Source organism: Bos indicus, chromosome 29 (genome assembly GCF_029378745.1).
Source record: "Bos indicus isolate NIAB-ARS_2022 breed Sahiwal x Tharparkar chromosome 29, NIAB-ARS_B.indTharparkar_mat_pri_1.0, whole genome shotgun sequence".
NCBI classification, from domain to species: Eukaryota; Metazoa; Chordata; class Mammalia; order Artiodactyla; family Bovidae; genus Bos; species Bos indicus.
In genome coordinates this window covers 19,262,882-19,551,239 of record NC_091788.1, presented here as the reverse complement: position 1 = coordinate 19,551,239, position 288,358 = coordinate 19,262,882, and the positions used below count along the sequence as shown (strand labels likewise).

The window sequence follows — 288,358 nt, the reverse complement described above, 5'->3', positions numbered from 1 at the left end:
AATAAAAACTACGAGGCATCACTGCATACTAGTCAGAATGGCCATTATCAAAAAATCTACAAACAATAAATGCTAAAGAAGGTGTGGAGAAAAAGGAATCCTCCCACACTCCTGGTGGGCATGTAAATTGGTACAGCCACTGAGAAGAACAGTATGGAGTTTCCTTAGAAAGCTAAAAATATACTTACCATGTGATCCAGCAATCCCATTTGGGCATACACTCAGAGAAAAAATCTAATTCAAAAGATATGTGTACCCAATGTTCACAGCAGCAACCTTTACAATCTTGCAAGACATGGAAGCAATCTAAATGTCCACTGACAGATACATGTATAAAGATGCTATGATGTGTGTGTGTCACAATGGAATATTACTCAGTCATAAAAAGAATGACATAATGCCATTTGCAGCAACATGGATGAACCAAGCAATGGTCATATTAAGTGAAGTCAGACAGCAAAAGACAAATATCATATGATATCACCTTAATGGAATCTGAAAAATGATACAAACAAATTTATTTACAAAACAGAAACATAAAAAACAAATTTATGGTTGCCTAAGGGGAAATGGTGGGCAGGGAAAATTAAGAGTTTGGGATTAAGATATAAACATTATCAAATATAAAATAAACAAGAAGGGAACTTGTGTATAGCACATGAAATTACATTCAAAACTTGTAACAACCTATAATGGAAAGCAATTTGAAAAATTAAATAAATATATACATATATATGTATATATATATATGAAAAAATTTGCTGTACCCTGAAACTAACACTACATTGTAAATCAACCATACTTCAATTAAAAATTTTTAAAAAGAAATACTATGCACAATATGAAAAAATATAATTAACATTGCTATACGTTACATGTGAAAGCTGTTAAGTGAGGAAATCCTAAGAGTTCTCATCACAAGGAAAAACCTTCTATTTCTCCAATTATGCATCTATATGAGATGATGGATATTTATTCAACTTCTTGTGATAATCATTTAATGATGAATGTAAGCAAATTGATTATATATGCTATACAACTTAAACCTACAGAGCTATATGCATATTTTAATAAAAGTGAAAGGAAAGAAGAATTTTCAAAAAACAGGAAAGATTTCATATCAACCATACAACCTTACAACTTAAGAAACTAGAAAAAGAAGAACAAATTGAGCCCCATAGCAAAAGGAAGAAAATAATGAAGACTAGAAAAGACATAAACAAAATAAAGAACAGAAAACCAATAAAGAAAATCAAAGAAACCAAAAGTTAGTTCTCTGAAAACATAAACAAAATTAATAAGCTTTTAGCTAGAGGTACTACGATAAAGAGAAGAGACTCAAATTACTGAATCAGAAATGAAAGTGGGCACATTATTACAAGTTTTACAGAAATAAAAGGATTATAAGGGATATAGCAGTATGACCAATTGTATCTCAACAAATTGGATAGCCAAGGTGAAAAGGACAAAATCCTAAAATCAAGAAACCTACCATGACTGTATTATGAAGAATTAGAAAATATAAATAGATATATAATCAGTAAGGAGACTGAACAATATACAGCCTTGATGTACTCTTTTTCCTATTTGGAACCAGTCTGTTGTTCCATGTCCAGTTCTAACTATTGCTTCTTAACCTGCATATAGGTTTCTCAAGAGGCAGGTCAGGTAGTCTGGTATTCCCATCTCTTTCAGAATTTTCCACAGTTTATTGTGATCCACACAGTCAAAGGCTTTGGCATAGTCAATAAAGCAGAAATAGTTGTTTTTCTGGAACTCTCCTGCTTTTTCCATGATCCAGCAGATGTTGGCAATTTGATCTCTGGTTCCTCTGCCTTTTCTAAATCCAGCTTGAACACCTGAAATTTCACAGTTCATGTATTGCTGAAGCCTGGCTTGGAGAATTTTGAGCATTACTTTACTAGCATGTGAGATGAGTGCAATTGTGCAGTAGTTTGAGCATTCTTTGGCATTGCCTTTCTTTGGGATTGGAATGAAAACTGACCTTTTCCAGTCCTGTGGCCACTGCTGAATTTTGCTGGCATATTGAGTGCAGCACTTTCACAGCATCATCTTTCAGGATTTGAAATAGCTCAACTGGAATTCCATCACCTCCACTAGGTTTGTTCATAGTGATGCTTTCTAAGGCCCATTTGACTTCACATTCCAGGATGTCTGGCTCTAGGTCAGTGATCACACCATCGTGATTATCTGGGTCGTGAAGATCTTTTTTGTACTGTTCTTCTGTGTATTCTTGCCACCTCTTCTGTTAGGTCCATACCATCTCTGTCCTTTATCAAGCCCATCTTTGCATGAAATGTTCCCTTGGTATCTCTAATTTTCTTGAAGCGATCTCTAGTCTTTCCCATTCTGTTGTTTTCCTCTATTTCTTTGCATTGATCGCTGAGGAAGGCTTTCTGATCTCTCCTTGCTATTCTCTGGAACTCTGCATTCAGATGTTTATATCTTTCCTTTTCTCCTTTGCTTTTTGCTTCTCTTCTTTTCAGAATATTTGTAAGGCCTCCGCAGACAGCCATTTTGCTTTTTTGCATTTCTTTTCCATGGGGATGGTCTTGATCCCTCTCTCCTATACAATGTCACGAACCTCTGTCCATAGTTCATCAGGCACTCTGTCTATCAGATCTAGTCCCCTTAAATCTATTTCTCACTTTCACTGTATAATCATAAGGGATTTGATTTAGGTCATACCTGAATGGTGTAGTGGTTTTTCCCTACTTTCTTCAATTTAAGTCTGAATTTGGCAATAAGGAGTTCATGATCTGAGCCACAGTCAGCTCCTGGTCTTGTTTTTGCTGACTGTATAGAGCTTCTCCATCCTTGGTTGCAAAGAATATAATCAATCTGATTTCGGTGTTGACCATCTGGTGATGTTCATGTATAGAGTCTTCTCTTGTGTTGTTGGAAGAGAGTGTTTGCTATGACCAGTGTGTTCTTTTGGCAAAACTCTATTAGCCTTTGCCCTGCTTCATTCCGTATTCTAAGGCCAAATTTGCCTGTTACTCCAGGTGTTTCTTGACTTCCTACTTTTGCATTCCAGTGCCCTATGATGAAAAGGACATCTTTTTTGGGTGTTAGTTCTTAAAGGTCTTGTAGGTCTTCATAGAACTGTTCAACCATTCAGCACAGTGGCTACACTTTGCTGGAGCAGCCATGAAGAGATACCCCACGTCCAAGGTAAGAGAAACCCAAGTACGATGGTAGATATTGAGAGAGGGCATCAGAGGGCAGACACACTGAAACCATAATCACAGAAAACTAGCCAATCTGATAACATGGATCACAGCCTTGCATTCCAGTCTCCTATAATGAAAAGGACATCTTTTGGGGGTGTTAGTTCTAAAAGGTCTTGTAGGTCTTCATAGAACTGTTCAGCTTCTTCAGCGTTACTTGTTGGGGCATAGGCTTGGATCACCATGATATTGAATGGCCTCTGTTGCAGCGCTGAGCAAGCATAGGCTAAAAGGATATGCTAAATCTATAAATTTAGCTACATCTATATCTCAAAGGAAACTCTGTCTCTGATAAATTTAGAATTATCTGAAAAAAAAAAAAAACCTTAAAATCTAACAGAAATGGTATATGGATTAATGTAAACAGTGATTAATAAATTTTAAAATGTTACTTTACTACCAGATACTTTTAATTCTGAAAATGTATTTCTAATAATAATAATTATAAATGTGATGATTAATAATTTTTCTTTCTTCTCATACTTGGCTGTCTCAAATTTTTTAAAACAATGATTTAGCTATGTTATTTACTATTGCTATAAGAGATCTGGATATTGGGATCACAAAGTCATTTATAAGGTACTGGAATCTGGAAGAGGAAATCAATAACATTTTGAGTTCTGACTTTTCAATACTTACATTGTATAAAGAGAAAAATACCAAGAATACACAAAAGTGGGTTGATTGGAGGACAGGAGAAGGGGCCATAGACTATGTTCCAATAACAGAGTCTACCCTTTGATAAACGTTTTAGGGCAGATAGGGAGAAAACGATAACAAGAATAAATTTGGGAATTCCACAAAGACGGCCAAACCCAGAAATCCTGAGATGGGAGGAGGAACCTAAATTACTCGGCTAAGATGCAGATTTTGTTCAAGAAAGGCAACACATGCCAAGAGGGGTTAAACACTTACTTCAAGCCATTGTAGAACAACCTCTTATAGTCAACATTTATTCTAGTGATATTTTCTTTTCTAAGTTCTTCAACAGTGAATAACCGGCTGATGTGCTGAAAACCAGGAGCTTTGCTCCTGACATACTTCCTATCAGAACCTGGTAACCAGAAAATCTGCAAGGAGAAACAGGAAGTCTTTCAGTGGAAAATCAGCTGTGTTGGTACAAACAGCCCCATGTAGAATGGGAGGCGTTTCATTCAAGCATGGATAACAGTCTATAGGGAGCAGAGATTTTAGTCTTTGATGAATGAGTTAACCTGCCCTAATGTTGTCCAGTGAACTCTTAAAATGCGGCTGTCACTAGTTTTGTTCTGGAGCTGAGTTTTCCCAGTTAACATCACGGGACCAAAGGTGAGCTGTGTCACCACACTAGCTAAAGTGGACGAGGAGTTTGTAGGTGTGGATAAAGGGTCAGTATCATAATCATCTCCTCTGGCTGATGATGCTATAAATCATTTTTGAGAAGAGTCATTTTCTGCCAACAGGAGATGCTCTCCACTCATCTGTGGAAAGAGTTCTATTTGGAAAAAGACACATATTTGTTTCTCTCATAGCATTCTTCCACATTCTGAAAATTAAAGATATTTGGAATGACTGACTGACAAAATGAAGAGTGCTCTGGAAAACATGATGAATCTCTGTTCAAATAAGAACTTTCTATATCATAAATGAAAGCCGCTATTCAAAGCCTTAGTGCTCCATACTCAGGCCCTTTTCTAAGAGATGTACACTGGTGATGATGCAGCTCACATCATATAGCCATTACATACATTCCCTTTTATTTCATTTGGTTTGGAACAGCAAACAGCCTCAATGTTTTCCCCACTGATATAAATTTAACTGGCTCATTCTTAGATTGGCACATGTATTGGGTTCACCAAAAATTTTGTTTTCTTTTTTTTCCTGTAAGATGGCTCTAGCAGCACTTAGTTGTCTTTAACTTCATTTTAAACAATTTTCTTATACTGCATTGTAACAGCTGGCACTCATTAGTGAGCATTAAAAAAATATAAATTTGGAGAATTTTTGTATAGCCATTTTAATATTTAAAATTGAAGAAAAAGTCACATTTTTCACATATTATGCTTTATCATTTGAATAAAGGTAAAAACACAACTGAAATGCAAAAAAAAAAAAAAAAGATATGTGCCATGTATGGAGAGAAAAATGCAGAAAAGCAAAATGGCTATCTGGGGAGGCCTTACAAATAGCTGTGAAAAGAAGAGAAATATTGGCTCTATTGACTTACATCAGTGCAGTTAAAAGGGTCAGTTAACGCACATAAAGTTCCTTGTATAATTAGCAAATCTGGAGTCAGATTGTGTTAAACAACTACTAAGGCTATTAAATGAGGTTCTGTCTAGAGAGTATATAGAGAATCTAGAATTACTCTTTTAATAGTCCCTATCATTCCAGAGCTCTTTTTCTCACTACTACTTTAAAAATTGGAAGTTCACTTGAACCAGTTTTCACATGTATAGCTACAAATATGGGCAAATTTCTCTCTCCTTTTCCTGCTCATCATTGATCTTTCTTACTACCTGTAATGCTGAGACAGTGTGCAACGAGGGACACCATACACTTTGCCTAGGAAGGCGTGTAGGCATTGGTTCCAAATACCAATTGTATGTGTATCCTTAGTTGGGGACTGGGGGCTTGTCATACCAGATTGAATGACATGTAATCTCAAATATGCTCTTCAGATATGATGTTGACACACAATTTTTCCAGTTATATCCAGTGTAAAGGGGGGCATATTTCTATTCAATTTATGTAGATGACTGCATTGCCCTGAAACATAGTGATTCAGTAAAAAGAATTTGTACCTGAATTCAGAGACGTGGTGAGAACAAGTTACTAAATATTGGGTTGGCCAAAAAGCTCCTTCAGTTGTTAAATAAAAATGAAACACATATTTTTCATTTTTACCAAGGTGTTTATTGAACATCATATTGACCTTTTTGTCCCACTACCTTCTGCCATTTTTCTGGCAACTTTGTAATTCTATCTTCCAAAACTTTTCATCTTTTTGAACAAAGAACTCTTCCTTATGCAGTCTTTCAGGGAATTGAATTTTTTTCCACTAAAAGAATTTTGCAAAGACCAAAATCAATGGAAATCCAAAGGCACAATGTCTGGTGAATATGACAGTTGAATCAGAACTTGCCAGCCAAGCTGTAACAGTTTTTGCCTGATCATCAAATAAACATGCAGTCTTATGTTACACTGTTGGGAGATTATTTTCTGTTGACTAATTCTGGATGCCTTTCATTGAATGCTGCTTTCAGTTAGTCTAACTGAGAGCAGTGCTTGTTGGAATTTATTGTTTGCTTTTCCTGAAGAAATTCATATTGGAGGACTCCCTTTGAAACCCACTATATACACAACATCACTTTCTATGGGTGAGGGCCAGCTTTTGGTGTGTTTGATGGTGGTTCATTTTGCTTGTGCTTGATCTCTTCCATTCCACATTATTGTACAGTATCCGCTTTTCATCATCCATCACAATTGGTTTTAGGGAATGTTTTTGTTATGTTTAAGTAGAGTTGTATGAAATATTTTCAAGAAGATCCTTTTCACGTAACTTATGTAGAACCCAAGTATCAAAGCAATAAACATAATCAAGTTAGTGAAAATGATTTTGAGTGCTTGATTTGGATATTTTGAGTATGTTGGCTAACTCTTTGTGGTGTAACTTTATTCTTAATTAATATCTTGATTTGATTGCTATCAATTTCAACTAGTCTCCAGTCCAGTGAGAAATCTCCAGCACTAAATTTCACAAACCACTTTTGACATGTTCCATCAGTCACAGCACCTTCTCCAAACGCTGTGCATTTTTGGGGGCGTGTTTCAGTTGTGCTTTTGCCTTTCTTGAAATAATAGAAGTATAATATGCTGAAATTTTTGCTTTTTTGAGTCCATCTTCCATGTTAAAATGGCCACACAATTGCTGCATGATTCAGGGAACTCAGATCTGGTGTTCTGTAACAACATGGAGGGATGGGATGGGGTGGGAGGTGGAGGGAGGTTCATGAGGGAGGATACATATGTAATACCTATGACTGATTCATGCTGCTATGTGGCAGAAAACAGCACAATTTAAAAAAGTTATTATGCTGGATTAAAAATAAAATAGCCACACAAAAAGTCACCAATTTTTATAAGTTTTAAAAAAATGCACACTGATATGACAGCAGTCACAATAGAACCTAAGAAAATTGTTTTGAATGAAGTTAAAGGCAGTTAATTGTTTCTAGAGCCATCTTATGAGAAAAGACCAATGAACATTTTGGCCACACCAATGTTTATTATGTCATGCCTTCTTGATATTTTTACCCTTTTATCATTACATCATGACTTTCTTTGTACCTTGTTATCATTTTGCCTTGAGATTTATTTTTTGGGGGCATAAGCATGACTATACCTGCTTTCTTTTATTTACCATTCGCTTGGAATATCATCTTCAGTTCTTTCATTTTGAGTCTGTATATGTCTTTAGAATTGAAACGAGTGTCCTGAAGACACCATGCAGTTCAGTCTTGATTTTTAATCCATCCCACCACCCCGTGCCTTTTGATTTGGTGAGTTCAATCCATTTACATCTCAGATGATTGTTGATATATAAGAACATACTACTGCGAATTTGTCTTTTGACTGTTTCATATCTCCATTGTTTCTTTTTACTTGTGCTTCTGTCTTTTCAATTGGTGATTTTCCATGCTTGTTTGCTCAGTTTTCCTCTTTATGTTTGCTGTCTGTGCTCTAGATTTTTGTTTTCTGAGTACTATGAGGTTTGCATAGAAAATCTTTCTCATAGTTTGAATAGGTCTTTTCCTGTTGATAGCAATTTATCTATATTTGCTGTCCTTCCTTTTTATATTTTTACTGTAGAAATTCTGTCTCTTTATTCTGTGAGTTTGTTGCACATTGTGGTAGCTATAGTTATTTTTAAAACTCTTTCCTTTAATCTTTATGTTTAATGTTTACCACTTTACTCTAAACTAGAGTTATAGTTTTCTCCCTTAACTGAGAGCTGTGTATACTTTTATCTTCTCATTTCAGGTGGAAGAGCTCCTGTCAGCATTTCTTGTAAGGCAGATTTAGTGGTGAAGAACTCTTTCAGCTTTGTTTGTCTGGGAGAGCCTGAATTTCTCCTTCATATCTAAAGAATAACTTTGTTAGATTATTATTTGTTAGAGTATTCTGGGCAAGCATTTTCTTTTTTTTTTTTCCTGTTTCCTTTTATTTTATTTTTTTTTAATTTTATTTTATTTTTAAACTTTACATAATTGTATTAGTTTTGCCAAATATCTAAATGAATCCACCACAGGTATACATGTGTTCCCCATCCTGAACCCTCCTCCCTCCTCCCTCCCCATACCATCCCTCTGGGTCGTCGCAGTGCACTAGCCCCAAGCATCCAGTATCATGCATCGAACCTGGACTGGCATCTCGTTTCATACATGATATTTTACATGTTTCAATGCCATTCTCCCAAATCTTCCCACCCTCTCCCTCTCCCACAGAGTCCATAAGACTGTTCTATACATCAGTGTCTCTTTTGCTGTCTCGTACACAGGGTTATCATTACCCTCTTTCTAAATTCCATATATATGCGTTAGTATACTGTATTGGTGTTTTTCCTTCTGGCTTACTTCACTTTGTATAATAGGCTCCAGTTTCATCCACCTCATTAGAACGGATTCAAATGTATTCTTTTTAATGGCTGAGTAATACTCCATTGTGTATATGTACTACCGCTTTCTTATCCATTCATCTGCTGATGGGCATCTAGGTTGCTTCCATGTCATGGCTATTATAAACAGTGCTGCGATGAACATTGGGGTACACGTGTCTCTTTCCCTTCTGGTTTCCTCAGTGTGTATGCCCAGCAGTGGGATTGCTGGATCATAAGGCAGTTCTATTTCCGGTTTTTTAAGGAATCTCCACACTGTTCTCCATAGTAGCTGTACTAGTTTGCATTCCCACCAACAGTGTAAGAGAGTTCCCTTTTCTCCACACCGTCTCCAGCATTTATTATTTGTAGACTTTTGGATTGCAGCCATTCTCTTTCAATACTTCCAGTATGTCATTCCACTCTTTTCTGGCCTATCGAGTTGTTGCTGGTGGTCTAATTGGGGGTTCCTTTGGGCAATACTTAATTTCCCCCCCTGGTTTCCTTCATTTATCATTGACCCTGACACCTTGATTATAATGTATCTTGGAGAAGGTCATCTTACACTGAGATGAGGTGATCTATTAGCTTTGTGGATTTGTACCTGGATTTGTCCAAAGCCAAAGACCTGGATTTATCCAGGTTTTTGCCCAGGTTTAGGAAGTCCCCAGCTATTACTTCTTAACATAAATGCTGTGCCCCCTTTTCCTTCTCTTAGTTTGGTAGGTACACCCATTATCTGTATTTTGCTATCCTAATGAATGTGATTAAAAAGTCTTAGTTCTCTCTCCTCTTCCATCTGAAACATTTGTAGATTCCTTTCTTCCAGGTTATTTATTCTTTCATTTGATTTGTTCTATTTCAAAGATTTTCTCATGCATTCTTCATTGTATTTGTTGGGTTCTTAAGCTCCAGAATTTGGGTTTGGTCTTTTTTAAGAATTGAAAAATTCCCAAAATTAAAACACACAGAGACACCTCTAAATAACCCATAGAGAAAGTGGGAAGTCTCAGAGAAAATTAGATATATTTTGAATTGAATGTAAAAAAAAATACAACATTGGGACTCCCCTGGTGGTCCAGTTACCAGTGCAGGGAACCCAGGTTTGATCCCTGGTCTGAGAAGATCCCACATGCCGTGGAGCAGCTAAGCCATATTTGCCATAACTGCTGAGCCCATGTGCCACAGCTACTGAAGCCTCTGTACCTAGAGCCTGTGCTTGACAATGGAAAGCCACTGCAATGAGAAGCTCGTGCCCTGCAAAGAAGAGTAGCCCCCCTTTGCTGCAATTAGAGAAGGCCCATGCATTAAGCAATGAAGATACAGCACAGCCAAAAATAAATAAAATATTATAAAAATTTGATGGAATGCAACTACGGCAGTGATTAGAGAAAAAAACTCCTAGGATTATCTGTTTATATTAGGAAAGAAGAATATCAATCAAAAATCTAAGCTTCCTCTTTGATAAGCTAGAAAAAGAGGGTCATATTTAACTTGTAGTAAACAGAAGAGAAAAAAGAGTAAATGGTATGAATCGGTGAAATGGGAACAGAGAAAAAGAAAACATAAATGAAACAAAACCTTATTCTTCAAAGAGATCAACAAAATTGATAAACATCTGGTCAACTGACTAAGACAAAAAGAGGAAACATACAAATTTCCAATATTGGGAAGGAAAGAATGTGTTTTAATACAGACCCTCTAGTCATTACCAAAGGTAATAATGAAAGTGAACAGTGGAGCTGGCTCACATTGGCTCACAAGAACAAAATATTACATTTCAGATCTTTTAGAACCAGTTGTTAATCCAGTTATGAAATTGGGCATGGTTGTAGTATTTAAGTAACAAAAGTTGGCAAACTCTGTAAATCAGGTCTTTATACTTCTGGAGAGCCCTTTGCATACTATAGTCTAGGAAAAACACCATGCACATAAATCTGCTAGTTTAGATGAAATGGAACAGTTCTCTGTATCATGAAAATTCAATTAACAATCAAGTTAAGAAAAAAAAAAAAAAAAAGAATTTTATTTGAGCCAAACTACCGCACATTTGCACTCATCTCACAGGCTAGTAAAGTAATGCTCAAAACTCTCCAAGCCAGGCTTCAGCAATATGTGAACCGTGAACTTCCAGATGTTCAACTGGTTTTAGAAAAGGCAGAGGAACCAGAGATCAAATTGCCAACATCTGCTGGATCATGGAAAAAGGAAGAGAGTTCCAGAAAAACATCTATCTCTGCTTTATTGACTATGCCAAAGCCTTTGACTGTGTGGATCACAATAAACTGTGGGAAATTCTTCAAGAGATGGGAATACCAGACCACCTGACCTGCCTCTTGAGAAACCTGTATGCAGATCAGGAAGCAACAGTTAGAACTGGACATGGAACAACAGACTGGTTCCAAATAAGAAAAGGAGTACATCAAGGCTGTATATTGTCACCCTGCTTATTTAACTTATATGAAGAGTACGTCATGAGAAACGCTGGACTGGAAGAAACACAAGCTGGAATCAAGATTGCCGGGAGAAATATCAATAACCTCAGATATGCAGATGACACCACCCTTATGGCAGAAAGTGAAGAGGAACTAAAAAGCCTCTTGATGAAAGTGAAAGAGGAGAGTGAAAAAGTTGGCTTAAAGCTCAACATTCAGAAAACGAAGATCATGGCATCCAGTCCCATCACTTCATGGGAAATAGATGGGGAAAGAGTGGAAACAGTGTCAGACTTTATTTTTGGGGGGCTCCAAAATCACTGCAGATGATGACTGCAGCCATGAAATTAAAAGACGCTTACTCCTTGGAAGGGAAGTTATGACCAACCTAGATAGCATATTCAAAAGCAGAGACATTACTTTTCCAACAAAGGTCCGTCTAGTCAAGGCTATGGCTTTTCCTGTGGTCATGTATGGATGTGAGAGTTGGACTGTGAAGAAGGCTGAGAGCCAAAGAATTGATGCTTTTGAACTGTGGTGTTGGAGAAGACTCTTGAGAGTCCCTTGGACTGCAAGGAGATCCAACCAGTCCATTCTGAAGGAGATCAGCCCTGGGATTTCTTTGGAAGGAATGATGCTAAAGCTGAAACTCCAGTACTTTGGCCACCTCATGTGAAGAGTTGACTCACTGGAAAAGACTCTGATGCTGGGAGGGATTGGGGGCAGGAGAAGAAGGGGACGACAGAGGATGAGATGGCTGGATGGCATCACTGACTTGATGGACGTGAGTCTTGGTGAACTCCGGGAGTTGGTGATGGGCAGGGAGGCCTGTTGTGCTGCAATTCATGGGGTCGCAAAGAGTCAGACACAACTGAGCAATTGAACTGACTGATGGAGAAGGTGCTGTGACTGACGGAACAAGTTAAAAGTGGTTTGTGGAAGTTTCATGCTCGAGATTTCTCACTGGATGATCCTCCATGGTCATAAAGATCAGTTGAAGTTGAGAGCATCCAAATCAAGTGTAGAAAATCATTTTTACCACCTTGGTTATGTTAATTGCTTTGATGTTTCCATTCTACATAAATTAAGAAAAAAAACAAAAAACAAAAAAAACTTCCTGAAGGTATTTTTGCATGAGATTATTTACTTAAACATAATGAAAATGTTATGTATTAAAACATATTGTGATGGGTGATGAAAAGTAGATTCTGTACAATAATGTGGAATTGAAGAGCCCATGGGGCCAGCAAAATGAACCACCAGTAACCACACCAAAGGCTGGCGTTCATCCAAAGAAGGTGATAATGTATAGGGTGGGACTGGAAGGGAGTTCTCTATTATGAACTCTTTCCAGAAAACCAAATGATTAGTTATTCAAGTACTTTTCCCAGTTAGACCAACTGAAAGCAGCACTCAACAACAAGCAACTAGAATTAGTCAACAGAAAATGAATAATATCCCATCAGGATAATGCAAAACCATCTGCTTTCTTGATGACCAGGTAAAAACTGGTACAGCTTAGCTGGGAAGTTCTGATTCATCTGTCATATTCAGCAGACATTGCATCTTTGGATTTCCATTTCTTTTGGTCTTTATAAAATTCTCTTAATGGAAAAAATGTCAATTCCCCAGAAAACTGTAAATGGCACCTAGAACAGTTCTTTGCCCCAAAAAATAAGTTTTGGGGAAGTGAAATTATAAGGTTGCCTGAAAAATAGCAGAAGATAAGGCTTCCCAGGTGGCACAATGGTAAAGAATCCACCTGCCAGTGCAGAAGTTGCAAGAGACATGGGTTTGATCTCTGGGTTGGAAAGAATCCTTGGAGTAGGAAATGGCAACCCACTCTGGTACATGGACAGAGGAACCAAGCAAGTTATACTCCATAGGGTTGCAGATAATTGGACACAATTGAGCACACACCTTTACCTTATTTTAAGTGAAACAGAACAGTGAATACATTGTCCAATAAACTCCTTGGTGAAAATGAAAAATGTGTCTTTTATTTTTACTTAAAAACCGAAGGAATTTTTGGCCAACCCCGTAGCTATATAAGCAGCCAATTCCATTTCTCTAGGGAGTAGAATCGTTTAAGCATTCCAGGGAAGATCTACAAGGTTCATCAGGTTCAAATGCTATGCTCCTGTAACAAGTTACCCACTTCCCAACCTCTAGTGTGAATATTGAGATAGACATACCAGATGTTGCTCTATCTTAGAGTCAAGGATCACGCTTACTACAAGACGGATATACGATGATCTGGAAGGATGTGATTGTGGAGGAGCATTAAGATCAAATATAACCAACTTTTTTTCCTTCTGTGCAAGTTCCAATAACTCAGATAGTTTTGGAATCTTCTGATTTCTTGCTCTTTCCTTATCAGCCTCTGATAATGGTTTCATACGAAAAAATGGTTTGATCTAAAAATAAGTACATCAGAGAAAACATTAGCTCCTATCAAAAGTATTTTCCAATTCTCATGCTTTTAGCCCCACACCCAGCCCTATCTCTGTGCTGATCCATTACCATTCAACCCACCAGGTTTCCTGAAATACTGGTCCTGAGACAAGAGTTGCCAAGAAGAGAAATAAAATATAATCTCCATAGCTAGTAATGGTATTTGCAATGATTTATTCTAGAACATAAAGGAAATACAATAATGTGGAATTAAAGAGACCGTGTGGCCAGCAAAATGAACCTCTATTAAGCATATCAAAGGCCAGTCTGCATTCAAAAAAAGTGATGGTTTGTATGGTGGGATTCTAAGGGAGTTCTTTATTATGAGGTCCTTCCAGAAAACCAAATGAATAATTTTGCAAGTACTGCTCCCAATTAGGCCAACTGAAAGCAGCAATCAACAGCAAGCCCATCACAATATGTTTTTTTTTAAAAAGAAATGCATTGAGTCAAAACGGGCATCTGATGAGGCCTTACAAATAGCTGAGAAAAGAAGAGAAGTGAAAGGCAAAGGAGAAAATGAAAGATATACCCATCTGAATTCAGCATTCCAAAAAATAGCAAGGATAGATAAGAAAGTCTTAAGTGAACAATGCAAAGAAATAGAGGAAAACAACAAAATGGCAAAGACTAGTGATCTCTTCAAGAAAAGTGGAGATACCGAGGAAACATTTCATGCTAAGATGGGCACAATAAAGGATAGAAATGAAGTGTACCTAACAGAAGCAGGAGATACTAAGAAGAGGTGGCAAGAATACTCAAAAGAACTGTATAAAAAAGGTCTTCATGACCAGATCACCATGATGGTGTGGTCACTCACCTGGGCCAGATATTCTGGAGTGTGAAGTCAAGTAGGCCTTAGGAAGCATTACTGCAAACCAAGCTAATGGAGGTGATGGAATTCCAGCTGAGCTACTTCAAATTCTAAAGAACGATGCTGTGAAAGTGCTGCACTCAATATGCCAGCAAATTTGGAAAAGTCAGCAGTGGCCACAAGACTGGGAAAGGTCAGTTTTTATTCTAATCCCAAAAAGGGCAAAGCCAAAGAATGTTCAAACCACTGCACAATTGCACTCATTTCACATGCTAGCAAGGTAAAGCTCAAAATTCTCTAAGCGAGGCTTTAGCAGTATATGAACTAACTCACAGTCTGGGTTTAGAAAATGGATGGTATGGGGAGGGAGGTGGGAGGTGGGTTCAGGATGGGAACACGTGTACACCCATGGCAGATTCATGTTGATGTATGGCAAAACCAATACAATATTGTAATTAGCCTCCAATTCAAATAAATAAATTTATATCAAAAAATAGAAAAGGCAGGGGCAGACTCATGTTGATATTTGGCAGAAAACAACAAAATTCTGTAAAGCAATTATACTTCAATTAAAATAAATAAATTAACTTTTAAAAAAAGAAAATGCAGAGGAACCATAGATCAAATTGCCAACATCCACTGGATCATAGAAAAGCAACAGAATTCCAGAAAACCATCTCCTTCTGCTTCATTGACTATGCTAAATCCTTTGACTGTGTGGATCACAACAACCTGTGGAAAATTCTTAAAGATATGGGAATACCAGACCACCTTACCTGCCTCCTGAGAAACCTGTATGCAGGTCAAAGAGCAACATTTAGAACGGGCCATGGAACAACGGAGTGGTTCCAAATTGGGGAAGGAGTACATCAAGGCTGTATATTGTCCCCCTGCTTATTTAATTAATATATAGAGTATATCATGCAAAATGCCAGCTGGATGAATCACAAGCTGGAATCCAGATTGCTAGGAGAAATATCAACAGCCTCAGATATGCACATGATACCACCCAATGGCAGAAAGCAAAGAAGAATTAAAGAGCCTCCTGATGAAGGTGAAAGAGGAGAATGAAAAAGCTGGCTTAAAACTCAACATTCAAAAAAACTAAGATCATGGCATCTGGTCCCATCACTTCATGGCAAATAGATGGGGAAACAATGGAAACAGTGAAAGTATTTTCTTGGGCTTGAAAACCACTGCTGATGGTGACTGCCACCACTAAATTAAAAGATGCTCGCTCTTTGGAAGAAAGCCATGACAAACTTATACAGAGTATTCAAAAACAGAGACATCGCTTTGGCAACAAAGGTCCATCTAGTCAAAGCTATAGTTTTTCCAGTAGTCATGAATGCCAGAGTTGGATCATAAAGAAAGCTGAATGCTGAAGAATTGATGCTTTCAAACTGTGGAGCTGGAAAAGACTCTTGAGAGTCTCTTGGACTGTAAGGAGATCAAACCAGTCAGTCTTAAATCAACCCTGAACACTCACTAGAAGAACTGATGCTGAAATTGAAGATACAATACTTTGGCCACTAGATGCAAATAGCTGACTAATTGGAATAGACCCAAATGCTGGAAAAATTAAGAACAGGAGGAGAAGGGAATGGCAGAGGATGAGATGGTTGGATGGCATCATAGGTCAATGGACATGAGATTGAAACAACTCTGGGAGACAGTGAAGGACAGGGAAGCTTGGTGTGCTGCAGTCCCTGGGGTTACAAAGGTTCAGACATGAATGAACAACTGAGCAACAACAATTTATAACATAGAACCTGCTGTATTTGCACTGAAGGGTATTCTTATTCTTCTCTAGACCTCCCTTTTCAACCTTTTTTTTAAACTTAAGGTAATAAAATTCATATTTTCTTTCATTGGTTACCCACATTTTCTCTTACTGTTTTAGTTATTTGTAGTGAAAAAAAAAAAAAAAGACTTCAGCTTCAGACTAAACTGGACTCAACTCCCACTCTATCACTTATTTGTGTTCCTTGCTGTGTGTGTGTGTGTGCGCACGTGCGCATGTGTGTGTGTGCACACACAACATGTCCTCTGTCATGTTTGACTCTTTGCAACCCCATGGAAGGTAGCCCAATCTGCCTGGCTCCTCTGTTGACAGGATTTTCCTGGAAAAAATACTGGAGTGGGTTGCCATTTCCTTCTCCAAGGGATCTTCCTTGCCATATTCAATTGTTAAAATCCATTCCTCTATTTGTAAAGTTTAGCTCAAATGATACCTCCTTCATGAAGACTTCCTCAAATATTTCTAAACTAAAGAGAGCTTGGTGGCATTCAACTCCAATGGTTCATTTTTAAACCTCTTTAATACTGCTCTCTATTCTTGTTTGTATAGGTCTTACACCAAATTCAAATTCTGGCTTCATACGCTCTTGCTTTGTAACCTTGATAAAATCACTTATATTCTCAAAGTGTCTATTATCCAAACTATACAATGGGGAAAGGGAGGAATAATCTACATATTCCTCAGGGTTATTTTGTTGATTGAATATGATAAAATATTTTCTAGGTCTAGGAGAATGTCTTGTACACAGAATATTGTGCAATTCACAGTAGTTCCCTCACTCTACTGCTTCTACTGACTGCAACTTTCTCAACTGTCACTTTTTTGCATATTACACAGCATTTCATCTTACATCTCAGTCCATATATATGTTGCCTATATTGAACTTAGTAGATGGCTACTTTTCCAATTTTTGCCAATTTTAGATCACTTATTGGTGAAGCTGGTGAGAGAAGGAATTTCACTCGGAGGAATGAAACAGTAGCTGCCTCACATTTTCTCAAGACTAAAGTATGCTCTCTTTGTCTCCACACAATTTTTTTCTTCACACTTATCCCACTGTTTGTATTTGTTCCCATTCCTAGTCATAAAAAAACAGAAACTGAAAAGACCTTCAGTGACCTCAAAATATCTATTCAACAGTCACCTTTGCTGAACTTGCACACCTTCATGATCTTCCAGATAACCATAAATCTTTTCTCTTTAAAAGTACTCATTTTGATATTTGGCAAAACTAATACAATTATGTAAAGTTTAAAAATAAAATAAAATTTAAAAAAAATAAATAAATGAAAAATAAAAAATAAAAAAATGAAAGTACTCAAAACAGGAGGCCAAGGTCTAAATCTATCAACAAGTTAACACACATCAAAGACTCATTGTTTAAGGCCAATTCCTTGATCTAGAAGTAACACTTTTTATTTTTGCCTCAGGAAAAAAAAAAAAAAAGCAATCTTGGCCACATTAGTCATCTACTCGTAGCCTGTACTATGAGACTTTAGAGGAAAGGTTTTAGCAGATCATCATACAACACAGAATGCTCTGACTAAAGTCCTTAGCCAGGGGCCTCTTTCACAGAAGACAGACCAGTCTATGGAATTCACATATTCCATCACTGATGTGTAGCATCTGACCCCCAATTCTGAAAAGAAACACTAGATCAACTTAGGTTTTGAGCTTCGTAATGGCAAACTGGTAGTACCAATTAAGCTCAAATGCGTATTTCTTCAAATCTTCCATGATACAACTCACCACAGTAGGGAGAAATTGACTACAGTATTAATTTTTTGACTGTGCAGGGTCTTTGTTGCTGTGTGTGGGCTTTCTCTAGTTGGGGTGAGTGAGGCCACTCTCTAGTTGCACAGCACAGGCTTCTCATTGCAGTGGCTTCCATTGCTGTGGAGTACAGGATCTAGAGCACGCAGGCTTCCACAGTTATGGTACATGGGCTTATTTGCCATGCAGCATGCAAACGCTTCCCAGACAAGAGATTAAACCCATGTCCCCTGAATTGGCTGGGGAATTCTTAACCACTGGGCCGCCGGTTAAGTTCAAAGTCACTATAGTATTAAATAAAAACTGATAGGGTAACTTTCTAAGACATCAGAAGATATGAGCAGTTCTTCCCTAATCTATAACCAACATAATCCTAGAAAAACTATGAAGGTCAGACATGAATTGGAACCTTGCGCCAAAGGATCCTTTGAGGATCTCCAAATAAATTTTATTCAATTTCTTCCCTCTGTGGGTTATGAATTTCTACCAGTAATTATGTGCTTATTTGGGTTATTATATATTTGTCTTCTTTACCTAAGCCATTCCAACCTAGCTTAGTGAGAGGTGAAAACATTTTATTGGGAGTTTTACTTTAAATTAGGTGAAGCTTTGCTCCTTACTAAAATAATTTCCTGTCCTTAAACACACAATACTCTTGAAAAGTGGGATGAATGCATGACATGTAAAAAACTGCAATCAGCCAAACTTCAGATGCTCTTGACATTCCATACCCTCAAAAACCACTCATTTTCTCTTCGACTTTGTGTTCTTTCCCATCAGGTAATCCCAGATTTGCTGTTATTATTATTCAGTCTCTAAGTTGTGTTGGCTCTTTGCGACCCCATGGACTGCAGGACACAAGGTTCCCTGTCCTTCACTATCCAAGAATCCTAGATTATCTTCTGTCAGCTAATCGCTTGCAGGCCTACATTTCAGAAATATCTCTACACTAGCTTTAAAACTTTCCAGCTATAATTTACCAAGGCTCTTTCAGGCAAATATTATAAGGGATTAGGCAATATATCTCACTTCTATAATTAACAGAACGGCTCTTTTCCTTGCCAACCACCTCATCAGTGAAATCCAGTGTATAGAAAACAACACATAGAAAGACTGCCATTGAACATTACTGGAAAGGACCATATCAAATACATCGAATACTCTTAACTCAATAGAGCCATTAAAGTAGAAAGAATTGATCCCTGGATACACATTTCCCAAGCAAAATCACAATACCCATCTGACAACAATTAGAAGGTCATACCCAATAGCAATGATAAACCCAGGTTTCCCAGAGAACCACAGAAGTCAACAGTTCAGTTCAGTTGATCAGTCGTGTCTGACTCTTTGTGACCCCATGGACTGCAGCACACCAGGCTTCCCTGTCCATCACCAACTCCCGGAGCCTGCTCCAACTCATGTCCATTGAGTCAGTGATGCCATCCAACCATCTCATCCTCTGTCCTTCCCTTCTCCTCCTGCCTTCAATCTTTCCCAGCATCAGGGTCTTTTCCAGTGAGTCGGTTCTTCAGATCAGGTGGCCAAAGTACTGGAGCTTCAGCTTCAGCATCAGTCCTTCCAATGAATATTCAGGGTTGATTTCCTTTACAATTGACTTGTTTGATCTCCTTTCAGTCCAAGGGACTCTCAAGAGTCTTCTCCAATACCACAGTTCAAAAGCATCAATTCTTCAGTGCTCAGCCTTCTTCACAGTCCAACTCTCACACCCATACATGACTGCTGGAAAAAGCATAGCTTTGACCAGACAGACCTTTGTCAATAATGTCTCTGCTTTTTAATGTGCTGCCTATGTTCGTTATAGCTTTTCTTCAAAGGAGGAAGCATCTGTTAATTTCATGGCTGCTGGTAGCATCTGCAGTGATTTTGGAGCCCCCGAAAACAGTCTATCACTGTTTCCATTGTTTCCCCATCATTTGTCATGAAGTGATGGGACCAGATGCCATGATCTTTGTTTTTTGAACGTTGAGTTTTAAACCAGCTTTTTCAGTCTCCTCTTTCACTTTAATCAAGAGGCTCCTCTATTCCTACATTCCTTCTGCTGTAAGGGTGGTGTCATCTGCATATCTGAGGTTATTGATATTTCTCCCAGCAATCTTGATTCCAGCTTGTGCTTCATCCAGCCTGGCATTTTGCATGATGTACTCTGCATAAGTTAAACAAGCAAGGTGACAATATACAGCCTTGACGTACTCCTTTCCCAACTTGGAACCAGTCCATCGTTCCATGTCCAGTTCTAATTGTTGCTTCTTGACCTGCATACAGATTTCTCAGGAGGCAGGTCAGGTGGTCTAGTGTTTCCATCTCTTTAAGAGTTTTCCACAGTTTGTTGTGATCCACACAGTCAAAGGCTTTGGTGGACTCAATAAAGCAGAAGTAGATGTTTTTCTGGAACTCTCTTGCTTGACATCTCCAACGGATGTTGGCAATTTGATCTCTGGTTTTTCTGCCGTTTCTAAATCCCGCTTGAACATCTGGAAGTTCTCAGTTCACATACTGTTGAAGCCTTCCTTGGAGAATTTTGAGCATTACTTTGCTAGCATGTGAGATGAGTGCAGTTGTGTGGTAGTTTGACCATTCTTTGGCATTGCTTTTCTTTGGGATTGGAATAAAAACTGACCTTTTCCAGTCCTGTGGCCACTGCTGAGTTTTCCAGACTTGCTGGCAAATTGAATACAGTACTTTAATAGCTTCATATAACAGCTAAATGAACAGAAGTCAGCAGCTGCCCCAACATCCTTGACACAAGCAAACAGCTGCATGAAGTAGCACAGCTTTCATCAAAGAGCCTTGGGAAAAGATTCTTCTGTTAAATGCCAGACTCTGCTTTGAATGCATTCATTCCTCATCTTTCTGGCCGTATTTCCTTTTATTGTTTTAAGCTTATATAGTTTTAAAGAATTTGTTTAGGCTGCATGGGGGCTATTCTCTAGCTGCAGTGCACAAACTTCTCATTGAGGTGGACTCACTTGTGTAGAGCATGGACTTTAGGACATGCGAGCTTTAGTAGTTACAGCACGTGGGCTCAGTAACTGTGCCACATGGGTTTAGTTGCCCGACAGCATGAGGAATCTTTCCAGGCCAGGGATCAAACCCATTTCCTCTACATCAGCAGGTGGACTTTTAACCACTGGACCATCAGCGAAGTCCTAAGGTTATACACTTTTTATTTCACCTATCATATTTCTCTTACTAAAAATAATAATTTGCTTAACTCTAAGCTTTTCTACACAATCATCACTCTAACTGTAATTAAGTTTCTCCAAGATGTTAGTAGTTTAGACAATTTGAAATTTTATTAATAATGATTATTTTCATGTATGTATTTAATGATTATTTAGTGATTATTTCATGTATCTAACAATTATTTCATTTAGGTACAACTCTTCATGTAATACCTAAATGAAAAGAAACATCTCTGACCTAGAAGAAAATAAAATGTACTTTTGGTGTAATAGTTGAATGATTTTCATGACAATTCTCAAAGGAAACATACTCAAAGTTTACCAAAGTTGATAGCATTTTTCTTGTATAACTCCTGTGTTCTTTAAATATGTGGCAATCAGGTTTTTTGCTGGTAACACAGGGCAGGGTTAGATAGTCTGTGGGCCTGTTAGACCTCTTCAACTGCAGGACTCTCCAAACCCTCAGTAAACCATATCCGCTTAATAAGCATATGAAGGAATAACATATTTCCTAAGAAACAGGCCTCTAAGGATATGGATCCCACCACCAGGAACTAATCGGAGGTGATTTTAAAAATGTGTCTTTCACTTTGTTTGATGGGATAAATGACATAACCCAAGGCTTACGTGTATAACATAACAGTTTAAATTCCTTAGCCTGAGTGCTGCTGTGCTTAGTCGCTTAGTACCTTCTGACTCTTTATGACCCCATGGTGTGTAGCCCGCCAGGCCCCTCTGTCCATGGGGATTCCCCAGGGAAGAATGCTGGAGTGGGTTGCCAAGCCCTCCTCCAGGGGCTCTTCCCAACCCAGGGATCAAACCCAGGTCTCCCGCATTGTAGGCAGATTCTTTACCAGCTAAGCTACCAGGGAAGCCCTTAGCCTGAGTAGTTATCAAAAATAATGAAGCTCTGAACTTATTTTTGTTGGCACCACTGCTAACACTTCATGTTGTACCAGATTAAAGATCAACTGTGGCTTAATTAGGGAAGGGCTTATTAAATGCAGTCTAAAGGACTTGCATTGCCTTCGTTTTGTGGCAGTGGATGCTACTTGCAGTGCAGTGTTTCAGGATATTTAACTTAAAAGTGCCATTAACTGTATATTTTCAATGATACTGACAGAGAAGAAAGGAGTGTAAGATTTACTTACTAAGCCCTAAGTACTAGATAATCATTCATTCAGCAAGTATACTCTGCGTGCTCCTAAAACACAAATCCTGTTATCAAAATATTCAATTTAGTAAGGGAGATAAGACACAGAGACAAATAAAACATAAGTTTCATGACAGCAGTCACTGAAAATTATTTTGGGCTCTTCTTAGAATTGGACTATGGTAACAATAAGATGTTCTAGTCTGGTATTTCCCTCTCTCTAAGAGCTTTCCACTGTTTGTCATGATCCATACAATTAAAGGCTCCAGTGTAAGGGAGATCAACCCTGAATACTCACTGGAAGGACTGATGCTGAAGCTCCCGTTTTGGTCATCTGATGCAAACAGATAACTTATTAGAAAAGTCCCTGATGCTGGGAAAAACTGAGGGCAGAAGGAGAAAAGGGCCTCAGAGGATGAGATGGCTAGACTGATCACTGATGCAATGAACATGAACTTGGGCAAACTCCAGGAGATGTTGAGGGACAGGGAGGCCTGGTGTGCTGCAGTCCATGGGGTTGCAAAGGGTCAGACATGATTGGGCAACAGGACAACAACAGTAAGATGCAATGTGCAAAAAAAAAAAAAAGAAAGAAAGAAAGAAAGAAACACCAAATGCACTATTTAATTTGACCACAGGATATATTAAAAATGAGAAAACTAAAGCTTAAAAAATAATCACAAGTACAATTTTCAACTAACAGGTAAACTGGAAGTGACATGTCCAGTCATTAAACTCAACAGTGACTGAAAATTTTCAGTCATTATTACTTCAAATATTTCTTCTGTTCCTTTCCCTCATTCTTCTCCATTTGGTTTTCTTATTACATATATGTTATATGCTTTGTAATTGTCCCACAATTCTTGGCTATTCTGACTTGCCCTTTTTGTTCACTTTCCTCTTTGCATTTCAGTTTAGGAAGTTTCTAGACATCTTCAACAGCACTGATTTCTTCCTAATCCTTGATGAGGATGAGCCCATCAGAGGCATTCTTCGTTTCTATTAAATATTTTTGCTTTGGAAGCTTTTCATTTGATTCTTTCTTAGAGCTTCTGCTTACATCTCTCTGCTTACATTGCCTCTTTTCTTGCATGTTGTCTACTTTCTTCATTAGAGCTCTTAATATATTAATCATGGTTATTTTATATTTGCTGATATATCCAATATCTGTATTATATCTGAATCTGGTAGTGATACTTGCTTTGTCTCTTCATACTGTGCTTATTCTTATTCTTTAGAATATTTTAGATTTTTTTGTTGGAAGCTAGACATGATGTAATGGATAAAAGAAACTGAGATAATTGTGCTTTTAGTGTGAGCTTTTATGTGAATCTACTAAGACCTGAACTATGTCTAATGTTTGCTGTAGCTATAGGTACCATAGGATACAGTTTCCTTGTTTTATTTTGTGTCCCACCCTATTTCTGTGGTTTCCTTAAGAACTCCTTCTTGAACACAGTCTGTGTTGCAGCTCTCATTCATAATCCATTTTTATTATACTGAAGCCCTGTTCATGTACTGGTAAGGTATTAGGGAAGGAAAGCATTCTATAATCTTATGACTAAATCTTCATTTTTTCAGTGGTTTGAGTCTTTGAGCTATGACTCAGAAGCATTTCTTAGCATTTTATCTCCACCCTTACATGAGACAAAAAAGCTAGAAGGAAATGGAATTGGTTATTTGCTCTTCTGGCGTGTTAAATAACGTTCTGCTAAAGTGGTTCCCCTTGGGTACTTTGTAATGGAGAACATGATGTATTGACAAAAAAAAGCAAACGGGACTTAACTGAACTTAAAAGCTTTTGCACAAGGAAGGAAATTCTAAGCAAGGTGAAATGACAACTCTCAGAATGGGAGAAAATAATAGCAAACAAAACAACTGACAAAGAATCAATCTCCAAAATAAACAATCAGTTCATGCAGCTCACTACTAGAAAAATAAACAACCCAATCAAAAAGTGGACAAAAGACCTAAACAGACATTTCTCCAGAGAAGACATACAGATGGCTAGCAAACACATGAAAAGATGCTCAACATCGCTCATTACTATAGACATTCAAATCAAAACCACAATGAGGTATCATCTCATGCAAGTCAGAATGGCCATCGTCAAAATGTCTACAGACAATAAATGCTAGAGAGGGTATGGAGAAAAGGGAACCCTCTTAAACTGTTGGTAGGAATGCAAATTGATATAACCACTATGGAGAAAAGTATAGAGATTCCTTAAAAAACTAGGAATAGAACTACCAAAGGACCCAGCAGTCCCACTACTGGGCATATACCCTGAGGAAACCATACCCTTGTATTTAATGCAGCACTATTTACAATAGCTAGGACATGGAAGCAACCTAGATGTCCATCGGCAGGTGAATGGGTAAGGAAGTTATGGTGCATGGGTGCTAAGTCGCTTCAGTCATGTCCATCTCTGTGCAAGACTATGGACTGCAGCTTGCCAGGCTCCTCTGTCCATGGGATTTTCCAGGCAAGAATGCTAGAGTGGGTTGCCATTCCCTCCTCCAGGGGATCTTCCTGACCCAGGGATTGAACCTACATCTATTACATCTAACCTCTACTGGCAGGTGGGTTGTTTACCACTAACAGCACCTGGGAAACACAAGGCAGCTGTGGCACATATGCACAATGGAATATTACTCAGCTATAAAAAGAAACACATTTGAGTCAGTTCTAATGAGGTGGATGAACCCTGAGCCTATTATACCGAGTCAAGTAAGTCAGAAAGAGAACAATAAATGTCATATATTAACACATATATATGGAATCTAGAAAGATGGTACCAACATGTCTACATGTAAGACAGCAAAGGAGGCACAGACATAAAGAACAGACTTTTGGACTCAGTTGGAGAAGGAGAAGATGGGATGATTTGAGAGAATACCACTGAAACATACATTACCATATGTAAACAGATAGTCAGTGGGAGTTTGATGTATAACACGGGGTACACAAAGCTGGTGCTCTGTGACAAGCTGGAGGGCTGGGGTGGGGAGGAGGTAGGAGGGAGGTTCAGAATGGAAGGGACACATGAATGCCTATGGCTGATTCATACTGATGTATGGCAAAAACCATCATAATATTGTAAAGTAATTATTCCGCAATTAAAAAAAAATTTTTTAACAGCTACTTTTTCCTCCTCCAGCCCAAAACAGGAGAGGGCTTTTTGTTTGTTTTTCCTCACTCTTAACTACAAGAACCTGATGGAGTTCCTGGAAGGAAAAGCCATAAAAGTATGGGGCCCTGTATAAAACTAGGCCTGCAAGAACTTTTAAGTCTCAGGATAGTCCACACTCAGCCTCCAGTAATTATTCAAAATGACCTCCTAGGTAAACTACTTGTACCTGCTGCTAACTCCGGTGGCTTCTACTTCTGGAAACTTGATTTTGATTGTGATTCCCTATTCATCTGTCTCTCCAGATTTCAGAGGGCTGCTTTGCCTTGTGACTTCATTTCTCAGATAGATCTAAGAGTCATTTATTTTCAAGTTGGCTCTTTTCTCTTGTTTTAAGGATAGGACTGACAACTTCCAAGCTCTTTGTATGTCAAAGTGGAAACCAGAAGTCCTCTTTGACTAGATTAAGGTTTTGGGGGTTTGTTTTTTTCTGTAAATATTGACCTTGTATTCATGTCCAAACTAAACTCAGTTCTTAGATATTGCTATAGATTCCCAGGGATTTTATACAATCAGGTCCTCTGCAAATAGAAATAGTTTTATTTCTTCCTTTCCAACAGCTATGCCTATTTACTCCCTATTGTACTGGTGATGACTCAATATAATGTTGAATTGATTGGTAAGATAACCTCTGTTTTTCCAAGTCTTATGGAAAATGAATTAATTCAGTCTTTCACCACTAGTATAATGACAGCTATAAGTATATAATAGATTACCTCTAACAAGTTTAAAAAGTTTCTATTTTTAATATACAGTTTTTTTAAAAAAAGAACAGAGTTGAATTTTATCAAATGATCTTTCTGCATGTATTGAGATTATATGACTTTCTTCTTTGTGTATGTTAACATGATAAAAAAGTCATTCATTTTTAAACTGTAAACACCAACCTTGCACTGTCATGGGAAAAAATACCTTTGATCCATTCTGCTTTTTACATATTGTTGGAATTTTTGAGGATATTTCTATCTATATTCATGAGGGGTATCAGTCTTTAGATTTCTTAAAATGCCTTTTTACGTATTTGTTATCAGAGAAATACTGGGCTTATCTAATTTACACAAGGAATTATCCTCTCTTGTTGGATTTTCTAGAAGATACTTATGGAATCAGTATAATTTGTTTTTCTTCTACACATGGTAGAATTCACCAATGAGCACAAGTGCACCTGGAATTTTCTGTTGGAACTTTTTACACTACAAACTCAGTTTCTTTAATAGATATATAACACTGTTTAGGTTATATATTTCTTATTGAGTTTTTCAAAAGATAAAATTTTGTATTTTAAGGCAAGAAAAGAAAATTTAAGGATAAAATGCTCTTTCCTGGGCCTCCTTCCCCCCACCCCACTCCTTTAACATACAGTGTGCATCTGCCTTGTACATCTACCAGATCTCCTCAAAGGTAGGAATGCCTGCTCAGCTGTAAAGATCATTTTTTGCTTTTCTTCTGATGTTACCAATGTAAATTCTTAAAAGATTTGCTTTCTTTCTCAACTCTGTAAGGGTTCACAGTGACTTGCTACTCACTTTATATGTGCTTATCTGGACTATTTATCTTTGTGGAATTGAAGTAAAATGTCAGCATGTAATTTTGATGTATGATCATTTGTCTCATAAACATATATGATTGTGTCTTCAACGTCAACCACTGCAATAGTTCTCAGAGCTTCTGAGAGTCTGTCTCCTGGGTTATCATCTTCAGTTCAGTTCAGTTCAGTTCAGTCGCTCAGTCTGTCCGACTCTTTGCGACCCCACGAATCGCAGCACGCCAGGCCTCCCTGTCCATCACCAACTCCCGGAGTTCACTCAAATTCATGTCCATTGAGTTGGTGATGCCATCCAGCCATCTCATCCTCTGTCGTCCCCTTTTCCTCCTGCCCCCAATCTCTCCCAGCATCGGAGTCTTTTCCAATGAGTCAACTCTTCACATGAGGTGGCCAAAGTATTGGAGTTTCAGCTTTACCATCACTCCTTCCAAAGAACACCCAGGACTGATCTCCTTTAGAATGGACTGGTTGGATCTCCTTGCAGTCCAAGGGACTCTCAAGAGTCTTCTCCAACACCACAGTTCAAAAGCATCAATTCTTCAGTGCTCAGCTTTCTTCACAGTCCAACTTTCACATCCATGACCACTGGAAAAACTATAGCCTTGACTAGACGGACCTTTGTTGGCAAAGTAATATCTGTTTTTTAATATTCTATCTAGGTTGGTCATAACTTCCTTCCAAGGAGTAAGCATCTTTTAATTTCATGGCTGCAATCACCATCTGCAGTGATTTTGGAGCCCCCAAAAAATCAAGTTTCCACTGTTTCCCCATCTATTTGCCATGAAGTGATGGGACCAGATGCCATGATCTTAGTTTTCTGAATGTTGAGCTTTTTTTTTTTATTGAAATAATATTTATTTAAGGATGTATTATCCACAACGGACTATTATAGAACTTTTTCACTCTCCTCTTTCGCTTTCATCAAGAGGCTTTTTAGTTCCTCTTCATTTTCTGCCATAAGGGTGGTGTCATCTGCATATCTGAGGTTATTGATATTTCTCCCAGCAATCTTGATTCCAGCTGTGCTTCTTCCAGCCCAGCGTTTATCATGATGTACACTGCATAGAAGTTAAATAAGCAGGGTGACAATATATAGCCTTGATGTACTCCTTTTCTTATTTGGAACCAGTCTGTTGTTCCATGTCCAGTTCTAACTGTTACTTCCTGATCTGCATACAGGTTTCTCAAGAGGCAGGTCAGATGGTCTGGTATTCCCATCTCTTGAAGAATTTCCCACAGTTTATTGTGATCCACACAGTCAAAGGCTTTGGCATAGTCAATAAAGCAGAAATAGATGTTTTTCTGGAACTCTCTTACTTTTTCCATGATCCAGTGGATGTTGGCAATTTGATCTCTGGTTCCTCTGCCTTTTCTAAAACCAGTTGAACATCTGGAAGTTCACGGTTCACATATTGCTGAAGCCTGACTTGGAGAATTTTGAGCATTACTTTACTAGCGTGTGAGATGAGTGCAATTGTGCGGTAGTTTGGCTCAAATAAAATTCTTTTTTTTTTTTTCTTAACTTGATTGTTAATTGAATTTTCATGATACAGAGAATTGTTCCATTTCATCCAAACTAGCAGATTTATGTGCATGGTGTTGTTCCTAGACTATAGTATGCAAAGGGCTCTCCAGGAATATAAAGACCTGATTTATAGAGTTTGCCAACTTTTGTTACTTAAATACTACCACCATGCCCAATTTCATAACTGGATTAACAACTGGTTCTGAAAGATCTGAAATGTTAAATTTCGTTCTTGTGAGCCAATGTGAGCCAGCTCCACTGTTCACTTTCATTATTACCTTTGGTAATGACTAGAGGGTCTATACTAAAGCACATTCTTTCCTTCCCAATATTGGAAATTTGTGTTTTTGTCAACACAATTTTTTGACAAAAATTCCTCTTTTTGTCTTAGTCAATTGACCAGATGTTTATCAATTTTGTTGATCTCTTTAAAGAATAAGGTTTTGTTTCATTTATGTTTTATTTTTCTCTGTTCCCATTTCACCGATCTTTGCCATTTATTTTTTTTCTCTTCTGATTACTACAAGTTAAATTTGACCCTCTTTTTCTAGCTTATCAAAGAGGAAGCTTAGATTTTTGATTGAGATTCTTCTTTCCTAATATAAACAGATAATCCTAGGAGTTTTTCTCTAATCACTGCCGTAGTTGCATTCCACCAAATTTTAAAAATATTTTATTTATTTTTGGCTGTGCTGCATCTTCATTGCTCAATGCATGGGCCTTCTCTAATTGCAGCAAAGGGGGGCTACTCTTCTTTGCAGTGGACGAGCTTCTCATTGCAGTGGCTTTCCATTGTCAAGCACAGGCTCTAGGCATGCAGGCTTCAGTAGCTGCGGTACATGGGCTCAGCAGTTATGGCAAATATGGCTTAGCTGCTCCAGGGCATGTGGGATCTTCTCAGACCAGGGATCAAACCTGGGTTCCCTGCACCGGTAACTGGACCACCAGGGGAGTCCCAATGTTGTATTTTTTGTACATTCAATTCAAAATATATCTAATTTTCTCTGAGACTTCCCACTTTCTCTATGGGTTATTTAGAGGTGTCTCTGTGTGTTTTAATTTTGGGAATTTTTCAATTCTTAAAAAAGACCAAACCCAAATTCTGGAGCTTAAGAACCCAACAAATACAATGAAGAATTCATGAGAAAATCTTTGAAATAGAACAAATCAAATGAAAGAATACATGACCTGGAAGAAAGGAATCTACAAATGTTTCAGGTGGAAGAGGAGAGAGAAATAAGATTTTTTAAAAAGTGAAGAAACATTATCACATTCATTAGGACAGCAAAATACAGATAATGGGTGTACCTACCAAACCAAGAGAAGGAAAAGGGGGCACAGCATTTATGTAAAGAAGTAATAGCTGAAGACTTCCCAAATCTGGGCAAAAACCTGGACAAATCCAGGTCTTTGTCTTTGGACAAATCAGGTACAAATCCACAAAGCTAATAGATCACCTCGTCTCAGTGTAAGATGACCTTCTCCAAGACACATTATAATCAAGGTGTCAGGGTCAGTGATAAATAAAGGAAACCAGGGAGGGAAATTAAGTATTGCCCAAAGGAACCCCCAATTAGACTACCAGCAACAACTCGATAGGCCAGGAAAGAGTGGAATGACATACTGAAAGTATTGAAAGATTTTTAAATGCTTGCCCAGAATACTCTAACAAATAATAATCTAACAAAGTTATTCTTTAGATATGAAGGAGAAATTCAGGCTCTCCCAGACAAACAAAGCTGAAAGAGTTCTTCACCACTAAATCTGCCTTACAAGAAATGCTGACAGGAGCTCTTCCACCTGAAATGAGAAGATAAAAGTATACACAGCTCTCAGTTAAGGGAGAAAACTATAACTCTAGTTTAGAGTAAAGTGGTAAACATTAAACATAAAGATTAAAGGAAAGAGTTTTAAAAATAACTATAGCTACCACAATGTGCAACAAACTCACAGAATAAAGAGACAGAATTTCTACAGTAAAAATATAAAAAGGAAGGACAGCAAATTTAGATAAATTGCTATCAACAGGAAAAAACCTATTCAAACTATGAGAAAGATTTTCTATGCAAACCTCATAGTACTCAGAAAACAAAAATCTAGAGCACAGACAGCAAACATAAAGAGGAAAACTGAGCAAACAAGCATGGAAAACCACCAATTGAAAAGACAGAGCACAAGTAAAAAGAAACAATGGAGATATGAAACAGTCAAAAGACAAATTCGCAGTAGTATGTTCTTATATATCAACAATCATCTGAGATGTAAATGGATTGAACTCACCAAATCAAAAGGCACGGGGTGGTGGGATGGATTAAAAATCAAGACTGAACTGCATGGTGTCTTCAGGACACTCGTTTCAATTCTAAAGACACATACAGACTCAAAATGAAAGAACTGAAGATGATATTCCAAGCGAATGGTAAATAAAAGAAAGCAGGTATAGTCATGCTTATGCCCCAAAAAAATAAATCTCAAGGCAAAATGATAACAAGGTACAAAGAAAGTCATGATGTAATGATAAAAGGGTAAAAATATCAAGAAGGCATGACATAATAAACATTGGTGTGGCCAAAAGGTTCATTGGTCTTTTCTCATAAGATGGCTCTAGAAACAATTAACTGCCTTTAACTTCATTCAAAACAATTTTCTTAGGTTCTATTGTGACTGCTGTCATATCAGTGTGCATTTTTTTAAAACTTATAAAAATTGGTGACTTTTTGTGTGGCTATTTTATTTTTAATCCAGCATAATAACTTTTTTAAATTGTGCTGTTTTCTGCCACATAGCAGCATGAATCAGTCATAGGTATTACATATGTATCCTCCCTCATGAACCTCCCTCCACCTCCCACCCCATCCCATCCCTCCATGTTGTTACAGAGCACCAGATCTGAGTTCCCTGAATCATGCAGCAATTGTGTGGCCATTTTAACATGGAAGATGGAATCAAAAAAGCAAAAATTTCAGCATATTATACTTCTATTATTTCTTTTTTTTCCTATTATTTCAAGAAAGGCAAAAGCACAACTGAAACACGCCCCAAAAAATGCACAGTGTATGGAGAAGGTGCTGTGACTGATGGAACATGTCAAAAGTGGTTTGTGAAATTTAGCGCTGGAGATTTCTCACTGGACTGGAGACTAGTTGAAACTGATAGCAATCAAATCAAGATATTAATTAAGAACAAAGTTACACCACAAAGAGATAGCCAACATACTGAAAATATCCAAATCAAGCACTCAAAATCATTTTCACTAACTTGATTATGTTTATTGCTTTGATACTTGGGTTCTACATAAGTTACATGAAAAGGATCTTCTTGAAAATATTTCATACAACTCTCTACTTAAACATAACAAAAACATTCCCTAAAACCAATTGTGATGGATGATGAAAAGTGGATACTGTACAATAATGTGGAATGGAAGAGATCAAGCACAAGCAAAATGAACCACCATCAAACACAGCAAAAGCTGGCCCTCACCCATAGAAAGTGATGTTGTGTATATAGTGGGATTCAAAGGGAGTCCTCCAATATGAATTTCTTCAGGAAAAGCAAACAATAAATTCCAACAAGCACTGCTCTCAGTTAGACTAACTGAAAGCAGCATTCAATGAAAGGCATCCAGAATTAGTCAACAGAAAATAATCTTCCAACAGTGTAACATAAGACTGCATGTTTATTTGATGATCAGGCAAAAACTGTTACAGCTTGGCTGGCAAGTTCTGATTCGACTGTCATATTCACCAGACATTGTGCCTTTGGATTTCCATTGATTTTGGTCTTTGCAAAATTCTTTTAGTGGAAAAAAATTCAATTCCCTGAAAGACTGCATAAGGAAGAGTTCTTTGTTCAAAAAGACGAAAAGTTCTGGAAGATAGAATTACAAAGTTGCCAGAAAAATGGCAGAAGGTAGTGGGACAAAAAGGTCAATATGATGTTCAATAAACACCTTGGTAAAAATGAAAAATATGTGTTTCATTTTTATTTAACAACTGAAGGAGCTTTTTGGCCAACCCAATATTTAGTAACTTGTTCTCACTACGTCTCTGAATTCAGGTACAAATTCTTTTTACTGAATCACTATGTTTCAGGGCAATGCAGTCATCTACATAAATTGAATAGAAATATGCCCCCCTTTACACTGGATATAACTGGAAAAATTGTGTTGTCAACATCATATCTGAAGAGCATATTTGAGATTACATGTCATTCAATCTGGTATGACAAGCCCCCAGTCCCCAACTAAGGATACACATACAATTGGTATTTGGAACCAATGCCTACACACCTTCCTAGGCAAACTGTATGGTGTCCCTTGTTGCACACTGTCTCAGCATTACAGGTAGTAAGAAAGATCATTGATGAGCAGGAAAAGGAGAGAGAAATTTGCCCATATTTGTAGCTATACGTGTGAAAACTGGTTCAAGTGAACTTCCAATTTTTAAAGTAGTAGTGAGAAAAAGAGCTCTGGGATGATAGGGACTATTAAAAGAGAAATTCTAGATTCTCTATATACTCTCTAGACAGAACCTCATTTAATAGCCTTAGTAGTTGTTTAACACAGTCTGACTCTAGATTTGCTAATTATACAAGGAACTCTATGTGTGTTAACTGACCCTTTTAACTGCACTGATATAAGTCAATAGAGCCAAATAATACAAAATCACAACAAGGCCAGCCTCTAAATAATCTAGAGTTTATTTATGATCACAAGAGAGGGCCTAAATTATTCAAAACTCAGAATTAAGACTTGTTGAACCCTCCAGTATTAGGGTAGCATTTTTTCTTACCAGGCACACCTAAGTGTCATTGGACTCTTAGGGGAATGTACCTTTCTTTGAATTATTTACTATTAATTAGGGGCAGACAATATAAAGTTAGATGTTGACTTCTATAAAACTGATAAAAGAGGAAAATATTTTTGTCCAGTCAAGATGCAAATGAGTTTTGATAGAGAACTCTAAAAGTAAACTGTACTGTCATAGAGTATATTAACCAAAATAATACACTAGATTTGTATCCAACTTAGCAATGTAATTTCAGCATTACTCTGTTGTACTGAGTATTTGCATGTTGGTTTCTCACTTTTCTTTTGAGTGGGTTTTGTCATCCTTTTTGTTCCTACATTAATGTGTTAATTAAAACTTATACTCTGCTTACTATCTATATGTATGAGAATTATATCTCTGTAATTTTGAGATTTATACTTTCAAAAAGGATATAAAAATGTTCCACACAAAGGTTGGTTTTACTGGAGAAAGGGGAACTCAGCTGTTTCCAGGGACAACTCCTAAAATTTCTGTATCTATTTTTATTTCACTATTGATCAGATTAACAACTTAATTTTCACAAGAAATCTCAAGAAGAACAAATATACTAACAATCATCAACTCACCACCGTATCAATCCATAATGATACCCATCCAAATGAAGAACAACCCAGAATACATTTCACAAAGAAAACCAATTTATCTTGCTATGGAAAATTATCCAAACATCCAAATCTTTAAATTATGTGCTATCATCACTCTGACCACCTGTGAACACACAGCATGCAAGCAAAGAAAGTTCCACAGTCAAATCTGGATTCTGGTAGGCTACAGTCCATGGGGTCGCAAAGAGTTAGACATGACTGAATAACTATTACTTGCACTCAGATAACCATATTTGAAGCTGAGGTCTCAGGATACTCCTCAGTAGCCAAAGCAATAGCAAAACAAAGCTCTGCAAGCATACCATCTAAATATGCTGATAGGAAACTGTTAATCCTAAAAGAAGCCACCAAAATTTATTACAATAACATATCCAATCACACCACTTACCAGTGTGACTTTTACCAGCCATGTAGATACAGTAATAGTCTTTTCATCTGGAACATGCATTTGACAAAACATTGCTGCTGCTGCTGCCAAGTCGCTTCAGTTGTGTCCGACTCTGTGTGACCCCATGGACTGCAGCCTACCAGGCTCCTCCATCCATGGGATTTTCTGGGCAACAGTATTGGAGTGGGGTGACAAAACATTATCTATGGCTAACTAAGACAATATATACATACATTCTAATGAAGTATCTCTAGTTTCTGTTGTCTATTCATGTATGATGAGATATATACAGAGCCTACACACAGAAACCCATACTGAAACCCATATCAAATTGATCTTATTACTTTCATATATGGTAACAGTGCTTATAGGCTATGTACTCATATGAAAATAAGTATTCTAAAGTGATACAATCATTACACATCAATCTTCAGCTATTCCTTATATTAACACTAGTTAATAGAATGAATTTGAAGTGGATAAATCTACCCTCACATAATTGTTTACTTTTCACATTTTTATTATGAAAAAAGATTAAATTTGTCCTCTAGATTAACATTAAATATAAATAAAATTCCTAGTACATAACCAAAAGTATTTGAAAGTTTGTTTCCCTAATTACACTATTACCTGATAGGAGAGCTATTATTACAGCTGCCCCCAACTATCCTAGCTTTGCTGCCATAGGTGCTAGTAATATGAATGCTTGCTTCTCATATATTTGCTTTCAAAAACAAAGACTCAAAATGCAAAAACCACCACAATATTGTAAATTAGCCTTCAATTAAAATAATTATTTTTTTTTAAAAATGAGTATATCTGATTGATAAAACCTAGTTTGTGTGGATTCCCTCTAGACATATGATAACCTGGAAAATGTAATTTGTTGTCTTCTTTAACTATTAGGAGAATAATTCTGAGAAAGTCAGGCTTGACTTTCATCACATGCAAATTTGACCTTTTGTTTTACCCATTTAAAATACTCAGGATAATTCTAAACTCTCTAACTTGTTATTTAAGCACTGCTATAGTCTTCTTATAACATATTTTCCTGATTCTTCTCTCAATCTCTCTCTCCCTTCTCCTTCCTCCCACTTCTTCCCTTCTTTCTTACACACTCATACACACACACACACACACACACACACACACACACACACATACTCCATATCCCCTCTTGTCCATTATGGTATAATCTCTGAAACAAATCACTACCATTGCCCTTGTTGCTGCTGCTGCTGCTGCTAAATTGCTTCAGTCGTATCCGACTCTGTGCAGTCCCATAGACGGCCTCCCATGAGGCTCCCCCGTCCCTGGGACTCTCCAGGCAAGACCACTGCAGTGGGTTGCCACTTCCTTCTCCAATGTATGAAAGTGAAAAGTTAAAGAGAAGTCTCTCAGTCGTGTCCGACTTTTAGCGACCCCATGGACTGCAGCCTAGCAGGCTCCTCCGTCCATGGGATTTTCCAGGCAAGAGTACTGTAGTGGGGTGGCATTACCTTCTCATTGCCCTTGGTTCCCCTTAAAAATGGTCTTATTTTAGCTCAAATGGTACCTTTGCATGAAATGTTCTCCAACTCTCTCAAGTAGAAACCTTCATACTTGCATCAAGATTACAGCTGTACACACTGTATTTATCTCCAGGAGTAGCACATGACCATACAAGAGAGAGTAAATGCAGGGTTTTGGACCCAAGAAATATGTCTTACCCATGAACCTGAAAACCATTTGCCTGCATTCAGAGTTGACAGGAAATCCCAATTAAAAAAGCTACTGTGTTCGTGGGAAGCATTTGTCATGACATCCAAGATATTGGTTGTTCTTCTCAAGTCATAATCATACATGAGAAAAGGCACCTTATCCAAGCCGCGGGCAGAGGGGAAAACAGGAGAAAGGATCAATATATTGAATTCAATTATCTTGGTAGATAGGGTTCTTAGAAAGTCCATCAAGTTCACAAGTCTTACTAGGGTTCCTTACTCCAGCCCAACTCTCATCAAAGGACTACGTACCAGTAAGTCATAGTTGATGTCAATATTTTAATGTCTTAGGGATCAACCTTTTCTGGTGCATAATAATAATGTTTATGATGAGAGAATAACTTCTCTATGCATAAAATTTTCAGAATGGAGAAAAAGACAGGTACAGAAGTGATGTGGATGTAAAGTGAATGGGGTGAGGATGGGGCAAGGCCTTGTGGGCCTCAGAGTCATAGTGAGTAGGCACTCGGGCAATCTTCTTGTGTTTTTCTGGCCTATTCTCCAGCTAGGCACCTGCCATGAGTATTTCTTGCCCCAGACACTTCACATCAGATGGTGTTATTAGAAAAGATCCTGGTTTTGTTTCCTGATATTTACCTTGAAGAATCTTGAGAGTCTCTCTTCTTTTTTCTCAATATTTACCTTGAGAATCTCTCTTCTTTTCTCATTAAAAAAATATTTTTTCTCAATATTTACCTTGAGAATCTCTCTTCTTTTCTCATTAAAAAAATATTTTTGATATTTTTATCTCATTTAATGTCTCATTAATATCTCATTAAAAAATATTTTCTGATATTTACCTTGAAGAATCTTGAGAATCTCTCTTCTAAAGAGAGAACTAAGAAGTGAACTCTGTAATGGCTATGAGAGAGTAACAGGATGGAAACTTAGCATCCTTCCCATAAACCACTAGAAAACTTGACATAATAAGGCAATAATTTTTTCAGCCAATGGACAACAGGGAGCACAGTATGATGGTCTTGGAGAAAAGGTAAACAAATAAGTAGGCTCTACCATTCTCCAGGCTTTTGTCTTGCAGGTGAATACTAGACTGTACTACTGGGAAGAAAACTCTAAAAGGGACCCAGAAATTGTGTGAAAAGAGAAAAAAAAAAAAGTCAGATGGAGGACAGGTCAAGAGACTTTGTGGACTAGAGTTCCATAGGGAATTGAGCTATGCTAAAAAGAAGATTGTTAGGGAAATACATAAAGATTTTCCTTCAGTTTATGACTATATATCAAGTGTACCTTTGCAGAGTAAAATTCTCTGAAGCTTGCCAAGATCAAGGAAAAGAAAAATTACCAGAAATTTCTAAGACAATTTGGACACCTCCTACTAGGTGTGTGAATTATTCAAAGTCTATCCAGTGAGAATGAACAGATGTCAATAATTACTCAGGCATTCTCTAGAGACTCCAGAGGGCAACACTTTTGAAATGGGGATAATTTAGAACTAGAATGACTGTAGAACTTCCACTAAAGAGCTTAAAAGCAAGCCTCCAAAGAATTTAACTAATTTCCAAATCAACTTAACTGCCTGCTACAGAAAGTCTAAAATTCTTTGAAGGAGAACAAGAAATTTTAGTAACCAACATGGTAAAATCACAAAGTGCAGTATGTAAACAAAATTTACTTGACAGGTAAAGAAACAGAATAACTTACCTATAATCAGGAGAAATTATCTAATGATGGCAAACTTGGAAATGAAAGGGGTAATAAAATTAATAAATAAGGATTATAAATTATATAAAACATAAATATAAATAATGTATAAAACAGATGTAAGATATGAACATAATGAAGACATAACTATAAGAAATAAAAAATAAAGGAAATTCCAGAGCTGAAATAATAACTGAAATGAAAATTTCATTGGATGAAATTATCAGCAGATTAGTTATTACAGATGATGTAAAGATCAATGGATTTTCAAATGTAGGAATATAATTTATCCAAATTATATATGTATGATAGAGTCCTAAGAGGAGGGGGTGAACAGGAAAAACATTTGAGGAAATGAAAGTTTAAAAAATCTCCAAATTTCATAAAATGTATGTACCAATATATCCAAGAATATTAATATATATGAAAAGTGATAAATATAAGAGTACACACACACACACACGTTAAGAATTATTATAATACAGTCTTATAAGTTTTCAACTCCTCCAGAACTACAAGACATAAAAAAATAGGAAAGTACAGTCCACTCAAAGGCAAAAGTTAAATCAACAGAAACTATCTTTGGAAAAGAGCTCATATGAGGTATACTAGATAAAGATATTACATGTTAAAGATACTCAAAGAATTTGTGGATAAAGTCAAAAAATAATATATGAATAAAATGGACATATTAATAAAGAGATAAAAAAAAAACTAAAAATAAACCAGAAAAAAAATTCTGGAGCTAAAATGTAGAAGAACTAAATAAAAAATTGACTAGAGGGATCCAAAAGCAAATTTAAGGCAGAAGAAAAAAATCAATGAACTTGAAGACAGGACAATGCAAGTTACTGAGTCTGAGGAAGGGATTAAAAAAAGATTGTAGAAAAGTAAAGAGTCTAAGGTCACCCAGACACCAAAGCTAGACAAGCATTACCAAAAAGGAAACTACAGATCAATATCCCTTAGGAAGAGTGACGCAAAAATGCTCAACAAAATACCAGCAAATACCAGCAAATACTCAGCAAATACTCAGCAAATACTAGCAAATGCTCAGCAGGGTAATAACAGGATTATAAACCATGACCAAGTAGGATTTATTCTGACATGCAAGGATAGTTCAACATATCAAAATCCATCAGTGTCATACACGACACTGATAGAATAAAAGGGTGGGGAATGATAATCCCAACTGATGCAGAGAAAGCATTTAACAAAATTTTATGCCCTTTCACGATAAAAATACTAAACAGACTAGAAGCAGCAGGAAACTACCCCGGGACTTCCCTGGAGGACCAGTGGCTGGGACTCTGTGTTCCCAGTGCAGAGGGCTGGGGTTCAATCTCTGGTCCAGCAGCTAGATCCCGCATGCTACAACTGGGAGTTCACATGCTGCAATGAAGGATCTGCTATGTGGTAACTGGGGATGCTGCAGGCTGCAACAAAGATCCAAGATACTGCATGGTGCAACTAAGAGCTGCCACAGCCAAGTAAATAAATATTTTTAAAAAGAATAAAAAGAAGGAAACTATCCCAATATAATTAAACACATATATGAAAAATCCAGAATGAACACTGTGCTCAATGGTGAAAGACTTAAAGCTTTTCCTCTAAGATTAAGAACAAGGCAAGGATGTCTGCTTTTGGAATCCCTATTCATAGTAATCCTGGGAATTCTAGCCAGAGCAATTAGGCAACACAGGGAAATAAAGAACATACAGACTGAAAAGAAATAAAATTAACCTCTGTTTTTAGATGATATTATCTCACGTACAGAAAATTCTAAGATTACACATATAGAAAAGAAAACCAATAAATGAATTCAGTAAAGCAGCAGGATACAAAGTCAACACACAAAATCAGTTGCATTTCTATACACTAAGATTGAACAATCTGAAAAAGAAATTACAAAAGCAACTGTGTTAATACCCATTTAGTGAAAGAACAAAGTACATAAAAGGGGGTAAAAGATAACACAGTGAAGTATAGAACACAAGCTGAAATAAAGGAGAGAGGACACATATAAATGGAGACAATCCCATGTTCATGGATTGAAAGACCACATTGTTAAGACCTCAAAACTGCCCAAAGCAATCTACAGATTCACTGCAACCTAGTAACAAAATCTCAGTAACATTTAAGAAATAGAAACATTCAACCTAAAATTCACATGGAATCACAAGGATCCCAAATAGCCAGAACAATCTTGAAAAAGAAGAACAAAACCAGAGGACTCACATTTCCTGATTTCAAAATGTACTATAAAGCAACAGCAATCAAAATAGTATGGTACTGGCACAAAGACAGACAAATAAAACAATAGAGTAGACAGCCCAGAAACAAAGCCCCACTTATATGATCAAATGATTTTTGACAGGACTGCCAAGGCCGTTCAACAGGGAAAAGATAACTTTTTCCACAAATTGTCAGGAAAACTTGGATAGTCACATGAAAAGAATGAAACTGGGCCTTTACTTAATATCATATATAAAAATTAACTCAAAATTAATAAAAAACCTAATGTAAGGAATAAAACATTAAAGTTCTTATAAGAAAACATAGAGGAAAAATCATGACATTGAATTCGGCAATTTTTTTTCCTACGATGATGAAACTAGAAGCAAAAACAAAAATTTAAGCAAATTGGCTTCGTGAAAATAAAAAATGTTATACATCAAAAGACACTATTGACAACCTAAAAAGGTATCCCATAAACAAGGAGAAAATATTTGCAAGTCATATGTGTGATAAGGGATTAAAATTCAGAATATAAAGAAAAGTCCTAAATCTCAACAACAACAAAAACAAACAATCCAAAAATGGGCAGAGGACTTGACTACATATTTGTCTAAAGACTTGGACTGGGAAATAATTAAATGAAAAGGAGTCAACATCACTAATCACTGGGGAAATGTAAATCAACTATAATGAGATGCCACCTCACAAAGATTAAGATGGCTCCTATCAAAAAGCAGAAACCAATAAGGTTTGTTGTTATTGGTGAGAGTGTGGAGAAACTGGAACCCTTGTACATTGTTGGTGGGAACACAAGGTGGTACAGCCAATTTGGAAAAGACTAATGGCAATTCCTCAAAAAATTAAAAATGGAATTACCATATGATCCAGCAACCAAAAGAACTGAAAGCTGGGTCTCAATGAGGCATTTATGCACCCATGTTATGTGGTATATTATACATACAGTAGAATATCATTCATCCTTTTAGGAGGGAAATCCTGCAATATGCTACAACATGAATAAACCTTAATATGCTACAACATGAATAAACCTTCAGGACTTTAAGCTAAGTGATACAAGCCAGTAATATACAAAAAGTACTATATGATTCCACTTATACGAAGTGCTTAGAGTAATCAAAATCATAAAGGAGGAAAGTAGAATGGGATTGCCAGGGTCTGGGGCTGAGGAGGAGGAGGAAGGATTGAAAGTGATATTTAAAGAGTAAGAGATCCAGTTTTACAATATAAAAAGAGTTTGAGAGATGAATGGCTGAAGGTTGGGCAACATTATATATACATATAATATACTATATACATATATATATAGAATATATATATAGAATATATATATATTCAGTTCAGTCACTCAGTCATGTCCAACTCTTTGTGACCCATGGACCACAACAAGCCAGGCTTCCCTGTCCATCTCCAGCTCCCACAGCTTGCTCAAACTCATGTCCATTGAGTTGGTGATGCCATCCAACCATCTCATCCTCTGCCCTCCCCTTCTCCTCCTGCCTTCAATCTTTCCCAGAATCAGGGTCTTTTGAAATGAGTCACTTCTTTGCATCAGGTAGCCAAAACTGGAGTTTCAGCTTCAGGATCAGTCCTTCCAATGAATATTCAGGACTATTTTCGTTTAGGATTGACTGGTTTGATCTCCTTAGGGCTGACTGCTTGGATCTCTTTGCAGTCCAAGGGACTCTCAAGAGTCTTCTCCAACACCACAGTTCAAAAGCATCAATTCTTCAGTGCTTAGCTTTCTTTATGGTCCAACTCTCACATCTATATATGACTACTGGAAAAACCATAGCTTTGACTAGATGGACCTTTGTTGGCAAAGTAATGTCACTGCTTTGTAATATGCTGTCTAGGTTAGTCATAGCTTTTCTTCCAAGGAGTAAGCATCTTTTAAATAATGGCTGCAGTCACCATCTGCAGTGACTTTTGGCCAAAAAAGATAAAATCTCTCACTTTTCCATTGTTTCCCCATCTATTCGCCACGAAGGGATGGAACCAGAGATCATGATCTTAGTTTTCTGAATGTTGAGCTTTAAGCCAACTTTTTCACTCTCCTCTTTCACTTTCATTAAGAGGCTCTTTAGTCCTTCGCTTTCTGCCATAAGGGTGGTGTCATCTGCATATCGGAGCTTAGTGACATTTCTCCTACAAATCTTTATTCCAGCTTCTACTTTATCCAGCCTGGCATTTTGCATGATGTAATCTGAATATAAGTTAAATAATCAGGGTGACAATATACAGCATTGATGTACTCCTTTCCCAATGCGGAACAGGTCTGTTGTTCCACGAACAGTTCTGTTGCTCCTTGACCTGCATACAGATTTCTCAGGAGGCATGTCACTTGCTTTGGTACTGCCATCTCTTGAAGAATTTTCCCCACTTTGTTGTGATCCACCAAGTCAAAGGCTTTGGTGGAGTCAGTAAAAAAGAAGTAGATGTTTTTCTGGAACTCTCGCTTTTTCAATGATCCAACGGATGTTGGCAATTTGATCTCTGGTTCCTCTGCCTTTTCTAAATCAAGCTTGAACATCTAGAAGTTCATACTTCATGTACTGCTGAAGCCTGGCTTAGAAAATTTTGAGCATTATTTTGTTAGCATGTGAGATGACTACAATTGTGCTATAGTTTCAACATTCTTGGGCATTGCCTTTCTTTGGGATTGGAATGAAAAATGACATTTTCCAGACCTGTGGCCAATGATAAGTTTTCCAAATTTGCTGGCATATTGAGTGTAGCACTTTCACAGCATCATCTTTTACGATTTGAAATGGCTCAACTGGAATTCCATCACCTCCACTAGCTTTCTTCATAGTGATCTTTCCTAAGGCCCACTTGACATCAGACTCCAGGATGTCTGGCTCAAGGTGAGTGATCACACCATCGTGTTTATCTGGGCCATGAAAATCTTTTTTGTACAGTTCTTCTGTGTATTCTTCCCACCTCTTGTTAATATCTTCTGCTTCTGTTAGGCCCATACCATTTTTGTCCTTTATTGTGCCCAACTTTGCATGAAATGTTCCCTTGGTATCTCAGTTTTCTTGAAGAGAATTCTAAAGTTTCCCATTCTATTGGTGTTTCTCTATTTCTTTGCATGGATCGCTGAGGAGTACTTTCTTATCTCTCCTTGCTATTTTTTGGAACTCCTTATTCAAATGGGTATATCTTTCCTTTTCTCCTTTTACTTTAGCTTCTCTTTTCTCAGCTATTTGTAAGGCCTCCTCAGACAACCATTTTACCATTTTTCATTTCTTTTTCCTGGGGATCCTCTTTATCACTGCCTCTTGTACAATGTCATGAACCTCCACCTATAGTTCTTCAGGCACTCTATCACATCTAATCTCTTGAATCTATTGGTCACTTCCACTGTATAATCATAAAGGATTTGATTTAGATCATACCTGAATGGTCTAGTGGTTTTCCCTACTTTCTTCAATTTAAGTTTGAATTGGCAATAAGAAGTTCAAAATGAGCCACACTCAGCTCCTAGTCTTGTTTTTGCTGACTGTACAGAGCTTCGCCATCTTTGACTGCAAAGAATATAATCAATCTCATTTTGGTACTGACCATCTGGTGTGTCCATGTGTAGAGACTTCTCTTGTGTTGCTGGAAGAGATTGCTTACTATGACCAGTGTGTTCTCTTGGCAAAACTCTGTTAGCCTTTGACCTGCTTCATTTTGTAATCTAAGGCCAAATTTGCCTGTTACTTCAGGTATCTCTTGACTTCCTACTTTAGCATTCCAGTCCCCTATCATGAAAAGGACATATTTTGGGGGTGTTAGTTCTAGAACGTCTTGTAGGTCTTCATAAAACTGTTAAACTTCAGCTTCTTCAGCATTAGAGGTCAGGGCATAGACTTGGATGACTGTTATATTGAATGGTTTGTGTTGGAAATGAAGAGAGATCATTCTGTTGTTTTTTAGATTCCATCCAAGTACTGCATTTCAGACTCTCTTGTTTACTATGAGGGCTATTCCAGCTCTTCTAAGGGATTCTTTCCCATAGTAGTAAATATAATGGTCATTTGAGTTAAATTCACCCATCCCAGCCCTTTTTAGTTCACTGATTCCTAAAATGTCAATGTTCACTCTTGCCATCTCCTGTTTGACCACTTTCAATTTGCCTTGACTCATCAACCTAACATTCCAGGTTTCTAAGGAATATTGCTCTTTACAACATCAGACTTTACTTCCATCACCTGTCACATCCACAACTGGGTGTTGTTTTTGCTTTGCCTCTATCTCTTCTCTTTCTAGAGGTATTTCTCCACTTATCTCCCTTAGCATTTTGGGCACCTACCGTGCTGGGGAATTCATCTTTCAAGGTCCTATCTTTTTGCCTTTTCATACTGTTCATGGGGTTCTCAAGGTGAGAATACTGAAGTTGTTTGCCATTCCCTTCTCCAGTGGACCACGTTTTGTCAGAATCCTCCACCATGACCCATCCATCTTGGGTGGCACTACAAGGCATGGCTCATAGTTTCATTGAGTTAGACAAGGCTAAAATATAAATATAAATATATATATATATATATATATATATATATATATATATATATATATATATAAAACACCACTAAAGCATGCATTTAAAAATTATTAAGATGGGGGTCATTTTGTTGTTTTTGAGATTGCACCCAAGTACTGCATTTTGGACTCTTCTGTTGACTATTCTTGCCCACAGTAGTAGATATAATGGTCACCTGAATTAAATTCACCCATTCCAGTCCATTTTAGTTCACTGATTTCTAAAATGTCCATGTTCACTCCTGCCATCTCCTGTTTGACCACTTCCAATTTACCTTGATTCATAGACCTAATATTGCAGATTTCCTATGTTCTTTACAGCATTGGACTTTAATTCCATCATCAGTCACTTCCACAACTGGGTGTTGTTTTTGTTTTGGCATCACCAGATGGTCAATACCAAAATGAGATTGATTATATTCTTTGCAGCCAAAGATGGAGAAGCTCTATACAGTCAGCAAAATCAAGACCTGGAGCTGACTGTGGCTCAGATCATGAACACCTTATTGCAAAATTCAGACTTATATTGAAGAAAGTAGGGAATCCACTAGACCATTCAGTTAAATTAAATCCCTTACAGTTATACAGTAGAAGTGATAGATTCAAGGGATTACATCTGATAGACAGAGTGCTTGAAAAACTATGGACAAAGGTTTATGACATTGTATAGGAAGCAATCATCAAGACCATCCCCAAGAAAAAGAAATGCAAAAAGGCAAAATGGTTGTCTGACGAGGTTTTACAAAGAACTGAGAAAAGAAGAGAAGCTAAAGTAAAAGGAGAAAGGAAAAGATATCCATTTGAATGCAGAGTTCCAAAGAATAGCAAGGAGAGATAATAAAAAGCCTTCCTCAGTGATCAATGCAAAGAAATAGAGGAAACAATAGAATGGGAAAGACTAGAGATCTCTTCAAGAAAATTAGAGATACCAAGGGAATATTTCATGCAAAGATGGGCACAATAAAGGACATAAATTGTATGGACCTCACAGAAGCAGAAGATATTAACAAGAGGTGGGAAGAATACACAGAAGAACTATACAAAAAAGGTCTTCGTGACCCAGATAACCATAATACTGTGATGACTCACACAGAGCCAGACAACCTAGAGTCTGAAGTCAAGTGGGCCTTAAGAAGCATCAGTACGAAGAAAGCTAGTGGAGGTGATGGAATTCCAGTTGACCTGTTTCAAATCCTGAAAGATGATGCTATGAAAGTGCTGCACTCAATATGCCAGCAAATTTGGAAAACTCAGCAGTGGCCACAGGACTGGAAAAAGTCCGTTTTCATTCCAATCCCAAAGAAAGGCAATGCCAAAGAATGCTCAAACTACTGTACAATTGCACTCATCTCACATGCTAGTAAAGTAATGCTCAAAATTCTCCAAGCCAGGCTTCAGCAATACGTGAACCATGAACTTCCAGATGTTCAAGCTGGTTTTAGAAAAGGCAGAGGAACCAGAGATCAAATTGCCAACATCCGCTGGATCATGGAAAAAGCAAGAGAGTTCCAAAAAAATACCTACATCTGCTGCACTGACTATGTCAAAGCCTTGACTGTGTGGATCACAACAAACTGTGGAAAATTCTTCAAGAGATGGGAATAGCAGACCACCTTACATGCCTCCTGAGAAATCTGTATGCATGTCAAGAAGCAACAGTTAGATCCACACATGGAACAACAGACTGGTTCCAAATTGGGAAAGGAGTACATCAAGGCTGTATATTGTCACCCTGCTTATTTAACTTCTATGCAGAGTACATCATGCAAAATGTCAGGCTGGATGAGGCATAAGCTGGAATCAAGATTGCTGGGAGAAATATCAATAATCCCAGATATGCAGATGACACCATTCTTATGGCAAAAAGCAAAGAGGAACTAAAGAGCCTCTTGATGAAAATGAAACAGGAGAGAGAAAAAGCTGTCTTAAAGCTCAACATTCAAAAAACAAGGATCATGTCATAGTAAATAGATGGGGAACCAATGGAAACAGTGACAGACTTTATTTTCTTGGGTTCCAAAATCATTGCAGATTGTGACTGCAGACATGAAATAAAAAGATGCTTGTTCCTTGGAATAAAAGCTATGACCAACCTAGATAGCATATTACAAAGCAGAGGCATTACTTTTCCAACAAAGGTCCATCTAGTCAAAGCTATGGTTTTTCTAGTAGTCAAGTATGGATGTGAGAGTTGGACCATAAAAAAAGCTGAGTGCCAAATAATTGGTGCTTTCAAACTGTGTCATTGGAGAAAACTCTTGATAGTACCTTGGACTGCAAGGAGATCAAACCAGTCAATCCTAAAGGAAATCAGTCCTGAATATTCATTGAAAGGACTGATGATGAATCCAATACTTTGGCCACCTAATGTAAAAAACTGACTCATTGGAAAAGACCCTGATGCTGGGAAAGATTGAAGGCTGGAGGAGAAGGGAACAACAGAGTATAAGATGGTTGGATGGCATCATCCATTTGATGGACATGAGTTTGAGTAAGCTCCAGGAGTTGGTGATGGACAGGGAAGCCTGGAATGCTGCAGTGCATGGGGTTGCAAAGAGTCAGACATGACTGGGCAACTGAACTGAATGGAACATTTTATGTTTTTTTTTTCCATAATTTTTAAAAATTGAAATAAAATAAAGGCCACCATAATATATTCCCCTAGGAAACCAACACAGATGACATTTGTTTTTCTGGTGAATAAGTATATCTAAAAGTGGAAAGATGCAGAATTAAAAGTACATATGTTTAAAACAGTCATATCTATGTTACTAGTACTATGCTTAAGAAACCTGTGTATTTAGATATGTAAAATAGATAGTCAATGGGAATTTGCTGCATGGCTCAGGAAACTCAAACAGGGGCTCTGTGTCAACCTACAGGGATGGATTGGGGATGGAGATGGGAAGAAATTTCAAGAGGGAGGGGGCATATATATGGCTGATACATGTTGAGGTTTGACAGAAAATAACAAAATTCTGTAAAGCAATTATCGTTCAATTAAAAATAAATTAATTAAAAAAATAAATCTTTGGGCATTTAATATTTCAGGTAAATTTATATTTGGGCCCATTTTACCTTTGTAACTTCAATTTAAAATGTTAAATAGAGCAACTGACTGAGATTTATGATTATAAAATAAAATCTTACTACATTTACAAAATAATTTGAAAGATGTAAAAGCATTAAAGTCAATATAGTTTTCATCTAATGTGTTAGATTTATATGAATTACTTAAGTATTCTGAAAAGATTGAAATCAGACTACTGGGTACCTAAAAATGAAATATATTAAATTTATAACTGCAGTTTAAAACTAAAATGGCTGTAAGTTAAATATTAAAAAACCATTTAAACTTTCAGCTCTGTTTTTGCATGGAATAAACACAACACTGCTTAGGAAGAGAGGAGTCTCTGGGCTGTAGTGATCCTGTATTATTCTGGGAAACAGGTTTTTTAATATTATGCTCTTTGTAAATAGAAGCAACATTAAAGTACATTTGGATGCTTATATGCAAAAAAAATAATAATAATAAAAAAGAAACAAAAATAAAATAAAACATCTAAAGTATTTAATTAACTAAAAAGGCCATTAACTACTTTTCAAAAGCTCTCAAATAAAATGTGAGACTTATAGAGGAAAACATCAGCTGAACACACTTTGACATAAACCACAGCAAGATCCTCTAGGACCCACCTCCTAGAGTAATGAAAATAAAAATAAACAACTGGGACCCAATTCAAGTTAAAAGCTTTTGCACAGCAAAGGAAACTATACACAAGGTGAAAAGACAACCCTCAGAATGGGAGAAAATAATAGCAAATGAAACTGATAAGTATTAATCTACAAAACAAACAAGCAGTTCATGCAGCTCAGCACCAGAAAAACAACAACGCAATCAAAAACTGGGCAGAAGACCTAAACAGATATTTCTCCAAAAAAAGACTGTAAAGACAACAGATGGAAAATAAACAGGAAAATTTTATTATTAGAGAAATGAAAATCAAAACTACAATGAGGTATCACCTTGCACTGATCAGAATGGCCATCATCAAAAAGTCTACAAACAATGAATTCTGGGAAAAATGCGGAGAAAAAGGAACCCTCTTGCATTGTTGGCAGGAATGTAAACTGATACAGCCTCTACGATGAACAGTACGGAACTTCCGTAAAAACACTAGGAATAAAACTATGATATGAGCCAGCAATCCCACTACTGGGCATAAAATCTTAGAAAACCACGATTGAAAAAGACACAGGCATCCCATATAATTGAGAGGACAGTGCTGACTTATCACAGGTCCTCAGGAGGTACTTCTCTCTCTTCCCCACCCCTCCCTTAAGCATACACACAGACACACACACACACACACACACACACACACACACCCAGCCTGACCATAATACCTGTAATCACTGGCCATTCCCCAACACTTAACAATTTTAGTCCTCTGAGGATTTCAACCATTTGTACATTTTTTTTTCATTTTTAAAAAATACATTTATTAGGCTTGTATTAGGTCTTAGTTGTACATTTTTAAATTACCACCTAGGTCCTTTCAGCTCTAACCTGTAAACTTTGAGCATATTACACCTCTTTGTTTCTTTTTCTTTCACTACTTTTAATCTGTTTTCCTCTCATTCTAGGTAAAATTCAGAAAATGAAAAAGAAAAGAGTTCATCATTGTCCCGTTTAAGTTCTTGCTCCCAGAAACATTTCCTGAAATTCATTGGCCACATACACATACACATGTGTACAAACATTCAATAGCTAGGATTGGGAAGCAACCTAGATCCTTTGACAGATGAATGGATAAAGAAGCTGTGGTATATATATATAATAGAATGTTACTTAACCAAAACAAGGAACACATTTGAGTCAATTCAAATGAAGTGGATGAACCTAAGAGATTGTTATACAGACTGAAGTCACAAAAAGAAAAACAAATATCATATATTCATGCATATATATGGGATCTAGAGAACTGGGACTGATTAACCTATTTGCAGGGCCACAGTAGAGAACAGACTTTGTGGACACAGTGAGGCAATGAGAAAGTGAGACAAATTGAGACTCTAGCATTGACACATATATTTTACTATATGTAAAATTTATAGCCAGTGGGAATTTGCTGTATGATACAAGGAGCTCAAACCTGGTGCTCTGTGACAACTTAGAAGGGTGGGTGGGGTGGGAAGTGGGAGGGTCATTAAAGAGGGAGGGGACACATGTATACCTATGGCTGATTCACATTGATGTATGGCAGAAAGCAAGACAAGATTGTAAAACAATTATCCTCCAATTAAAAATAAATAATTTTTAAATGTGGCTAATATGGTAAGTGAATGTTTAAGTTTATAAGAAATTGCCAAACTATAATTCAGAGTGGCTACACTATTTTACAATCCTCCACAATATATAAGAGATTCATTCAGCTATCTGCATCCTTGCCAGTATTTGCTAGCCAATATATTTTTTCCAACCATTATATTTGTGTGTAGTGATACCTTATGACTTTGCTTTTCTCTAATGGTTAATGATGTTATCCATATTTTCATGTTCTTGATTGCCATCTGTGTATTTTCTTGGGTGAAGGGCCAAGAAAACATTAGAAGCCCCCTTTATAAAGGGCTTGTTTCTTTACTGTTCAGTTGATAGAATGCTTATATTCTGCATACAAGTCCTATGTTGCATATGGGTTTGCAAATATTTTATCCCAGTCTGCATTTTGTTTCTTCACAGGGTCTTTCAAAAGACAAATGTTTATTTTCATAAAGTTTAATTTTACAATTTTTCTTTATGGAACGTGTTTGTAGTGTCATATCTTAACCTAATGCAAGCTCACAAAGATTTTTTTTCCTATGGTTTCTTGTCAAAGTTTTGGAGTTTTACATTTAGATCTATTATTCATTTTGAGCTACTTTTTGTATAAGGTATGAGGTAAAGCATGAGGTTCTCCACTACTCTCACTTCCAAAACGGAAGTTCAAGTGTTCCAACGCCTTTTATTAGAAAGACCGTCTTTATTTTACTGATCTTCAACCTTTGGTTAAAAAAAAACAAAACAAAACACACACACGGGTTTATGTACTGGGATCTGTTTCTGGAATCCCTATCCTGTTGAACTGATTTGCATGTCTGATTCTTCTCTATCACTACCTTGTTCAGATTACTGTGGCTAGACAGTATGTCTTGAAATCACACAGTGTGATTCCTCTAACTTTATTCTTCTTTATCAGTATTGGTATAGCTATCCTAGTTCCCCTATCTTTCCTATAAACTTTAGAATCAGATTGTCTGGGGTTTTTTTTTAAGCTGATGGAATTCTTTTCTGTTTAAAAATGTCTATTTTGAGATAACTGTAGATTCGCTTGGGTTTGTAAGAAATAATACCATGTCAAAAATACAATATTGAAGAAAATAAGAAGAAGAAACAAAACAAAGTCACAGAGTGAAGTAAGCCAGAAAGAAAAACACCAATACAGTATACTAACACATATATACGGAATTTAGAAAGATGGTAACGAAAATGTGAGACAGCAAAAGAGACACAGATGTACAGAACAGTCTTTTGGACTCTGTGGGAGAGGGAGGGGGGGATGATTTGGGAGAATGGCATTAAAACATGTATAATATCATATAAGAAATGAATCGCCAGTCCAGGTTCAATGCAGGATACAGGAAGCTTGGGGCTGCTGCACTGGGAAGACCCAGAGGGATGGTATGGGGAGGGAGGTGGGAGGGGGGTTCAGGATGGGGAACACGTGTACACCCGTGGCAGATGCATGTGGATGTATGGCAAAACCAATACAATATTGTAAAGTAAAAAAAAATAATAATAAAAATAAAATAAAAAAAGAAAATTTAAAAATTTAAAAAAAGAAAAAAAAGAAATAATACGATGAGATTTCCCCAACAGTAACGTCTTGACTATAGTCCAATGTTCCAAGAAAATAGATATTGATAAAATCACTGATCTTATTCAGATTTCATTAGCTTTACATGTACTTGTATGTGTACATGCTCATTTTATCACATGGACAGATTCAGGTGACAACCACCACAGTCAAGAGGCAAAGCAGTAAAGATGTGAGAGCAATTTTTATCATTTATAGCCACAGCCACCATGCTCTCTCCCCTTCATCATTCCAGACAACCACTGACTTATTTTCAATCACTTAATTTTATCATTTTGAAAATTATATAGTAAAGAAAGCATATAGTATGTAACCTTTAGAGGGTAGCTTTTTTCATGCAGCACAGTTCCCATGAGACTCATCCAAACTGTTGCATGTATCACTAGATCACTCCTTTTTATTGCTGAGTACTATTTCATGGTATGGATATAACACAGTTTGATCATTTACCTCTTGAACCTCTTTTTTTAAATTTAAATTTATTTATTTTAATTGGAGGTTAATTACAATATTGTATTGGTTTTGCCATACATCAACATGAATCCGCCACCGGTGTACACGTGCTCCCCATCCTGAACCCCCCTCCCACCTCCCTCTCTGTACCATCCATCTGGGTCATCCCAGTGCACCAGCCCCAAGCATCCTGTATCCTGCATCAAACCTGGACTGGTGATTCATTTCTTATATGATATTATACATGTTTCAATGCCATTCTTCCAGACATTAAAAAGAATACATTTGAATCAGTTCTAATGAGGTGGATGAAACTGGAGCCTATTATACAGAGTGAAGTAAGCCAGAAAGAAAAACACCAATACAGTATACTAACGCATATATATGGAATTTAGGAAGATGGTAATGATAACTCTGTATGCGAGAGAGCAAAAGAGGCACAGATGTATAGAATAGTCTTTTGGCCGTTTGAACCTCTTGAAGAACGATGGGGTTGTGCAGATATTATAAATAAAGCTGCTATGAACATTAACATAAAGCTCTTTGTATGAACATCAATTTTTCCCCCCTCTGGAATAAATTTGCAGTAGTGTGATTTCTGGGTTGTATGGTAAGTACATATTTGGCATTTGAAGAAAGTGCCAAACTTACCAGAGCAGTTATACCATTCTACATTTTCACCAGTAATGTGTAAGTGATCCAGTTTATCCACCATCATTAGGAGATATCACTATTTGTTAAACTTAGCCATTCTGATAAGTGAGTAGTGATAGAAGTTTTCATTTTCCTAGTATCTAATGAAGTTGAACATTTTTTCATGTGCCTATTTGCTATCTGTGTATCCTTTCAGGTAAAGTGACTGTTCATGAATTTTCTAACTGGGTTGTTTGGAATTTTTTTATCCTGTTGAGTTTCAGTGTTTCCTATATGTTTTAGATACAAGCCTTTTGTCAGATACATATTTTACAAATATTGCCTCTTCATCTGACACTTTTCTTTTTATCCTCCTCAAAAGATCTTTCACAGAACAGAAGTGTTTTACTTTGAGATCCCTTTATGATTTTTTTTTTTTTCATTTCATGGATAGTGCTTTTGGTATAAAGTCTAGGAACACTTTGCCAGCCCTACATCCCAAAGATTTTCCCCACTTTGGTTTTCTAAATATTTTTTTAATTCTATATTTTGTGTTTAAATCCATAATCAATTTTCAGTTTTTGTACTTATTTCCCTTCTAGACCATGAAGATTAGATTGAGAGTCACTTTTATTGTTTCTGATGTCCAGTTGCTCTGGGACTCCATTGAAAAGGCTGTTTTTTCTTCCAGTGTTTACCTTTTTTTCATTTATATTCATTGTGGTAAAATATATAAAACATAAAAGTTGCCATTTTAAGAGCATTTTAACTATTCAATTCAGTGGCACTGCTTGCATACACAATGTTATACAAACATCAATACTATCTATTTCTAAAACTTTCTTTCTTTTTTTTTTTTTTCCTGAGGGAAGAATACTGGATGAGTTGCCATTTCCTTCTCCAGGGGATCTTTCTGACCCAGGGATAGAACCCATGTCTCATGTATCTCCTGCATCGGCAGGCAGATTCTTTACCACTGAGCCACCTGGGAAGCCCTAGTTAGTGGTGACAGACACCAAAATGATCATAAGCTCTGTAACCATTAAGTAACTCCCCAGCCCTCAATCCCTCTCTCCTGGTAACTTTAGTTTACTTTCTGTCTCTATAAATTTGCCTACTGTAGATATTTCATACACACAGAGTTATACTGTATCTTTTTATTTCTAGCTAGTTTCACCTTAGCGTATTGTTTCCATCTTCCCTGATAGCTCAGTTGGTAAAGAGTCTGCATGCAATGAGGGAAACCTGGGTTCAATCCCTGGGTCAGGAAGGTCCCTTAGAGAAGGGAAAGGCTACCCACTCCAGGATTCTGGCCTGGAAAATTCCATGGTTGCAAAGAGTTGAACACAACTGAGTGACTTTCACTTTCACATTGATTTCAAGGTTCATCCATATTGTAACAACCCTGTCGTAGCAGACCTTATCCATTTTTATGGCTGAATAATATTGTTTTATATATATATATATGAAAATATATATACACACCATATTTTATTTATTAATTCACTTGCTGATAGATCCTTGGTTTGTTTCCAAGTTTCGGCTATTATTCACTCTGAAATCCAAGATCATGATTTACCCTTGTATTTTCTTCTAAGAGTTTTATGCTTTCCCCTCTTACATTTATGTCACTGATCCATTTTGAGTTCAGTTCAGTTCAGTTGCTCAGTCGTGTCCAACTCTTTGAGTTAACTTTTATATATATATATATATATATATATATATATATAGTGTGAGGCATTGGTCAATGAATTGCCCTGCATCTTTGTCAAAATCAAAAGGCATCAAGAAAATGAAAGAGAACTCACAACAGAATTAAATTTTTGCAAATCACATGTCAAACACAGGAGACATTCTCTTTAGCTCATGAATTATCTAGAATTGGGTTTGTTTAGTTACCGAGTGTATGGAGATTTTCTTATTAACTTTGTTATTCATTTCTAGTGTGATTCTGTTGTGGCCAGAGAACTCATTCTGTATGATTTCAGTACGTTTAAATTTGCTGAGGGTTTTTTTTTGGGGGGCAGGATACAGTGTATATTATATGATTTGCAGACACTGGGAAAGAACACATCTTCTGCTGTTCCTGCACTGAGTTTTCTATCAGTGTCACATAGATCCTGTTGGCTGATGGCATAGTTCAGCACCATCTTGTATCTTTAGTAGTTTTGTTTAGTCTTTACATCAATTACTAAGAGAAAGGTGGTGTTGTTCTCAACTATAGTTATAGGTTTATTTATTTCTCCTTTAGATTTGTTGCATTTGCTTTATGTACACTGGAGCTCTATTCTTGGGTTCATACACATTCAGAATTGTTATGTCTTCTTGATGAATTTACTGTTTTAAAGTCATTGTGTAATGCCCCTTATTTCTTCTGTTTTTCTTTGCTCTGAAGTTTAGTTTGTCAAATATTAATATAACTACTCCATCTCTGACTTGTATATTTTTTCCATTCTTTTATTTTAATCTATCTATTTGTTGCTTTTCATTCACTAAGTCACACACAACTCTTGGGCTATAGTCCATGGGGTCACAAAGAGTGAGACATGACTGAGTGACTAAGCACAGAGTGAGTCTTACGTACTAACTTTGTCAGATATTTGTCTGGGTTTCCCTGGTGGCTCAGATGGTAAAGAATCTGCCAGGAATGTGGGAGACCGGGTTCGATCCCTGGGTTGGGAAGATCCCCTGGAGGGGGGAATAGCTACTCACTCCAATATTCTGGCCTGCAGAATTCCATGGACTTCTCCATGGGGTCGCAAAGAGTCGGACACGAATGAGCAACTTTCACTTACCTTGTCCAACTCTTTGCATCCCCATGGACTACAGCATACCAGGCTTCCCTGACTTTCGCCATCTCCTGGAGTTTGCTGAAACTCGTGTCCACCCAGTGGTTGGTGTCCAACCATTTCATCCTCTGCCATTCCCTTTTCCTCCTGCCTTCTATCTTTCCCAGCATCAGGGTCTCTTCTAGTGAGTTGGCTCTTAGCATCATAATTATCTGTTAGAGAAATTTTATGATAGGTGCTTTAATTTTTTTAAGAAAATAATTCCAACACCTCTTTCTTTTGCTGTTGACATCTATTAATTACCCTTTCTTGCTCAAGTTGAGATTTTTATAAGTTTTGGTATGATGAAAATTTTGGATCATATCCTAGCCATTAAGAATATTTAGAGATTCTGGTTCCTGTTGAAATTGCATTTAACAGTTAGTTAACCTATTTTGGTTCAAAAATACATGTCCTGGTTCATGCTTATAGGCTGTGGTTCAAATTACAATTTAGTTTTCAAAGAGGCTTTGTAATGCTTCTCTAGTCTTTATGTACTACCCAGAGGTCAATCTAAAACATGAATGGTATTCCAAACCAATGTTTAATCATTAAATCTTCTACTCTGTTATGTCTGTGTAGTTTCACATACATGTTATATGAAGAGCTGCACAAGATTTATATACAGGTTTTTAGACTTCCTTTCTCCAGTATGGTAGTGCCTCCAAAAATTAAATACAGAATTATTGTGTGATCCCGCAATTCCACTTTGGGGTATATACTAAAAAGACTGAAAGAAGGTTCTTTAAAAGATAGTTGTACGTTCATGTTCATAGTAGCATTATTCAAAATAGCCAAGAGGTGGAAGAAAACCAAATGTTTTCAGCAAATAAATGGATAAGCAAAATGTGGCATATATATACATTAGAATATTATTCAGTCTAAAAAAGGATGGAAATTCTGTTGCATGCCACAACATGGATGAACCTTGAAGACATTATGTTAAATTAAATAAAACAGTCACAAAAAGATAAATACTGTATGGTTCCACCTATATGTGGTATCTAAGATAGTCAAATTCATAGAAACAGAAAGTAGAAAGATGGTTATCCAGAACTGAAGAAGAAGGAAAGGGAAGTTGTTTAATGGCTACAGGATTTCAGATCTGCAAGACAAAAAAGTTCCAGAGATTTGTTTCGCAGCAATGTGTATATACTTAACATTACTGAACTGGATACTTAAAGACGTCTATGATGGTCAATTTTATATGCTTTTTAACAGAATTTTTTAAAAAGAAGGAAATTCTGTCATCTGTTTACAGTATAGATGAATTTGTCATTCGGCAAATGACAAATTTGCCTGGTAGCTGAGCTGGTAAAGAATCTGCTTGCAATGTGGGAGACCTGGGTTCAATCCTTGGGTTGGGAAGATCCCCTGGAGAAGGGAAAGGCTACCCACTCCAGTATTCTGGCCTGGAGAATTCTATGGACTGTACAGTCCATGGAGTCACAGAGTCGGAGATGACTGAGTGACTTTCACTTTCATCCCTTTGGGCTTCCCTTGTAGCTCAGCTGGTAAAGAATCCACCTGCAATGCAGGACACCTGGGTTTGATCCATGGGTTGGGAAGATCCCCTAAAGAAGAGAAAGGCTACCCACTCCAGTATTCTGGCCTCGAGAATCCCATGGACTGTATAGCCATGGGGTCACAAAAAGTTGGAGAAGACTAAGCGACTTTCAGTTCACTCACTTTCAAAGTGAAAGGAGTCAGACATAGAATAATGTTGAACAATTATATGAGATAACTAAAATAGTTAAATTTATAGAGAAAAATAGGATAGTGGTTGTCAGAATTTGGGTGGAGGGGAGATGAAGGAGCTTTTATTGAACAGGTACAGAGTTTCAGCTTGAGAAGATGAAAAGTTGTAGAGACGGATGGTGGTGACGGTAGCAAAACAAGGTGAATATACTGAATGTCATTAAACTGTACACTAAAAAGTAGATTGGGCTTCTCTGGTGGTATTTGGTTGGTTCTAAGAAAGCCCTCAAGCCCTTAAAGGTCAGCCTAAAATACCCCGTATTGAAGACAGGGAGTGGTAGTGGAAGAGATACTAGTTGAAAGAAATCCCCACATTCAAAGCCAGAATTTACTATTTTCTAATTTTGTAACTCAGACACATTTTTTAACCTCTTTGGGTCTTCATTTTCTTCATTCTGAATAATGGCGCTATTTTGCTACTAACATCGATCTCATATAATTGAAATGACAGTGTCGACTTGTCACAGATCCTCAGTATATAATAGATACTTCTTTCTTCCCACCCCTCTTTGAGACACACACACATACAACCTGACCATAATACCTGTTATCACTAGCCATTCCCCAACACTTACTATTTTAGAGGAATTTTACTCTAAGGATTTTACCCATTTGAACATTTAAAAATTACCACCTATGTCACTTTCAAATTTAGATCTGCCAGCTCTAACTTCTCAATTTTGTGTGCATGTTACACCTCTTGTTTCTTTTTCTTTCAATACTTGTAATCTGGAATCTTCTCATTCTAGCTAAAATTCAGGAAATGAAAAAGAAAGAATTCATTATTGTCCCCTTTAAGTTCTTGCTCCCCAAAAAAATTTCCTAAAATTCACTGGCCACGTACACATACCCACATGTATGAATACCTAATGGCAGCACTATCAGTTAAGTTTTTCTCTTTCCTGCACTCTTGCACAACCCAGGCAACAAGCACTCCCTATCTAACCATCAGTAAAAAAGAGAAATAGAAAGCCCTCCTAGTTTCTCAGTAAAGGCGCTGAGAGATAACTCCATTCTCAAAATAGTTTCACATACAGCTCTGATTCTTTGTTTCCATAATATTAGGGCAAAGAATGGAGAGGAAACAGGGGCAGAGGGAGACATTTCTGCTTCTGTGGAAGTCCTCAGATGTGATAGGAACTCACCAGGGACTGCTTTGAAGGACTAAGATGTATCCAGGGGATATCTCCACCTGGTTCTTAAGTTGAAAATAGTAGTATTGGAATACAACCTAAAAGAACTATGACTTGTACCATCATTGTTCAAAAAAAATTAAAAATTTCCTCTACCCTCCCTAAAGCTACTCCAATTTTATTCCCAGGCAGTCAACCTATAATAACAGGGAGGAAATTCTCATTTTTCTAGAAGGAGAATCCTTCTTTAGAAGAAGGTATGTTTGATCAGAGAAATGCTATGACAGTCCATGTAGGGTTGTGAGTTTGACCAGAAGGAGCATGCCTAAGTAACAAGCTAAATGAATTTCAAAAAGCTACAGTGCTGGCTATCTACCAAGCTTGTTTGGTTAAGTGAAGTACACTCGCTAAAGCCAGAGCTGGAAGAATCAGGAAAGGTTCCACCCACAGGACATACCTTCTCCTTCCAAATGGATCAAGTAGATGGCCACAGGCCACGAAAGCAAAACCATCACAGATATGCTGCTCAGGAGTATGTAGGGAGCAAAGATCTGGGAGAAAATTCAAAAGTCAGCCTAAACACATCTGGACAGACAGGGCTACAACTAAGGATGGTGCTTACCTGCAATGACAGCCCAATGGTGAGCCACCTGTCTTTCCAGTAAGTTAATAAAATCCATAACAAAAGTGAGCAAAACAGAATTGTTATCAGAATCAGGATCTGGGGAAATAAAAAGAATACCTTGACTTCTAAGCACTAAACTTGGATCAGAACTGTCCTTGGGAAACAAATGTACTCACAATTTCAGGGACCTCATTACCTCATCTTTTTAATCTAATCATTCTTTAACAGTGAAGTGAAGTCGCTCAGTCATGTCCAGCTCTTTGCCACCCCATGGACTGTAGCCTCTGAGGCTCCTCCATCCATAGGATTTTCCAGCCAAGAGTACTGGAGTGGGTTGCCAGTACATGGATCTAATAATTTACCTTCCTTGCTGCTTTATGCAGCATGGCTGAAAAAAAAAAAAGCCTACACAGCTATGTGGTCTGATTCCTTTACTGATTTATTATCTCCATGTCTGCTTGGCCCTCAACATTGCTTGGCAGGTCTCATTCAGTTTCAAAAATAAGCATTACAAATATTCAAGTTTTTTTTAATATGACTCAATACAATCTCAGGTAAACAGTATTTTGTTCAATATATGTTTTCCCCAAATAGACTATAAGCTTCATGAGATCAGGGATGATATTTGTTTATGATTATATATTTGGTATCTTTAGAATGTCTGACACAGTAAATTTTATATAAATATTTGGTGAACAGATGAAAAAACCTGCTGGCCAGAAAACTATATTTAGCCATAGGCAAACACTGAGACCAAGAAGATATAATTTTAACTTCTTCCCTTCAAATAGAGAATTTTCTATATCTGTGTTGCTCCTAGACAGTGCTTGGTTTCCTCCCTTCCATAATTCTGTATTTTAATAACTCACAAAATAACTCTGGGTCTTGCTGCCTTCAATGGTTAATTTTTCAAACATTTAAGGAAGAAATATTTCAACTTTAACAAACTCTCCCAGAGAATAAAGAGGGAATTTTCTCTAACTTGTTTTTTGAAGCCAACAGGGACATTATAGGAAGCAAAAACTACAGTCCAAACTCTTTTATATATAGATCCACATAGAGGTGAAAATCTTAAATAACTTATCAGCAAAAAATGCATCACAATACAAACTTTAATAGACAAATCAGACTCACATGAATCTCATGTAATTCTGTGATCTTACTCAACACGAAGCTTTACTAACGATTTAAGGCATTAAGCAACTTAGCACGCATGCACACACACACGCAAGGTACAGATAAAACAGTTTTCCTTGGAGAAATCTGTGAAATGCAGGTACTCAAAGGTCTTTCCTCTCTTATATTAGGATACATTCTGGTCTGGGACTTAAAATGTGAGGTGCGTTCTAAGCAAAGTATGTGGAAACATTTCTCCACAGAAGGAATCTTTGAGTTATGGTGGATCCTTTTCTCATATATTCCATTAACTATACAACTCCAGCCAGCCATGCCTCCCACTTACAAATCTATAAATTCCAGGTTTATTTATTGCAAGCAACCTAGATACAACAGGTTAGAATCCTGTTGTATAGACATTTTCATAGATAAGGACTATCTATGTATTTTGGCTAATAAATATCTTTAGTACATTTATTAGGAGGTTGGGTTATTAGCTATTTATAAAGAGTTTTGATTGAGATCATTCATTGCTCTCTGAACATGCCTAGGCAGAAGGGAATACACTATTAGGCCTGGTACTAATCCTTTCCTCCAAGATTTCTTCTTTTTTTTTGGTTTAGTTATGTGATTGCTTATTTATTTATTTATTTTAATTGGAGGTAATTACTTTACAATAGTGTTGTGGTTTTTGCCATACATTGACATGAATCAGCCATGGGTATACATGTGCCTCACTATCCTGAAACCCCCTCCCACCCGCCTCCTCACTCCATCCAATACTGGAAATAGAACTGCCATACAACCCAGCAATCCCACCACTATGCATACACACCAAGGAAACCAGAACTAAAAGAGACACGTGTACCTCAATGTTCATTGCAGCACTGTTTACAATAGCTAGGACATGGAAGCAATCTAGATGTCCATAGGCAGATAAATAGATAAGGAAGTTGTACACATACACAATGGAATATTACTCAGCTATAAAAAAGAACGCATTTGAGTCAGTTCTAATGAGGTGAATGAAACTGGAGCCTATTACACAGAGTAAAAGTAAGCCAGAATGAGAAACACCAATGCAGTGTATTAAAGCATATATATAGAATTTAGAAAGACAGTAACGATGACCCTATATCAAGACAGCAAAAGAGACACAGATGTAAAGAACAGACTTTTGGACTATGTAGGAGAAGCAACGGTGAGACAATATGGGACAACGCAGGTTTACTCTTTTCACACCGAAATTCCAAGCCCTAAAGAAACTCCCCTGCCAGGAAGATTTAAAGTTAACAGGTATAAAGGCCTAACCAAATTAGTTATCTAACAAGGGTATTTCAACTCTTCTCATATCCAGTTTCACCACTTTTCATTGGCTATGGATTCATAACAGCAATTAGATTGCACAATACCTCAAGAGATGAAAGCATTTCAACAAAACCCTGTAGAAAATGTGTAAGAATGAATTCAAAGGATGCTAGCCAAGGAGGAGGAAAATGTAATATTAAGGATGCTAGACAAGGAGAAAATAAAGTAATATTAAATCAGTCTGGATTTATTGATATGTGTGCATTTATCAAAGACTCTGAATTCAATATACCAGCATCTAGGTATTATGCCTCCAATATTCTTGCCTAAAGAATCCCGTGGACAGAGGAGCCTGGTGGGCTGCTGTCCATAGGGTTGTACAGACTCGGACATGACTCAAGCAACTTAGAATGCATGCATGCATGCATTGGAGAAGGAAATGGCAACCCACTCCAGTATTCTTGCCTGGAGAATCCCAGGGACAGAGGAGCCTGGTGGGCTGCCGGCTATGGGGTCACACAGAGTTGGACACGACTGAAGTGACTTAGCAGCAGCAGCAGCAGCAGAACCAACTTAGCAGCAGCAGCAGCAGCAGCAGGTAATATGCATCTCAAAAAGTTCTAATTGCTTGGTTATCTGAAACTTTGGCTCAATAGTAGCCCATGCTTTATAAAATTAGGATGCCAGCAATTTCTTGGTGTAATGTGGAAGAAAAAATCCAATGATTTATTTAGAAAAGGTTACTGGAATGATATTAATATCACCTGTGATAAGCTAACCTGCTTCATATTGGGCTCTATGGGAGGTTTCAGAAGACACTGAGAAACACATTGGTGAGGAAAGTGTCAGCATCCTTGAAAAGCACTGGAGTGGCCATGCTTTATGCCTGGATAAAGGTGAGAGGTGCTGCCACAGAAACGGGCTTCCTGAGTTCAAAGGCAATGATGAGATTCTGCTGTGGCAGAGGCCAAGTAGCAGTGCTGACTGCCAGAGGCAAGGTATGCATGGTTTCTGTAATAGACACAAGCCCGGAATGGTAATCAGAATGGTTTAACCCACAGGGACCCTTGGTAGTGACAAACTGCTCATGGTGTCCCAACTCCAAAACCTGCAGGAATCTCAGTAAGGCCTATAGGTTCAGTCTGCAATTTCTTGTTTCCCTGTATGAGCCTATGACTTTAATTTCCATTCATCCTAATTCTTAAGTTTATATATTCAGTTCATACTTCCCTTTTGAGTAAAAGAAAATTTAAGGCAACCACTCAGAGTTTGACATGTTCCTTGATTTGAGAAAACACAAAGAATGTTATCAAAACCATGCCTGAAAAAGTCTATAAATAGCAAGAGGATGTGCTGGAGATGCTCAAGCCCATGGCAGAACTAGACAAGGGAGGAAATGTTGGAAATGACCTGCATGTCTTCAGATGTTGGGTCAGTGATGCCTCCTTCTTTATACCAGATATGGATCCTTTGTTACTGCTAGTATAATTTTATTTTTTAATTTATTTATTTTTAAAAAGTTTTATCAGAATATAGTTGCTTCACAATGTTGTGTTAGTTTCTATCATACACCAAATTGAATCAGCTGTATGTAGACATATATCCCCTCCTTTTTGGATTTCTTTCCCATTTAGGTTGCAACAGAGCACTAATTAGAGTGCCCTGGGCTAAATGGTAGGTTCTAATTAGTTATCTAACTTATACACAGTTATTAATAGTGTATATATGTCAATCCCAAGCTCCCAACTCATTTCACCCACTTCCCTTCTAGTGTAATTTTAAATGGTTCCAAACTAAGGGATAGTCAAAGGACCTCAACAAAGAAATTTCAGGGAGTATAGAAAGACAAGTATTGAGTGTACCAAGAGAGTTGCAGTCAAGGTTCTCAGTGGTAAGGTGTTTGAAAATACGCAAGGAAAAATCCACAGGATTAAGAGCCAAAAACTGCATCTACTTGGTCCTGATGAAAGTAACTCCTCCTTGTGGGACTGTGTTCTTTCACCCTATCGCTCCTTCCCCTGATCCATACACTGGAATCAAGGTAAAAGACAATCATACTCTTTCCATCACTGCAGGTTTCCAGGCCTGGGTCATGTGAAACAGGGGAAGGGAAAAGTCTCATAAAGTTTGAGTTCAGTCTACTACGATGAATTGAAATTCTTAGTGACTGAAATGAGAAAGTTCTTGTGACTCTAAAGGACTGGGAAAATAATGGAGCTTGCCCAAGATTTTATGGGGATAGAGACAACAGAGTCACAGAGTGAGTTTTAACATGGAGTAGTGGGAAAAAATTAAGTTTGGGTTCAGTTTGATTGGTAAGCCAGTTTCATCTGTTGGAAACTGATTTTAGTTGAAACAGTGTAACCAGATTGCTTCTTTCTAAGGGAGGCAAAGAAAGGGGAAGCTCTGCATTTAACTCTTGGCGCCAAAGAGGCACATTCAGTCCTGATCTCAGGTCTCCTATGAAGATTCAAATGTCTTACCTTATGATACCAGTGCAGGAATAGTTGATTTTTTTCCCAACACAACAAAAATCCAAGTACCTGAAAAAACAAGAAAGAAGAGATTGTTTTGAAATCACCAAGATACTACCCGAAACACTGTTCTGAACTCAAAATTCCTTACACAGTCTGGATTATCTTCACTTCTTGATGCTATGCTAAGTCACTTCAGTCGTGTCCAACTCTGTGCGACCCCATAGACGGTAGCCTACCAGGCTCCCCCGTCCCTGGGATTATCCAGGCAAGAATACTGGAGTGGGTTGCCATTTCCTTCTCCAGTGCATGAAAGTGAAAAGTGAAAGTGATGTTGCTCAGTTTTGTCTGACTCTTGGTGACCCCACGGACTGCAGCCTACCAGGCTCCTCCATCCATGGGATTTTCCAGGCAAGAGTACTGGAGTGGGGTGCCATTGATACACCTGTTCTTTTCAGCATCTAAGAGATTGCCACCCTGTCCCTCTGCCTAAATAGCTCTCCCTCGCCATGCTACTGACCCTTCAAACACAGTTCACATGTCACCTCCTAGTCGTAACTTTCACCAGCAACCCAGAGAGAATTTATTATTATCTTCTCTGGGATTCTGTGACAATCAGTACACTGATATTCCTGAGTTCCTACAATTTTCTTTTCCCTGTGATGGAGCTTATTAGTGGTATTACACAGAGACACGAGTGAGGGAACAGAGGTCAGGAGCCAGCCCTTCCAAGGGTCATTTAAAATTTCTTTTTTGGGACTTCCTTGGTGGTCCAGTGGTTTAGAATCTGCCTTGTTATGCAGGGGTTTGATCCCTGGTAGGGGAACTAAGATCCCACACACAGAGGAAAAACTTAGCCACACACCACAGCTAGAGAGTTCATGCACCTCCATGAAAGATCCTGAATGATGAAACTAAGACCCAAAGGCAGCCAAATAAATACATAATTTTTAAAAGCTTTTTTGTTACAACTGTTAAGCATTGTTGTTAACATGGGTATAAGTCAGTAAATCTAGATTAGATTTGAACTAAATCTAAGTCGTCACCAAGTCAGTGTGGAGACGCAGATTGAAAACTGGAGTCTTCAGATGCTTAGGATATTGAGAATTTGACTGTATAAGGCATTCACCTTTTTTTTCAAAATAATTTTATGGATATGATTTTATTTGTACTTTGGTGGTGGTGATTTAGTCGCTAAGTCATGCCTGATTCTTGAGACCTCATGGACTGTAGCTCACCAGGCTTCTCTGTCTATTCCATGCAGGAATACTGGAGTGGGTTTGCCATTTCTTTCTCTAGCAGATATTTCAAACCCAGGGATCAAATGTGGGTCTCCTGCATTGCAGGCAGATTCTTTACCAATTGAGCCACCAGGCCATTTACTTGTACTTAATCAAGCTTTATAAAATGTCAATTTATTAACTGTCTCATTTGAAATAAATAATTCTCATGTGAAAGAAGAAACTGAGGCTCAGAAGAGTTATATGACTTGGTCAAGGTTACAAAATAACTTAAAGATAAAGCAGAAATAGAATTCAGGTCTCCTCTGTTGTTGCTACTGTATCCAAAAAGAGGTAGCCTAGAGTACAAGGTTGTTTTAAAAAAAAAAATGGCTTATTGGACACTGGAAGTCCGTCTTAGAAGTTACCTAAACCATTTTATTTTGATTATGTATGAGTGCAGTACAATTCAGTGGCCAGATTCTTGCCCCAAACACATCATTCATCTGCATTTTCCTCATTAAAAGTAAAAGGTTCTCACTATTTCTCTCTACAGACACCCTCCATGCAATGACTTTCAGAATGATAATACTAGAAATCTGATTTATACCATGTGTCTTAGCATACTTTTCAGGCTTTCTAAAATCTATCACAAGCCTATTGTTTTAGTCAGATACTTCATTTTTCTTCAATATCCTCTACATGCTAACAGTACAATTCTTCCCTCTTATCTAGTCAAACCCCATATATCCCTATCTCTGTCTTGCTGAATCTGTCGTGAAATTCCCATGATCTCGACTTTCTTCCCCACTCCCATAAACACATGTCTAAATCCAACATCCTTTCAAGATGTCCCTCCTGTGCCACCTCTTCCTCGAAGCATCACTTAATCCTCTTGACTGAAGGTCTTCCTTCTTAGAACCCAGAACTTTTTTAGGTCTCTCTAATGACAATTATGGAGAAGGCAATGGCACCCCACTCCAGTACTCTTGCCTGGAAACTCCCATGGACAGAGGATCCTGGAAGGCTGCAGTCCATGGGGTCACTAAGGGTCAGACATGACTGAGCAACTTCATTTTCACTTTTCACTTTCATGCATTGGAGAAGGAAATGGCAACCCACTCCAGTATTCTTGCCTGGAGAATCCCAGGGATTGGGGGAGCCTGGTGGGCTGCCATCTATGGGGTCACACAGAGTCGGACACAACTGAAGCAACTTAGCAGCAGCAGCAGCAATAATGACCATTATAATGCTCTGTCTGTGTTGGTTATTTTTGTCTATGACTTACTTCCCTAATCAATTCTAAACTCATTGAATTAAGGAGCATTATAACTTTCTCACACCTCTCTATTTGAGGCACCCTGTATGAAAACAAAAATTACACCTCTTTGTTCTCTGTAACCTCAGTACTTATCACTCATATAATGATTAATACATTTTGCTGAAATAAATATTTATGCAAATGGAAACTGATTTAGGGGTTGGGTTCTTTAGTATCAGACAGGCTATCATTGGGGACAAGGAATCATGGAATCAGAGCAAGATACTTGTGTCCTATTTTCAAGTGGGCACTGAAAAATTCCAGTAACCTAAAAGTTAGTCTTCCATAAGCTTTCCACTTCTGCAGGCTCCTCTGCTACCTGGTCTCAATTTTTTCATACTAGGTGACACTACTATGTCCAGTGTGAATTTCTCACACTACATGACACCACTATGTCAGGAAACAGGCGGTGTCTCTATTGCATAAAGATATTTGCTAAAATGTACTTGGAACCTGACCAGGGGACTAGCTGTTTTTCTGGAACTCTCTTGCTTTTTCCATGATCCAGCAGATGTTGACAATTTGATCTCTGGTTCCTCTGCCTTTTCTAAAACCAGCTTGAACATCAGGAAGTTCACAGTTCACATATTGCTGAAGCCTGGCTTGGAGAATTTTGAGCATTACTTTACTAGCATGTGAGATGAGTGCAATTATGCAGTAGTTTGAGCATTCTTTGGCATTGCCTTTCTTTGGGATTGGAATGAAAACGGACCTTTTCCAGTCCTGTGGCCACTGCTGAGTTTTCCAAATTTGCTGGCATATTGAGGGCAGCACTTTCACAGCATCATCTTTCAGGATTTGAAATAGCTCAACTGGAATTCCATCACCTTCACTAGCTTTGTTCGTAGTGATGCTTTCTAAGGCCCACTGGACTTCACATTCCAGGATGTCTGGCTCTAGGTCAGTGATCACACCATTGTGATTATCTGGTTCATGAAGATCTTTTTTGTACAGTTCTTCTGTGTATTCTTGCCATCTCTTCTTAATATCTTCTGCTTCTGTTAGGTCCATACCATTTCTGTCCTTTATCGAGCCCATCTTTGCATGAAATGTTCCCTTGGTATCTCTAATTTTCTTGAAGAGATCTCTAGTCTCTCCCATTCTGTTGTTTTCCTCTATTTCTTTGCACTGATCACTGAGGAAGGCTGAGCGCCAAAGAATTGATGCTTTTGAGCTGTGGTGTTGGAGAAGACTCTTGAGAGTCCCTTGGACTGCAAAGAGATCCAACAAATCCATTCTGAAGAAGATCAGCCCTGGGATTTCTTTGGAGGGAATGATGCTGAAGCTGAAACTCCAGTACTTTGGCCACCTCATGCGAAGAGCTGACTCATTGGAAAAGACTCTGATGCTGAGAGGGATCGGGGGCAGGAGGAGAAGGGGATGACAGAGGATGAGATGGCTGGATGGCATCACTGACTTGATGGACGTGAGTCTGAGTGAACTCCAGGAGTTGGTGATGGACAGGGAGGTCTGGCGTGCTGCGATTCATGGGGTCGCAAAGAGTCGGACACAACTGAGCAACTGAACTGAACTGAACTGAGTAAACAGGTTTAGCACACTAGGTAATTTGTAAGCCACAGAAAGACTGATTCTCAGGAGACAAGCTATGAAATGAGTAGATCAATGTGCAGAAGTACTACCATATGAAAGTATGAACATCTAAAATGACAATACTATGTGAGTCAGAAAATAAGCCATGAAACACAGGAAGAGAATAAGAATGTTCTGGCACCCTTATAAAGGGTCAAAGTGGAAAGACACACCCTCTACCAGCACAAGTCTATTCCTCACATCTCTCCTTCCTCCCTAATATTCAAGTAGCTGATTCAAATCTGAACTCTGCCAGAGCGATCTTATGGCTCCCAGCACCAACTGAGAACCATACTACTGACAGAGCACTTCATGAGACTACTCAGGAAGGGAGTGGGAAAAATGGGAAACATTACTCACCAGTAGCAATGTTGTGTAGGCAGCCAGGATCCCAAGGAAACTCAGCAAGACAATGGACCAAAAGAACCAGACTCCTGTACCTAGGAAAACAACCCTGCAAAAATGTGTTTCAATTTCTAAAACATAGAAGTTAGTAGTATCTCTGTCAAGGATAAGGTATAAGACTGGACTAGATGAGGCATAATAGAACAATTAAAAAAAATAACATAACATAAAAAAATAAGAAGGGGGATAAGAAGAGGAGCAATTTGGGAACAGATGTGTGAAGATCTTTGGGGATATTTAGTTGAGAAGTTTTAACTTTGTTCGTAGACAATCAGGTACTTTAATGGGGTTCTATACGAGTTGTATAGTTTTTAAATTTATTTAGAATACATACTCAAAAATTACATACTCTTTAAAAAAATATAGAAATTCTGGAATGTCAAAAAAGGAAAAGTGATCCATAAGTTCACTGCTGTCATATAGTTAATACTTTCCATTTCACCAGATTTCTTATCCATATATGTTTTCTTATATAACAGCAAGTCACTATATTAATATCTATATTTGGTGTAAGAGTTTGGACCCCTTAAAAACAGTTCTGGTCTTTTTTGTCCCTAAAGTAGTCTATGAGATAAAACTGCTAATACATTGATTTGTTAAGTTAAACAATATTATAATTAGTCTAGGTATTATATGTCACAGAATTTAGACTCTTCATTTCAAGATAACAGAAATTATTTCCCCTCCATATGAGACCTAGAGAAATTATATTTTAATGATACAAAATATAGATTACTGAACATGTGACTACATTCAATATAAGAAAAATTTCTCTTTGGTCAGGGTTGAGAAAGGACACCAAGAGAAAGAAATAGACAAGCAGCTATCCTAGGCAAGACTGATCCCAGATCGAGACACTCAGAAGAGTACTCTGTAAAATGTGATCTCACAGCAGGAATCAGAAAATGTGTGAATAATGTTAACAAATTAATCTATGTGCTTAGTTGCTCAGTTGTGTCCAACTCTTTGCACAACTGGACTGAAGCCTGCCTGAAGTCCCCGTGGACTGAAGTCTGCCAGGTTCCTTTGTCCATGGGGATTCTTAAGGCAAGAATACTAGAGTGGGTTGCCATGCCCTCCTCCAGGGGATCTCCCCAAACCAGGGATCAAACCCGGGTGTCCTGCATTGCAGGTGGATTCTTTACCATCTGAACCACCAGGGAGGCCCATGAATACTGGAGTGGGTAGCCTATCCCTTCTCCAGGGGATCTTCCCAACCCAGGAATTGAACCAGGGTCTCCTGCATTGCAGGCGGATTCTTCATCAGCTGAGATAACAGGAAAGGCCAATAAATTAACCTAATAAAGTCAACTAATATAATAATTTGCAGAAAAAATATAATAGAACAATTAGAAAAGAACCATAAAAAATATATTCAAGATCTCCACAGAATTAAATGACTCATATCCACGTAACAAGAATAGAACATTTAAATGCAAGCAGAGTAATGACCAAATAATGAAATAAAGGAAAAAAAAAAAACATGCAGGATAGACATAAAGTGTTAGTCATTCAGTCATGTCCGACTCTTTGTGACCCCATGGACTGCAGCTCCTCTGTCCATGGAATTCTCTAGGCAAGAATACTAGAGTGGGTTGCCATTTCCTTCTCCAGGGGATCTTCCCAATCTAGGGATTGAACCCACGTCTCCTGCATTGCAGGCAAATTCTTTACTGTCTGAGCCACCAGGGAATCCACATAAGCAGTCTAAATGTAGCCAAAGAATTAATTAAATGGCTTATGCAAGTAGTGATATTGACTTTAATTTCCAGGTGAGAAAGAAAAGTTAATTTTAGCCTTTAATTGTGCCTCTATCTTTTCAAACCATTTCTCTAGTCACATCAGATTTTTCCCTCTTTATCAACATAATGGTCTTCTTTTCTATACTCACTCACATGTAAATATTCAAAATTAGTAGAGTTACAAATTCTCCCACCAAACTCAGAAGTTCCACCCACAGGCTGAGTACTTCTGTCAAAGGAAGAACTATGATATTTTTCTCTCTTTTTCTCTCCCCTTCTTCTACTTTAGGTGATGGTGGTGGGGTAACACAAGGGAGTGAGAACAATGAGAATAGTTTGCTTGGGTGACTGTTTATACACATCAGAGGGAATTGAAAAAGCAACTGGGATTATACAGTTACTCAAGACTATACAGTAGTATGAGTATGACATATATATGCAAAGGTATGACAAACCTAGACAATGTGTTGAAAATCAGAGACATCACTCTGCCAACAAACGTCTATATGGTCAAGGCTATGTTCTTCCCAGTGGTCACATACAGTTGTGAAAGCTAGATTATGAGGAAGGCAGAATGCCAAAGAATTGAGGCCTTCAAACTGTGATGCTGGAGAAGACTCCTGAGAGTCCCTTGGACAGCAAGGAGATCAAACCAGTCAATCTTAAAGGAAATCAACCCTGAATATTCATTGGAAAGACTGATGCTGAAGCTGAAGCTCCAGTATTTTAGTCACCTGATGTGAACAGCTGACTTACTAGAAAAGTCCCTGATGCTGGAAAAGATTGAGGGCAGAAGGAGAAGACAGCATCAGAGGATGAGATGGCTGGATGGCATCATCAATGCAATGGATGTGAACTTGGGAAAACTCCAGCAGATGGAGAAGGACAGGGAGGCATGATGTGCTGTAGTCCATGGGGTCCCAAAGAGTTGGACACAACTGGGTGGCTGAACAACAACAACAACAACTTAATACATAAAGTAACTAGAGAAAGAACAAGAAAATTTCAGTAATTTCCTTTTACTGAAAATAGTAAAAGGAAAGAAATCATAAAGATCATAATAGAAATAAATGAAATAGAGACAAAGAAAACAATAGCAAAGATCAATGAAACTAAAAGCTGTTTCTTTGAAAAGATAAAATTATAAACATTTAGCCAGACTCATCAAGAAAAATGGGAGAGGACTCAAATCATTCACATTAGAAATGACAAACAAGAAATTAAAACAGACACCACGGAAATACACAGGATCATAAGAGAGTATTACAAGCAACTATATGCAAAAAAAAAAAAAAAAGGACAACCTAGAAGAAATGGACAAATTCTTAGAAAGTTACAACCTTCCAAGACTGAAACAGAAAGAGATAGAAAATATGAAGACCAATCATATGTACTGAAATTGAAAGTGTGATTAAAAGTCTTTCAATAAATAAAAGTCCAGGACCAGATGGCTTCATGGGCAAATTCCATCAAACATTTAGAGAGGAGTTAACATCTATCCCTATGAAACTATTCCAAAGAAATTGCAGAAGAAAGAATATTCCCAAACTTATTCTGTGAGGCCACCAACACTCTGGTACCAAAATCAGACAAAGATATCACAAAAAAGGAAATTATAGGTCAATAACAGTGATTAATATAGATGCAAAAATCCTCAACAAAATTCTAGCAAACTGAAAATAATGAATCAAATTAAAAGAATCATATACCATCAAGTGGCATTTATCCCAGATATGCAAGGATTCTTCAATATATACAAATACTTCAGTATGATATACCATATAAACAAGTTAAAGGGTAAAAAAATCATAAGATTATCTCAATAGATGCAGAAAAACCTTCTGACGAAAACTCAATAGCCATATATGATAAAAAACAAAAAAAAATCCAGAAAGTGGGCAAAGAGGGAACATACGTCAATATATTAAAGGCTACATATGACAAACCCACAGTTAACATCATACTCAACAGCCAAAAGCTGTTTCCTCTAATGTCACAAACAAGACAACAATGTCCACTCTCACCAGCTTTATTCAATTTTGGAAGTCCTGGCCATGGCATTCAGAGGAGATAAAGAAATGCAATAAATTCAACTTGAAAAAGAATAAGTAAAACTGTCACTATTTGCAGATGACATTATACTATACGTAGAAAATCCTAAAGATGCTACCAGAGAGCTACTAGAGCTCATCAATTAATTTGGTACAGTTGCAGAATACAAAATTAATACACAGAATTCTATTACCTTTCTACACATTCAGTTCAGTTCAGTCACTCAGTTGTGTCCGACTCTTTGACAATGAAAATATCAGAAAGAGAAATTTAAGAAACAAACTCATTTATCATAGCATCAAAAGTATAAAATACCTAGGAAAAACCTACCTAAGGAGGCAAAAAACCTGTACTCTAAAAACCATAAGACACTGATGAAAGAAATCAAAGATGGAAAGACAAAACATGTTCTTGGATTGGAAGAATCAATATTGTCAAAATGACTATACACCCAAGGCAACCTACAGATTCAATACAATCCATATCAAAATACCAATGCCATATTTCACAGAACTAGAACAAAAAAATTTAAACTTGTATGGGAACACAAAGACCCTGAATAGCCAAAGCAATCTTTGGAAAGAAAAAGAGCTGGAGGAATTAGGCTTCCTTATTTCACACTATACTACAAAACTACAGTAATCAAAACAGTATGGCACAAAGGTAGAAATACAGATCAATGGAACAGGACAGAAAAACTAGAAGTAAACTCACATACATATGCTCAACTAATGCATGATAAAAGGGGCAAGAATATATAATGGAGAAAATACAGTCTCTTCAATAAATGGGTCTGGGAAAACTAGACAGCTACTTTTAAAAGAATGAGATTAGAACATTCTTTAACACCATACACAAAAATAAAATAAGTAAGAACACTCTTTCACATAAGTTTCAGCAAAATATTTTTTGATACATCTTTTAGAGTAATGGGGAAAAAAAGAAACAAATGGAACCTACTTAAACTCAAAAGCCTTTGCACAGCAAAGGAAACCATTAACAAAATGAAAAGACAACACACATAATGTGAGAAAATATTTGCACATTATCTGACTGACATGATATTAACCTATAAAACAAACAACTCATGCATCTTAATAGGAAACACACAATGAAATAAAAAAGTGGGCAGAAGACCACATTTCTCCAAAGAAGAAATAGAGATGGCCAACAAACACATGAAAAGATGCTCAACACTGCTATTTATTAGAGAAATGCAATTCAAAACTACAATGAGATATCACCTCACACCAGTCAGTATGGCCATCATTTAAAAACATCTGTAGCACTATGTACAATAGCCAAGACATGGAAGAAACCTTAGTGTCCACAGATGACTTAATTTTTTAAATGTGATATATACTTACACATGCATACCACAGGGAGCATTATTCAGTCATATAAACATGAAAAATGTCATTTATGACAACATGGATAGACCCAGTCAGCATTATGCTAATTGAAATCAGTCAGAGAGAAAAAGATAAATAAGATATGACCTCACTTATACATGAAAGATAAAAACAAACCAACCAAACTAACTCATAGACACAGAGAACAGATTGGTGGTTGCCAGAGGACAGGGGTGAGAGGTGGACAAATGAGTGAAGATGGATAAAAAGGTGTAAACTTCCAATTATAAAATAAACATGCCCTGGGGATAAAATGCATACAGCATGGTAACTATAGTTACAAATGCAGTATTGTATATTTGAAAGTTGCTAAAAGAAAGTTTCTTAAAAATTCTCATCACACACAAAATCTGAAATTATGTGTGATGAAGAATATTAACCAGACTTACTATGGTGATCATTCCACAATATAAAGAAATAGCAAATCATTATGCTATAATATATACTTAACAGAAATGTAACATTATATTTCAATTACATCTCAATGTAAAGTTATTTAAAACTGAGGGAAATTCTATAAAGAAATGAAACATTTCTTATTTCCAATATTGTGGAGAAACTTAGAACTTAACTCTAAATAAAGAATGCATATAAATGAGAAAATTAGATTCCACAAGATAAATATATTCAAACAGAGAGAACTAAAAAGAAAATAAGTTACTAAATAAACAAGTTTTGATACCTGGTAAATAATTAAAATAAAACAAATTTCATCTATAAAATTAATAAAAACAATTAAAAATTAGAATAGTCAATGCTGTCAATGGAGGGTTAAAACAGAAAGTCAAATACCTCTATTGTGAATGGAAACTGTACTATCTTTTGAGAAATACTTTGGTAATAGGCACAATGAGTTTTACTAGTGTTTATTCTTCTTGACTGAATAATGCCACTTGTGGGAATTTCCTGTAAGACCGTAAGTCAGAACACAAAGATTTCTCTTCACTCTTATTTTACAAAAACAGAAAATTAATCATAAAGCCTAACAATAAAAAGTGGTTAAGTAAGCACACTATACTACCTTCATATCAGGAAATACTTTAAAACCATTTAAAGTGATTATCATTAAGAGTTTTAATAATTTGTCAAAATGTGTACAACTATTTTAAATGAGAGAAAAAATAAAAATTATATATATAGTATGAACATAATATAAAAACAGGCACAGGAAAAAAGACTGGGAAGTATACCAAGTGATTGCTACTCAAGAATAAGACGATATTATCTACTTTTCTACATTTCTTAATGTTTAAAATAACAAACCATACTTTACTTCTATGAAGGAAAAAATAAACTATACTACATTTTTTAAAAGCCTCACACTCAAAGATACCCCTTTTCCCCTCAAAGACCAACTAATGGGTACGCTGTACCAATCAGGCCAGAAAAACTGGAAGAGCCAGGAGCAGTCCAGAGTAGGAACTGGGCTACAAATGTGCTGAGATTGGACACTGTTTCTGTCTCCAGAGTCTTAGGAAACCCAGTGGGGACAGAAGGAAGAAGTAGAGGCTGGAGGTGAGGCAGAGACATCAGAGTTCATGGACCAAGATCATGAAGACTAACTGGTGTAAGCATCAGTGAACACAGGCAAAAGAGGCTGAGGAACAAGGGAGTCATCTGAATAGAAGGACTGGAAGCACAAAGAAATCTCCCCTCTGAGCCAGATTTGGTCTAAGAGTGAGACTGAGCAGGGAAGGGAGGTATAGCAGCTGAGGGTGCTGAGCATGCTTACGCTTCCCCAGAGTCAGGCCTCCCATCCACCAGCTGCAAAACTACAACTTTGTCCACCCTCCCTCTTATGTCACCAGATTTTTTCAGTCTGAAGTAAGACCCATGTGGTAATTATACCAAAGAGCCCTTACACAAATGAAAATACAAAAAGTGAAACTCACCAGTCAAAGCCATTGAATTCATTTGAAGTTTCTATCCATGTGAAAAGTAAAAGCGTAGACAAGCAAAATGACACAATCAACCAAGGTAAAATAATCGCTCTCTCTGGGAAGAGAAAAAAGGAGGTCTCATTTAGCTCCATTTATCCGTGGTACCTCAGCAACATCTGTTTATATTCCCCAAAGGTCTACATAGTTACAGTGAAGCATTACCCTCCTCAGGCTGGAGAGACCACTGTATTCTTTTACCCTAATGGAATTTTGTGAAGCCTATTTATAACATTATAATCATAAGGGATTTGGTTTAGGTCTACCTTAATGACTTAGTGGTTTTCCCTACTTTCTTCAATTTAAGTCTGAATTTTGCAATAAGGAGTTCATGATCTGAACCACAGTCAGTTCCTGGTCCTGTTTTGCTGACTGTATAGAGTTTCTCCATCTTTGGCTGCAAAGAATATAATCAATCTGATTTCAGTATTGAGCATCTGGTGAAGTTCATGTGTAGAGTCGTCTCTTGTGTTGTTGGAAGAGGGTGTTTGCTATGACATGTGCATTCTCTTGGCAAAACTGTTAGCCTTTGCCCTGCTTCATTTTGAACTTCAAGGCCAAACTTGTCAGTTACTCCAGGTATATCTTGACTTCCTACTTTTGCATTCCAGTTCCCTATGATGAAAAGGACACCTTTTTTTGCTGTTAGTTCTAGGTCTTGTAGGTCTTCAAAAACTGTTCAGCTTCTTCAGCATTAGTGGTTGGGGCATGGACTTGAATTAGTGAGATACTGAATGGTTTGCCTCGGAAACAAACAGAGGTCAATCTGTCATTTTTGAACCTGTACCCAAGTACTGGATTTTGGAATCTTTTGTTGACTATGAGGGGGTGACTCCATTTCTTCTAAGGGATTCTTGCCCACAGTAGTAGATATAATGGTCACCTGAATTAAATTTGCCCATTCCAGTCCATTTTAGTTCACTGATTCCTAAAATGTCGATGTTCACTCTTGCCATCTCCTGTTTGCTGCTGCTGCTGCTAAGTCGCTTCAGTCGTGTCCGGCCCTGTGCAACCCCATAGACGGCAGCCCACCAGGCTCCCCCATCCCTGGGATTCTCCAGGCAAGAATACTGGAGTGGACTGCCATTTCCTTCTCCAATGCATGAAAGTGGAAAGTGAAAGTGAAGTCACTCAGTCGTGTCCGACTTAGTGACCCCATGGACTGCAGCCTACCAGGCCCTCCATCCATGGGATTTTCCAGGCAAGAGCACTTCCAATTTACCTTGATTTATGGACTGAATACTCCAGGTTCCTATGCAATATTGTTCTTTACAGCATCAGACTTTATTTTCACCACCAGACAAATCCACAACAGGGTGTTATTTCCACTTTGGCTCCACCTCTTCATTCTTTCTGGAGTTATTTCTCCACTCTTCTCCAGTAGCATATTGGGCACTTACCAACCTGGGGAGTTCATTTTTCAGTGTCATATATTTTTGCCTTTTCACATTGTTCATGGGGTTCTCAAGGCAAGAATACTGAAGTGGTTTACCATTCCCTTCTCCAGTGGACCACATTCTGTCAGAACTCCCCACCATGGCCCATCTGTCTTGCATGGCCATACATAGCATGGCTCATAGTTTTATTGAGTTAGAAATGTGACCCATGTGATCTGCTTGGTTAGTTCTCTGGGATTGTGGTTTTCGTTCTATCTGCTCTCTGATGGGTGAGGAAAAGAGGATTGTGGAAGCTTCCTGATGGGAGGGACTTGCTGTAGTTCTTCAGAGTGCCTGAAGAACTATGGATGGAGGTACAGGAGGCAGTTATCAAAAACATCCCCAGGAAGAAGAAATGCAAAAAGACAAAATGGTTGTCTGAGGGGGACTTAAAATAGCTGAGAAAAGAAGAGAAGTGAAAGGCAAAGGAGAAAAGGAAAGATATACCCATCTGAATGCAGAGTTCCAAAGAACAGCAAGGAGAGATAAGAAAGCCTTCCTAAGTGATCAGTGTAAAAAAATAGAAGAAAAAATATAATGGTAAAGACTAGAGTCTCAAAGTTCTAATGAGGTGGATGAAACTGGAGCCTATTATACAGAGTGAAGTAAGCCAGAAAGAAAAATACCAATACCATATACTAACGCATATATATGGAATTTAGAAAGATGGTAACGACAACCCTGTATGTGAGACACAGATGTATAGAACAGTCTTTCGGACTCTGTGGGAGAGAGAGGGGGTATGATTTGGGAGAATGGCATTAAAACATGTATAATATCATCTAAGAAACGAATCGCCAGTCCAGGTTTGATGCAGGATACAGGAAGCTTGGGGCTGGTGCACTGGGATGACCCAGAGGGTTGGTATGGGGAGGAAGGGGGGTTCAGGATGGGGAACACGTGTACACTCATGGTGGATGCATGTTGATGTATGGCAAAACCAATACAATATTGTAAAGTAAAAATAATAATAATAATAAAATATATATATATTTAAATAAAAAAGAAAGTGATGAGAAAAAAAAAGAAAAAAAGAAAATTAAAAATACAAAGGGAACATTTCATGTAAAGATGGGCACAATAAAGGACAGAAATGGGATGGACCTAAAAGAAGCAGAAGATATAAAGAAGACGTGGCAAGAATACACAGAAGAACTACATTAAAAAGACCTTCATGACCCAGATAAACACAATGCTGTGATCATTCACCTAGACCCAGACATCCTGGAAGTCAAGTGAGCCTTAGGAAACATCACTACAAACAAAGCTAGTGGAGTTGATGGAATTCCAGCTAAGCTATTTCAAATCCTAAAACCTGATGCTGTTAAAGTGCTGTACTCAATATGCCAGCAAATCTGGAAAACTCATCAGTGGCCACAGGACTGGAAAAGGTCAGTTTTCATTCCAATCCCAAAGAAAGGCAATGCCAAAGAATGTTCAAACTACTGCACAATGGCACTCATTCCACACTCTAGTAAAGTAACGCTCAAAATTCTCCAAACTAGGCTTCAACAGTATGTGAACCAAGAACTTCCAGATGTTCAAGCTGGATTTAGAAAAGGCAGAGGAACCAGAGGTCAACATGTCAAAATCTGTGAGATCATTGAAAAAGCAATAGAATTCCAGAAAAAAAAATCTGCTTTCTGCTTCATTGCCTATGCTAAACCTTTGAGTATACAGATCACAAGAAACTGTGGAAAATTCTTAAAGAGTTAGGAATACCAGACCACTTCACCCGCCTCGAGACCTGTATGCAGGTCAAAAAAAAAAAAAAAAAAAAACAGTTAAAACCAAACATGGAACAATGGACTGGTTCCAAATTGGGAATGGAGTACATCAAACCTGTATATTGTCACCCTGCTTATTTAACTTATATGCAGAGTACATCATGAGAAATGCCGGGCTGGATGAAGCACAAGCTGGAATCAAGATTGCCTGGAGAAATATCAGTAACCTCAGATATGCAGATGACACCACCCTTATGGCAATAAGCAAAGCGGAACTAAAGAGCCTCTTGATGAAGGTGAAAGAGGAGAGTGAAAAAGCTGGCTTAACAGTCAACACTGAAAAAACTAAGATCATATCACCTGATCCCATCACTTAATGGCAAGTAGATGGGAAAACAATGGAAACAGTGAGAGGTTTTATCTTTTTGGGCTCCAAAATCACTGCAGATGGTGACTTCAGCCATGAAATTAAGACACTTGCTCCTTAGAAGAAAAGCTATGACCAACATAGACAGCATATTAAAAAGCAGAGACATTACTTTGCCAACAAAGGTCCATCTGTCAAAGCTATATTTCCAGTAGTCATGTATGAATGTGAGAGTTGGACTATAAAGAAAGCTGAGAGCCAAAGAGTTGATGCTTTTGAACTGTGGTGTTGGAGAAGATTCTTGAGAGGCCCTTGGACTACAAGGAGATCCAACCAGTCCATCCTAAAGGAAATCAGTCCTGAATATTCATTGGGAGGACTGATGCTGAAGCTCAAACTCCAATACTTTGGCCATGTGAAGTGAAGAACTGACTCATTTGAAAAGACCTGATGCTGGAAAAGTTTGAAGGCGGGAGGAGAAGGGGACGACAGAGGATGAGATGGTTGGATGGCATCACTGACTCCATGGACATGAGTTTGAGTAAACTCTGGGAGCTGGTGATGGACAGGGAGACCTGGTGTGCTGCAGTCCATGGGGTCACTAAGAGTCAGACATGACTGAGAGATCGAACTGAACTGATACTCTCTACATAAAACATGTGTGCCCTTCTAAAAACATATATCAGATAAAGTCAATCCCCTGCTCACAACTCTTCCAGAACTTTCTACTATACAAGAATATCACCCAAACTACCTGCCATGGCCCAAAGATTCTACATGGTCAAGCCTTGCCCATTCCTGACCTCCACTCATTCTACCAACTGATGCTATTTCTGAACTCCAGCCACACTGGTTTTCTTTCTGTATCTAGAACATGACCAAATCTGTTCCTACCTCAAGAGTTTCACACTTACTGGTTCCTCTGCCTGAAATATTTTTGCCCCTATGCACATACATAGCTGGCCCCTGTGTCTTCTTAACAGACTGCTCAGATAACATTGTCTCAAACCAGTCTTCTATAACCACGTTCCCATTGCATAACACATTTTCCTATGTATTATCTTCAGAGCTCTTCTCTGTAGCCAAAGCCATCTTTCTTCACTGCCATTTACTACCTAACTCATCCTACTAGATCGTGAGGTGCAGGAGGGTTAGAAGCCTTAATGGTCTTATTCATTGTGGCACACATTCAATAAACCTGATGAATAAATCCATTTTATTTTGATTTATTATTATTATTTTTTTTTTGCTGCCATTCATTCAAAAATGTTCAAAGCCTCCACTCTGTTATCAGGATAAATTTCAAATATTTTAGTTTGACATAAAGGTACTTCATAATTTGGTTAACACATTTTTTCCATCCAATCACTTATTGTTTATTGCCATGTATGCATAAATTCAACAATGGAAATTCTTTTTTCACTAAACACACTACTGTGTTTCTCAATATCTTAAAAATCTCTAGGGACTCTTTACTGCTTACATGGCAGAAATCAAATTCTTAAAACCACACAACATCTGTCCTGCCTCCATCTCTAGCTTCAGTTCGCACCACTTCTCCCTTTTTATCCTCTGTTCCACCTAAAATACACCTTATACTAAACCCTTTGACTCCTCCTCCAATACCATTTCTTCTGCCATTCTCTATTCTTTAGCTATCCAATTCTGATCACCTTTAACCTTCTAAATAAAGTTATTTTTGATCCATTACACATGATGTATGTAGGCACACACACACACACACACACACACACACACACAATTATAGCACTTCTCTCAAGGCAAAAGAAAGTGTGGTCAGTCTCCCCCCGCCTAACTCTCCGTACCAAAGAGCAGCAGCAGAGTGGTCATCTAGCTTTCTTCTCCTGTTTGGCTTCCCAGTTGCAGCCATAGCAGCCATTAAGGAAAGTCATATAGCATTCATAGTTGAAGTTGCGTTTAATCCATGAATTAAAGTTTTTCAATCTTCCTGTCTCCTCATTCTCAGTCTCAGTCCTGTCAATGTCATCCATGGTTCACCCTTTTGCTGGAATGGTAAATAAAACAGTCAGAATCCGGTAGCTCCTTCAAACATTTCCTACCCTACAATTCTACAGAATATTCTATCAACAATAGATAGGTCTTTCAAAAGTTCTATCTTGGAAGATGCACTGGATTTGGTGTAGAAGAATAGAGCTCCACCCTCTCTTTCCCATGAACTAGTTTAGTGCTTATTGCAGACATTACACTATTCAATGTTTAATTTTCTTACCTCTAAAATGGTACCATATTCTCTGCCCTAGCCAACTAATAGATGTTGAAAACATCAAGTCAGATAATAGATACGAATGTGTTTTTAAAACTGTAGTGTGGTCTTGAAGTAGCTTTAGAACTTAGAGGCATGGGTGAAGTGTATGAAAAAATACAATCCTTGGCTAATGAGTTACTCAGACACACACATGCCTTCCCATTGTCATTCTCTTCTCTCACATATGGCTTTTTGAGAGCCTCAATCAAAAATGATGGATGATTCAGAACAGCAGTGGCTGAAATTAGACGTTTATTTTTGCTTTTGCCATAAAAATTGCCCCAAAATGGTATAAACAAATAATGTGGTATGTGGCTTCCCAGTGTCATTAGAACTGAGAACCTTCCAGTCTGCTCTTCCATTACAGCACATGGTTCCTTCTCAGGGTACAAACTGGAAGCTCAAACTATGACTATCACTTCAAATACCAACTAGCAGGAAGGAAGGAAGAACAAAGAAGGGTGCTCCCCTTTAAGGATATTTCAAGAAATTGGACATGACATTTCATTAACAGGTGTTTTCAATATTGTAAAGTAATTAGCCTCTAACTAAAATAAATAAATTTAAATTTTTTAAAAAAGGAAAAACAGATATTGAAAGATATCTAGTTGTCACTACCACATTTTCTCATCCCCCTGTGACAGGATAAAATTCTCAGAACTTCCAGAGAATGTGTGGAATTGGGGGAAGAAAGAAAAAATTAAATCAAATGACAAAAAATCTTAGAGTTGATCCCAGATGACAGTCTTTGCCCCTGAAAACTTTGTTATGCTCCATTTTTTTTTGTGAAAGACACTCTAATGTAGCTAAGAACACAGCGTCTGAATGCTCACATCTGGCCAAAATGGAATAATAAAGGCTAGAGTAAATTGCCCACATTAAATGATTTAAAAACTGCAAAATATGAAATAGGTTTCAGACAGCATACAATAAGCAGTGAAGGAGAGCAATCCTCGATAGAAGGAAGACAAAGGAAGTGAATGTTATGAATGTCTCACTTAAAATCTCACTTTCTAGGGTAAAGCGCTGGGTGTGGGTATGTAGTAGAGCCTGGCAGTATCCCAGACTGAGCAAAAATAAACAGGAGTTGAGGGAGACTAGTGTTCCCCTGTGTCTCTCCTGTGTTTCTCAATTGAATACTAATCAATACATGCTTTAAAAGAACTTATCTGAGAGTAGGGAGCGAACCACACAAAAAAAGTGTGAGTCAATTTCCAGGGCTCATAAAAGGCTGGGGATAGTTTCCACCAAAGCAGAAAAACCTTGCATGCGGCACCAGGTAGCATACTTAGAAGGGCATTTCCTCAGTAGTGCAAAAAAATAAAAATAAAAAAGGCCTACATTAAAGGCTGCTATGGTCTGGCCAAACAAACTTAAAAGTGAGCCTCAAAATAGTGGAGCAACATCTTTAAAGGACTGAAGAAATAAAGAAACAAATATGTTAACCTAGAATTCGACACACAACAATGAAAGTCATAAAAAAAAGAAAGAAGTGAAATAAAGACCCTTTCAGATACTAAAAACTGGAGAATTATTCAACAGGTGACTTCTACTATGAGAAATGTTAAAGAAGGTCTGTTGATAAGAAGGGGAAAAGTGCCAGGTTGAGAATGGACACCTCAATAAAGGAATGAAGTACAATGGAAATAGTAAATATATGTGTGGGTGTAAATATGTGTACACTCCATGGACTGTAGCCTGCCAGGCTCCTCTGCCCATAGAACTCTCCAGGCCAGAATACTAGAGTGGGTAGCCGTTTCCTTCTCCAGGGGATCTTCCCAACCCAGGGATTGAACCCAGGTCTTCCACATTGCAGGCAAATTCTTTACCATCTGAGCCACCAGGGAAGCCCATAGGTATAAAAGAATGTTCTTATTTATAAAATCACTTTAGAAGATAACTGAATATTTAAAGACAAAATCATAATCATGATGACTGCAGCTTATCACAGCTGTAATCAAAGACCAAATTTGCCTGTTACTTCAGGTATCTCTTGACTTCCTACTTTTACATTCCAGTCCCCTATGATGAAAAGGACATCTTTCTGGGTGTTAGTTCTAAAAGGTCTTGTAGGTCTTCATAGAACTGTTCATCTTCAGCTTTTTCAGCATTACTGACTGGGGCACAGACTTGGATTACTGTAATATTGAATGACTTGCCTTGGAAATGAACAGAGATCATTCTGTCATTTTTGAGATTGCATCCAAGTACTGCACTTCGGACTCTCTTGTTGACTATGAGGGCTACTCCATTTCTTCTAAGGGATTCCTGCCCACAGTAGTAGACATGATGGTCATCTGAGTTAAATTCACCCATTCCAGTCCATTTTAGTTAGCCAATTCCTAAAATGTCGATGTTCCCTCTTGCCATCTCCTGTTTGACCACTTCCAATTTACCTTGATTCATGGACCTAACATTCCAGGTTCCTATGCAATACTGCTCTTTACAGCATCAGACTTCCTCCATCACCAGTCACATCCACGGCTGGGTGTTGTTTCTGCTTTGGCTCCATCTCTTCATTCTTTCTGGAGTTATTTCTCCACTCTTCTCCAGTAGCATATTGGTCATCTACAGACCTGAGGAGTTCATCTTTCAGTATCCTATCTTTTTGCCTTTTCATACTGTTCATTGGGTTCTCAAGGCAAGAATACTGAAGTGGTTTGCCATCCCCTTCTCCAGTGGACCATGTTTTGTCAGAACTGTCCACCATGACCCATCCATCTTGGGTGGACCTACACGGTGTGGCTATGCTGCTGCTGCTGCTAAGTTGCTTCAGTCGTGTCCGACTCTGTGCGACCCCATAGACGGCAGCCCACCAGGCTCCCCCATCCCTGGGATTCTCCAGGCAAGAATATTGGAGTGGGTTGCCATTTCCTTCTCTCAGTATGGCTATACTTCAGTATAAAATTAAAAGTTAGAAAAAAAAAAAAACCTAAAAAACAAAAAGTCAGCCCTCAGAGTGGGAGAATGTACTTGCAAATGAAGCTGCTGATAAGGAGATTAATCTCCAAAATACACAAACAGCTCATGCAGCTCAAAAATAAAATGTAAAAGAATCAAAAAATGGGCAGAAGACCTAAATAGACATTTCTCCAAAGAAGACACAAAGATGGCCAAGAGACACCTGAAAAGGTACTCAACATCACTAATTATTAGATAAATGCAAATCAAAATTACAATGAAGTAATTGTAATTACTTCTCTTGTGGCTCAGCTGGTAAAGAATCTGCCTGCAATGCAAGAGACATGGGTTCAATCCCTGGGTTGGGAAGATCCCCTGGGGAAGGGAAAGGCTGCCCACTCCAGTATTCTGACCTGGAGAATTTCATGGACTGTATAGTTTATGGAGTCACAAAGAGTTGGACACGACTGAGCTACTTTCACTTCACTTCTTCTTCACCACCTCACAGCAGTCAGAATAGCCATCGTCAAAATATCTACAATCAATCAATGCTGGGGAGGGTGTGGAGAAAATGAAACCCTCCCACAATGTGGAAATGTAAATTGGTTTAGCCATTATGCAGAACAGTATAGAGGTTCCTTAAAAAGCTAAAATAGAGCTATCATATGATGCAGCAACACCCTTCCTGGGCACGTATCTGGAAAAAACTGTAATTTGAGAAGAAATATGAACCCCAAAGTTCATTGCAGCAGTATTTACAATAGCCAGGACATTTAAGCAGCCTAAATGTCCGCTGACAAAGGAACTGATAAACAAGATGTGATATATATATATATATATATATATATATACACACACACACACACACACACATATACACACACACAATGTATATGGAATGGACGGAGAAGGCAATGGCACCCCACTCCAGTATTCTTGCCTGGAAAATCCATGGACAGAGGAGCCTGGTAGGCTGAAGTCCATGGAGTCGCAAAGAGTCGGACACGACTGAGCGACTTCACTTTCACTTTTCTCTTTCATGCATTGGAGAAGGAAATGGCAACCCACTCCAGTATTCTTGCCTGGAGAATCCCAGGGATGGCGGAGCCTAGTGGGCTGCCATCTATGGGGTCACACAGAGTTGGACACGACTGAAGTGACTTAGCATTAGCATATGGAATGGAATGGAAACTTTGTTATTTAGTCACTGGGTCATGTCCAACTCTGGTAGCCTTGTGGACTGTAGCTGGCCAGGCTCCTCTGTCCATGAGATTTTGCAAGCAAGAATACTGGAGGGGGCTGCAGTTTCCTTCTCCAGGAGATCTTCCTAACACTGTGATCAAACCCATGTCTCCTGCATCGGCAGGTGTATTCTAATGGAATATTCGCCTTTTAAAAAATAAGAAAAAATTGTAAAATATGTGTAATTCAAGCTACTAGAAATAATAAGGGAAATATTTCAGCATATAGGAAAGTAAGCTATGTGTTTTCAGTGCAAGAAAGTATGAAAAACAGAAATACATTTTGTTAAGGGAAAACAAAGTTATTTTGTCCTAATCTTGGTTATTTCTAAATGGGAGTGAAAATAAAGGATAAGCTAATATGGATACACTGGAGAAGGAAATGGCAGCCCACTCCAGTATTCTTGCCTGGAAAATCCCATAGACAAAGGATCCTGGCAGGCTACAATCCATGGGATCACAAAAGAGTTGGACATGACTTAGCGACTAAACAACAATATGCATACATAAAATTGCAGATAGTTTATGGAAAAGGAACCCTGAGAAAAGAGTTTTGCACGTGGTCAGGAATGGTTAGGATTAGACTGGATTGTAATTAGGTAAATGAATCTAATTAGGGACTTTGATATTAAAAATAAATGTAAGACTGAAGTTTGATGTTCTCTCTGTTAAGAGAATCCAGTTTTCTTGGAATAGTGAGTTGTTTTGGATTACAGACTTTACATTTCTTACCTATTAAGTGATCTGTTGTAACTGTCTCTATTTGCCTTTGAAAGAACACTGGAGTGGGTTGCTGTTTCCTTCTCCATAGTAAAACTTAGGTTAAGTGAATAACTTGTGCTTTACAGTCCCCTTAAAACACTATCTGACCAAGTATTTTGAAACTTTTTTAATATTTCTGACAAAATTCCAAGGATCAAATTCTAACTAAAGTTTTTTTGGATCTTGAGTTAACTTTGGGATGTTTCAGAGGGGCCCTGAAGCATCTCAGTGAGAAATATTAAACTAATTAGAATTACTTTTAAACTACATGAAAAGCATTAGAAACTGAGTGGTGATAAATCTCAAGTTATACTGTATGGGTAACTGTCATTAATATAAATGTCCTAGAAATCATATGAAATTTCTACAAATTGGCTATGTCCTAGTATAATAATACCAGTCATAATTCTAGCTACTATCATCACACATTGTATGTCACCTTGGTAATCATGTTTCTTTGTCAGTTGCATTGTGGTCAGATATTTAATCAAGACTTTTAAGTTTTATTTGTCATTCAAAGAGATTTATTGTTTCACTCTGATGCTTTTTGCAAAAGGGGCTTCATTAATTTAAAAAAAAAGATTCATAGAAAGGAATTTTGACAAGTACAGGTTTCTGAAAACATTCAGATCAGACTACTCAACTGAGCAAGAAATTACGGAAATCTAATGGAAACACTGATGGAACCCTGATGGTTTCTTCAAACTGTTAACAAAATATTAAGATCAAGGATTACTATGTAGGACAGATGAATATAAATAGGATGATTATAACTGATGAATATAATTATGTTTTATAGTTTTTATCTGAAATATTACTGACTTTTAATCTGTGATTTCCAGATATGGGGAAAGCTTTCCTCTTAAGCTAATTATGACATATAGTAACCTGGTAGGTTATATCTTTGTAAGTAAAATTGAAACATTTATCTCTTTATCCAAGCCCTTCACAATTGGAAACTCAGTATTTTTACTTTCATGGAAATATAGCTACTTGCATGAGTTTACTAAGAATTTGTTCTCCTTATAACAGGATACAGTAATGATTGCTATATTACCATGTCTTTAAGTGGAATGTCCTATTTGGAAAATACATAAGATCAAATATGACCTGACAGCATCAAAGAACTAAAGTGGACTTTATGGAACCATAAAGTCCCTTGAAAAAAACAATTGTGGTTCAGTAACAAAATCTTATGGGTAAACCTCCTGGCTACAGTACAATCAAGCCAAAAATCAATCAGAAAATAACTAGAAAAACTCACATTTGAGAATGAAACATTGTATTCATTTAAAAAAAAAATGAGTCAAAGGAAAATAATTACAATTAAATGAGAAAAAAATTTTTAATTGGTTGATGTTGAAATTGCAATATGAATTGTAATACAGATATTGCAAATATTGGTCAAGGAAAGACATTGTGAACAAAAGTTATGTGACTGGAAGGAAGGTATACTGCTTGAATACTGAATAAAAGAAAGCATTCTAACCAGAATCATTACCATAATCATATCCCACATATCTACCAATTCTTTACCTTTGCATTTACCAGCCAAGGTGGCCAAATTCACATGAAAATTTAGTAATATTTAGAGAAAGACTAATAAACATGGTTTCTCTTATAGGATTACTTGGAATTACTTACATATTTGATTCTCTGGTTTCCAAACCCATACATTCAAAACTCTACTACAATCTCAATCTAGTTTCTCACAGGCATCTCAAAAGTACATGTATCCAAAACCAAACCCTTGACTTTCCCTCCAAAACCTATTTCTCTTGAGGTCAGTTCTATTAGTAAAGGGTACCACTGTTCACCCAGTCATCTGAGGCAAAATCCAGGATGCGGCCGTCAGGACTGAGAAGGTAAAACAAGAGCTACCCAAGAGACATGAAAAACTAAAGAACTGGACAAAATGCATGCAACAACTCGAAAAGGCAGCCATGAGCAATGACCCTTGAGAAGAGAAACAAGAGTACCATTCACACCTGCAGGACTTCCTGATAAGCTGAGCCGCTGGGCCTGCACAGGGACTGCAGGGCTTGGTGACCCCCCACCCTAACCCCACCCCACCTGCCCTGCATGGGGGCTGTGGGCCGGCTTAGGTGCACAGGTGCCCTCCGTTCTCAGAGTCCTTCCTTGAGTAGGGAAGGATGATTCACCAGAGGTAGTGAGCTGACAGGATACGGTGCCCCAGGTTTGCCTGTCAACTTGAGAGTATTAATAATGTAGCTTCCTCCTTCTGGAAATGCTTAAAGGGTAAGCAAGGAGCTGTACGTACTGTGATTTCACAACCCTTAACCTAAATCGGGAATTCAGGCTAGAAAAGGCCAACGTCTCTCAAGATGGCGGCCAGGCAGCAGGAAGCGCCCATGGCTGCAGGTGTGGGTGTGCATGGCCAGGGGCGTGGCCTCAGGTGTCCAGTCAGACACTAAGGCTAATGCCCAACCTTTGTTCAGAGCAGCACACTTTAAATGTCTTCTAAGGTATAGCCGGTTTGTTTTGTCTCGCTCTTTCTAAAAATAACTTACACATAAACTTAGTTCTTGTCCATCGTTTAGTTCAGCCAGTACCCCAGTTTTGTCATTAATTCCTTTTTTTTTTTTTTTTTGCTGTTTTTTTCTTTTTCTCTTCACTAATCTGCTTCAAAAATGAACTGTTTTACCTTTTTTGTTTGATCTCTGATTCTTCCAGGCATTTCTCTAGCTCTGACTTCATTTCTGACCCCTAGACTCATATTCAGCTGCTTACTGGTCATCTTCATCTGAATGTCCTGCTGTAGACACCTCAGATTCAGTAAACCCTAACCTAAATGATCTTTCCCTTCGAATACACTCTGTCACCTCTGCCTCCAAATCGCTAAATGACAAGATTTGAAACCAATACCTCATTTGTAATTCTTCCCTTTTTCCTTTCCAACCCCACTCCCATGGATACTTACTAAATTCTGATTATTATTCTTCCTTCTTATTTCCCCTAGTCACTTGAATTCAGTGCCCACTAGGTCCATAATCATCACCCTGGTACCAACTACTTAGTAGTTCTATGGTAAGTGTTAAGGTAAGAATCTAACTACTTCCAGTTTATCTTTCCCAAAATTTACCTATCAAGAGTTGGCTAGTGATATTTTTAAAAACACAGGCCTCACCATGGTTAAAATTCATTCCTAAGGTTAAAGTTTTAGCTCCTTAAAGTGGATCCTGCCTTCCTTTCCAGCTTCATCTTCCTGCTACTCTCTTTCACCCCCCCTCAGCAAAAGTGGGGAAAACTCCCACAAAAGCAAACCCCTATACTGCTCCCCTAGATCATTATATATCTTTCATCATGTTGTCCCTACTGCCAGGTTGACCCACTTACCCCACCCAGCTTTCACCTGTTAACATCTCTTGTTGGTGTAAGACTTAGTTCAGGAAGCTGATCATCTTTGATCATCACCTCAGAACCATACTCAGTTAAATACTTCCTCCTCTTGTCCTATATGTACCTTGAAATCATTCTATCTAGTGAGATTAGGTAGCAATCAAGGGATTAAGAAATATTTTGTGATATGAAGATTTTCTAAAACTTTATTCTGACTCCTTCTTTAGACACTTTTTTCTCTTCTCTGAAATGACACAAGTTCTAGAGATTGGACCCATGATAAGACCTGATCCTATCATTTCTGATTTTAAAGCAGAAGCAAGACAAAATTAAAGCATGCAAAGCAGAATATAAAAAGGGTATCAAAGAGTTTATCAAATAAGTCTAAGTATCACATTTTTATTTCAAAGAACGTTAAGTACTTAATCTCTGTATATGGCTTCAAACCTGACTGCAAAAAATAGTTAAAGAAGTTGATTCAAAGACATGATGTAGCATAAGAGACCACAGTTCCCACTGATATCTGGAAAATATTTTTTCCCAGCTCTATTGTCCTAAAAGAACTGACACAGTTTTCACACGTTATTCATCTAATTAAGTGGTTATTTTGTAATGAATACTGTTCAAAGTCTAATGGGACATAAATGATCTTAGACAAAAAGTATGATGAACTCATATAAGACTGTACTGGAAAAACTGAGTTATTTTTTTAAAGACACTTTCAAACCTGCAAACAAAGAATGTCAGTCATTTTTTTCAAAACTCCACTCTCCTATAGAGTAGGAGCTCTTAGTCAAATAGCTTCCAAAAGGGGCAAACCGACCTAAAATAAAGTTTTTTTCTAGTGATCACTCTTACACTATCATCTAGGGAGAAATTCTACTGGAAACAACGTAAGAGAGTTTGCAGTTTGCTATAGTCCATAAGATCTGTTTCATATACTTTGCAAACATATGTATACACACACAAACACAGTCATTTGCTATTTAAACATCTAGGCTGGTGCACTGTCATTTGGGCCTTTTGTACAGAAAAATATCAGAAGCTAGCAATATTTTAAAAAACACCCAAATTCCTAAATTGCCCTGCAGTGTACAGTCTAGTCAATAGCAATCTCCAACTTTATTTGTAGCTTTCTAATTATTGTAAGAGCATTCTGTTGATTACTGCTTGGACTGAAGGATGAAAGTGTTGTCACTCAGTCATGTCTGACTCTTTGTGACCCCATGGACTGTAGCCTGTCATGCTCCTCTGTCTGTGGAATTTCCCAGGCAAGAATACTGGAGTGGGTAGCCAATCCCTACTCTAGGGTATCTTCCTGAAGATCTGAAGGATGAGTCAGGAGTTGTTTTAAGTACCAGTTACCTAAATCTGCAAAAAAATAAAATTGACACACAAAAAAGGATAAACTCAAGACCTATTGATACATGTCCTTATCAGCTGAGTGCCAGCCTTTGATTTCTCTATCTTGACATCATGCTGGGGCTTGATGCCAGACTCTAGTCAATTGCACAGCAGTGTATCAAGCCCAAAGTCTGGACATTATCCTTGTTAAATACATATGGTATTCCTACTTTAGCAACTGTCCTTTTTATTAAAAGTAATGAATCTCCTCATGAAAGCTCATTGAAATTAATATTTTTGCTCTTGCTGCTGCTGTTGCTGCTGCTAAGTTGCTTCAGTCGTGTCCGACTCTGTGTGACCCCATAGACGGCAGCCCACCAGGCTCCCCCGGCCCTGGGATTCTCCAGGCAAGAATACTGGAGTGGGTTGCCATTTCTTTCTCCAATGCATGAAAGTGAAAAGCGAAAGTGAAGTCGCTCAGTCGTGTACGACTCTTAGCGACTCCATGGACTGCAGCCTATCAGGCTCCTCCGTCCATGGGATTTTCCAGGCAAGAGTACTGGAGTGGGGTGCCATTGCCTTCTCCCTTTTTGCTCTTAATGCACTCATAATGAAGAAATACTGAACAGCAAGTTTGAAAGAGCAACTAAATGGTACTATTAGGATTGAAATCCTTAATAATTTGCCAAGAAAAAAAAGAGAATCCCATGCTTTTGAACAGATTCAGGTTGTTATCAGTGTTCATTGGCCTTTGATTCTATGGAATAGAAACCAGTTATTGGCTAAGATGCTTAAATATAACTAGTTATTGATTCTTCTACAAAACTTCCACAGTAGCGCATGTAAAAGTTTTTGTGGCATACAAGTCTGACAAATCAGGTAATTTCAAGCATTATAAAGTGAAGTGTTAGTCTCTCAGTAGTTTCCAACTCTTTGCAACCCCATGGACTGTAGCCCACCAGGTTCCTCTGTCTATGGAATTCTCCAGGCAAGAATACTGGAGTGAGTAGCCAATCCCATCTCCAGAGGATTTTCCTGACCCAGGGATCAAACCCAGGTCTCCTGCACTGCAGGCAGATTCTTTACTATCTGAACATTATAAAACAGGACTGCATTTATGTGTTAAATACCTTGCGCATATCATTTACTTCCCCACAGTCTTAGCATTAGATATCACCATTGTACTCATTTCACAGATCTAGAAATTGATACTCAAAGGTTAAGTAGCTGCTCCATAATCACATATACATCTGACTCATAAATTATTCTGGTCTATTTGATGCAACATGTTTTTCCCTAGACCTGGGTCCTTCAGTTAAGTAGCTATGAGACACCTGTGGCTAATTAAGATTTAATTAATAAAAAGTAAATAAAAATGAAAGTCATTTTCTGAGCTACTAACCACATTTCAAGTGCTTAACAGCCATGTATGGCTAGTAGCTACTGTACTGGACAAAGAAGGTAGAGAAAGTTAGTCCTGTAAGTTTACTGGACAGTGCTGGTCTAGAATCGCAGGTAATTGGAATGCCCTCCCTCTTTGCTGATAATGAGAATTATATGAAGTACCTTGTTACTTTGACTTCATGGAAGTTCAATTTCAAAATTTAAGCTCAACTATAGCAAAACATCTATTTCTGCTTTATTGACTATGCCAAAGCCTTTGACTGTGTGCATCACAATAAACTGTGGAAAATTCTGAAAGAGATAGGAATACCAGACCACCTGACCTGCTTCTTGAGAAACCTGTATGCAGGTCAGGAAGCAACAGTTTGAACTGGACGTGGAACAACAGACTGGTTCCAAATAGGAAAAGGAGTACATCAAGGCTGTATATTGTCACCCTGCCTATTTAACTTATATGCAGAGTACATCATGAGAAACGCTGGGCTGGAAGAAGCACAAGCTAGAATCAAGATTGCCAGGAGAAAAATCAATAACCTCAAATATGCAGATGACACCACCCTGATGGCAGAAAGTGAAGAGGAACTAAAAAGCCTCTTGAAGAAAGTGAGAGTGGAGAGTGAAAAGGTTGGCTTAAAGCTGAACATTCAGAAAACGAAGATCATGACATCTGGTCCCATCACTTCATGGGAAATAGATGGGGAAACAGTGGAAACAGTGTCAGACTTTGTTTTTTGGGCTCCAAAATCACTGCAGATGGCAATCGCAGCCATGAAATTAAAAGACGCTTACTCCTTGGAAGGAAAGTTATGACCAACCTAGATAGCATATTGAAAAGCAGAGACATTACTTTGCCAACAAAGGTCCTTCTAGTCAAGCTATGGTTTTTCCAGTGGTCATGTATGGATGTGAGAGTTGGACTGTGAAGAAAGCTGAGTGCCGAAGAATTGATACTTTTGAACTGTAGTGCTGGAGAAGACTCTTGAGAGTCCCTTGGACTGCAAGGAGATCCAACCAGTCCATCTTAAAGGAGATCAGTCCTGGGTGTTCACTAGAAGGACTGATGCTGAAGCTGAAACTCCAATACTTTGGCCACCTCATGTGAAGAGTTGACTCATTGGAAAAGACTCTGATGCTGAGAGGGATTGGGGGCAGGAGGAGAAGGGGATGACAGAGGATGAGATGGCTGGATGGCATTACCGACTCAATGGACGTGAGTTTGAGTGAACTCCGGGAGTTGGTGATGGACAGGGAGGCCTGGCGTGCTGCGATTCATGGGGTCGCAAGAGTCGGACATGACTGAGCGACTGACCTGAACTGAACTGAACTGATAGCAGTACTGACTTCCAAACTTTAAGCTCAAGTATAACAATATTTTAGCCCCCATGAAAAACATATCTGCATCATCATTTCCTTGAGCCTAATTTTCTGTGTTTATTAATTACTACTTCATTGAAAAAGTTCTTGTTGTAGGTGTTCTTAAGTCATTTGCAGCAAAGGTCAGGAAATAAATATAAATAAAAATCAGGACACCTCATCTGGTTTTGCATGACCTCCCTGGTATAAGGTGCAGAATAGTCAACTATATGCTATCTACAAGAAACTCACTTCAAAAATAACAATATGATCAGGATAAAAGTAAGTGGATGGAAAGGTTATATCATGTAAACATAAATCAAAGAAATGCAGAAGAGGCTACATTCATACCAGATAGATTATATTTCAGAGAAAAGATAATTACTAGAAACACAGAAGGACATTATATAATGATAAAGGGCTGATCCACAAAGAAGACATAGCTATTCTAAGTTTGTGTGCAGCAGACAACAGAATTGCAAAATATGTGAATGAAAACCTGATAGAACTGAAAGGTAAAATACATGGATCTGCAATAGTTTAAGTTTTCAACATTAAACTCCGAAAAGTTAATAGGACAGTTAGACTGAAAATCAGCAAATATATACAGGAATTCAACAACAGCATCAACAAATAGGATCTAATTGATATTTATAGAACATTCCATCCAACAGCATCAGTATCTACATTCATTTCAAATTCTTATGGAACATACACCAATATGACCATAGTGGTCTTAAAACAAACCTTGACAGTTTAAAAGGAGTTAAATCATACACAGTGTGTTCTATGATACACTGGAATCAAACTAGTAATCATAGCAGAGCAATAACATGAATTTCTGCAAATATTCGGAAACTAAACCACACACTTTGAAATAATCTATGGGTAAAAAAGCAAGTCTCGAGGTAAATTATAAATATATGTTGAACTCAATGAAAGTGAAAATACAACACACAATTTGTGGGTCATACCTAAGGCTGTGATGAAAGAATTCTAACAAAAAATATTCAATGGATAGCAAAATAAATAAAATTAAGAAAAAATTTGGAAACTCACTTCACAAAAGAGTAAAATCACAATAAAATACTACAGTACACACACCAGATTTGTTATGATGAAATGGTCTGAGACTATCAAACGTTAGCAAGGAACTGAGCAATGAGAGCAACGCTGAGCAAAAGATATGAACTCCCAGATTGGTGGCTGATAAAACTGGCACAACTTCTTTGGAAAACTCTTAGGAAATATCTCAAAAAGTTGAAGATACATATGCTCTACTATCTAATAAATCCACACCTAGAATATCTCCTAGGTAAACGTGCTTATGGGCACTAAATATACAACACTGCTCATAGCAGCATTGCTTGTCATAGCCCCAAAGAGAAGAAAAAAAAATCCAAATGCTCATTGATAAGAATTAATAAATAATGTCAGCACATTCAGGCAACTGAATAACATGGAGCAAACAAAGCCAGATGGCCAAACAGTACATATACCAGGCCTTTATCATAGGATTTATTGGAGGAAACCAATAGCAGGTTTGGAAGTCTGCTGCTGCTTATTCCATTTGTACTCAACACACAGGAATGAGAAGGCCCCTTGGTCTTGCATATATACGACTGTGTAGTGTCGTCTAATCCCCTCCCATCCCCCTTCACTGCCAATGAGGGAGGTTGTTGCTTCACAAAGGAAGAGGTTGGAAAAGTATAGAATGGTAAGCCTTGTAAGAGTTGTGATCCAATAGCTTGACATGACAGACATGCATGACATGACAGAACTGTGGCTTCTAGTCTCTTCCACCGTTTCATCATATATCAGTTAGGAGTTAGGCTCTCATCAGATTAACCATTTACCACCACACAGTCAAAGTGAGGAAATCCTTGGGTCAGTGTCAAGCCTGCCTGCTGGTGGGCCAAACCATGATCTAACATTCCTTCTATCTTAGCAAGATAAGAAATCCAATTGTAACAAACTATAGAAATGACCCCTGAAAGTATTAATTCTAAAAAAAAAAAAGAAAAGAAAAGAAAGAAATCCAATTGTACCTGTCCTTTTAGTAAGATAATGGAGGATCTCCTGTGCCTTTATTGTTTATTTTTAATTGTTTTTCCCCTCATAAACCAACACTAAAAGTCACAAGTCCTTTATCAATCTTGATCTCTTGATCTAAAAGGCAAAACCACATAGCATTATAGGAGATATCCACTCCCTTAGCCCTCCTACAATTAGCTCCTCACCTGGAGGTGGGGATGGAGAGTGTGATGGTTAACTCTATGAGTCAACTTGACTGGGCCATGGGAAGCCCAGTATCTGGTTAAACATTATTTCTGTGTGGATCTGAGAGGGTGTTCCTAGAAGAAATTATCATTTGAATTGGTGGACTGGATAAAGCTGATGGTCCTCCTTGGTGGGGTAGGCATCATCCAATTAATTGAGGGCCCAAGAAGAACAAAAAAGTAGAGGAAGATTGCTCGCTGCTTGACTATTCACCTGGGACATGGATCTTCTCCTGGCCTCAGTGCTCTTGGTTCTTAGGCATCAGACTTTGACTAGAATCTACACTACTGCTCTTTGGCTGTCTAGCCTTCAAACTACACCACTGGCTTTCATGGGTCTCCAACTTGCAAATGCAGATCATGGGACTTCTCAGCCTTCGTAACTGCCTAGTCAATATCTTATAATACACAAACATTTGGGACCCATTTCGCTTAATCAATTAATATTTAAAATAAAAGTGAAAAGAAGAATGAATACATGTTGAAGCACATAGTGATAAAAGGACATCTTATCTGCAACTTAATTTCAAATGATTCTGGAAGAAGAAATATCTATGTCATAATATATTTTTTCTTAGGTTTTCTTAAGTTTGAAACTATTTCAAAATTTAAAATTGGCATTCCCACCAACAGTGTAAGAGGGAAAAGAAAGGAAACAGAAAAGGAAAGGAAGAAAGAAAGGCATACTCCAATTAGAGTATACTCCTTTTATTGAAGGAAATTAAACTTGTCCTTCAGAGGCAATGGTACCTCAGAGTATGACAGGATAGCCAATGGGGCTGACATGACAAGCCACAATGCTGGCCAGGGGTCCTACCATAATGGGAGGACCAAAACCACAGAGACAGCAGGACAGAGCTAACATTCAGTGCAAACATTTCTATTTGTAGAGAGCTTTGCCAAGCATTGTAAAAACAAGGTCCCCTCACAACTGGCAGACTACCATCTGGGGCCAACAAACCCATCCAAAACTAATATATAGTCAGATTTGGAGATCCTTCTCTTTAAGGATTGAAGGCCATCACAGGATCTTAATTTTTAGCTCCTTATCCAAGATGGAAAAAAGAGGCCAGCTTCTTGATGAACAGCCTTTCTCTAAAAGCAGTTACATTTTTTACCCTGACTTCTCACACTGCTCTCACCCAGCATGTGCCTACGTACTTTGCAATGCTCTACACAGGAAAAGATGTGAGTGGAACCCTAGGGAATTTAGGGAGTCAAAAGCTGCTACGTAGATAAAACTATTTCATGCAAAATAGGATGGAAAACAGAATTGAGTCAAGAGCCTCCAAAACAGTTGCTAGCTGCACACACAAAGTAAAATATGGCAGTCCTCTCTCCCATATCAGGACCAGCCAAAATAATGGTCCAGAAGTTGGCCATTTAACATCCTCGGCAGGCTGCAAAACCCCATGGCATTCTTCAAGATATTTCAGGTTGTTAGATGCAAGCTATTACATTTAGAATGGATGGTATGTCCAGAGATAAACTCACTCACCTATGGTCAACTAAGGTATGACAAAGGAGGTAAGAATATGCAATGAAGAAAAGACAAGACTCTTCAATAAGTGGTGCTGGGAAAACTGGACAGTAACAAGTAAAAGAGGGGCTTCTCCAATGGCTCACTGGGGAAAGAAACTGCCTGTAATGCTGGAGACACAGGAGACATGGGTTCGATTTCTGGGTCAGGAAGATCCCCTGAAGGAGGAAGTGGCAACCCACTCCAGTATTCTTGCCTGGGAAATCCCAAGGACAGAGGAGCCTGGCAGACTACAGTCCAAAAGGTCACAAAGAGTCAGACGTGGCTGAGCACACATACACGCACATGTAAAAGAATGAAATTACAAACTCTCTAATACTATACACATAAATAAACTCAAAATAGATTAAAGATATGAATATAACTCCAGACATCATAAACCATTAAAGGAAAACACAGGTAGAACATGCTTTGACATATATAATAGCAAGATATTTTTTGACTCACCTCCTAGAGTTATGGACATAAAAAATATATATGTATAGGACCTAACTAAACACATTTGCACAGCAAAGGAAACCATAAACAAGATGAAAAGATAACCTTCAGAATGGGTGAAAATAATTCCAAACAAAGCAACTGAAAACAATGATTAATGTCCAAAACACAAAAATAACTCATTCAGCTCAATATCAAGAAAAGAAACAACCCAATAAAAAAAAATGGGTGGAAGAACTAACTAGACACTTTCCCAAAGAAGACATACATGTGGCCACCAAAGACATGAAAAGATGTTCACACCACTAATTATTAGAGAAATGTAATCAAAACTACAATAAGGTATTGCCTCACACCAGTCAGAATGGCCATCATGAAAAAATCTACAAACAATAAATGCTGGAGAGGGTGTGAAGAAAAGGGAACTCCCACTACAGGGCACAAAGCCCTAGAAAACCATCATTCAAAAGATGCATGCCCCAAAATTCATAGTAGCACTATTCTAAATATTCTAAATAGAGCTGCTTCAAGGACATGGAAGCCACCTGATTGTCCATCAACAGAGGGATGGATATAAAAAGTGTGGTAAATATACATACAATGCAATATTATTCATCCATAAAAAGTAACGAACCTGGGTCACTTGTAGAGAGATGGATGGACCTAGAGAGTGACATACAGAATGAAGTCAGAAAGAGAAAAACAAATATTGTATTTTAATGCATATACGTGGAATCTAAAAAATTATAAACCTATTTGCAAAGCAGAAATAGGCACAGACGTAAAGAACAAATATATATATACCATGGGAAAAGGGAGGTGGGAGAAATTAGGGGATTGGGATTGACACATATACACTATTGATATTATATATATAATAGATAACTAATAAGAACATAATACAAATGGTAACTTAAATCCACAAATACAATCAAAGAGCAGAAGAAATGGTAAATTGGAAAATTAATGTGAAAGATTCTATAAATACATTTTTTCCTTCTATTATTTTATTTAAAAGACAGAAGATTGTATAAAATAATCATTGTAACACTTTACTGTTGGGCTTATAACATATATAAATGTGTGTGTGTCTGTGTGGAATTCAGTTTGTGTTGGTCAGAAGAAGAGTATGATAAATTAAAATGTATATTTCAATCCTGAGTGCCACCACTAAGAAATATGTTTTTTTAAAAAGAGTAGAAATAGTGAAATAAAAGTATTTATTTAACAAAAGAAGACACTGAAGGACAAACAGGAAAATTCAAGATCCATATAGAATACAAACAGCAAATGGCAAATGTAAATCCAAATATATCCATAATTACACACTATAAAATCAAAGTCATGAGTATGTTGAAAACAAAACAATGGAAAAGATATACTATGCAAACAAGAACCATAAGAAAGTTGAAGTAGCTATCAGTTCAGTTCAGTTCATTTGTTCAGTCATGTCCCACTCTTTGCGACTCCATGGACTGCAGCACGCCAAGCTCCCCTGTCCATCACCAACTCCTGGAGCTTGCTCAAACTCATGTCCACTGAGTCAGTGATGCCATCCAACCATTTCATCTTCTGTCGTCACCTTCTCCTTCTGCCTTTCATCTTTCCCAGCATGAGGGTCTTTTCCAATGAGTCAGTTCTTTACATCAAGTGGCCAAAGTATTGGAGCTTCAGCTTCAGCCTCACTCTTTCCAATGAATATCCAGGACTGATTTCCTATAGGATTGACTGGTTTGATCTCCTTGAAGTCCAAGGGACTCTCTAGAGTCTTCTCCAACACCACAGTTCCAAAGCATCAATTCTTCGGCACTCAGCCTTCTTTATGGTCCAACAAGAATCGAATGGTATAATTTTATAAACAAAAATTTAAAAACCTGTTAGAAATTAAATGTTAGAAAAGAAATAAAAAATTTGACAGATTGAAAGATGAATTTGAGGGAATCTCCCATAAATCAAAACAAAATGAAGACAAGGATAATATCATATGTGAAACGAATCGCCAGTCCAGGTTCGATGCATGATACAGGATGCTCGGGGCTGGTGTACTGGGATGACCCAGAGGGATGGTATGGGGAGGGAGGTGGGAGCGGGGACCAGGATGGGGAACACGTATACACCCGTGGTGGATTCATGTTGATGTATGGCAAAACCAATACAATAAAAAAAAGAAAAGAAAATATATGAATGAATGAAATATATGAAAAATAGAGAATCAGAACAGAAAGCTCATAATCTGAATAAAAAGAATTCCTGAAAGAAAAAAAAAAAAAGAAAACAGAGGGGAAGAACTCATCAACAAAACAACTCAAACTAATTTTCTAAAGCAGAAGGTAGACTTTCCGGGTCGAAAGGGTCCACAAAGCTCCTCACAAAATAAAGAGGTGAATATAAGGAAGCAGTAATAAAATTTGAACGTGATGGTAAAAAAAATGCCACAAGCTTCTCAACTTAAGAAGAAAATAAAGAAGCAGGAATAAAATGGTTTTGGACATCAATAGCCAGTGCGGAAATGTAAATGACAAAAGTACAATGTTTTCCAAATTCCAATGGAAAATTTTCAACCTGATTAGAATTCCATACTGTCAAGTATAAATCAAATCTGAGAGTAGAAGAGAAATACTCCATTTTGAGGCCTCAAAGATACTAAATATTTACTTTCCATTTACTTTCCCAAACCTACTGTAATATAGGCTCCACCAACTGCAAAAGCAAACTAAAACTGAGGAAGGCACTGCACAGAAACTCCAACTCCAAAATTCAAAAATACACCAAGTCAATACTGCAGGGAGATCCCAGAATGACAGTTGTTAGTTACAAGGATTTTAGTCCTGTTTGATTTTAATCTAATAGTTGAGAAAAATATAAGTTTTAAAGTAAATGTTCATAATCACCAACCCCGGAGGTTATTATTATTACCATTTGGTTTTTAGCCTTTCCAAGATCACCTATGAGTGATAAAACCAGAACTTTACATATGCAAAACTGTCTTTATATTGACATCAAGCTTGAAGGCTAGTTTGATCTTGCCAATTGTGATCACACTGATGAACCTAGAGGGTATTATGCCATGTGAAATAAGTCAGAGAGAAAGGCAAATGCCATATGATTTCACTTATACATGGAATCTAAAAATCAAAATAATCATACATAACAATACAGAAGAAACAGATTCACAGATACAGTGAACATTTGGTTGCCTGAGGTGAGGCATGTAGGAGGATGAATAAAATGTGTGAAGGCAATTAACAAGTATAAACTTCCAGTTATAAAATAAGTAAGTCACAAGGACATAACGTACAGCACAGGGAATACAGTCAACATGGTAACAACTTTTATGGTAACATGGTAGCTTGAATGATCACAGTGATCATTTTGTAACACATAAAAATACTGAATTACTATGTTGTACTTCCAAAACTAATATCATATTCTAAGTCAATTACACTTCAGTGAAAAAAAGAAAAAATTATCTTGTGTAAGCTTGGAATCAAAATTCTGTTAGCTCATGTGAATTGCAAAATGGAGACTGCCCCTCCTGTTTTGAATAAAGAATTTAAAATAATTTATCCATGAAGATGACCCATGACTCATTCCTGTTTCTCTCTCAGCCAGTATTTTCTAGAGCCTGTCTGATTTTACTAGGATTTTCCCTTTTTATACACATTAAGCTATGGTTTCTTCTGCTCCAATCAATCTGATTTTATCTGCTTTCTCTCTTCCATGAATTTCTGGCAATGGCCCATTTATATCCTGTTTTTATGCTGGGTGCATTATTTTGAATTGATTTTTATGTATCTTTTCTGAAGTTAAGAGGAGAAGGCAATGGCATCTGAAGTTAACCAATTTAGCACAGCAAGAGAGATAGGCTAATTTTATTTATTTATTTTTAACTGGGCTGGGTCTTTGTTGCTGCGTAGGCTTTTCTTTAGTCACAGCAAGCAGGGGCTGCTCTCTAGTTGCAGTGCAGAGGTTCTCACTGCAATAGCTTCTCTTGTTGCAGAGCATGGGCTCTAAGGCATGTGAACTTCAGTAGCTTGGGATCTCAGTAACTGTAACTCTCAGGCCCAAGAGCAAGGCTCAATAGCTTGGGTGCACAGGCTTTGTTGATCACAGGCATGTGGAATCTTCCTGGACCAGGATTGAACCCATGTCTCCTGCACTGGTGAGTGGATTCTTTACACTGAGCCAACAGGGAAGCCCTCAAATTTATTCAGATATTGTAGTTTACACTAAAATGCACATCCAACTACATCAATATCTGATCTAAAATACTTCCATAGCTTCAGCACAAAGTCCAAGCTCTCTGGCCTAACATGATATATCTTTAAGTTGGCTTTTGTTCATGTCACCTCACACAAAAACTATTGCCCTTTCCTCTGGCTAGGATCATTAGCAGTGCTTATCTGACATTATAAATTCTTATTTATATTTCTGAATCCTCACTAAATTGTGAGATCAAGAGCAAAGACCTTACTAGTCCTTGAGTCTTTGGTACCGAAAGAGCCTATTACATAGAAAGTGTTCATTTTATAAATGAGAATTCAGGCACTAAAATGCTAGAATTTGAGGGCCAGATCTCAGATCAGTGAGCCACAAATAAAACGATTCTGGAGCTTGAAGGAAACTTGAAGATCATCTTTGTTAAATGAACCCATAGTTAAGGTGCCAACAGCTCCGGGCGAACCTCATTGTACTACCAGACAGAGTAAATTACTCCATAAAATATGACCCCCACTGTATACTAATTACACATCTCTTGCAGCCCTCAACCTCTATTCTGTTGTTAATTTTTTAAGGACAAAGATAGAGCATATTCAACTTTGTATCATCAATACCTCAGCAAAAGAAGGTGCTACAAAAACATGTGTGCTATGAGTAAATAAATAAAAGCTCAGGAGAACTGAATTTTGTGTTGGTCTCTACTACTGACTCATCCAGGGTACAGAGTCTTTTAATCTCTCTGATTCATTGTTTCTTGTGTCATGGAGATAACAATCCCATCCACTTATTTTACAAAACAAGTCAAATGATCCGTGTGAAACTAGTATGAAAACAATGCCAGGCTACTACAATACAAACCATATCCCCTACGTAACACTAACAAGCAGATAAAGAGGACTGAGTCACAGGGACATGTTCTGAATTGGGGCACAAATAATCTTGACCGCCTGGTGGTTTTAATTGTAGATTCTAAACCAATACAGGTTTTTACGAAGCAGGTGTTATCCTCTCTGCCATATGGCATGCGCCCCAGGGCTCCTCTTTGCCTCTAAGGAACAACAGACCAAAGGCTTTACTGCAGTCTCCTTTATAAGACCTCTCCAACATCTTATTTCTCAGTTCCCTGCCACAGTGAAAAAAAATCCAGGACAGGGACTCAGAATATCCTAGTTCTAATCTGGTTGTACCACCAATAGCAATTATGAGCCTTCAGGAAAAGTCTGTTTTCTCACCTGCAAAGTGGGGAGGATAATATTTTCTTCACAAGGTAATTGTGTTATATATGCTAACATATATAAATTTATTAACACAGTGCCTGGCACATATTAGCTATTCAATAAATAACAGCTATTACTCCTTCTATGAAAGCGTAAAAACATTTGAGCCACAAAGCATGGCTCAGCTTCATTCAGGCCTCTTCTTCAATAATTTACAGTTCAACAACTGGGAGAAATTCCCAAAGACCTTAACATTTGCAAATTCATCCTCGTCTTTTAATTACATCCCTTCCGTTTGATGAAAGAGTGAATAAGGGGAAAGCAATCAATATTGAGAATCACATACCTACTGCCATTAACCCTTCTTGATTTCAGCTTTATCTTTTATAAAATGAAGATAATAAACTGCTTCATAAAACACCTGTGAATATTAAAATAGATACTGAATAAGAAAGGAGCTTGTGTGCCACAAGGTGTCGGATATGTGAAAATTTGTTTTATAATTGATAAGGGTACAAATGACTCAGAGCAAACCAATCCCCACTGCTGGAAGCATGGTTCAAAGTATTTGGGGTGTTTATTTAGCATTGTGTTAGAATGTATGACTCCCCCATTTAAAATGTTTCAATAGCGTCTCATTATGGTTGCTGCTGCTGCTGCTGATAAGTCGCTTCAGTCGTGTCCGACTCTGTGGAACCCCATCAATAGCAGCCCACCAGGCCCCACCGTCCCTGGGATTCTCCAGGCAAGAATACTGGAGTGGGTTGCCATTTCCTTCTCCAGTGCATGAAAGTGAAAAGTGAAAATGAAGTCGCTCAGTCGTGTCCAAGCCTCAGCGACCCCATGGACTGCAGCCTTCCAGGCTCCTCCGTCAATGGGATTTTCCAGGCAAGAGTACTGGAGTGGGGTGCCATTGCCTTCTCCACAGCCATCTACAAATGCAACCCAGCTAAATAGGCTTAAATATTTACCTTCCTAGGCTCAATCTGCTCGGAGAAGGCAATGGCACCCTACTCCAGTACTCTTGCCTGGAAAATCTCATGAACGGAGGAGCCTGGTAGGCTGCAGTCTATGGGGTCACAAAGAGTCAGACACGACTGAACGACTTCACTTTCACTTTTCACTTTCATGCACTGGAGAAGGAAATGGCAACCCACTCCAGTGTTCTTGCCTGGAGAATCCCAGGGATGGCGGAGCGTGGTGGGCTGCCATCTATGGGGTCGCACAGAGTCGGACACGACTGAAGCGACTTAGCAGCAGCAGCAGGCTCAGCCTGATGATCTTTCTTCCTAGATGGGGACCTACAGAGCCAAGATTTTAAAAATCTGTAGGAATCTTCCATTTCCTCCAGCCAGGGTTCCTCCTCCTTTAATCTCCTAGGGAGGAGGTAGAGAACAGGGCCATGTGGTCTAAATAAACTTACAGAGATCTCCCTACATATCACCTGGCAGTACTGGTTTCAGAGGGTAACTGCAAATCTACCATTTATGGTAGCCAGGCATGCGCTAAGAATTCTTTTTGCATTATTTCACCAAATACTCATGAAATGCTACAAAACAGATATTAATAATCCCCATCTTATAGGTAAGGAAACATAGCTACTTCTTTTTAATAATTTACTTGGGTTTGACCCTTCCTGACAAGTATAACCTACCTCTGGCCTGAGGAGCTGCAGTGTTGGGAACATCCATTTCCCACTAGGAACTCTGGTCTGAAGAGTCCGGTGCGGGGCCTGTACAGGTACCCTGTCAAGTATCAAACTTGACATCTAGGCAAACCAGAAACACCTTGAAGGCCATAATATCCCAGAGTCAAGACCAGATTATCCCTTCTTTAAGATAAGTAAGTGAGGAAAGGTGAGGAGCCCTGATTCTCTGGTCCTTCCCATTACCGCTCTCCCAGGAAAACCAGTTTCTTCTTGTAGGAAAAGTAATTCTCCATGCTATCACAATCATGGCACAAAGTCCTGGGCTCCATGACAAGCTAGACATTTTCCCACCTAGAAATACCCAGGATCATACACCAGCAAGGCTCAGCATTAAAGAACGGAAGCCCCAAATTCACCTCTGAAAGAATTCACTGAGCGGTACCTGGGCTGGGCTCAGACAGGGCTGAACACCAGGCTTGTCTGGGCCTCTCCTTAGAGTTCATATTAAAAGTATAGGCTGCAGCCCAATAGGTAAAATAAGGCCCCCAAATTCACACTTAAGGCCCCAGTACCCAGAAGAACTGGGCTGCAATTTATATGACCTATTTATTCTGTAGCACTTGTTCTATTGTCTTTCCAGGTTGACGAGTCTGAGCCTTACTACCAGACTGAATAGTCCCAGGGCCAAAGAAAGTGTCAGTATGTTACCAGCAAAGCCCATTCACAACTCCCAGGAAATAAACATAGTCTCTGGTAATAAAGTCTTACCCTTATTTCTTCTTTGTGTTGATTAGTCTAGCTTCACTTGCTCTCAGGGTACCTGTACTGGGGGCCCTGCACTGGGCTCTTCAGACCAGAGTTCATAGTGCGAAATGGATGCTCCCAACACTGTAGCTCCGCAGGCCGGGGGTAGAAGTTCAGGCAGACACTGTATTCAAGACGCCGGCCGCGGGCCGTTTGCAGAAGGGCTGCGCCAGGCTCTCGAGCCTGAGCAGCGCTGTGTGTGCTGAGTAGTTCTCTGTGCTCCGCCTGGGAAAACTCTTCCCCTCCCCCTGCAGAGGAGACCACTAGCAGCCCCGGCCACAGCCTTTCAAGGAGAATTGGGGCTCTAGCGCACAGGCTCACACCCCTCTGTTCTTTTACAAAGGATAAAACTTTCCTTGGCTTCAAAACCAAACCAAACTAAGTCTCGTTCTGTTGGCTCACTGCGCTGGAGGCCCCTTGTTAGGACCTAACTCGAAAGGGTCAGTAACAAATAAACCCCATAGCACTTTATAATAGATGTACATTTCATAATAATTACAATAATCACTTTCATGTGTATCCTGCCCTAGTGTTGGCAAAGCACTCTCACGTGAGTTAGTTCATTAGCGCCTCAAAACGCCTGGGTGACATCACAGCAGTGATGGTGGTGCCCATTTGACAGAAGAAAGGGTCCCAAGAAGTTAAGTAGCCTGCCCAAGGTTACAGAGCAAGAGAGCAGCAGATCTGGGGCCAGGATTGAGGTCTTCAGTCTCCCAGCCCCAAGGCCTTTGTATTCTGTCACCCTGCCTCCTCTGGACAGCGGCCACCCATGACGGTGTTCTCTCACCTTTCTCCCAATGCAGTCCCCACGTTATTAATGATTTCACCTTCTAGAGAGTGATCAAATTTATCCACTTTTCTCCATCGCCACTGCCACCACCCTATTTTACACGTTGTTCTCTGTGGCCAGAATCATTTTAACAGGAACTTGTCACCTGCATTTTCATCCCTTCCAACAGTGGCCAGAGTGATCTGTAGCCTTGCTTTTTAGGCCAGCATCAGCATCACTTGAGAGACTGCTGCAAATGTGGAATCCCAAGCTCCACCCTAGACCTACTGCATATGAATCTGAATTTTAATTAGATCCCAAATGATCCACATAACTTTAACATGTGCATGTAAAATCTGAGGATCAAGAGAATGTGTAGAGAAACCAGAGATAAAGAAAATATTTGCTGACCATTATGCCTCAGTATCCATGAGTTCCTCACTGGTGGACTCAACCAACTGCAGATCAAAAATATTTCCCCAAAATTCCAGAAAGTTCCAAATACCAAAACTTGAGTTTGCAACATGGGAAACTATTTACATAGCATTTACAATATAGTTACGACTATTAATATAGTATTTACATTGTATTAGCCATTATATGATAAGTAATCAAATGATAAGTAATCTAGAGATGATATGGGAGGATGTGTACAGGTATATGCAAACACTGTACCCTTTTATATAAGAAACTTCAATGCCCATGGATTTTGGTACCTTCAGGGGTCCTGGAAACAATCCCCCATGGATACTGAGGGAAGACTGTATCTGAGAAAGAACTATTATCCAAAATGCACAAAGAACTATTAAAGCTCAGAAAAAAGAAAACAAACAACCTGGTTAATAAAATGAGAAAAGACCTGAACAGACACCCTAACTAAAAGATACACAATTGGAAAAGATGCTCAACATCATATGTCATCAAAGAATTGCAAATTATAACAGGAGTGAAACATCACTTCACTTATTAGAACAGCCAACATCCAAAACTGACGACACCAAATGCTGACGAGGATGGAGCAACAAGATCTTTCATTCATTGATGATGGGAATGCAAAATTATACAGTCCCTTTGGAAGACAAATTGCAAGTTTCTTACCAAATTAAACATTTTTACAATACAATACTGCAATCGTGCTCCTTAGTATTTACCCAAATGAGCTGAAAATATGTTCACAAAAAATTGAACACAGATAATATAGCAGTCTTATTCACAACTACCAAAACTTGAAATCAACCAAGATGTCCTTCAGTAGATGAATGAATAAACTCGGGTACATCTGGGAAATGAAATATTACTCAGCACTAAAAAGAAAGGAGCTATCGAACTATTAAAAAAATGAGAAAACTACATATTATTAGACGAAAGAAACCAATTTGAAAAATCTACATACTATGATTTCAACTATGTGACATTCTGCAAAAGCCAAAACTATGGAGACAGCATAAAGATCAGTGGGTTTCATGGGTTGGGGGGAAGGAAGGATGAATTAGTAGAGAACAGAGAAATTTTAGGGCAGTGAAAACTATTCTGTATGATACTATAATGCTGGATACTTGTCAATGTATATTTATCCAACCCACAGAATGTACGACATCAAGTGTTAACCCTAATGTAAAATATGGACCTAAACTCAATATGATGTGTTAATGTATGCCCATAAATTATAACTAACATACCATCAAATACAGGATGTTGGTTGTAGGGAAGGTTGTGCATATGTGGGGGTGGGAGGTTTATAGAAAATCTGTGTACTTTCCACTTAACTTAACTGTGAACCTAAAACTACTCTAAAAAATAAAGTCTATTTATTTATTTTGTTTGTTTTTTTGTTTTTTGTTTTTTTTAAATTTAATTTTATTTTTAAACTTTACATAATTGTATTAGTTTTGCCAAATATCAAAATGAAAAATAAATAAATTGGGGAAGTCTGCTCTGCTCTGCTCATATCGCTTTCTTCATCTCCCATAGCTTATGCTGCACTCAATATACTGAACCAGTGATAAATCACCAAACATAATGAATGGGCTCTTTCACACCTCTTCACTTTGTCTCAAGTTGTTCCCTCTGCCTGTGAATCCTGCCTTTCCCTTTCCCTTTCCTTCCCACTTCACAGCACAAATCCTTTTATTTGTCTTTGTCAGGTCTCAGCTTAAAAGTCCTCCATCTGTGAAGTTGTTCCTAATCTCTAGTTTGGGCAGTTTTGCACTCTCTCCTCTGTTCCCATAGCATTATTCTAGAAACTGTCTATTTTAGGGCTTTATCTTCCCAGTATATATATATATATATATTTGTGTTCTTGTTTTAAATTATTATAGTTGCTTTACAATGTTCTGCTAGTGTCTGTTGTAAAGTGAATCGGCTACACGAATACATATATCCCCTCCTTTTTGTTTTGTTTTTAAATATTTCACTGCATCACATCTTTTAGTTGTGGCATGTGGCTGCACTGGATCTTTTAGTCCTGGCACGTGAAATCCTTAGCTGCGGCATGTCAACCCTCACTTGCAACATTTGATATCTAGCTCCCAGACCCCCTTCATTGGGAGCACAGAGTCCTAGCCACTGGACCACAAGGGAAGTCCCTATCCCCTCTTTTTTGGATTTCCTTCCCGGTTATGTCACCACATTTTCACATGTATGGATGTGAGAGTTGGACTATAAAGAAAGCTGAGCACCGAAGGCTTGATGCTTTTGAACTGTGTGTGGTGTTAGAGAAGACTCTTGAGAGCCCCTTGAACTGCAAGGAGATCCAACCAGTCCATCCTAAAGGAGATCAATCCTGAATGTTCATTGGAAGGACTGATGCTGAAGCTGAAACTCCACTACTCTTTAATGGGTATTCTTTTCAATACTTTGTCCAGTTTTTTGTTGCTCTTTAATTTGAAACATATTCCTAAACTTTGTGTCTGTGAAATTAGGTGAAATAGTTACCTATCCAAGTCTTGAAGACATGTCCTTGTGTCGGAGTGTCCCATGTAGTCTGTGTGTACCCAGTAGCGTCAGTGGAAGAGCTGGATCTGAAGTAAGCATGGGCTGTGTCTTCCCCCGGGTATGCTTGGCAGCAACCACCTTGGTTGGAGATAGGGCTGGAGCTGGAGGGGCTAGATCCAGAGCCAGCTGCAACCTTGGCCTGCTCGTATGATGAGTGACCATCATCACCCTATCAGGCGTGGCTACAACTGGAGCCCTGAGGGAGCCTGGTTTCTCCAGAGATTGCAGAGGTCCAGGCATTGGTCTGGTACATGTTCGGGGCCTGGGACTGCATTACTGTGCTAGTTGCACTCACCATTTGCCTGGTGTACAACTTGCTTGGTTAGAAGTTGGTTAGAAGTTGATTCAGGGCCAGAGGAGTTGGCTAGCTGAGCTGGTCCTGGCCCCTTCCAGTATACACAGAGATGCTTGCTCAGTTATGATGGCCTCCACCCTGGAGCTAGCCACGCTCATTTCTGAGAGTGTGGGCAGGGATGCATGAGGTAATAATGGCTGTTTCTGCCCTGATCAGAGGCAGGACAGGGTCCATCTGTCCCCTCTAAATGTGTATTGTTCCACTGGCAGTGAGAGCCTCCAACTTAATGTGGAGCAAGAGAGCCAGAAGCAGGAGCCTGGTGCAAGCTGGGGTGAGCTCTGGAGCAGTCCTATCAAGCCAACCGGAGTCCCAGAGGTTCCATCCACTGGCACCATGCTATAACCAGGAGTAAGCAAGACTGTGCATGCAGTCTTCAAGAGCAGAGTCTCAGTTTGTTATAACCCTGTGTAAGACCCACTGCTTTTCAAAACAGCTAAGGAGACTCAGCATCTCTGTCTGAGCCCAGGGCTGAGGTGCCTATTTCATGGCTTGACCCCCTTGTTCCCCAGGGAGGACCCCTGAGCCTATGCTATTGCACTCCTCTTCTGTGTCTCCTGCTAAAGGGGTGGTTCTTGACCTGGTCACTTCTCATTCATTCCTGATTGTATCTTTCTTTATAGACTTAGCTGTAGAACAAGTGTTTGGCTTGTCCTCCGGTGAACTTGGAGAGAATTGCTGCTCCATACATATTTGTAACTTTGTTTTCATGAGCATTCTCCCACTCTGACATCTTAATCTCCTCTACCCTGAGATCCTCTTAATTGTCATTAACATGTGTATCAATTCATCAATCCCAGAATCAAGGTGAGCAGTGACAGGGAAGAGAAAGTGGAGTGGAATTCTCTGTCTGTATTTCTAACAAAGGACCTCAGACTCAAATCCTGAAAGACCTTGCAGGCACAATCATCCTCACATCACCCACCCTCCTGGCCACACATCTTGAGAGGCTGTCCATATTTGCTTTGTCTTATTCCTTGCCTCTCATCTTTCCATCCAAACCACTCTCTGAGTTACTAACAAAGCCCTTGCTACTAAATCAAATTAACTCTTTAGTTCTTGGTCTTTCAGCATCATCAGACACTACCATCCACTTCCTCCTTCCAGATCGCTCACTGCCAACACTGGTCAGGGTAGCAGGCTGTGCTGGGGTAACAGATGCTCATATGTGAGAGCCTGAGCAATTGCTACGAAGGGGGCTAGGAGGCAGGGTCCTACCATTGACACAGGAGGGCACAACTGGGGCTGTTGGTGAAGGAAAAATGACTACCATCTTCCCCTTGGCTACATGGGCCAAGCTTCCTGGCCACTGAGGTCAACAGCAGAGACATTAGCAATGAGGTCTCCTGAACTGAGCTCAACTGGTACAGCCTTTACGATCACTCCTGGAGATAGGCATCCAGAATTTGAGGGACCCACAAACTAGCACCTCAAAGTGGGGTCATGATAACTTAGAACCCTAGATGTCTGGACGGATGAATCCATACCTTCAGCCGTCTGGCTGGGGAGGCTGAGGCCAGGGGGTGGGGGGCAGGATTTGTCTTTGTCCAGGCTTCTGTCCACTGCAGTTTCCTGGGAGTTGTCTGTGTTCTGGGTCTGAGTGGACGGCCGTGTCCCTCTCAGTGCTCTGTTTATCTTCTTGCTGTTGTTTTCAGGGCTACAAGATGGATGACCTCCCAACTCCCTATAATAGCCAGATGCTCACAGCCATGAGCAAACAGTGGGGCCCCAGGAGTGGTGAGGGAACAGTGGGCAGATGGCTCTGGCCCCATGCCTGCTCTCTAGGCAGCAGCTGGCTCAGGACCATCAGCAAGGAACACTTTAACTACCCAGGCAGGGAGGCTGGGCTGGCTGGCCACCATGACAGTATCACTGTGGCCTCTGATCCTTCTTCCAGTGAGGTGGCCTTGCCAGGAGGCAGAATTCCCTCCATTCACCCTGAAGCACCTGGTTGGTTCTACTCCTGGCTTGCTGTGACCTCACCACTGTAAGAGCCTGTGCTCCTCGGATGTCATTTGTAACTTAGTCTAGTCCTACCATGTGACCTTCTTTCACTTTGTGTACACAGCCTGGAAATGTAACCAAGAGGACAACCTAGTTCTCCATGCTGGGAACACTCAAACCAAGATCATCCTGAAACCTAAGGGACTGGCTTAATTGACCAAAGTTCTGGAGCCTCGGCTAGGGTAGGGAGACAGACTGCTTTTATATATTACAGTGTGAGTGATGACCCCTGTTCAGATCTCCCCTGATGACCTCAGGCATATACTATGTGCTTTATCTTCTGGCCCCAGGTCTCTTTTGAGGGGGAAGGGAGAGGGAGCAGTGTGTGGCACCAGGACAAGGCCCTATGGGGGAGTGGCTCGTATAACTCTATCCATGGTCTGTGGATACAGGATCAAGCTTGTCCGGGATTTGAGATAGGGGTGCCTAAGCCCACAGTGTGCTTGTTTCAAGGACAAAGGTGCTTAAAGGGATGGGTTGGGACCAGGGCAGGATGGGCAGGGCAATGCTGGATATCAGCCTGGGAGGTGGAGACCTACGTATGTGTGGCTGGAGATCCAGAGGGGGAACCAGCTTCTGTGCCTTACCTGTAGGGCCAGAAGATCCAGAATGGCCCTTACATCCTGCCAGAAATGTCTCCTTGGTCAATCAAAAAGCCACCAAGAACCCCAGGAACCAGGCTGCCTTGGATTAAATCCTTATGTCCAGTGGGTGCCTATAAAATATTACTTTGTGACCAGGATCGAACAAGCAAATTTCAAAGATCCCCAAACTACTGCACAATTGCACTCATCTCACACGCTAGTAAAGTGATGCTCAAAATTCTCCAAGCCAGGCTTCAGCAATATGTGAACCATGAATTTCCAGATGTTCAAGCTGGTTTTAGAAAAGGCAGAGGAACCAGAGATCAAATTGCCAACATCTGCTGGATCATGGAAAAAGCAAGAGAGTTCCAGAAAAACATCTATTTCTGCTTTATTGACTATGCCAAAGCCTTTGACTGTGTGGATCACAACAAACTGTGGAAAATTCTGAAAGAGATGGGAATACCAGACCACCTGACCTGCCGCTTGAGAAACTTGTATGCAGGTCAGGAAGCAACAGTTAGAACTGGACATGGAACAACACACTGGTTCCAAATAGGAAAAGGAGTGCGTAAAGGCTGTATATTGTCACCCTGCTTATTTAACTTATATGCAGAGTACATCATGAGAAACGCTGGGCTGGAAGAAGCACAAGCTGGAATCAAGATCGCCAGGATATGAGGATATCAATAACCTCAGATACGCAGATGACACTACCTTTATGGCAAAAAGTGAAGAAGAACTAAAGAGCCTCTTGATGAAAGTGAAAGAGGAGAGTGAAAAAGTTGGCTTAAAGCTCAACATTCAGAAAACTAAGATCATGGCATACAGTCCCATCACTTCATGGGAAATAGATGGGGAAACAGTGGAACAGTGGCTGACTTTTTCTCGGCTCCAAAAATCACTGCAGATGGTGATTGCAGCCATGAAAGTAAAAGACACATGCTCCTTGGAAGGAAAGTTATGACCAACTTAGACAGCATATTAAAAAGCAGAGGCATTACTGTGTCAACAAAGGCCCGTTTAGTCAGGGCTATGGTTTTTCCAGTGGTCATGTATGGGTGTGAGAGTTGGACTATAAAGAAAGCTGAGCACTTAAGAACTGATGCTTTTGAACTGTGGTATTGGAGAACACTCTTGACAGTCCCTTGGACTGCAAGGAGATCCAACCAGTCCATCCTAAAGGAGATCAGTCCATCCTAAACGGGATAGGTCCCAGGTGTTCATTGGAAGGACTGATGTTGAAGCTGTAACTCGAATACTTTGGCCACTTGATGGGAAGAGCTGACTCACTGGAAAAGACCCGGATGCTGGGAAAGATTGAGGGCAGGAGGGAAAGGGGACGACAGAGGATGAGATGGTTGGATGGCATCACAGACTCAATGGACATGGGTTTGGGTGGACTCCAGGAGTTGGTGATGGACAGGGAGGCCTGGCGTGCTGCGGTTCATGGGGTCACAAAGAGTCGGACACGACTGAGCGACTGAACTGGAGAAGGAAATGGCAACCCACTCCAGTATTCTTGCCTAGAACATTGCATGGATGGAGGAGTCTGGTAAGCTACAGTCCATGGGATTGCAAAGAGTCACACATGACTGAGCAACTTCAGTTCTGGGCAGTTCTGGGGTGGGGTCTTCAGACAGGGAAGGTGTGATATGGGGGTGGGGCATCCCTCTGGGCTTTGGCTAGGCTGAGTGCCTGGAGAGATGACAGGGGAGAATCCTCTTGCCTCTGGCATGTTAGGGATCTGTCCTCAAGGCCCCTGATACTTCAGCACAGCCAGCCTAGCTCACTTGTCCTCAAATGCACAAGCATCTGGGGTCACCTGCATGTAGGTGACAAACCACTCCACAGAGAGTGCTATTCCTGGTCTCCAGATGCCTGTGTGGGAGGGGGAGGGGTTGATGCTGAAATAAAGTCCTCAAACCACACAGCGCTGCTTTCTGGGATGACAATGCGGCCATCTGAGGCAGCCCTGCCCCACCAATGTTTACAGGACTCCACAGTCAGCCCAGGGAAGGTGCTGTGGTGTCTGCCCCTGCCCATCAGCATATACATGGGAACATGAGCCCTGGACAAGGAGGATGAGTAGGTGGTCACACAATAGAACACAACTGCCTGCTTCTAACGCAGGGTTCTCAGCTCGAGTCAAAAGTCAGCTTCTAGGTCAAAAGCCACTGGGTGGGCATGGGATTATGCCCACCACCCCACTGGAGAATCAGCCAGCGACAAGCTATGCGGAAGCACCCCATGCACACTGTACGACTGGATGTGTGAGTGGGGTGAGATCTTTGCCCCCGCTCATGCCCATGCCACCTCTCCTTCTCTGACTCTGGACGGCATCACTCTGGCATTCCTCCCTTGACTTTGTCAGCCTGAGTGACCACAAAGGGTCCCAAACATTGTATCAATTACCTTCTTAGTTCCTCAGAGGCTGCCTTTATTTATAGGCTGATGTTCACCACAGCTACTCCTTTAGCTGTGGGAATATCATGAAGGGTTACGATGAGACAGATCATCTGACACCCAGAGAACAACCAACTCCAACTCCAGGACCATACTCTTTCCCCTCTGCTCATCCCCTGGAGAGGAAAGGCAAGACCAGAGTGGTTTTCCTGAGAGCCTCCCTGGCTCTTCTGCACCCCTTTCCTATCTCTCTACCATCAGGTCACCCTGGGCACAGAGAGGGAGAAAAAGGAGAAGGAGGCAAGGTGTGGCTAATTATTCTTTGAAGACAGCCCCAAAAGGGGAGAAAGATATGCTGGGTGTGGTGGAAACCATCATAAAAGAGACTTATTGGAGGGAGTCAATGCTGGGGGGGCTTTTCAGGTTACGTTTCAGGAGGAGGCTTCTCCACAGAGGGAACCGTTGGTTCATTTGCCTCCAAGGTAGGCAATACAGTTTGGAGGGTGGCCTCTCTGTTGGCTTCCGAAGTGGGTGCTTGGATGGGTTCAAAGGCTGGCTCAGTGGGCACTGGTTGTCCAATGTCATCTGTGGGATGCACAGTTGATATAGTGGTTTCATTGACAATCTCTGGTACAACAGCTTTAGAACTTGGAGGTTCCCTTTCCCTCTCTGGAAAAGGTGCAGGGATACCCATAATTTCTACTACTTCATTTTGGAGGCTTGCACTTGAAGCTTCTGTGGGATAGAAAAGAAAACAACATAGATTCCTCCAAAGTCGATTCTCCAATCTTTGCTAGTAATGTGGTAAAATACTAGTCATCTTTAAAATGTCAGCTCCTCACTCACCATTTTAGGATCTTGCCCCTTAGTTTTCTCCCTACCCAGCCTTTGGGCAAACTTCACTACATCTGTACAACAAGGTGCTGAAGTTTAAGAGTCTATTGGGTGAGGTTCTAACTCAACACAGGAGCACTCAGAAGAAGGGTGAAATCAACATTTGTTTAAGGTTCATGTATTTCCCAACCACTGACTCCGAAGCAGTGTAAACAAAAAACTGAATGCTGCTGCTGCTGCTAAGTCGCTTCAGTCATGTTCGACTCTGTGCGACCCCATAGACGGCAGCCCACCAGGCTCCCCCATCCTTGGGATTCTCCAGGCAAGAACACTGGAGTGGGTTGCCATTTCTTTCTCCAATGCATGAAAGTGAAAAGTGAAAGTGAAGTCGCTCTGTCGTGCCCGACTCTTAGCGACCCCATGGACTGCAGCCTATCAGGCTCCTCCGTCCATGGGATTTTCCAGGCAAGAGTACTGGAGTGGGGTGCCATTGCCATCCTCTATTAGAATGGGAGCTTTTTACGAATAGAAACTTTGCCTTGCTTGCCACCCCATGTATAGTGCTCAGGAGTGTCTATCACACAGTAATTGCTCAGAAAATAGTTTCAGGTTTTTTTCTAACCGAATGATAGAAAAAATAGATGATGGAGACTTTTTCTCATAATGCAGCTAGGAAATGGACTCTCATCAAAGACAAATTAAAAACTGGATCATGTATAAAATGAAAATATCTTAAAATTATCTAAGAATTTACAATATAAGGAGGAACTGTGGACACGAAGTCTAGAAGATAGTGAGAATCCAAAGAAGAGAGTCCAGTTATTTTTCCCCTGTGTGTAATTTCACTCTTGAAAAAACAGTTGCACACATGAGCTTAATTTTAGCTTCACAGGCTGAAGGGGACTTTTAATGCACCTGAATTGAATTTGTACTTCAATTCCATGACATCTAATATCTATGATATTAGGTTTTCATATTCGTGAATGTGTTATGTTGCTCCATTTATCTGGGTCTTCTTTTTCTCACTAGACTTTTGTAGTTTTCAGTGACCAATCATCTTATCTTCTTTTCAAGGGCTTACAATATTTTCCTAAAATTCCTGTTTTTGCTTTTATACTGTTGTAGATGATGCTATTTCAATTTTTAAAGTAGTCACTGATGACATATCAACATACCGTTGATTTTTCTATATTGACCTTGTATCAACATTTAAAAAACTAATGGCATCTGGTCCCATCACTTCAAGGCAAACATGTGGGGAAAAAGTGGATACAGTGACAGATTTTATTTTCTTGGGCTCAAAAATCACTGCGGACAGTGACTGCAGCCATGAAATTAAAAGACGCTTGCTACCTTGGGAAAAAACTTAGCATATTAAAAAGCAGGACATCACTTTGTCGACAAAGATCAAAAAAAAAAAAAAAAAAGCTTGGTTTTTCCAGTAGTCATGTATGGATATGAGAGTGGGACCATAAAGAAAGCTGAGTGCCAAAGATCTGATGCTTTCAAGTTGTGGTGCTGGAGAAGGTTCTATAGAGAGTCCTTTGGGCAGCAAGATCAAACCAAATTCAATCCTGATGAAAATTAATTCTGAATATTCATGGTTTTTCCAGTAGTCATATATGGATGTGAGAGTTGGACTGTAAAGAAAGCTGAGTGCTGAAGAATTGATGCTTTTGAACTGTGATACTGGAGAAGACTACTGAGAGTCCCTTGGATTGCAAGGACATCAAACTAGTCAATACTAAAAGAAATCAGTCCTGAATACTCATTGGAAGGACTGATGGTAAAGCTGAAGCTCCAATTCTTTGGCTACTTGATGCAAAGAACTGACTCATTGGAAAAGATCCTGATGCTGGGAAAGACTCAAAGCAGGAGGAGAAGGGGATGACAGAGGATGAGATGGTTAGATGGCATCACTGACTCGATGGACATGAGTTTGAACAAGTTCCAGGAGTTGGTGATGGACAGGGAGGCCTGGCGTGCTGCAGTCTATGGGGTTGCAAAGAGTCAGATATGAATGAGTGACTGAACTGAACTGAACTGAACTGATTTATTGGAAGGACTGATGCTGAAGCTGAAGCTCCAAAATTGTGGCTACCTGATGTGAAGAGCCAACACATTGGAAAAGACCCTGATGCTGGGAAAGACTGGGGGCAAGAGGAAAAGGGGATGAAAGAGGATGAGATGGCTGAATGGCATCACTGACTCAGTGGACATGAGTTTGAGCAAACTTTGGGAGATAGTGAAGGACAGGGAAGCCTGGCATGCTGCAATCCATGGGGTTGCAAAGAGTCAGACATGACTTAGAGCCTGAACAACAACATTCCTGAGCTATTGCTTAAGTCACCAGTTGTAGTAGGTTTGTCATTTAATTCCTTCTAATTTTTTACTGTATATAATCATGTCTGCAAATTAGGAGTTTTATTTCTTCATTTATGCCTGTTATTTATCTTTATATATATATATATATATATATATATATATATATATATATTTAGTATATAATTTATATATACTAAATTGGCTATCTTACTAAATGGACGTGAGTTTGAGCAAGCTCCAGGAGTTGGTGATGGACAGGGAAGCCTGGCGTGCTGCAGTCAATGGGGTCACAAATAGTCAGAGACGACTGAGTGACTGAACTAATTGAAACTAGCTAGGATCTTCAGTACAATGCCAAGTAAAAGCAGTGAGAGCAGACAGCCTCGCCTTCTTACTGATCTTATATAGAAAATCCTGTTTCACCATTAACAATCATACTGGCTGAGGTTTTAAGTATCTTTCATCAGATTGAGGAAGTTTCATTCGATAACTAGGCTACTTAGATCTTGATCATAAATAGAGGTGGATTTTTGTCATATATACTTTATTTCTAGTCTATTTTGATTAGATGATAGATTGATTAACCTGCAAATTATATATCCAACTTGTACCACTGCAATAAATCTCACTTGCTCCGGATGTTTTATCCTTTTTTTATACTGATGGATTCAATCTGCTAATATATTGTTTTATGGCTAAGCTGGTGAATGATATTGATCTATACATTTAGATGTTGCACTGTCTTTGTCAGATATTTTTTATATGAGATTATTTCTGACCATAAAAAGTCAGCTAAGAAATGCACTTGTTTTTTTTAGTGAGTTGGTATAAAATTGGTATTATTTCTTAAATATTCACTTAACCAGTGAAGCTTATTAGGCCTGGACCTTCCTTTGTTGTGAGGCTTTTGATACATGGATTTGATTCTGAAAGATTCTGATAGGTTATAAAATTTCTATTTCTTTTTCAGTTCTGGAAAATTAAATCATTTGAAGGAATTTGTTTACCTCATTTAAATTTAATGGCTTAAAAATGTTCCATGATTTTCCTTTTTATGTGTAGGATCTGGAGAGATAATCTCTCATTAATCATTCACTATACTGGCAATCAGTCTGTCTCTTCCTCTTTCCCCTTACTAAGCGTTTATCAATTTTATTAATCTTTTCTAAGAACTAACTTTTCACTTTTTGAATATTCTCCATAGTTTGTATCATTTCTGTTTTACTGTTTCTGCTATCTTTACCATTTCATTTCTTTTACTTGGTGAAAATAACTCCATTTTCTACATTGCTACAGTAGACTCTTAATCACTATTAAGCCAGGCTTCCTTCTAAAAGTTACTAATTTCCCTCTAAGTTATGGCTTAAGTTGTACCACACAAGTTTTGCTTTTGTATATGCATTACACTTTAAAATAGCTTCCAATTTCCCTTGTGATTAATCTCTTGATCAATGAAAAGTTTAAAATACATCAATTTCCTCTACTACCTTTATTATACATAAACATATTCCAGTGATATTTTTACTTTTGTATGCTTCCAACTTAAAGAACTCCCTTATAATTTCTTGTAGAACTGGTCTAGTAGTGATAAACTCTTCTAGCTTTTGTTTATTTGGGAAACTTTTGATATCTCCTTCAATTCTGAATGGTAACCTTGCTGGGTAGAGAGTTCTTGTTTGGAAGTTTTTTCTTTCAACACTTTTAATATATCACACCTTTCCTATCTGGCTTGTAAAATTTCTGCTAAAAAATCTGATGACCTTATGCTGTTTCCCTTGATTATAAGTTGGTTTTTGTGTTCTCCTTTTAGGATTCTCTCTTTCTCCTTAAATTTACAATTTTAACTTTAATGTGTCTTGGTATGTGTCTTTTTGAGATCATCTTATTTGGAACTCTGTGGCTTTCTAGATCTAGATGTCTTTTTCCTTCCCCACATTAGGGACGTTTTCAGCCACTGTTTCTTCAGTTAATTTTGGGGGCATTTTCTCTTTCTCTTTTCCTTCTGAAAGCACTATAATGTGAATGTTATTACACTGGATGCTGTCCCAACAGTCCCATAATGCATCTTTCCTTTTCAAAGTTCTTTTTTCATTTTGCTGCTCTGTCTGGGTGAGTTCCATTGTTTTGTCTTCCAGCTCACTGATTCGTTCTACTACCTCATCTGTTCTGCTGCTGAGCCCTTCTAATGTATTTTTTGATTCAGTTATTACTTCTGTTTGGTACTTTCTTGTATTTTATGTTGAAGTTTGCACTATGTCCATCAATTTTTCTCCAAAGTTCAATAAGCATATGTTTATGACCATTATTTTTAACTCTATCAGGTAGATTGCTCATCTCTGTTTCATTTAGTTATTTTTCTGGGGCTTTGTCTTGTTCTTTTGATTGGAACATATTCCTTTGTCTCATTTTACTTAATTCAGTATGTTTGCATCTGTGTGTTGGGCAAATCAGCTCTATCTTCCAGATCTGCTTTATGGCTTGCCATATGGTCTATTTTGCAACTACACCATTTACATTTCAAAATATTGTACATTCTGCAGTTGTTGAATATAATATTTTCTGTCAACTAGGTCAGGTTAGCTGGAAGTGTTCAGACTTCTATATTCTTTCTGATTTTACTTTTTGATGAATTTAGTTGTTCTTTCAGGTACTAAGAGAGGAATGTCAAAATCTTTAACTATGATTTTTCTATTTCTTTCAATTTTTGTTTAATGTGTTTTGAAGCTCTGTTACTAACTATATAATTATAGGGCCTTCTTGATACACTGACCTTTTCTTTCTTAAGAAATCTTCATTTCAAGTAAGGCTCCATGTTTTAAAGTTTATCTTTCAGATATTATTTTCATGCTTGCTGTTTGTATGGCATATTATTTTCCATCCTATCTTTTTTCATTTTTCTCCCTTCTGATTTTAATTTTCTGTCCTTTCACTATTAATCTGTGTTTTTATATTTGAAGCATTTCTTTTATGAATTGCATATGGTTGGGTCTTGCTTAATTCTATCCAATATTAAAATCTCCACTACTACTTTGAGTATTTGGTACACTTATGTTAACTGAACTTAATAAAATGGTTGAATTTATGACTACCATATTTCAATTTGTTTTCTATTTATTTTGTGTATTATTTTTTCCCTTTGTTCTCTTTCTCCTGAATCCATCTGCTACAAGAGATATTCTTATACTGGGTGTAAAAAAGATGCTATGATGTGAGAAAGCCTTATGACTAAGACCTGAATGGAATATCTAGATCTCAGAGAAAAGCTCATTCAAGAGTGATTAAGAAAACACGACTGACTTCAGTTCTTGCAACTGTAAGGAACTAAATTCTACCAACAATCAATGAGCTTGGAAGAGGACTCTTAAGTCTCAGATGAGACTGCAGCCCAAGCCAAGATCTTCATGAAAGCCTGGTGAGATATGCAGTAGACCTAGAAAACCCATGCCGGGACCCCTGGCCCACAAACTGGGAGATGATAAATTTGTGTTGCTTTACACTGATAGATTTATGGTAATTTGTTACCCAGTGATCAAAAACAACCCAAACTTTGATAGAATATACCCAAGATGAAGCATAGAAATTAATAGGCTAAAAATAAAAATAAACAGTCTTGATAACTTATGAGATAATATGACACCATCTAATATCTATGTAATTGGAAACCCAAAAAGAAGGTAATAGCGGAAAGATATCTGAAAAATACAGGCTGAAAATTTATACTCTTACTGATCTAAGAAGTTCAGCAAACCCTAAGCAGGTAGACACACTAATATACACTGAGGTAAATCATAATCAAATTACTGAAAAAAGTAATAAAAGAAAGAGCCTTAATATACAATGGATTAAAGACAATCTCTTTAACAAGTGGTGCTCGGAAAAATGGTCAACCACTTGTAAAAGAATGAAACTAGAACACTTTCTAACACCATACACAAAAATAAACTCAAAATGGATTAAAGATCTAAACGTAAGACCAGAAACTATAAAACTTCTAGAGGAGAACATAGGCAAAACACTCTCCGACATATATCACAGCAGGATCCTCTATGACCCACCTCCCAGAATATTGGAAATAAAAGCAAAAATAAACAAATGGGACCTAATTAACCTTAAAAGCTTCTGCACATCAAAGGAAACTATCAGCAAGGTGAAAAGACAGCCTTCAGAATGGGAGAAAATAATAGCAAATGAAGCAACTGACAAACAACTAATATGAAAAATATATAAGCAACTCCTATAGCTCAATTCCAGAAAAATAAATGACCCAATCAAAAAATGGGCCAAAGAACTAAATAGACATTTCTCCAAAGAAGACATACAGATGGCTAACAAACACATGAAAAGATGCTCAACATCACTCATTATCAGAGAAATGCAAATCAAAACCACTATGAGGTACCATTTCACTCCAGTCAGAATGGCTGCAATCCAAAAGTCTACAAGCAATAAATGCTGGAGAGGGTGTGGAGAAAAGGGAACCCTCTTACACTGTTGGTGGGAATGCAAACTAGTACAGACACTATGGAGAACAGTGTGGAGATTCCTTAAAAAACTGTAAGTAGAACTGCCTTATGATCCAGCAATCCCACTGCTGGGCATACACACTGAGGAAACCAGAAGGGAAAGAGACACATGTACCCCAATGTTCATCGCAGCACTGTTTATAATAGCCAGGACATGGAAGCAACCTAGATGTCCATCAGCAGATGAATGGATAAGAAAGCTGTGGTACATATACACAATGGAGTATTACTCAGCCATTAAAAAGAATACATTTGAATCAGTTCTAATGAGGTGGATGAAACTGGAGCCTATTATACAGAGTGAAGTAAGCCAGAAAGAAAAACACCAATACAGTATACTAACACATATATATGGAATTTAGAAAGATGGTAACAATAACCCTGTGTACGAGACAGCAAAAGAGACACTGATGTATAGAACAGTCTTATGGACTCTGTGGGAGAGGGAGAGGGTGGGATGATTTGGGAGAATGGCATTGAAACATGTAAAATATCATGTATGAAACGAGATGCCAGTCCAGGTTCGATGCACGATACTGGATGCTTGGGGCTAGTGCACTGGGACGACCCAGAGGGATGGTATGGGGAGGGAGGAGGGAGGGGGGTTCAGGATGGGGAACACATGTATACCTGTGGCGGATTCATTTCAATGTTTGGCAAAACCAATACAATATTGTAAAGTTTAAAAATAAAATAAAATTTTAAAAAAATAAAATAAAATTAGCACATTAAAAAAAAAAGAAAGAAACAGCCTTAAAAAGGACATATTACAAGCAAAGGAACAATGATTAAAATAAAGGAAGATTTCTTTTTTGGATGACTTTTCATAAGAAACTGTATGAGACAAGATAAAATATTATAAGTAGAGGAACAATGATTAAAACAATGGAAGATTTCTTTTTTGAATGACTTTTTGTAAGAAACTATATGAGACAAAAGATAAAGGATCAACTTCTGTGAAGGGCTGAAAAATATATCCTAAAGATGTGTGTGTGTGTGTGTGTGTGTGTGTGTGTGTGTGTATACTAAAGGTAGCAGCAGCAGGTGCAGCAGTACATGTCTATCTAAAGGTAGTCATGGTGCAAGATGTGACACTAGGCCTTAGTATGCAAGGCCTAGTCTTCTCGCCCTGCATGGCTCCAGGCTGTCTTTGGAAGAACTGATGCTAAAGCTGAAACTTCAATACATTGGCCACCTGATGTGAAGAACTGACTCATTGGAAAAGACCTTGATGCTGGGAAAGATTGAAGGCCGGAGGAGAAGGGGATGACAGAGGATGAGATGGTTGGATGGCATCACCGACTCAATGGACCTGAGTTTGAGCAAGCTTTGGGAGTTGGTGATGGACAGGGAAGCCTGGTGTGCTTCAGTCCATGGGGTCACAAAGTGTCGGACACAACTGAGTAATTGACCTGAACTGATAGCTCTAGGTTGTGGTTTTGGCTTCTTTCCAGTCATCCTTGTTCATTCCCTAATACTAAACTTCATCCCTTGCCTTCTAGTTGTCTCTTTTAGGTACTCAAATGGTCTTTCTATATATTTATTTAGATCAGGCAAAACTGGTTTCTGTAAATAAGCAACTAAAAATTAAAAACATGAAAGATTCTTAGTTTATTATCTACTCACCTTATTTTCTTATTCTCATTTAAATATGGTGGGAAGTTGTTGTCAAGTTAATTTATTTTCTAAGGCATGATACCCACCTTTCTTCATTCAAATTTAAATGGTTCTTTGAACTTTCCTTCAGAACTTCTATCCCATCCATGCTTTCCACACCAATTCCATATTCTCTTTATTTCTTGATTAGATTACTATTATGGGCTGAATTGTGTACCACACAAACTCATATGTTGAAGCCCTAACCACAGAACTTCAATATAGGACTAATTTAGGAGATAAAGCCTTTACAGGCATGATTAAGATGGGGCCATTATGGTGAGTCCTGATCCAGTCTGACCAGAGAGAAAACTTGGAGACACAGAGGACATTGGGGGTTTGTGTGTGCACAGAGGAAGGGCTGTGTGATGACACAGCAACAAAGAGTCTACCAGCAAGTCAATTAGAGAGGCCTCAGAAGAAACCAAACCTGCTGACACATTGATCCTGCACCTCCAGCCTCCAGAAATGTGAGAAAAATCAACTTCTGTTGCTTAAGCCACCCAGTCTATGGTATTTTGTTTTGGAAGCCCTACTTTACTGATATAACTTCTGAATATCATAAGGCAGCTGGAACACAGCCTTCAGTCTCCTTAACAGCCTGCAGAGTGACCTTCTTAAAATTCATAAAACTCAGAGTCACTGGAAATTACTCTATATCTTAATAAATTTGGGTGACTTGATTTAAACCTTCAGCTTTACTATACAAAATATCATTACTCTTCAAATTTCTTAATTTTTTTATAGTCCTGATGCTGGGAAAGATTGAGGGCAGGAAAAGAAGGGGACTACAGAGGATGAGATGGCTGGATGGCATCACCGACTAGATGGACATGAGTTTGGGTGGACTCCGGGAGTTGGTGATGGACAGGGAGGCCTGGCGTGCTGCGGTTCACGGGGTCACAAAGAGTCGGACAGGACTGAGCGACTGAACTGAACTGTGGATACATTCCTGAAAGTCTAAGTTATGTATGTGTTGAAGACTGATAGCTGATACAAAGTATCTCATCATCTTCACAACTGTTCACAAGAAATTAATCAATCATTTTTGATTGTATCAACTTTACTAAAGACTCCAAGAGCAATGAGAGGAAACTGCATCATGTACTGCACAGTCTTCTGCCTCCTCACTGGTTTTCCCTTTAACATTGCACTGGCTTCCCAAACCAGTAACACTGTGTGATTATCCCCACAACCTCCTGAATTATAAACTAGCTTCCCTTCCCTTACTGGACCTATCCCACTTACTCAGTCCTGAGTTATTCTGCTGATTAATAAGTTATTTTGCTATTCTATCCCTTTACACAAGTGACTAAGCATACTGCTCCCTTGTCTGAAACTCACTTGCCATTTCCTGATGTTTATATGCAGAGTCTAGACTAGTCCCGGAGAAGGCAATGGCACCCCACTCCAGTACTCTTGCCTGGAAAATCCCAGGGATGGGGGAGCCTGGTAGGCTGCAGTCCATGGGGTCGCTAATAGCTGGACATGACTGAGCGACTTCACTTTCACTTTTCACTTTGATGCATTGGAGGAGGAAATGGCAACCCACTTCAATGTTCTTGCCTGGAGAATCCCAGGGACGGGGGAGTCTGGTGCGCTGCCGTCTCTGGGGTCGCACAGAGTCGGACACGACTGAAGTGACTTAGCAGCAGCAGCAGCAGACTCTAGTCCAGCATTCCAGGATCTTGGCAATTTTCTCCTTCCACCTTCCAACATACATCACAACTGAAGCCACATAAAGCACATTCAGCCCTGAGGAGCATGTCAGCTTCTCTGTCCTGGAACTAGATGGCTGAACCAAAGATGTTAACTGCTGCTATACCTTTTCCTGCTTCCTCACTGCTCTCTGGACCAGAGCCTCTGTTCTAGAGACACCCTCCATATATAAAGCTTTCAGGTATTTCAGTCTCACACTGCCTGGCACAAAGTCAGTATTCTATAACTGTGTGATGAATAAATATATGACAAAGCAAGCAAATATACAACCATGTTCAAAATCTTCCAAGGAGTCTCATTGCTTAGAGGATAAAGTCCACAATGTATTGTGATGTCGAGGGCCTCACAGAGTCTGTGCACAGCCTGTTTTTTGCCCAGCTTCTCAGTGGTTCCCACCCTGTAACTTTAGACTCCTTCAACTCTTGTCAGAAATATTAAGGGCAAGCCCTGCCTCATGGAGGCAATGGGAAGGAATGAAGAGATTAGAGGGGGCTAGGCCTCTGACTTTACCTGTGTAACTGGTGATACCCTGGCGAATTTTTTCACTCTGGCTCTCTCTCCACCTAGAAGGAAACCGAGTGTCCATGAGCCTCGCAGACCTCTTCCAAAGCAACAGTAACACAGGTAGTGGCCAGAAAAGAACATTACCAGTCAAATGGTACCTTGGGCAGAGGGTATGAAGTTTCCTCTTTTAAAGGATAACTCAGATGAGGAAACAATGGGCATGATGAGATCTAAAGACCACGCTTTCTTCTAGCTAAAATTCTTCGACCAGATGTTCCCTCTCCCATCCTGAACCTTACGATCTTGATGCATTTTTCCCTTCAAGAATTCTCAAATGTCATTTGATTGGGCAGATAAAAAAGACTATGGTCTGGAAAGGGGCAATGATTTTCCCAGGGTCACCCAGCAACCACAGAAAAAGCCAGGGCTAAAACCCTAGCTTCCTGGAGTGTGAGCTTGCTCTTTACACAGCACCCTGCTTTGTCCCATTCTGTGGAAGGTGGGACACTTCTTCTGAACAACCTTCAACTCTTGTCCTCTTCCAACTGATCCACAAGGGATATATAGTCAAAAAAAAAAAAAAAGCTTTGATTAAACTTTAGTGAAAGTCCTTATCCTTAGAATATGGTCTCACATTGAGGAGGTAGAAGGGGTGTGTGGAGCTGCAGGCAGTATGAGAAGAAACAGGAGGTTTGGAAGATAAAACCTTTAAAACCCTGTCTCCCTGAGGATTTGTCACATGGGATTATGGGAAGAGTGTAACTTTTTTCATAAATTTCACAAGGTACAAAACCATTTATGTCTTATTTTGGGAAAAAATTATACAAAATTACAAATGTATACTTACCAATGAAAACGAAATATGGAAACAATGAAAACTGCAGAAAGAATATCCATGAAAATCCACAAGAACAGGTAGAAATTTGGTGTCTGCAAAACAGAAAACAGTTTTAGGCATTTGCAGTTGGAGAACGTTGTAGATCATGTGGATCAAGTCCCTTGTTTGAGCAGGAATGGAGAGGGGGCAGAGCAGGGAGAGGAACCTTGATTGCCGGGATTGAAGTCAAACACAGAGAATACCTGCTGCTAACCTAACATGTAATCCCCGCTTTACATGTGTCGAGGGCTCTACAAGGGCTAAAACACTTCACACACCTCATTTCCCTGGACCCTCAACAGAGGTCTGAGGGAGTCGCAGAGATGTCACAGAGCAAGTCTTCCCTGGACCCAGGACTACAGCCCAAGTTCCTTGGCTTCCAGTGCTCTATGTGTTCACGGCACAGCTTCCCAAACCTGGCTGTGCATCCAAATCTACCTGAGCTGCAGCCTTTCGTAAGACAGCTTCCTGGGCCTCATTAGCAACTCAGGAATCAGAATTTCTGCATCTTTAACAAGCTCCCAGAAACAAGCTACCAGTCTGTGAACCAGCATTTAGGAATCATTCTTCTAAATCATGCTTCAAATAAAAATGTTGAAATTATCATTCTTAACTAGCATGCCCACTTCTCTAGGCTTCTTGCCTACATCACCCATTTCACAGCTCCATTATCTAGGTTCTACTGAATAAATTTTTTAATTCCCTGGCTTGATCCTTCCTTTCTACCTTCATTTTTCCACCTCCAATACTACTTGATGGTACTAGGTCTGGCATTTTTATCTTTCTTATGTCAATTCCATCCTAATTCAAGGTCTTTGCTTGGTCTGATTAATAATGGTACAAGAACAACAACAATAATACGAATGATCAAGTTAATGATGAGAACAACAATTAATATTAATGAGCATTTACAGGAGCTAAGGTAGTATTCTATGCATGTGAGGTATATTTTCACAGCTAATTCTCACAACAGATCTACTAGGCAGGCATAATAAAATCTCTTAACCAACTTCTACTAAGCCAAGGCTCCTAACCCCCAGTAGGCAACTGACTGACTGAGGCCTTGGCCTGCTGCATGCTGCCCACCAGATCAGCTGTACAGTCACTAAGAATCAGTTGTTCTTACAATCCATATGACTTAGAACACCTGTACTTGTTATAAATGTACAGTGTAATTATTGTTGTTGTTTTAGTTGCTACGTCATGTCTGATTCTTTTGTAACCCCATGTAGTGCAGCCCCCCAGGCTCCTCCATCCTTGGGATTTCCCAGGAAACAATACTGGAGTTGCCTTTTCCAGTACTGGAACTGGAGTTGCCATTTCCTCCTCCAGGAAATCTTCCCAATCCAGGGATTCAACTTGTGTCTTCTGCATTGGCAGGCAGATTCTTTACCACTGAACCACCTGGGAAGGAGTTTAATTAATGTTATATGAAATCTGTATGATCAGAGTTTAAAAAGTACAACATTTTCCAAAAAATAAAAAAGTCAATGCTTTGAAAAACTCGATGGTGACAGAAGAGGTTTTTAAAAAATAAACTGCAACTGAGGGGTGCGAGGATTATAAAAATCTGAAGATTCCTCATTCTCCAAATGAACTGAAGTTCTTGTACATCAAGGAAACTAAACTTAGAAGTCACAGCTGGTGCACTGGGAAGCACATACAAGTGACAAAATACAAAATTCAGTCAGCTGAATGCTCTCAAAAGAAAGACTTTGAGGCTATGTCAAAAGGTGAATGATCTAGTTTCATTTCTTTTTAACATGATGGTGTCCAGTTTTCCAAGCCTCATTATTGAAGAAATTGTCTTTTCTCCATTGTATAGTCTTACCTCCTTTGTCATCAATTAATTGGCCACAGGTGCATGGATTTATTTCCGGGCTTTATATCCTGTCCCATTTATCTATAATTCTATCCTTGTGCCACTACCATACTGTTTTGATGACTGTAGCTTTTTAATATAGGCCAAAGTCAGGGATCCTGATCCTTCCAGCTCCATTTTTCTTTCTCAATATTGCTTGGCTATTCAAGATACTTTTTGTATCCATAAAAATTTTAAGATTTTCTGTTCTAGTTCTGTGAAAAATGTCATTGATAATTTGATAGGGATTGCACTCAATCTGTAGATTGCCTTAGGTAGTATAGCTGTTCCAGCGATATCGATTCTTTCAATCCATGAACATGGCATATCTTTCTAACCATTTGTGTCTTCAATTTTGTAACCTGCAACTTTACCAGATTCATTGATGAGCTCTAGTGGTTTTCTGGAAGCATCTTTAGGATTTTCTATGTATATATCATGTCATTCACAAACAATGACAGTTTAGGTTCTTCAAGTCTGGATTCCCTTTATTTCTTTTTCTTCTCTGATTGCCATAGGTAGGACTTCCAAAAACTATGCTGAATAAAAGTGATGAGAATGGACATCCTTGTCTTGTTCCTAACCTTAAAGGAAATGTTTTCAGTTTCTCATTGTTGATTTATGATGTTATTTGTAGGTTTGTCAAATATTGCCCTTATTTTGTTGAAGTATGTTCTCTCTATGCCCATTTTCTGGAAAGTTTTTATCATAAATAGGTGCTGAATTTGGTCCAAAGTTTTTCTGTATCTATTGAGATTATCATATGGTTTTTATTTTTCAATTTGTTGATGTGGTATATTACCCTGATTGATTTGTAGGTATTGATAAATTCCTACATCCCTGGGATAAATCCCACTGGATAATGGTGTATGATCCTTTTAATGTGTTGTTGGATTCAGTTTGGTAGTATTATGTTGAGGACTTTTGTGTCTATGTTCATCAGTGATACTGGCCTGTAATTTTCTTCTTTTGTGGTATCTTTGGTTTTAGTATGAGGGTGATGGTGGCCTCATAGAATGAGTTAGGGAGTTTTCATTCTTTTGCCAATTTTTTTTTGGAATAGTTTCAGAACATGTGGTAAATCTTCTCTAAATGCTTAGTAGAATTCGCCTGTTAGGAGCATTTAATCACAGTTTCAGTTTCAGTGCTTGTGATTGGTTCAGTTCAGTTCAGTCGCTCAGTCATGTCCGACTCTTTGCGACCCCATGAATTGCAGTATGCCAGGCCTCCCTGTCCATCACCAACTCCCAGAGTTCACCCAAACTCATGTCCATCGAGTCAGTGATGCTATCCACCATCTCATCCTCTGTCGGCCCCTTCTCCTCCTGCCCCCAATCCCTCCCAGCATCAGAGTCTTTTCTAATGAGTCAATTCTTCATATGAGGTGGCCAAAGTATTGGAGTTTCAGCTTTAGTGTCATTCCTTCCAAAGAACACCCAGGACTGATCTCCTTCAGAATGGACTGGCTGGATCTCCTTGCAGTCCAAGGGACTCTCAAGAGTCTTCTCCAACACCACAGTTCAAAAGCATCAATTCTTCAGCATTCAGCTTTCTTCACAGTCCAACTCTCACATCCATACATGACCACAGGAAAAACCATAGCTTGACTAGACAGACCTTTGTTGGCAAAGTAATGTCTCTGCTTTTGAATATGCTATCTAGGTTGGTCATAACTTTCCTTCCAAGGAGTAAGTATCTTTTAACTTCATGGCTGCAGTCACCATCTGCAGTGATTTTGGAGCCCCCAAAAATAAAGTCTGACACCATTTACACTATTTCCCCATCTATTTCCCATGAAGTGATGGGACCGGATGCCATGATCTTCGTTTTCTCAACGTTGAGCTTTACGCCAACTTTTTCACTCTCCTCTTTCACGTTCATCAAGAGGCTTTTGAGTTCCTCTTCACTTTCTGCCATTAGTATGGTGTCATCTGCATATCTGAGGTTATTGATATTTCTCCCGGCAATCTTGATTCCAGCTTGTGCTTCATACAACCTAGCATTTCTCATGATGTACTCTTCATATAAGTTAAATAAGCAGGGTGACAATATACAGCCTTGATGTACTCCTTTTCCTATTTGGAATCAGTCTGTTGTTCCATGTCCAGTTATAACTGTTGCTTCCTGATCTGCATATAGGTTTCTCAAGAGGCAGGGCAGGTGGTCTGGTATTCCCATCTCTTTCAGAATTTTCCACAGTTTATTGTGATCCACACAGTCAAAGGCTTTGGCATAGTCAATAAAGCAGAAACAGATGTTTTTCTGGAACTCTCTTCCTTTTTCCATGATCCAGCAGATGTTGGCAATTTGATCTCTGGTTCCTCTGCCTTTTCTAAATCCAGCTTGAACATCTGGAAGTTCACGGTTCATGTATTACTGAAGTCTGGCTTGGAGAATTTTGAGCATTACTTTAGAGTGTGAGATGAGTGCAATTGTGCAGTAGTTTAACCATTCTTTGGCATTGCCTTTCTTTGTGATTGGTATGTTCATATTTTCTACTTCTTCCTGGTTCAGTCTTGAGAGATCATACCTTGCTAAGAATCTGTCCATTTCTTTCAGGTTGTCCAATTTATTGGTACGCAGTTGCCTGTGTTAGTCTCTTATGATCCTTTGTATTTCTTTGGTGTTAGTTGTAACTTCTACGTTTTCATTTCTAATTTTATTGATTGTGCCCCCTCCCCTTTTGCTTGATGAATCTGGGTAAAGGTTTACCAATTTTTATCTTTTAAAAAGAAAAACAGCTTGTATTTTTCATTGATTGCTCCTATCATTTTCTTCATCTCTTTATCATTTATTTCTGCTCTGATCTTATGCTTTGTTTCCTTCAGCTAACTCCGGGTTTTCTTTTGTTCCTCTTTCTCTACTTGCTTTAGATGTAATGTTAATTTATTTGTCAGTTTTCTTGTTTCCTGAGGTAAGTTTGTATTGCTATGAACTTGCCTCTTAGAACTGCTTTTGCTATGTCACATAGGTTTTGGATCATTGTATTTTCATTTTCATTTGTCTCTAGGTATCTTTTTACTTCTTTCACTTCTTCAGTGATCTATTGGTTGTTTAGTAACATATTGTTTAGCCTCCACGTGTTTTTGGTTTTTTACATTTTTTCCCCTTGTAGTTGATTTCTAGTATCATAGTATTGTGATCAGAAAAGATAGTTGATATAACTTCAATATTCTTAAATTTACCAAGACTCACTTTGTGGCCCAGCATACGGTCAATCCTGGAGAATGTTCCATGTGCACTTAAGGACAATGTGCAATGTGTTACAGTGGGATGGAATGCTCTATAAATATTAGTTAATATCTGGTCTAATGTGTAATCTAAGGCTTGTGTTTCCTTATCAATTTTTCTGTCTGGAAGATCAGCCCACTGGTGTAAGTGAAATATTAAAGTCCCCCCCCCCACTATTATTGTGTTCCTGTCAATTTCTCACTTTATGATTGTTATCATTTGCCCTATGTATTAAGGTGCTTATATTTGGGTGCATATATATTTAAAATTGTTATACCTTCTTCTTGGATTGTTCTTTGAATGTTATGTAGTGTCATTCTTTGTCCCTTATAACAGTCTCTATTTTATAAAGTCTATTGTGTCTGATATGAGTGTTGCTACTCCAATTTTCTTTTGAGTTCCATTTACATGGAATATCTTTTTCATCCCTTCACTTTCAGTTTATATATATCCCTGGGTCTGAAGTGGGTTTCATATAAACATCATACATATGGGTCTTATTTTAGTATCCATTCAGCCAGTGTGTGTCTTTTGATAGGAGTATTTAATCCATTTACATTTAAGGTGATTATGGATATGTATTTTCCTATTACAATTTTCTTAATCGTTTTGGGTTTGTTTTTACAGGTCTTTTTACTTCTTTCTTTCTCCTGTGATTTAATGACTAACTTTAGTATTGTGTTTGGATTCTTTTTCTCTTTTGTGTGTGTGTATGTACTGTAGATTTTTGGCTTGTGGTAACCATGGGGTTTTGACATAGCAGTCTATATATAAACAAGATTGTTTTAAGGTCTTTTAATTTCACACGCATTTCCAATATCCTCCATTTGTGCTTTCCACACAATTGATGGTTTTTATGTCCTATTTTGGTGCACAGATGATTTCCTATCTTTACTGTATGTTTGGCTTTACCAGTGAGTCTCTCCATTTGTAATTTCTTCTGTCTCTATTTTTGCTTTTTCATTTCTGCTTAGAGAAGTTCCTTTAGTACTTGTTGCAATGTTGGTCTGCTGGTGCTGAATTCTCTTAGCTTTTGCTTTTCTATAAAGCTTTTTTCTCCAATGAATCTGGATGAGAGTCCTACAGGGTAGAGTGTTGTATGCTTTCCTCTAAGAGTTTTAAAGTATCTGGTCTTACATCTTTAATCCATTCTGAGTTTGTTTTTGTGGTAGATTGTTTATAAAAATGGCCACATTATTTGATTCAAAATGCAGGCCTATATGAAACATGACTGCACTGTCACTTTCCATTAAGAGGTAAAGTCTGTTTTTCCCCCTGACCCACCTTGGATCTGAACTTAACCATGTGATTTTCTTTGGCCAATGGTACATTTACAAACATCATACTGGGAGATCCTTAAGAAAGCATGTGCACTGGTGCTTGACCTCTCTTGCTGCTGGAAATCCAGTGCCAGCAGGTGAACATGCACAAGCTGGCCTCCTTGAGGATGAGTGACCAAATGAAGAAACCACGGTCATCCCAGGTAAGAACCTAGACATGTAGATGAGGCCATCCTAGAACACCTAGTCCAGTCAAGCTGTCTCAGGCTGGAGAAACAACTCAGCCATCATATGGAATGTGACAGACAAATATTTGTTAATTTTAAGCCACTAAATATTAGGTATGCTTTTTAAACATAATAAAATGGTAATAGACTATATATAACTTATTTCATGATGTCCTGTTCTAACTTTTTCAACAAACAGACCATTAAGCAGACCCATGTGTGTTGGATAAAACTGCTTCTATTGTACTAGTTTTATATTCAATTTACAAATAAACAATCTGAGGCCCAGTACGTTAGATAACATTTCCAAGAGTTAACACAATAAGTGGTAGAGCCGAGATCTGAATCTGCGTATTCTGCCCCAGAGTATGGGCTGCTTAGGAAAGCTTTTGGGGTGCTGGTCCCACATCCTTGACCAAAGTTACCTTCAGTCCTTTAAACGTCCTTCTTTTAGAAAGAAGTTATTTACTTACATCCTTTTACACTCTTTGATTTTGAAACACATGAATTTATTATAAATTTAAATATTATCAATCCAAGTATTGAAGTAAAAAGTTTTATTTAATATATCTGAAGGGACAATTTTGAGCCATTACTGATTCAGGGGATAGGATTATGAAGGGTGCACTGCTTTCTAATTTACATTTTTGTAATAACTGAATTTTATATAATGAACAAGTTTACACTGCAGTTTTAAAAATCAAAAACATTAGAAAAGTATACAGTACATACAAGAAGAGGGATAATATGCGGAAAGACAAGTGAAGAGGCTTCACTTGTGCCAAAGGACCTGCCATCCTAGGTTTCCTTGAGGATCATCTGTAGAAACCTCCCCAAGCTGCCAATAAAGAAGGGGCAGGCAATTTTACACTGCCACCAGGGGGCCTCAATGAAATACCAGCCCTACAAGACTGCCCTTTGCCCTAACTACCTTGCACCTGCTCCTGACCCTGAACAAGTCAGAAAAATAAGGGGGCAAGTAAGGCAGGAAGTATGGAGAAGGCAACCAAAAATATTCAGTCTTCTCATTTAGGTTTCTCTACCTAAAGCTTTAATTTTCAAGGCAGTTTAGAGTTTGAGTTATTATTCTGAACTACACATTTTGATCCTGAATTGAGGCTTTTTGGTGACTAAACAGTTGAAAGATTATCTAAGAATGACTAGAAAAACTATGGGATCTGAGAGAAATCTCATTCAGGGTAAGGAAAAGCCTAGCTCATAGAGCAGTTTAAAAAGTCAGAAAAGAGAAATTAAACTGTTTTCGGTTGTTGCCTATTGTGTCTGATGCAGTCATCCTATTTACACACTGATAAGAAAAATGGGCTCTGTAGCAGTATTGGTTAGCTGAGGTTAGCAGTAATTGGTTAGCTGAGGTTCCCTTCATAGATAATAAGTGATGGGATTCAGCTAGAAGTGTAACTCAGGTGTTTGGGTCCCCATGCCTCTGATCATAAGCAGAAGCAGGACAGAAGGGGAAATCAAGCTAGGTGATGGACACTCACACTTCTCAAAAGCATTTTGGTCAGAACCCAGAGTTCTCACTTTGGAATTCAAGTATACTTGAATTCCCACACCTCAGGCCACTGTCACTGTTGCTCTGCCTGCAGGTGGGGATGCAGTATCAACACACTGGAGTCAGACATTGTGAATCCTGCATCATGTGAAGCTTCAAACTTCAGATTCCCGTGCATTACTCCTAGTGGCTAGCTCAGAGGGTTGAATTACAGAATCCAAGAAAGGTACATTGTGGGGATTCAATAAACAGCCAATTATTTATACCAACAGTAATTTCTCCCTGAGAATAACAGAAGGATCTGGGTGAGAGAAGGAACAATGCCTTATCTCCAATGTCACATATTGTTTCTGCTCTTAAGTAGCTGCCCTGGGGACTGCACAGTGGGCAATGTAGGGGTAAGGTGGGGGAGAGAGACTCCTATTGTATCAATCTAGGAAGAATAATCTGAACAACCAGCTCACCATGAAGTAGTAAGGGTGATTCATCTCATTCAGGACTTCAATGTTGTCTGTGGTCACGGAGTGAATACTGTGGCACCAGACCAATGAGAACAGCCAAGGTTCATTGACGATGTATAAGTTGATGCTGATGTTAGCTGCTTTATATTCTCTGGGAAGAAAAGGAACCCATGGGAGATTTAGATTTAGTCTTATTTTTATCATCTAAAAGGTAAACAGCCACAATATTTGTGAAAGACTGCAGCTTAAACCACCAGAATTAGTTGGGCATGGGACAACTTATGACATGACACGTAGAATGAGCTCATGTTACAGTGACTGCATTTAATACCTTTCCTCCTCAATCAACGGTAGTATGCATGTCCTAAGGGGAAAAGAAAGAAAGGAAGAAAAGAGGAAGGAAGGAAGGAAGTGGGCTACAGAGTGAAGAAAAGATGGAGGAAAAAAGGGGAGGAAGGAAAGCCCTACTAGAATTAGCCAATTTCCATGGTATAAATATTCCTATGTATGAGTGCATGCTAAGTCACTTCAGTTGTGTCTGACTCTTTGCGACCCTACGGACTGGAGCCCACCAGGCTCCTCTGTCCATGGGATTCTCCAGGCAAGAATAATGAAGTTTCCATGCCCTCCTCCAAGAGATCTTCCCAACCCAGGGATTGAACCCGCACCTCTTACGTCTCCTGCACTAGTAGGCTGGATTTTTACCACTAGTACCAGCTGGGAAGCCTTAGCCCAATTTCAACCACCACTGTTAAAACAGGTTTGCAAACCTCTTTGGCTCCAGTGAGCTGGGATGAGTGAGCTCCACATACTACTGTGAAGCAAATATATTTACTTCCTTCAGAGAATCTACCACTCTCTACTCTACCTGCTTTCCTATCAGTCTTCTTTACTTGACTGTAAGCATATTAAAGCAGAGATTCTGTCTTATTCATTTCCATATATTCAGTACCTGCTTCATAAATAGTTAACTGAATGAATAAATAAATGAATACCTATCTGGTAAATACTTACATTTCAATTTTTTTATTTAAATTTATTTATTTTAATTAGAGGCTAATTACTTTACAATATTGTATTGGTTTTGCCATACATCAACATGAATCCACCATGGGTGTACACATGTTCCCAATCCTGAACCCCCCCTCCCACCTCCCTCCCCATACCATCCCTCTGGGAACTTTTTAAAGAATTTTCAAAAGCACTGAGAGAAATGGAACCCAAATTTCCCTGTGCACTAAATGTCAGATATGCACACAGTATCTATAGATATGTAAAGAAAATAAGTAGAAGACCATCTAGTAATTCTAATTAAGTTGTCATCTTCAGAGAAAACTTCTCACAAAATATACCATATAAATCCCTTCAAAACTTTTTGTTTTAACCCTGAGATGGCACAGTATATTGGAAACAGCTCTGTAGAAGCCTGGTGTGAGTGCAGTTTTGTCATATACTAGCTTGGCAGGTTCTTAGGCTCAGTGTATAAATTGTAAGATAAAAAATCATACTACTACATTTGCAGGAGTGCTTGCAATTAGTTACCTAGTATGTTAGAATTATATCTAAGACAATTCTACAGATCACCTAAAAGATTTTTTAATATAAATAAGGAAATAGTAATAAAAACCCACTTTTCAAAACTTTTTGAAACCAATACAAAAAACCATTCCATTTCTATATAGAAATTGAAACAATACAATAAACAATTACTCCAAAGAAAAGTAAATACTTAGGTACTAACTTAGCAAAACCTGTAAGCCATAAACTACAAAGAACTGATGAAAATCATCAAAGATGATTTAAAAAGTGAAGAGACATATGTGTTTATAAATCAGAAGACTCAACATTGTAAAGATGTCAATTCTCACAGTGATCTGCAAGCTTAATGCAATTCCTATGAAAATACCAGAAAGGATTTTTGGACAATTAGCCCAGCTGATTCTGAAATGCATATAGTAAGGCACAGCCCAAAAGTAACTAAAATGATACTAAAAAAGAATAAAGTGAGAAAGAATCACTCTACCCAATATTAAGGCTATTTAGCTACAGTAATCAAAATACTGTGGCCTTAGAAAAGAAATAGAGATTAATGGAACATAATTTAAAATCACAAAGAGTTGGACACAACTGAGCAACTGAACAACAATTTAAAAGTCATAAACAGACCCACACAAACATGTCAAAATGATCATTGTTAAAGGCGCAAAATTAAATCAATGAAATAAAAGGTTTTTTTTTCAACAAATGGTACTAGAGCAATTGTATAGGCAAAGGCAAAACAAACAAACAAACAAAAAACTTTGACCCACACCACATAATTCATATAAAAATTGACTAAAGATGGATCACAGAGTTAAGTACACAATGTAAAACCATAAAACTTTTGGGAAAAAAAAAAACAGAAATCTTTGAGATCTAAGAGTTAGACAACGAGCTCTTAGACTTGACATTAAAAGCATGACTCAAACCATCCATAAAAGAGAAAATTGAAAAGGTAAGCCTAATCAAAATGTTAAAACTTTTGCTTTGTGGAAGACTGTTAAGGAGATGGTACACTCCTGAAACAGATTGGGACAAAATATTTGCAAACCAAATATCCAACAAAGAACTATACTCACACAAAGACCTCTCAAAATTTAACAATAAAAAATCAAGCAGTTCAGTTAAAAATGGTATGATAAGACATTTCTCTGAAGAGGATAGACCATGGCAACTTAGCACATGAGAAGATGTTCAATATCATTACTCACCAGGGAATGAAAATTAAAACCACAATGAGATACCACTACACACATAACACAATGACTACATTTAAAAATAAATCACAATGCCCTAAACTAGCAAGGATGGAGAACCTCTGGATCATCATCATACATTGCTGGTGGGAACATAAAATGGTATAGGCCCTCTGAACATGTTTGGCAGTTTCTCATAAACTATATAAAACTTATAAAGTTCCTTATAAAACTTGTCAAACTATCATACCCCAGGAATTGCATTCTTGGGCATTTATCCCACAGAGGTAACAACTTATATTCACAGCAGGCAATTCTGGGAAGATGGCAGAAAAAGAAACACCAGGAACTTGCCCCCATCTAAACAATAATTGCACTGGCAAAATCTACCAAATGTAACTGGTTTGGCTCTATGGAGTTTATTGAAGTCTTGCAACTTCCAGGGAAGTTTTATAAGTTATGGTTAACTTTGGTCAATTTCAGTAATTAGCACAGTCTCAATTATCCACTCTGCATTCTCAGCCCTATCACAGGCAGCTGTGCCCATGTTCCTGGAGCAGCCTGCACACAGCTTACGGAAGCCAAGATGGGCCAAAAGGTCACTATCTTCCAATTATTGGAGATCTGTGCTCTGATGAAACATTTCAATCTAGGTGTATCTAGGGTACACTAAGATGAACTCAAAGAGATCTGCCCTATGGCATATTATAATCAAACTTTCAAAAGCCAAAGGCAAAGAAAAGACTCTTGAAAGCACCTTGTTACATACAAGGATCCTCAATAACATCCTGAGCAGATTTCTCATCAGAAATTTTGGAAGACAGAAGGTAGTGGATCCACATAGTCTAAGTGTTAAAAGAAAAACCTGTCAACCAAGATGCTTATATCCAGCAAAGCCTGTCTTTTAAAAATAAGGAGTGTTATAGGAAAAAACAAATCTGACTCCATATTAGATCTGTTTATTCTAATATGCAAGTTAAATTGCATGCTCTATTGCTCTGGTGACAAGGTAAGAATGTTGCCTATGACCTGATATATATATAGCACAGTTCATTCTCAAGGCTATGACTTATTCAAGTGTAACACTTTTCCATTTACATGGAGATTGTGGAACACAGAATAGCACTTATCTTGTTGGAGGTCCTCAGGAACATTGAGATGTGACCTACATGGACAGGTGTAACAACAAAGGATACCAAGAAGTTCCAACAACCAACCACATCTTCTCTCCTTTTAGAACATAAAAAGACCAAATTCTAACTTGGATAAGATGGTGCTTTGGGACACTCATTCACCATATTCTCAGTCTGCTGGCTTTCCAAATAAAATTGCTACTCCTTGACCCAGCAACTGTCATGTAGCAAACAGTATGAGCTTGGATTTAGGTAACAAATTTTGGTGAATTTATAGAGGGTCCCTGCTGCTCATGGCCAGCTATCCCCAACTTAGAAATTATTGGATAAGGCCCTAGCAATTGGTGGGACCACATATGCTGAAGATCTTCCTATAAAATTCCCCCAAAGTGGCCCCAGCTATCACAGCACTTGGCAGTTGGAATAAGCACTTGGTATCTGGAAGTCAACAGGTAAGTCATTGCTGTGTATAAACCAAAAACTTTATTCCTCTCTGTTTGGGGCTTTTCTTCTCAGGAATAAGTCCATTTTTTTTTATTTGAGTAGGGTACCCTGTTGGAGAGAGGAAACAGTTGCTGATTTTTATCCAATTTTTGAACTGGTTTATCTGTTTCTTTGAATGAAAGCATCTATATGTGCCATTTGTTTGTTTGTCTTATATTTCTGTCTTTAAAACCACTATTGCTAAAGAAAGTCCTCTGGGGAGTGGTCTGATTACAGCTACAAACCCATGACTAAGAAAAAAAGAATATTCTATTGTAACAATGTGTGCTCACAGTACCTGTCTGGAACTCCAATGGGATTTATCTGGTTATCTTGAGACCCTGTGTACCATGTACTGCCACATTTGCTTGTTAATTGCATCATCTGTGGTCTCCTATGTCATTGAAAGTCAAAGTCATTCAGTTTTATCCAACTCTTTGCAACACCATGAACTGTAGCCCACCAGGCTCCTGTGTCCATGGAATTCTCCAGGCAAGAATGCTGGAGTGGGCTGCCTTTCACTTCTCCAGCCTGTGTCACTGGTATATGTAAAACCCCAAGACTAAACTTAAGGGTTTATTTAGAATTCTCTGTTTGTCTTTGAGTTTTTGTTTCACTTTGTTTTGGAACCATTTCTTCACTTACAGTCAAATCAGTCTGTGATATTTAAAACTTTTACTGATGTCAAATGGAAGAAAGGAACACACACACACACACACAAATTGTCTGTTTGTGTCTGAGAGTGGGACATTCCCATGGAGAAGAGAAAATTCCCACTTTGTTCTTAAAACTGAAAGTCTCAGCCCAGAATTCAGCTGATAGGTTTATGCCAAAGCAAAATGGTTAAGAGAAGATCAATTGCTATTTTTTATTTTATAGTAAAACACTCAAAAAGACTATACAACTCTGCAATTAGAGCTATTCTCTAAAGACTATGGAGAAGAATGATGAAATGCCCTATGTGCAAATATTTGTGCTATTACATCAGGGAAAATTAAAGAAGAAAGGGAACTAGAGTGAGGATATGTTGTTTAAAACCTTCACCCCTGCCTGAGCCACCTGTGCCAGCCACTCTGGCTGCTATGTGAATATATCTGTCTTATTATTTCATTACTTTCCTATACAACCAGAGCCAGTTCCCAACGCTGGGCAGGAAATGTACGAACTGGCTCCCACACCTTATCAATTAGAAAATCCTGTATTAGGTCCCGGAGCACAGAGACCTGGTATTGCCATCTTAGTCTGGTATTGCCATCTTAGACCTGTTAGGACAGCAAGTTTGGACCAGGAGCCACTCCCTGCTCAAGCCAATTTCCCCTTTGCATTATCCTGTGAGGGCCTAAATGCAAACAGCCAGCAGGCTGGTTTTAATAAATTATTTTTAATTCAGTAAAAAACAAACAAAGACTCCTTTGAATTTTTTCAATGAATTTATCAAGCCCACGGCAGGTCCTGGGGTCTCTAAAAGTGCTAGAAATGTAAAATATGAGAAAACTGCAGACATGAGATGATGCATTTGGAATGAACCCTTCTCAGTTGGTAGATGCTGCTTTTAAAGTATTCAACAACAGGAAACAATAACAGAAATAAGAAGATGCAAACAGAATGCCACTTTTCTGGCAGCAGCATTTGATTCCCAGAAGACAAGTAACCTGAATAGAGGTAAGCCACCACTGAGGGAAGAACAATACACTTACTGTAAGGAGGAAGGACAGTGCAAAAAATGATTGCCCTGGGCTAAAGCACTAAAAACAAAACAAAGAAATATAAGAACATTTCATGTGGCAGATTCATTTTGATATTTGGCAAAACTAATACAATTTTGTAAAGTTTAAAAATAAAAAAAATAATAAAATAAAAAAACAAAACAACAAAAAAAAAGAACCTTTCATGTGGCAGAAAGAGATGATGATGAATGAAGAGGCTCAGATTCTCTCTTGGACTTGAGGCACCCAATTACAATTTCCCCACAGGAGCCCAAGGTAAAACCGACAGTGGGGAATGATCTGATTGACTTTCTGATGGACAAGGGTGCAACATACTTTATGGTAAACACCAGGGTGGCACAGAAAGCATCTCGATCCATCTCAGTCACAAAAGTCTCTAAAAAAGTACAAAATCATTCCTTCTTTACAAACTCCAGAATGCCAACTAAGGGACCTCATCCTGAAACACAGCTTCTTATATATGTCAGAGTAACCAATCCTTTTGAGTTGAGATTTCCTTTGTATATGAAATGCTCAAATAACTTTTTTGCCAGAACAGCTTGAGATCAGAATCCTACCAGAACATGCTTTAAGATTATAGATGGCATTCATGAAATGCCCCCTCCAAAAAAGAGACAGAGCTCTTTACCCCACCCACAAGGAAATCATGATCTGAACTGCATGGACACCTGCAAGAACAGAGGATTCATACACCAAGAAGTTTGCACCAACCAACCACAACCCCTCCACTTGTAGTGTAAATGAAGTCTAATTTCTAAGTTGGTGAGATGTTTCTGTGAGATACTAGACATCTTCTCAGTCTGCCAGTTTTCTGAACAAAGTTATTAATACTTGCCCCAACAAACCATCTCAATTTACTGGCTTGTTGTGGACCGAGAAGTATGAGCTTGGACTCAGTAAGAGGTGGAAATTTAGACATTCCCAAATGAAAGCTGAGGGAATTCATGGCCACTAGACTGACCCTGTAAGAAAAATTCAAGGGATTCTGCCAAGGTAAAATAAAGTCATTAGATAGTAAATCAATGCTGTATGGTAACATAAGGATTTCAGTAAAAGTAAATACATGGGCAAACTTAAAATCTAGCATTACTGTAAAAATGGCCTGTAAATATGACTTAAATATGTCTTTATTTTTCACATAATTTAAGACTGAAACACTTAAAGGGAAAAAAACAATCATTAGTCTAAAAGCTAGTGTTTTTGTAACTCTGGTTATCACTCCACATGTTGTTTTCAATATCATTTGAGAAACTACTACATTTAGAAGTATTATTATTTATATTTAGGGGCACACAATGAAAAAAGATGAAGTTTTCTGACATCAACAAGCAAAATGGGTAGGACTGGACCTGTGAAGGAGAAGAGCTATTGCATATCATTGAATTTTAGATGGTATAAATTCAATCACAGTATCATAATGTTACATAGTAACTGCAATTCCCATGGAAAACATAGGAAGATTAGGTATGGAAATTGCCAACATCTGCTGGATAATGGAAAAAGCAAGAGAGTTCCAAAAAAACATCTATTTCTGCTTTATTGACTATGCCAAAGCCTTTGACTATGTGGATCACAATAAACTGTGGAAAATTCTGAAAGAGATGGGAATACCAGACCACCTGACCTGCCTCTGAGAAATCTGTATACAGGTCAGGAAGCAACAGTTAGAACTGGACATGGAACAACAGACTGGCTCCAAATAGGAAAAGGAGTACGTCAAGGCTGTATATTGTCACCCTGTTTATTTAACTTATATGAAGAGTACATCATGAGAAACGCTGGACTGGAAGAAACACAAGCTGGAATCAAGATTGCCTGGAGAAATATCAATAACCTCAGATATGCAGATGACACTACCCTTATGGCAGAAAGTGAAGAGGAACTAAAGAGCCTCTTGATGAAAGTGAAAGAGGAGAGTGAAAAAGTTGGCTTAAAGCTCAACATTCAGAAAACAAAGATCATGGCATCTGGTCCCATCACTTCATGGGAAATAGATGGGAAAACAGTGGAAACAGTGTCAGACTTTATTTTTGGGGGGCTCCAAAATGATTGCAGATGGTGACTGCAGCCATGAAATTAAAAGACGCTTACTCCTTGGAAGGAAAGTTATGACCAACCTAGACAGCATATTCAAAAGCAGAGACATTACTTTGCCAACAAAGGTCTGTCTAGTCAAGGCTATGGTTTTTCCTGTGGTCATGTATGGATGTGACATTTGGATTGTAAAGAAGGCTGAGCGCCGAAGAATTGATGCTTTGGAACTGTGGTGTTGGAAAAGACTCTGGACAGTCCCTTGGACTGCAAGGAGATCCAGCCAGTCCATTCTGAAGGAGATCAGCCCTGGGATTTCTTTGGAAGGAATGATGCTAAAGCTGAAGCTCCAGTACTTTGGCCACCTCATGCGAAGAGTTGACTCACTGGAAAAGACTCTGATTCTGGGAGGGATTGGGGGCAGGAGGAGAAGGGGACGACAGAGGATGAGATGGCTGGATGGCATCACCGACTCAATGGACATGAGTTTGAGTGAACTCCGGGAGTTGGTGATGGACAGGGAGGCCTGGCATGTTGCGATTCATGGGGTCGCAAAGAGTCGGACATGACTGAGCGACTGAACTGAACTGAACTGAATATATAAAAAAAGACTGAGGGCTTTCCTGGTGGCTCAGAGGGTAAAGCGTCTGCCTGCAATGCTGGAGACCCAGGTTTGATCCCTGAGTCAGGAAGATCCCCTGGGGAAGAAAATGGAAACTCACTCCAGTACTCTTGCCTGGAAAATCCCATACCAGGAGGAACCTGGTAGTCTACAGTCCATGGAGTTGCAAAGAGTCAGACATGACTGAGCAACTTCATTTTCTTATATAAAAAATGAAATGAGAAAAGGATTTAAATATTTCACTACAAAAATAACTAAACACAAAAGAAAACAGTGAGGCAGGAAATAGGGGGTAAAAGATTATAAAGTATATAAAAATAACAAACAGATGACAGAAAGAAAATAAATATTTACAGACATGACAGAAGTAACATGACAACAGCCCCTCTTATCAGTAATTACTTTAAATGGAAATGGATTAAACTCTCCAATCAAACAGAGATTGGCAGAATGCATAAAACCACATTTCATGATGTTTACAAGAGATTCAATTTTAGATCTGCTGTACAACAAAGTGAATCAACTACTGGCATACATATATTTCCTCTCTCTTAGACCTTCCTCTTACCCCACACACCCACCCATCTAGGTCATCACTGAGCATACACATGAGCTCCCTGTTCTATGCAGCAGGTTCCCACTACCTATTTTTTCCATGGTAGTATATATATATATATATATATGTCAATCCTAACCTTCCAGTTCATCCCACCCTCGCATTCCCATCTTTTCCCCCGCTTAGTGTCCACATGTCTGTTTTCTATGTCTGCATCTCTATTCCTGCCTTGTAAATAGGTTCATCTCTGCCTTTTTTCTGGATTCCATATATATGCATTGATATGTGATATTTGTTTTTCTCTTTCTGACTTATTTCACTCTGTATGACAGACTCTAGGACCATCCACATATCTACAAACAACCCAATTTTGTACCTTTTTATGGCTGAGTAATGTTACATTGTACAGATTTACCATTTTTTCTTTTTTTGTATTTTTTGAACATTAATAAAAGTTTCAATACAGCAAGAAAACATAATAATTATAAACATTTATGTACATAATACAGACAAGCAAAATTTATAAAGCAAACACTGACAGAATTGAAACTGTATTATAATAGTTGGAGATTTTAATACCCCACTCTTATTAACAGACAGAACAACCAGACAGAATATAAATAGGGAAACAGAGGACTCAATCAATACAAGAAACTAACTGTACCTAACAGACATATGCAAAATGCTCTGCCCAACAATAGGATGCACAAACTTCTCAAGTACACATGGGACATTTTCAGGACAGACCAGATATTTGGCCACAAAATCTCAATAGGCTTTAAAAGATAGGTAACAGGACAAAGTTAGAAGTCAATAACAAAACAAAAATGAAAATTTACATATTTGTGGAACTTAATACACTTTCAAGCAACCAGTGGATCAAAAAAGTAATCACTAGGCAAACTATAAAATATTTGGATATGTGATTAAAATAAAAACAAAATCCTTGGGATGTAGCAAAAGTAGTGCATGGGGGGAAATGTATATCTAAATGTGAACATTTAAAAAAAAAAGAAAGATCTCAAATCAACAACCTAACTTTAAAACTTAAGAAAATGGAAAAAGCAAAAGGAATAAAATAATAAAGATCAAAACAGAAATAAACAAAATGAAGAACAGAAAATCAACAGAGAAAAATCAGTGAAACCCAAGGTAATTCTCTGAATATATCAACAAAACTGATAAGCTTTTAACATGATATACAAACATGAAAAAGAGAAAAGACTCAAATTACTGAAGTCAGAAATTAAAGTGGGAAAATTACCACCAATTTAACAGAAATATGAGGGTTATAAGACAGTACTATAAGGAATCATATCCCAACAAACTAGATAAACTCAATGAAATGGACAAATTCCTAGAAACATAAAACCTACCAAGACTGAATCAGAAAAGAAATCAGTAAAGAATAAGAAAACGCAAATAGACCTACAATGGGTAAGAAATTGAATCATTAACCAAAACTCTCCAAACAAAGAAAATTCATGAACCCAATAACTACACTGGTGAATTTCATCAAACATTCCAAGAATAACAAATACCAAACCATTAGGATGGCTACATCAAAAAAACAGAAATTAATAAGGATGTGTTAACATGGAAAACTTGGAACATTTGTGTCTTGTTTTTATAGCCACTGTGGAAAACAGTATGGTGTTTACTCAAAAAATTAAAAAAATAATGCATACAATCCAGCAATTCTACCTTCTGGTAAATACCCGAAAGAATTGAAAGCAGGGTCTTGAAGGGCTATTCATATACCCATGTCCAAGCTGCGTCATTCACAAGAGCTAAGATGTTCAAGCAACCCAAATGTCCATCAGCTAATGAATGGATGAGAAAACTGTGGTACATACATATAATAGACTATTCAGTTCAGTTCAGTTCAGTCGCTCAGTCATGTCCGACTCTTTGCGACCCCATGAATCGCAGCACGCCAGGCCTCCCTGTCCATCACCAACTCCCGGAGTTCACTCAGACTCACGTCCATCGAGTCAGAGATGCCATCCAGCCATCTCATCCTCTGTTGTCCCCTTCTCCTCCTGCCCCGAATCCCTCCCAGCATCAGAGTCTTTTCCAATGAGTCAACTCTTCGCATGAGGTGGCCAAAGTACTGGAGTTTCAGCTTTAGCATCATTCCCTCCAAAGAAATCCCAGGGCTGATCTCCTTCAGAATGGACCGGTTGGATCTCCTTGCAGTCTAAGGGACTCTCAACAGTCTTCTCCAATACCACAGTTCAAAAGCATCAATTCTTCGGCGCTCAGCCTTCTTCACAGTCCAACTGTCACATCCATACATGACCACAGGAAAAACCATAGCCTTGACTAGACAGACCTTTGTTGGCAAAGTAATGTCTCTGCTTTTGAATATGCTATCTAGGTTGGTCATAACTTTTCTTCCAAGGAGTAAGCATCTTTTAATTTCATGGCTGCAGTCACCATCTGCAGTGATTTTGGAGCCCAAAAAAATAAAGTCTGATACTGTTTCCACTGTTTCCCCATAATAGACTATTATTCAGCCTTAAAAAGGAATGAAATTCTGTAATGAATGAATTCAACATGGATGAACCTTGAGAACTTCATCCTAAGTGAAATAAGTTAGTCTTAGATAAATATGTGATTCCACTTACATGAATCAAAATCACAAACAGAAACACTGATGAGGGATTGATGAAAGTTCATTGTTTAATGAGAATTTGAGTTTACAAGATGAAAAGTGTTAGGTAGGTAGATGGTGGTGATTGTTGTATAACACAGTGAATGTACATTAAAACCACAGCATTTTATATTAAAAATCATTGCAAAAGTAAGTTTTGTATGTATTTTAACACAATGAAGACACTTTTTAAAGAATGGGGAATCTGAGTGAGTTATAGACTCTTAGTTAAAAAATCATGTTCTTGTGAAAACCTATACTCAAATGTTCATAACCTTTATCTATAATAAATAGAAACAATCAGGTATCTTTCAGTTGATGAATAATTATAGAAATAGTACATTCATACAATGGAACACTATCCATCAATGAAACTGAAAAAACTGTAGATGCATGCAACAATCTGGATGAATGTCAAAGGGAATTATACTGAGTGGAAAAAAGGCCAATCACAACAGGCTGCATACTGTGTGATTCTTCTATATAACTTTCTTAAAATGACAGGATTATAGAAGTGCAGAAGAGATTAGTCATTGAGAGACGTTAGGATTTGAGGTGAGTAGATGCAGATGGAAGGAAGGGGAGTGTGGTTATCAAAGGGCAACAAAAGTAGTAATACTTCTGGTGATTCCAGTTGAGGTTCGATGTATGAGACAGAGTGCTCAGGGCTGGTGCACTGGGATGACCCTGAGGGACGGGATGGGGAAGGAGGTGGGAGAGGGGTTCAGGATGGGGAACACATGTTCACCCGTGGCTGATTCATGTCAAGGTATGGCAAAAACCACTACAATATTGTAAAGTAATTAGCCTCCAATTAAAATAAATAAAACACATACACACATTTGTAAAAAAAAAAAAAAGAAAAACTGGAGCTGGAAATTAAGAGCTTTGAATCCAAGGCTAAGGAGATTGAACTCTTTCCTATAGGCATTGGGGGAATCCTCAGGGTGTTTGAGTGAAACACAGACATTTACATGTTTAGAAGCAACTTCCTGTAGCACTGTGGCTAATAAGGAGGCCAGGCTAGTGGTATCTTAAGAATCTTTCTTCACCTCTCCAAAATACTAGAAATGATCATTCATGGGGTATGTTTACTGAGCTTATGCAAAACTGAAGGTATTCCTAGCAACTTTTCCCTACCTTACCTCCACATCTTTAAAATTCAGTAAGTCAGTATTATCTTAGGTCTTGAGATGTTAATGACTTTGAATAATTGTCAACAGTTGCAATTATAATGACTGATACTTTATCATTTCTCATAATGAGCAATGCTAATTAAATTGATTGTGCTAGGGAAAAAGTAATACTTCTGATGATTAAACCAGTCTATCTTGGTTATGCTGTTAAGATCAGCAAACATATATATGATAAAACTGCACTGAACTATATATACAAAACACACATAAAATGAATGTAAGTAAAACTTGGAAAATTTGAGTAAGATTGGTGGGTTTTATCAATATCAATAGCTTGGTTTCGATATCATACCATTACAAGTTTTACCAATGGAGTAACACATCATCACATCATCATTTTGTATTATTTCCTACATGTTAACATGCAATCAAGGAGATCCAACCAGTCCATTCTGAAGGAGATCAGCCCTGGGGTTTCTTTGGAAGGAATGATGCTAAAGCTGAAACTCCAGTACTTTGGCCACCTCATGTGAAGAGTTGACTCATTGGAAAAGACTCTGATGCTGGGCGGGATTGAGGGCAGGAGAAGAAGGGGACAACAGAGGATGAGATGGCTGGATGGCATCACTGACTTGATGGACGAGAGTTTGAGTGAACTCCGGGAGCTGGTGATGGACAGGGAGGCCTGGCGTGCTGCGATTCATGGGGTCGCAAAGAGTCGGACACAGCTGAGCGACTGAACTGAACATGCAATCATTTCAAAATAAAAAGTTTAAAAAACACTATAGACTATTTTTTTAAATACAATACAAATGTACTCTGGGTTTGGTTTTTCTAGCAGTCACGTATGGATGTGAAAGTTGGACCATACAGAAGGCTAGAGCACCAAAGAATTGACACTTTCGAACTGGTAGTGTTGGAGAAGACTCTTGAGGGTCCCTTGGACTGCAAGGAGATCAAACCAGTCAGTCTTAAAGGAAATCAACCCTGAATATTCATTGTAAGGATTGATGCTGAAGCTGTTACTCCAGCGCTTTGGCCACCTGATATGAAGAGCTGATTCATTATAAAAGACCCTGATGCTGGGAAAGACTGAAGGCAGGAGGAGACGGGAACAACAGAGGACAAGATGGTTGGATGGCATCACCAACTCAATGAACATGGGTTTGAGCAAGCACCAAGAAATGGCGAAGGACAGGGAAGCCTGGCATGTTGCAGTCCATGGAGTCAAAAAGAGTTGGACGTGACTGCGTGACTAAACAATAACAACTCTGGGTTTTATATCAAAAGTATTATAACCAGAAGAGCACAAAGGGCAGAAGGTAGTAAATAGAACTGTGTTGTCCTAAGGCTTTAATAAAAGATGCTTGCTCCTTGGAAGGAAAGTTATGACCAACCTAGATAGCATATTCAAAAGCAGAGACATTACTTTGCCAACAAAGGTCTGTCTAGTCAAGGCTATGGTTTTTCCTGTGGTCGTGTATGGATGTGAGAGTTGGACTATGAAGAAGGCTGAGCACCGAAGAATTGATGCTTTTGAACTGTGGTGTTGGAAAAGACTCTGGACAGTCCCTTGGACTGCAAGGAGATCCAACCAGTCCATCCTAAAGGAGATCAGCCCTGGGATTTCTTTGGAAGGAAAGATGCTAAAGCTGAAACTCCAGTACTTTGGCCACCTCATGCGAAGAGTTGACTCACTAAAAAAGACTCTGATGCTGGGAGGGATTGGGGGCAGGAGTAGAAGGGGACGACAGAGGATGAGATGGCTGGATGGCATCACTGACTCAATGGACGTGAGTCTCAGTGAACTCCGGGAGTTGGTGATGGACAGGGAGGCCTGGCGTGCTGCGATTCATGGGGTCGCAAAGAGTCGGACACGACTGAGCGACTGATCTGATCTGATCTGATTTTATATTATAGAATAATATTAATTTAAAGTAGATTATAATGATAATTATAATCCCTAGAGCAACCACTAAAAAATAATTCAAAAATGTAAAAGCCTATAGGAGAGACAGAAAAGAACACTAAAGAATTAGAAATTAACTAAAAAATTAAAACATAGGAAAGAACAACCAACTCACCAAGAATAGAGAGGATATATAGGAAAAAATGGTCCTAATTATAATATAAACCCAAGTATGCCAGGTAAACTAAATATTAATGGACCAAAGATTCTCATTAAAAAATAGACATTATCCTCATAAATATAAAAGCAAGAACCAATATTCTGTTTATAAAAGATGCACTTTAAACATAAATATGCAAAGCAGTTGAAAGACAAAGGACAAAAAAAACAACACACAAACACTAACTCTAAGAAAATGTAGCAATATTAATAAAAGCAATATTTAGACAAGAATTATAACCAGAGACCATGGATATTTCATAATGAAAGGGTGAATTCACCAAGAAGATCTAATAATTCTACATTTAAATGTATTTTTTAAATGTTTAAAATATAAGAAGCCAACAACCACTATAATAACCATAACAATAAACAGAGCTAAAGTGAGAAATAACACAAATCAGCAACCAGAGTGAGAGATATCAATACCCCTCTCTCCATAATTGACAGACAAGGCATTTGGAGCCCTTAATTCTCTGGTGAGGCAGACTGCTCACAGAAGTAAGAAGGCAGGTGACAATGGTCTAATCTTGTCGATATGATAGCTACTTCTTTTCTAAATAGAATAATATTTACTGTGAGAGAGGCCTTATGCATAGAATATTTTTTAAAAAGGATTTCCTAGTTGAATGTTTATTATATATTTTGTAAGTAATTATAGAATGTGGATTTATGAGGCATGGTTCCCTGGAGAAGGTCACATAAACTACATATCTCTTTGGGAATATTAAATGCAGATGTTCTGTAATGCAAATGCTTCCCTATAAGTGAAACAGCTCTGCAAAAACTCACTTGGAGCTCTTATCTATTACTGTAGGCCATAGAGTATGAATCCAATAAAGGAAAAAGCCTGCAAAGCTGAAATCAATGACTGACCTTTCCTTGCTTTCTCTAAACCTCTTGATTATTGCACATTTGAAATTAATAATAAAGCTTCATAGTAGGTAAGTTCTATGCTGTGTGGGAGTTTGATCTGCAACAAACAAAGCATTAGAAAAAGAAGGGGAAAATACAGTATAAAATGTTTAAAAAGACTGTCAACCGAATTAAACTGACCAATATTTACAGAATACCACACCCAAGAAATGAACAGAGCTCATCATTTTTAGGTGGACATGGGAAATTCATCAAGACAAATGATTTAGTAGGCAAGGAGACCAGTTAAAGTATTGAAGTCATAGAGACTTGTTCTTTGGTCACAATGAATTTGGAGAAGGAAATGGCAACCCACTCCAGTATTCCTGCCTGGAAAATCCCATGGACAGAGGAGCCTGGCGGGCTACAGTCCATGGGTCACAAAGAGTCAGACATGACTGCATGACTAACACACACATACACACACACACACACACACACACACACACACACACACAATGAATTTAAGTCAAAAGCAAATAACACTAAGGATAGATGCATTAATACATTTCTAAAAGGCCAGCAATTCATTTCTAAGTAATCTATGAGTCAAGTGGGAAATAAAACACTTTTTAAATATTTTAAATTGGATGTTGTGGAATGTAAGTAATGCTTGTACGGTAATTTATAGCTTTAAACGTTTATTCTAGAAGAGAAAATTTAGAATCAACCGCCTAATTTTCTACCTAAAGAAACTAATACAAGAAGAGCAAAGTAAACCTAAAGGAAATATAAAAAAAGAAAATAAAGATAACAGCAGTCAATGAAATAGGAAAGAAAATTTGCAACAGAATATAGCTAATGAAGCTAAAATTTGGTTTCTTCAAATGGTTAGTACAATTCATAAACCTCTAGCAAGACTGACCAAAAATGGGAAAATAAAAATGTCTAATACTAAAATGTACTGGACCTACAGGTGACAGCTGAACAACATTCTGAATGTACTAAATTCTACTGAATTGTTACTTTAAATTGGTTAATTTTATGGGAATTTCATCTCAACAAATTAGTTTTCAAAATTAAAAATGTTAAAAACATTTAAAATTCCCACATCAGAAATAAGTCAGAGGACATCTTTGTAGGCATATAGTTTTGGTTAAAACAATGTATTTAAAGCATTCTCAGTCAAAATGGCAAGGTCACAATGTCTTGCACTAGTGGTCTGATCAAAATGAACACAGAGACTGCACTGGAAATGTGATTGGAATAAATATTCTGATTTAAACAGTATACGACTAACAAGGTACAACTGCTGAATTTCTTAAAATTCAGTTTCTTGAGGAGAAGTGCTCGGAACAGTCTGGTTCATGAATAATCATGATCCACCCTGTAGTATGCTGCTGCTGCTAAGTCGCTTCAGTCATGTCCGACTCTGTGCGACCCCATAGAGGGCAGCCCACCAGGCTTCCCCGTCCCTGGGATTCTCCTGGCAAGAATACTGGAGTGGGTTGCCATTTCCTTCTCCAATGCATGAAAGTGAAAAGTGAAAGTGAAGTCGCTCAGTCGTGTCCGACTCCTAGCGACCCCATGGACTGCAGCCTACCAGGCTCCTCTGTCCATGGATTTTCCAGGCAAGAGTACTGGAGTGGGGTGCCATTGCCTTCTCCAACCCTGTAGTATAGTTATATTTAAAAAACCCTTATACTCCTCTACTAGAATATAAGGGTTTCCTTACAAAAAGAATCATATCTTGCTTGTGTTGACTTTTCACTAAAACTAGTTAACTGGTCTATATACATATTACTATTTGGGAAATATCTGCTGAGCTAAATTGCTTTTCTTTTTTGATGTTCAAAAACAAGATTCATTATAGACAATTTTTCAAAACAAGTAACTTCCAAAGAGTCATATTAAACCATGTAAAGTTTAGATAGTGAAATAAGTCACTGAGTCATCAGAAATAGCACTATTCAATTTCAGTATTTCTACTGCTTATGGGTGCTGACTTCAAGTACCTAGCCTTGAGGTTGGCAAGCTTGCCCTACAGCAGCAACAAACAAGTCACAGGTCTCAAAATCTTTCAATAGTGAGATACAGGTTAGTTTAAATAAGATATGGCTTTTATTTTCAATCTAAGTGTGTTCTCAAATTGGACTAATACTCTATCATTTTGCTGGCTATGCAAGAAGTCACATATAGAAACTTGAGTTTTTTGATGCCATTTTTGTGATATGTCTTTGTGCTGAGGGTACACCATTTCTGACTGCCCGACTGGCATGCCACGTGGACAGCTCCTGCTTACCAGTTCCTAAGAGTGAAGATATGCCTGAGTGTTGGGACAGCATTTGCATCTCCTTAAATAATCACAAAATCCTGGGCTGAAGTTGAACATGCACCTGGACACATTCATCTAGCCTATGGTTCTCAATGGGAGCAATAATCATTTTCTCAGATGACATGTGGAAATATCTAGGGCATTTGAGATTGTCACAATGATGCAGTAACATCACTGGATGCTAAATATCCTACAATGTGGAGGAAGAGTCCTGAGCAACACAGAACTGAACACTCTCCAAAGTTAGTAGTGTTTCCTATTGGTCCAACCCACCTTCAACCACAACTAAACAAAAAGAGAAACTTCTCCAAGGACACGCTGCTTCTCAGAACCATTCACAGGAATGAACTAATTAGTCAAGACAGGAATAAGGGGTGAGATCCTTCAGAGAGAAACTCTAGAAAATACCCTGTTTGATTATAAAATTTTTGTTATGGGGATAACACTTTGCAGAAACTTGTCTAAGTCATAAGTGTGGTCATCACTTGTCTGATGGGTAGGCCAGGATTTGAAAACGAGTCTGTGGTCTACCAACCATTTGACACATAATAAAAGCTCAATAAATGGAAGCTATTATAATTAATTTCAACTACTAGTAATCTAAATAATAATTATGAGAAAAAATTTAACTAGAAACATTTCCTATATGAAAATAAGTAAAAGGAGACAGAAATACATATACATATATAATTTTCTAATGTTGAAAAAAAAATGACATATTTTTTATCAATTCCCCTATGGTCAAAGAGCTAGGAAAAGTAACACAAGTGCATCTAGCAGCCAAGTTCATGGCTTCAAATACAAAAAGGCACCTATGGGAACTCCTACTAACCCCAAGAGATTTTGGATATACATCTATAACCACAGCATTGGTGATATCTACATCTCTTAACTGATGCCTATGTACACATACATCTGTATCTCCAAGGAAGCTGTGTCTTGGAAGCATTTAGAATTATCTGAAAAATTATTTTAAAATCTAATAGAAAGGGTATAGGGATTAACATGAGCAGTGACTAATAACAGTTGAGTTTGAAAAAGTTACCATTTCATTCCCAGGTGCTTTTAATTCAGAAAATCTGTCCCTAATCATATATTTATAAATATGGTATATAAATGATTTTACTTTATTTTCATACTAGGATGTTTTAAGTTGTTTTTTCCCTTTTATTTATTTTTTTAAATTTATTTATTTTAATTGGAGGCTAATTACTTTACAATATTGTAACGGTTTTTGCCATACATTGAGATGAATCCACCAAGGGTGAACATGCGTTCCTTATTCTGAACCCCACCCACCTCCCTCCCCATCCCATCCCTCAGGGTCATCCCAGTGCACCAGCCCTGTCTCATGCATCGAACCTGGACTGGCAATCTATTTCACATATGATAATATACATGTTTCAATGCTATTCTCTCAAATCATCCCACCCTTGCCTTCTCCCACAGAGTCCAAAAGTCTGTTCTTTACATCGTGTCTCTCTTGCTGTCTCACATATAGGGTCATCATTACCATCTTTCTAATTACATATGTAGGTGTTAATATACTGTATTGGTGTTTTTCTTTCTGACTTACTTCACTCTGTATAATAGGCTCTGGTCTCATCCACCTCATTAGAACTGATTCAAATGCACTTTTTAATAGTTGAGTGATATTCCATTGTGTATATGTACCACAGCTTTCTTATCCATTCATCTGCAAATTTTATGTTTTTTGAAATAATGATTTAATTATGCCCTGGGTTATTCCTATAAGAGATCTAGATATCTGCATCACAAAGCCATTTATAAGGTACTGTAATCTATCTAGTAATGGCAGAGGAAATCATCAATTTTTTGAGCTCTGACTTTCATTGATAACATTATACAAAAAGAAAAAGAGCAACAATGATAAGAGATTGGAGCACAAGGATAAGGGGCTGAAGATTGTCCCAGGAAGAGAGCCTATCATTGATAAATGTTTGTTGGCAGAGGATGGGAGGGGCAGGAGGAGGAAAATAGGGGATTCCAAACAGATAACCACACACAGATACCCTGAGGAGGAACCTAAGTACCTTGGCTTGGATGCAGATTTTGTGCAAGTAAGGCAATACATGCAAAAAAAGGTATGATCAGTTACCTCAATCCATTGTAGTACAACCTCTTATAGTCAACATTTATTCTAGTGATATTTTCATCCGCAAGTTCCTGAAGGGTATAAAATGTGCCCACATGCTGAAAACCAGGAGCTTTGCTCTTGATATACCTTCTCTCAGAACCTGGTAACCAAGCAATCTATAAGGAGAAATAGGATGTCTTTCAGTGGATAATCAGCAGTCTAGACACAAATAGTCCCAGGTAGAATGGGAGGAGACCCATTCCAGCATGGGTACATTTTACAGGGAGCAGAGAGATTCCAGCCTTTGGTCAAAGAGTCAACCTGACTTAATATTGTCTAATGAACTTTTTTACAATTTACTTTAAATTGGAAGATAATTGCTTTAGATTGTTGTGTTGGTTTCTGCCATACAACATTTAATGAACTCCTATAATGAGGCTTTCACCAAGGATGTTCTGGAGCTGAGTTTTCCCAGTTAACATCATGGGACCAAGGGTCCACGGTGATATCATACTAGCCAAAGTGGATGAGGAGCTGGTAGGTGTGGATGAAAAGTCAGACTTATAAACATCTCCTCTGGCTGATGATGCTAAAAATCATCTTTGAGCGGAGTCATATCCTGCTAACAGAGGATGCTATTATGACTCATCTGTAGAAATAGTTCTGTTTGCAAAGATACATACTTGTTTCACTCATAGCATTGTTCCATATTTTGAAATTTTAAGACATTTGGAATGATCAGCTGCCAAAATGCAGCAGTTCTGAGAAACATGATGAACAAATCTCTGCTCAAATAAGAACCAAATGTCCTTTCTATATTACTAATGAAAACCAAATCCTCAAAGCCTTAGTTAGTATTCCATGCCCAGGCCCTTTCTAATTGATGTATGTTGGTGATGGTGAAGGTCACATTGTGTAGTAATCATACACTTTCCCTTTTAACATACTGGTGACATTTCATTTGGTTTGGAACAGTAAACAGCCTCAATGTTTTCCCCAATGATGTAAATTTAACTGGGTCATTCTTAGATTGCCACATGTAGTTGTATAAGCAACCAACTCCCATTTCTATAGACAGCAGAATTATTTAAGGATCCCAGGAAAGATCTACAAGGTAGGCCAGGTTCAAATGCTATGCTCTTGAGACAAGCAATCCACCTCCCAAACTCTATCATAAATACTGAGATATACATACCAGATGTTGCTCAATCTTAGAGTCAAGGATCACTCTTACTACAAGGTGGATATACGATAATCTGGAAGGATGTCTTGAAGGAGGAGCATTAAGATCAAATATCACCAATTTTTTTTCCTTCTGTGCAATTGCCAATAAATCAGTTAGTTTAGCAATCCTCTGATTTCTTGCTCTTTCCTTATCATCCTCTGATAAGGGTTTCATACGAAAAAATGGTTTGACCTAAAAATAAGTATATCAGAGAAAACATTGGCTCCTATCAAAAGCATTTTCCAATTCTCCTGCATTTAGCCCCACACCCAGCCCTACCTCCATGTTGATCCATTACCATTCAACCCACCAGGACTTCTGAAATACTGGTCCTGAGATAATAGTTGCCAAGAAGATAAATTAAATGTAATTTCCATTGGAAGTAATGGTATTTGCAATGATTTATTCCATACCATAGAACCTGTTGTATTTGCACTAAAGGTTCTTCCTATTCTTTTCTAGAGCTCCCTTTTCAAACTTTTTTAAAACTCAAGGTAATACAATTCATTTTTAGTTTCAATGGTCTCCCACATTCTCTCTCACTGTTCTAGTTATGGGCAATGAAAAAAAAAAAAGAAATACACTTTAGCTTCAGACTGAATTGGATTCACACCCACCTCTATCATACATCTGCCTCCCTTGCCACATTCACCTGTTACAAACCTGTCCTCTACTTGCACAGCTTAGTTCAAATGCTACCTCCTCATGAAGACATCTTGAAATATTTCTGAACTAAAGAGACTTTGATGGCATTAAACTCCAATGACTAATTTTATGCCTCTTTAATTCTGTTCTCTATACTTACTTCTTTGCGTATGTCTTAAACCAAATTCAAATCTTGGCTTCATATGCTTCTTGCTTTCTAACCTTGGTAAAACCATTTATATTCTCAAAGTCTTTATTGTTCAAACTATAAAATGGGAAAGGGGAGGAATAATCTATGTATTTCTTATGATTATTTTGATGATTAAATATAGTAAAATATTTTCTGGGTCTAGGAGAATGTCTGGTACACAGAATACTGTACAATTCACAACAGTCCCCTCACTTTTCTACTTCTACTCAGTGTAACTTTCTCACAGCAGGAACTGTCAGCTTTTTTAAGACACAGCATTTTATCTTACACCTCAGTCCATATGTGTATATATATATATATATATATAGTCTATATTAAACTTAGTAGATGGCTACTTTTACCATTATTTGCCAATTTTAGATCACTTGTTGGTAAAGTTGGTGATAGATGGCTATTTTTCAGAAGGAAGCATTAGCTACCTCACATTTTCTCAAGACTAAAGTATTCTTCCTTTGTCTCAACACAACTTAATCTTCATTCTTATTCTGCTGCTGCTGCTGCTAAGTTGCTTCAGTCATGTCTGACTCTGTGCGACCCCATAGATGGCAGCCCACCAGGCTCCCCCGTCCCTGGGATTCTCCAGGCAAGAACACTGGAGTGGGTTGTCATTTCCTTCTCCAACACATAAAAGTGAAAAGTGAAAGTGAAGTCGCTCAGTCGTGTCCGACTCTAGCGACCCCATGGACTGCAGCCTACCAGGCTCCTCTGTCCATGGGATTTTCTAGGCAAAAGTACTGGAGTGGGGTGCCATTGCCTTCTCCATCATTCTTACTCTACCCTCTGTATTTCTTCTCGTTCCCATAACACCCTAAGAAAGCTGCCCTTTCTCACTTTTTTCTCAAGAAAGAATCATATTTCATAATACCAACAAGGCAGATCATCAGTATTGAATTAAACCATGGTCAATATCTGAGCTGAGTCAATAATTCTTTTCTTAATCCTCATAAATATAGGAATTTGCTTCATAACTCAAGATTTCCTTAGACTCTACCAGTTCTAGACTAAATGATTCACTTAACTGCTAGGCCTTCATGTGGGGAAAACAGTGGAAAAAACTGGACAGGAAAAGTCAAAAACAGATTTAAGTAACTCATTTGTGCTTAATTTCTAAAATGCCCCCAAATGGCAAAGGGAATAGGAAATCCATTATACAAGGATATTCATGAAGCCTTTCCCTTAAGGACAACTTGAACAAAAAAAAAAAATTTAAATAGCAAAAACTATCAAGATTAACAGGAGGGTTTAAAACTAGATTCCAGTAGTTTAAAGTAGTAATATGGGTAATCTAATAGCTTAGGTAAATCAGGCCTCACCTTAAAATACTCAGAAAAATACACTGGAATGGGACAAAGCCAATTTAGACTATCTCTAGCCTATGACTGAACATTTTAAAGGTTCTAGTAAGTAACAAGCTAGAAATAAAGACAAATTCTCCACAAAACACCTTGTTTCTGAAGTAAAAAACAGTATTAAATGGTTCTCAGTTCTCTATATCTGTGTGTAGAGAAATTAAAAGTAGAAGGGCTGCTGGATGATCCAACTTATCAATTTGTTAAGGAACAGGACGATTAGAGTTGTGGCCAGTATGGCAGAGTAGAAAAACCCTCCACTCTCCTTCTCCCACGGACACACCAGGACCTCAACCACTGGCAGAACAAGCATCTATGAGATCAACCTAAAGACTTGTGGTGGTACGGTGGATAGAAATCCACCTGCCAATGCAGGAGACATGGGTTCGATCCCTAGTCCAGAGAGCCTCCATATGCCATGGAGCAACTAAGACCGTGTGTCACAGCTACTGGAGCCCACGCTCTAGGGCCCACAAGCCACAGCTAAGGAACCCCTGTGCCACAACTACTGAAGCCTGAGTGCTGCAACTACAGAAGCTTGTGCAGCTAGAGCCTGTGCTCAGCAACAAAGGAAGCCACGACAAGGGGAAGCATGTATATATACCACAATGTAAAGTAGCTCCCACTCACTGCAACTAGAGAAAGCCAGAGCACAACAAGGAGGATCCAGCACAGCCAAAAATAAATACATTAAAAAAAAAAAAAAACTAGCCGAGTGCCGGGAGCCGGCATATTGCATATTGAGTGCATATTGCATATTGAGTGCAGCACTTTTCAGGATCTGGAATAGCTCAACTGGAAATTCTATCACTGCCGGTAGCCAGCGTGAGGAACTCCGCCCATGACAAAGGTCATGAGGAAGGAGGCTCGGCATACGCAAAGGCGGGATCGAGCTTCAGGAGTCCCCCTGGAAATTCTCGAGCATATACCCCCAAAACCAGAGTCTGCCTACTTTCTGCTTTGTGCTTTCACCTACACCTCTGACTTTACGGGGGGCTGTCCCCCACTACCTCTCTGAAAAAAGTTAGCTTACAGCTCCAGTTAATAATTCCTGGGTGTGACAGTGTTTAACCTACAAACTCCTTTGGAAATCCTCTAGCCTGCCTGAATAGGTTTTTCCGGCCACATGTGATTGTTCAGAGCCTCCCAACTGTGAGAGGCAGGAGATGTTCTAAACTGTGTAAACACAGATTCTTTTGAATAGTTAAAAGATTGATTAGAAATTGTATTGGTGAAGGGATTTTCACTTGTTGGGCCAATGTTTGCTGCTAAGTTTCCATATCCCTTACCTGCTGTGTCCCTGGCAGTGTATTGATTAATATAATTGGTGTAAGTAGTAGCTTTAATGTTTGTAACCTGGGACCCTTGAGTTAATTCTTTTTCTTGTTATAGCCCACCACACCTTTGCGCTGTACGAATGCAACTTTATCTAATGCTTTTGGAGGGTGGCTCCTGACCAATCACCTTTAGAGAAAAATAAGTTTTCTGAAGAAAAGGTCTTAAAATGTTAACAGGCCTCCGGGCCAGAAGATGATGCAAATCACCTAAGCTTTTGCATATGATAAGTTTGCAGGAAGAAAGCCTGGTTTGCTGCAAGACTCTACCCCTTCCCCCATTATCCTCTGTGCATAACTTAAGGTATAAAAACTACTTTGAAAAATAAAGTGCGGGCCTTGTTCACCGAAACTTGGTCTCACCATGTCGTTCTTTCTCTTACCTTCTGGCTGAATTATTCAGCCTCTTTTCTCCACTGAATTTCCTCACTGAGCTATCCTTATTTCAGCCTCTTTTCTTCACTGAATTTTCCTACTGAGCTATCCTCATTCTATTACTCTTTATATCCTTAATTAACATTTAATTAAGCAATTGTTTCCTGATCTTCGCCTACGCCGTCTCTCCTTCGAATACCCTGGATCAGCCGGGGCTGGTCCCCGGCAGCCGAGAACATTTCCACAATTACAGATATAAAAAAGGAATCTAGAGACGTTATACAGTTAAGACCCATATGTCAGGGAGGCAATCCACAAAAGGAAGGATAATCACAACTGCAGAATATTCTCCACAGAATCATGGGGTCTGGGCCCCACATAAGACTTTCCAGTCCAAGGGTCCTCTACTGTCGCTCAACAGAAGAATGGATAAAGATAGGATACATATATACACTGGAATATTACTCGGCTGTAAAAAGGAACAAAATTGGATCATTTGTAGAGATGTGGATGTATCTAGATGGTCACAGAGAGTAAAGTCAGTCAGAAAGAGAAAAACAAATATCATATATGAACATTAGTATATATGTGGAATATAAAAATGGTATAATTATTTTATTTGCAAAACAGAAATAGAGATACAGATACAGAGAACAAATGTTTGAACACCAAGGGGGAAAAGGGGATGTATGGGATGAATTGGAAAGTTGGGATTGACATATACACACTATTGGTACTATGTGTAAAATATATAACTAAGGAGAACCTACTGTATAGCTAAGGGAACCCCATTCAGTGCTCTATGGTGACAAATGGGAAGGAAATCCAAATAAGAGGGAATATATGTATATGTATAGCTGATTAACTTTGCTATACAGTAGAAACAATAGGGTAAAGCAACTATACTCTGATAAAAATTAATTATAAAAACACAAACACATGGAAGCTAAACAATATGCTATTGAACAGTCAATGAGTGATCAACAGGTCAGAAAAACAAAATTTTTAAAGTAGCTGGAGACAAATGGAAACCCCGAGATCCAAAAATCTATTGGATGCAGAAAAGGTAATTCTAAGAGGGATGTCTACAGTGATACAAGTCTACCTCAGGTGAAAAAAGAAAATCTGAAAATATGCACCTAAAGGAAAGTACAAAGTGAAAAAACAAAATCCAGTGTTAGTCAACAAAAGATACAATGAAGATCAAAGCAGAAATATGCAAAATGAAGACTAAAAAAAAAAAAAAAAAAAACAACTAAAGAATAGATCAATGAGCTAAGAGCTGGTTCTTTGCAAAGATAAACAAAATTCATAAAACTTTAGCCAGAATAATCAAGAAAAGTGATGAAGGGCCCAAATAAATAAAATAAGAAATGAAAGAGGAGCTACAACTGACACCACAGAAATACAAAGGATTGTAAGAAATAACTGCAAATAAACATATGCCAAAAAATGGACAACCTATAAGAAATAGATAAATTCTTAGGAAGGTACAATCTCTCAAGACTGAATATGGAAGAAATAGAAAGCATGAACAAAACAGTTACTAGTAACGAAACTGATAACCTAAAATTCCCAACAACAATACTCCAGCTCCAGCCAGCCAGTTTAACAGGTGGATTATACCTAATTTTTAGACAAAAGTTAACACCTGTCCTTCTCAAGCTATTCTACAGGCTTGAAGTTTCATTTTTATATGGAATCGAAAAACCAAAACATGCAAACATAACAAAATCAAACAGCATCACAGACGTAGAGAATAAACTTGCCAGAGGGAAGGGAGGATGAATAAAATAGGTGAGATTCAAAGGGACAAACTTCCAGTTATAAAATAAAAATAATAAGGAGGTTATAAAGCATAGGGAATATAGTCAATAATATTGTAATAATTTTTATGGTGAGAGGGTAAACAGACTTATTGTGATCATTTTGTAAAGCATAAAAATATCAAATTACTATGTCCTCCATCTGAAGCTAATATAATATTCCAAGTCAACTATACTTCATTTTTTTTTAAAAAGGACAATTATGCAAAATATTCTCAATGACTCCATTTAGAAGGAAATACTACCACTCAACAGGTAATCCTGAGAAAGTGAAGTGAAGTCACTCAGTTGTGTCCAACTCTTTGCGACCCCATAGACTATAGCCTACCAGGCTCCTCTGTCCATGGGATTTTCCAGGCAATAGTACTGGAGTGGGCTGCCATTTCCTTCTCCAGGGGATATTCCCAACCCAGGGCTCAAATCTGGGTCTCCCGCATTGTAGACAGATGCTTTACAGAGCCATCAGGGAATCCTGAGGAGAACTAGCCAAAAATATAAACAGCAATATCATTTTTTATTGAAACAAGGGCCACTACCTTTACTATTCACCCCACTATGGTAAAAAAATCAGATTGCTTAGTGCTTAAAACCGCTCAAATGGTGGGAATTTTTAACAATATTAAGTCCTTTTCCATGAACCAACCTATAACTTTTACTTTGAGACCACTGTCATAACACCTCTTTGTTCTCTGCAGCCCTTTCCTAAAATTTTTATGCTAGGAATCTTCTTTGCAAAAGAATAGCCAGAATAAAAGCACCACAGAAAAATTAGTATCAGGAGTTACAGAAAATTCTACTGAATATTATTTGGACACTAGTATATTGATTCAAAAAGTAAATAAATGGTCATGGCAGCAGAATTCCTGAGGGGAAAAGAGCAGAAATAATTAGAGTCAAACCTGTAAGAGTTCACATTATCTGTGTTGATAACTTTTGCCTAAAATCTTCCTAGTGATGAATTTAAGGAAGATCTAACCCAACTATAATGCCAGACTTAATACAACAAGGATTAATTATACCTCATATCAGTCCAACCAATATATCTATTTCATTTATTTTTCAAAAAAATTCCCAAACTCAGACAGTTGGAGGATATAAATTTATTCAATTTCTGTGAGCTATTAACCAGTTTTTCCCAAATGTACTCTCTCTGGTTCTATATTTACTTTCTTTGTGTCCTTATCCTAGCTTATGAAGATCATCAACACTGACTGCCCTGATCAGACCAAAATCAACAAAAAAGTTATGTTTCAGGTTTTACTGAAGGGTCATCCTACTGTTTCTTAAGTCTTAAACCAAGATCTTAAGTCTATGCAGTAATCCACAATAAGACTGAATTTATAATTCTATTCACAAATCTTCTAAGGAGAAATTTAGCTCTATAAAACACAAACAGTTCCTTATCAAGGGTTCAGCAAACTTATGTGTCAAGAGACAAGTGTCAAATATTATTTTCCTTTGTGTGAGACACAGCTCTGTCTCAACTACTGAACTATTACAGTGCAGAAACAGCCATAGACAATTCATAAGTGAATAAGCATGGCTGTGTTTCAATAAAAATTTATTTACTGACACTAAAAACTTGAGTTTTATGTGAGCTGTACACATCATGAAACATTATTCTTCTGATTTTTTCCAGTGATTTAAAAATTCAAAGACCATACACAGCCCTCAGGCCATGCAGAACAGACACTGGGCTGAATTTAGACAGTAGGCTGCAGTTTGTCAGCTCCTGATCTAGGCCATGGTATAAGGTTGGGTAAAAACTTCGTAGAAGGCAATGGCACCCCACTCCAGTACTCTTGCCTGGAGAATCCCATAGACTGAGGAGCCTGGTAGGCTGCAGTCCATGGGGTTGCTGAGGGTCAGACACAACTGAGCGACTTCACTTTCACTTTTCACTTTCATGCATTGGAGAAGGAAATGGCAACCCACTCTAGTGTTCTTGCCTGGAGAATCCCAGGGATGGGGGGAGTCTGGTGGGCTGCCGTCTATGGGGTCACACAGAGTCAGACATGACTGAAGTGATTCAGCAGCAGCAGCAGCTTATGGAAAAACCCAAACCAACTTTTGGGCCGATGTTGGCTAAGGAAGAGACATAATGTAATGAGAGATTATTAATCATGAAAAGTTATCAAAAACCAACCAACTAAAGAAAATTAAGATGATTTCTGGGAGCCTCCACCACAGCCTCAGCCACAGGCACTATGGCTTCTGGAGTAACAGTGAATGATGAAGTCACCAAAGTTTTTAATGATGTGAAAGCCTCCCGAAAGTGCACCTTTAAAAAGCAAGATGATTTATGCCAGCTCTAAAGATATCATTAAAAAGAAATTTACATGTATTATTAAACATGAAGTGAAGAAGTTAAGTGAAAGTCGCTCGGTCATGTTTAACTCTTTGTGACCCCATGGACTACACAGTCCATGGGATTCTCCAGGCCAGAATAGTGGAGGGTAGCCTTTCCCTTCTCCAGGGGATCTTCCCAACCCAGGGATCAAACCCAGATCTCTCACGTTGCAGGCAGATTCTTTACCAGCTGAGCCACAAGGGCAAGTAAATGCACAGTCTTAACCACTGGACTGCCAGAGAAGTCCCAGCAAGATCTTTTCTGATCCACCTCCTAGAATAACGAAAGTAAACACAAAAATAAACAAAAGGGACCTAATTAAACTTAAATGTTTTGCACAGAAAACAAAAGCACAAACAAAATGAAAAGAAAACCCTCTGAAAAAGAAAATATTTACAAATGAAGCAACCAACATGGTATTTATCTCCAAAATATACAAACAGCTCATGCAGTTCCATATCAAAAGAACAAACAACCCAATCAGAAAATGGGTAGCAGATCTAAACAGACACCTCTCCAAAGACATATGGATTGTTGAAAAGCACATGAAAAGATGCTCGACATCACTAATTAATGGAGAAATGCAAACCAAAACTTGAATGAGGTATCACTTCACACTGGTCAGAATGGCCATCATCAAAAAATGCACAAAACAAAAAATGCTGGAGAGCATGTAGAGAAAAGGGCACCCTCCTAGACTGTTGGTGGGAATGTAAACTGGTACAGCCACTATGGACAATGGAATGGAGGTTCCTTAAAAAATGAAAACAGAGCTACCATATGATCCAGCAATCCCACTCCTGGGCATATATATAGGGAAAAATATGGCCTGAAAGGACACACTCACCCCAGTGTTCATTGCAGCTCTGTGTACAATATTCAGCACACAGAAGCAACCTAAATGTCCCCAAACAGGAACGGACAAAGAAGATGTGGTACATATATACAATGGACTCCTACTCAGCTACAAAATAGAACAAAATAATGCCAGGTGCAGCAGCATAGACAGACCCAGAGACTGTCCTACTGGGGGAAGTAAGTCAGACAGAGAAAGATAAATATATGATATTGCTTCACTTCAGTTCAGTTGTCACTCAGTTGTGTTCAACTCTTTGTGACCCCATGAACCACAGCACGCCAGGCCTCCCTGTCCATTACCAACTCCCAGAGTCCACCCAAATCCATGTCCATTGAGTCAATGATGCCATCCAAACATCTCATCCTCTGTCGTCCCCTTCTCCTCCTGCTCTCAATCTTTCTCAGCATCAGGGTCTTTTCAAATGAGACCAGTCTTTGCATCAGGTGGCCAAAGTATTGGAGTTTCAGCTTCAAAATTAGTCCTACCAATAAACACTCAGGACTGATCTCCTTTAGGATGGACTTGTTGGATTTCCTTATATGTGTTAAAAAAAAAAAAAAAAAGCCTGAAAATGAATTTATCTACAAAACTGAAGTGGAGTTACATATGTGGAAAATAAACTTATGGTTATGGGCTGGGGTGAATAAATTGGAAGATGGGTTGACACATTTTATTTGCTATTTTACAACTCATTTAATGGCAGAATACATAGTCCTTTCATGTGCATTTATAACAATATAACAGGTCATATTCTGAACCATAAAATAAATGAACTTCAATAAATATGAAAATATACAAAGTATGTAATCAGACCAGAACAGCATTAAACTAGAAATCAATAGTGAGATAACTAGAAAATCTGAAAGCATCTGGAAATTTGAAAAGAAATTTTCTAAATAAACCATGGGTCAGGCTTCCCTGGTGGTTCAGCAGTAAAGGATTCACCTGCCAATGCAGGAGATGTAAATTCAATCCCTGGGTTGGGAAGACTCCTGGAGAAGGAAATGGCAATTCACTTCAGTATTCTTGCCTGGGAAATTCCATGGACAGAGAAGCCTGGCAGGCTACTGTCCATGGGTCCCAAAGAGCAGACAGGACTTAGCAACTGAACAATAACAAGAAAGAAAACTTAAGGGAAATTTTAAAATATTTCAAAATAAAAATTAAAATACAACACATCAAAATCCATGATACAGTTAAGGTGGTATTAGAGGTAAATGTATAGTATTAAATGCTTATAATGGAAAGAAAAAATAACTAAAGTAACCTAAAATTGACCCTTTTGCAAACTACATAAAACATAAAAGCAAACCCAAAGCAAACAAAAGAAAGAAAACAAAAAGTTCTGAGCAGAAATCAACAAAACCTCATACTGTATCTCTAATAAGATCAATACAATCCATAGATCTCTAGGGCAGGGGAGGAGAGACAATTACAAATTATGAAAACCAGGAATGAAAAAATGGAAATATAACCATTGATCCCAAAGTCATTACAAGGATAATAAAAAATCTTATGAATAACTCTATATCCATTCATTCAACCACCTTACTGATATAGAGCCATTATTCAAAATACACAAACTATCAACAAATACTGAAGAATTTCGGATGGCATAGGCTTTCAGTTCTAGAAATTCTATTCAGTTATTTTTATATCTTACATCTCTCTCATTATGTTATTTTTCTTTAAATCCTTGATAGACTTGCTTGGAATAGCTTTTGAAAACTCCCTTTCTCTTAATTCTATCAGCTTTTTTTTTTTTTTTCTGGATCTTTATGTGTAGTTTTTCCCTGGCTTTAAGCCACATTTTCAACCTTCTTTGTATGCACAGTAATTTTATTACTGGATCTTGTACACTGTAACTGTTACACTGTTAGATGTCTGAGTATTGTTGTCTCTTACAGTTTTTTTTTTTTTTTTTTTTTTTTGGTGGTGGTGATTTAGTCACTAAGTTGTATCTGACTCTTGGGACCCCATGAACTGTATCCTGCCAGGTTCCTTTGTCCATGGGATTCTCCAGGCAAGAATACTGGAGTGGGTTGGTATTTCCTTCTACTAGGGATCTTCCCAACCCAGAGGTTGAACATGGGTCTCCTGCAGTGCAGGCAGATTCTTTACCAACTGAGCTACAAGGGAAGTGCTTTTTATTTTTCTTTGGCTGGGGGGGTTATATTATGAACAAATCAATTGGACTTTTTTTTAAGTGGGTCTAAAATAGCCTTTAATTTAGAGCTGGTTTAGGCTTGTTATTATGGTGTGACCTTTCTGGGGTTTTTACTGAAGTTCCCATATGTCCAAAAAAGTCTATCTTCTAATATGGCTAGTTAGAACTTGAGTATCTTCCAGACACATGTGAGCTCTTGTTCAGTCACTCAGTCATGTCCAACTCTTTGTCACCCCGAAGACTGAAGCACGCCTGGCTTTATTTTCTTGGGCTTCAAAACCACTGTGGACGGTGACTACAGCCATGAAATTAAAAGATGCTTGCACTCTTTCCATTGTTCCCCCATCTGTTTGCCATGAAGTGATGGAACCAGATACCACCATCTTCGTTTTTTGAATGTTGAGTTTTAAGCCAGCTTTTTCACTTTCCTCTTTCACTTTCATCAAGAGGCTCTTCAGTTCCTCTTCGCTTTCTGTCATAAGAGTGGTATCATCTGCTATCTGAGGTTATTGATACTTCCCCCTGCACCCTTGATTCCAGCTTGTGATTCATCCAGCCCGGCATTTCACATGATTTTGCATGTAAGTTAAATAAGCAAGGTGACAATATACAGCCTTGATGTACTCTCTTCCCAATTTGGAACCAGCCCATTGTTCCATGGCCAGTTCTAACGGTTGCTTTTTGACCTGAATACAGGTTTCTCAGGAGGCAGGTAAAGTGGTCTGATATTCCTATCTCTTTAAGAATTTTCCACAGTTTGTTTTATTTCACACAAAGGCTTTAGCATAGTTAATGAGGCAGAATTAGATGCTTTTCTGGAATTCTCTAGCTTCTTCTATGATCCAATCAATGTTGGCAATGGATGTGAGCTCTTGATGATGTTGTTGTTGTTGTCGTTCAATCGCCTAGTTGTGTCTGATTCTTTGCAACCTCATGGACTGTGGCACATTAGGACTCCCTATCCCTCACTGTCTCCCAGAGTTTGCCCAAGTTCATGTTCATTGCATCGGCGATGCCATCAGCCATCTCGTCCTCTGACGCCCTCTTCTCCTTCTGCCCTCGATCTTTCCCAATATCAGGGACTTTTCCAATGAGTCATCTATTCACATCAGATGACCAATATACTGGAGCTTCAGCTTCAGCATCAGTCATTCCAGTGAATATTCAGGGTAGATCTCCCTTAAGATCGACTGGTTTGATCTCCTTGCTGGAGTCTTCTCCAGCACCATAGTTCAAAGGCATCAATTCTTTGGTGTTCTGCCTTCTTTACAGTCCAGCTCTCAAAACCATATGTTCTTAGAATGGTTCAAATAAAAGCTCCCTATTAGTACTTTGCCCAGCCTTGTAGAACTTCACCCTATTTCTGTGTCTCATAGATAACAACATACTCAAGCCAGTCTCATGCAGATTTCTAGAGGCCTTTCTCTGGAAAGCTTTCTCACTTTTGAACTTCATCCCTCAAAATTCCAGACACTCTGATCTCCCAAAAATCGAATCTCTTTCTCCTCAAATCCACAAGACAGCTATGCTTTGCTTAGGGTCCTCCTGCTGTAAGACCTGGAAAGTATCCAGGCGAAACACGAGGGCAATTATAAGGCTCTCCTAGTATTCCCTTCTCTCATGGATCACAGTTCTGCACTGATTGCTGTCCAGTATCTGAGAATGACTATTTAAGCTCTTTGGTTTAGTTTTCTAGTTGTTTAAGGCAAGAGAATACAACCAGCACCTGCAAATAGTCATGGCTAGTAGAAATGTCCATGCTTCATATATAGCTCAATGTTGTGCATTAAGCCCTCAATATGGGAGGAGTTGTTAAAAAGGGAAATTTTAAATTCCTAGTTAATACTGTGCAGGTAAAATGATAATAGAAATACATTTCAGAGATGGATAATTTTTTTAATGTAATAAAGAATGGATTGGAAGTACCAGGAGAACTGTTCAATGCCCATAATATGGTCTCCCTTTTTGGGTGGGTGGGGGTGCTGAGAGGAATGCAGGATCTTAGTTCCTTGACCAGTGACTGAACCTGTGTCCCCAGTATGGGAAGCATGAAGTCTTAACCACTGAACCAAGACATAAGTCACAGCATGTTCTTACACGTAAGGGAAAGAGAAACAGACCAAATCTTTTGAAAACAGTTATGCATTATAGCCTATTAGTAGACTATTGTATTCTCCTTTCTGACACTGCTATTTACTATCATATAATAATCAAATTAATTTTAATTATCATGTGATTTCTGCTTTATCCCCATGTTCATCTGAAGGTTTTTCCTACATGATACAGAACAGAAATAGGAAAAGTTAACCTCAAAATCATGTTTGAGAGGACCCTCTCTTGTCCACTGATATGCAAGGAAGAAACTCGTGGAAACAGCTTTCCTAGTGTAAGCTGACACTGCCATCTCAATTAGACACCAATCCAACTGATCAGTGGACTGAGTCAGAATTTCCAAGACTAAATTTTAGAGAGGAGCAGATAACTCTGCAGAAGTACATTGATAACCCTAGACATAGTAGGACATTACCTACACCAGATTGAACAAACTGATGAGGGCAATCTAATCGTGCATATTCATCTTTTCTTTTTGGAAATTGTTGGTACTTATTTCTTCTTATTTGGCCACATCGTGTGACTTGTGGGATCTTTGTTCCCTGACTAGGGATTGAACCCAGGCCCTCAGCAGTGAAAGTGCTGAGTCCTAACTACCGTACCACCAGGTGGGGATTCCCTGTTAGTACTCTTTTAAACATTCTACTTCCTCATGAGTGTATGAGAAAACCCATTCTCTTTTGCCTTTTCCTATTACACTTGTGCCAAACATTCTTTTATTTAGTAACTTGTTCTCACCACCCCTCTGAATTCAGGTAAAATTTGTTTTTACTGAGCCACTATGTTTCATGGCAATGCAGTCTTTTGCAAAGCTGAAAATATGTACTCCTTTACACTGGGAGTTGGAAATTCCCAGTTGGACACATTGGAAAAATTGATTGTGTCATCAAGGTCATAACTGAAGGATCATATTTGAGAATACATGTCATTCAATCCAAAAGAACAAGCCACCAGTCCCTACTAAGGACACATGCATAATTGGTATTTGGAATCAAAGCCTGCAGCTTTCCTAGGCAAACAGTTTGGTATCCCTTGTTGCACTCTATCCCAGCATTACAGTAGGAAGAAAGATCACTGATTACCAGGAACAGGAGAGAGACATTTGCCCACATTTGTAGGTATATGTGCGAAACCTGATTCAAGTGAACTTCTCAAGTCGTAGTAAAAATAAGAATCTGGAACAGTAGGGACTATTTAAAATGAAATTGTAGATTCCCTATACATGCTCTAGACAGAACCTAATTTATTAAGCTTAATAGTTATTTAACACAATCTAAATCAAGATTTGCTGATTATACAACAATAAACCTTATGTGTATTAACTGATCCTTTAAACTGCACTGGATGCAAGTTAATAAGGTTAAATAACAAAAAATCACAATAAGACCCTCCTCTAAATAATCTACAGAGGTTATTTATGAGCACAAGAGGGAACCTAAATTATTCAAAACTCAGAACAAGCATAAGTTCATCGTTGAATCCTCCAGTATCATTGTAGCACACTGTTTAACAAGCACACCTAAAGATCATCTGACTCTTATGGGAATGTACCTTTCTTTGAATTGCTGTGTCCAATACTTTGGCCACCTGATGCAAAGAACTGACTCACTGGAAAAGACCCTGATGCTGGGAAAGATTGAAGGCAGGAGGAGAAGAGGACGACAGAGGATGAGATGGTTGAATGGCATCACCAACTCAATGGACATGACTCTGAGTAAACTCTGGGAGTTGGTGATGGACAGGCAGGCCTGGCATGCTGCAGTTCATGGGGTTGCGAAGAGTCAGACATGACTGAGCAACTGAACTGAACTGAACTGATGTACAATGTAAAGTTAGATGTTGACTTCTAGAAAACTGATAGAAGAGGACAGGATTTTTGTCTGGTAGAGATGCAAATGAGTTTTCATAGAGAAGACAACTCTAAAATTAAGTTTTATTGTCAGAGTGTATTAACTGAAATAATACACTAGGCTTGTATCCAACTTAGCAATGCAATTCTTAGCATTTCTTTGTTGCACTGAGAATTTTGCATGTTGGTTTCTCGCTTTTCTATTGACTGAGTTTTGTCATCCTGTTTGTTCCCATATTAATGTGCTAAATAAAACTTGTACCTGGTTCATTATCTTTATGCATGAGATAAATTTCTCAAGTAATTCCTCTGTAATCTTGAGATTTATACTTTCACAAAAGGATATGAAAATGTTCCACACAAAGGTTGGTTTTACTAAAAAATAGGAACTCAGCTGAGCTTCCAGGGACATCTTCCAGAACTTCAGTATCTATTTTTATTTCATTATAGATCAGATTAGGTATTTAATTTTCACAAGTAATCTCAAGAATAGTAATTATACTGACAAATAATAATCAACTCACCACTACCATCAATCCATAACTATACCCAACCAAAAAGAGCACCCAGAAAAACCTTCACAAACAAAACCAATTTCTTTACTACGAAAAATTATCCAAACATCCAAATCTTTTAAATCATGTGCCAACACCACTTTGATTTCCTGCCTGCACAACATGGAATCAAAGAAAGATCTACCATGAAACCTAAAATTAAAGCCTCCTAGATAATTAGATTTGAAGTCAAGCTTTCAGATACCTTTCAGTAACCAGAATAATCGAAAAACTAAACACTGTAAACTTGCCATCTAAACAAGCTAAAATAAAACTATTAATCCTATAAAATAAACAAAACTTTATAACAACATATCCAATTTCATCAGTTACAATAAGACTTTCACAAAACATACATTACACATCAGATTAATAATGGCCTTTTCATTTGGAATACATGTTTGTTAAAATATTACCTATGGCAAACTAGTGAAAGTGAAAGACGCTCAGTCATGTCCGAATCTTTGCGAACCATGGTCTATACAGTCCATGGAATTCTCCAGGGGTAGGCTTTCCCTTCTCCAGGAAATATTCCTAACCCAGGGATTGAACCCAGGTCTCCCACATTGTGGGTGGATTCTTTACCAGCTGAGTTACAAGACAAGAGTTTGCTATATGGCAAACTAAGCCTATATACATTATACATACTAAAGAAGCCTCTTGAGTCTGTATGTTCTATTTATTCATGTATGATGAGATTTATATACAGAGCCTACACACACACAGAAACCTGGAATATCAGATGGATACCACTATTCTACACATGCAAACAGCATTTGTAGGCTATATACTCATATGAGAATAAGTATTCTGAGGTGATACAGTCATTATAAACCAACATTTAGCTGTCCCTTATAGTAATACTTGTTAACAGAATGAATTTGAGGTGGATAATTCTCTCTTTACCTAAGTCTTAACTTGTCACTTTTTTAACATGAAAAAGGATCAAATCAATCTTCAGGATTAACATGTAACATAAATAAAATTCCATTCCACCTAAAACATAAACAAAATTATATGAAGATTTATTTTCCTAATTATACAATTATGTAATAAGAGAGCTATTACCACAGCTGACCCCCAAGTATTGTAGCTCTGTTTTCATAGGTGCTAGCAATATGAATGTCTGCTGTCTGTCCTGCTCAGATATTTGTTGTCAAAATCAAAGACTCAAAATGAGTATATCTGATTGGTAAAACCTAGGTTGCATGGATTCCCTGTAAACATATGATAACCTGGAAAATGTCAGTTGTTTTTTCTTAAACTATCTTGAAAAGACAGGCTTGATTTTTTTACCCACTTTAAAATATTCAGGATAATTCTAAACTGTCTTATTTACACACTGCTATATTCTCCTCATCACGTTTTTCTGATTCTTTTCCCAGTGTATATCCCATCTACTCTGTACCTCTCCTTTTGTCTCTCTCTCCTTGCCTTCACCCTTCCTTTCCTCTTTCTTTCATGAACACACACATACTACATATCTTCTTGCTCCAGTCTACTGTAATATATGAAACAAACCACCATTATTGCCCATGGTTCCCCTCAGCAATAATCTTCTTTCAGATCAAATGATACCTTTGCATGAACTTCTCCAATTCTATCAGGTAGTACCACCTCACAAGGGCATCAAAATTATACTGTACATAGTGTATTTATTTCTAGGACAGTGTGTGACCATGTATAGCAAAGGATTCAGTTTTTTGACCTGGGAAATGCATCTTACCCATGCATCTGAAAACCATTTGCCTGCATTCAGGGTCGTCAGGAAACTCCATCGAAACAAGGAAGGGTGTCTACGGGCAGCATCTGGCAGGACTTCCTTTATATTGGTTGTTCTTCTCAAGTCATAGTCATGCATGAGAAAAGGCACCCCATCAAAACTGTAGGCATGGGGAGAAAAGGAAAATGGGAGAATTGACAGAATACAGTCAACTTGGCAGACAGGGTTCTCAGAAAGCCCATCAAGGTAAGAAGTCTAACTAAGGTTCCTTACTCCCTCCCATATCACAACAAAGGATGAAGTGCCAATAATTTACATGATATCAGTATTTTTCTGCCCTAGGGATCTCTTTGGGGGGTTTGTAAATACCATATTATTTACGGTGAAAGTGTAGCTTCCCTATCCAGGGATTTTTAGAATGAAGAAAAAAGTAATGACCTGACAGTAAGGTGACTAGGATAGTGATGAGTTAAGGCCCTGTGCTCCGTGGGGCCACACGACCAGTTCAGTTCAGTTGCTCAGTCCTGTCCGACTCTAGCAACCCCATGGACTGCAGCATTCCAGGTCTCCCTGTCCATCACAAACTCCTGGAATTAACTCAAACTTATGTCCATCCAGTCGGTGATGCCATCCAACCATCTCATCCTCTGTCGTCCCCTTCTCCTCCCGCCTTCAATCTTTCCCAGCATCGGGGTCTTTTTCAGTGAGTCAGTTCTTCACATCAGGTGACCAAAGTATTAGAGTTTCAGCTTCAGCATCAGTCCTTCCAATGAATATTCAGGACTGATTTTCTTTAGGATGGACTGGTTGGATCTCCTTGCAGTCCAAGGGACTCTAAGAGTCTTCTCCAACACCACAGTTCAAAAGCGTCAATTCTTTGGCACTCAGTTTTCTTTATAGTCCAACTCTCACATCCATAGATGACTAATGGAAAAACCATAGCTTTGACTAGATGGACCTTTGTTGGCAAAATAATATCTCTGCTTTTTAATATGCTCTCTAGGATAGTCATAGCTTTTCTTCCAAGGAGCAAGCATCTTTTAATTTCATGGCTGCAGTCACCATCTCCAGTGATTTTGGAGCCCAAAAAAATAAAGTCTGTCACAGTTTCCATTATTTCCCCATCTATTTTCCATGAAGTGATGGGACCGGATGCTGTGACCCTACTCTTCTGAATGTTGAATTTTTCAGTACTTTCTTTTTTAATATAAATTTATTTATTACAACTGGTAGCTATTACTTTACAATATTATATTGATTTTGCCATACATTGACATGAATTCGCCACAGGTGTACATGTGTTCCCCATCCTGAACATCCCTCCCACTTCCCTCCCCATCCCATCCCTCTGGATCATCCCAGTGCACCAGCCCTGAGTATCCTGTATCATGCATTGAACCTGGACTGGCGATTCGTTTCACATATGATAATACACATGTTTCAATGCCATTCTCCCAAATCATCCCACCCTCACTCTCTCCCATAGAGTCCAAAAGACTGTTCTATACATCTGTGTCTATTTTGCTGTCTCGCATGCAGGGTTATCATTACCATCTTTTTAAATTTTATATATAAGTGTTATTATACTGTATTGGTGTTTTTCTTTCTGGCTTACTTCACTCTGTATAATAGGCTCCAGTTTCATCCTCATTAGAACTGATTCAAAATGTACTCTTTCTGGGAGGAGCTAAGATGGCAGAGGAGTAGGATGGGGAGAACACTTTCTCCCCGACAAATTCATCAAAAGAACATTTAAACGCTGAGTAAATTCCACAAAACAACTTCTGAATGCCGGCAGAGGACATCAGGCACCCAGAAAAGCAACCCAAGTCTTCGAAAGGAGGTAGGAAAAAATATAAAAGACAAAAAAAGAGACAAAAGAGGGAGGGACGGAGTTCCGTCCCAGGAAGGGAGTCTTAAAAAGAGAGAAGTTTCCAAACACCAGGAAACCTTCTCACTGCCGAATCTGTGCCGAGCCTTGGAAGAACAGAGGGCAACATAACAGGGAGGAAAAATAAATAAACAATTAAAACCTGCAGATTGCGAGCCCTACAGTAACTCCCCCAGTGGAGAAGCAGCGCAGACGCCTGGGCACGCCACTAGCAAGCGGGGGCTGGGCAGGGAGGTGCGGTGTGGGCTGCATCACTTAGAGTAAGGATCTGGCCTGAATACCCCAAGCGCTACCTGAGCGAAATAATTTGGGCTAGCAAACCAGACTGTGGGATATCTACCACACCAAAAGCCAGCCCTAACCTAAGACACCGCCAGGCCTGCGCACGGAACAAAGGACTAAACAGAGATAGCCGGCTGCAGACCATCCCCCTCCAGTGACAGGCAGCCAGAGCCAGAAGCGGGAAATTGCAGCCCCAGAGAGACATTATCCATAAAACTGTAAGCAGGCTTTTTTGCTAACTAAAACTTCTTGAGGGTCTGGACGGTCAACATCCGTCTAAGAAGGTGCGCTGGTTGTACACCTAGATAACCGAGTGGCAGGGAGGCGGTAAGTGGCAGCAATTGCGCTCGCCAAACACCTCATCACCTGAGCTGCTCGGACATAGGAAGGGCACAAAACTCAGGCCCAACCAAGTCTGCGCCTCTGAGGACTACCCGAGTGCCTGAACCTGAGCGGCTTGGACCTGGGAGGTGCAAACAGCCCAGGGCCGAACACAGATGGTTCCCGGCAGAGCAGCCTAGAGCCTGAGCAGTGTGGGCAGGGAGGCTACATGCACCGTGAACAGGGGCAGACCCAGTGTGGCTGAGGCACTGCGAGCACACGCCAGTGTTATTTGTTTGCAGCGTCCCTCCCTCCCCACAGTGCGACTGAACAAGTGAGCCTAAAGAAAAAAAAAAGTGTCCACCACCATCCCCTTTGTGTCAGGGCGGAAACCAGACACTGAAGAGACAAAAACAGAAGAAGCAATAACAGAGGGAACCGCCTTGGAGGCTACAGGCAATAGATTAAACACTGTGGTTAGTACCAACTATATAGGAAGGGGCCTATAGATCTTGTCGGACCAAAGAACTAGCCAAAAATGAACTGACCCCACAATACTCACAACAAAACCAGAGAAAGTCCTAGATATATTTTTACTATTTTTACAATCATTCTTTTCTTTTTTTTTAATTTTTAAAAAAATTTTAAGTCCTCTATTATTCCTTTAATTTTCACTTTTATAACCTACTATTACTTTGCACACAAAAAAAAGGACCCTTATTTTTTTAAAGCAAACTTCATATATATATTTTTTATAACTTTTGTGACCTTGTTTTTTGTTTTGGTTTTGGTTTTTTTTCTTCTTCTTCTTCTTTTCTTTAACATTGTATTTTTGAAATTCCAATCTCTACTCTAGATTTTTAATTTTAGCTTTTCAGTATCTGTTATCAATTTTGTACCTATATATTTTTTTTATAATTTTTGTGACTTTTTTTTCCCTCTCTTTCTTTCTCTTCTTTTATATAACATTGTATATCTGAAATTCCAAACTCTATTCTAGATTTTTAATTTATGCTTTTTGGTATTTGTTATCAATTTTGTACCTGTATTTTCTTTATAATTTTTGCCACTTTGTTTGTTTTTGTTTGTTTGCTTGTTTTTCTCTCTTTCTTTTCCTTCTTCTTTTCTTTAACATTGTATTTTTGAAATTCCAAACTCTACTCTAGATTTTTAATTTTTGCTTTTTTGTATTTGTTACCAATTTTGTACCTTTAAGAACCCAATCTTCAGTACCCATTTTTCACTAGGGAGCGAGATTACCGGCTTGGCTGCTCTCTCTCCCTTTGGACTCTCCTTTTTCTCCACCGGGTTGCCTGTTTCTCCTCCTTAACCCCTCTCTACTCTACCCAACTCTGTGAATTTCTGTGTGTTCCAGACGGTGGAGAACACTTAGGGAACTGATAACTGGCCGGATCTGTCTCCCTCCTTTTCATTTCCCCCTTTTATCCTCCTGGCCACTTCTGTCTCCTTCCTCCTTCTTCTCTTCTCTGTATAACTCCGTGAACATCTCTGAGCGGTCCAGTTATGGAGTGCACATAAGGAAGTGATTACTGGCTAGCCCACTCTCTCCTCTATTGATTCCACCTCATCTCATTTGGGTCACCTCTAACTCCCTCCTCCCTCTTCTCTGTCCATGTAATGCTATGAACCTCTCTGGGTGACCCTCATGGTGGAGAAACTTTTCATCTTTAATGTAGATGTTTTATCAATGGTGCTGTATAGAAGGAGAAGTTTTGAAACTACTGTAAAAATAAGACCGATAACTGGAAGCAAGAGGCTTAAGTACAAACCCTGACTCCAGGGAACTCCTGAATTCAGGGATCATAACTGACAGGAGCTCATCAAACGCCTCCATACATACACTGAAACCAAGCACCACACAAGAGGGAAAAAGTTCCAGGGCAAGACATACCAAGCAAATTCTCCAGCAACACAGGAACACAGCCCTGAGCTCAAAGATACAGGCTGCCCAAAGTCACTCCAAAACCATAAACATCTCATGCCTCATTACTGGACACTTCATTGCACTCCAGAGAGAAGAAATCCAGCTCCACCCACCAGAACACAAACACAAGCTTCCCTAACCAAGAATCCCTGACAAGCCACCTGTACAAACCCATACACAGTGAGGAAATGCCACAATAAAGAGAACTCCACAAACTGCCAGAATACAGAAAGGACACTCCAAACTCAGCAATTTAAACAAGATGAAGAGACAGAGGAATACCCAGCAGATAAAGGAACAGGATAAATGCCCACAAAACCAAACAAAAGAGGAAGAGATAGGGAATCTACCTGATAAAGAATTCCAAATAATGATAATGAAATTGATCCAAAATCTTGAAATCAAAATGGAATCACAGGTAAATAGCCTGGAGACAAGGATTGAGAAGATGCAAGAAAGGTTTAACAAGGACCTAGAAGAAATAAAAAAGAGTCAATATACAATGAATAATGCAATAAATGAAATCAAAAACACTCTGGAGGCAACAAATAGTACAATAACAGAGGCAGAAGATAGGATTAGTGAATTAGAAGATAGAATTGTAGAAATAAATGAATCAGACAGGAAAAAAGAAAAACGAATTAAAAGAAATGAGGACAATCTCAGAGACCTCAAGGACAATATTAAATGCTACAACATTCGAATCATAGGGGTCCCAGAAGAAGAAGACAAAAAGAAAGACCATGAGAAAATACTTGAGGAGATAATAGTTGAAAACTTCCCTAAAATGGGGAAGGAAATAATCACCCAAGTCCAAGAAACCCAGAGAGTCCCAAACAGGATAAACCCAAGGCGAAACACCCCAAGACACATATTAATCAAATTAACAAAGATCAAACACAAAGAACAAATATTAAAAGCAGCAAGGGAAAAACAACAAATAACACACAAGGAAATTCCCATAAGGATAACAGCTGATCTTTCAATAGAAACTCTCCAAGCCAGGAGGGAATGGCAAGACATACTTAAAGTGATGAAAGAAAATAACCTACAGCCCAGATTACTGTACCCAGCAAGGATCTCATTCAAGTATGAAGGAGAAATCAAAAGCTTTACAGATAAGCAAAAGCTGAGAGAATTCAGCACCACCAAACCAGCTCTCCAACAAATACTAAAGGATATTCTCTAGATAGGAAACACAAAAAATGGTGCATAAATTCAAACCCCAAACAATAAAGTAAATGGCAATGGGATCATACTTATCAGTAATTACCATAAATGTAAATGGGTTGAATGCCCCAACCAAAAGACAAAGACTGGCTGAATGGATAAAAAACCAAGATGCCTACATATGCTGTCTACAAGAGACCCACCTCAAAACAGGGGACACATACAGACTGAAAGTGAAGGGCTGGAAAAAGATTTTCCATGCAAATAGGGACCAAAAGAAAGCAGGAGTAGCAATACTTATATCAGATAAAATAGACTTTAAAACAAAGGCTGTGAAAAGAGACAAAGAAGGTCACTACATAATGATCAAAGGATCAATCCAAGAAGAAGATATAACAACTATAAATATATATGCACCCAACACGGGAGCACCACAATATGTAAGACAAATGCTAACAAGTATGAAAGGAGAAATTAACAATAACACAATAATAGTGGGAGACTTTAATATCCCACTCACACCTATGGATAGATCAACTAAACAGAAAATTAACAAGGAAACACAAACTTTAAATGATACAATAGACCAGTTAGACCTAACTGATATCTATAGGACATTTCATCCCAAAACAATGAATTTCACCTTTTTCTCAAGTGCACATGGAACCTTCTCCAGGATAGATCACATCCTGGGCCATAAATCTAGCCTTGGTAAATTCAAAAAGATTGAAATCATTCCAAGCATCTTTTCTGACCACAATGCAGTAAGATTAGATCTCAATTACAGGAGAAAAACTATTAAAAATTCCAACATATGGAGGCTGAACAACACGCTGCTGAATGACCAATAAATTGCAGAAGAAATCAAAAAAGAAATCAAAATTTGCATAGAAACGAATGAAAATGAAAACACAACAAGCCAAAACCTGTTGGACACTGTAAAAGCAGTCCTAAGGGGAAAGTTCATAGCAATACAGGCATATCTCAGGAAACAAGAAAATAGTCAAATAAATAACCTAACTCTACACCTAAAGCAACTAGAAAAGGAAGAAATGAAGAACCCCAGGGTTAGTAGAAGGAAAGAAATCTTAAAAATTAGAGCAGAAATAAATGCAAAAGAAACAAAAGAGACCATCAACCAGCAAAAATCAACAAAGCCAAAACCTGGTTCTTTGAAAGGATAAATAAAATTGACAAACCATTAGCCAGACTCATCAAGAAACAAAGGGAGAAAAATCAAATCAATAAAATTAGAAATGAAAATGGAGAGATCACAACAGACAACACAGAAATACAAAGGATCATAAGAGACTACTATCAACAATTATATGCCAATAAAATGGACAATGTGGAAGAAATGGACAAATTCTTAGAAAAGTACAACTTTCTAAAACTGGACCAGGAAGAAATAGAAAATCTTAACAGACCCATCACAAGCATGGAAATTGAAACTGTAATCAGAAATCTTCCAGCAAATAAAAGCCAAGGTCCAGACGGCTTCACAGCTGAATTCTACCAAAAATTTAGAGAAGAGCTAACACCTATCCTACTCAAACTCTTCCAGAAAATTGCAGAGGAAGGTAAACTTCCAAACTCATTCTATGAGGCCACCATCACCCTAATACCAAAACCTGACAACGATCCCACAAAAAAAGAAAACTACAGGCCGATATCACTGATGAACATAGATGCAAAAATCCTTAACAAAATTCTAGCAATCAGAATCCAACAACACATTAAAAAGATCATACACCATGACCAAGTGGGCTTTATCCCAGGGACGCAAGGATTCTTCAATATCCGCAAATCAATCAATGTAATACACCACATTAACAAATTGAAAAATAAAAACCATATGATTATCTCAATAGATGTAGAGAAAGCCTTTGACAAAATCCAACATCCATTTGTGATAAGAACTCTCCAGAAAGCAGGAATAGAAGGAACATACCTCAACATAATAAAAGCTATATATGACAAACCCTCAATGGTGAAAAATTGAAAGCATTTCCTCTAAAGTCAGGAACAAGACAAGGGTGCCCACTTTCACCATTACTATTCAACATAGTTTTGGAAGTTTTGGCCACAGCAATCAGAGCAGAAAAAGAAATAAAAGGAATCCACATTGGAAAAGAAGAAGTAAAACTCACTGTTTGCAGATGACATGATCCTCTACATAGAAAACCCTAAAGACTCCACCAGAAAATTACTAGAACTAATCAATGATTATAGTAAAGTTGCAGGATATAAATCAACACACAGAAATCCCTTGCATTCCTATACACTAATAATGAGAAAACAGAAAGAGAAATTAAGGAAACAATTCCATTCACCATAGCAATGGAAAGAATAAAATACTTAGGAATATATCTACCCAAAGAAACAAAGACCTCTATATAGGCAACTATAAAACACTGGTGAAAGAAATCAAAGAGGACACTAATAGATGGAGAAATATACCATGTTCATGGATTGGAAGAATCAATATAGTGAAAATGAGTATACTACCCAAAGCAATTTATAGATTCAATGCAATCCCTATCAAGCTACCAACGGTATTCTTCACAGAGCTAGAATAAATAATTTCACAATTTGTATGGAAATACAAAAAACCTCGAATAGCCAAAGCTATCTTGAGAAAGAAGAATGGAACTGGAGGAATCAACCTACCTGACTTCAGGCTCTACTACAAAGCCACAGTCATCAAGACAGTATGGTACTGGCACAAAGACAGAAATATAGATCAATGGAACAAAATAGAAAGCCCAGGGATAAATCCACACACATATGGCCTTATCTTTGACAAAGGAGGCAAGAATATACAATGGATTAAAGACACTCTCTTGAACAAGTGGTGCTGGGAAAACTAGTCAACCATTTGTAAAAGAATGAAACTAGAACACTTTCTAACACCATACACAAAAATAAACTCAAAATGGATTAAAGATCTAAATGTAAGACCAGAAACTATAAAACTCCTAGAGGAGAACATAGGCAAAACACTCTCCGACATACATCACAGCAGGATCCTCTATGACCCACCTCCCAGAATATTGGAAATAAAAGCAAAAATAAACAAATGGGACCTAATTAAACTTAAAAGCTTCTGGACAACAAAGGAAACTATAAGCAAGGTGAAAAGACAGCCTTCAAAATAGGAGAAAATCATAGCAAATGAAGCAACTGACAAACAACTAATCTCAAAAATATATGAGCAACGCCCACAGCTCAATTCCAGAAAAATAAATGACCCAATCAAAAAATGGGCCAAAGAACTAAATAGACATTTCTCCAAAGAAGACATACAGATGGCGAACAAACAAATGAAAAGATGCTCAATATCACTCATTATCAGAGAAATGCAAATCAAAACCACTATGAGGAACCATTTCACGCCAGTCAGAATGGCTGCAATCCAAAAGTCTACAAGCAATAAATGCTGGAGAGGGTGTGGAGAAAAGGGAACCCTCTTACACTGTTGGTGGGAATGCAAACTAGTACAGCCACTATGGAGAACAGTGTGGAGATTCCTTAAAAAACTGGAAATAGAACTGCCTTATGATCCAGCAATCCCACTGCTGGGCATACACACCAAGGAAACCAGAATTGAAAGAGACACGTGTACCCCAATGTTCATCGCAGCACTATTTATAATAGCCAGGACATGGAAGCAACCTAGATGCCCATCAACAGATGAATGGATAAGAAAGCGGTGGTACATATACACAATGGAGTATTACTCAGCCATTAAAAAGAATACATTTGAATCAGTTCTAATGAGGTGGATGAAACTGGAGCCGATTATACAGAGTGAAGTAAGCCAGAAAGGAAAACACCAATACAGTATACTAACACATATATATGGAATTTAAAAAGATGGTAACAAGAACCCTGTGTATGAGACATCAAATGAGACACTGATATCTAGAACAGTCTTTTGGACTCTGTGGGAGAGGGAGAAGGTGGGATGATTTGGGAGAATGGCATTGAAATACGTATAATATCATATATGGAATGAGTCGCCAGTCCAGGTTCGATGCACGATACTGGATGCTTGGGGCTGGTGCACTGGGACGACCCAGAGGGATGGTATGGGGAGGGAGGAGGGAGGAGGGTTCAGGATGGGGAACACATGTAAACCTGTGGCGGATTCATTTCGATATTTGGCAAAACCAATACAATATTGTAAATTTTAAAAATAAAATAAAAATTTAAAAAATAAAAATAAAATAAACACAAATGTACTCTTTTTAATGTCTGAGTAATACTCCATTGTGTATATGTACCACCACTTTCTTATCCATTTGTCTGCTGATGGACATCTAGGTTGCTTCCATGTCCTGGCTATTATAAACAGTATTGCGATGAACACTGGGGTACACGTGTCTTTTTCAAATCTGCTTTCCTTGGTGTGTATGCCCAGCAGTGGGACTGCTGGGTGGTATGGCAGTTCTATTTCCAGTTTTTTAAGGAATCTCCACACTGTTCTCCATAGTGGCTGTACTAGTTTGCATTTCCTCCAACAGTGTAGGATGGTTCCCTTTTCTCCACACCCTCTCCAGCATTTATTACTTACAGACTTTTGTATCACAGCCATTCTGACTGGCATGAAGTGGTACCTCATTGTGGTTGTGATTTGCATTTCTCTGATAATGAGTGATGTTGAGCATCTTTTCATGTGTTTGTTTGCCATCTGTATGTCTTCTTTGGAGAAATGTCTATTTAGTTCTTTGGCCATTTTTTGACTGGGTCATTTATTTTTCTAAAATTGAGCTGTAGGAGTTGCTTGTATATTTTTGAGATTAGTTGTTTGTCAGTTGCTTCATTTGCTATTATTTTCTCCCATTCTGAAGGCTGTCTTTAAACCTTGCTTAGAGTTTCCTTTGTTGTGCATAAGCTTTTAAGTTTAATTAGGTCTCATTTGGTTTATTTTTGCTTTTATTTCCAATATTCTGGGAGGTGGGTCATAGAGGATCCTGCTGTGATGTGAATTTATTTGTTCTAGCTTTGTGAAAAATACTGTTGGTAGCTTGATAGGGATTGTATTGAATCTATAGATTGCTTTGGGTAGTATACTCATTTTCACTACTTTGATTCTTCTGATCCATGAACATGGTATATTTCTTCATCTATTTGTGTCCTCTTTGACTTCTTTCACCAGTGTTTTACAGTTTTCTATATATAGGTCTTTTGTTTCTTTAGGTAAATATATTCCTAAGTACTTTATTCTTTTCGTTGCAATGGTGAATGGAATTGTTTCCTTAATTTCTCTTTCTGTTTTATCATTGTTAGTGTATAGGAATGCAAGGGGTTTCTGTGTGTTGATTTTATATCCTGCAACTTTACTATAATCATTGATTAGCTCTAGTAATTTTCTGTTGGAGTCTTCAGGGTTTTCTATGTAGAAGATCATGCCATCTGCAAACAGTGAGTGTTTTACTTCTTCTTTTCCAATGTGGGTTCCTTTTATTTCTTTTTCTGCTCTGATTGCTGTGGCCAAAACTTCAAAAACTATGTTCAATAGTAGTGGTGAGAGTGGGCACCCTTGTCTTGTTCCTGACGTTAGGGGAAATGCTTTCAATTTTTCACCATTGAGGATAATGTTTGCTGTGGGTTTGTCATATATAGCTTTTATTATGTTGAGGTATGTTCCTTCTATTCCTGCTTTCTGGAGGGTTTTTATCATAAAAAGATGTTGAATTTTGTCAAAGGCTTTCTCTGCATCTATTGAGATAATCATATGGCTTTTATTTTTCAATTTGTTAATGTGGTGTATTACATTGATTGATTTGTGGATATCAAAGAATCCTTGCATCCCTGGGATAAAGCCCACTTAGTCAAGATGTATGATCTTTTTAATGTGTTGTTGGATTCTGATTGCTAGAATTTTGTTAAGGATTTTTGCATCTGTGTTCATCAGTGATATTGGCCTCTAGTTTTCTTTTTTTGTGACATCTTTGTCAGGTTTTGGTATTAGGGTGATGGTGGCCTCATAAAATGTGTTTGGAAGTTTACCTTCCTCTGCAATTTTCTGGAAGAGTTTGAGTAGGATAGGTGTTAGCTCTTCTCTAAATTTTTGGTAGAATTCAGCTGTGAAGCTGCTGGGCCTAGGCTTTTGTTTGCTGGAAGATTTCTGATTACAGTTTCAATTTCCGTGCTTGTGATGGGTCTGTTAAGATTGTCTATTTCTTCCTGGTCGAGTTTTGGAAAGTTGTACTTTTCTAAGAATTTGTCCATTTCTTCCACGTTGTCCATTTTATTGGCATATAATTGCTGATAGTAGTCTCTTATGATCCTTTGTATTTCTGTGTTGTCTGTTGTGATCTCTCCATTTTCATTTCTAATTTTATTGATTTGATTTTTCTCCCTTTGTTTCTTGATGAGTCTGGCTAATGGTTTGTTAATTTTATTTATCCTCTCAAAGAACCAGCTTTTGGCTTTGTTGATTTTTGCTATGGTCTCTTTTGTTTCCTTTGCATTTATTTCTGCCCTAATTTTTAAGATTTCTTTCCTCCTACTAACCCTGAGGTACTTCATTTCTTCCTTTTCTAGTTGCTCTAGGTATAGAGTTAGGTTATTTATTTGAACTTTTTCATGTTTCTTGAGATATGCCTGTATTGCTATGAACCTTCCCCTTAGCACTGCTTTTATGGTGTCCCACAGGTTTTGGGTTGTTGTGTTTTCATTTTCATTCGTTTCTGATATCTATAGGACATTTCACCCCAAAACAATAAATTTCACCTTTTTCTCAAGTGCACTCGGAACTTTCTCCAGGATAGATCACATCCTGGGCCATAAATCTAGCTTTGTTAAATTCAAAAAAAATTGAAATCATTCCAAGCAGCTTCTCATATCACAGTGCAGTAAGATTAGATCTCAACTACAGGAGAAAAACTATTAAAAATTCAAACATATGGAGGCTGAACAACACACTGCTGAATAACCAACAAATCACAGAAGAAATCAAAAAAGAAATCAAAATACGAGTGTTTAGTTTAAAGCCAACTTTTTCACTGTCCTCTTTCACTTTCATCAAGAGGCTCTTTAGTTCTTCTTTGCTTTCTGCTATAAGGGTGGTGTCATCTGTGTAGCTGAGGTTATTGTTATCTTTACTGGCAATCTTGATTCCAGTTTGTGCCTCATCCAGCTCAGCATTTTGCATGATGTACTCTGCATATAATTTAAATGAGCGCGGCGAGAATATACAGCCTTGATTTACTCCTTTCCCGATTTGGAACCAGTCTGCTGTTCCATGTCCAGTTCTAACTGCTGCTTCTTTACTTGCATACAGATTTCTCAGGAGGCAGGTAAGGTGGCCTGGTATTCCCATCTCTTTAACAATTTTCCACAGTTTGTTATGATCCACACAGGCAAAGGCTTTGGCATAGTCAATAAAGCAGAAGTAGATGTTTTCTGGAACTCCCTTGCTTTTTCAATGAACCAACAGATGTTAGCAATTTGATCTCTGGTTCCTCTGACTTTTCTAAATCCAGCTTGTTCATCTGGAAGTTCTCGGTTCAGGTACTGTTGAAGCCTCGCTTGGAGAATTTTGAGCATTACTTTGCTAGTGCATGAGATGAGTGCAACTGTGCATTAGTTTGAACATTCTTTGTCATTGCCTTTCTTTGGGATTGTAATGAAAACTGACTCTTACCAGTCATATGGCCACTGCTGAGTTTTCCAAATTGGCTGGCATATTGGGTGCAACACTTTCACAGCATCATCTTTCAGGATTTGAAAGAGCTCAACTGGAATTCCATCACCTCCACTAGCTTTGTTCATAGTGACATTTCCTAAGGCCCACTTGACTTTGCATTCCAGGATGTCTGGCTCTAGGTGAGTGACCATACCATCATGGTTATCTGGGTCATAAAGATGTTTTCTGTATAGTTCTTCTGTGTATTCTTGCCATCTTTTCTTAATATCTTCTGCTTCTGGTAGGTCCATACCATTTCTGTTCTTTATTGTGCCCATCTTTGCATGAAATGTTCCCTTTTTATCTCTAATTTTCCTGAAGAGGTCTCTCGTCTTTCCCATTCTGTTGTTTTCCTCTATTTCTTTGCATTGATCACTAAGGAAGGCTTTCTTATCTTTCCTTGCTATTCTTTGGAACTCTGCATTCAAATGGATATATCTTTCCTTTTCTTCTTTGCCTTTAGCTTCTCTTCTTTTCTCAGCTATTTGTAAGGCTTCCTCAGACAACCATTTTCCCTTCTTCCATTTCTTTTTCTTGGGGATGATCTTGATCAGTCCTTCCTATGCAATGTCACGAACCTCTGTCCATAGTTCTTCAGGCACTCTATCAGATCTAATACCTTGAATCTATTTGTCAATTCCACTGTATAATCATAAGGGATTTGATTTAGGTCATCCCTGAATGGTCTACTGGGTTTCCCTACTTTCTTCAATTTAAGTCTGAATTTCACAATAAAGAGTTCATGATCTGAGCCACAGTCAGCTCCAAGTCTTGTTTTTGCTGACTGTATAGAGCTTCTCCATCTTTGGCTGCAAAGAATATAATCAATCTGACTTCAATATTGACCATCTGGTGATATCCATGTGGGGAGTCGTCTCCTGTGTGTTGGAAGAGGGTGTTTGCTATGACCAGTGCATTCTCTTGGCAAAGCTCTATTAGCCTTTGCCCTGCTTCATTCTGTACCGCCTTACCTGCCTGCTGAGAAATCTGTAAGCAGGTCAAGAAGAAAGTTAAAGCCAGACATGGAACAACAAACTGGTTACAAGTTGATGAAGGACTATGTGAAGGCTGTATATTATCACCCTGATTATTTAACTTATATTCAGAGTACATCATGTGAAATGCCAAGCTGGATGAAACACAAGCTGGAATCATGATTGCCAGGAGAAATATCAATAATCTCAGATATGCATATGACAGCACCCTTATGGCAGAAAGCAAAGAACTAAAGAGCCTCTTGATGAAAGTGGAAGAGGAGAGTGAAAAAGTTGGCTTAAAACTCAAAAAACAAAGATCATGGCATCTGGTCCCATCACTCCATGGCAAATAGATGGGGAAACAATGGAAACAGTGAGAGACTTTATTTTCTTGGGCTCAAAATCACTGTGGAATGTGACTGGAGCCAGGAAATTAAAAGCTGTGGAGATTTTCTAAGGAGCTTTTCTTGCTCCTTGGAAGAAAAGCTGTGCCAAACCTAGACAGCATATTAAAGAAGATCTTGGGCTCAAAATCATTGTGGAATGTGACTGAAGCCAGGAAATTAAAAGCTGTGGAGCTTTTCCAAGGAGCTTTACTTGCTCCTTGGAAGAAAAGCTGTGACAAACCTAGACAGCATATTAAAAAGCAGAGACATCACTTTGCTGACAAAGGTCCATCAAAGCTATGGTTTTTCCAGTAGTCATCTATGGATGTGAGAGTTGGACCATAAAGAAAGTTGACCACCAAGGAACCTATGTTTTTGAACTGCGGTGTTATAGAAGACTCTTGAGTCCCTTGGACTGCAAGGAGATCAAACCTGTAAATCCTAAAGGAAGTCAGTCCTGAATATTCATTGGAAGGACTGATGCTGAAGCTGAAACTCCAATACTTTGGTCACCTGATGGGAAGAACTGACTCACTGGGAAAGACCCTGATGCTGAGAAAGACTGAAGGTAGGAGAAGGGGACAACAGAGGATAAGATGGATTTGATGGACATGAGTTTGAGCAAGCTCCTGGAGTTGGTGATGGACAGGGAAGCCTGGCGTGCCACAGTCCATGGATTCCAAAGAGTCGGACATGACTGAGTGAATGTAATGAGTTGAAGAGCACTTCAATCTCCTGTTGTTAAAGGGTCAACTGTGTATCTCTGTATAATTTTGTGGTTGCCCCAAAGATTCCAAATACGTCCCATAGATCACATTCTACTAGTCTACCACTTCAAGTATTGTGTAGAGAACTGAATACTTTTTAGGTCCCTTTACCCAACCTCTTCCCATTACAATATACATGTCTTATATATCTCAAAATATATTGAGACCCATACATTAAACAATATTATCACTTTTGTCTTTAACCACTGAACACAAATTTTAAACTCTGGAATAGAAGAATCACCTATTAATATTTATCTTTTTAAAAATACATTTATTATTTTTGGCCGGGCTGGGTCTCAGTTGCTGCACACGGGCTTTCTCTAGTTTCAGGAGTGGGCTTACTTTTCTTTGTGGTGGGCATGCTTCTCATTGTGGCAGATTCTGTTGTTCCAGAGCACAAGCTCTAGGCATGTATAGTTCATTAGTTGTAGCATGTGGACTCAACAGTTCTGGTGCGCAGGCTTAGTTTTCCACAGTTTCTGTGGTCTTCTCAGACCAGGGATCAAACTGTGTCCCCTGCAGCGGCAAGTGGCTCCTTAACCACTAGACCACCAGAGCAGTCCCCACCTATGTATTTTTTACCCTTTCCTTTGCTTTATTTTATTCCTTATGTTCCAAATTGTTTTCCTTACCCTTGTTTTATTGAGCTATAACTGACATATAGCATTGTATTATTTTTAGGTGTACAGCATGATTTGATATATGCATAGGAGTAAATTTTAACATCATTATCTTTTGTCTAAAGAATTTTTCATTTCCATTTGATTCTTCTTTACTTTTCTTTCTCTGCTAACACCTTCTACTTTTTAAATTAACAAGTGTTCATAATTGTTTGCTGGAGACATTTTATGATAGCTGCTTTAAAATTCTTAGGAATAATTCCAACATCTGTTTCTCCTGCTATTGACATCTATTGATTGATTACCTTTCCTCACTGAAGCTGAGTTTTTTCTGGATCCTGGTATGGAAAACTCTGGATTGTATCCTGAGCATTTTGAATATTTGGAGATTTGAAATCTCATTAAAATCTATTTTAACAGAGATTCAAGATGTCTAGGTTCAGAAAACATGTCCTGGACCACATTTGTAAGATACAGTTTTAACGCCAAGTTAGTTTTCAAAGGCTCTGCAGAAGTCAATCTACAACACAGATAGTGTTCCAATCGATTCTCAAGCCTTCTGCTGTGTTGTGTCTGTGTGGTTTCATGCATAGGTTATACAAAGGTCTCCCCAGAATGTTATGAACAGGTTTTTATCCCTTTCTCTAGCATGGCAATTCCTCAGAAAACTAAACATAGATTTACCACGTGATACAGTAATTCCACTTTGGGGCACACACTTAAAAGCACTGAAAACAAGTTCTTGAAAATATACTTGTACTCTAACGTTCATAGCAGCATTTTTCAAAACAGTCAAGAGGCAGAAGCAAGCCAAATGTCTATTAGAGGATAAATGAAGAAGCAAAATGTGATATCTATACATAGTGGGATATCATTCAATCTAAAAAGGGAAGGAAATCCTGTCACATGCCACAACATAGATGAAATCTGAGGACATTATGCTAAATCAAACAAGATAGTCATGAAAAGACAAATACTGTATAATTCCACGTATGGGTGTTATTTAAGTAGTCAGATTCATAGGAGCGAAAAGTAGAATGGTGGTAAGCAGGGGCTGAGGGCAGAAGGAAAGGTGGAATTGTTATTTAACAGGGATCAAGTTTCAGATTTGCAAGATGAACAAGTTCTATAGATTTGTTTCAAAACAATGTGAATATATTTGATACTACTAAATTGTACACTTAAAAGATAGCTATGATAGCAAATTTTGTTATGTGCTTTTTAAGAGAACTTTTAAAAGGAAGGAAATTCTGACATGCTACAATATAGATGAGTCTTGACATGCTTAAGTGAAATGAGCTATACTGACATCATGCTAATGTGAAATGAGCTTAACACAAAATAACAAATACTGCACGATTTCACCGAACAGTCAAACACATAGAGAGAGAAAAAAGAATGACAGTTGCAAAGGCTTGGGTGGAGTTATTATTAACATCTAACAAATAATTTTAGTCTGAGAAGATGAAAAGTGCTAGAGATCTATGTGGTGATGGTTAAAAGAAGGTGGAGGTACTTAATGCCATTAAACTGTACCCTAAAAATGGTTTAAGTGGTAAATTTTATGTTAAGAATATTTTACAATTAAAAAAATCTTTTTTTCTGGAAAACTTTTCTCAGTAATTCTCTGCTCACTCTCTAGCTGAAGAAGAAAGGAAATGGGTACCACCGCTTACATCAGGACAGAAATAGTTACAGGGATCTGCTCATAGTCTCCAGAGCCACAGCCACAAGCTGCGACAGGGTGAGGAGTGGTTTCTGTGTGGTGTTCCCCTGAGTAGGACTGGTATGAGCAAATCATTTATATCATATTGGATGATCCTTCTACCAGTTATTGGGCTAGATATAATAGATTTTTGTGGAGCTTTTTTCTGTCTGCAGCTATAGGTGTTTCCAGGTCAGCTTTCTTCAGAGCTCATGTCAAGATACATGAGGAGAAACAAAAATTAGCAAGTGGAGACTTGCTCCCTATTATGAAGTTCCTTTGGTCTTATGAACCAACCCAGTCCACATTCTATTCTTCACCATTCAGTCTTCTGTTAGTTACTTTGTGGATTTTGTCCAGTATCTAATTTTTTTAAATTTTTTTGGTAATTAATGGAGAGAATATGGTGGAATACACAGTAGTAGTTGCAATTTGTGCACTCCCCAGAGTCCTATGTCCCACTTTTCAGTAGCCATTTTTACTACTTAGTAATTATAATATGATTTTTCCTGTTCTAGATACTTTTGTGGTATTCATGTCCTGACTAGACTATGGCTGATAAGCAATATTTATTAATGATGAGTATAGACTGTAGCCATCAATGTGGATGGTGGAGATATGTGGATGGTGGTCATGGGAAATGAAGATGTCAACAGAGAAACTGAGCAGCTGGGAAGATCATCTACAATGAAGTTAAAGTCACAGAAGAGAAAAGGACAGTGTGCCAGGAGCTCACTGCCTCAGCACCATTACCACATTAAGCCATGACCATGAGGAACTTGCACAATGAAAGGGAAGCTCTGAAAGAGCATTCAGTTTCAATCCTGATTCAAATATTCTGCATGGAATAGTTGTCACCATTGATAAGAACCCTAGTCTGGGGCCAAGAAATCTAGTTCGAATTCTGGCTTTATCATGTACATTCTAGCCTTATGTCCTCAGGATTACATTTATCTTCTTTGAATTCAGGCTCAAACCACAGTTCTTCACTGTGAAATAGGATGTTCATTTCTTTCCTGTTTGCCTCACAGAAGGCTGGGAAGGGAGTAGTACATGCCACATTCTCTAATATAACCAACCGATGGTTCGTCTCTACTTTCGGCTGCCCAAGGACATACATTCTACAGAAAAGCATGGGTTTTTTGTCCTCATTCCTGCTAGGATCCAAGTCTTCCTTTGTTGTCCCTTGGACATTGCTAGAGCCTACTGCCCAAAGCCATGATGATTCTCCCTCACAGATTCTCAGATAAGTCCTTCTAAACAATAAGCTAATCTGTTCTCTAAAACCTACCATGGCTGTCCAGTACACATTTAGGGATCTCTGTGATCCAGTCTCAGCCAGCCTTACAGCCATACCTTCCCCCTCACATAGGCCCCTCACGTCCCCAAAGTGGACTACTCTTGGCATCCATACAGACCAGCTCACGGATCTACAAACTTGCTATTCCTCCTTTGGATGTCTTTGACTAAGCTGTTGTCTCTGCCCAAAATATTCTCATTCTCCATCTCTGCTTGGGAAAATACTATTTTGCCTTCAAGGCTCAACCCAAACACTGTTCTGAGCACACAGATCATTTTTCACAAAAGAGGTGGCCTCTTCCTCCTCCACTGAGGTTCCATTGCATTTGCCTTACTCTTCTCTGGAAGGCTTCCAGAGACTCCCCTGGTGGCTCAGATGGTAAAAGTGTCTGCTTACAATGAGGGAGACCTGGGTTCAATCCCTGAGTCGGGAAGATACTCTGGAGAAGGAAATGGCAACCCACTCCAGTACTCTTGCCTGGAAAATCCCATGGACAGAGGAGCCTGGTCACAGTCAGACATGACTGAGCGACTTCATTCCCACCCCACCCCACCCCCACCCCCAAGAAGGCACTCACCATAAATGGTCCTATACTGTGTTTATTTGTAAACATGCCATGTCTCCTTCACCAGTTGCAAACAGCTCTTAGGCACGACTCTGTCTCACTCATCTGCCTCTCACTAGCACTCAGAAGAAGGATATAGTAGGAATGCAGGCGATGCCTAGGAAATGTTAGTTAGATTGCTAAGGTAGGGCACAGAGGCAAGCTGCAAGCATGTTTGCAGGGAGGACAAATTTGAGCTATGTGTGGAGACTATATAGAGTGTGTGATTTATAAACCTGTGATTGAGAATGTAGAGATGCAGAGACGTGGTTTGTAAAGGAGAAGTGATTCATGTATTGTGTTATGTGCAGATGTGCCAGGAGAATAAGGGAGAAACTCCCAGGGCTTGCCCTCTCTATAGCTTGGGCCAGGCTGGAGTCATCCACTGGTCTTTTCTCCTCCCACTCTGGTCCCTTCTTTCCTACCTTATTTGTACATCACTCTCCAGTCCATGGGCCCCATATTCAACAGCTTTCTCAAAGGACATTATGGTATTCTCAGGCCCCAGCTGTGGAAGAAAAGGACATCAGGCCTTTAATCTCACAGTCTTTTCTGCCGACATCCATTTTAGCATAGGAAAAAGTGAAGTGAAGTGAAGTCGCTCAGTCGTGTCCAACTCTTTGCGATCCCATAGACTGTAGCCTACCAGGCTCCTCTGTCCATGGAATTCTCCGGGCAAGAATACTGGAATGGGTTGCCATTTCCTTCTCCAGGGGATCTTCCTGACCCAGGGATCAAACCCAGGTCTCCTGCATTGCAGGCAGATGCTTTACCGTCTGAGCTACCAGGGAAATCCCAAGGAAAGGGGCACAGTAATGAAAGGACTTTAGGAAGCAGAGTTTGGTTTTCTTGGCTCTATGTTCTAAGAACCTGCCTACATTCTCCTCTCCTGAATCTGGTTTGGGAATTCTGCTCATCTGAGACAATGTCACTGGACATAATAAAGAGAAACGGACTGAGAATTAGGAGAATTAAATCCAACCTCTACAATTTATTACTTATCTTGTCATCTCGAGCCAACTTCTTTATTTCTCCAGGGGTTTCTGAGGATCTGATGTGCCTTTGTCTCATCCACACCCATGCATACCCACATCCATCTAGCTCAGACTTACCATGGGTGCACCTCTATGTCCAAAGAAGTTTGGCTTAGGTGCCAATTTCTCCTTCTCCTGAAGGCAGGGAGAGTAAGTCCCAAATGGCACCACATAGAGACATAAAAGGATAAAAAAAAAGGGCACTCCAACAGCCACTTGTAGAGCTGAAAAAGTTGGAATGAAAAAGTGACGAAAAAGAAAAGAGGAATGGAGAACCATCCCAAGCAAATAAGTATCCCCCCAAAATAGTTATAGTAAATAATGAATCCATGGGTTCATTGACTCTGTGAACTCACAGATTTATTATTTCTCTCAGGTCCGCCACATTTCAATTATTTGAAAGCAAAACCCAAATACAAGCATGATTATTAAGTTAAAATTATTGCAAATGCATCTTGGAGTGTGAAGTCAAGTGGGCTTCAGGAAGCATTACTACCAATAAAGCTAATGAAAGTGAAGGAATTCCAGCTGAGCTAATTAAAATACTAAAAGATGATGGTGTTAAAGTGTTGCACTCAATATATCAGCAAATTTAGAAAACCCAGCAATGGCCACAGGACTAGAAAAGGTAAGTGTTCATCCAAATTCCAAAGAAGGATCATGCTAAAGGATGTTCAAACTACTGGATGCTCACTTTCCATGCTAGTAAGGTTATGCTCAAAATCCTTCAAGCAAGGTTTCAGTAGTACTTGAATCAAGAACTTCCAGATGAACAAGCAGGGTTTTGAAAAAGCAGTGGAACCAGAGAACAAATTGCCAACATCCGTTGGATCATAGAGAAACCAAGGGAATTCCAGAAAAACATCCACTGCTGCCTCATTGACTACAAGAAAGTCTTTGACTGTATGGATTGGAACAAACTCTTGAAAATTCTTAAAGAGATAGAAATACCAGACCATCTTACCTATCTCCTAAGAAACCTGTATGCGAGTCAGGAAGCATTAACAGTTAGAACCTTACATTGAACGAGGACTGGTTCCAAATTGGGAAAGGAGTACAACAAAGCTATATACTGTCACCTTGTTTATTTAACTTATATGCAGAGTATATCATGCAAAATGCCAGGCTGGATGAGTTATAAACTGAAATCAAGACTGTTGGGAATAATATTAACAATCTCAAATATTTAGATGATACCACTCTAATAGGAAAAAGTGAAGACAAACTAAACAGCTGCTTGGTGAGGGTGAAAGAGAAGAGTGAAAAAGCTGGCTTAAAACTCAACATTAAAAGAACTAAGATCATGGCATCTGGTCATATCACTTCATGGGGAAAAGTGAAAGTTGTGACAGATTTTCTCTTCTTGGGCTCCAAAATCACTGGGGATGCTGACTGCAACCATGAAATTAAAAGACACTTGCTTCTTGGAAGGAAGGCTATAACAAACCTAGACAGCATATTAAAAAGCAAAGACATTAGTTTGCTGACAAAGGTCCGTATAGTCAAAAATATGGTCTTTCCAATAGTCAAGATGTGAGAATTGGACAATAAAGAAGGCTGAACACTGAAGAATTTGTTTTCGAATTGTGGTGCTGAAGAAGACTCCTGAGAGTACCTTGGACAGTAAGGAGATCAAAACAATCAATACTAAAGGAAATAAACCCTGAATATTGATTGGAAGGACTTACGCTGAAGCTCCAATACTTTGGCCACCTGATGCAAAGAGCTGACTCACTGGAAAAGACCTTGTTAACTGGGAAAGAATGAGAACAGGAGGAGATGGGGGTGACCAAGGATGAGATGGTTGGATGGCATCACCAATTCAATGGACATGAACTTGGGTGAACTCGAGGAGATGGTGATGGACAGGGAGGCCTGGCATGCTACAGTCCATGAGGTCACAAAAAGTTGGACATGACTTAGCAACTGAACAACAACAAAAACTTACAAATACAAATTAACAAGGGAATAAATTGTACAGGAGGCAGGAAGGAGAGGGAATGTTAAGGAGTAGCTTCTCAGAAAGAGGAGGAGTTTGATTGGTTCTGAGAAAGCTCTCAAGCCCTTAAAGATCAGCCTAAAATGCCCAGGTATTGATGGCAGAGAGGAATAGTGGAAGGGATACTAGTTGAAAGAAATCCAAATACAAAGCAGACTTTACTACTTTCTAATTTTGTGACTCAGACTTATTGTTTAACCTCTCTGGGTATTCATTTTCTTCATTATGAAAAATGGAGCTATTCTACTACTAGTATTATCTCATGCAATTGATATGACACTATTGACTCATCATAGACCCTCAATACATAGTTGTATTTCTCTCTCTCCCCCACTCCTCTCTTAAACACACACACACATACACAAACACACAGACTAATCACAATACCTGTTATCACTGGCAATATCTCAACATTTACTATTTTATACCTTTGAGGATCTAACCTATTTGTACATTTTAAAATTACCATCCATGTCACTTTCAAATCTAGCTCTCCAGCTCTAACCTCTCAATTTTGTGAGCATACTACAGCATGTATTTCTTCTTCTTTCATTACTTGTAATCTGGTAACGTCTCATTCTAGCTAAAATTCAGGAAATAAAAAAGAAAAGAGTTCATTATTGTCCCCTTTAAGTTCCTGCCCCCAGAAACATTTCCTAAAATTCACCAGCCACATACACATACACACATACATAATGGCAACACTATCAATCCTGTTTTTCTCTTTCCTGCATCCTTGGACACATCAGGAAGCAAGCACTCCTTGTTTAACCAGTAATAATAAAAAGAGACATAGACAGAAGCAGGTTCTCCTGGTTTCTCAGTAAGGGTGCTGAGAGTTAACTCCATTCTCAAAACAGCTTTATTACAGCTCTGATTCTTATTTGCTTCCATCATATTAGGACAAAGAATGAAGAGGAAAACAGTGGCAGAGGCAGATTTCTGCTTCTGTGGAAGTCCTCAGACATGACAGAGACTCACCATGGACTGCTTTGAAGGACTAAGATGTGTCCAGGGGATATCTGCACCTGGTTCTTGAGTTGAAAATAGTAATATCTGAATACAAACTAAAAGAACTATGACGTGTACCACCACTGGCCAAATAAAAAACACCCTCTACCCTCCCTAAAACTACTCCAATCTATTCCCTCAAAGTTAATGAGAGAAAATACTAATTTTTCTAAAAGGAGAATGTCTCTTTAGAAGATGGACTGCTTAGCCTGGGAAATGCTATGACAGGATGTTATGACAGAACATGTAGGGTTGTGAGTTTGATCACAAGGAGCATGCTTGAGTAACAAGATAAATGAGGTCCAAAAAGATTTGGTGGTGCTTTGCTTGTTCTGCTGAATAAAGTACAGAAGTTAAAGCCAGAGCTGGAAGAATCAAGGAAGGTTCCACCCACAGGACATACCTTCTCCTTCCAAATGGATCAAGTAGAAGGCCACAGGCCACGAAAGCAAAACCATCACAGATATGCTGCTCAGGTGTACGTAAGGAGCTAAGATCTGTGAGGAAATTGAAAAGTCAGTCTGAATGCATCTGGACAGACAGGGCTACAACTAAGCACGGTGCTTACCTGAAGTGACAGCCCAATGGTGAGCCACCTGTCTTTCCAGTAAGTTAATAAAATCCATAACAAAAGTGAGAAAAACGGAATCATTATCAGAACCAGGATCTGGGGAAACAAAAAGAATGTTCTGACTTCCATGCAGTAGGCTTTGATCATAACTGTCCTTGAGAAACATATTTGTTCTCACAGTTTCAGTGACCTTATTCCTCATCTCCTTAATCTAACCACCCCTCAGACCCCCAGTACTACTTGTATTTAATATTATTGCTGCCAAGTCTAAGTTATGTAGCATGGCTGGAAAAAATTATACAGCTATATGGTCTGATGTCTTTACTAATTAATTTTTTCCACCTCAGCTGGGTCTTCAATACTGCTTGGCATATCTCACCAAGTTTCAACAATGGCCATTTTACATATTCAATACCACTTTAAGTGACTCAGTATAATCACAAGTCAACAGTATTTGTAATTGCCTTTTCAACATATGTTTTTCTTTAACAGACTATAAGCTTATGAGGTCAAGGACAATATTTGGGTAAGATCATATTCTCACTGCCTTTAAGAGGCAGTCTTACTGCCTGACATAGTAATCATTCAGCCAATATCTGTTGGACAGGATTTTTTAAATATAAATTTATTTATTTTAATTGGAGGTTAATTACTTTACAATATTGTATTGGTTTTGTCATACATCAACATGAGTCCGCCACAGGTATACATGTGTTCCCCATCCTGAACCCCGCTCCCTCCTCCCTCTCCATCCCATCCCTCTGGGTCATCCCAGTGCACCAGCCCCAAGCATCCAGTATCATGAATCGAACCTGGACTGGCGACTCGTTTCATATATGATATTATACATGTTTCAATGCCATTCTCCCAAATCATCCCACCTCGCCCTCTCCCACAGAGTCCAAAAGACTGTTGAATACATCTGTGTCTCTTTTGCTGTCTCGCATACAGGGGTATTGTTACCATCTTTCTTTTTTTCTTTTTTTTTTTGATATTTTAAACCAAGTTTAATACTACACTGAATAATCATATGACTTAATATTAAATATTCTGACCTTTAATGCTGTTTCTTACTTTTCTACATGGTGACATTTTTTTTAATTTAAATTTATTTATTTTAATTAGAGGCTAATTACTTTACAATATTGTATTGGTTTTGCCATGCATCAACATGAATCCACCATGGGTGTACACGTGTTCCCAATCCTAAACACCCCCCCTCTTCCCTCCCCGTACACATCCCTCTGGGTAATCCCAGTGCACTAGCCCCAAGCTTCCTGTATCCTGCATCGAACCTGGACTGGCGATTCATTTCTTATATGATATTATACATGTTTCAATGCCATTCTCCCAAATCACCCCCTCCTCCCTCTCCCACAGAGTCCAAAAGACTGTTCTATACATCTGTGTCTCTTTTGCTGTCTCGCATACAGGGTTATGGTTACCAACTTTCTAAATTCCATATATAAGCATTAGTATACTGTATTGGTGTTTTTCTTTCTAGCTTACTTCACTCTGTATAATAGGCTCCAGTTTCATCCACCTCATTAGAACTGATTCAAATGTATTCTTTTTAATGTCTGCACAACAAAGGAAACTATAAGCAAGGTGAAAAGACAGCCTTCAGAATAGGAGAAAATCATAGCAAATGAAGCAACTGACAAACAACTAATCTCAAAAATATACAAGCAACTCCTACAGCTCAATTCCAGAAAAATAAACAACCCAATCAAAAAATGGGCCAAAGAACTAAATAGACAGTTCTCCAAAGAAGACATACAGATGACTAACAAACACATGAAGAGATGCTCAACATCACTCATTATCAGAGAAATGCAAATCAAAACCACAATGAGGTACCATTTCACGCCAGTCAGAATGGCTGCAATCCAAAAGTCTATAAGCAATAAATGCTGGAGAGGGTGTGGAGAAAAGGGAACACTCTTACACTGCTGGTGGGAATGTAAACTAGTACAGACACTATGGAGAACAGTGTGGAGATTTCTTAAAATACTGGAAATAGAACTGCCTTAGGAGCTACCCCACGCCCCCACGCGCGAGGCCAGGGAGGGCAGCAGGGAGAAGCAACCACACGCCCGAGGCCAGGGGCATCGGCCGGGAGGACCAACCCCATGTCCAAGGAGCCGTGGCTGCTCCATCGCAGGAGGGCCTAGAGGAGCTATCCCACGTTGAAAGTCAGGAAGGGCGGCAGTGAGGAGATACCCCTCATCCAAGGCAAGGAGCAGCGGCTGTGCTTTGCTGGAACAGCCGTGAAAAGATACCCCATGCCCAAGGTAAGAGAAACCCAAGTACGACGGTAGTTGTTGCAAGAGGGCATCAGAGGGCAGACACACTGAAACCATACTCACAGAAAACTAGTCAATCTAATCACACTAGGACCACAGCCTTGTCTAACTCAATGAAACTAAGCCATGCTCATGGGGCAACCCAAGATGGGCGGGTCATGGTGTAGAGATCTGACAGAATGTTGGCCACTGGAGAAGGGAATGGCAAGCCACTTCAGTATTCTTGCCTTGAGAACCCCATGAACAGTATGAAAAGGCAAAATGATACGATACTGAAAGAGGAACTCCCCAGGTCAGTAGGTTCCCAATATGCTACTGGAGAAGAGTGGAAAAATAACTCCAGAAAGAATGAAGAGATGCAGCCAAAGCAAAAACAATACCCAGCTGTGGATGTGACTGGTGATAGAAGCAAGGTCCCACGCTGTAAACAGCAATATTGCATAGGAACCTAGAATGTCAGGTCCATGAATCAAGGCAAATTGGAAGTGGTCAAACAAGAGATGGCAAGACTGAATGTCGACTTTCTAGGAATCGGCGAACTAAAATGGACTGGAATGGGTGAATTTAACTCAGATGACATTATATCTACTACTGCGGGCAGGAATCCCTCAGAAGAAATGGAGTAGCCATCATGGTCAACAAAAGAGTCCGAAATGCAGTACTTAGATGCAATCTCTAAAAACAACACAATGATCTCTGTCCGTTTCCAAGGCAAACCATACTGGGGAACAGTAATCCAAGTCTATGCCCTAACAGTAATGCTGAAGAAGCTGAAGTTGAAAAGTTCTATGAAGACCTACAAGACCTTTTAGAACTAACACCCAAAAAAGATGTCCTTTTCATTATAGGGGACTGGAATGCAAAAGTAGGAAGTCAAGAAACACCTGGAGTAACAGGCAAATTTGGCCTTGGAATACGGAATGAAGCAGGGCAAAGACTAATAGAGTTTTGCCAAGAAAATGCACTGGTCATAACAAACACCCTCTTCCAACAACACAAGAGAAGACTCTATACATGGACATCACCAGATGGTCAACATCGAAATCAGATTGATTATATTCTTTGCAGCCAAAGATGGAGAAGCTCTATACAGTCAGCAAAAACAAGACTAGGAGCTGACTGTGGCTCAGATCATGAACACCTTATTGCCAAATTCAGACTTAAAGAAAGTAGGGAAAACCACTAGACTATTCAGGTATGACCTAACTCAAATCCCTTATGATTATACAGTGGAAGTGAGAAATAGATTTAAGGGACTAGATCTGATAGAGTGCCTGAGGAACTATGGGATGAGGTTCGTGACAATGTACAGGAGACAGGGATGAAGACCATCTCTGTGGAAAAGAAATGCAAAAAAGCAAAATGGCTGTCTGAAGAAGCCTTACAAATAGCTGTGAAAAGAAAAGAAGCGAAAAGCAAAGGAGAAAAGGAAAGATATAAGCATCTGAATGCAGAGTTCCAAAGAATAGCAAGAAGAGATAAGAAAGCCTTCTTCAGCGATCAATGCAAAGAAATAGAGGAAAACAACAGAATGGGAAAGACTAGAGATCTCTTCAAGAAAATCAGAGATACCAAGGGAATATTTCATGCAAAGATGGGCTCAATAAAGGACAGAAATGGTATGGAGCTAACAGAAGCAGAAGTTATTAAGAAGAGGTGGCAAGAATACACAGAAGAACTGTACAAAAAAGATCTTCACAACCCAGATAATCACGATGGTGTGATCACGGACTTTAGAGCCAGACATCCTGGAATGTGAAGTCAAGTGGGCCTTAGAAAGCATCACTACGAACAAAGCTAGTGGAGGTGATGGCATTCCAGTTGAGCTCTTTCAAATCCTGAAAGATGATGCTATGAAAGTGTTGCACCCAATATGCCAGCCAATTTGGAACACTCAGCAGTGGCCACAGGACTGGAAAAGGTCAGTTTTCATTCCAGTCCCAAAGAAAGGCAATGCCAAAGAATGCTCAAACTACCACAAAATTGCACTCATCTCACACGCTAGTAAAGTAATGCTCAAAATTCTCCAAGCCAGGCTTCAGCAATACATGAACCGTGAACTTCCAGATGTTCAAGCTGGATTTAGAAAAGGCAGAGGAACCAGAGATCAAATTGCCAACATCCACTGGATCATCGAAAAAGCAAGAGAGTTCCAGAAAAACATCTATTTCTGCTTTATTGACTATGCCAAACCCTTAGACTATGTGGATCACAATAAACTGTGGAAAATTCTGAAAGAGGTGGGAATACCAGGCCACCTGCCCTGTCTCTTGAGAAATTTGTATGCAGGTCAGGAAGCAACAGTTAAAACTGGACATGGAACAACAGACTGGCTCCAAATAGGAAAAGGAGTAAGTCAAGGCTGTATATTGTCACCCTGTTTATTTAACTTATATGCAGAGTACATCATGAGAAACGCTGGACTGGAAGAAACACAAGCTGGAATCAAGATTGCCGGGAGAAATATTAATAACCTCAAATATGCAGATGACACCACCCTTATGGCAGAAAGTGAAGAGGAACTCAAAAGCCTCTTGATGAAGGTGAAAGTGTAGAGTGAAAAAGTTGGCTTAAAGCTCAACATTCAGAAAACGAAGATCATGGCATCTGGTCCCATCACTTCATGGCAGATAGATGGGGAAACAGTGGAAACAGTGTCAGACTTTATTTTTCTGGGCTCCAAAATCACTGCAGATGGTGACTGCAGCCATGAAATTAAAAGACGCTTACTCCTTGGAAGGAAAGTTGACCAACCTAGACAGCATATTCAAAAGCAGAGACATTACTTTGCCAACAAAGGTCCGTCTAGTCAAGCCTATGGTTTTTCCTGTGGTCATGTATGGATGTGAGAGTTGGACTGTGAAGAAAGCTGAGGGCCGAAGATTTGATACTTTTGAACTGTGGTGTTGGAGGAGACTCTTGAGAGTCCCTTGGGCTGCAAGGAGATCCAACCAGTCCATTCTGAAGGAGATCAGCCCTGGGATTTCTTTGGAAGGCATGATGCTAAAGCTGAAACTCCAGTACTTTGGCCACCTCATGCGAAGAGTTGACTCATTGGAAAAGACTCTGATGCTGGGAGGGATTGGGGGCAGGAGGAGAAGGGGATGACAGAGGATGAGATGGCTGGATGGCATCACTGACTCAATGGATGTGAGTCTGGGTGAACTCTGGGAGTTGGTGATGGACAGGGAGGCCTGGCGTGCCGCGATTCATGGGGTTGCAAAGAGTCGGACACGATTAAGTGACTGAACTGAACTGAACTGCTGACCCAGCAATCCCACTGCTGGGCATACACACCGAGGAAACCAGAATTGAAAGAGCCATGTGTACACCAGTGTTCGTCGCAGCACTGTTTATAATATCCAGGACATGGAAGCAACCTAGATGTCCGTCAGCTGATGAATGGATAAGAAAGCTGTGGTATATATACACAATGGAGTATTACTCAGCCATTAAAAAGAATACAGGGACAGATTTTAAAAATTTACTATTCATTTTATATCGAAAGAACACTGAATCCAAAAGACACAATTTTAACTTGTTCCCCTTCAAATGTAGTTTTCCTACATCTGTGGTGCCCTCTAGAGACTTCTGTACCTATGAAAGCAACTGAATCCATGATCAAACCTCACAAAATAATTCCAGGCCTTGCTGACTTAAATGGTTAATTTTCAAAATTCCAGCTGAGCTATTTCAAATCCTGAAAGATGACGTTGTTAAAGTGCTACACTCAATATGCCAGAAAATTTGGAAAACACAGCAGTGGCACAGGACTGGAAAGTCAGTTTTCATTCCAATCTCGAAAAAGGGCAATGCAAATGAATATTCAAACTACCGCACAACTGCACTTATTTCACATGCTAGCAAGGTAAAGCTCAAAATCCTTTTAGCTAGGCTTCAACAGTATGTGACCTGAGAACTTCCAGATGTACAAGCTGGATTTAGAAAAGGCAGAGGAAGCAGAGATCAAATTGCCAACATCTCTTGGATCATAGAAAAAGCAAGGGAATTCCAGAAAAACATCTACACTTGCTTCATTGACTATGCTAAAGCCTTTGACTGTGTGGATTACAACTAACTGTGGAAAATTTTTAAAGAGATGGGAATACCAGACCACCTTACCTGTCTCCTGAGAAACCTGTATGCAGGTCAAGAAGCAGCAGTTAGAACTGGACATGGAACAACAGACTGGTTCCAAACTGGGAAAGGAGTATGTCAACACTGTATATTGTCACCCTGCTTATTTAACTTATGTGCAGAGTACATCATGCAAAATGCCAGGCTTGATGAAGCTCAAGCTGGAGTCAAGGCTGCAGGGAGAAATATCAATAACCTCAGATACACAGATGACACAACTGTAATAGAAGAAAGCCAAGACAAACTATAGAGCCTCTTGAAGAGAGTGAAAGAGGAGATTGAAAAAGTAGGCTTAAAACTCAGCATTCAAAAAACTAACCTTTTGGCATCTGGTCCCATCACTTCATGCCAAATGGACGGGGGGGGGGGGGGGGGGGGAAGAAACAGTGACAGACTTTACTTTCTTGGGCTCTAAAATTACTGTAGATGGTGACTGCAGCCACAAAATTAAAAGACACTTGCTCCTTGGAAGGAAAGCTATGACAAACCTATAAAAAGCATCACTTTGTTGACAAAGGTCTGTCTAGCTAAAGCTATGGTTTTTCCAGTAGTCATATATGGATATGAGAGTTGGACCATAAACGAGGCTGAGGACCAAGTATTAATGCTTTTCAACTGTGGTGCTGGAAAGGACTCCTGAGAGTCCCTTGAACAGCAAGGAAATCAAACCAGTCAATTCTCAAGGAAATCAACCCTGAATATTCTTTGGAAGGACTGATGCCAAAGCTGAAGGTCCGATACTTTGGTCACCTGATACAGAGTCCACTCATTGGAAAATACTCTGATGCTGGGAAAGATTGATGACAGAAGGAGAATTTGGCCACAGAGGATGAGATTGTTGGATGGCATAACTGACTCAATCAAGATGAGTTTGAGCAAACTCTGGGAGATAGTAAAAGACAGGGAAACCTCGTGTGTGGCAGTCCATGGGGTTGCAACTGAACAACAACAAAGAAAGAAATATTTCAATTTTAACCAACTCTTCCTGAAAGTAAGAGGGAATTCTCTCTAACTTGTTTTTTGAAGCTAACAAAAACATTGATACTCAAACTGAACAAGACAATTACAGGGAAAATAACCTATAGTCCAATCTCTTCTATACAAAGACACAAACAGATGTGAAAATCTGAAAAAAAAAAATTGTTGGCAGACCAAATGCCTCATAATGCAAACATTTAATAGACAAATCAGACTCACATGAGTCTCATGTGATTCTGTGATCTTACTCAACACCAAGTTTTACTATGATTTAAGGCAACTGACAATTATAAGGTACAAATAGTTTCTTTTGGATAAATCTGACTGTCAAAAGCAGCTATGCATGAAAAGGTCTTTCCTTTCCTGTATTAGGATACATGCTCTGGTCTGGGACTTAAAGTATGAGGAGTGTTTTGAGCAAAGTATGAGAAAACATTTTTCTACAGAAGAAGTCTTTTGCATTATGGTTCATTCTTTTCTTGGGCTTCCCTGGTGGCTCAGAGGTTAAAGCATCTGCCTGAAATGTGCATCCTTTTCTTATATATTCCATTAACTATACAACTCCAGCCAGCCATGTCTCTCACCCTATAAATCTATAACTTCCAGGTTTATTTATTATAAGCAACCTAGATATACAGATAGAAGCTGCTAGAAATTTTCATAGATAAGGACTCACCATTATCTTTTGGCTAATTAAAATATTTAGTACATTTATAAGAAGGTTGGGTTATTAGCTATTTAAAAAGTTTTGATTGAGGTCATTTATTGCTCTCTGAGCATGCCTAGGTGGAAGACAATGCACTATACCTGGTGCTCTTTCCATCTAGGTTTGTTCTTTGCACATTGAAACTCCAAGCCCTAAAGAAATTCCCTTGCCAGGGAGATTTGAAAGCCAAGGGTTTAAAGGCCCAACCAAGTTAGTCATCTTCGAAGGGTATTCCAACTCTTCTAATACCCAGCTCCACCACTTCTCATTGGCTATGGATTCATAACTGGAATTAGATCACAGAATACCTTGAGAGATGAAGGCTTCATTAAATATATTGATCAAAAAACCCTGTGTGTGGTAATGAATTCTTGAGGTCCTCACTATACAAGGAGAAAGGAACATAATATTAAATCAGGCTGAATTTGTTGAAAAAGGCTTCCCTTGTGGCTCAGCTGGTAAAGAATCCATCTGCAATGCAGGAGACCTGGGTTCGATCCCTGGGTTGGGAAGATCCCCTGGAGAAGGGAAAGGCTGCCCACTCCAATATCCTGGCCTAGAAAAATCCATGGACTATACATATACAGTCCACAGGGTTGCAAAGAGTCAGACACGACTGAGTGACTTCCACTCACTGTGCAGTAACCAGCAATTCTAAGTTCAATATATAAAGTGTATATATATTGATATATATATATATATATATATATATATATATATACACACATATAGTTATATATGAGATCAATATATAAGTATCCAGGTATTATTCATCTCTAATTGTTTATTTGAAAACTTCACTCAATAGTAACCCATGCTTAATAAACTGGGATGCCAGCAATTTCTCTGTATTGTATGAAAGAAAGAAAACTTCATGCAGCACAGTGGATGAGAATCTGCCTACCAATGCAGGGGGACATGGGTTCGACCCTTCATCCAGAAAGATTCCACATGCCACAGAGCAACTAACTTCATGTGCCACAACTAATGAGTCAGTGTTCTAGAGCCAGTGAGCCACAACTACTAACCAATGCTCTATAGCCCATAAGCCACAAGTTCAGAGTCCATGTGGTGCAACTACTTAAGCCTATGTGCCTAGAGTCTGTGCTCCACAAAAACAAAAGCCACCCTCAATGAGAAATCTGTGTACAACAACGAAGAGTAGCCCCTGCTTGCCACAACTAGATAAAGCCAGTGTACAGCAAAGAAGACTCAGTGGAGCCAAAAAGAATAAATAAAGAAAATTAAATTTATTTGTCTGTGTGCCAGTACCATACTGTCTTGATGACTGTGGCTTTGTAGTAGAGCCTGAAGTCAGGCAGGTTGATTCCTCCAGTTCCATTCTTCTTTCTCAAGATTGTTTTGGCTATTCGAGGCTTTTTTGTATTTCCATACAAATTGTGAAATTATTTGTTCTAGTTCTCTGAAAAATTCCGTTGGTAGCTTGATAGGGATTGCATTGAATCTATAGATTGCTTTGGGTATTATACTCATTTTCACTATATTGATTCTTCCAGTGCATGAACATGGTATATTTCTCCATCTATTTGTGTCCTCTTTGATTTTTCTCACCAGTGTTCTATAGTTTTCTATATATAGGTCTTTTGTTTCTTTAGGTAGACATATTCCTAAGTATTTTATTATTTTTGTTGCAATGGTGAATGGAATTGTTTCCTTAATTTCTCTTTCTGTTTTCTCATTGTTAGTGTATAGGAATGCAAGGGGTTTCTGTGTGTTAATTTTATATCCTTCAACTTTACTATATTCATTGGTTAGCTCTAGTAATTTTCTGGTGGAGTCTTCAGGGCTTTCTATGTAGAGGATCATGTCATCTGCTAACAGTGAGAGTTTTACTTTTTCTTTTCCAATCTGGATTATTTGTATTTCTTTTTCTGCTCTGATCGCTATGGCCAAAACTTCCAAAACTATGTTCAATAGTAGTGGTGAGAGTGGGCACCCTTGTCTTGTTCCTGACTTTAGGGGAAATGCTTTCAATTTTTCACCATTGAGGATAATGTTTGATGTGGGTTTATCATATATAGCTTTTATTATGTTGAGGTATGTTCCTTCTATTCCTGCTTTCTGGAGGGTTTTTATCATAAATGGATGTTGAATTTTGTCAAAGGCTTTCTCTGCATCTACTGAGATAATCATATGGTAAGATAATCATATGGTTTTTATCTTTCAATTTGTTAATGTGTAAATTTAAAAAATTTTTTTAACATTGTTCCCTTTTAAAAAACAGTATGGAAAAAAAAAACAATAATTTATTGACAAAAGGTTATAGTTGTTGATGTTATTCAGTCACTAAGTCATGTCCAAAACTTTGCAACCCCATGGAATGCAGCACACCAGACTTGTCTCTATCCTTCTCTATCTCGAGGAGTTTGTTCAAACTCACGTCCATTGAGTCGGTGATGCCATCCAACCATCTCATCCTCTGCTGCCACCCTCTCTGTCTGCCTTTAATAGTTCCCAGTATAAGGGTCATTTCCAAAGAGTCAGCTCTTCATACCAGGTGGTCAAAATATGGAGCTTCAGGTTAACTATCAGTCCTTCCAAAGAATATTCAGGGTTGATTTCTTGGGATTGACTTGTTTGCTCTCTGTGCTGTCCAAGAGACTCCCAAGAGTCTTCTCCAACACCACAATTCAAAGGCATCGATTCTTCAGAACTCAGCCTTGTTTATGGTCCAACTCTCACATCCATATATGACTACTGGAAAAACCATCAGATCAGATCAGTCACTCAGTCGTGTCCGACTCTTTGCAACCCCATGAATCGCTGCACCCCAGGCCTTCCTGTCCATCACCAACTCCCGGAGTTCACTCAGACTCATGTCCATCGAGTCAGAGATGCCATCCAGCCATCTCATCCTCTGTCGTCCCCTTCTACTCCTGCCCCCAATCCCTCCCAGCATCAGAGTCTTTTCCAATAAGTCAACTCTTCACGTGAGGTGGCCAAAGTACTGGAGTTTCAGCTTCAGCATCATTCCCTCCAAAGAAATCCCGGGGCTGATCTCCTTTAGAATACACTGGTTGGATCTCCTTGCAGTCCAAGGGACTCTCAAGAGTCTTCTCCAACACCACAGTTCAAAAGCATCAATTCTTTCGCGCTCAGCCTTCTTCACAGTGCAACTCTCACATCCATACATGACCACAGGAAAAACCATAGCCTTGACTAGACGGACCTTTGTTGGCAAAGTAATGTCTCTGCTTTTGAATATGCTATCTAGGTTGGTCATAACTTTTCTTCCAAGGAGTAAGCATCTTTTAATTTCATGGCTGCAGTCACCATCTGCAGTGATTTTGGAGCCCAGAAAAATAAAGTCTGACACTGTTTCCACTGTTTCCCCATCTATTTCCCATGAAGTGATGGGACCAGATGCCAGTTTCTTCATTTTCTGAATGTTGAGCTTTAAGCCAACTTTTTCACTCTCCTCTTTCACTTTCATCAAGAGGCTTTTGAGTTCCTCTTCACTTTCTGCAATAAGGGTGGTGTCATCTGCATATCTGAGGTTATTGATATTTCTCCCAGCAATCTTGATTACAGCTTGTGCTTCCTCCAGTCCAGCATTTCTCATGATGTACTCTGCATATAAGTTAAATAAACGGGGTGACAATATACACCTTTTGACGTACTTGACTCACTCCTTTTCCTATTTGGAACCAGTCTGTTGTTCCATAGCTTTGACTACATGGACCTTAGTCAGCAAAGTGATACCTCTGCTTTTTAACATGCTGTCTAGGTTTGTCATAGCTTTCCTTCCAAGGAGCAAGCGTCTTTTAATTTCATGGCTGCAGTCACCATCCACAGTGATTTTGGAACCCAAGAATATAAAATCTGCCTGTTTCCACTGTTTCCCCATCTATTTGCCATGAAGTGATGGGACCAGAAGCCATGTTCTTCATTTTGTGAATGTTGAGTTTTAAGCCAGGTTTTTCACTCTCTTTCGCCTTCATCAAGAAGCTCTTTAGTTCCTCTTCACTTTTTACCATTGAAGTGATATCATCTGCATATCTGAGTTTGTTGATATTTCTCCCAGCAATCTTGATTTCAGCTTGATTCACCCAGCCCAGCTTTTTGCATTATGTACTTTGCATATAAGTTAAATAAGCAAGGCGACAATATACAGTCTTGATGTACTCCTTTCCCAATTTTGAACCAGTCTGTTGTTCCACTTCCAGTTATAACTGTTGCTTCTTGACCTGCATTCAGGTTTCTCAGGGGTCAGATAAGGTGGTCTAGTATTCCCATATCTTCCACTTCATTGACTATGCCACAGCCTTTGAATGTGTGGATTACAACAAACTGAGAATAATTCTTACAGAGAAAATGTTGTTGGAATGCTATCACCTATGGTCAGCTAACCCACTCCATATTGTGCCCTACAGGCGGTCTCAGAGGACACTGAGAAACACATTGGTGAGGAGAGTGTCAGCATCCTTGAAAAGCACCATAGCGGCCATGCTTTATGCCTGGATAAAGGTGAGAGGTACTGCCACAGAAACTGGCTTCCTGAGTTCAAAGGCAATGATGAGATTCTGCTGTGGCAGAGGCCAAGTAGCAGCGCTCACTGCCAGAGGCAAGGTAAGCATGGTTTCTGGAATAGTAATCAGAATGGTTTAGCCCACAGGGACCCTTTGTAGCGACAAATTGCTCATGGTATCCAAACTCCAAAACCTATGGGAATCTCAGTAACACCTATACGTTTATCCTTCAATTTCCTCTTTCCCTGCATGATCTTATTACTTCAATTTCCATTCTTTCTAACTCTTAAACGTATACTTTCAATTCATACTTCCCTTTTGAGTAAGAGGAAATTTAAGGGGACCACTCAGGGAGTTTGACATGTTTCTGGATTTGAGGAAATACAAGGAAAACCATGCCTGAAAAAGTCTATAAATACCAAGAGGCTGTGCTGGAGATGATCAAGCCCATAGCAAAACAAGACAAGGGAGGCAATGATGGAAAAGAGCTGCATGTCTTCAGATGCTGGGTCAGTAATGTCTGTCTCCTCAGAACAAAAACAGATCCTTTGTACTTTCTTGTGTATTTTTAAAGGGCTCCAAACTCAGGGAGAATAAAAAGGACATCAACAGAGAAATTTTAGAGGGTACAGGAAGACAGGCATTGAATCCACCAAGAGTTGCAGTCAAGATCTCAGCAGAAGGGTCTCTGAAAACACACATGGAAAAATCCATGCAGTAAAGAGCCAAAAATTGCAATTTCTTGGTCCTAATGGAACCAAACCCTCCCTGTGGGACTGTGTTCTTTACCCTATCTCTCCTTTCACTGAGACTTACTCTGGAAGAAAAGTAAAAGGACAGTCATGTTCTCTTCACCACTGTTGGTTTCCAAGCCTGGGTCATGTGAAATAGAGTAAGGGAAATGTCTCATAAAGTTGGAATTCATTACAATGAACTGAAATATTTAATAATTGAAATGGAATGCCCTTGTAACTATGAAGGACTGGGAAATTAATGGAGCTTGCTTAAGATTTTATGGGGATGGGAATAACAAACACACATAGCAAGTTTAACACAGAGCAGTGAGAAAAAATAAAGTTCATCATGGTCAGTAAGCCAGTTCCACCTGTTAGAAACTGAATCATTTCAGTTGAAATAGTGTGAGCAGATTTCTTTTTTCTAAAGGAGACAAAGAAAGGGAAGCTCTGTATTAAATACTTAGTGCCAAAGAGGCACATTCAGTCCTGGTCTCAGGCCTCCTATTTGAAGATTCAGATGTCCTACCTTATGATACCAGTGCAGGTACAGTCGCTGTTTTTCCCAACACAACAAAAATCCAAGTACCTGAAACAACAATAACAAAAAAAAGAGGAGAATAATTTGAAATGAAATCACCATAGTGGTACCCAAAACACTGTTGTCATCTCAACATTCCTTTCAATCCAGCATTACATTCACTTCTCGCTACACCTGCCCCTTTCAGCATCAAGGGTTTGTTACACTATTCCTCTGCCTAAAAAGCTCTCCCTTTCCATGCCACCAACCCTTCAAGCAGTGCTCCATGTGACCTCCTACTTGTAACTTTCACCAGCAACCCAGAGAGAGTTTATCTTCTCTGCAAATTTGTAACAATCACCACACTGATATTCTTCCAGAGTTCCTACCAACTTCTTTTCCCTGTGATGGAGCTTATTCCTAGTATTATGCAGAACTAGTAATAAGAGTGAGGGGCCAGCTCTTTGATAGTCTCATTGAATTTCCTTAAGTTTTTCTTCCTCTTCTCATCTAATCAAGTTTCTCCTATAAATGTGCCAACAATAAAATAATAATAATACTGAAATGTTAAAAAAAAAAAAAAAAGCTCTTCTTTGAGGAACCAGTGCCACTGTTACAATTGTTAACCACAGTTGTTAACATTGGTATTAGTCAATAAATCTTAATTAGATTCAAATCCAAGTCTATGCAATCATCAAGTCGGTGTGCAGATGGAGACTGAAAACTGGAGTCTTTAGATGCTAAGGATATTAAAGAGAGTTTGAGTGCATAAGACACTCACCTTTTTAAATAATTTTATGGATATGATTTTATTTGTACTTTACCAATGTACAATACAGGCGAGCTGGTTGGTCTATGAAGTATGGTTCTTGCTTCCAGCACAAGAGGTCCTGAGTTTAGGTCCCAGACAAGACCTTGGGCTTCCCTAGTGGCTCAGACAGTAAAGAACCTGCCTGCAATGTGGGAGACCTGGGTTCAATCCCTGGGTTGGGAAGAGGCCCTGGAGGAGGGCGAGGCAATACACTCCAGTATTCTTGCCTGGAGAATCCCAATGGACAGAGGTGCCTGGAGGGCTACAGTCCATGGGGTTGCCAAGAGTTGAACATGACTAAAGAACTAACACTTTCACTTGTAGACCCTATAAAATACCATTTTATTAAATATTATCACTCTCAATTGAAAGAAAAAAAACTGAGAATTAGAAGAGTTATGTGACTTGATTAAGGTTACAAATAACTGAAAGATAAATAGAAACCTGGTCTCCTCTGTTGCTACCACTATATCCAAAAAGAGGTAGGATAGAGTAGAAGCTTGTTAAAATATATAGCTTACTAGACACTGCAATTCCATCTTAGAAGTTACCTATACCATTTTATGTTTATTGTGTATGAGTGAAGTACAGTTTGGTGGACCCAAGCACATCATTCATCATATCTTCCTCATTAAAAAGTTTCTTACTAATCTCTGTCTACATACATTCTCCATACAATGACTTTGAGAATGATTATCCTAACTAGAAATCTAATTAATGCTAAATGTCTTGGCCTATTTTTCAGGCCTTCCAAAATCTTTGAAAATCCTATCGCTTTAGCCATATTCCACATTATTCTTCATTACACCTTATATGTTAACAGTACTGATTCTTCTGGAGAAGGAAATGGCGACCTACTCCAGTATTCTTGCCTGGAGAACCCGATGGACAAAGGAGCCTGGCAGGCTACAGTCCATGGGGTTGCAAGAGTCAAACACAACTTAGCGACTAAATCACCACCATCACTGATTCCTCCATCTTATCTAGTCAAACTGTATGTATGTCTGTCTTCCTGACTTTGTCATGATACCCCCATGTTCTGGAACTTTTTTCCTCCATCCCCATAAACACGTCTAAATCTAACATCCCTTCAAGATCCCCCTCCTGTGCCACCTCTTCCAAGAAGCCTCACCTAATCTTGCTGGCTGGAAGTTAACTTTTCCTTCTCAGTACCCAGGCAGAACTTTATTTAGGACCCTCTAATGACAAAGCCTTTGACTGTATGGATCACAATAAACTGTGGAAAATTCTGAAAGAGATGGGAATACCAGATCACCTGACTTGCCTCTTGAGAAACCTGTATGCAGGTCAGGAAGCAACAGTTAGAACTGGACATGGAACAACAGACTGGTTCCAAATAGGAAAAGGAGTACATCAAGGCTGTATATTGTCATCCTACTTATTTAACTTCTATGCAGAGTACATCATGAGAAACGCTGGGCTGGAAGAAGCACAAGCTGGAATCAAGATTGCCGGGAGAAATATTAATAACCTCAGATATGCAGATGACACCACCCTTATGGCAGAAAGTGAAGAGGAACTCAAAAGCCTCTTGATGAAAGTGAAAGCGGAGAGTGAAAAAGTTGGCTTAAAGCTCAACATTCAGAAAACGAAGATCATGGCATCTGGTCCCATCACTTCATGGCAGATAGATGGGGAAACAGTGGAAAAAGTGTCAGACTTTATTTTTCTGGGCTCCAAAATCACTGCAGGTAGTGATTGCAGCCATGAAATTAAAAGATGCTTACTCCTTGGAAGGAAAGTTATGACTTAGATAGTATATTCAAAAGCGGAGACATTACTTTGCCAACAAAGGTCCATCTAGTCAAGGCTATGGTTTTTCCTGTGGTCATGTATGGATGTGAGAGTTGGACTGTGAAGAAAGCTGAGCGCCAAAGAATTGATGCTTTTGAACTGTGGTGTAGGAGAAGACTCTTGAGAGTCCCTTGGACTGCAAGGAGATCCAACCAGTCCATCTTAAAGATCAGTCCTGGGTGTTCATTGGAAGGACTGATGCTGAAGCTGAAACTCCAATACTTTGGCCACCTCATGCGAAGAGTTGACTCATTGGAAAAGACCCTGATGCTGGGAGGGATTGGGGGCAGGAGGAGAAGGGGACAACAGAGGATGAGATGGCTGGATGGCATCACCGACTCGATGGACATGAGTTTGAGTGAACTCTGGGAGTTGGTGACGGACAGGGAGGCCTGGCGTGCTGCGATTCATGGGGTCACAAAGAGTCAGACACAACTGAGTGACTGGACGGAACTGAACTGAACGACAATTATAATGCTCTTTGTTCCTTACTTTTATCGATGTCCTGCTGCTGCTGTTGCTGCTGCTGCTAAGTCACTTCAGTCATGTCCAACTCTGTGCGACCCCATAGACGGTAGCCCACCAGGCTCCACCATCCCTGGGATTCTCCAGGCAAGAACACTGGAGTGGGTTGCCATTTCCTTCTCCAATGCATGAAAGTGAAAAGTGAAAGTGAAGTCACTTATTGTGTCCAACCCTCAGCGACCCCATGGACTGCAGCCTACCAGGCTCCTCTGCCCATGGGATTTTCCAAGCAAGAGTACTGGAGTGATGTCTATGTCCTAGTTCCCTGCTAGATTCTATACTCATTGAATTAAGGACAACTGTAACTTTATTTCTCATACTTTTCTCTGAAGTGCCCTGTATGAAAACAGAAACCAAACGTTTTTGATCTCTGTAACCTAAGTACTTATCACTCATATAATATATTTTGCTGAAAGAAAAATTAATGATCTCTGTAACCTAAGTACTTGTCACTCATATAATATATTTTGCTGAAAGAAAATTAATGCAAATGTCAACTCTTGTGCAGGTTGGGTTCTTTAGTATCAGAGAGGAAATCAGAGGAGACAAGAAATTATGAAACCAGAGAAAGATATACATGTCCTATGTGTAAGTGGGCACTGAAAAACTCTAGTTACCTAAAAGTTAGTCTCCCATAAGCTTTCCAGTTCTGAAGACTCCTCTGCTGCCTGGCCTACATTTCTCACACTACATGACACTACTCTATCACTCTATCACATATCTCACACTACACAACACTACTATGTCAGGAAACAGGCAGGGTCTCTATTACCTAAATACATTTGCTAAAATGTAATTTGCACTAGATTAGGGGATTAGCATTTGAAGAGCAGAACAGGTTTAACTCACTAGATAATTTGTAAGATCCAGAAAGACTGATCCTCAAGAAATGGGCTATGAAATGAGTAGTCCAATGAATAAGTGTATTGCCATGTGAAGATGCAGGTGTCTAAAATGACAACACTGAATGAATCAGAAAATAAGCCATGAAACACAGGAAGAGAAAAAGGATGTTCTGCCGCCCTTTCAAAGGATCAAAATGAAAAGACACACCATCCAACAGCACAACCCTTTTTACCCCTCTATCCCTCCTGCCTAATATTTAAGTGGCTGATGAAAACCCAGACTCTGCGAAGAGTGATCTGAGGGCTCCCAGCACCAACTGGGAACCATACCACAGACAGAGCACCTCATGAGACTACTCAGGAAGGGAATGGGAAAAATGGGAAACATTACTCACCAGTAGCAATGTTGTGTAGGCAGCCAGGATCCCAAGGAAACTCAGCAAGACAATGGACCAAAAGAACCAGACTCCTGTACCTAGGAAAACAACCCTGCAGAAATGTGTTTCAATTTCTAAAATAAAGAAGTTAGTAGTATCTCTGCCAAGGATAGGGGATAAGACTGGACTAGATGAGGCATAAGAAAACAGGGGAATAAGAAGAGGAGCAATTTGGGAATAATTACCCTTTGCAGGTATTTAGTTGAGAAGTTTTAATTTTGCTCTACAATCAGGTACATTAATAGGATTCTGTACAACTTGTATGCTTTTTAAAGTTATTTAGAATAAAGACTCAAAAAATATATACTCTTTAAAAAAAATAAAATGCAGAAATTATGGAATATCAAAAGAGAAAAAGTCATCCATAAGTTCACTGCCTTCATATAGCTAATACATGACAATTTGGCAGATTCCTTGTCCTTATAAATATGTTCTCTTACATAATAGCAAGACACTATATTAACATCTATATCTTGTGTAAGAGATTTGTAGTCCTCCTTATTACTAAAGTAGTTTATAAGTTAAAATTGCTAATAAACTGATTTAAGTTAAACAATGTTATAATTACTCTAAATATTATATGTCATAGAATTTAGATTCTTCATTTCAAGATAACAGAAATTATTTCCTCTCCTTATGAGACCTAGGAAATTATGTTTTAATGATATAAAATATAGATTATTGAACATATTACTACATTAAATATAAGAAAAAAATCTCTTTGGTCAGGGGTGAGAAGACATGCCAAGAGAAAAAGTTAGACAAGCAGTCAACCTAGCAAGGCTGATCCCAGATCAAGACACTGGGAAGAGTATCCTCTAAAACATGATCTCACAGCCAGGAATCAGAAAATGTGTAAGTGATGTTACCAAATTAACCTAATAATGCCAACTAATACAATAACTTGCACAAAAATATAATTAAGATAACAATCAGAAAAGAACAATAAAAAATATATTCAAGATCTTCAGAGAGATAAAGGACTCATATCCATATAACAAGAATAGAATGTTTATATACAAGCAGAGTAATAATCAAAAAATGAAATACAGGGGAAATAAACATGTAGGATAGACATAAAGCACTCTAAAGACAGCCAAAGAATTAATTACATGACTTATCCAGCAGCACTATTGACTTTATATTCCAAATGAGAAAGAAAAGTTTGGTTTTGCCTTCAATGGTACCTCTATCTTTTCTAATAATTTCTCTAGCCACATTATTTTCTCCCCTCATCAACATAATGGCCTTCTTATCTATTTTCATTCACATGTAAATATTTAATATTAGGTCATTTCCAAATTCTCCCACCAAACAGGTGAAGGTCCCATCTGCCCGCTGAGTACTGCTGGCAAAGGAAAAATTGTGGGAGACCTGCAATGTGGGAGACCTGGGTTCGATCCCTGGGTTGAGAAGATCCCCTGGAGGAGGGCATGGCAACCCACTTCAATATTCTTGCCTGGAGGATCCCATGGATAAAGGAGCCTTGCGGGCTAGAGTTCATGGGGTCACAAAGAGTTGGACTGAGTGACAAAGCACAGAGACCTATTAAAAAGAGAACCAATTAAGAATTCTACAAAGGAAAATACAGCAAGAAAAATTAAGAATGCAGTGAACAAATTTAATAGCAGATAAAACACAGCCAAAATAATTTGTTTAGCAAAAAACCAAGTCAGGAGACAAATATCAAGAAGGAAACAGAGACACACAAAAAACATGAAACGTACAGAAGAAAGAATATGACACTTATGGGAAGAAGAGAAAAGGCCTAACACACATGAAACTAATGTTTCAAAAGAAGAAGCAGTCGAAAATGGGATGAAGGCTTTGCTGGTGGCTCAGTGGTAAAGATCCACCTGCCAATGCAGAAGACACGGGTTCAACACTTTATCCGGGAAGATCCCACAGGCGATGGGGCAGCTAAGCCCATAAGCCACACTACTGAGCCCACATGCTGCAACCATTAAAACCCACACATCCTAGAGTCTATGTTCCATAATATGAGAAGCACCAGAATGAGAAGTCTGTGCACTGAAACTACTGTGAGTAGCCCCTGCTCATCACAACTAGAAAAAAAGCCCACATGCAGCAACAAAGACTCAACAAAACCAAAAATAAATAAGCAGATACTTTAAAAATAATTTTAAAAGAAAAATGAAAGATAAAGCCTGCCGCTGCTGCTGCTAAGTGGCCTCAGTTGGGTCCAACTCTGTGCGACCCCATAGACGGCAGCCTACCAGGCTCCCTCGTCCCTGGGCTTCTCCAGGCAAGAACAGTGAAGTAGGTTGCCATTTCTTTCTCCAATGCATGAAAGTGAAAACTGAAAGTGAAGGCGCTCAGTTGTGTCCAACTCTGTGCAACCCCATAGACGGCAGCCCACCAGGCTCCCCTGTCCATGGGATTTTCCAGGCAAGAGTACTGGAGTGGGGTGCCATTTCCTTCTCCAATTCATGAAAGTGAAAACTGAAAGTGAAGGCATTCAGTCGTGTCCAACTCTGTGCAACCCCATAGACGGCAGCCCACCAGGCTCCCCTGTCCATGGGATTTTCCAGGCAAGAGTACTGGAGTGGGGTGCCATTTCCTTCTCCAAGATAAAGCCTAAGAATTTTCAAAATGATTAAAAATATTGGATTGTTCTGGGATGATTCAGAGAAGTATTCACTGTTGGGATTAGACCTTATGCTATCACAGAAAATGCTAGATAAGGTTGTTACATATGCTCTGACAGTTGATCACTGGATGACGTTTATGCCTCTAATTTAAGTACTAGTATATAAGATTAACTACTAGTCACACATCTTATTTTCAATGACAGAGAAATGGGATAAGAAAAAATTCATATATATATATATCTCTCCTTACATATCATATATATTATAAACATACATTTTATTCATATATATCATTTAAATACATATATATGTGTGTATATATACACACATATATCTGTATGTTGTTGTTCAGTCTCTAAGTCATGTCCAGCTCTTGCAACCCCACAGACTGCAACACGCCAGGCCTCTCTATCCTTCACTATCTCCTGGAGTTTGCCTAAGTTCATGTCCATTGAGTTGGTAATGCCATCCAACCACCTCATCCTCTTGTCCCCCTCTTCTTCTGCCTTCAATCTTTCCCTGCATCAGGATCTGGGAAATATATATATATATATATAATACATAATACATATCTTTGTCCTCTGGTGTCACTAGTGATGATGTTATGTTAGACTATAAGAAGAACATTTTCAATTAAGGTTACTATTCAGCTGCCTTTAAAGTAGGAAGATTATTCTGGATTATCAGATTGAATCCAGTGTAGTCACATGAGCTCTTAAAATAAGTAAAGAAGGCGGAAAAGGATGTCAGAGACATGAGAAAGGAGAAATCAGAGAAATCTGAAGCATGAGAAGGAGCTAAAACACCACTGTTAGATTTGAAGATAGAGAAGGTCACAAGCTAGAAGCTGAGAACCCCCATCTGACAATCACTAATGAACGAGCACTTCATTTCAACAACCAGAAGAAACTGGATTCTGCCAACAACTTAAATAAACCTGGGAGTGAGTCTCACTCAGAGCCCCAGTTAAAAGCACAGGCCAGCTAAGCACCTTGAGTACTCAGGTCATACCTCACTTCTGACCAACAAAACTGTGAGATAAGAAATGGTATTCTTTGGTGTCACTCAATTTGTGGTAATTTGCCATGGCAGCCATGGAACTACCTATGAAACCTACTGTGGCTTTAGGATCAGGGGGAGCTCACTCTTATATTCACATCTATTTGATGATGGAGCATTGCTGTGGGGATTGTGAATGATTTTGAGTATGTTTATTGGAGTATGCATTGCAGAACTAGAGAAATAACCACAGGGTGGTCTAGGGACCCACTATGCCCAATGAAGATATGGGTCTGAACCAGAATTCTATTGACCACCTAATACTCAAAAGTTCCTACGCTTACTAAGGAATCATAGCAGGATTTTATATCTCCAGTTATACATTTCAGAAAGTTCACAGTCAGTGTCCAGGAATCCCATAAAAGTATTTCTTCTTCCCCAATGACAAGAAATCTGGTAAATTATTAAAAGTTCTTCTAGGAGAAAACTAGGAGTAAGATTGATAGCATACAGTTCTGGCTGCGCAGCAATGTCTTTCATCTTTTGTCAATGCCTTTGCTCCATTCAAGGGCCAATTCACTTGGTAAATAAGTGAAATAAAGAACAGGAAAACAATGACAAAATCAACAAAACTAAAATTTAGTTTTTCAAAAAGATAAGCAAAATGACAAACCTTTAACAAGACTAACCGAAAGAAATGCCAAAAACAACAACAGCAGCAAAAAACAGTCCTAAACAGACCCAAGAATCAAGATTGCTGGGAAAAATATCAACAACCTCAGATATGCAGATGACATCATTTTAATGGCAAAAAGCGAAGAGGAACTAAAGAGTCTCTTGATGAGGGCAACAGAGGAGAGTGAAAAAGCTGGCTTAAAACTCAACGTTCAAAAAATGAAGATCATGGCATCTGGTCTTATCACTTCTTGGCAAATAGATTAAGAAAATATGGAAATTAATGTCAGATTTCATTTTCTTGGGTTCCAAAATCAATGTGGATAGTGACTACAACCATGAAATTAAAAGATGCTAGCTTCTTGGAAGAATTGTCATGACAAACCTAGACAGTATATTAAAAAGCAGAGACATCACTTTGCCGACAAAGGTCCATATAGTGAAAGCTAGGGTTTTTCCAGCAGTCATGTATGGATATGAGAGTTGGACAATAAATAAGGCTGAGCACCAAAGAATTGATGCTTTTGAACTGTGGTGTTGGAGAAGAATCTTGAGAGTCCCCTGGAAAACAAGGAGTTCAAACCAGATATCCTAAAGGAAATCAACCCTGAATATTCATTGGAAGGATTTATGTTGAAGCTCTAATACTTTGGCAACCTGATGCGAAGAGTCAACTCATTGAAAAAAACTCTGATGCTGGGAAAGGTTGAGGGTAGGAGGAGAAATGGGTGACAGGGGATGAGATGGTTGGATGGTATCACTGACTCAGTGGACATGAGTTTGAGCAAACTCTGAGATATAGTGAGTGAAGGACAGGGAATCCTGGCATGCTGCAGTCCATGGGGTCACAAAGAATCAGACATGACTTAGCAACTGAACAAAAACAATAAATAACATTTTTTAAAAGCCTCATACTTAAACAGACCCCTTTCCCCATCACACACCAAATAATGGGTAAGATATATAACAATCAAGGCTAGAGAAGCTGGAAGAACTGAGAGTTGTCTTGGAGTAAGAGTTTGGCCAGAAGGGTGCTCAGATCACACATCATACCTGTTTTTAGAGTTTCAGGAAGCCCTGTAAGGACAGAGAAAGAGTAAGAGGCTGGAGGTGAGACAGATATCAGGGTTCATGGACAGAGAACATGAAGACCAACTAGTGTAGGCATCAGTAACCCAGATCAAGAAGTTGAGGAACAAGGTATCAGAGGGTCATCTGAATAGGACTGGGGACACTGGAAGCACAGAGAAAGCTTCCCCCTGAGCCAGATTTGGTCTAAGAGTGAGAGTGAGCACAGGTGGAAGGGAAGTAGTATAGTAGCTGAGGGTGCTGAGTATGCTTACGCTTCCCCAGAGTCAGGCCTCCCATCCACGAGATGCAGAAAATCCAACTTTGTCCACCCTCCCTCTTATGTAACCAGATCTTTTCAGACTGAAGTAAGATACATGTTGTAATTATACCAAAGAGCCTTACACAAATGAAAATACAAAAAGTGAAACTCACCAGTCAAAGCCATTGAATTCATTTGAAGTTTCTATCCATGTGAAAAATAAAAGCACAGACAAGCAAAATGACATAATCAGCCATGGGTAAAATAATCGCTCTCTCTGGGAAGAGACAGAAGGAAATCTTATTTAACTCCATTTATTTATGGTACTTCTGCAACATCTGTTTATACTCCTCAAAGGTCTACATAGTTATAGTGTAGCATTACCCTCCCCTGACTGGAGAGACCACTGTATTCTTTTAACCCTATGGAATTTTACAAAATTTTATTTATAACATTATCCTGAACTAAAGTTTTGTATGTATATGTTTATATCTGATGTCACAGTTTCTTCTTTGAGGAAAAGGAAATTTCATTACACTTCTATGTATTCCCAATCATGGTCTCTCAACAATCATCTGTTGATTCATCTACCTCTCCATGTACCAAATGTATGTTCATTCACTGAGTAATTCATTCATTCATTATTCATCAGTTCACTAATGAATAGTCACTTATCTACCCACATTTGGGGGAGAAGAGCATTAGATTAGGGAATAAATCATTTTTTTTCCAGTAGCTATAATGCTAGGGACTTCACAAATTATTTACATTTACTTTAATTCTTATATACGAGTTATACAAGTTAGGTATTGTTGATCTCATTTTGTAGAATAAAGAGTTAAAACTCAGAGAGGTTAGGTTAAATGACTCAAGGTCATACAACCAAGCAGGGAAACAGCCTGGATCTGTGAGCTCAAAACCAAGATGGAAATGATCTTTCTGCAAACATATACAAACTGAACCTTGAAGACAACCCCTGCACTGAAAATTGTATCACAAACTAGCCGAACAATACACTGTCAAACTCTTCCCGGGACTATGACTGTATCAGAAGAATGAGAAATCTTGCCTCATTGGGACACTGCATCCAAACTATTAAAAACGTATAGAATAATCCCTGCCCTGTACAAATTACACAGTTATTGTGAGCACTAAGAATAAGGAAACAAAATGGAAAACAGAGTTCTTCAAAATGGTGAGAGATATTATAGGTAACAAGGCACTAAACCACCACTTCTGGAGTAAAAATATGAAGAGAACAGGTTTTGACTCGGAGTATACTCACCCTCTACACAAATCATGAGTGGACTTTTAAAAATATGTATCACATAGTCACTCCCCTACTTACAACCCTCCCAGAGCAGCCCACTGTACAAGAATATCATCCCAACTGCCTGCCATGGCCCAAAGGTCTTACATGATTAAGTCTTGCCCATCCCTGACCTCATCCCATTATACATACTAACTCCATTATTGAACTCCAGACATACTGGTCTTCTTTATGTTTCTAGAACATGATCAGATCTGTTCCTTTGTTGTTCAGTTGCTCAATCATGTCCTACTCTTTGTGACTTCTTGGACTTCAGTACACCAGGCTTCCCTGTGCTTCACTATCTCCTGGAGTTTGTGCAAACTCAAGTCCATCAAGTTGATGATGCCATCCAACCATCTCATCCTCTGTTGTTCCCTTCTCCTCCTGCCCTCAATCTTTCCCACCACCAGGGTCTTTTGCATTGACTCGGGTGCATTGACTTTTGCATTGACACTTTGCATCAGGTGACCAAGTATTGGAGCATCAGCATAAGTCCTTCTAATGAATATTCAGGGTTGATTTCCTTTAGGATTGACTGGTTTGATTTCCCTGCTGTCCAAGGGACTCTCAAGAGTCTTCTCCAGTACCACAGTTTAGAAGTATCAATTCTTCAGTGCCCAGCCATCTTTATGGTCCAAATCTCACATCCATACAAGACTACTGGAAAAACAGTTTTGACTATACAGACCTTTGTCGGCAAAGAGATGTCTCCGCTTTTTTAATACACTGTGTAGGTTTGTCATAGCTTTTTTTTCCAAGGAGCAGGTGTTTTTTAATTTCAAAGTTGCAGTCACCATCTGCAGTAATTTTGGAGCACAAGAAAATAAAGTGTGTCACTGTTTCCATTTTTCCCCCATCTATTTGCCATGAAGTGATGGGACCACATGCCATAATCTTCTTTTTTTGAATGTTGAGTTTTAAGCCAGCTTTTTCATTCTCCTCTTTCACCCTCATCAGGAGGCTCCTTAATTCCTAAGAGTTTTGCACTCCCTGGTTCCCCTGCCTGGAATATTTCTGCCCCCACGTGTATACAAGGCTGATTTGATTTTTACATTTAAGAGATTGCTCACATGACATTGCTTCAAAGCAGTCTTCTCAACCATGCTCCCATTTTCCTATGTATTATATTCAAAGCAGTTATCACTATATGAAACCATCTTTCTTCATTACTGTTTATTACCTAACTCATCCCACTACAATACAAGCCACAGGAAGGCCAGAAGCCTTAGTGGTCTTACTCACTGTGGAGCACATTCAATGAACTTGTTCTTGTTGCATAAACAAATTTCCTTATTTTGATTCTCACTGTTGCCACACTTGCTCAAAAATGTTCAAAGGCTCCCCACTGTTTACAGAACAAAGTTCAAACATTTTAACTTGACATAAAGATGCCTCAAAATTTTATTAAAACATTCCTTTCTGACCTGATCACTTACCATTTATCACCTTATCTGCTCATAAATTCAACACTGGAAATTCATGTTTCCCTAAACACCACTATATTTCTCTATCTCTGGACTTCTGACTACCTGAATTCCTCCACCTAGAATCCCCTACACCATCATTCCTATAAGTGGAAGATGACTTCACAAGTCAGTGACTCCAAGAACAGCAAAATGATAGCTAACATTTATTGAATGCTAATTGTGTGCTGAGCCCAGTTTTAAGTTTCCACATAACACTTCTCTCCTCACAACAAACCCAGTTGGTGGTTACTGTTGCTACCATCTCTATTATTCAAGTGAGGAACCAATCCCTGGAATGTTAGGCAACTGGCCCAAGGTCCCACAGTAGTTAAGCTCTAGTTTGGAGATAGTCAGTGATGAAGCCATAAATTTAATCCAGGCAGTCTTTCCCTAGAACAAAAGGAATTTTCTCTTTTGCTATATGCTAGACTCCTTCTCCTGAGAAGAAATAGGGCTTTGAGAATTATCTAAGGACTTTGAGAATTATGTAGTTTAATTCCCTATCTGTAGAAGGTCTCAGAGATAGCACAAAACCAGCCCAAGGGCAGAGATGGAACAAGGACTAAAACATTGTCTCAGGCTCTGGTTCAGGGATTTTTTCCATTATACCACTCTTCCTCTTCCAATGGCATCCTTCCCAGGAATCCTCCCTTCTTTCACTCTATGTCCTTCTGTATAGCTCTCTTATCACTTAGTACATCATCCTTAAGTAATAAGTATCTGTTCAATCGATTTGCTCTTCTCCGTTTTTGCCATTACTATGCTAATCCAGGACACCATCAGCTTTTCCTTGAATATTGCTGTTGCTTTCTCTTTGAAGGCAAAAACATCTCCTGCATTACTCTTGTACCTTTTTTTGCATCTTCCATATGAAACCATTCCAAAACACAGCGTGGGCAACATTAGAAGCTTAAAATCTTTAGGGATTCTTTTTTACCCCGATCTTAATTTAGGGACTATTTCCTACATGGCAGACGTCAAATTCTTAAAACCACACAACATCTGTCCCATTCTCTCTTTACATTCACTTCCCGTCACTTCTCCATTCATATCCTCCACTCCACCTAAAATATACTAAGCCCTTTGACTCCTCCAATATCATTTCTTCTGCCATCCTCCATTCTTTCCCTGTCTAATTCTGATCACTTTACACCTTCTAAATAAAGTTATTTTTGACCCATTAAACATGATGCATGACTGTGTATGTAGACATACACACACAGAGACATGCACACTATATAGCACTTCTCTCAAGGAGAGAATACACACTTTCCCATATCTAAGAAACTGTGGTCCGTCTCCCTCCCGACTCATATACCAAAGAGCAGCAGCAGAGTGGACGTTTAGCTTTTTTCTTCTGTTGGGCTTCCCATTTGCAACTGTAGCAGCCATTAAGGAAAGTCATATAGCATTCATAGTTGAAGTAGTACTTAATCCAAGAATTAAAGTTTTTCCATCTTCCTGTCTCTTCATTTCCAGTCTCAGTCCTGTTAATATCATCCATGGTTCACCCTTTTGCTGAAATAGTAAATAAAATAGTCAGACTCCAGTAGCTTCTTCATGTTTCATACCCCCACTATTCTACAGAAAATTCCATCAATAATGGAGAGATCTTTCAAAAGATCATAATCTAGGAAGATGAACTGGATTTGATGTAGAAGAGCAGAGTTTCATCCTATCTTTCCTACTAACTAGGTGAGTGTTTATTGCAGATACTGCACCATTCAAAGTTTAGCTTTTTCACTGTTATAATGGTACCATGTTCTCTACCCTAGCTAACTAATAGATGCTGAAAAAATTCAAACTAGATAATATATATGAATGTGTTATTAAAACAATAGTATGTTCTTGAGGGGAGTACATTAAGGCTGCATATTGTCACCCTGTTTATTTAGTTTATATGCAGAGTACATCATGAGAAATGCCAGGCTGGATGAAATACAAGCTGGAATCAAGATTGCCAGAAGAAATTTCAACAAACTCAGATATGCAGATGTTACCATTCTAATGGCAGAAAGTTAAGAGGAACTAAAGAGCCTCTTGATGAGGGTGAAAGAGGAGAGTGAAAACGCTGGCTTAAAACTCAACAGTCAGAAAATTAAAATCATGGCACCTAGTCCCATCACTTCATGGCAAACAGAAGGGGAAAAAGTGGAAACGGTGACAGATTTTATTTTCCTGGGCTCCAAAATCACCAGGGACAGTGACTGCAGCCAAGAAATTAACACACTTCCACCTTGGAAAGAAAGCTATGGCCAACCTAGACAGTCTATTAAAAAGCAGAGACATCACTTTGCTGACAACGGTCCATACAGTCAAAGCTACGGTTTTTCCAGTAGTCATGTACGGATGTGATAGCTGGACCATAACGAAGGCTGAGCAAGGAAGAATTGATGCTTTCAAACTGTGGTGCTGGAGAAGACTCTTGAGAGTCCCTTGATTGAAAGGAGATCAAACCAGCCAATCCTAAACTATTCACTGGAAGGACTGATCCTGAAGCTGGAGTTCCAATACTTTGGCCACCTGATGTGAAAAGCTGAGTCATTCGAACAGACCCTGATGCTGGGAAAGTTAGAGGGCAGGCGGAGAACTGGGCAACAGAGGACAAGATGGTTGGATGGCATCACCGACTCAAAGGACATGACTTGAGCCAACTCCAGGAGATAGTGAAGGACAGAGAAGCCTGGTGTGCTGCAGTCCATGGGGTCACAAAGAGTCAGACACAACCTAGCAACTGAAAAACAATAACAATGATCTTGATATAACCTGAGATCTTAGAGACATGGTTGAAGTATATGAAAAAATATCACCCTTGACTAATGAGTTCCTCAGACACACAAGTATCTGCCCCTTCTTTTTCCTTCCACATGTGGCTTTTCTAGAGTGAGCTTCAATTAAGAATTATGGAATATTCAGAATAGCAATGGCTGAAATAAGTTTATTTTTGCTTTTGCCAACAAAAAAATTTCAAAGGTTTAAAGAAGAAATTATTTGGTACTTTAGAACCCAGACATCTTTCAGTTTGCTATTCCACTACAACACATGGCTCCTCAGGGTACAAAATGGCTGCTAAAGGTGTGTCTATCATTCCAATCCAACCACCAAGAAGAAAAGAACAAAGAAGGGTGCTTCCCCTTATTTTAATGATGTTTCAAGAAGTTGGAGATGGCATTTCACTAACAAGGGCTTTCTTACCAGCAAAACAACAATAACCAGATATTAAGGACATCTAGACGTTAGTACTGCATTTTCTCATTCTTCTGTGCTCAGATAAGGCTCTCAGACATATGAACTTTCAGAGAATGTATGGATTTGGGGAAAATTTTTAATGAAACGTGGCTTCCCTGGTGGCTCATATGGTAAAGTGTCTGCCTGCAATGTGGGAGATCCAGGTTTGATCCCTGGGTTGGGAAGGCCGCCTGGAGAAGAAAATGGCAGCCCACTTCAATACTCTTGCCTGGATAATTCCATGGACAGAGGAGCCTGGTTAGGCTACAGTCCATGTGGTTGCAAAGAGCTGGACACGACTGAGCAACTTCACTTTCACTTTCTTTTAATGAAACAAAAATAGTCTTAGAGATCTTATCCCAGGCAATTATCTCTGCCCCTGGAATCTTTCTTTGTGCTCCATTTTGTTTTTTCGGAAAGGCACTCCAATGTTGTAGCAAAAAGCAAATAGTCTGAATGTCCACTTCAGGTTAAAATGATATAAGAGGGCCTAGGGTAATACTCTCACATTAAGTGATTTAAAAACTAGGCAAAATATGTAACAAAATGTTTCATATAGTATATAGTAGACAGTGAAGGACAGCAATCCTTGAGAGGGGAAACAGGAAGTACGTGTTTTAATGCTTCATTTACAATCTCTATTGAGCTTCCAGGATGAAGCACAGGGTGTGAGAATATAGTGAAGTCTGGCAATATTCTAGAAATGAGCAGAAAGAAATGGGAATTGGTGGAAATAAGGGTACCTCCTGGGTGTCTCCAGAGTCTCTGGCTGTATACTAATCAATACACACTTGCAAAGAAATTACCTGAGGACAGGGAGAGAACTGCATAAAAGGAGGTGATGAGAAAATCTCCAAAGGGTCACAGTACCAACTCTGAGAAGAGTTGTTATTTCCACCAGAGGAGCAAAACCTTATAATACCTACAGTACCACGTAGCATACTCAGATGGGTATTGCCTGGGTGGTGGGGAAAAAAAATTAAGCCTACATCAAAGGCTGCTATGGTCTAACCAGACAAACTTAAAGGTAAGTTTCAAAATAATGAAAATATTTCCAGGTTACATAAGTTATGGAACAAGATCAAGAATACTTTTTTAATATAAAATGCAGACAACAAAGCAAAATTAACAATGCCTAGCACCCAATGAAAATTATCAGGATTTTTCCTGATAGAGGCCTCCACGCTGGCTCAGTGTAAAGAATCCACCTGCTATTGCAGGTGATATGGGTTTGATCCCTGAACCAGGAAGATCCCACATGCCATCGAGCAACAAAGCCTGTATGCCACAACTATTGAACCAGTGCTCTAGAGTCCAGAAGCCACAGGCAGTGAAGCCCACGCAACCTACAGCCCATTTTTTGCAACAAGAGAGGCCACCTCCCCCCCCCCCCAAAAAAAAGAAGGAGAGAGAGAGAGTGAGAAACCTGCACACTGCAACCAGAGAGTAGCCCCTGCCTGTCACAACTATAGAAAAGCCCAGGCAACAACAAAGACCCAGTAGAGCCAAAAATAAATAAATAATTAAAAAAATAATAAAGCAAAAATTCACAATCCATAAATAAGAAAAAATCAATCAACAACAACTCAGAAACGTCTCAAATGACAGACTTAGTAGGCAAGGACATTAAAGTATCATTACAATTGTATCCCATGTTCAAGACAGCAGAAGAAGGTGTATAGTTGAAGGAAATACATAATATTTTTTGGAAATTTCAACAAGTGCTATTTATTTCACTTATATTTATAATACTTATTCTTTGCAAAATAATTCTTTAAAAAGATGTAGACTGAACTTCTAGAAATGAAAGATATAACCTGTGAGATGAAAAATGCACTGCTAAGATTAAAAGGGAACTGTAGAAAAAAGATTAGAAGCTTGAGAATTTGAAAAAAGAAGAGAAACTGTGACTTGCAGAACTTTAAGCATTCTAATATAAACGTGACTGGAGTTGCTGAAAGAGAGGAGGGACAAAGTAAGGGACAAAAAATATTTGAAGAGCAAATTACTATCTTCCAAAATTGAAGAAAATTATAAACCCACAGACCAGGAAGCACCACAAAACCCGTAGAAAAGGCACATACAAAAAACAAAATACATCTGAATCAAGATGCTTAAAAACACTGATAAAAAGAAAATCTCAAAGAATGACTCTTGTACATTCTATCAAGAAAAAAAAAAAAAAAAAAAAGAGTTCTCTTAAAAAAAAAAAAAATGTGAATCCAGAAAACAGTAGAGTAACATCTTTAAAGAACTGAAGAAATTCTTTTATAAAATGTTTAAACAGAATTTAGCACTCTGCAAAAAGAGTTCTAAAAAAGATAGTGAAATAAAGATCTTTTCAGCTATTCAAAAGTAGAAAGACAGGTAACTTCTATTAAAAGAAATAAGGAATCTCCACAGTGTTCTCCATAGTGGCTGTACTAGTTTGCATTCCCACCAACAGTGTAAGAGGGTTCCCTTTTCTCCATACCCTCTCCAGCATTTATTGCTTGTAGACATTTGGATTGCAGCCATTCTGACTGGCGTGAAATGGTACCTCATAGTGGTTTTGATTTGCATTTCTCTGATAATGAGTGATGTTGAGCATCTTTTCATGTGTTTGTTAGCCATCTGTATGTCTGCCTTATGATCCAGCAATCCCACTGCTGGGCATACACACTGAGGAAACCAGAAGGGAAAGAGACACGTGTACCCCAATGTTCATCGCAGCACTGTTTATAATAGCCAGGACATGGAAGCAACCTAGATGTCCATCAGCAGATGAATGGATAAGAAAGCTGTGGTACATATACACAATGGAGTATTACTCAGCCATTAAAAAGAATACATTTGAATCAGTTCTAATGAGGTGGATGAAACTGGAGCCTATTATACAGAGTGAAGTAAGCCAGAAGGAAAAACATAAATATAGTATACTAACGCATATACATGGAATTTAGAAAGATGGTAACAATAACCCTGTGTATGAGACAGCAAAAGAGACACTGATGTATAGAACAGTCTTATGGACTCTGTGGGAGAGGAAGAGGGTGGGAAGATTTGGGAGAATGACATTGAAACATGTAAAATATCATGTAAGAAACGAGTTGCCAGTCCAGGTTCGATGCACGATACTGGATGCTTGGGGCTAGTGCACTGGGACGACCCGGAGGGATGTGTGGGGAGGGAGGAGGGAGGAGGGTTCAGGATGGGGAACACATGTATACCTGTGGCGGATTCATTTTGATATTTGGCAAAACTAATACAATTATGTAAAGTTTAAAAATAAAATAAAATTAAAAAAAAAAAAAGAAACCCCCCCAAAAAAAAAACACACAAAGAACATAATGATGAAAAATGATTTTTAAAAAAATCATTTTTCATATATATGCATCCAATCACCTAGCCTCTAGAGGAAATATACACAAGTTCACAATAATACTGGGAGATTTAGCACACTTCTCTCAATAAAGGATATAATAAGCAAACAAAAATTCTGTAAGAATTCTTAAGATTTAACAACTACTAATAAGCTAGTTTTACCATTTATAGAATACTGTACTCAATATTTGCAGTATGTATATTCTTTTCCAATGAAAATGGAGCATTTATCAACAGCGATCACATATTGAGCCACACAACTGTGTTAAACATCTAAGAATTAAAATTGAAAACATGTCCCATAGGGTTAAAAAAAAAAAAGCCACCCTGAAACTATGCACCATAAGATTACCAGAAACTGGTGAGTAACAGAAATTCTTAAGTTTGTCTTACAGATCAGCAGATAAGGGAACATCTTGTTTTTAAAAACTCTCTGCTTATAGCCTGCCTTCAATGAGCAAGTTTCCTTAATTACTTCTTGCAGAATGGATACTCTTCAAGCTTCACATAGCTTAGGAACTTAAGAGTCAGCTCTTGTCCAATTTGAGCCAGCTTGACTATTTAGGACCACCAACCCTAAAACTGCGCATGTACAAGTGTCCAGTGGGTAACCTTTTGACTTCAAAAGACCACAAAATTAACCATATGATCATACTAAACTGCCTCCATTTATGAACATGTATCCCATGAAGAAGAATGTAACTCAGATACATCTATACAGAATACCAGTTACCTCACCTTTCCCACACCTCTGATCACCTTTTCCCATGCAAGACCACCCTACTTCTTTATCCCATAAACATCTGAAGCCCCACACTTTCAGGAAGCTGGATTTGAGATTTATTTTCCCAGCTCTGAGATTTAGTCTCTGTTACAAACCTCAGCATCTTAGTGTTTGGTTTCCTATGTATCAGGCAAATAAACCTAATTCTGTAACAAATTTGGTAGTCAGTTAGGAGGTAAGTGCAGATGGACTTTTTGCTCATGGTTTATTAGTGGCTTTCTGGTATTGAGCAAGCAAGCTCAATGAGCCCAACAGCTGGATAAGCCCAAGCAGCTGCCTGGTCCATTGGGTCCAGGGACCACTCCCTGGAATTTCCTGGGCATGGGACCATTGACCTTTGGCACATAATTTTGCTTTGCAATGAAGAAATAGTTTCTGGGTCTGAAAGACACTTTTGCGTGAGTAAGTTCGCTAAAAATTACCAAGGAAGCCCCATTAAAATTTACCTGTGCCTAAATTGTCTACATCATGGGTTAGAGGTCCTGCTGGTGTGAATTTGGCAGAATCACGGGATAGAGGCCCACACTAATAGATACAATACAAAATGTTTTGGGTACTGAGATAATCTAAACCAGGGTTAATATCCTGGGGTTCTGGCTTCTAGTTTTATTTTTGGCCCTATTTGTCTTGTCTATGTCTGATCACCTTATTTGCTAACAATTGGCTATATAGGGGCTAAGAAATTGGAAAGATTTGCATTGTATGCTAAAATAAAGCCAAAATAAAATGGGAAATTTGGTTTCTAAAGCCTATCGTCTCTCAGACAGGCAGTGACCTACTGGAATTCCAGTTGATTCATGAACATGGAGCTAATTGGTATGGAGCCAATATTTGCAAGTACTTATTTAACTGAGAACTGAAAGAATCTTACCCTAAAATGGCCAAGATGGGAAGGTATCTTTTGACATTTAAATATTAGGATTTTTTGCATATGCCATTAAAGAAGCTGCCTTGATAAAATATCTTTTTAAAATTCTGATCCTGAACGAACAAAAACATTCCTAGGAAAAGGCTTAAAGTTATCACCCTATCATATTCTTGAAATGCAAACACAGTCCACAAAGCCAGAGATTCAGTTCAGTTCAGTTGCTCAGTCTTGTCTGACTCTTTGCAAAGCCATAGACTGCAGCATGCCAGGCCTCCATGTCCATCACTTCCCAGAGTTTACTCAAATTCATGCCCATTGAGTCAGTGATGCCATCCAAACATCTCATCCTCTGTTTTCCCCTTCTCTGCCTGCCTTCAATCTTTCCCAGAATCAGAGTCTTTTCTAATGAGACAGTTCTTCCCATCAGGTGGCCAAAGCTTCCACAACAGTCCTTCCAATGAATATTCAGGACTGATTTCCTTTAGGATGGACTGGTTGGATCTCTTTGCTTTCCAAGGGACTCTCAAGAGTCTTCTCCAACACCACAGTTCAAAAGCATCAATTCTTCAGTGCTCAGCTTTGTTTATAGTCCAACTCACATCTGTACATGAACACTGGAAAAACCATAGCCTTGACTAGATGGACCTCTGTTGGCAAAGTAATGTCTCTGCTTTTTAATATGCTATCTAGGTTGGTCATAACTTATCTTTCAACAGCAAGTGTCTTTTCATTTCAAGGCTGCAGTCACCATCTGCAGTGATTTTGGGGCCCTCCAAAATACACTCTGTTGCTGTTTCCACTGTTTCCCCATCTATTCGCTATGAAGTGATGGGACCAGATGCCATGATTTTAGCTTTCTGAATGTTGAGTTTTAAGACAACTTTTTCACTCTCTTCTTTAACTTTCAACAAGAGGCTCTTTAGTTCTTCACTTTCTTCCATTAAGTGTGGTGTCATCTGCATATCTGAAGTTACTGATATTCTTCCCAGTGATCTTGATTCCAGTTGTGCTTCATCCAATCCAGCATTTCTCATGATGTACTCTGCATACAAGTTAAATAAGCAGAGTGACAACATACAGCCTTGATATACTTCTTTCCTGATATGGAACCAGTCTGTTGTTCCATGTCCAGTTCTAACTGTTGCTTCTTGACCTGCACACAGATCTATCAGGAGGCCGGTCAGGTGGTTTGGTATTTCCATCGCTTGAAGAATTCTCCACAGTTTATTGTGATCCACACAGTCAAAGGCTTTGGTGTAGTCAACAAAGCAGAAATAGATGTTTTTCTGGAACTCTCTTGCTTTTTCCATGATCCAGCAGATGTTGGCAATTTGATCTCTGGTTCCTCTGCCTTTTCTAAATCCAGCTTGAACATCAGGAAGTTCACGGTTCATGTATTGCTGAAGCCTGGCTTGGAGAATTTTGAGCATTACGTTACTAGCATGTGAGATGAGTGCAATTGTGCGGTAGTTTGAACTTTCTTTGGCATTGCCTTTCTTTGAGATTGGAATGAAAACTGACCTTTTCCAGTCCTGTGGCCACTGCTGAGTTTTCCCAATGTGCTGGCATATTGGGTGCAGCACTTTCACAGCGTCATCTTTCAAGATTTGAAATAGCTCAACTGGAATTCTATCACCTCCACTAGCTTTGTTCATAGTGATGCTTTCTAAGGCCCACTTGACTTCACATTCCAGGATGTCTGGCTCTAGGTCAGTGATCACACCATCGTGATTATCTGGGTCGTGAAGATCTTTTTTGTACAGTTCTTCTGTGTATTCTTGCCACCTCTTCTTAATAACTTCTGCTTCTGTTAGGTCCATACCATTTCTGTCCTTTATTGAGCCCATCTTTGCATGAAATGTTCCCTTGGTATCTCTGATTTTCTTGAAAAGATCTCTAATCTTTCCCATTCTGTTGTTTTTCTATTTCTTTGCATCGATTGCTGAGGAAGGCTTTCTTATTTCTTCTTGCTATTCTTTGGAACTCTGCATTCAGATGCTTATATCTTTCCTTTTCTCCTTTGCTTTTCGCTTCTCTTCTTTTCACAGCTATTTGTAAGGCCTCCTCAGACAGCCATTTTGCTTTTTTGCATTTCTTTTCCACGGGGATGGTCTTAATCCCTGTCTCCTGTATAATGTCATGAACCTCATTCCATAGTTCATCAGGCACTCTATCAGATCTAGTCCCTTAAATCTATTTCTCACTTCCACTGTATAATCATAAGGGATTTGATTTAGGTCATACCTGAATGGTCTAGTGGTTTTCCCTACTTTCTTCAATTTAAGTCTGAATTTGGTAATAAGGAGTTCATGATCTGAGCCACAGTCAGCTCCTGGTCTTGTTTTTGCTGACTGTATAGAGCTTCTCCATCTTTGGCTGCAAAGAATATAATCAATCTGATTTCGGTGTTGACCATCTGGTGGTGTCCATGTGTAGAGTCTTCTCTTGTGTTGTTGGAAGATGGTGTTTGCTATGACCAATGCGTTCTCTTGGCAAAACTCTATTAGTCTTTGCCCTGCTTCATTCCGTATTCCAAGGCCAAATTTGCCTGTTACTCCAGGTGTTTCTTGACTTTCTACTTTTGCATTCCAGTCCCCTATAATGAAAAAGACATCTTTTTGGGGTGTTAGTTCTAAAAGGTCTTGTAGGTCTTCATAGAACTGTTCAACTTGACCAACCTAGACAGCATATTAAAAAGAAGAAACATTACTTTGTCACCAAAGGTACGTCTAGTCAAGAGTATGATTTTTCCAGTAGTCATGTATGGATGTGAGAGTTGGACTATGAAGAAAGCTGAGTGCTGAAGAATTGATGCTTTTGAACTGTGGTGCTGGAGAAGACTCTTGAGAGAAACCCTTGGACTGCAAGGAGATCCAACCAGTCCATCCTAAAGGAAATCAGTCCTGAATATTCACTGGAAGGACTGATGTTGAAGCTGAAACTCCAATACTTGGGCCACTGATGTTGAAGCTGAAACTCCAGTACTTGGGCCACTGATGTTGAAGCTGAAACTCCAATACTTTGGCCACTTTTCATTCATCTGAAAAGACACTGATACTGGAAAAGACTGAAGGCAGGAGGAGAAGGGGATGACAGAGGATGAGATGGTTGGATGGCATCACTGACTCAATGGACATGAGTTTGAGTAAACTCTGGGAGTTGGTGATGGACAGGAAGCCTGGCGTGCTGCAGTCCATGGGGTTGCAAAGAGTCGGACACGACTAAGCGACTGGACTGAACTGAACTGAGATGTTTTTCTGGAACTTTCTTGCTTTTTCGATGATCCAACAGGTGTTAGCAATTTGATCTCTGGTTCCTCTGCCTTTTCTAAACCCAGCTTGAACATCTGCAAGTTTACGGTTCACATACTGTTGAAGCCTGGCTTGAAGAATTTTGAGCATTGCTTTGCTAGTGTGTGAGATGAGTGCAATTGTGCGGTAGTCTGAGCATTCTTTGGCATTGCCTTTCTTTGGGATTGGAATGCAATCTGACCTTTTCCAGTCCTCTGGCCACTGCTGAGTTTTCCAAATTTGCTGACATATGGAGTGCAGCACTTTCATAGCATCATCTTTCAGGATTTGAAAGAGCTCAACTGGAATTCCATCACCTCCCTAGCTTTGTTTGTAGTGATGCTTCCTAAGGCCAACTTGACTTCTCATTCCAGGATGTCTGGCTCTAGATGAGTGATCACATCATCATGCTTATCTGCATTCTGAAGATCTTTTTTGTATTCTTGTCGCCTCTTTTTAACATCTCCTGCTTCTGTTAGGTCCATACCATTTCTCTTTATTGAGCCCATCTTTGCATGAAATGTTCCCTTGGAATCTCTAATTTTCTTGCATTGGAATAGGTGTATTTAACTCAGATGACCATTATATCTGCTACTGTGGACAAGAATCTCTTAGAAGAAATGGAGTAGCCATCATAGTCAACAGAAGAGTCTGAAAAGCAGTACTTGGATGCTTTGGTACTTGGTGGAGGAAATAGGTAAAGGGGAATAAGAGGTCCATTTATAAAGTGTACAAGCCAGGGGGATAAGGAATATGGTCAATAATACTGTAAGAGGAAAGATAGTTACTAGACTTATCATGGTGATAATTTCATAATGTATGAAAATGTCAAATAACTATGCAGCATATCTAAAACTAACTTAATATTCAATGTCAACTGTATTTCAGCTTAAAAAAAAAAAAAAAAGGAAAGCAGTTTAAACTCATCTATCTTTATCCATCAGAGAGTATAGAGAATGAAAACCACAGTCACAGAAAACTAACCAATCTGATCACATAGACCACAGCCTTGCCTAGCTCAATGAAATTATGAGCCAGGCCTTGTAAGGGCCACCCAAGACAGACGGGTCATGGCAGACAGTTCTGACAAAACGTGGTCCACTGGAGAAAGAATGACAAACCACCTCATTATTCTTGCCTTGAGAACCCCATGAACGGTATGAAAAGGCAAAAAGGTATGACACTGAAAAATGAACTCCCAGGTCAGTAGGGGCCTCATATGCTACTGGAAAAGAGTGGAGAAATAAATCCAGAAAGAATGAAAAGACAGAGCCAAAGCAAAAACAACACCCAGTTGTGGATGTGACGGGTGATGGAAGTAAAGTCTGATGCTGTAAAGCGTAATACTGCATAAGAACCTGGAATGTTAGGTCCATGAATCAAGGCAAATTGGAAGTGGTCAAAAAGGAGATGGCAAGAGTGAACATCGACATTTTAGGAATCGGTGAACTAAAATGGACTGGAATGGGTGAATTTAACTCAGATGACCATTATATATACACTGTGGGCAAGAATTCCTTAGAAGAAATGGAGTAGCCATCATAGTCAACAAAAGAGTCCAAAATGCAGTATTTGGATGCAATCCCAAAAATGACAGAATGAGCTCTGTTCATTTCCAAGGCAAACCATTCAATATCACAGTAATCCAAGCCTATGCCCTGACCAGTAATGCTGAAGAGGCTGAAGTTGAATGTTTCTACAAATACCCACAAGACCCTCTAGAACTAACACCCAAAAAAGATGTCATTTTCATCATAAGGGACTGGAATGCAAAAGTAAGAAGTAAAGAAATACTGGAGTAACAGATAAATTTGGCCTTGGAGTACAGAATGAAGCAGGGCAAAGGCTAATAAAGTTTTGTCAAGAGAACGCATTGGTCATAGCAAACAACCTCTTCCAACAACACAAAAGATGACTCTCCACATGGACATCACCAGATTGTCAATACCAAAATCATACTGATTATATTCTTTGCATCCAGAGATGCAGAAGCTCTATACATTCAGCAAAAATAAGACTGGGAGCTGACTGTGGCTCGGATCATGAACTCCTTATTGCCAAATTCAGACTTAACTTGCAGAAAGTAGGGAAAACCAGTAGACCATTCAGGTATCTGTCAGTTCAGTTCGTGTCCTAAATCAAATCACTTATGATTATACAGTGAAAGTGACAAATAGATTCAAGGGATTAGGCCTGATAAACAGAGTGCCTGAAAAACTATGGACAGAAGTGCACGACATTATATAGGAGGGAGTGATCAAGACCATTCCCAAGAAAAAGAACTGCAAAAAGGCAAAATGGTGGTCTGAGGAGGCCTTAAAAATAGCTGTGAAAAGAACAGAAGTGAAAGGCAAAGGAGAAAAGGAAAGATATACCCATTTCAATGCTGAGTTCCGAAGAATAGCAAGGAGAGATAAGAAAGCCAGAGATTACAACTTTAGATTAATTAGTAGAACCTAAATCTGGACAAAGAAAGAGGAGTGGAGGAATGAAGAGGTCTTTTAAACTCAACGGAGGAAACAGAACTTATTCCAACTTTTTTGTTTCTGTCATTGTTTTACAAACTGCTTTATACTGTAATACTTAATTCATGACTAAGTTTTTAAATGAAGGTGTGAGATCTCTAGGTATGTATGTGTGTACTTTATAAGTGTGACATATCTTTATCTCTGAATGCTTTTACCAAAATGAATTTATTAAGTGAGCTCTACTTAACTGGCTTAAAGGAAATCAAATTTCCTTTGATTTCCTATATAAATTTTCTTTATATAAGCAAAATAAATTTGCTTATATAAATTCTCAGAAATATGGGGGAAAAAAACTAACCTGAATGAACTTCAGGTTCACAACAGCTGGTAAATATTCAGTATTCAATTCATATCTGTATTAATATTAGTTTAAGATTGATTTAATTAATATAGGCATATCTTTAATGTCATCAATATTAAGTCTAATACTTTTATTGTATCTAACTGAAGGTTAAAGTTAAATTCTTTCTGTTGCAAAATGTTTCTGCAAGAAAAAGTTGATATGATGAAAATTTTAAGAAAATTAAATGTAAATGACTCACAGACCTCAAAATCAAACTGATGGTTACCAAAGGGGAACATGGGGGGCAGTGATAAATTAGGAAATTAGAGTTAACATATACACACTACTGTATATAAAATAGATAACTAATAAGGACCTACTGTATAGCACAAAGAATTCTATTCAATATTCTTCAATAACTTATATGGGAAAAGAATCTGAAAAAGAATGTTATATGTGTGTGTGTATATGTATATGTGTGTGTGTATATATATATGAATGATTGACATTGCTGTACGTCTGAAATTAACACATCATAGTAAATCAACTATTCTCTGACAAGTTGTTTTAATTAAATGTAAATGACATAAGAAACTTCTTGGTGAAATCTTTGGGAATAATGACAGTTTGCTGCTCTGCTGCTCAAGTGCTCAGTCATATCTGACTCCTGGTGACCCCATGGACTGTAGCCAGTCAGGTGCCTCTGTCCATGGAATTTTCCAGGCAAGAAAACAGGAGTGGGTGTCCATTTTCCACTTCACAGATCTTTCCAGCCCAAGGATCAAACCTGCATCTCTTACGTCTCCTGCATTGGCAAGATGGTTCTTTACTACTGCACCATTTGGGCAGCCCAATTATATTTTAGGCCTATCTATTTTAAAATACTCTCTCAAGATATTTGGTAATTTGAAAGTTTAGAGTTTTGCAAAATTATGTTCAATAATCAGATCAGATCAGATCAGTCGCTCAGTCGTGTCTGACTCTTTGCAACCCCATGAATCAGCACCCCAGGTCTCCCTGTCCATCACCAACTCCCGGGGTTCACTCAGACTCACATCCATCCAGTCAGTGATGCCATCCAGCCATCTCATCTTCTGTCGTCCCCTTCTCCTCTTGCCCCCAATCCCTCCCAGCATCAGAATCTTTTCCAATGAGTCAATTATTCGCATGAGGTGGCCAAAGTACTGGAGTTTCAGCTTTAGCATCATTCCTTCCGAAGAAATCCCAGGGCTGATCTCCTTCAGAATGGACTGGTTGGATCTCCTTGCAGTCCAAGGGACTCTCAAGAGTCTTCTCCAACACCACAGTTCAAAAGCATCAATTCTTTGGCGCTCAGCCTTCTTCACAGTCCAACTCTCACATCCATACATGACCACTAGAAAAACTATAGCCTTGACCAGACGAAACTTTGTTGGCAAAGTAATGTCTCTGCTTTTGAATATGTTATCTAGGTTGGTCATAACTTTTCTTCCAAGGAGTAAGCATCTTTTAATTTCATGGCTGCAGTCACCATCTGCAGTGTTCAATAATAGGAAGCATTAAATATCCAGATCACTCCTAAGTAAGATAAAATACGGCAACTTTAATTGCTAAACAAGTCTAAGTTGCCTACTTTTATCATCTTATGAGAGAAAAATTAAAGATACTTGGGTTCATCGGATGTATGTCTTGTACCACATTGAGGAAAGAAACTATGCTATGAGAAAATATATGTGGCTAGAGGTGTAGAATATGTTCATAAGTTAGCCAATCAGGAAATGCTGCTACGTTCACAACTGCTTGATTCTTCGTTTTCACTAAAGACTAATATTTTTAAGAGATAAAAATTGTAAAATATATTTAATTAAACGTGCATGATAAAAGAGAGAAATGGTAAGGACCTAACAGAAGACAAAGGTATTAGGAAGGGGTGGCAAGAACATAGAACAACTATACAAAAAAAAGGTCTTAATGACCTGGATAACCACAATGTTGTGGTCACTCACCTAGAGCCAGACATTCTGGAGTATGAAGTCAAGTGGACTTTAGGAAGCATTACAGGAAAAAAGCTAGTGAAGGTTGATGAAATTCCAGCTGAGCTATTTAAAATCCTAAAATATGATGCTATTAAAGTGCTGAACTCAATATGCCAGCAAATTTGGAAAATTCAGCAGTGGCCACAGAACTGGGAAAGGTCACTTTTCATTCCAATCCCAAAGAAGGGCAGTGCCAAAGAAAGTTCAAACTACCATACAATTGTGGTCATTCCGCATACTAGCAAAGCAATGCTCAAAATCCTTTAAGCTAGGCTTCAGCAGTACGTGAACTAAGAACTTTCAGATGTACAAGCTGGGTTTAGAAAAGGCAGAGAAGTCAAACTGCCAACATTTCGATGGAACATAGAGGAAGCAAGAAAATTCCAGAAAAACATCTATTTCTCATTCATTGACTATACTAAAGGCTTTGTGTGGATCACAGCAAACTGTGGAAAATTCTTTTTAAAAAATTGGAATACCGGACCACCTTACCTGTCTCCTGAGAAACCTGTATGCAGGTCAAGAAGCTACAGTTAGAACTAGACATGGAACAACTGATGGGTTCAAAATTGGGAAAGGAATACAACAAGGCTGTATATTGTCACCCTGCTTATTTAAGTTATTTGCAGAGTACATCTTATGCTTTTTCAAAAATGCTTCATCTTCAAGAAGACTCAAAGAAAGGTATAATACAGGTTTTAGATAACTTTCATATCACACCACTGAACAGAAGAAGAAATTTTAAAATTCTAATGGAAACCTTGATGGTTTCATAAAATTGTTAACAAAATATTAAGATCAATGATTAGATATATAGGGTGGAGTAATCTGATGAATATGGTTATAACTTTTACCTGAAATATTACTAGCTTTTAATCTATGTTTTCCAGATGTAGGGGAAGATTTCCCCTTAAGCTAATTATCAATTGAGGTAATCTGGTAAATTATACCTTTTTAAGTAAAGTTGAAGACTTTCTCTTTTCTATCCTATCCCTCCACAATTGGGAAACTCTTCTACTATTTTTATTTTCATGGAAATACAGTTATTTGAATGAGTTAAATAAGAATTTGTTCTCCTTACAACAGGACACATTTGAAAATATTGCTGATACTACCATGGTTTTGACTGAAACGTCCTATTTGAATAATACATAATCAGATATGATCCAACAGCTTTAAGGAACTAAAGTGGACTCTATGGAACCATAAAGCCCCTTGAAAAAACAAACCTAGTTGAGTAACAGAAATTTATCAGTATATTTTCTGACTGTAGTGCAGTCAAGTTAGAAATCAATCATAATATGAAAATCAGAAAACTCCACATTTCAGGAAAAAAACACTGTATTTATTTTTAAAAATTATGGGTCAAGGGAAAATAAACATAATTAAAATCAGAAAAAAGTTTTAACTGACTGGTGATGAAATTTAGCTAACTGCTGTTGCAAATGTTGGCCTGTCAAAAAAAAGCGTTGTGAACAAAAGTTTTGTGACTGAGAGGAACGTAAACTGCATGAATACTAAATAAGTCAGCATTTTAACCAGAATCATTACCATAACCATCTCCCAAGTATCTACAGATCCTTTACATTTACTTCGAACAGACAGAGCAGCCAAATTCACATGAAAATTAAGTAGTATTTAGGAAAAGACTAAGACTCTGTTTCCCTGGAGAAGGAAATGGTAACCCAGTCCAGTATTCTTGCCTGGAAAATCCCACAGACAGAAGAGCCTGGCAGGCTACAGTTATGGGGTCGCAAGGAGTCCGACATGACTGACCAACTGAGGACAGGGAAAGGCTAATCAACATGATTTCCCTCCAACAACTTTTCTCTGGTTTCCAAACCCATACAATCAAAACTCTACTGAAATGTCCACCTGGACTTCTTACAGGCATCTCAACCTTATTATGTCCTAAACTGAACTCCTGACCTTTCCCCCAAAATCGACTGCTCTTGTGTTCAGTCCCAACTTAGTACAGGGCACGACTGTTCACAGAGTTGCTTGAGGTAAAATCCAGGGCATGCCGCTCAGGATTGAGAAACGGAAATAATTCCTGCCATAAAAATAAACTAGAAAACAAGACAGAATATATAGAGCACCCTTCACATTTGCAGGGACTTCCAGAGAAGCCGAGGCACGAAACCCGCCCAGGGTCTGTGGGGCTTCGTCGGGCTTCTGGGACCCACTTAGGGGGAAGCCCTCGGTTCTCAAGCGACCTCCCGGCAGCAGGGATGTTAACGGCAGCTCCGACTTCACCTGTGGTGAGCTGACAGGATACAGTGCCTCACTCAAGTGTGCCTGCCAATTTAAGAGTGTTAACGTACCTTCCTCCTTCTGGAGATACCTAGGTAAAGCACGGAACTGAACTCAACACTTAACGTGACTTCAAGGTCCCAAACCTAAATCTAGAATTCAGGGTAGAAAACACCAACGTCTTTCAAGATGGAGGCCAGGCAGAACGAAGCCTAAGGTGCCCGGAGTGGGTGGGCGTGGCCAGGGGCGTGGCCTCAATGCCCAGTTAAGCACTAAGACTGAATCTAAAGTCAACCCCCAACCTTACAGTGCCGGAGAAGGCAATGGCACCCTACTCCAGTACTCTTGCCTGGAAAATCCCATGGACAGAGGAGCCTGGTAGGCTACAGTCCATGGGATCGCAAAGAGTCGGACACGACTGAGCGACTTCAATTTCACTTTTCATTTTCATGCATTGGAGAAGGAAATGGCAACCCACTCCACTGTTCTTGCCTGGAGAATCCCAGGGACAGGGGAGCCTGGTAGGCTACCTTCTATGGGGTCACACAGAGTCGGACACGACTGAAGTGACTTAGCATAGCATAGTGTAACCTTACAGTGCACCACACTTTAATAAATGTCTTTAAAGGTATACCGTGTTTGCTTCTCTTCTTTTAAAAATAAACAATTTTCACCAGTCATTTGGTTCAGGCATTAACTATTTTTATAGCCCAGGTAGTCACTGTCTTTTCTTTTAAAATAATTTTTCTTGCTTTTTTTTTTCTTCTTCGCCGCATGCTCTGTCACCTTGGATTTTTTGTGACCTCATGGACTATACCCCGCCAGGCTCCTCTGTGTCCATGGAATTTTCCAGGCAAGAATACTGGAGCAGGTTGCCATTTCCTCCTCCAAGGGATCGTGCTGACTGAGGAACGAACCTGTGTTATTTGCATCTCCTGCACTGGCAGGTGGATTCTTTGCCATTGTGCCACCTGGGAAGCTTTTCTTCACTAACCTGCTTCAAAAATGGACTTGTTTTAGCGCTCTTTAATATCTGATTCTTCTGGCTATTTCTCCAGCTCTGACCTCATTTTGAGCTCTAAACTCTTACATCCATCAATCTACTGGTCATCTTTGTCTGAATGTCCTTCGGTAGACACCTCAAACTCAGTAAACCTTAACCTGAATGATCTTTACCTTCAAATCTACTCCATCTTCTGTGCCTCCAAATCTATGAATGACAAGATCTGAAATGAATGGCTCATTCTTAATAGCTTACTTTCCTTTGCAACACCCCTCCCACTTATACCAACCAAATTCTGATTATCATACTTCCTATTCACTTCTATTTATTTCTTCTACTCATTCCCTTGTTAATTTCAATGTCCACTAGGCCCCTAATCAATTCCTTGGTACTGCTTAGTACTACTATGGTAAGTTGTTAAGGTAGTTACTTAGTAGATTCCCAAAGACTCTCACTACTTCCAGTTTACATTCCCAAATTCAAGTAGTGATCTTTTTAAAATGCAAACTTGACTATGTTTACAATTCATTCCAAAAGCTAAAGTTCAAGCTCCTTCAATTAGATCTTCTTTTTTTAAGATTCTATTTTTTAATTTTTATTTATTTTTATTTTATTTTTTAACTTTACAATATTGTATTGGTTTTGCCATATATCAACATGAATCTGCCACAGGTATACACATGTTCCCCATCCTGAACTCTCTCTCCTCCCTCCTCCCTCCTCCCTCCCCATACCATCCCTCTGGGTCGTCCCAGTGCACCAGCCCCAAGCATCCAGTATCCTGCAATTAGATCTTTTCTTTCTCTCCAGCCACATCTTCCCCCAACTCCCTTTCATCCCCATTCATATTGAAACTCTTGCAAAACCAAATCTCCTGTACTACTCTCCTATACCATTCCGTAACTTTCTTCACGTTTTCCCTACTGCAAGGCTGACCCATTTCCCATCTCCAATTTTCACCCAGTTAACACTTCTTGTTGGTGTAAGACTTAGCTCTGGAAGTCTTCACTGATCATCACCTCCTATTCCTCACCAACAGATTCAGCTGAATACTTCCTCCTCTTGTCTTATATGTCCCTTGAAATGGGTGCACCCACTGAGCTTAGGTAGCAATTAAGGGATTAAGAAATCTTTTGATATGATGATTTTCTGAAACTTCATTCTGATTTCTTCTTTAGACATCTTTTCCTCTTCTCTTATCAACAGAAAATGAAACAAACTCTGGAGGTTGGTCCCACGTTAGGGCAAATATAGTCCTGAAATTAAAAGATGCTTGCTCTTTGGAAGAAAAGCTATGACAAACCTAGACAGCATATAAAAAGCAGAGACATTACTTTGTCAGCAAAGGTCTGTATAGTCAAAGCTATGCTTTTTCCAGTATGTATGGATGTGAGAGTTAGACCATAAAGAAGGCTAAGCACTGAAGAATTGATGCTTTTCAACTGTGGTGTTGGAGAAGACTCTTGAGAGTCCTCTGGACTGCAAGGAGATCCAGCCAGTCCATCCTAAAAGAAATCAGTCCTGAATGTTCATTGGAAGGACTAATGCTGAAGCTGAAGCTTCAATACTTTGGCCACCTAATGCGAAGAGCCAACTCATTAGAAAAGACGCTGATCCTGGGAAAGATTTAAGGCAGGAGGAGAAGGGGATGACAAAGGACGAGATGGTTGGATGGCATCACCAACTCAATGGACATGAGTTTGAGCAAGCTCCAGGAGATAGTGAAGGACAAGGAAGTCTGGTGTGCTGCAGTCCATGGGGGCGCAAACAGTCAGATAAGACTAAGCAACTGAACAACAACAAGGTCTGATCCTTTTGTTAGGGGAAGCACACTGATTAAAACCGCCCACCCTGGCCACGCATCATAGTAACCATTTGCATGAGTTGTTTTATGACAGGAGATCCTGATAAGGAATACGGAACTAATAAGCCACCACCAACCCTAAGAGTTTGGGAAAGGTCGAAAGGAGACACTGCGTGTCCATCCACTTCCCAGAATCCCTCTCGCTAGCATCCATCTTGGCTGAGCAATTGCGTGCGCCACCAGGAAAGACTCTGAATTAGAGTGACTGGCCAAAGACCACCCAGAAACTAACCCCATCACCACGAGACTGCCAGCCACACAGCAGAGCAGTTCTCCTGGGTTCTCTTATCCTACTGCTCTCCACCCGGGTGCCCTTTACAACAAAATCTCTTGCTTTGTCAGCAGATGTGTCTCCTCAGACAATTCATTTCCGAGTGTTAGACAAGAGCCCAGTTTCGGGCCCTGGAAGGGTCCCCCTTCCTGCAACACTATCACTCCTGGTTTTAAAGCAGAAGCAAGACAAAATTAAAGTATGCTAAGCAGAATATAAAAAGGATACGAAAGAGTTTATCAAATAAGTCTAACCATCACATCTTTGTTTCAAAGAACATAAGTACTCAATCTCTGTGGGAGTCTTCAAACTTGACTGACTATTAAAAGGTCAATAAAGAAAGGTGACTTGGTGACATGATGTAACGAAAGAGACCACAGGTTCCCATTGATATCTGGGAAATATTTTCTCCCAGCTTTATTGTCCCAAAAGAACTGAATCAATTTTATAGAATCATTAAATTCACCCAATTAAACTGTTATTTTGTAATGAATATTGTTTAAAGTCTAGTGGACCAGGTACGAGTCTACACAAAATATATGATGAACTAATAAAAGATTATGCTGGAAGAACTCAATTATCTTTTCAAGACACTCTCAAACCTGCAAAGATTGTCAGTCATTCTTTTAAAACTCCACCCTCCTGTAGAATAGGGGCTCTGAGTCAAACAGTTTGCGTAACAAGCAAGCCAACCTGATAAAGTTTTTTCTAGTGATCATTGTCACACTATCTTCTTGGAGGAAATTCTACTAAAAACAACATAAGAGAGTTTCCATTTGCTATTGTCCATAAAGCCTGTTTCATATACTTTAAAAATATACGTACACACACATACACACACACTGTCATGTGCTATCTAGAATAGCACACTGTCACATAGGCCTTTCTGTACAGGAGTGGCTTATCAGAAAAATATAAGAACCTAGTAATATTATGAAAACACAGTCAATTCCTAACTTGCCCTGCAGCCTACAGGCTAGGCAATATCAAGCCCGACCATTTTTTTTGTAACTTTCTAATTACTGTAAGAGCAATTATATCATTCACTGCTTGGACTAATAGATGCCTTAAGAGTTGTTTTAAATATCAGTTACTTAGAAAGATGGTAACAATAACCCTGTGTACGAGACAGCAAAAGAAACACTGATGTATAGAACAGTCTTATGGACTCTGTGGGAGAGGGAGAGGATGGGAAGATTTGGGAGAATGGCATTGAAACATGTATAATATCATGTATGAAACGAGTCGCCAGTCCAGGTTCTATGCACGATAATGGATGCTTGGGGCAATGCACTGGGACGACCCAGAGGGATGGTATGTGGAGGGAGGAGGGAGGAGGGTTCAGGATGGGGAACACATGTACACCTGTGGCAGATTCATTTTGATATATGGCAAAACCAATACAATATTTTAAAGTTAAATAAAATAAAATTTAAAAAATAAATAAATATCAGTTACTTAAATCTGCAAAATAATAAAATTGACACAAAAAAGGGATAAACTTGAGACCTATAGATACCTCACCTCACCAGCTGAATGCCAGCCTCTGATTTCTCTTTCTAGGCAGTATGCTGGGGCTTGATGCCAGACCCTAGTCAACTGTACAGCAACGTATCAAGCCCAAAGTCTGGACATCATCTTCACGAAATACATATGGTATTCATAGTTTAAAAACTATTCATTTTACTAAAAGTAATGAATCTTCTCACATTTCAATAAAAGCTCACTGAAATTAGTACTTTTTGCTTTTAATATACCTACAAGAAGAACTGAACAGCAAGCCTGAAAGAGCTACTGAATGCTAATATTAGGATTTAATCCCTTAACAACTTGACAAGAAAAGCAAGAGAACCCCATGCTTTTGTACAGAGTATCCTCAAGTAGCCTGAAGTGGATATAGGCTGTTAACAATGTTGATTGATCATTGATTCTGTAAACAGAAAACCAGTTATTGGCCAAGATGCTTATGCATAACTGAGACTCCTAGTTGTTATTCCTGTATAAAACCTCCATTTGAGTGCCTGTTAAAATCAAGACATAAAGTCTGACAAACCAGGTAATTCCAAGCATTATAAAATAGGACTATATTTGCTATGTGTTAAGGATTGTGTTGGAGAAGGCAATGGCACCCCCCTCCAGTACTCTTGCCTGGAAAATCCCATGGATGGAGGAGCCTGGTGGGCTGCAGTCCATGGGGTCACTAAGAGTTGGACACGACTGAGCGACTTCACTTTCAGTTTTCACTTTCATGCATTGGAGAAGGAAATGGCAACCCACTCCAGTGTTCTTGCCTGGAGAACCCCAGGGACAAGGGAGCCTAGTGAGCTGCCGTCTATGGGGTCACACAGAGTCGGACACGACTGAAGTGACTTAGCAGTAGCAGCAGGGATTGTGGTAAATGCTTTGCACATCCAGAGTCTTAGATACTATCATTTTTCTCACTTCACAGATCTAGAAACTTAGGCTCAGAAAGGTTAAGTAGCTTCTCCACAGTCACACATACCTCTGACAGAGCCAAAATTAACCCAGCCCATCTGATTCCAATTACACTATGCTACATTGTTTCCTGAAATTAAAAGACGCTTATTCCTTGGAAAGAAAGTTATGTCCAACCTAGATAGTGTATTCAAAAGCAGAGACATTACTTCGCCAACAAAGGTCCATCAAGTCAAGGCTATGGTTTTTCCAGTAGTCATGTATGGATGTGAGAGTTCGACTGTGAGGAAAGCTGAGTGCCAAAGAATTGATGCTTTTGAACTGTGGTGTTGGAGAAGACTCTTGAGAGTCCCTTGGACTGCAAGGAGGTCCAACCAGTCCATCCTAAAGGAGACCAGTCCTGGGTCTTCATTGGAAGGAGTGATGGTAAAGCTGAAACTCCAATACTGTGGCCACCTCATGCAAAGAGTTGACTCATTGGAAAAGACCCTGATTCTGGGAGGGACTGGGGGCAGGAGGAGAAGGGGACGACAGAGGATGAGATGGCTGGATGGCATCACTGACTCGATGGACATGAGTTTGAGTAAACTCCGGGAGTTGGTGATGAACAGGGAGGCCTGGCGTGCTGTGATTCATGGGGTTGCAAAGAGTTAGGCATGACTGAGCAACTGAATTAAACTAAACTGAACATTGTTTCCTTAGACCTGGGCTCTCCAGTTAGTGGCTATTTAAGTTTTAATTAATAAAATTAAATAAAATGTAAAAGACAGATCCTCACTCATTAACTACATTTCAAGTATTTAATGTACTGAACAACATAGGTAGGGAATCCATTACTGCAGAAAGTTTATCAGATATGATCTAGAGTCACAAGTAACTGGGATGTGCTTCCTCTTTTCTTATCATGAAGATTACATAGCATACCTTGTTACTTTAACTTCTAGGAAGTTCAATTCTAAAGTTTAAGCTCAGGTATAGCAATATTTTAGCCCTTGTAATCAACCTATCTCTGCTTATCTTTTCCTTATTTCAAAGTTTCCAAAGGAACTTTTTTGTTCCTTTCCAAAAATCCTGGCTGCAGGTTTTCTTAAACCATTTGAGTGAAAAGGGCAGGATATAAATATAAATAAATAAAAATAAGGACATAAATAAATAATAATGATATGAGCTCTACATGACCTTCCTGGTGTAATATGCACAACAGGACTCATGATGAGCCACCTATATGATATCTACAACAAACTCACTTCAAGTGTAACAGTATGAGTTGGATTAAAGTAAATGAATGGAAAAGTTATATCATGGTAACATGAATCAAATTAAAGCAGAAGAGGCTGCATTCATGCCAAATAAATTATATTTCAGAGCAAAGATAATTACTAAAAACACAGAAGGACATTATATAATAATGAAAGGAACAATTCACAAAGCAGACACAGCAATCCTAAATTTGTGTGCATCAGACAACAGAATTGCAAAGCATATGAATGGAAAACTGATACTGAAATGCAAAATAGACCCACAACAGTTCAAGTCTTCATTATCAAAGTCTCAAAAATGTATAGGACAATTACACTGAAAATCAACAAACACTTAAGAGGAATTCAATAAGAACATCAACCAATAGGATCCAACTGATATTTATAGAATAATCCACCCAACATCATCAGTATGTACATGCATTTCAAGCGCTTATGGAACATACACCAAAACACACCATATTCTAGGCTTTCAAATAGACCCTGTTTTAAAGGAATTTAAATCATACACAATGAGTTCTGTGATACACTGGAATCAAACTAGAAATCATAATAGAAAGATAACATGAAAATCTACAAATATTTGGAAATTTAACCATACACTGTTACATAACCTGTGGGTCAAAGACCAAGTCTCAAGGTAAATTTTAAAGATACACTGAACTGGAAGATTGGTGGAATAGGAGGATGTGGGGGTCATTGCTCCTCACAAGTATATCAAGAATATAAGTATAAATGGAACAATTCTCTCAGAGCACCTACTGAACATTAGTGAGAGACTCTGAACACATAAAAGGACAAAAAAAAAAAAAAAAATCCTCTAGTAACTGGGTAGGGGGGAAAAAAGGAGGAATCAAAAAAGGGACCGGCAACTCTGGCAGGAAGTTGAAGGTGAGGGGAGATTCCTGCACTTAGAAAAATATCACGATGGGAAAATCAGCTGGGATAGAAAGAGAGATCAAAGGTCCTGAGTCAGCCTGAGAAAGACAGGATAAAGTAAAAATTGCTCGCATGGTCTGTGTGGCCATATGAGCTCTGTGCACCCCAACCTGAGTCATGAGGCTCCTGTTATGGAGAGGGGCTGGGTGGTGGAAAGTGGGTTCTGGAGCATGGACCAGGGAGGGAACTGCTGTGAAAAGACAGCCTAAGGAGGGACAGAAGTAAGGAGAAACACAATCAATAAAATTTTCAGAAAAAGTCCAGGATCCCACAGAAGCAAGGATCATTATTGAGTGGTATGCAAGAGGCAGGGCCAGCAGTACAAACCCTTTCCCCACCCACCAGTTTCTTTGGTCCATGTGGGCACAGAGAGGGACTCCCATGAGAGCAAGCATGCCCCAGACTATTGCAACTGCCTGTCAGTTCCTAATGGCTGAGGCAATTTGCACACACCCTAATTATGGCTGCTGTACCCCTCCCAGGACTGAAGAAGTAAATGCACCCCAGTGAGGCCTTGCTTTGCTCCCTATTGCCTGTGTAGGGAAAACATGCCTGAGGGTGATCCACATGAAGAGGCAGCAGCCAAAATAAAAGCTGAGCCCCAGGGGCAGTGTCACTAAGGAAGAAAAATGAAAATATTTTGCCCAGCTCCTCAAATCACACATTAAATCCTCACAACAGGCTTGGTAAATCCTACATCTGTGGAATACCTGAATAGACAATGAGTGGTCCCAAAACTGTTATCAGTCTAACCTTAACAACAGTGGACATTGGAGGCAATTACACACAGTACTTGGGCCACATGAGAGTCTGAACTGGCACCACAGTTCCAACAGCAGGTCCAGAGACCTATCTACAGGTATTGGAGTGCCTCCTGTTGGAGGCTGAGATTGTCTGCGGTTCACTGTGGGAGCAACGACACTGACAGAGGAGGCACTAAGGAAATATTCTTATTATTATTATTCTTTCCTTGTTTATTTTATTCAGTGGAAGGTGTTGTTTATTTTATTTATTTTTAATATACATTTTTATTTTGCTCTTTTTACTTTTTGTGGTTTTCTGGGGTTTTTATCTTGTATTTATGCTTTTTTTTCTTTTCTTTTTTATTATTTCTATGTGCTTATTTTTGTTTTTTCCTGTATGTGAGCTTTCTGGTTTTTGGTTTTTTTTTTTTTTTTTTTGGTTTTTATTATTTTAGCCTTATTAACTGTTCTCACATTTGAATTCTTTTGTTTGTTCTTTTTCTCTTTTCCTCTTTTCTGTCTGCTTCTTTGTTCCTCTTAGTTTCATTCTTTTTATCCTAATTCTTGGATGTTGTGTGTCTGTTTTCTTAATTCTTTGAGTGCATGTATGTGTATTGTCTCCAGGTTGCTGCTGTGTGTTTGTTTTTGATTTTGCTGTTTTTCTTGGGGTTTCTTTTCTTTTTTTCTGGCCATGGAGCACGGCTTGTGGGCTCTTGGTTCACTGGCCAGGCATCAGGCTTGGGCCTCCAGGGTCAGAATGTGAAGTTCAGGATGCTAGACCACCAAAGAATTCCAGGGCCCAGGTAATATTAAATAGTGCTCTGCCAGAAGTATCAACCTTGACACCAAGACTCAGCTTCACCCAAATGCCTACAGGCTCCAGTGCCAAACACTTCACACCAAACAAACAGCAAGACAGGAACACAGCCTCACCCATTAGTAGACAGGTTGCCTAAAGATGTACTAAGCTCACAGACACTCCAAAACACACACTTGACACAGGCAGAGGCAAGGAGCAAAATAATTGCTGAGGAGCCAAATCAAAAAAAATGAATGATTCAAATGTATTCTTTTTAATGGCTGAGTAACACTCCATTGTGTATATGTACCACAGCTTTCTTATCCATTCATCTGATGATGGACATCTAGGTTGCTTCCATGTCCTGGCTATTATAAACAGTGCTGCATTGAACATTGGGGTACACATGTCTCTTTCAATTCTGGTTTCCTCGGTGTGTATGCCCTTAGCCTCTAATTAAAATAAATAAATTTATTTTGCTTGGGGCTAGTGCACTGGGACGACCCAGAGGGATGGTATGGGGAGGGAGGAGGGAGGAGGGTTCAGGATGGGGAACACATGTATACCTGTGGCAGATTCATTTTGATATTTGGCAAAACTAATACAATTATGTAAAGTTTAAAAATAAAATAAAATAAATAAATTTAAATTTTAAAAAAAGATGATAATTAGCTGTTTAATGTCTTGTGAGATTTTCATGACTAATCTAAACATAACTGTTAAGAACAAATGAACTAAACAGATGTAAATAAAAATTTATAAACTTTTCACAAAAAAAGGTAAAAAAAAAAAATGAATGAGAAGAAATGAGGACAGTCTCAGAGACCTCTGGGACAACATTAACCCACCAACATTCAAATTATAGTGATCTCAGAAGAAGAAGAGAAGGAGAAAGAGCCTGGGAAAATATCTGAAGTGATTATAGTCAAAAACTTCCCTAACCTGAGAAAGGAAATAGTGAATCAAAACCAGGAAGCACAGGGTCTCATACAGGAAAAATTCAAGGAAACATATGCTAAGACACATATTAATCAAACTAATAAAAATTAAATACAAAGAACAAATATTAAAAGCAGCAAGGGAAAAGCAACCAATAACACTCAAGGGAATACCCACAAGGTTATCAGCTGATTTTTCAGCAGAAAAACTGCAGGCCAGAAGGGAGTGGCAGGACATATTTAAAGTGATGAAAGGGAAAACCTACAAAAATATTACTCTACCCAGCAGGGACCTTGTTCAGATTCAGTTAAGTTCAGTCCAGTTGCTCAGTCATGTCTAACTCTTTGCAACCCCATGAACTGCAGCATGCCACACCTCCTTGTCCATCACCAACTCCTGGAGTTCACTCAAACTCATGTCCATCGAGTCAGTGATGCCATCCAGCCATCTCATCCTCTGTCATCCCCTTCTCCTCCTGCCCCCAATCCCTCCCAGCATCAGAGTCTTTTCCAATGAGTCAACTCTTTGCATGAGGTGGCCAAAGTACTGGCTAAAGCTTCAGCTTTAGCATCATTCCTTCCAAAGGACACCCAGGACTGATCTCCTTTAGAACAGACTAGTTGGATCTCCTTGCAGCCCAAGGGGCTCTCAAGAGTCTTCTCTAACACCACAGTTCAAAAGCATCAATTCTTTGGCGCTCAGCCTTCTTCACAGTCCAACTCTCACATCCATACATGACCACTGGAAAAACCATAGCCTTGACTAGATGGACCTTTGTTGGCCAAGTAATGTCTCTGGCTTTTAAATATACTATCTAGGTTGGACATAACTTTCCTTCCAAGGAGTAAGCGTCTTTTAATTTCATGGCTGCAATCACCATCTGCAGTGATTTTGGAGCCCCCCCAAAAAAAGTCTGACACTGTTTCCACTGTTTCCCCATCTATTTCCCATGAAGTGATGGGACCGGATGCCATGTTCTTAGTTTTCTGAATGTTGAGCTTTAAGCCAACTTTTTCACTCTCCTCTTTCACTTTCATCAAAAGGCTTTTTAGTTCCTCTTCACTTTCTGCCATAAGGGTGGTGTCGTCTGCATATCTGAGGTTATTGATATTTCTCCTGGCAATCTAGATTCCCGCTTGTGCCTCTTCTAGCTCAGCGTTTCTCATGATTTACTCTGCATATAAGTTAAATAAGCAGGGTGACAATATACAGCCTTGATGTACTCCTTTTCCTATTTGGAACTAGTCTGTTGCTCCATGTCCAGTTCTAACTGTTGCTTCCTGACCTGCATATAGGTTTCTCAAGAGGCAGATAAGCAAATCTAACACAATTCAGTAATACCAAACTAGCTTTACAACAAATGCTAAAGGAGTATCTCTAGGTGGGAAATACAAGAGAAGGAAAAGACCTACAAAAACAACCCAAAACAATTAAGAAAATGATAAGAGAAATATACATATCAATAATCACCTAAAATGTAAGTGAATTAAGTGCTCCAAGCAAAAAGACACAGACTAGCTGAATAAATACAAAAACAAGACCCATATATACAGTATCTACAAGAGGCCCTCCTCAGAACTAGGAACACTTACAGATTGAAAGTGAGGGGATGAAAATATATTCCAATATTCAATGTAAATGAAAATCAGAAGAAAACTGGAGTAGCAATACTTACATCAAATAAAATAGACTTTAAAACAAAACCTATCATAAGAGACACGAAAGCACACTACGTAATGATCAAAGGGTCAATCCAAGAAGGAGATAAAACAATTGCAAATATTTATGCACTCAACATAGGATTACCTCAATAGATAAGAAGGCAAAAGCTAATAGCTATAAAAGAGGAAGTCAACAGTAACACAGTAATAGTAGGGGACTTTTAATACTCCACTTATACCAATGGAAAGAACCTCCAGAGAGAAAAATTAATAAGGAAACAAAAGCCTTATATGACACATTAGACCCAGAGACTTAAGTGTCATTTATAGGACATTTCCTCTGAAAGCAGAAGAATACACTTTCTTTTCAAATGCACCCAGAATATTCTCCAAGACAGATCACACCTTAGGTCACAAATGCAGCCTCAGTAAATTTATGAAAATTGAAATCACATCAATCATCTTTTCTGACCACAACACTGTGAAATTAGAAACCAACAACAGGAAAAAAAAAAAAAACCTTTAAAAAACACAAATACATGGAAGATAAACAACATGCTATTAAATAACCAACAGATCACTGAAGAGATCAAAATGGAAATCAAAAAATACCCAGAAACAAATGACAACAAAAGCACAAGGACCCAAAACCTATGGGGTGCAACAAAAGAAGTTCTAAGAGGGAAGTTTTCAGCAATACAAGTCAACCTCAAGAAATAAGAAAAACATCGAATAAAGAACCTAACCTCACACCTAAACCAAGTAGAGAAAGAATAATAATAATAATAAAAAAACCACCAACGTTAGTAGAAATAAAGAAATCATATAGATCAGGGCAGAAAAAAGTAAAACAGAAACAAAGAAAGCAATAGCAAAGACAAAGGAAACTAAAAGCTGGTTCTTTGAAAAGATAAACAAAATAAATAAACCTTTAGCCAGATTCATCAACAAAAACAGGGAGAGGACTCAAACCAATAAAATTAGAAATGAAAAAGCAGAACTTAAACAATAGACACCATAGAAATAAAAAGGACTGTAAGAGACCACTACAAGCAACTATATGGCAATAAAATGGATAACCTGGAAGAAATGGACAAATTCTTAGAAAAGTACAGCATTCTAAGACTGAACCAGGAAGAAAAAGACAATATGAACTGACAAGTAATTAAATTAAAACTGTGATTAAAAATCTTCCAACAAACAAAAGTCCAGGACCATATGACTTCACAGGTGAATTCTGTCAAACATTTAGAGAAGAGATAACACCTATCCTTCTCAAACTCTTACAAAATTTTGCAGAGAGGAGAACACTCACAAACTCATACTACAAGGTCACCATCATCCTGACACAAAAACCAAAGATAGCACAAAACAAGAAAATTATAGGCCAATATCACTGATAAACATAGAAGCAAAAATCCTCACAAAATACTGGAAAATCAATCCAACAATACTATGATCACATACCACGATCCAGAGGAATTTACCCTGAGGATGCAAGGATTTTTCAATATATGCATATAATCATGCATATAAATCAATGTGATACACCACATTAAGAACTTAAAGAATAAAAACTGTATGATCATCTCAGTAGAGACAGAAGAGATTTTGACAAAATTCAACACCCGTTTATGATTAACAACTAACCAGAAAGTTCACACAGAGGGATTCTACTTCAACACAATCAAGACTACATATGACAAATCCACAGCAAACATCGATTTCAATGGTGAAAAACTGAAAGCACGTCTTCTGACATCAGGAACAAGACAATGATATCCAATCTAACCACTTGTATTCAATATAATTTTAGAAATCCTAGCCATGGCAATCAGAGAAGAAAAGAAATAAAAGGAATCTAAATTGGAAAAGAAGTAAAATGGTCAATGTTTGCAGATGACATGATACTACACATAAAAAATCTTAAAGATGCTACCAGAAACTACTAGAGTTAAGCAATGAATTTGTTAAAGTTGGTACGAAATAAATGCACAGAAATCTCTTGCATTTCTATACCTTAACAATTAAAAATCCGAAAGAAAAGTTAAGGAAACAATCCCATTTACCAACACAACAAAAGAATAAAATACCTAGGAATAAATGTATCTTAGGAGGCAAAAAGACCTGTACTCAAAAAACTATAAAACACTGCTAAAAGAAATAAAAGATGACACAGAAAGCTGGAGAGGTATATTCTTGGATTGGAAAAATTAATAATGTGAAAATGATTATACTACCAAAGGAATCTACAGATTCAATGCAATCTCTATTAAACTACTAATGGTGCTTTTCACAGAATTAGAAAAAAAAGGTTTTAGCATTTGTATGGAAACACAAAGGACCATGAATAGCCAAAGCAATTCTGGGAAGGAAAAACAGAATTGGAGGAAACAGGCTCTCTGACTTCAGAATATACTACAAAGCTACAATAATCAAAACATTATGGTAGTGGCACAAAAACAGAAATGTAGATCAATAAAACAGGACAAGATCAATGGAGAAGAGAGTCTCTTCAAAAAGTGATACAGGGAAAACCTAAACATACACATGTAAAAGAATGAAATTAGAATGCTACCTAACATCATACACAAAAATAGGCTCAAAATGGAATAAATACCTAACTGTAAGACTGGATATTACACAACTCTTAGAAGAAAACATAGGAAAAAAACAATCTTTGACATAAACAGCAGCAAGGTCTTTTTTGATGCACTCCCTACAGTAATGAAAATTAAAACAAAAACAAACAAATGAGACTTAATTAAGCTTAAAGCTTCTGCACAGCAAAGAAAACCATAAACAAGATGAAAAGACAATCCTTAGAATGGCAGAAAATATTTGCAAAGTAATGCACAAAGGATTAATCTCTAAAATATAAAAACAGCTCATGTAGGTCTATATTAAAAAAAAAAAAAAACTCAATCAAAAAATGATGGTCAACAAACACTGGAAGAGATGCTCAAAGATTACTCATTATTAGAGAAACACAAATCAAAACTTCAGTGAGGGATCACTCCACACCAGTCAGCATGGCCATCATAAAAACATCTACAAACAATAAACACTGGAGAGAATGTAGAGGAAAGGGAACTCTCTTGCGCTGTTGGTGGGAATGTAAATTGATACAGCCCATCATACAAAATGCCAGGCTGGATGAATCACTTGCTGGAACCAACACTGCTAGGAGAAATATCAACAACCTTGGGTATCCAGATAATACCATTCTAATGGAAGAAAGTAAAGAGGAACTAAAGAGCCTCTTGATGAAGGTGAAAGAGGAGAATGAAAAAGCTGGCTTAAAACTCAACATTCAGAAAACTAAGATCATTGCATCTGGTCCCTTCACTTCATGGCAAATAGACGGGGAAACAATGGAAACAGTGACAGATTTTCTTTTCTTGGGCTCCAAAATCACTGTGTATGGTGACTGCAGCCATGAAACTAAGACACTGAAAGCTACGACAAATCTGGACAGCATATCATAAAACAGAAACATCATTTTCCAACCAAAGTCTGTCTAGTCAAAACTATGGTTTTTCCAGTTGTCATGTATGGATGTGAGAGTCAGACCATAAAGAAGGCTGAGCACCGAAGAACTGATGCCATTAAATTGTGGTGCTGGAGAAGACTCTTGAGAGTCCCTTGGACAGCAAGGAGATCAAACAAGTCAATCCTAAAGGAAATCAGCCCTGAATATTCATTGAAAGAACTGATGCTGAAGCTCCAGGTGGCTTTGGCCAACTGATGTGAAGAAATGACTCACTGGAAAAGACCCTGATGGTGGGAAAGATTGAAGGCAAAAGGAAAAGGGGATGCCAGATAATGAGATGGTTAGATAGCATCACTGGCTCAATGGACATGAATCTAAGCAAACTCTGGGAGATAGTGAAGGACAGAGGAAGCTGGCATGCTACACAGTCCACGGGGTTGCAAAGACTAGGACACAGCTTAGTGACTGAACAACAATAACAATGGATTCCTTAAAAAGTCAAAAACAAAACTACCATATGACTCTGCAATCCCACTACTGGGCATATATGCCAAGAAAACCATAATTCAAAAAAACACATGTACCCCAGTGTTCACTGCAGCACTTTTACAATAGCCAGGACATGGAAACAACCTAAGTGTCCATAGACAGATGAATGGATAAAGAAGATAATGGAATATTACTCATTCATAAAAAGAAATAAAACTGGGTGACTTGTAGAGATGTGGACAGAACCACAGTCTGTCATAGTGAATTAAGACAAAACAAGCAAAACAAATATCATATATTAATGAATGTATATAGAATCTAGAGAAATAGTACAGATGAACCTAGTCCCAGGGCAGGAATAGAGATGCAGATTTAGAGAATGGATGTGTGGACATGGGGGAAGGGAATTGAGAAGGTGGGATGAATTGGGAGATTAAATTTGACATAAATACAATACCATGCATAGAACAGATAGCTAGTGGGAACCTGAGGAAGCTCAGCTTGGTGCTCTGTGATGACATAGATGTGTGTGTGCAGTGGGGGTGAGTGAGGAAATATATGTGTACATATAGCTGATTCACTAGGTTGTACAACAGAAACTAACACAACATTGTAAAGAAATTATACTACATTTGTTTTTAAAAAGCTAGTTGGAAAACAAGATCCAATAAAACTACTCCATTCTCTAAAATAAATGGATACTTCTGATGCTAAAACCCACTTTGCCAGGGTTGATGAGTGAGAATATAGTGAACCCAGTGAGAGAAAAGGAACAGCTGTCCTCACCTGGTAGGAGCTACAGGTTCCAAATTTAGTGACAATTCTAAGGTGCCAATCTCCTCTGCAACCATGATGTCTGAAGACTTTGGGCAGGCAGTTTAGGCCATAAGACTTACTCGAGGTCAGGTTTGAACTGCTGGGATGACATGGCTATGAAAGTGTCCAGGTCAGGCACACAAGAAGCAAAGCACCCAGCAGTCTGCCGTATATACTAACCATTTGTTGTTGTTCAGTCGCTCATGCGTGTCCGACTCTTTGCAACTCCATGAAGTGCAGCACACCAGGCTTCCCTGTCCTTGGCCTCTCTCAGAGCTTGCGTAAACTCATGTCCATTGAATGGGTGATACCAGCCAATCATCTTGTCCTCTGTTGTTCCCTTCTTCTGCCTTTAATCTTCCCCAGCATCAAGGTCTTTTCTAATGAGCTGTCTCTTCACATCACTTGGCCAAAGTATTGGAGCTTCAGCATCAGTCCTTCCAATGAATATTCAGGACTGATTTCCTTGAGGATTGACTGGTTTGATCTCCTTGAAGTCCAAGGGACTCTCAAGAATCTTCTCCAAAACCACAGTTCAAAAGTATTAGTTCTTCAGTGCTTAGCCTTCTTTATTATTTTTTTTTACTTTACAATTTTGTATTGGTTTTGCCATACAATGACTTGAATCTGCCATGAGTGTACATGTGTTGCCCATCCTGAACTCCCCTCCCACCTCCCTCCCCATCCCATCCCTCTGGGTCATCCCAGTGCACCAGCCTTGAGCACCCTGTATCATGCATCAAACCTGGACTGGCGATTTGTTTCACATATAATATTTTACATGTTTCAATGCCATTCTCCCATATCATCCTGCCTTTGCCCTCTCCCACAGAGTCCAAAAGACTGTTCTATATATCTGTGTCTCTTTTGCCATCTTGCATACAGGGTTATCATTACCTTCTTTCTAAATTCTATATATATGCATTAATATACTGTATTGGTATTTTTCTTTCTGGCTTACTTCACTCTGTATAATAGGCTCCAGTTTCATCCACCTCATTAGAACTGATTCAAATGTATTCTTTTTAATGGCTGAGTAATATTCCATTGTGTATATGTACCACAGCTTTCTTACCCATTCATCTGCTGATGGACATCTAGGTTGCTTCCATGTCCTGGCTATTATCAACAGTGCTGCGATGAACACTGGGGTACACGTGTCTCTTTGAATTCTGGTTTGCTTGGTGTGTATGCCCAGCAGTGGGATTGCTGGGTCCTAAGGCAGTTCTATTTCCAGTTTTTTAAGGAATCTCACACTGTTCTCCATAGTGGCTGTACTAGTTTGCATTCCCACCAACAGTGTAAAACGGTTCCCTTTTCTCCACACCCTCTCCAGCATTATATTGCTCGTAGACTTTTGGATAGCAGCCATTCTGACTGGCATGAAATGGTAACCTCACTGTGGGTTTGATTTGCATTTCTCTGATAATGAGTGGTGTTGAGCATCTTTTCATGTGTTTGTTAGCCATCTGTGTCTTCTTTGGAGAAATGTCTATTTAGCTCTTTCGCCCATTTTTTGATTGGGTCGTTTATTTTTCTGGAATTGAGCTGCAGGAGTTGCTTGTATATTTTTGAGATTAGTTATTTGTCAGTTGCTTCATTTGCTATGATTTTCTCCCATTCTGAAGGCTGTCTTTTCACCTTGCTTATAGTTTCCGTTGTTGTGCAGAAGCTTTTAATTTTAATTAGGTCCCATTTGTTTATTTTTGTTTTTATTTCCAATATTCTGAGAGGTGGGTCATAGAGGATCCTGCTGTGGTTTATGTCAGAGAGTGTTTTGCCTATGTTTTCCTCTAGGAGTTTAATAGTTTCTGTTCTTATGTTTAGATCTTTACTCCATTTTGAGTTTATTTTTGTGTATGGTGTTAGAAAGCGTTCTAGTTTCATTCTTTTGCAAGTGGTTGACCAGTTTTCCCAGTACCACTTGTTAAAGAGATTGTCTTTTCTCCATTGTATATTCTTGCCTCCTTTGTCAAAGATAAGGTGTTCATAGGTGCGTGGATTTATCTCTGGGCTTGGCATTTTGTTCCATTGATCTGTATTTCTGTCTTTGTGCCAGTACCATACTGTCTTGATGACTGTGGCTTTGTAGTAGAGCCTGGAGTCAGACAAGTTGATTCCTCCCCTTCCATTTTTCTTTCTCAAGATTGCTTTGGCTATTCAAGGTTTTTTTGTATTCCCATACGAATTGTGAAATTATTTATTCTAGTTCTCTGAAAAATACCGTTGGTAGCTTGATAGGGATTGCACTGAATCTATAGATTGCTTTGGGTAGTATACTCATTTTCACTATACTGAGCCTTCCCATCCATGAACACAGTATATTTCTCCATCTGTTTGTGTCCTCTTTGATTTCTTTCACCAGTGTTTTATAGTTTTCTATATATGGATCTTTTTTTTTCTTTAGGTAGATATATTCATAAGTATTTTATTCTTTTCATTGCAATGGTGAATGGAATTGTTTTCTTAATTTCTGCTTTCTCAATGTTAGTGTATAGGAATGCAAGGGATTTCTCCGTGTTAATTTTATATCCTGAAACTTTACTATATTCATTGATTAGCTCTAGTAATTTTCTGGTGGAGTCTTCAGGGTTTTCTATGTAGAGGATCATGTCATCTGCAAAAAGTGAGAGTTTTAGTTCTTCTTTTCCTATCTGGATTCCTTTTATTTAATTTTCTGCTCTGATTGCTGTGGCCAAAACTTCAAAAACTATATTGAATAGTAGTTGTGAGAGTGGGCACCCTTGTCCTGTTCTGACCTTAGGGGAAATGCTTTCTATTTTTCACCATTGAGGATAATGTTTGCATATATAGCTTTTATTATGTTGAGGTATGTTCTGTCTATTCCTGCTTTCTGAGGGTTTTTTATCATAAATAGATGTTGGATTTTGTCAAAGGCTTTCTCTGCATCTATTGAGATAATCATATGGTTTTTATTTTTCAATTTGTTAATGTGGTGTATTACATTGATTGATTTGTGGATATTGAAGAATCCTTGCATCCCTGGGATAAAGCTCACTTGGTCATGATGTATGATCTTTTTAATGTGTTGCTGTATTCTGATTGCTTGAATTTTGTTAAGGATTTTTGCATCTATGTTCATCAGTGATATTGGCCTCTTTTCTTTTTTTGTGGCATCTTTGTCAGGTTTTGGTATTAGGGTGATGGTGGCCTCATAGAATGAGTTTGGAAGTTTACCTTCCTCTGCAATTTTCTGCAAGAGTTTGAGTAGGATAGGTGTTAGCTCTTCTCTAAATTTTTGGTAGAATTCACCTGTGAAGCCATCTGGTCCTGGGCTTTGGTTGTTGGAAGATTTCTGATTATAGTTTCAATTTCCATGCTTGTGATGAGTCTGTTAAGATTTTCTATTTCTTCCTGGTTCAGTTTTGGAAAGTTGTACTTTGCTAAGAATTCGTCCGTTTCTTCCAAGTTGTCCATTTTATTTGCATATAGTTGTTGATAGTAGTCTCTTATTATCCTTTGTATTTCTGTGTTGTCTGTTGTGATCTCTCCATTTTCATTTCTAATTTTGTTGATCTGATTTTTCTCCTTTTGTTTCTTGATAAGTCTGGCTAATGGTTTGTTAATTTTATTTATCTTCTCAAAGAACCAGCTTTTGGTTTTGTTGATTTTTGCTATGGTCTCTTTTGTTTCTTTTGCATTTATTTCTGCCCTAATTTTAAGATTTCTTTCCTTCTACTAACCCTGGGGTTCTTCATTTCTTCCTTTTCTAGTTGCTTTAGGTGTAGAATTAGGTTATTTATTTGACTTTTTTTCTTGTTTCTTGAGGTATGCCTGTATTGCTATGAATCTTCCCCTTAGTACTGCTTTTACAGTGTCCCATAGGTTTTGGGTTGTTGTGTTTTCATTTTCATTCCTCTCTATGCATATTTTTATTTCTTTTTTGATTTCTTCTGTGATTCGTTGGTTATTCATCAGTGTGTTGTTCAGCCTCCATATGTTGAAATTTTTAATAGTTTTTCTCCTGTAATTGAGACCTAATCTTCCTGTATGTGGTCAGAAAAGATGCTTGGAAAGATTTCAATTTTTTTGAATTTACCAAGGCTAAATTTATGGCCCAGGATGTGATCTATCCTGGAGAAGGTGCGCTTGAGAAAAAGGTGAAATTCATTGTTTTGGGGTGAAATGTCCTATAGATATCAATTAGGTCTAACTGGTCTATTGTATCATTTAAAGTTTGTGTTTCCTTGTTAATTTTCTGTTTAGTCGATCTATCCATAGGTGTGAGTGGGGTATTAAAGTCTCTCACTATTATTGTGTTATTGTTAGTTTCCCCTTTCATACTTGTTAGCATTTGTCTTACATATTGTGGTGCTCCTATGTTGGGTGCATATGTATTTATGATTGTTATATCTTCTTCTTGGATTGATCCTTTGATCATTATGTAGTGTCCATCTTTGTCTCTTTTCACAGCCTTTGTTTTAAAGTCTATTTTATTTGATATGAGTATTGGTACTCCTGCTTTCTTTTGGTCTCTATTTGCATGTAATATCTTTTCAGCCCTTCACTTTCAGTGTGTATGTGTCCCTTGTTTTGAGGTGGGTCCCTTGTAGACAACATATATAGGGGTCTTGTTTTTGTATCCATTCAGCCAGTCTTTGTCTTTTATTTGGGGCATTCAACCCATTTACATTTAAGGTAATTATTGATAAGTATGATCCCGTTGCCATTTACTTTATTGTTGTTGGGTTCGAGTTTATACACCGGTTTTGTGTTTCCTGTCTAGAGAAGATCCTTTAGTATTTGTTGGAGAGCTGGTTTGGTGGTGCTGAATTCTCTCAGCTTTTGATTGTCTGTAAAGCTTTTGATTTCTCCTTCTTATTTGAATGGGGTCCTTGCTGGGTACAGTAATCTGGGCTGTAGGTTATTTTCTTTCATCACTTTAAGTATGTCCTGCCATTCCCTTCTGGCCTGAAGAGTTTCTATTGAAAGATCAGCTGTTATCCTTATGGGAATCCCCTTGTATGTTATTTGTTGTTTTCCCTTGCTGCTTTTAATATTTGTTCTTTGTGTTTGATCTTTGATGATTTGATTAATATGTGTCTTGGGGTGTTTCGCCTTGGGTTTATCCTGTTTGGGACTGAGTTTCTTGAACTTGGGTGATTATTTCCTTCCCCATTTTAGGGAAGTTTTCAACTATTATCTCCTCAAGTATTTTCTCGTGGTCTTTCTTTTTGTCTTCTTCTTCTGGGACTTCTATGATTCAAATGTTGGGGCGTTTAACATTGTCCCAGAGGTCTCTGAGATTGTCCTCATTTCTTTTAATCCTTTTTTTCTTTTTTCCTGTTTCATTTATTTCTACCATTCTATCTTCTACCTCACTCATCCTATCTTCTGCCTCCGTTATTCTACTGTTGGTTCCCTCCAGAGTGTTTTTGATCTCACTTATTGCATTATTCATTATATATTAACTTTTTTATTTCTTCTAGGTCCTTGTTAAACCTTTCTTGCATCTTCTCAATCCTTGTCTCCAGGCTATTTATCTGTAACTCCAATTTATTTTCAAGATTTTGGATCATTTTCACTATCATTATTTGGAATTCTTTATCAGGTAGGTTCCCTATCTCTTCCTCTTTTGTTTGGTTTGGTGAGCATTTATCCTGCTCCTTTACCTGCTGGGTATTTCTCTGCCTTTTCATCTTGTTTATATTGCTGTGTTTGGGGTTGCCTTTCTGTATTCTGGCAGTTGGTGGTTCCTCTTTATTGTGGAGGTTCCTTCCTGTGGGTGGGGTTGGAAGGGTGGCTTGTCAAGGTTTTCTGACTAGGGAAGCTTGTGTCAGTGTTCTGGTGGGTGGAGCTGGATTTCTTCTTTCTGGAGTGCAATGAAGTGTCCAGTAATAAGTTTTGAGATGTCAGTGGGTTTGGTGTGACTTTGGTCAGCCTGTATATTGAGGCTCAGGGTTATGTTCCTGTGTTGCTGGAGATTTGCATGGTATGTCTTGCTCTGGAGCTTGTTGGCCCTTGGGTGGTGCTTGGTTTCATTGTAGGTATGGAGGCGTTTGATGAGCTCCTATCGATTAATGTCCTTGGAGTCAGGATTTCTCTGGTGTTCTCAGGATTTGGACATAAGCCTCCTGCCTCTGGTTTTCAGTCTTATTCTTACAGTAGCCTCAAGACTTCTCCATATATACAGCACCAATGATAAAAAGTCTAGGTTAATGATGAAAAGTTTCTCCACAGTGAGGGACACCCGGAGAGGTACACAGAGTTACATGGAAAAGAGAAGAGGGAGCAGGAAGATAGAAGTGACCAGGAGGAGAGGGGGAATCAAAAGGGGTGAGAGCAAGCTAGCCAGTAATCACTTCCCTATGTGCTCTCCACAGTCTGGATCCCTCAGAGATGTTCACGGAGTTACACAGAGAAGAGAAGAGGGAGGAAGGAGAAAAAGATGGACAGGAAGATAAAAGGGAGAATCAAAAGGAGAGAGACAGATTCAGCCAGTAATCAGTTCCCTAAGTGTTCTCCACAGCCTGGAACACACAAAGGGATTCACCGAGTTGGGTAGAGAAGAAAAGGGGGAGGGGGGGAGATAGAGGCGACCTGGTGGAGAAAAGAGAGAGTCAAAAGTGGGAGACAGCATTCAGGCCAGTAATCTCGCTCCCAAGTAAAAATGGGTACTGAAGATTGGGTTCTTAAAGGTACAAAGTTGATAACAAATACCAAAAAGCAAAGATTAAAAATCTTGAGTAGAGGTTAGATTCTCAAAAATACAATATTAAAAACAAACAAACAAAAAACACAAAGTCACAGAAATCATAAAATACATATATATGAAGTTTGCTTTAAAAATAGGGTCTTTTTTTTTTTTTGCAAGGTAATAGTAGGTTATAAAAATGAAAATTAAAGGAGTTAACGGGGACTTAAAAATAACAAAATAATTTTTTAATTAAAAAAATAATAATAGTTAAAATATGTCTAAGACTTTCTCTGGAGCTGTTGAACACAGTGTGGGCTCAGTTCATTTTCAGATAGTTCCTTGGTCCGGCTTGTACTTCTCATGGTCCATAAGCCCCTTCCTATGTAGTCGGTGCTAACTACAGGGTTTTAATCTATTGCACCTGTCACTTCCAAAGTGGTTCCCTCTGTTAATTTTAGCTTCTTCTGTTTGCTGGTCTCTTCAGTGTCTAATTTATGCCCTGACACAAGGGGGGCAGTGGTAGTCACTTTTTTTTTAGGCTCGCTTGTTCAGTCGTGCTTTGGGGAGGGAGGAACACCACAAACAAACATCACTGGCGTGTGTTCACAGTGATTCAGCCACACTGGGTTTGCCCCGCTCATGGCGTGTGTGCTTTCCAAGTCTACACTGCTCAGACTCTAGGTTGCTCTGCTGGGAACTGTCTGATGTGGGCCCTGGTTTGCATGCACTTCCCAGGTCGAAGTCGCTCAGGTTCAGGTTCTCAGATACTCCACAAAGGCGCAGACTTGTTTGGGCCTGCGTTTTGTGCCCGTCCCATGTCCGAGCAGCTCAGGTGACCAGTTCCTTGGCGGGGGTAGTCGCCCCCAGTTGAAGGCTGTGACTTATCCCCACCCCCATCCCAGCCGCTCAGTTTTCTATTGTACAATGGGCGCACCTTCTCGGGTGTGTCTTTTCTGGGAAGCTGGTCTCTGGCTGTGACCCTCCAGCAGATGTCAACTGTCCAGAATCCCAAGAAGTCTTGGTTAGCAATGAAGTCTGTTTGCAGTTTGGTATAGGATGCCCCTCTGGAGCTGCGATTGCCCCCTTCCGGCTCTGGCTGCCCTCACCTTGCCTGTCTCCGGCGGGGGATAGGCTGCCCACAGCCGGCTAGCTCTGCTCAGTCCTTTGTTCTGTGAGCGGGCCTGATGGTGTCTTAGGTTAGGGCTTTTCATGGGATCGTGGGATAGCTATCCCACAGTCTGGGTTGCTATCTCAAGCTAGTACCCTCAGATTGCCCTCAGGCCTGGTCCTTATCCTAATGCCGCCCGCTCCTCCCTGTCCCTCCCCCGCTTGCTAGTAGGAGATGAAAGCATCTGGGCTGTTGCATCCCTGGGAGTTGCTGTTAGGCAAGTAATCTGAGGGGTTTAATTATTTATTTATTTTTCCTCCCGGTTATTTTGCCCTCTGAGATTCCAAGGCTCGCCACAAACCCGCTGGAGAGAGTGTTTCCTGGTGTTTAGAAACCTCTCTTTTTTAAGACTCCCTTCCCGGGACAGATCTCCATCCTTACCTCTTTTGCCTCTCTTTTTATCTTTTATATTTTGTCCTACCTCCTTTTGAAGACAATGGGCTGCTTTTCTGGGTGCCTGATGTCCTCTGCCAGCATTCAGAAGTTGTTCTGTGGAATTTGCTCAGCGCACAAATGTTCTTTCGATGAATTTGTTGGGGAGAAAGTGGTCTCCCCATCCTATTCCTCCGCCATCTTAGGAACGCCTCTTGTGCTTAGCCTTCTTTATGGCCCACCTCTCACATCCATACATGATTACTGGAGAAACCATAGCTTTGACTATACAGACATTTGTCAGCAAAGTGATGTCTCTGCTTTTTAATACGCTGCCTAGGTTTGTCACAGCTTTTTTCCAAGGAGAAAGCATCTTTTAATTTCATGGCTGCAGTGATTTTGGAGCCCAAGAAAAGAAAGTCTGTCGCTGTTTCCATTGTTTCCCCATCTATTTACCATGAAGTGATGGAACCGGATGCCATGATCTTAGTTTTTTGAATGTTGAGTTTTAAGCCAGCTTTTCAATCTTCTCTTCCACCTTTATCAAGAGGCTCTGTAGTTCCTCTTCACTTCTTAGGTGTTCTCTTAGCTTCATGGGCTGTGTAGTTGTTCCTTAGGATTGGAATCAGCTATTATTTCTTTCAGTAATCTCTCTGGTTCCTTCTCTCTCTCTTCTGCTGTTGTTATTAGCCTAATGCTGCCCTTCCTAGAAGAGTGAGATAGATTTAGTGGAAGTCTTCATTCTTACAAATATTTCTCTTTCCTTTTCTAGCTGTATCATTTTAAAATTTCTATCTTTGAGCTCACTAATTCTTCCATATGTTCTGCTCTTGTTCCAATGTGTTCTAATGTATTCTTCATCTTATTTACTGAATCTTCAGCTCTAGATTTTGTTTTGTTCTTTTCAGATATTCAATCTCTTCGGTAAATTATTCCTCTGTTCATTAATTTTATTCCTGAGCTCATTAAAATGCCTTTCTGAGTTTTCTTATAGCCTGTTGAGTTTCTTCATGACAGCTGTTTTGAATTCTCCACCAGTTAGGTAGCAATACTTTATGACTTTTAGGTTTGGTTTCTGAAGAATTGTCACTTTTTTGTTTGGTACAGCATTACTGTGGTTCTTATGGTGATTGATGAGTTGTTTCTCTGCTAATGCATTTGAAGTACTGAATGCCTTTTGGCTTGGTTCTAACAGTTCAACAGATTAGAAATGACAGGTCTTTCATTTTCCAGTAGGTGGCACTATAGCACATCTGATTTCACTTAGCCAATCTACCTCTGATTATATTTGAAAGTGTACACTTTAAATCCCCCACTTAATGTCTGTCAGAAGCTTTGCCCCCTACCATTACTATCACTTTTTGTGCTTCCATGGTCACTGATGCCTTGCTGCCACCAGTGTCACTGGTGACGCTTCCTGGGGCACCAGGATGATAGACTTTTCTGTTGTTTCTGGGCTCCTGAAGGCTTCACTCCTGCGCCTGGGGATGGGGGTGGGCAGGGAGCTGGGTCAGGCAGACACCTCTGCCACGTTCGTGCTATCAGGTTGCCAGGCCCCTATCCACTACTGTGGGTAGGGGTGGGGGAAGAATTGTTGGTACCTCTTTGGCTGGAGGGGTAGTGTTCACTGCTTCCCAGTTACCTTGGCCATGAGAGTCGCTGTAGCTGGGAATCCAAAGTCATGTGTGCCACCTCTGCTGCTGCTCCTGGATTCTCGGGAACTGTGGACTAAACTGTTGAGACCAAGGGCCTGGGACTCTGCACTGCCTCTCCTGGTCCCTTGGTTCCGCCCCCTCTATCTATCTTCAGATGAGAATTCTCTAGCATCGTGATGTGTTGGGCATCCACTCAACTCACCTTTGTTGAGTTGAGTGAATATTTTATGGTTATAGATTGAGGAGAGAGTTACCTCAACACAAGAAGACCTTCTCCAAGACACATTACACAAAAACTATCAAGAACCAATGACAACTATACTACCCAAGTCAATCTACTGACTCAGTGCAATTCCTATCAAATTACCAATGGCATTTTTCATAGAACTAGAACAAAAAAACTTTTTTAAAATTTGCATGGAAACACAACATACCACAAATAGTGAAAACAACCTTGAGGGAAAAAAACCCACTAGGTCCTTTTGTCTCCTAAAACTCTACAGAGAAGGGGATTTCACCACTTTCCTCATCAACATATTCTGTTTCCCACAGGTGATGGCTTTGAGTGGTAATATCAACAACTACCAGAATCAAGAGATATTGGTTTTTGTGTCAGACTTCTATTTCTTATCCTTATGTTCCTAGGCAAAGTGTATCACTCTAAGCCAGAGTTCTCATCTATAAGACACAGTAATGACAGTATATCTCTGCCTACCTCACAGGGCCACCTTGAGGAAGAAATGAAATGATATGAGTATAAAAACACTTTGTAATTGGTTAGGAGCTAGAAAGATGAAAAGAATCAATTAAAGGATCATTATATCTAATAACCACAAACCTCTTTTTTAAAAAGCCAATGACTTTAATTCACTCATTCATTCATTGTGTATCAGGCTCTGTTTGAAGCTCTGGGGTTATTTTAAAGAACAGAACAGATAAAGCTCCTGGTCCTATGGCTTCCATTTTAGAAGATGATATAGTCAAAATTAATCAGCAAAATGTCAGGTAGTAATAAGATAAAGATAAACATAGGAGAGTAGAGATTGGTTCAAAGTGGGGAACTACTACTCTAGACAGAGTAGTCTTGGAAAGGTCTCTTCAATGACAAGTTACATAATCACTGACCTGAATGAAATGAAAGAAGAAGCCATTCGACCCTCTGAGAGAAGACTGTTCTTTGCAGATGGAAGAAGTACAAGGGCTCTAAGGTGGAAACATGTATAAGAAGTGCATTTGATTTAAAATGGTTTAAGTTTGGGTAATACAGTAGGAATCTCTGATGTCCTACCCCAGGGTAGCTCCCATTCATCCCACCCCAGCTCGATCAGAAAGGAGCTTCTTCCAGGGAAGGTATGCTGTAACTACTTGATCCAAGAGGGCTCACTTTCATCTGGAGCAGTGGGCAATGCCCAGGCCCAGCAGTACCACCATTGGAGGTGATCTCTTACAGGTGGCAGCAGGAGAGGGTCAACTGCTACTAGCCTAAGATTGCAATAGTGGATAGGGCAAACAAATTCCTGCCTGATGTTGCTCACAGACATAGCAGACTTTAGAGAGAGGCCTCAAATTCTTCATATATACCTGACAGTGTGAACATACATAAACTTCCCAAATTACATAAAAATATTAATCTAGATATCCAAGAATCTCAATAAACATCAAGTACTAAAATATACAGAGGTAAAACATAGACACATCATAGACAGATGTTGAAAGTCAAAGCCAAAGTAAAAATACTAAAAAGCATTAAGAGAAAAATGGCGCATAATGTAAAAGGTTTAAAGTTAAAACTTAAGTTTTAATATAAGTTAAAACCTAACTCCCAATCTGAAACAATGAAGGTGAGAGAGCAATGAGATAACATATTCAAAGGGTTGAAACTGTTTAAAAATCCCAATCAAGAAACCTATATCCAGTAAAACAATCTTTAAAAAATGAAGGTGAAATAAAGACTTTCCAATATAAACAAAGACTAGGAAAATTTGCTTACCACAAGACCTATTTACATATAATACTGAAATAAATGTCAGGCTGAAAAAAAAAAAAAAAAAAACACAAATGGTAATTCAACTCCACAAGTACAAATGAAGAGCAGAAGAAATGGTAAATATGTAAATTAACATGAAAGATTTCACAAATAAACTTTTAAAATAAATTTTATTAACATTTAAAAACAAGAAAACTGTATAAAACAATAGTTATAACACTTTATTGCTGGGTTTATACATAGATGTATCTGTTTGTATGTGTGTGCATGTGCATATGTACATGTGAATATATGGTAATAATATCACAAAGCAGAGAACAGGGAATGAAGCTATACTGGAACCAAATTTATCTATTTTATTGGAAAGCACTTTGTGTTGATCTGAAATAGAGTATAATAATATATTATGCTGAAATAGAGTATAATAAATTAAAATGTATATTTTAATCCTGAAGGCAACCACTAAGAAATAGTTTTTATAAAAGAAGAAAAAGAATAAATTAATTTATTCAACAAAAGAAAGAAGAACAGAAAAAGCTAGGATCCATGTAGAAAACAAAGAGAAAATGTCAAATGTAAAGCTGCTAAGTCGCTTCAGTCGTGTCCGACTCTGTGCGACCCCATAGACGGCAGCCCAACAGGCTCCCGCGCTCCCTGGGATTCTCCAGGCAAGAACACTGGAGTGGGTTGCCATTTCCTTCTCCGATGCAGGAAAGTGAAAAGTGAAAGTGAAGTCGTTCAGTCGTGTCCGACTCTTCGCGACCCCATGGACTGCAGCCTACCAGGCTCCTCCATCCATGGGATCTTCCAGGCAAGAGTACTGGAGTGGGGTGCCATTGCCTTCTCCCAAATGTAAAGCTAAACATATAAATAATGACACATTATAGATTCAAAGACATGAGTAAGTTGAAAGCAAAATAATGGAAAAGATGTATCATGGAAAAAATGATCACAAGAGACTGGAAGTATCCACATTCATATCAATTAAAATAAACTTTAAGAAATATTACCAGAGATAAAAAATGTTTCATAATTATAAAAGAGTCAATATATCAAGATTTAACAATTATGAATGTATATACATAATGCTCAAAATTCTCCAAGCCAGGCTTCAGCAATACGTGAACCGTGAATTTCCAGATGTTCAAGCTGGTTTTAGAAAAGGCAGAGGAACCAGAGATCAATTGCCAACATCCACTGGATCATGGAAAAAACAAGAGAGTTCCAGAAAAACATTGATTTCTGCTTTATTGACTATGGCAAAGCCTTTGACTGTGTGGATCACAATAAACTGTGGAAAATTCTGTAAGAGATGGGAATACCAGACCACCTGACCTGCCTCCTGAGAAATGTGTATGCAGGTCAGGAAGCAACGGTTAGAACTGGACATAGAAAAACAGACTGGTTCCAAATAGGAAAAGGAGTACGTCAAGGCTGTATACTGTCATCCTGCTTATTTAACTTCCATGCAGAGTACATCATGAGAAACGCTGGGCTGGAGGAAGCGCAAGCTGGAATCCAGATTGCCGGGAGAAATATCAATAACCTCAGATATGCAGACGACACCACTCTTATGGCAGAAAGTGAAAAGGAACTAAAAAGCCTCTTGATGAAATTGAAAGTGGAGAGTGAAAAAGTTGGCTTAAAGCTCAACATTCAGAAAACCAAGATCATGGCATCTGGTCCCATCACTTCATGGAAAATAGATGGGGAAACAGTGGAAACAGTGTCAGACTTGATTTTGGGGGGGCTCTAAAATCACTGCAGATGGTGATTGCAGCCATGAAATTAAAAGACGTTTACTCCTTGGAAGGAAAGTTATGATCAACCTAGACAGCATATTCAAAAGCAGAGACATTACTTTGCCAACAAAGGTCCGTCTAGTCAAGGCTATGGTTTTTCCTGTGGTCATGTATGGATGTGAGAGTTGGACTGTGAAGAAAGCTGAGTGCCAAAGAATTGGCGCTTTTGAACTGTGGTGTTGGAGAAGACTCTTGAGAGTTGCTTGGACTGCAAGGAGATCCAACCAGTCCATCCTAAAGGAAATCAGTCCTGGGTGTTCACTGGAAAGACTGATGCTAAAACTGAAACTCCAATACTTTGGCCACCTCATGAGAAGAGTTGACTCATTGGAAAAGACCCTGATGCTGGGAGGGACTGGGGACAGGAGAAGAAGGGGACGAAAGAGGATGAGATGGCTGGATGGCTTCACCGACTCAATGGACCTGAGTTTGAGTGAACTCCGGGAGTTGGTGATGGACAGGGAGGCCTGGCATGCTGTGATTCATGGGGTCACAAAGAGTCGGACACAACTGAGCAACTGAACTGAACTGATTCACCTAACAAGAAAGTGGTTTTGCATAAAGCAAAAGATGACATAATTAAAGGAAAAAAGGAAAATTCTACAGCTGAAGAGCTCACTACTCTATCTCAATAATGAACAAAACCAGAATGAATATTGGCAGTGATATTCAAGATGCAAACAACTGTATTAATCAACTCATCATTCCACCCAAGATCTGCAGAATACAATTCTTTTTAACCAGATATGGATCATTCTTTAGCACAAACTATATGATAGGTCATATCTAAAACACATCTCGATAAGCTTAAAAGGATTTAAAATAAAATGTATTCTTTGACCTCACTGTAATTAAATTAAACAATAAGAAAGACATTTCTACAAAATGATAAATGACCAATAAACACATGAATAGATGCTTAACATCATTATCCATTAGGAAATGCAAATCAAAACTACAGTGAGATACCACTTCATAACCACTATGATGGATATAAAGAAAAGACATACAATAACAAATGTGGGGGAAGATATGAAGAAATTAGAACTCTCATAATTGCTAGTGGGAGTGTACAATAGTACAGCCATTTTGGAAGGCAGTTCCTCAAAAGGTTTATTATAACAGTCACCATATAATCCAACAATTCTATTTTTAGGTATACACCCAACAGAAATGAAAACATATATCTACACAAAAGCATGGCTGTTCATATGAGCATTATACATAATAGCCAAAAAAGTGGAAACAACCCAAATGCCCATCAACTGATAAATGGGTTTTCAAAATATTGTATACCAATACAATAGAATATTATTAAGACACAAAAGGGAATGAAATACTGATACATGATATAACAGGAATGAATCTCACGAACTTTACGCTAAGTAAAAGAAAGCTAGACACAAAAGATTACCTGTTGTATGAATCCATTTACTTAAGATTGTTTAGAAAAAGTAAATTTGTATGCATAGAAATAAAGTCAGTAGTCTCCCACAAAAGAGCCTGAATAGCCAAAGCAATCCTGAGAAAGAAGGGAGCTGGAGGAATCAACCTTCCTGATTTCAGACTGTACTGCAAAGCTACAGTCATCAAGACAGTATGGTATTGGCACAAAAACAGAAATATAGACCTATGGAACCTGATAGAAAGCCCAGAGATAAATCCATGTACCTGTGGACAACCTATCTTTGACAAAGGAGGCAAAATTATACAACAGAGAAAAACAGTCTCTTCAATAAGTGGTGCTGGGAAAATTGAGCAGCTACATGTAAAAGAATGAAATTAGAACACTTTCTAACACCACACACAAAAAAGGACACCAAATGGATTAAGGAACTAAATGTAAGACCAGAAACTACAAAGCTCTTGAAAGAAAACATAAACACAACACTGACATAAATCACAACAAGATCCTCTATGACCCACCTCCAAGAACAATGGAAATAAAAACAAAAATAAATAAATGGGACTTAATTAAACTTGAAAGCATTTGCACAGTGAAGGAAACTATAGGCAAGGCAAAAAATAACTTTCAGAATGGGAGAAAATACTAGCAAATCAAACAGCTGACAAAGGATTAATCTCCAAATGCAGCTCAATACCAGAAAGACAAACAATCCGATCAAAAAGTGAGCAGACCTAAACAGACATTTCTCCAAAGATTACATAGATGGCTAATAAACACATGAAAAGATGGTCAACATCAGTTATTATTAGAGAAATGCAAATCAAAACTACAATGAAATATCACTTCACACCACTAGAAGGGCCATCATCAAAATGTCTAGGCCCCACAATAGATTTCCCAACCTGGGGGTCCAGCAAAGGAACTGAGAATCCTCAGGGAATTTGACTTTGAAGGCCAGTGGGATTTGATTACAGGACTTTCACAGGACAGGGAAACAAAGATTCTTAGAGGGAACAAACAAAAACCTTATGTGCACCAGGACCCAGAAGAAAGAAGCAATGATCCCACAAGAGACTGAGACAGACCTATCTGTGAGTGTTTGGGAGTCTCTGGAGGAGGCATGGGTCAACAATGGCCTGCCTCGGGGTCAGATACACTGACTGCAGCAGTCTGGGATGCACGGCATGCTGGCGTAAGTCCTGTTGGAGGAGGTTGCCATTACCCCAACCATAGTTTGGCCTCAGGCCAAACTACAGGGAGGGAACACAGTCCCATCCATCAGTATAAAATTGGATTAAAGATTTACCAACTGCGACACACCCCTCAGAAGCATGGCCGAGAGGAGCTACCCCTCGCCCAAGGTCAGGGGCGGTGGCCGGGAGGAGCTACCCCATGTCCAAGGAGGGATGGCTGCGCAGGCACAGGAGGGCCGAGAGAAGCTACTCCACATTTAAGATCAAGAGGGTCGGCAGTGAGGAGATACCCTTCGTCCAAGGTAAGGAGCAGCGGCTGTGCTTTGCTGGAGCAGCCATGAAGAGATACCCCACGTCCAAGGAAAGAGAAGCCCAAGTAAGACGGTAGGTGCTGCAAGAGGGCATCAGAGGGCAGACACACTGAAGCCATAATCACAGGAAACTAGTCAATCTAATCACATGGACCACAGCCTTATCTAACTCAATGAAACTAAGCCATGCTGTGTGGGGCCACCCAAGACGGGCAGGTCATGGTGGAGAGGGCTGACAGAATGTGGTCCACTGGAGAAGGGAATGGCAAACTACGTCAGTATTCTTGCCTTGAGAACCCCATGAACAGTATGGAAAAGCAAAATTATAGGATAATGAAACAGGAACTCCCCAGGTCAGTAGGTGCCCAGTATGCTACTGGAGATCAGTGGAGAAATAACTCCAGAAAGAATGAAGGGATGGAGCCAAAGCAAAAACAATACCCAGTTGTGGATGTGACTGGTGATAGAAGCAAGGTCTGATGCTATAAAGAGCAATACTGCATAGGAACCTGGAATGTCAGGTCCATGAATCAAGGCAAATTGGAAGCAGTCAAACAGGAGATGACAAGAGAGAACATCGACATTCTAGAAATCAGCGAACTAAAATGGACTGGAATGGGTGAATTCAACTCAGATGACCATTCTATCAACTACTGTGGGCAGGAATCCCTTAGAAGAAATGGAGTAGCCATTATGGTCAACAAAAGAGTCTGAACTGCAGTACTTAGATGCAATCTCAAAAATGACAGAATGATCTCTGTTCATTTCCAAGGCAAATCATTCAATATCACAGTAATCCAAGTCTATGCCCCAACCAGTTATGGTGAAAAGCTGAAGTTTAATGGTTCTATGAAGACCTACAAGACCTTTTAGAACTAACACCCCCAAAAGATGTCCTTTTCATTATAGGGGACTGGAATGCAAAAGAAGGAAGTCAAGAAACACCAGGAGTAACAGGCAAATTTGGCCTTGGAATATGGAATGAAGCAGGGCAAAGGCTAACAGAGTTTTGCCAACAGAACGCTCTGGTCATAGCAAACACCTTCTTCCAACAACACAACAGAACACTCTACACATGGACATTACCAGATGGTCAACACCAAAATCAGATTGATTATGTTCTTTGTGGCCAAAGATGGAGAAGCTCTATACAGTCAACAAAAACAAGACTGGGAGTTGACTGTGGCTCAGATCACGAACTCCTTATTGCAAATTCAGAATTAAATTGAAGAAAGTGGGGAAAACCACTAGACTATTCAGGTATGACCTAAATCAAATCCCTTATGAATATACAGTGGAAGTGAGAAATAGATCTAAGGGACTAGATCTAATAGACAGAATGCCTGATGAACTATGGATGGAGGTTCGTAACATTGTACAGGAGACAGGGATCAAGACTATCCCCATGGAAAAGAAATGCAAAAAAGCAAAATGGCTGTCTGGGGAGGACTTATACATAGCTGTGATAAGAATAGAAGTGAAAAGCAAAGGAGAAAAGGAAAAATATTCCCATCTGAATGCAGACTTCCAAAGAATAGCAAGGAGAGATAAGAGAGCCTCCCTCAGGGATCAGTGCAAAGAAATAGAGGACAACAGAATGGGAAAGACTAGAGATCTCTTCAAGAAAATTAGAGATACAAAGGGAACATTTCATGCAAAGATGGGCTCGATAAAGGACAGAAATGGTATGGACCTAACAGAAGCAGAGGACATTAAGAAGAGGTGGCAAGAATACACAGGAGAACTGTACAAAAAAGATCTTCACAACCAAGATAATCACGATGGTGTGATCACCCACCTAGAGCCAGATATCCTGGAATGTGAAGTCAAGTGGGCCTTAGAAAGCATCACTATGAACAAAGCTAGTGAAGGTGATGGAATTCCAGTTGAGCTCTTTCAAATCCTGAAAGATGATGCTGTGGAAGTGCTGCACTCAATATGCCAGCAAATTGGGAAAACTCAGCAGTGGCCATAGGACTGGAAAAGGTCAATTTTCATTCCAATCCCAAAGAAAGGCAATGCCAAAGAATGCTCAAACTACTGCACAATTGCACTCATCTCACACACTAGTAAAATAATGCTCAAAATTTTCCAAGCCAGGCTTCAGCAATACGTGAACCGTGAATTTCCAGATGTTCAACCTGGTTTTAGAAAAGGCAGAGAAACCAGAGTTCAAATTGCCAACATCCATTGGATCATCAAAAAGGCAAGAGAGTTCCAGAAAAACATCTATTTCTGCTTTATTGACTATGCCAAAGCTTTAGACTATGTGGATCACAATAAACTGTGGAAAATTCTGTAAGAGATGGGAATACCAGACCACTCGACCTGCCTCTTGAGAAACCTGTATGCAGGTCAGGAAGCAACAGTTGTAACTGGACATGGAACAACAGACTGGTTACAAATAGGAAAAGGAGTATGTCAAGGCTGTATACTGTCACCCTGCCTATATTAACTTATATGCAGGGTGCATCATGAGAAACTCTGGGCTGGAAGAAGCACAAGCTGCAATCAAGATTGCCGGGAGAAATATCAATAACCTCAGATATGCAGATGACACCACCCTTATGGCAGAAAGTGAAGAGGAACTAAAAAGCCTCTAGATGAAAGTGAAAGAGGAGAGTGAAAAAGTTGGCTTAAAGCTCAACATTCAGAAAACTAAGATCATGGCATCTGGTCCCATCACTTCATGGGAAATAGATGGGGAAATAGTGGAAACAGTGTCAGACTTTATTTTGGGGGGCTCCAAAATCACTGCAGATGGTGACTACAGCCATGAAATTAAAAGACACTTACTCCTTGGAAGGAAAGTTATGACCAACTTAGATAGCATATTCAAAAGCAGAGACACTACTTTGCCAACAAAGGTCCATCTAGTCAAGGCTATGGTTTTTCCTGTCATCATGTATGGATGTGAGAGTTGGACTGTGAAGAAGGCTGAGTGCCGAAGAATTGATGCTTTTGAACTGTGGTGTTGGAGAAGACTCTTGAGAGTCCCTTGGACTGCAAGGAGATCCAACCAGTCCATTCTAAAGGAGATCAGTCCTGGGTGTTCTTTGGAAGGAATGATGCTAAAGCTGAAACTCTAGTACTTTGGCCACCTCATGGGAAGAGTTGACTCATTGGAAAAGACCCTGATGCTGGGAGGGACTGGGGGCAGGAGGAGAAGAGGATGACAGAGGATGAGATGGCTGGATGTCATCACTGACTGGATGGATGTGAGTTTGAGTGAACTCTGGGAGTTGATGATGGACAGGGAGGCCTGGCGTGCTACAATTCATGGTGTTGCAAAGAGTCGGACATGACTGAGTGACTGAACTGAACTGAAGCATGGCCCAGGAGAGCAAGACCCAGTTTTCCCCACAGCCAGTCCCTCCCATCAGGAAGGTTCCACAAGCTTCTCATTCCCATCCACCAGAGGGCAGACAGAATGAAAACCACAATTACAGAAAACTAAGCAAACCGATCACATGGATCAAAATGTCTACAGACAATAAATGCTGGAGAGGGCATGGAGAAAAGGGAATTTTCTTGCACTGTTGGTTCAGTTCAGTTCATTTCAGTCCCTCAGTCGTGTCTGACTCTTTGTGACCCCATGGACTGCAGCATGCCAGGCTTACCTGTCCATCACCAGCCTCCGGAGCTTACTCAAACTCATGCCCATTGAGTCGGTGATGCCATTCAACCATGTCATCCTCTGTTGTCCCCTTCTCCTGCCTTCAAACTTCCCCAGCATCAGGGTCTATTCCAGTGAGTCAGTTCTTCACATTAGGTGGCCAAAGTATTGCAGTTTCAGTTTCAGCATCAGTCCTTCCAATGAATATGCGGGACTGATTTCCTTTAGCATTGACTGATTGGATCTCCTTGCAGTACAGTCAGTCCAAGGAACTCTCAGGAGTCTAACACCACAGTTCAAAAGCATCAATTCTTTGGTGCTCAGCTTTCTTTATAGTCCAACTCTCACATCCATACATGATGACAGGAAAAACCATAGCCTTGACTAGATGGACCTTTGTTGGCAAAGTAATGTCTCTGATTTTTAATATGCTGTCTAGGTTGGTCATAACTTTTCTTCCAAGGAGTATGCGTCTTTTAATTTCATGGCTGCAGTCATCACCTGCAGTGATTTTGGAGCCCCCCAAAATAAAGTCTCTCACTGTTTCCACTGTTTCCCCGTCTATTTGCCATGAAGTGATGGGACCAGATGCCATGACCTTAGCTTTCTGAATGTTGAGTTTTAAGCCAACTTTTTCACGCTCTTCTTTCACTTTCAACAAGAGGTTCTTTAGTTCTTCTTCACTTTCTGCCATAGCCAACTTTTCCACACTCCTCTTTCACTTTCAACAAGAAGTTCTTTAGTTCTTCTTCACTTTCTGCCATAAGGGTGGTGTCATCTGCGTATCTGAGGTTACTGATATTTCTCCTGGCAATCTTGATTCTAGCTTGTGCTTCATCCAGTCCAGCGTTTCTCATGATGTACTCTGCATATAAGTTAAATAAGCAGGGTGACAGTATACAGCCTTGATGAACTCCTTTCCTTATTTGGAACCAGTCTGTTGTTCCATGTCTAGTTCTAACTGTTGCTTCTTGACCTGCATACAGATTTCTCAGGAGGCAGGTCAGGTGGTCTGGTATTCCCATCTCTGGAAGAATTTTCCAGTTTGTTGTGATCCACACAGTCAAAGGCTTTGGCATAGTCAATAAAGTAGAAGTGGACGTTTTTCTGGAACTCTCTTGCTTTTTCTATGATGCAACGGATGTTGGCAATTTTATCTCTGGTTCCTCTGCCTTTTCTAAATCCAGCTTTGCCAGCTGGAAGTTCATGGTTCACGTACTGTTAAAGCCTGGATTGGAGAATTTTCTGTATTATTTTGCTAGCATGTGAGACATGGAATAATGGACTTGTTCAAAACTGAGATAGAGAATGACAAGGCTGTATATTGTCATCCTGCTTATTTAACTTAATATGCATAGTACATCATGTGAAATGTGGGGCTGTATCAATCACACTCTGGAATCAATATTGCCAGGAGAAACAATAATCCCAGATATGCAGATGATACCACTCAAACAGCAGAAAGCAAAGACAAACTAAAGAGCCTCTTGATGAGGATGGAAGAGGAGAGTGAAAAAGTTGCCTTGAAACTCAACATTAAAAATCTAAGATCATGGCATCTGGTCCTAACCCTTCCTGGCAAACAGAAGGGGAAAAGTGGAAACAGTGACAGATCTTTTTTCTTGGGCTTCAAAATCACTGCAGATGGTAACAGTAGCCATAAAATTCAAAGACACTTACTTCTTGGAAGGAAAGCTATGACAAACCTAGAGAGCATATTTAAAAACAGAGCTATCACTTTGCTGACAAAGGTCTGTAGAGTCAAAGCCATGGTTTTTTCAGTAGTCGTAGGATGTGAGAACTGAAGCATAAAGGTTGAGTGTGGAAGAACTGATGTTTTCAAATTATGGTGCTGGAGAAGACTCTTGAGAGTCCACCATTTTTGCCTTCAATCAGGGCTCAGAGTCAGAGCCCAAAGAGCCCCAAGGCAGGAAAAACCTTCAGATGGAGACCAGCTAAGCTCCGGGGGGCAAGGCCAGCAATAAAAACTGTCTTTCTCCTCTGTTATCTTACCCTCCTTTCAGTTCATCTTTAGAACTCTCAGAATCATTTAAGAGACACTTTTTATTCTTTCTTCTTCTTTTTTTTTTTTTTTAATAGAAGTCCTTAGACAATAGCTCTCATCCTCCTTCCTTATTTCTTCTTTTTTTTTTATTTTTTTAATGTTTTCCTTCAGAGATTCCCTGTCCACACCAGGAATTTTTAAATCAAACACCCAAACTTGGCAGCTTTTTCTGTGGAGTACAGACAGCTGACCAGACCTCTGAGCACATGGTGTCCTGGTCACCCACCAGCTGTTCTAGCCCTGCCCAGCACATGCCGGGTGGGCTCCTGCCCCTCCCAGGCCTCTCCTCCCAAGCCACCCTCACCTCTGTTTGATAGACTTTGAGAATCTGAGGACTGCCCTACTTTCAGAAGATAACCAGTCTAGAATAATCAGAGTAATTCCTCCTTTGTTTAAGGATTTTTCCCCCCTATAGGGCTATTTATCGCTCCTACTGAAAGATCAGATTCCTTGAAAAAGTTTGTGATATAAAAGGAAGTGGGGACAGATTTGCAGAGCAGAGTCTTGGCCTGTTCATGCCTGCTTGTTTCAGCCAGACTTAGAGAGGCGGTATGACAATTGTGTAGTCTGCGGGCACCAGTGGAGTGGCAGCCTCCAGGGTAGTGGGTGGGCCAAGGAGGGAGGACAGGGTAAGGTAGAGGTTTTGTACTGAGGGCCAGTGATGATGGTTTGATTTCCTGCTACTGAAATTTGAAACTGAGTGAATCATTCCTATTTCTGACAATGTCGGTATTGCAAAGTGACAGATTCATAAAATAATGATCAAATCTTCCTTTCTTTCCTTGAGTATTTCTAAGAAATAGAGCCAACTGATTTTGTAAATATTAAGAGTGGTTCACCTCATACTAAACCCACACCTCACTGTGGACCCCTCCCCACTTTTGCCCCACTCCCGTTCAGACTGTCCTGGAATCTGTCCCCATTATGTGATCCAGCCCTGGTTCTGGCGGTGGTCAGCAGATCCCAGTGAAGGGTTTTGTTTAGGCCTCATTTGTCTTTTTCCTACTCTGCTCCAGCATTTGCTGATTTCTAGTGTATATGCTGTAGCTTCAGTCCACATTTGATTCCATTCCATGGAAATAAAAAGTATGTTGTACATACTGCTGAAGAATCATCTTGTAAGTTAAGGCTTCCCCCTTTACTGTAAGACTATAAATAAAAACTTATCCTTAAAAAACCAGCAGTATTCTCTCAGATATATCACAGCTTACTATTCATAAGATCCTTTCAAATATATCTACATCTCATCTTATCTGCTCTGGAAAACAGAATTCATAAGCTGAGAAAGACAGAGGGGTCTTTGAGGTCATTTAATTTTACTTTCCATCCAATTCATCACTGATTTTTGTAATATCCCTTCAACTGCTAGGGCATTCACTGCAACTTCAGAGGACAGAATGAATGACTTTAAAATTAATAGAACCTGCTCCCTTCAACAATTAAGTCTTAATCCTGGTTTTGTAGACACAACCAATTCAAAAGAAAAAAATTATCTTCCAAATTCAGCTATTTGAAGACAGGTCCAGGAAAATCAAAGTGTATTATTCTCACTTTATTGATGAAACAACTGAAGCTCAGAAAGGCAAATTAGTTTTTGTAAGGTTCAAACCTACGAATGAAACACTGAGTCTAGCAGCCAGTTCTTCTGGTTCTAAAGTTAGAATTTCCAGAACATTAATAAGCTAAAACTGGAGGGATGCTTCAGATCAGATCAGATCAGTCGCTCAGTCATGTCCGACTCTTTGCGACCCCATGAATCACAGCACGCCAGGCCTCCCTGTCCATCACCAACTCCCGGAGTTCACTGAGACCCACGTCCATTGAGTCAGTGATGCCATCCAGCCATCTCGTCCTCTGTCGTCCCCTTCTCCTCCTGCCCCCAATCCCTCCCAGCATCAGAGTCTTTTCCAGTGAGTCAACTCTTCCCATGAGGTGCCCAAAGTACTGGAATTTAAGCTTTAGAATCATTCTTTCCAAAGAAATCCCAGGGCTGATCTCCTTCAGAATGGACTGGTTGGATCTCCTTGCAGTCCAAGGGACTCTCAAGAGTCTTCTCCAACACCACAGTTCAAAAGCATCAATTCTTCGGCGCTCAGCCTTCTTCACAGTCCAACTCTCACATGCATATATGACCACAGGAAAAACCATAGCCTTGACTAGACGGACCTTTGTTGGCAAAGTAATGTCTCTGCTTTTGAATATGCTATCTAGGCTGGTCATAACTTTCCTTCCAAGGAGTAAGTGTCTTTTAATTTCACGGCTGCAGTCACCATCTGCAGTGACTTTGGAGCCCAGAAAAATCAAGTCTGACACTGTTTCCACTGTTTCCCCACCTATTTCCCATGAAGTGATGGGACCAGATGCCATGATCTTAGTTTTCTGAATGTTGAGCTTTAAGCCAACTTTTTCACTCTCCACTTTCACTTTCATCAAGAGGCTTTTTAGTTCCTCTTCACTTTCTGCCATAAGGGTGGTGTCATCTGCATATCTGAGGTTATTGATATTTCTTCTGGCAATCTGGATTCCAGCTTGTGCTTCCTCCAGCCCAGCGTTTCTCATGATGTACTCTGCATATAAGTTAAATAAGCAGGGTGACAATATACAGCCTTGACGTACTCTTTTTCCTATTTGGAACCAGTCTGTTGTTCCATGTCCAGTTCTAACTCTTGCTTCCTGACCTGCATACAAATTTCTCAAGAGGCAGGGCAGGTGGTCTGGTATTCCCATCTTTTTCAGAATTTTCCAGTTTATTGTGATCCACACAGTCAAAGGCTTTGGCATAGTCAAAAAGCAGAAATAGATGTTTTTCTGGAACTCTCTTGCTTTTTCCATGATCCAGCAGATGTTGCCAATTTGGTCTCTGGTTCCTCTACCTTTTCTAAAACGAGCTTGAACATCTGGAAGTTCACGGTTCATGTATTGCTGAAGCCTGGCTTGGAGAATTTTGAGCATTATTTTACTAGTGTGTGAGATGAGTGCAATTCTGCGGTAGTTTGAGCATTCTTTGGCATTGCCTTTCTTTGGGACTGGAATGAAAACTGACCTTTTCCAGTCCTGTGGCCACTGCTGAGTTTTCCAAATTGGCTGGCATATTGAGTGCAGAACTTTCACAGCATCATCTTTCAGGATTTGAAGAGCTCAACTGGAATTCTATCACCTCCACTAGCTTTGTTTGTAGTGATGCTTTCTAAGGCCCACTTGACTTCACATTCCAGGATGTCTGGCTCTAGGTCAGTGATCACACCATCGTGATTATCTTGGTCGTGAAGACCTTTTTTGTACAGTTCTTCTGTGTATTCTTGCCATCTCTTCTTAGTATCTTCTGCTTCTGTTAGGTCCATACCATTTCTGTCCTTTATCGAGCCCATCTTTGCATGAAATGTTTCTTTGGTATCTCTGATTTTCTTAAAGCGATCTCTAGTCTTTCCCATTCTGTTGTTTTCCTCTATTTCTTTGCATTGATCGCTGAAGAAGGCTTTCTTATCTCTTCTTGCTATTCTTTGGAACTCTGCATTCAGATGTTTATATCTTTCCTTTTCTCCTTTGCTTTTCACTTCTCTTCTTTTCACAGCTATTTATAAGGCCTCCCCAGACAGCCATTTTGCTTTTTTGCATTTCTTTTCCATGGGGATGGTCTTGATCCCTGTCTCCTATATAATGTCATGAACCTCATTCCATAGTTCATCAGGCACTCTATCTATCAGATCTAGGCCCTTAAATCTATTTCTCACTTCCACTGTATAATCATAAGGGATTTGATTAGGTCATACCTGAATGGTCTAGTTGTTTTCCCTACTTTCTTCAATTTAAGTCTGAATTTGGCAATAAGGAGTTCATGGTCTGAGCCACAGTCAGCTCCTGGTCTTGTTTTTGCTGACTGTATAGCGCTTCTCCATCTTTGGCTGCAAAGAATATAATCGATCTGATTTCGATGTTGACCATCTGGTGATGTCCATGTATAGAGTCTTCCCTTGTGTTGTTGGAAGAGGGTGTTTGTTATGACCAGTGCATTTTCTTGGAAAACTCTATTAGTCTTTGCCCTGCTTCATTCCATATTCCAAGGCCAAATTTGCCTGTTACTCCAGGTGTTTCTTGACTTCCTACTTTTGCATCCCAGTCCCCTATAATGAAAAGGACATCTTTTTTGGGTGTTAGGTCTAAAAGGTCTAGAAGGGATGCTTACTGTTTATTAAATCCAAGTCCTTTACTCTGAGGCCCAGGGTAGATGAGTGACCAAGGTGAGTGCCCTTCAGCCCAGACTCTGCATCTGCCACACTGACCTGATCCCTAAAAATCATACCTGCCCATATCAGAATAGAGGAAATAAAGGCTTACCAAAATGTTAGGATTATAATCTTCAGCTAATTTACCTCCAAAGGGAAAAAGACGAGGGATTTAGTCAATAAACAGTTAGAGTTAATCCTTTCTTAAGAGCTAAGGAAACCTATTCAGTAAAGCAGTTTCCAAGCTCAGAGTATAATAATCATAGTGTTATTGGTACTACAGGCCCAACACCATGCTAAGTACATTATAAACATTACCTCCTTTAATCTTCACTACAG

General features: G+C 38.9%; 2 protein-coding genes across 4 annotated transcripts; both read right to left on the bottom strand.

Annotated features, from left to right (window-relative positions):
- Positions 1 to 63,376: 63,376 nt before the first annotated feature.
- Positions 63,377 to 81,735, bottom strand: LOC109554008 (glycerophosphodiester phosphodiesterase domain-containing protein 4-like). The gene is made up of 4 exons (XM_070782584.1): positions 81,091 to 81,735; positions 75,690 to 75,792; positions 68,547 to 68,640; positions 63,377 to 64,124 (listed from the first exon to the last, which is right to left on the bottom strand). The coding sequence occupies exons 1-4, from the start codon at positions 81,113 to 81,115 to the stop codon at positions 63,885 to 63,887; spliced, it is 462 nt and encodes a 153-aa protein (XP_070638685.1). The 5' UTR covers positions 81,116 to 81,735; the 3' UTR covers positions 63,377 to 63,884.
- Positions 81,736 to 109,139: 27,404 nt separating this feature from the next.
- Positions 109,140 to 245,060, bottom strand: LOC109554007 (glycerophosphodiester phosphodiesterase domain-containing protein 4-like). Of its 3 annotated transcripts, XM_070783358.1 has the most exons (17): positions 244,921 to 245,060; positions 227,556 to 227,755; positions 223,633 to 223,736; positions 217,802 to 217,895; positions 213,420 to 213,479; positions 199,537 to 199,635; positions 199,372 to 199,465; positions 198,463 to 198,540; positions 196,037 to 196,182; positions 195,350 to 195,432; positions 175,261 to 175,417; positions 157,874 to 158,095; positions 156,700 to 156,854; positions 136,187 to 136,334; positions 127,581 to 127,663; positions 126,740 to 126,792; positions 109,140 to 115,907 (listed from the first exon to the last, which is right to left on the bottom strand). In XM_070783358.1, exons 2-17 carry the CDS (start codon positions 227,739 to 227,741, stop codon positions 115,597 to 115,599), a joined length of 2,073 nt encoding a protein of 690 aa, XP_070639459.1. In that variant the 5' UTR covers positions 227,742 to 227,755; positions 244,921 to 245,060; the 3' UTR covers positions 109,140 to 115,596. The 3 variants fall into 3 exon arrangements, with proteins under 3 accessions (XP_070639459.1, XP_070639460.1, XP_070639461.1); XM_070783359.1 differs by lacking the exon at positions 227,556 to 227,755; XM_070783360.1 differs by lacking the exons at positions 227,556 to 227,755; positions 244,921 to 245,060 and having other exon boundaries at positions 217,802 to 217,881; positions 223,633 to 223,737.
- Positions 245,061 to 288,358: the final 43,298 nt, after the last annotated feature.

Coding starts and splice junctions, on each gene's coding strand:
- LOC109554008 (XM_070782584.1), bottom strand. CDS start 81,115: ATGACCACTCTGCTGCTGCTCTTTG. Junction 75,793..81,090: donor CACTCTGCTGCTGCTCTTTG/GTACGGAGAGTT, acceptor TTCTCTTCCCAG/AGAGAGCGATTATTTTACCT. Junction 68,641..75,689: donor GAATTCAATGGCTTTGACTG/GTGAGTTTCACT, acceptor ACATTTTTGCAG/GGTTGTTTTCCTAGGTACAG.
- LOC109554007 (XM_070783358.1), bottom strand. CDS start 227,741: ATGGATGATATTAACAGGACTGAGACTGGAAATGAAGAGACAGGAAGA. Junction 223,737..227,555: donor CACTCTGCTGCTGCTCTTTG/GTATATGAGTCG, acceptor GTCTCTTCCCAG/AGAGAGCGATTATTTTACCC. Junction 196,183..198,462: donor TATGCTCACAAAATTGAGAG/GTTAGAGCTGGA, acceptor CAACTTTTTCAG/CTCTACAAGTGGCTGTTGGA.